We start from the raw sequence: 278,740 nt of genomic DNA on the forward strand, positions 1-278,740 counted from the left end.
AATATGCATTGATCTAAAAATGATAATGTGTAATCAATGTACTATGAATAACTGCATTATGAATGTTATTCATTATGTTAGATATTTAATCATTCATTTATTGATTTAATTATCATTTACTCAGTTTATTAACCAAGGTGCAAATTAATGGAAAAATGCAGCCTGAGGGGGAATTACAGCCTCTTTTTGTCAAACTTTGTATGACCCAAAGGGAGACATGTGTGGGGTTTACTAAAAGGATAATTTAATGTTTTAATAAGAGCAGAACTGGTGTCCAAAAAAGGCAGATGATATATGTGCGTTAATTAGTGCCAGAAATGACATGAAAAACATGCATGTGACAGCCTTTTTTGTTAAACTTTTTATGACTTTAAGGGAGATGTGCATGTGGATATTAATAGGATGACTTAAAGGAATAATGAAAATTTGCTGATTTTGGGTGAACTATTCCTTTAAGGTCAGAGACAGGAACTGCCTGGTGTCCAAAAAAGGCAGATGATATATGTGCGCTAATTAGTGCTAGAAATGAGATGAAACATGTAGGGCATACATACAACTCTCCATTTTTAGGAATATTTGTAACCAACGACTGTAATAAGGGAAATAATTTAATATACTAATCAAATAAATGCAGGAAGTAAGGATAGTTAGTAAATATAAAATATGTAACCATATGAAGTCATTACAGTGTGTTTTATACATAGAAAATGAAATTGTCATGTTTCTGCCATCATTGAAGCAAGTTGGGGGTGACCAGCTAGAAGGGAGACAGCGAAGATGAATCTAGGGAGGCATAAGACGATTTCATTGGATGAAGAGGCCATCACTCAAAGAGATAAGGGGGAACAGAAACTGTATTAAAAAATTCATGATTCTGAAGTGTAATTTTAGATGCTCCATGGACCACCTCGTCTTTGTTACTCTGTAATAAAAGTCTATTTTTGGAATCAGAACTTTGCGCCTCCGAGAAATCTTTGACTCGACTGAGCTTCGATGGCGGTTTTGGGGAATCTGCCACAACATAATTACTTGGTGTTGGACAAGTGGGATTGGAACAGGAGCTTAATGCAGGCTGCTGCATCTGGCTGGCACAAGGCAAGCTACACAAACTGGTGGCCACGTGAGGTAAGCAACTTTGCTTTTAGTATAAATTGTTTGTGTAGTTCGCCACAGGTCTGCCCATAGTGGTAAAAGCATTCTTAAAAAAGCTTCTCCAATTTAAAAAACAGACAAATTTCTGATTCCAAAAGAATTCATTTGCATGCAAAAATTTGTGTTTTACTATTAAGTGGGCCTTGATGGATAACAGTGAAAATGTAAGATTAATTAATGTGTACAAAGTCCTATGGATACCGCTCTATTGAGTAGCGATAAGAAGTCTGCATGGGTAGGCAGGAAAAAAAATGTCCTATGGATACTGCTCTGCTATATTAGCAAGAGATCTGCATGGGTAGGCAGGAAAAGAAAGTCCTACGGATACCGCTCTGCTATATTAGCAATAAAGAGGTCTGCACGGGTAGGAAGGAAAAAAAGTCCTATGGATACCGCTCTATTGCGTACTGATAAGAGGTCTGCATGGGTAGGCAGGGGGGAAAAATTCCTATGGATACCGCTCTGCTATATTAGTGATAAAGAGGTCTGCACGGGTAGGCAGGAAAAGAAAGTCCTACGGATACTGCTCTACATTATTAGAAAGAGGGCTGCACGGGTAGGCAAAAATCCTACTAATAACACTTTTCGTCATGTCGAAGAAGTGAATCGGCGAGAAGGGCTTCTTGGTAGGTCGCCTAAGAGAGGTGGTAGAATAGTTGCATTTTAGAATTTTATTGTATTTTTGAGAGCTCTGTGTTTATAAAGGCCTTGTGTTTGTACAAAATGTCAAAGTTTCTGTGTTTGTGAGAGTGTTTGTATCTGTGTCTGAAAGTGTGTGTGAAGTGACTGTGAAGTGCGATTGTTTGTAAAAGTGTGAATGAGTTCATGAGCCCAGTAGAGTGTATATTTTATGAGCCCTATCAATAATGGGACAGGTGTGAATCAAATTTCACATGATCCCTAAAAATAAAGGGACATGATGAATGGAGTAAATGTTGTCTAATAAAGAAGGTTTGTCTTTTATATGTTGAATGAATGTTGGGAATGAAATCCTATCTCTTGTGAAAATTTGGAAAGGAATTTTCTTTCTAACACAGAGAAAACTAAAAACATTCCGAGATATTGGCTTTGTAGGTTGTTTGGCCATTCTTCAAATGTAGAATTTGTGATCCAGATAGAAAGACTTTGCTGCGTAAATAATGAGAAGTATATTTGTAATTTACAGAAAAGAAAATCTATTTAGGCCTATTCTCAACCTTCCATCAATATATGAGGTAGAAGAGATCTGACCATTAGAGGCAGAGAGGGCACTTAAAAATATTCTGGTTGTATGATAGTGGAGTTAGTACCAATGATAAAAAAATGTATACATGGAAGGGTAAATGTAATACAGTATAAATTGTCAGTAGGTAAAAGAATAAAAACGGTGAGACAACAGAGCTGTAAAACTAAATGTGCATGAAAGCAAAAAGGTAACTCTTAGCTGGCTGGACAAATTTTAGCTTTGGGCTGTTATTTTCATGCCATGAAAGAAGCGTGATATAAGTGTAAGATTAACCAAACTGAGAAAGAGCAGCTGTTGTGATTGTTGGACGTGTGCCAGATCATAACTCCTAAAACTAGACTGTAGCATAGAAGCTTATTTGACTTTATACAGAGAATTTAAACAGTCAAGTGGTAACTGTGCTTAGGGTTAAAGTTCATATCACAGTGACAAGTAAGAATATTTAAATTATAAAGAACTTTAAAGTGATTGAATTCCATTTGGGATATCACATTATCTGGACAAACAATGAAGCTTTGAGTCCAGTGTATTAATTTAAACTAAAGTCAACTAAAAAACTGGATTTTAAACAAAGGTTGTATTGAAGATAAGTGTTGTTATATAACGATAAGGTATAATTATGACAAACACTCCAGTGGAATTACTAGAATCTAGAAATCCACTGTGAAGAGAACTGATTGATAAAATCTCAAAGAAATGGGAAAGAGAAATAAAAAGGGTGATACTGACTAATAAAAAAATTTCCAAAACCAAATTCTATTTTGTAACTTGAGTATGAAAAGCAAACCTTAAATGTGAAAACTTCACATTCATGTGTCTGTTTTATGTTCTGTCTGGTCCAGTTTATGAGAGAATACAATTTTTAACAATATTAAATTAAACACTGTAAAGTCTTATGAAAGAACCCATGATTATTTGTTTTGTTTTTGATTTCCTATGTGTTTAAGTATGTCTGGAGAACAAATTTACATGTAAGTTGCAACTTTATCAGTGTAAACTTGATAAACCAACAAAAATAAGATATGTAGAGTTTATTATTTTGTTAGGGACTGTCTGATGGAGAGACTGAGTGAGATGCTGTTAGTGCCCTGAATAAAAAAGATATCTTAGACCCTATGCTCTGTAAGGAGTGTGAGCAGGAGGGGTTACACCCCGCACTCTGTAAGGAGAGTGAGCGGGAGGGGTATCAACCCGTACTCTGTAAGGTTGGAACGCAAATGTTAGTCTGCAGACTTTGAATGGGAAAACTCATCTCTCTTGGTATCTCCACTCAGACAGGGATGCCCCAAATTTAGGAAAGATAGGTATCAGATTATTTTAGTTTAGATTAGATATTTAATTTTATTTTATTTTCCTGTTTTATATACACAGTGTAGTCATTGGTTGATCATGGGTACACTGAGATCTGCCTTTGAGACTAAAATTAAAGGAAAATAAATTTAAGAATGATTTGGATAAATTTGTGTTCTCTGCAGTTCCAATTTTCTGAAGTTGTGCTCTTAATATCTGGTTCCCTGTCTGTCACTCACGCGAAGTTGTGTCAATGTAGTGACACTAGGGGTTAGATCTTGAGAGCCCCAATCACCTTTGCTTAAAATAAAAAAGGCCAATAAGAATTGCAGAGTGGAATTTGCATGCCACCCTCCGCCCATGGACAAACAGATATAAAAGGAGATGGCGTGCACCACTCATTCAGATTTTTTCTTCGGAGCCAAATGCATGCTTGTGTTCGTCAGCTCACCGCTTGGAATTTACGGTGCATATCAGCGGTCACCCTCGCACGGTTGAGTGTTGTGCTACCCCTGGGCACTTTGGCGGCTGAGTCCGTGGATGCTAAAAGAGTATATTCAAAAGAGTATATTTCCTTCTAAAAGAGCTCGCGCAAACGCTTGGCGTCTTTTTAAAGATGTCCTTCCACGTTTGCGCTACTGGATGTGGCCATTATCTCTCCCCTCCGGACAGCCATGAAATCTGTCTCGAGTGCTTGGGGCACCAGCATGCCGTGGCAGCTTTCGTGGAAGGGTTATGTTCTCATTGCGAGAACATGCCCATCAGAACGTTGAGGTCACAGCTCACTTCCTTCTTCACGACGCAAGGATCCACCGCTGCTGCTCCCCAACCTGGTCCATCCTGGGCTGACACTCAGCCGGCCGGGTCGGCAAGCACCACGGGCGATCTGGATGTGGGTATGTGAGCGTTTTCGCCTGCTCAACCCCTGCGAACCTCCCATCCCCCAGTATTCTCATTCTATCTGGAAGAGCTGTCAAGCAATACAGGCGGTCTGCCTCAGGGCAGATTTAATGTGTCGTTCATGGCTTGCGACGAGGATAAGCTTTCGGTCGCAGCATCGGAGGGTGGGTTTCTGTTATCGGAAGTGGACTAATCTTCTGAGCTCCCGTCCATGGGCAGTAGAGCACAGAATGAGGCGGACACTGAGATGGCAGCCGTGTTTGCAGGCTGTGAACATTGGGCTGAAGTGGAACCCTCCACTCTGCCCTGAGTGTTCGCGGCTGAATGATTGGTTTCTGGGCTCGGAGCGCGACTCACAGCTGCGCCCCACCCCAGTGCCTTTCTTCCCGGAAGTGCACGAGGAGCTAACGAAGTCGTGGAAGGCACCTTTTTTTGCCCATACACGCTTCGCGGGCTTGTCCATCCTAACTACCCTCGACGGTGGAGCGGCTAAGGGATATGTCGAGCTCCCCCAGGTAGAGCACACCATAGAGGTGCAATTAGGTCTGCAGGGCGCAGCCACCTGGCACGACCAACCAAGGCTCCCTTCCAAGGCCTGTAAGTTCTCTTCCTCTTTAACGACGAAGGCTTACAAGGCCGCGGGTCAAGCCGCTTCTGCCCTGCACACCATGGCCATCCTTAAGGTCCACCAGGCCAAGGCGCTGAAAGATCTGCATGAGGGTAGAACCGACCCAGAGCTGATGCAGGAACTGCGTACTGCGACCGACCTCGCCTTATGGGTGATGAAAAAAGTCACAGCACATGCCCTGGGCTGGACGATGTCCACCCTTGTGGTCCAAGAGTGGCACCTGTGGCTCAACCTTGCGGAGATGTGTGATGCCGAGAAAGCCCATCAGTTCTCGACGGTGAGGAAGCAGACCGAGGCAATTAAGCACATCTTGCCGTGCCACAACTCGGCTGCCTTCAGGCCTCCGAAGTCCTGTGCCCCGTCTGCTTCTCGCCAGAGCCGTTCCCCTGTGGTGCCGGCCCCGGCTCCTGTACTATCGGAGCCCATATGCCGGCCTCAATGAAGAAGATCCTCCCACAGGAAGTCGGCTCCACCTGCCCGTCAGCTGGCCCCCAAGAACCCCGGACAGGTGACTAACTCCGACCGGTCTGGCCTGGGTGAACTCTCCAGCCCCACCATCGCCCCTGGGCCAGCGCATGGTAAGTATTATATCACTGGGTGCCCTCTGGGCCTCGGCGCCCACATGGTCAGTATAACGGCAGTTTCCTCATTCCCTGGGTCAGCGCACTCACGATGGCCAGGCGCTGGAAGTCTTTCCGATCAATCAGAGTACCTCCCGTTCCTTCGTTCTCCATCAAGAGACAGCTGGCGAATAGGTAAGTGTGCTGGTCTCTGGGGTCGCTCGCCTGCCCCAGTCACCGGCCACCGTTGCAGGCTTGTGGAGCAACACGTCCCCCCTGGGCTGACTTCCAGGTGGGGCGCCTGCTCTGCCTTTCCACGAACCACCCTGCCTGAGCACGGTAAGTCCAGCCGTCCCCTAGGTGCCACTAGTGCGGTGTCTGAAGGCCTGGTTAGCGCTCTAAAGCCCCTCACTGTGGCTCATCAGGACGATTTGCCTCGGCTACGCAATCCAGTTTGCCAGATGCCGGCCCAGGTTCAGTGGCATACTCTCCACTATGGTGCGGGGCGAGGGTGTTTCCGTCCTCCGGGCAGAGGTTGCCACCATTCTGTCGAAGGGAGCAATAGAGCCCATCCCCATATCTGAGTTGTGCAAGGGCTTTTACAGCCCTTATTTTATCATGCCCAAGAGAGGGGGAGGTTTGCGCCCAATCTTGTATCTGCATGCTTTGAACAAAGCCTTACACAGTCTTCCGTTCAAGATGTTAATGCAGAAGCGCTTCCTGGCATCAGTACGACATCAGGATTGGTTCGCGGCCATCGACCTGAAGGACGTGTACTTTCACGTATCGATCTTCCTCGACACAGACCCTTTCCTCAGTTTGCCTTCGAGGGACGAGCATACCAATACAAGGTCCTCCCCTTCGGTCTGTCCCTGTCCCCTCACATCTTTACCAAGGTCGCAGAGGTTGCCCTGGCCCCGCTGAGGGAGAAGGGCATTCGCATTCTCAATTATCTTGATGACTGGCTAATCCTAGCTCACTTGCAAGATCTATTGTGTGCGCACAGGGACCTTGTGCTTCAGCACCTTGACCAACTAGGGCTTCAGGTCAACTGGGAGAAGAGCAAGCTCTCCCCTGTGCAGAGCATCTTTTTTCTCTGTATGGAGTTGGACTCGGTCACTCTCAAGGCACGTCTTACGACCAAATGTGCTCAGTCAGTGCTGACCTGCCTGAAGACCTTCAGGCAGAATGTAGCAGTGCCAGTGAAACAATTTCAGAGGCTCCTGGGAAATATTCCATCCTCAGTGGCTGTTCTCTCCCTCGTTTTGATGCATATGAGACCATTTCAGCACTGAATACAGACTCGAGTCCCGAGGTGGGCATGGTGCCACGGCACCCGATGTGTGACCATCACACCACAGTGCCATCAGACTTTCAGCCCTTGGTCGGAACTGGCATTTCTACCGGCAGGTGTTCCCCTAGAGCAGGTCTCAAGGCGCATCGTGGTTACAACAGATGCCTCGAACTTGGGCTGGGGTGCTGTGTGCAATGGGCAGGCAGTCTTGGGGCTCTGGACAGGGCCCCGACTCCTTTGGCAGAGCGTCAACTGCTTAGTGTTGCTGGCGGTATTGCTGGCCCTGTGGAGGCTTTAGCCATTGATTCAGGGCAAGCATGTGTTGGTCCAGACTGACAACACAGTGACCATAGCATACATAAACCACCAAGGTGGCGTACGCTCGCATCGCATCTTGCAACTCGCCCACCACCTCCTCCTCTGGAGTCAGCAGACGTTGAAGTTGCTGCGAGCCACTCACCTTCCAGGCATCCTCAACCGTGCAGCGGACGCACTCATATGGCAGGTAACACTCCGTGGGGAGTGGGGAATCCACCCCCATGTAGTCCAGCTGAGTTGATAGAGATTCGAGGAGGCGCAGGTAGACCTGTTCACCTCCCAAAATGTCTCTCACTGCCCCTTTGGTACTCCCTGTCCAAGGCTCCCCTTGGCATGGGTGCCTTGGCGCACAGCTGGCCTCGGGGGTTGCGCAAGTATACGTCTCCTCCAGTGAGCCTTATTGCACAGACTCTGTGCAAAGTCAGGGAGGATGAGCAGCAAGTTCTGTTTGTTGCGCCGTACTGGCCCAACCGGACTTGGTTCTTGGATCTGATGCTCCTGGTAGTAGCACCTCCCTGGCACATTCCCCTGAGGCAGGACCTTCTCACTCAGGGGCAGGGCACGCTCCAGCACCCATGGCCAGACCTCTGGAATCTCCACGTCTGGCTTACCACCTCTTGCGTGTCTTCCGCCAGAGGTGGTAAGCACGATCACTCAGGCCACTCTACGAGGTGGCTGTATGCCTTGAAGTGGCATCTCTTTGCGAACTGGTGTTCTTCCCATGGGGAAGACCCACAGAGATGTGCCGTCGGGTCTGTGCTGTCTTTCCTTCAGGAAGGGCTGGAGAGATGGATGTCTCCCTCTACCCTGAAAGTGTACATGGCTGTCATAGCAGCTTACCACGACACACTGGATGGGAGGCCCTCATGACAGCATGATTTGATCAAAAGGTTCCTCAAGGGCACAAGGAGGTTGAATCCTCCTAGACCGTGCCTGATTCCCTCTTGGGATCTCTCTGTGGTCCTACCTGCCCTAAAGAGAGCCCCCTTTGAGCCCCTGGAGCAGGCCGAGCTCAGCTCTTTGTCTCTGAAGATGGCCCTCCTGGTGATGTTCACTTCCATCAAGAGGGTGGGGGACCTGCAGGCGCTCTCTGCTACCAGTGAATGCCTGGAGTTCGGGCTGGCACACTCTCACGTGATCTTGAGACCCCGGCCTGGTTACGTGCCCACAGTTCCCACCACTCCTTTTTCAGGACCAGGTGGTGAACTGCAAGCACTTCCTTCAGAGGAGGAAGACCCAGCCTTGTCGTTGCTGTGTCCAGTTCACGCTCTGCAAATCTATCTGGACTGCACACAGAGCTTTAGATGATCGGAGCAGCTCTTTGTCTGTTTTGGAGGACAGCAGAAGGGGAAAGCTGTCTCAAAGCAGAGGCTAGCCCTTCAGATTGTGGATACCATTTCTCTTGCAAACCAATCTCAGGACTTGCTGTGCCCCTTGGGAGTCCGGGCGCACTCCACTAGAGGTGTTGCGTCCTCCTGGGCACTGGCAAGGGGGGCCTCTCTAGCAGACATATGCAGAGCTGTGGGTTGGGCTACACCCAATACCTTTGCAAGGTTTTATAACATATGCATAGACCCAGTTTCGAGTTACCCAGTGTTACACGGTAACATCAGGTAGACAGGGCGGCCAGTTGGGTGTACCGCTTGCATTGCGCCTTTCCCCTTTTTTCAAAGGTGATAGTGTGCACCTTTTTGTCCACAACAGTTCCCTGTGTCTGGTGAACCCCGGACACCTCTTTAATTCTTAAGCACTGTTTGGTGATGAACTCGGTAGAGGAGTAACGACACCAGGCCATGTCTCTGATCACTACTTTGTTCAATTCAACATGACTCTCCCATCTACATTAAAACAGACTCCACCTTTGGTTTCCTTTCGCCGTAACCTCTGTTCTCTTTCACCCTCTCGCCTTTCCACTGCTGTCTCTACCTCTCTCCCCACACTAAATGTATTTTCCACGCTTGATGTAAACACTGCCACAGACACACCAAGCTCTACTTTAACAACCTGTCTAGACAACATCTGTCCTCTCTCCTCTTGGCCAGCATGTACTACACCACCCAGCCCCTGGCTGCCTGACGTCCTTCGTGAACATTGGACTGACCTCAGGGCAGCTGAGAGGAGATGGCAGAAATCTAAAGATCCAACAGATCTAGGTAAGTATCAGTCTCTGCTTGCAACTTTTTCAGATAACGTTAAATCTGCAAAAACCTCCTATTACCAGAACAAGGTCAACAGCACCACAGACACTCGCAGCTTGTTTAGAACATTCAATACACTTCTCTGCCCTCCCCCACCACCACCTGCCACATCACTGACAGCAGATGTATTCGCCACATTTTTTACTAATAATGTTAAAACCATCAGCAATACATTCTCAGCACCACACCCTGTCAAACTCCTGTCTCTTGTATGCAACTCTTCTGTCTCTATGTTCTCTCCTCTGACTGACACTGAGGTCTCTAAACTCCTCCTCTCCAACCACCCCACCACCTGTTCCCATGACCCCATTCCTTCTCACCTTCTCCAGGCCATCTCTCCGTCCATCCTACCTGCACTCACACACATAATTAACACATCTCTACTTACAGGCACTTTTCCCACTACATTTAAACAGGCTCGAGTAACCCCGCTGCTGAAGAAACCTGCACTTAACCCCACAGAAATAGAACACTACAGACCAGTCTCTCTCATCCCATTCATGGCAAAAACACTTGAAAGGGCAGTTTTCAATCAAATCTCTGCCTATCTTACACAGAACAAGCTGCTGGATGACAATCAGTCAGGCTTCAAAAGTGGACACTCCACCGAGACTGCCCTGCAGCCTGTCACTGAGTCACTGAGACAGGCGAAAGCTGAATCCAGATCATCCGTCCTGATTCTGCTGGACATTTCTGCAGCCTTTGACACAGTCAATCATCAGATCTTACTCTCCACCCTCTCCTCACTGGGCATCACAGGAACTGTGCTTGACTGGTTTAAATTCTATCTCTCAGGTAGGTCCTTCAAGGTAGCCTGGAGAGGTGAGGTATCCAAGCCATATCAGCTACTTACTGGGGTACCTCAGGTTTCAGTGCTTGGGCCACTTCTCTTCTCTATATACACAAAATCACTAGGACCCATCATTCAGGCACATGGTTTCTCTTACCACTGCTACGCTGATGACACGCAACTCTACTTGTATTTCCAGCCCAACCACAACACAGTGACTGCTCGAATCTCTGCCTGCCTGGCAGACATCTCGGCCTGGATGAAGGAACACCACCTGCAACTCAACCCAGCCAAGACTGAACTCCTTGTCTTTCCAGCCAACCCTGCTGTTGAACACAACATCACCATACAGCTGGGTGCAAATACAGTAACACCTTCCAAAACGGTCATAAATATAAGGGTAACCATCGATAACAAACTAAATTTCACAGACCACATCTCAAAGACTGCAAGATCATGTAGATTTACACTCTACAATATCAGGAAGATAAGACCCTTCCTCTCTGAACATGCCACACAACTGCTTGTTCAGTCACTTGTCATAACAAGACTGGACTACTGTAACGCCCTCACTGCAGGCCTCCCTACATGTGCAATTAGACCCCTGCAAATTATCCAGAATGCAGCAGCATGTCTGGTCTTTAATGAACCAAAGATAGTGCATGTTACACCACTATTTGTCTCTCTCCACTAGCTGCCGGCTGATGCACGTATCAAATTCAAGGCTTTGATGCTGGCATACAGAACAGTCACTGGGTCTGCTCCAGCATACCTAAAATCATTTCTGCAGAGCTACGCGCCCACTAGAAGCCTGCGGTCGGTTAAGGAACGTAGCCTTGTTATACCAACACAAAGAGGCACCAAAACACTTTCCCGGACTTTCAGCTTCATCATACCACATTGGTTAAATGACCTTCCCAACTCCATCTGTGAAGCTGACTCACTCTCTATCTTCAAAAAACGACTAAAAACACATATTTTCCATGAGCACTTAACCAGTCACAAAAAAAAAAAAAAAAGAAAAAAAAATTCTTGTTGCACTTTAATCTGTTTTGAGTACTATTCTGATGCTAGTGAAACTTTGTAATATGGCACTTTTCATACCACTGTCTCCTTAAAATTATTCACTTATATTTTCCTCTTTCGTAAGTCACTTTGGATAAAAGCATCTGCCAAATGAATAAATGTAAATGTAAATGTACTCGTGGTATGCCCCTTTTCAGCTAGGACTTAGTGCTCCATGCGTGGTGATTCCCCCTTTGTAATCCCGTATGATGAATTTCCACTGTTCGGTTTCCCCTTAGGTGAACCCTGTGTTTCCCCTCGGCAGAGCTTTCTCTGCCTTGGCCACTGTGGCTGCGTACCCTCTCTGTAGATAGGGTCCACCGGTGGTATCATTCCATATGTGAACTTCCCCGTTGGTAAGTCCATGTAAGGTATTCTCCACATGTTAACCTCCCTCCGGTAGGATGTGGTCTCCATAGTGCTCTCCTTCCTGGAGAGGAAAGAGCACTTCCCAGCACTATTCTAGAAAGTGCTCAGCTGGAAATTGCTCAAAAGCAAATCAGGAAAGGCACTTCCTCCTCCCGCCCCCCCCCCCCCCCCCAACGGGACTAGGGAGACGCCTTACCTAACTCGCTGGAAGGTCATGATGTGGTTGAGCGCTTGCTGCGAGGCACACAGCAGCTTGCCCATGTCCACTCTTCCATACATCATGACACGGTTCAACTTCTGCGGCATTCCTATAGGAACCTCTAGTGTCACTACATCGACACAACATTGAGTGAGTGACAGACAGGGAATGTCTTGGTTATTGATGTAACCTCTGTTCCCTGATGGAGGGAACGAGACGTTGTGTCCCTCCTGCCGTGGTGCTGAACCGGCCGCTGACTTGGCCGGGACTCTCTATAGGCTCCTCTGCATAAATCTGAATGAGTGGTGCATGCCAACTCCTTTTATATCCGTATGTCTGAGGGTGGAGAGTGGCATGCAGATTCCACTTGCCAATTCTCATTGGGCTTTTCTATTTTAAGGAAAGGTGATTGTGGCTCTCAAGATTGAACCCCTAGTGTCACTACATTGACACAACTTCTCATTCCCTCCATCAGTCAACAGAGGTTACATCAGTAACCAAAACGTTTTCTGATCTTTATGTGTGGCAGACATGCCAACATTTTGATGATTTTTTCTTAGGTTTGATCAGTGACCAATCATGATCAACCAAAAATTGGTCATTGGTAGTAAGTGAAACCTATGGAGAAACGTTAAGATTAAATTGAACATCATAACTTCCTCAACTATGAATGTTAATAACTTCATATTCATGCGTCTATTCTGTGTGTCTTTGATACTAACTATGTTTTACCCTTTCTTTTGTCATCATTATGTGAATGTTGTTTCACTAACTCATTCTGGAACCAGTCTCTCACCACTGCAGATGGCTGGGCCAGATGATTTATTGAAGTTGCTAATACTGAAGGAGGAAGTCTGGAGAAAAAGAAGACTGAAAATGATGTGGGCTTTTATCCGACTGATCCTCCCACTCTCATTACTGCTGGTAATCATTACTGATTTGCCATTTCAAATGTGGATTCAAATTTCTCTGGATAAGTTGATTTCAGTCTTATACCACCAATGATTTTCCAGACTGCCATCCATGGGTTCAAAACCCATGTCTAAATTGTTCTGAGGGTCTAAATTTAAATCCAGCATCTAACCACTGACTTATTGATTTGAGGAGTAAATATTACAAACTTGATGGCAAAGTTAGTGTTACCTATTGGATTGGTTACTCCCCCAAATTTTTCAGAGAGCACCCTCACTTTAAATAAAGGTTAGTGGGTGCTACAAAGAAGGATTGGGTGTCTTTTTCTAGTATTAATATTTCTATTTTGAGATTACTCCATAAAAGTCTCACTTTAGAGGCATACAGTTTCTGCACTGTGATGTTTGGTTCTGCTATTTAACTGAACAATTTGTCAGGAAATGCTGATAAGTATAAGAGAATAATAACTGAAAAATCTTATTGCTAAATGATGCTGAAACATTTGGATATAAAAAATAGAGAGGATAATAAAAGGTTCAAGCAACTGTTCTAATAAAAAGTTGACTCTTCTCATCATATAAGAGACATGAGAAATTAAAAGGAGGTAGTGTATTTTACTGATCAGTTATTTCAAAACACAAGAAAAGAGATGTGTTTGAATTTCTATTGCGCCTCTTTACTAATTTATTCTGTTTAAACATTTACTTACTTTTCTGTTAGTTTAAAAAGGTGATTTATGTTGTTTCATTAGATAGAATGGAAGTTCCTTCTCCTGAAAGAGAGTAAGGAAAGGGTGAAAGTAATCATAAGAGAGTTATTCGACTTAAAAAAAAAAGAAAAAAAGAGGGGATTATATTAATAATAAGATGACAAGACTACAAGATAGGTGTTGAAAATGTAAAGCTCTGCTTGAACAGAAGGCTAAAGTAAGTTGTACTGAATGTAAAGACAATGTCAAAAAAGAAAGGCAAAGTTTGTTTTATTAAAGATTTGAAGGTCCTACAGTGTATGTTGTTTGAATGGACAAAAGAACGTAGGGGATGATATAAGTAGGTTGAAAGTTCTGGAAGAGATTTTCTTGAAGATGGTTTAAGATGGGAAAGTTTGAAAAAAAAAAAAAAAAAACTTTGAAGATGCTTTGTGAGAAAAGCAGTTAATATAATGAATTATTATAATTATCACTATTTTCACTGTTGAAGAATAACTTAAATATATTTTTGTGAGATTCTAAAATGAAAAGGAGGAATAACTGTAACAAGATTAGAAACAGCATGAGGGAGTGGAGTGTCCCCCTCTGAATTCCTCCCCTGCCCTACTCTCTCTCACACTCTCAGTTTAAGTTTGATAAGTGTCTGCTTGAAACAGAAACACGAGCAGATTTTGAAGTGTGCTAAAGGCACATCTCTAAATTGTTTTATTTTGTTTTATATGGAAAATGATGTGACTTGACAATAATGTTAGATACAGTGATATGAAGGAGTGGTTCAAACAGCTTTCCTCATCATGATTAAAAATTGTATACATTCAGAGGGCAATTTGAAGTTAAGGGTTTATACTAAAGACAAGCGATTCAGTTGAAAGTTGATCTGACACACTTAATGTAGGTTCAAAACAGTCTAGAGACTATTATTCAATTAAGGTGGTTTTAAAATTAAGCTTCCTAGAAGCTTGAAAGAGGCTACCCGTTATTTTGTTTTGTTCTGATGTTAGTCCCCACTGTGATACAGGACTTTTGTGACGTTTGCTAAAGTAGCAGAAATACAACCTTAAGGGAAATTAAAGATCTGTAAATGAGTTCAATTTTAGCATTCTTATTTCACTTTTAATTTGGACAATTTTAATAGATTGTTGAATTTTGAATAATGCTTTGTGAATTTAACCATGTTTTGAACTGTCTCCATATTTAAACAGTTGTAGATGGTTCCACTGGCTGTGACGGTTCTCAAGTGATACTCCCAACAAAAGAAAATATCTGTTTACTGATACCAAATTATTAAGGATTGGCTAATAGGATTGAGTGGTATCTCGATCAGTGGCAAGAGGTGATGACCCAATGACGGGTAAGACTCTCCAATTGCAAAACGGGGGGGCAACCTAAGGCAGGGCATCACCGCCCTGGAAACCTGCCCAATAAGGTGTTATATGGGTTTAGGAAGTGGATGGATGCTTTTAGGTCAGAAGCATCAAAAGGGAGGTCTAGAAGAAACCTGCCTGAAAATTGTGAGTTCCCCTCAACCCGACTGCATTTTAATAACCGCTTTACTAAAACAGCTTATCACAGCGTTAAATACCAAGCATTCTGTCACTGGGTACCATCAGGGTACCATACCCTGTGTAGAAGATTATTTATAGATTGGTTTTGGGAGTAAATGTTTGAGAGCTGTTGCAGACAAAGGAGTGCCTGACTTATTAAAGAAGTATTAAACAAACCTGGGAATGCTTGTATGATGAATAATTAAGATTGAAAGATGATTTATTACTTTTATTTCTTTTACTTATGCTTTTATTGAACTCATGTACATTTTAATAGTAATGAGGAATGGAAAAAAAGAAAATATGGTGGTGACTAAAGATTTAGAGGAGATTGAGGGAGACATGATCGTTTACTCCTCTCTTGTTAATTGAGACGTTTGGTCCTGATGCTCCACAGGAGTGCTGTTCCATGATCTGGTCATTGATAAGAGAGACCTAAAATTGGTCAATAGAAAGTGATGGGTGAAGTGACTGGATTGTGAAGTAGCACTCTTGAATTAGGTTAATGGGACTATGTAAGTCCCAATGGGAGGAATATATTGTATATTTTCATTTAATCATTCAGTTAGTCCATTTTGATGACTGAATTAACATGATCTAAAAATGATAATGTGAAATCAATGTACTACGAATAACTGCATTATGAATGTTATTCAGTAAGATATTTAATCATTCATTTATTGATTTAATTATAATTTACTCAGTTTAATAATCAAGGTGCAAATTAATGGAAAAATGCAGCTTGAGGGGGAATTACAGCCTCTTTTTGTCAAACTTTGTATTACCGAAAGGGAGACGTGTGTGGGGATACTAAAAGGATAATTTTATGTTTTAATAAGAGCAGAGCTGGTGTCCAAAAAAGGCAGATGATATATGTGCGTTAATTAGTGCTAGAAATGACATGAAACACATATATGTGGACAGCCTTTATTTGTTAAACTTTATATGACTTTAAGGGAGATGTGCATGTGGATATTAAAAGGATGACTTAAGGTCAGAGACAGGTGTAGTGGGTGGCATGCACGTAGTATGGGTAGCACATGTGATGGCACCCGGGCTGCAAAGGGTTTGGGCCAATCATAAGATAACCAGGTACGTGAAGGAGGCAAAATGTACACATACACACTCAACAACTAACTTTTGTGAAATAACTGATTTGTAATGATTAACTTGAACAACAAACTTCACAGATAAAACAATAGACAGTACAACAAATAAATCTTAAATAAAATACAATAAACACAATTAGAGAATTAAATTCAATGTTCTTTCCTTCAAATTGTTAATTTAATCTAATTACGCCTGTTAGTTTATTTGAAGCTAATAAAATGTTTTAACGATTTTAATTCCTATTTTGGTACTCAATTTAAATGTTTTATAACTCTTTTTCCAAATAACCTCAATAAAATGTAATTGAAACCAAAGAAATAAAATTACAGTTACCTATTAATTACCTATACAATTCAAATAAACAATTATGCAATTAAACAAACAATAATCAATCAACTGAATTACCAAATGTACTAAATTCAGAGTAAATGTCCAGATTCCAAATACCTCGACCTTTTCGTTGTCGAATGAATTCAAAGTAGAGATGAACTGAAGATTATTCGGAAAATCCACGAACAGAAGATATTCACAGTTCAAATAAGACTCTTGGGTTTTTGGCTTGCCATCAAACTTTCCAGAAAGTTCGTGCAGAAACATCCACGATGAAATGTTCACTATCCTCGTTGAAAACGTGGTCCAACTCGAACAAAACACATACAGTATATACAAAAACTGGCCTACACAAAGCAGGAAAACTTTTTCCTAACATTTCAGACAATTATTTTAACTTTCTTAACTTACAATACATGCATTAGCTTTAGCACTAAATGCTATGCCTCGTGGTAGCATTTACACAACACAGGCTCTCAACTAAGTTTACGTTTCTGACTCTCATCTATATTTAGAATAAAAGATTAAACTTACCGATTTCCTCGATAATTAACTAAATTTGTTCTTTTCCAGTTTTTATCTGGATGAACAGTGAAATAAATGACTTCATCACTCAGCTTTATCTCGACTGGACATCAAGATTCACTCTCAGGTAAATATTTTTCTTTTTTTCTAGAGCTTTAGTTTAAGATTAAACTAATCTTTTCTATTTTTCAGACTTTTGCTGCTATAAATTCCTAACAGCGCAGTTGATCGGCATCTCGTTGCTCTTCGCTTCTTCATCTGTTCTGTGTCTGCCTGCGTTAACTCTAGGGTGGAGTCAGCGGCTACAGCAAGATTGGCTGATTGGATGAATCACATTTGCAGCGCTGATCCAGACTCTTATTGGTCAAGTTTATCTGCAATATATTTTACATATATGTAAGTATTAATAATAAATATACAGTTTTGCATATTTCTCTTTGGTTTTCATTCTGTTTCTAGTTACTTGTCTTTAGTTTCTTCACATATTTTAGTTAAATATGCACTTTAGTTAGTTTTAAGCTTATAACTTAGAATACAATTTACTCTGATTTTACATCTGGGTTACACAGGAACTGCCTGGTGTCCAAAAAATGCAGATGATATATATGCGCTAATTAGTGCTAGAAATTAGATGAAACATGAATGTGGACAGACATACAACTTTCCATTTTTAGGAATATGTGTAACCAATGACTGTAATAAGGGAAATCATTATACTAATCAAATTAATGCAGGAAGTAAGGATAGTTAGTCAATATAAAATATGTCACCATATGAAGTCATTATAGTGTGTTTTATACATAGAAAATGAAATAGTCATGCTTTTGCCATCATTGAAGCAAGTTGGGGCAAGGGTGACCAGCTAGAAGGGAGACAGCGAAGATGAATCTAGGGAGGCATAAGACGACTTCATTGGATGAAGAGGCCATCACTCAAAGAGATAAGGGGGAACAGAAACTGTATAAAAAAATTAATGATTCTGAAGTGTAATTTTAGATGCTCTATGGACAACCTCGGCTTTGTTACTCTGTAATAAAAGTCTATTTTTGGAATCAGAACTTTGCGCCTCCGAGAAATCTTTGACTCGTCTGAGCTTCGATGGTGGTTTTGGGGAATCTGCCACGACAATCATTATACAGTTAAGCAAATAGCTTCAGTTTTTTTAAAGACTTCTGTAATAGTATTCACTGTAAATCCTCAAATATTTGTATTTATATAATGCAATTTCACCTTTGAAGTGATACTATATTCTGTTGTTAAAGGTGAAGAGTGTAATGTTTCGTTGTTAATACTTTATCCTATTACAGCTAAATGTCCATATTCAAATGTACAGTAAGTTAGCCATTTAAAGGTTGATTCCCACAAAAAGTGCAGACACTGTGTCTCTATGGCACTATCAAAACATTGTATTTGATCATCTAGACCAGCCCAACACTGCAACATTGGTTCAACCAATGATGTGAGTTTGGGGTGGGACAATCTCTTTGTCCAACTATTGGAAAATGACATCAAGCAATGTTCAAGGCTATAAAACATTCACACACAAAAAAAAAGCTACATCTGCACTTGCTAATTAAAAAATGGCACATCACAAATGCCATAGTTTTCCCGAGTTGAGAAAAAAACGAAACCAGCCTAACAACAAAGAAGTAAATGTATGCTATACATTGTGCACAACAATGGTTTCAAATATGATCAAAGACAACCAATCCATGACATTCATTGTTAACTATTTTCAATGATTTTAAATCAGTTTTATTGAGTAGTTGTAGCAGCCATACCAAAATTCATAAAAATGTCTTTGACAGTACTCATTCATTTACAGTGGCTGTTTCGAAAAGACTGCACAGGAAACACGGCTATATAAAAATGTCATTTTGTGTCCCAGACTCTGTGCTTCCTTGGGAGTCTTTGGAAGCTTCATGAGTGCTATTTGCATTGGAAAAGCATCTAATTGCTTATTGGACATTCAGCTTTCAATCAGTGTATTTTTGTTCTGCCTGAAATCATGATGATTGGTTTGATGATTTCACGATCTCAAATGGGTGGGACTCCGCAACAACGACTAATTTCAATGGCGATGTACATGATTGACAGCGAATAAAATGTAAAGGCATAGCTGTCGGATTAAGCAGTGGTACAGTAGGTTACAGATATAGAACTTTTAGATCTTTCCAGTCTGACTTAAAATGTTTATTTGAACTCCCATAACCCTATCTTTTGCCTATTGGTATTTGTAATTTTTGCAAATTGAGCTTGGTCTATATTATACTACTGTAGTATATTATACTAACAAATATAAGTGGCAAAAGCCCAAAAAATAACTGATTGTGTTCAGAAAATACATGCAAGCCACATGGCTTCTCTTTAATACATTTAAAATGCTGAATTTTCTGTACAGTATGTGGGTGTGTGTGCGTTCCCTGCTGTAGTCTCTCACACGCTGAGATGGTTTAACTGGAAGACACATTTGATGAAACAGCAGCAGCAATTCTGGGCAGAACCCCCTTACAGCTCGCTTGAGTAATTAAACTAAATGAATTAAAAAGGCAAATGAAAACACAAAATGAAATAAATAAGGGAGCAATAACGGCCAATCAATAAGTTGAGAGTGCTGAGTGCAAAAGTCCAAAGAGTGCACGTGTAGGCATGTGTGTGTATTTGGCAAGGGGAGCTAAGAGACTATTTTCATTAGGATACAGGCCTGAATGCAGCAGAAATGCTGACAGGGGCATCCATAGCTTCCTAAAGCTAATCTCCTTCACTTGATAAAAACTTCTCCCTGCGCTCTGTTAACGGCACATTAATTCATTGCCAAGCGCTCAGCACTCCTCCTCTCCTCCTCCCTCGCTTCTGTCTTGATATTTAACACTCATAGTGCTGCTCCACTATATCCTCTCTCTACCAAACTGCCCTGTCCATTAAATTTTGTCATTCTGTTTTCTTCCTCCACTCTATCTCTTATATTTCTCTAATATTCCAGGTTCAATACAAGTAAAGCTCAATAGAATTAGTGCCATAATGTTGATTACCACAAAAAATTATTTTGTCTTGCCCCTCCTTTTCTTAAAAAAAAAAAAAAAAAAAAAAAAGCAAAAATCGAGGCTACAGTGAGGCTCTTACAATGGAAGTGAATGGGGCCAATTTTTGGAGGGTTTAAAGGCAGAAATGTGAAGATTGTTATTTTATGAAAGGACTTACATTCTTCTATTAAAACTTTTTTATTATCATTATTATTTGACAGTGTTGCGTCGTCATAGCAATGAAATTGTAAATACTTTACAAAATAAAGATTAGTAAGTGATTTTATCACACTAAAATCACGATAACACACATACTGTTTACGTCTTATATGATTAACTTGTACTGAACCCAGAATTTAAGATTCACTTTGCTTTTTTTTTTTTTTTTGTAAAAAGTAGTCTTTGCTCCAGAAGTAGTACATGTGACTTGTGCACTATATTGCAAGTATTCTCAAGCCATTAATAGCTTTGTACAAGGAACAGACAGAAATTTAAGTAATTTTTCACTGATAATTTTGGAAGAGATATAATATATAAAGACACAAAGATTAATTAAATGGACTTGAAGAAGATTTTCAGTCAATAACAACTTAAATTCCTGTTCCTACACAAAGCTATTGTAAGACTTGGAATATATGGCATTTTAGCTACTTTTATGGTACATTTGCATTTAACAGAAAAAAATAAATAACAGCATACAGGTTAGGAACGACATGAGGGTGAATAAATAGTGACTAAATTATAATTTTTCCATAAATGGGTTAACTATCCCTTTAAGTTGCAAAGATGAAATGTAATTCAAAACCATTTCATTCATGACTGACCTGTTAAGTATACATTTAATTGAGAAAATGTACACGGCACCAAAAAGCTGGTGTATTTCATGCTGCTGAACAGATGTGCCTCATTTGCAGTTAATATATTGTTTAGAGTGTTTGAAACAACAGCATATAATTCTGCACCAGAAATCAACATTTACAAATGACACACATCTCTCCATTATTGCTACAGAGGGAGGGTCACATATTACAATAGTGTTATAGTGTAAATGCATTAGTACCAAGTACTACAAATGCCTACTACATTTGCTTAATATGTAATCATTAGTGGAGTTGCTTGTAATTACACAATGTTGTTGGTGCTTGCAAAGACAAGCTCCACTATTATTATTCCTCATACTTATTAGTGGTGCTTGCTAAGCCATGTCTAGAGACCAGAATATCATATAGACTTGGAGTTGGGCCCTTGGACCAGTAAGCAACCACCTAATAACGTACTAAAAACCACTCAAAAATATATAAATAAATAAAGACTAGCAACTAGCATTGTGGCAGTGAGTGTTGCATGGGCAATCACTACTCACATTTTCTTCAGAAAACCTACAGTAGTTAATGTGTAAATAACATGGACACTGTCATTTCAAATAGATCACACAACTGGGTTTCCATTCACATATTTATATGCATATTTTTGTATATCACATAAAAACTGCTGGATGGATACACCAAGATGCAAATAAAATCTCCAAAATGCGCTGGACTAACGGACCAATCATCACATCTGAAATGTTGCTCTGGTCATCCTGAAGTAACGGTGTCTATAAAATCCAAAGCCGGCATAGAGTTTGCAGAACAAAAACATCAAATACAAACCTGAACTGTGCCAAAGAGCACGCACACACATAGTGCTCCTAGAACTATGTGCTGTCGCTCCCAGACATGAGACAAAGTTCTTTACAATGTTTGAGTATTTTATTTATAAAAGAGTCACATTGGCTACAATTTCTTCAGAAGTGATGATTTTGTTCTTTTGAACACATGGAATGGAAACGCAGCTATATTCGCACATTGTTTTTGCAACATTATGGTTTTTCCATAAATTAAATTCACAGCTTGGATGGAAACAAAGCTACTGTGAATTTGGCACCAGGTTGAAAGTTTTCTGCTGAAATCGGTACGTGTTTACTGAAAGTCGAATCACTGCCCCAACTGGCTGAAGCTGGAAGTGTTGTTTAATGTATGGACTCGTGTGAGCTTTCTGGGTGAAATGTCCTCAGAGTGGTAGCAAAAGCGAGTTGTATATATAGTTGTAAATGATGTAATACAGTCAACAGGAATGCATATTTATTTAATTTTACTCCCTAACCCAATAAGGTCAATTTACCCAAAAGTTAATTTAAGAGCGAAAATGCAACCTCCTAATTAAGGTTGTCAAATAAAAAATTTAAATTTGAATATTCGTCGAATTTAAGATAAAAATGCACATTTGAATGCTAATATGAGCATTCAAATTTCAAATGTGTGCCAAGCATTGATGATGAGTTATATTTTTCAGCTAAAACAGGCGCAAACGTGTTTTAAAGGTTGAATTTCATTTAAATTGACACAGCGTCTAAAAAAAATAAAAATAAAAACATTCATTGTTACTGCACAAGATGCTATAAAAACAGCAGGGTAAGGTTGACATATTTCAATCAATGCAAAAATGTCTGATAGGGATGGCGCTTGTCAGAAATTCAGATGAATATGTTTAATTTCAGGGTACATTAACTTTCGGAAGTAGAATGTCAATTTCCTGTGTGATTTCATGTTGTTTCAAATCAACACAATAATCTCCTTTATAGTAACAAGCCCATTAAACTGTTTCTCATTCTAAAAATTCTTTGTTAAAAAAAATAATGAGTAAATATGGTAAAATTTTATGTATAGTAGGCCTTTGTGTTTGTTCTATTCCAGCTCTTTAGGTAACTTGTTTTAGGTCACATGTGGCTTTAAAGGGGGCATCAAAGACCTCATCCTGAGGTGAAATAGCCTACAGTTGATGTTAACAGTTAAGGTAGATGAAACTGATAAGGCTTCAACACATCGCCATTCACAGAGGATGGAATGAGAGAGATGTTTATTTCCCCCTTCAATACTCCTGTTTTCTTTGTATGTTTCCATTTTCTGAGCTGACTTCAGTCACTTCATGTCATTTCTTTGAACTGTCTTCCCTAACGTGAGGCTGTTGTGGCAAATCACTAGATCGTTGCATCAACAGTGGCTTGGTAGTCGTCTTACTAGGGTGAGAGGACCAGACAAACAACGGAGAGCGGACATGGCAGTTGACAGCCTGCGCGAGATTACTACCACTAACACACAAACCAACAGAGCATTTCAAACATGAGACTTGCATAACGCCACATGCCTTCCAGCAGTAAAGTAATACGGTCTTGCACATACCACTACAAAGTGCCACTTAGAGAACCTGGACTGTCAAATACATTCCATATACTTTACACAAACAAAATATTACACAATATCACTAATTCAAAGAGTAATATGGATTTCAAGACTGTAGCAATGGTTGTAACAGAAGTGGATATAGGACATGACAGACGTGCATCAGTGTTAAAAGCTAAATGTCATACTATACTAACAACCATATTTGCCAACTCACTCTTCAATACTGAGTAAAGTAACCATTCCCCTGGTAATGTTTTGGCATTCTGTAACTGCTGCAACATATGTAACATTTTGTAACATCTGTGCCTGCACTGTCAAATCATGACAAATGAGTGTGGTACTGTATATACTGCAGTTCAAAACTTGTATTAATTTTTTATGTGAAACAGAAAAAGGTAAATTGTAATGCATATTCCAGTCCATCTTTTTTCAATATAATGGCAGTTGATAGTGACTCATAAATGTTGACTCGTGAGTGTACAACAGGTGCCACAATTTTCAATGAAAAATGGCTTAAATTTGGGTTGTTTCTCACCAAAACATTTCACATGCATTCAGAAGACTTGGAATATGATGCAGGAGTCACATGGACTACTTTTATGATACTTTGGGTCATTTTTATGCTTTAAAATAAGTCACAATAAACTGCCATTGTATTGAAAAGACAGACTGGGTTATTCATTAAAAATGTTCCGCTTAAAGGTGCACTCAGTAATAGTTTTCCTCTATTAAAAAGTTTTACCTCTAATGAAATTAATTGTAATTTTGAAACATATGTATAAAATCATGACCACTCACATTCAAATGAAGACTGCAGTAATATCTGTAACCTTATAAAAGCTGTTTTATTCTACATGGATAGGGTTTCCTCACGGATGTTGCCATGTTAGAATCACATGACCAGCCAAATTCTACATGCTTAATCTCAGTTACATTCCTGTTATTGGACACTTTCACTCATGGATTAAATAGGTCATGGCCAACTGTTCTACAATGGCAAAACTGTTACATTTGAATGATGCTGCATCCAGGCTCCTAGGTGTCAGTGTAAGTCCAAGATGACATATTCATAAAATTACTGAGTGCGCCTTTAAGAAACAAAGTCATACGGATTTGGAAGGACACATAGGGTGAGTAAATTATAAAACAGTTTTAATTTTTTGGTGATCTATTCCTCAAAGGTCTTACCAGTCCATAAGTAAAGTATTCCAACAGCGTAACTGTGAGTCTTTTGGTAACAGTGGACATGCATATACACATATGACATTGCATTCACTTCCTAACTTCAGCAAGATCCCAGGAAAAGGTGATGGAAAGAGACTGCAGAGATGAGTATAAAATTCAACTGACATAAGAACCAATACCAACCTAGTCTCATAGAATTAATGTTAATATAATAAAATTTTTGCAAACTGAGTTTTACGTGCCATGTTCTACATTTCACCACAGTTTCCAGGTGAAATTAACATTAGAGGCACTACAACAACTGTGCGTTTTATTCACTTTCACACAAACCACGAGTACAATGGCTAATTATGACTTTATAAACGTATTTTTCGCTCTGTTACTCACACACTGCTAAGTTATGCTATCAAAAACTTTTACTCTAAAGCATCATTTGAAAAACGAAAAATGTTAACACTTGAATTACAGACCCACCTTCATTACCAAGGCTCGAGACCAGTCAAGGACGCAAGCTGAGACGTGAGATGAGAGTGTCATAGAAGTAACACAAAATGACATTGTTTCAGAAATGTACTTTTTATCTCGCATTTGCTTTTACGACACTATCGGTTAGGTGTAGCTGTTGGTTTAGGGTATGGATGTCTGTTTTGTGTCTCTCATTTGATTTTAGATTACTATTGGTTAGGTTTAGGTTAAAGTTCTAGGTTAGGGAGGTATGTTTTACTCAAAGGCTCCATGTAACATTCACCTTAAAAACCTTGTCTGATTACAACAACATTTCACTCGCTTTTGGCGCCCCCTACTGGACATTTTAATGGGAAACTTCAGCAAAACGTGTACTGAAGCATGTAATTTCGTTTTGCAAAAATGCTGCCAGTCACGTAACTTTCATGAGATCAGGCTGACCAATACAAGGTGCAAGCAGGATCTTGCCCATAGTCAAACCAGCATTATACTATCTTCTAAGCACGATTTAAATTTATACATTTCACAGATGCTTTTATCCAAAGTGTATTCACGTACATTTTAGCATTTCAAACATTCCCTGAATAGAACTATGAGAAAAAAAAAAAAAAAGTCACTATTTGCATCACTCAGTAGACATTTTGTCCTGTATTGGTACTGCACTGGTACGTACTTTGTAGTACGTTTTGGCTTATTTAAGATGCATAGTCATGTTTTTCTCATGAGATCAGGTTTGAATTGAACACAGGACCTTGGCATTGCAAGCAACATGCTTTACCAGTTACTAGGGATGTGCCAGGGTGGTTGACTGATCATCTAACAACTGACTAGTCAATTTGTGGGGTCGACTACTAAAATGTATATTTAATATACAGTATTTACTTATTAGAGAGTGTTTTTGTGTGATGATAACTTTCTGTGCTCAGCAGTGAATAACAGCCAGCACAGTAAAACTAGTCTAAAAATTTAGTCTCTTTGTTAGTATTTGTGAGTTGTTGTGGAGAGATTTAAGTGTTTTGCTGATTCTGTATGACACTGCTTAAATAAATAGTGGCAGTAAAAAAGGTTTAAACAGCTTGATGTCATGAACTAGATGTTTACCCACAATATTATCTTGCAGTTCTGCACTTTTGAATGCACAGCAAGGATCGATCTGAAGTACTCTGTTTACGTTGAAGTGCATCATATGGATTTGTGCCACTCTGTATTGGAGACTTTCTTATTTCTTACCTTTCTTACTTGGAGAGTTTTGTACAATAAGTTATTATTCTTATATAGCCCATTTATTTGTTGAAGATCCATTAGTTACCATGTTTAAGGGCTGTGCTCAGCATCCATATGTGCCTCTAAAAGGCATCTGATCGGGGTCACGTGAACATAAAGGAACCTAATTATACATTATTATCCTTAACACCGACTAGTCGACTAGTTGTTCAAACAACCAACCGACTAGTCGATTATGAATCTTGGTAGTTTTGCACATCCCTACCAGCTACACAATAGAATACCTGCGATACCTTGCACTGTTCTTCTGAGTTATGGCATCACTCACAGCACTATTCAAACAGTTTCTGGCACTCGCAACGCCAGCACTGACATGCCTGACAAAAACTTTGATTAATGTTCATGTACTCAGGTTCTCTGACCCCACCAAACTGCCCATTATTCAGACAGATGTTTCCAAAGATAGAAGTGCATGTCTACAACAAGAGGAATGGTAATTCATTCATCTACATTTTTAACCAACATAGAAAAGGACAATGCTGTCTTCTAAACCAAAAGATAATTTTACACTGCTTTCTTGAACCCTCTTGACAGTGCTTTGGTGGTTAGACCAGATGTGTAAGACTTGGATCAGAGCCTGTTATTTGTCAAAGCACATAGCATAAATCTGATTCACACAGTAATGTTAAACGTTATTTATCTCTGTTGGAAGTTAAAGACGCTACACTGCAACTCTGTAAGTAGGAATCTCAAAGTAAGCTAGAGCCCTAATTGACTTAATGGAATACATATAATTAGCCCTGCTGCTCATTTCTTATGGGCCTACGAGCAATGCTTTAAGGCGAACATTCTGTCAGGTAAGGGTTTTAGGTTGAAAAGAAGATTTGAATGGATTTTACATCAATTCAAAATATGTTGGCATATCTTTGCTTTTTTCTGCCTTGGTTGAAATGATAACACGTATAGACAAAACAATATCAATCAAAATAATATTGACAAAAACAAAACAGAAATAAAATAAATATATAATATATATGAAAAATTATATTAATATTATATTAATTCATATAATCTTAACAGTATCCATGTCATGTGGATTTTGGTGATTCATGTTTTTCACGTCTTTTATTTTGAAAAGTTTATTTCCTGTTTCATGTCATGTGTCCCTAGTCAGGTGATGTCCTGTTTTCCCTCCATGTTCATGTGACTTGTTTTCATTGGTTTATTGTCTTGTTATCCTATTATCAGTTCTGTTTGTTCATTGGTTATCTTTGTCATGTGTTCTCCAATGTCCATGTATTTAAGCCCTCGTGTTTTCCCATTATGCTTTGTCAGGTATTGTAAATGTAATGTTGTCAGTTTATGTCAAGCCATGTTTAAGTCAAGTCAAGTCAAGATCATGTTTATGTTTCATGTTTGTAATTAGGTTTTTTATTTATTTATTTATTTATTTTTTTTTTGGATATCATGTTTGTCAATAAAATTGCACTTGGGTTCTTCAATTCATTGCATCATCTCTTCATCATTGCCAGTGCCAGCAGCCATTGTTATAATCCAAATATGTTAGGGACATCATATAGCAAGATAATCTGCACACGTTTTCATATCAATAGACCTCATGTAAAATTATGGTTTACACAAATCACTATGGATAAAGGTAACAGCAACTTTTCCATATAGATAACCTTAATAGCGGACAGTACTTCACTTGTTGTTACTGTAAATCACACTTGCTTTTACATATCTACACATACCAGTATCTATTCTGTACATTTATACTATACCTTATGATTGGAATAAGCCAGTTACACAGAAAATACAATATTTTATGTATTTCGTCCAGATTCTTTTCAGATAGGGTTCCATACTTTAGTACAATTTCCAGATTAAAGTGTTTGATTATTAAAATCTATTAAAATGTATTACAATTTATTATGTAATATTATTATGTTACCTTTTCTCAGGAAAATGTTAACTAATGTAGTTTTCCCCCAAAATAGTTGTGATTTGGAGCGTTTCCATAAGTATGGAAATACAGTTATTTTTTCTTAATTGCTTATTCATTAACATTAGTTAATGCATTAAGTATCATGAACAAACTATTAACAATATATTGTTTACAGCATTTATTACTCTTTGTTAATGTTAGTTAATAAAAAATAAAGTTGTTCATTGTTAGTTCATGTTAGTTCATAGTGAACATTTTGTACTTTTGATTTTAAAAATGTATTAGTATATGTTGGAATTAACATTAACTAAGATAGATTAACTAAGAATACATGCTGTAAAAGTATTGTTAATTGTTAGTTCATGTTAACTAATGTTTTTAATGAATGTTAACAAATGGGACCTTATTGTAAAGTTTTACTGATGTAATCTTCTTTGAATCTTAGATCTATATACTCTTATAATCCACTTATACAAGGTCTATACTTTATTTTGTAAAGCTTCTCAGTGTGGATTGCTCTGATCGCCTATTAACCAGGTTTGAGTCAAGAGTAGATCATTATTGCGGTGATTGATATGTTTCAGCAGGCAACAATTATTTAACCCTAACCTATGCAGTGTGTAGCTTCTCATTTCTTAAACAACCATGTCGGAAGACATATCCCATGGTCGTGGAAATGATGATACTGTGTTTCAGAAGGGGCAAATTATTGGCCTACATCAAGCAAATAAAACAGCTAAGGAGATTGCTGAAATCACTGGAATTGGGTTAAGAACTGTCCAACGCATTATTAAAACTTGGAAGAATAGTGGTGAACCATCAGCTTTGTGGAAGAAATGTGGTCAGAAAATAATATTGAATGATCGTGATTGGAGATCACTTAAAAGCATGGTGAAGTCACATCGTAAAAAATCATCAGTAGAACTCACGGCTATGTTTAATAGTGAAAGTAAGAGCATTTCCACATGTACAATGCAACAAGAACTTACAGGATTGGGACTAAACAGCTGTGTGGCCACAAGAAAGCCACTTTTTAGTGAGTCTAATCAGAAATAACGACTTCAATTTGCTAGGGAGCATAAAGATTGGACTGTGGAGCAATGGAAAAAGGATATGTGGTCTGATGAGTCCAGATTTACCCTATTCCAAAGCAATGGGCGTGTCAGGGTAAGAAGGGAAGCATATGAAGCGATGCACCCATAGTACATGCCTCTGGAGGCAGTGTTATGATCTGGGGTTGCTTCAATTTGTCAGGTCTAGGCTCAACAACGTTATGCAGCAATAAAATGAAGTCAGCTGACTACCTGGATTTTTTATTCCCTGAAGGCACAAGCATATTCCAGGATAACAATGATAAGATTCATTGAGCTCAAATTGTGAAAGAGTGATTTAGGGAGCATAAGGAATCATTTTCACACATGAATTGGCCACCACAGAGTCCTGATCTTAACCCCACTGAAAGTCTTTGGGATGTACTGGAGAAGACTTTAGGGAGTGGTTCAACTCTCCCGTCATCAACACAATTTCTTTTTTGGCCAGGCAGTGTAGGTACATAGTTTGATGTAATACATAGCCTATTCTTTATAACACAATTTGTCAATGAAAGTAGGCTAAATGTAATAATAATTTAAACTGAGAGAGAGAGAGAGAGAGAGAGAGAGAGAGAGAGAGAGAGAGAGAGAGAGAGAGGAGAGTCTAACCTCAGGGAATGTCACTGTAATAGGCTAATACTGTTTCATAAAAATGTTCTGTATATCATATATTTTCCTGAAGTGTGAATTTCCTCAGCCTTTCGTCTTTACAAAACGAAATAAAACTCAAAAGATACAGCATTTGTTTGTAGTCATTCCAACTAAATGTTCTTGAAACAAGGCCGATTGTATCCCATCACAAACCAATTACATGCCCGAGGTTTGTCCGTTATCCCTCCCTCTCTCTCTCTCTCTCTCTCTCTCTCTCTCTCTCTCTCTCTCTCTCTCTCTCTCTCTCTCCCATGAGCTTTCACACACATACATCTCCTCCCCTCACATTGTACTTCGCTTTCCTTTGCCCACTCTCTTTCTACAACAAACATGGCCGCTAAATCGGATGGAGCAGCCCTGTGTGTGAGCGAGAACGAAAGCGCTTCGCGTTGTCTGGTTGGCCCGGAGCAGAGCGCGGCTCCACTGCAGCCTTGCGCCGACAAGCGCTTCACGCTGCTGGACTGCTGCTGGGTGCTGTGCGCCCTCCTGGTCTTCTTCTCCGACGGAGCCACCGACCTGTGGCTAGCAGCGGACTACTACTTGAGGCGGGACTATTGGTGGTTCGGGCTTACGTTAGTATTCGTGGTGGTTCCCTCCGTGGTGGTTCAGGTGTTGAGTTTCAGGTGGTTCGTCTATGATTACTCGGAGCCGAGCGCGTCCCCGGGCGGGGATGGATGCAGTTTCAGCACCAAGGGCAGCGACCAGCGGAGCTGCGGCAGCGCGGCAGGAGCGCGAACGGTGCCTGCGAATGGCACGCAGAAATGCTGCAGAGTGTGCATGTGGATCTTCCAGTCCATCATTCACATCTTGCAGATGGGCCAGGTCTGGAGGTAAGATAAAATATATCTACCGTGCAGAATAGTGCCCATCCAGAGCGGCGGTGCAACTTAGATGCTCCTGTGTGTGAACTTCTCTCAAAGACCAGATGTTGTTAATTGACATTATTATGCAATGGCCAGATATTTTTGTCCACATAGTGTCCGTTTTCTTAGAATGGGTGTTTTTGACGCTTTGGTGATGCTTTGGGACAGATGGAATGAGCTGCATCCCTCTCTTGCTCCTTGTGGCCACATGTCTTTGATTTTTGCCAACATAGATGGTGTGCCAAGGTTGAGAGAGTGCCCTATCTCTGGTGGCCCTGTGGTTGGATCACTCTCAGGCTGGCACAAATTAGGCAATGTTAAAATGGGATGTTGTCAACAAATTTGGCATGTTTTGTGTGTGTGTGTGTGTGTGTGTGTGTGTGTTCTTTGGATCAAACCACTTGTGAGTGCAAAATACTAGTTTCTGAAGACATCTGCTCTGTTGGCCGACAACTGGTTGTGTCCGATAATGTCCACTTGAAAATTAGGGGTTTTCTTGAGTGTGCTTTCTGAAGGTGGCATGGTTTTAATCAACAACGAGTTTTATAAATTAGTCCACTAGAAATAATTGAAAAGTTAGAGCTCTCTTGGGAGAAAACAAGAACTGCGCAATCCCACCTCGCAGGTTCATTGTTGGCTAAGAAGTACAAAGAGTACAGACAACTTCTAGGCCAGTTTTCTCCTGTGAGAATCATAACCCATTCTCGCACAGCCTGTTTTCTTTATCCCTTAGTCTGTCTTTCTGTGGAAGGATTCCAAAGGTTTTCTGTTCTCAGAGTTCTTCTGTTATTGGAAAAGTTATCGAAAGTGCCAAGGCCAATTTGTAGATGTCGAAGAGCATCATAAGCTCTTTGGGGAAACACAGTCCACTGTGAAAGAGAATGGAAAGCTGCGGTTTTCTTTTTGTTTCCTGAATTTTGTTCTTCTTGGGACTTGAAATGGGCATGCAGGGTGTCCATTAATGGAGAGACAGAAAGAGATACAGGGCAGCCACTTGAGGGACTTAGCAGGTTTATTTTGCTAATGATAATTGAGGTCTATAGGCACTTCTGAATGCGCCCTGAGGAAAGGAATCATCCGAGGAATGCTTGTCCCTCCTTAGATGCTGCTTTTCTCTATACTACAGCAAGGACAGGGGAAGCAATTCACTTCCACATGTGTGTGAGTGTTTTACCGGTAGTTAAATGCTGAATTATTAACACAGGGTCGGGGAGGACTGTGTGTCTCAGCGATTGTGTTGGAGAAGATATACCATTTCCTGCCATCATCTCTGCAACAAATTCCTGTTACCTCCCCCCCCCCCCTTCAGTCTCTCACACTCTTACTTCCCTCTTTACCTCCCACTTGCCTTCTCTAAGTATGATTTATTATTGTGAAAAGTTGTAAACTAAATTAACAGCTTGTGAATATTTGCATGGGTTGATTTGGACATATGTGTATATGAGAGAGAGACGGATGAAAGAGAGGGAATCTTTCATGTTTTGTCTGTCAGCTGTTGCCCACCATTAATTTTTAGGGCAGGAGTTTTCAAACTGGGGTCCATGGACCCCCAAGGGTACTGAAAAAGAGCATTAGGAGGTCTGCAGGAAAAAAAAAAAAAAAAAAAAAAAAAATTAAATAAAAAAATTAAATCATTTACATAAATACAAATTTATAAAAAAATATTTTAGGGACTGTCAAAGTCATTGTTAACTTAAGCGATTAATTAAAAATGTTTAACACAATAATTTGATAACAATTTACCAAACCCAGCACTTAAAAGGAATACTGAAAATCATTAAATGAATCGCTTTGTCTTTATAACATCATGATTGCTGTTTTTCTCACACAGTGTAAAGTGGTCTTAATACATGAAAATATATAGCTGCCTTTCTGGTTAAAGAATCCTATTTATTGATCCTTACCATTAAAGCTTGGTTATTTAAGTTTGAAATCTCATATTTTAGGAGACTGAGAAAATTCAAAGGCCTGTTGTGTGTGTTTACACATTATCATGTCACATAAAGACTTGTGTGCATTGCTTTATCTGTTTGCTGTGTGTGGGTGGACGCTTCTGTTGTCCTGCATAGACATGTGACCTGAACTCAAACTGATGTATTCACAGGGGCGACTTGATAGACATGGCAGACCTACGATATGTTTAAATATGAGTAGTCAAATGTGCAGCCTCTAGCTTTACTCTAGCAGTTATGAAGAGCAGATTAAAGAGGCATGAAAGCAACTGAGAACATTCAGTTATTGGAAATTCTAACTCAAGGAGAGATCAATGCTCGGCGCTCACATAATCCAGAACTGGGAGAATTTGTTTGGCAGAAAGCTGGAACTACATTTAGAAAGCATACCAACTCAACACAGTTGTTCCTGTTTCAGTTATTATCCAAAGCTTGTGGTGTCTGAGATAAGACCTTGTATAATCTATTTTTGATCAGTATTGTTCTGTTGATCACAATAGCTGAGATCAGATGTTTCAAGGGTATGATTTAACTTAGATCAGTGCGTACATGTTGAATTCATCTTGCAGGGTATCTTGTGAAGTCCTCATATATATATATATATATATATATATATATATATATATATATATATATATACACACACACACACACACACACACACACACACACATAAATAAGCAAAAAAAACTCATAATAAATATAACAACAATTAATAAACAATGTTAACTCTACAGGACCAAAGTCCCTTACAAAGGTATGCACAAATGAATGACCATGTGCCTCGCCATGTTCTTTTCTGGAGAATTTCACCTATCGGTGAAAAGGCTCTCATTGACAGCTCGTCAGCCGCTGGGTTTCCTCAGTTGTCCCTTGATTAAAATATTGCTTAAATGTTAGTTTTAATGCACAATAATAGCCATTATAACAAGTATAACAAGTTTGTACAATAGGGAATGAAGACAAACAATTCGGTCAAAAGTACAAAGGCAGTGCTCTATTACAACGTTAAAGTTAAATAAAAATATAAAGTTATGAACCTTAACTTTGCCCTCAGCCAAACTGATTTGCCCGGGAACAAATAATAGATTTAGACTCTGAGACCAAAGATTGAACTGTTAGGTATACCCAAAATGAATTATATCTCATGTTTAACCACTACAGATTCATCAGAGCCAGAGGCAAATTTCAAAAGGACTTGCCAAGATAAGCCTGTCCTCGGTGGTGTACCATGAGCGCTAACACCCGGTCATCTTGATAGCTAGCGGGACCTCACATCTCCGAAAACGTCAAAGCAAATTTTCAAGTAGGCTCTATCTTGATAAATCGACCACAGATTTGAAGTTTAAACAACGGAATTCTCACCTAAAAAAGTCTTAAAACTACATTCCGTGACACAACAACAGTAGTATTTTGAAAATTATAACTTATAGTTGTGCGCTTTCTCCTCCGCCATTGCCACTGGTTGGTGCGAAATGCATTCTGGGACACTTGGCTGTCCCAAGTCACTTCCCGATGCATCCTCAATAAAACGGGCAGAGCAAGAACATATCTGGGCATTTGGACTGTACTTGGCTAAATGCGGACTTTGAATTGGACAGTACTTGGGCTGCGACTGATGATGTTTCAAAAGTCCACATGAGCACAAGTACAAACAACAATGCATATTGAGAAACACCTATAATTTTTGTGGTGTGTGCATCAGTGTAATGACTCCGGGCGGACACATTGACACATTACAAAGGTTCTGCCTTTCCAACCAGTGTTTTTGCTAGTTTATGCTGTATTAACGGTAAAGGGGGGACCTACACAATATTAGGCAGGTGGTTTTAATGTTGTGGCTGATCAGTGTTTATATACATATATATATATATATATATATATATATACTGTGTAACTTTTACATATTTTAATATCAAAATATTTTAATCTATTTTACAAATATAAAAAATAATGTCCAGTTATTTTGTTGAATGAACCCAAAGCAAGGTCAACAATTGAATAAAATTAAATCTAAGAGCAATGCAGATTGACAGTTTGTCTGAAATGCATCGACAACAGACAAACGGACTGATACAAATATTGAAGTGTCCCATTATACCAAATTATACTAAATTATATACTAGTTAATATCAGCACTCTTAGAATGCCTCACATCCAATCAGTTTAGATTACTGTAACTAACTGTTGTATGAAACAGCTTTATTAGGTGACTGATATAAATCTTCATCTAGTGTGAGTGTGCATGATTTTAAACACATTATTTAATAGTACGTTTTCATTTCCTTATGGACAGTGGCATCTCAGGGTCATTATTTATTGTGGGGCAAAAACAATCACATAATCAACTATTTTACCAATCTTTGAAACATTGACGAATAATTCCAAATTCTGTCCGTCATTTTAACAGATAAAAAATAAACAAGAAAAACATTTTAATCTAGTGCATCAGTTTTGACTTCACTCTTTGTCCCTCACATTTCCACTGTGTATGTGCCCTGTTTATTCCCTGGTATTAATATGTGTATCAGATTTGGATTAACCGGCACCATCATCATTTACACCTGGTAATATACGTCTCTTTTGTGTTTCGATTTTGAGTTGAGAGTATCTGATTTCATGACTGCATACATCAATCATTACTTCAGTGTGTTAATGCATGATAATAAAGCACAAACTGCATAATAACAAAAATAAAACACCAAAAAAAAAAAAAAAAAAAAACAGTGCATCATTTCAGCCAGTTATGCATGAATTTAATACAATCACAAACATCATGTTTAGAGCAGAATTGTCTGTTACTTTAGTGGAGTAACTGTGTTAACTGAGCTTCACAGATGTGCTTCTCGTGTTACACTTTATGTTCACATCAGGGACTATGAAGTTCTGTAAACTTGTGCATGTGTGTATGCGCTTTAACTGGCAAAGTTAAAAACCTTGTTTTAGTGCAGCAGTTGATTGACAGGTAAAAGTTTCACACTAGAACTCATTGGTTTCACCGGGGGAGTCAAAAAATCTATCATAAAAGCCTATCTATTGTCATGTATGTGCCAGTATAATGGATGCTACATCCCTCAATACCCTAGTACTTATCAAATCAAAACAAGTATGACTGATAAAAATAGATCATGTATAGATTTTACAGAGAGTGAAGAATAAAGCATAGTATCTCACTAATTCGAATGAACAGCATAACAAAACTAATCAAAATGACAGACTCCCAATATTTAGCATTAATTTGTTATCTAATACAAACTAATACGCCAACAACACAACACCTTAACGCAATGGCATACAATTCAAATGGTGCATTTTAACTAATCCAACCAGCAGCACATTATAATAAAATTAGTTTTTAAAACTTACCAATGAAGTTCACTGTGCAGGTCTGCAGTCAAGAGCGGTAACTTCCGATGCTCTTGTCAACAACTTGACATAAATGTGATCGAAGCTTTTGATTGGCTCAGGGGCAAAGGCAAACTAGCCCCTCAGGCCATCGTTGAATGCTCGCAGATCTCTGTTGATTAACATTAAGGATGAAGGGCTAGCCTGGCCATTATGCAACATACCTTAATAATAATAGAATTTCTCAAAAGAATATATACTTGTTTCTTGTATAATGGACATTATGTTTAAGTTGTGGAAAATAAATTATTTCTTAAAATAAATTTATGATGATGTCATGCAATTTGCACAACAGCATCACCTCTGGCGGGGCTTAGCCCCACTTGCCCCTAATGTAGAGAAGCAGCTGCTTAGGGCAAAATGTTTTTTTAAGGAGGAATAAATTAATATAGAGTTCATCTTAAAAACACATGGTAAAGGCTTAGTGGGACCTGTTTTTACACCCCAAACACACACACATGCACTAATGCACAGTGCAGCAGTTGTGATATGTGTGTTGCAGGTGTGTGAGGCAGTGAAGTGTATCTGTGGGCCATTAAGAGAGTTGATGGGGATATTCTCACCGAGCTGAAGGCATTACACCGCAGCCGGCACACGTGAGGAGCATTTTAAACATCACCCATCTCATCTACGCCTCAAAGTGACATTTTCCCAGGGCCAGGAATGGAGAAAAGATGCCTATTATCCCATTGCTTTTTCTAGCTCATTAAAGATGGCCATCATTAAAGGAGAAGTGTGTTATTTCTTCGCCATTAGTGTCACCAAACAGAGTTGCAAAAATAATGACTGTTTTATTCCCGAAAACCCCCATCTATTATTGGACAAACAGATAGTCCTGCCCAAAACTCACACCATTGGTTGAGCCACTGTGTCGGGCTGGACGAGATGCTTAAACAAACAGAGCAATGTTTTGATAGCACCACAGTGTTTACACTTTTACAGAATCGTCATGTTTGGGTGAACTATGCCTTTAGGAATAGGTGGTTGGCTTTTCTTTTCACTTACACTCTCACTTTTCTCCTCTCCCCTGCCATCCCTCCATCCACTTGTCAGTATCTTCTCTGTAAAATCCCGATGCTGTCTGTCTTGTCAGAGCTGACCAAGTTCTTCACACCAGATGCTGAAAACACAGTACAAACAATAGAGTGACAGATAGACTGTGTGTGTGTGTGTGTGTGTGTGTGTGTGTGTGTGTGTCTGAGAAGGAGAGAGAGAGAGAGAGAGCATGTTCACAGGTTTCCTAAACACAGCAGCTGAATATAGATTACCGTGAGTGCTGTTTGGTCTGTTTATGAATGCCTTTGAGTTCCCATCTGCTTGTCAGAGCAAGTTAACAAGAGATTTTGCCAGATGATTTGTGTGTGTGTGTGTGTGTGTGTGCAGGTTTAAGTGGTTTATGAGGACTTTTTTTTTAGGTTACAAACTAAAGTTTTAACTTTAGGTTACAAGGGTATTATGCTATAAATGTGGTTTATGAGGACATTTCTAGTGTCCCCATAATTCAAATCGCTTAAAAAAACATACTAAATGATGTTTTATCAAAAATGTAAAAATACAGAAAGTTTTTTTTGAGGGTTAGGTTTAGGGGTAGGGTTAAGGTTAGGGTTAGGGGATAGAATCTATAGTTCGTACTGTATAAAAATCATTATGTCTATGAAGAGTCCTCATAATGATAGCTGCACCAACATGTGTGTGTGTGTGTGTGTGTGTGTGTGTGTGTGTGTGTGTGTGTGTGTGTGTGTGTGTGTGTGTGTGTGCGTGCGTGCGTGCGTGCATGTGTGTTTGTGTGAGTACATTTAGAGACTGTACTTATGTCCAGGGATGTATATTTCATTCCAGCATGGGGAGGACAATACATTTTTCATTACAATATTGATTAGAATGTTGACAATTTGATCTTTGCTAAAGTTAGAAAGGACAAGTCCACCCTCAGCCCCATAAATCTACACCCATTCTTACAGCACTGAGTTCCGATGAGCAAATTTGTGTGGGTGAAAAACAGATCAATATTTTAATCCTTTTTCACTGTCAATCTTCACTTTCTCTTTCACATTCTTCTTCTTTTGTTTTTGGCGATATGCATTCTTCGTGCATATCACCACTTACTGGGCAGGGAGGATAATCTATTGTAAAAATTGACTTATATCACCCACACTTATTATATCACTTCTGAAGATTTAGATTTAACCACTAGAGTCTAATGGATTACTTTTATACTGCCTTTATGTGCATTTTGGAGCTTCAAAACTTTGGTACCTATTTACTTGATTTGTGAGGACCTACAGAGCTGAGATATTCTTCTAAAAATCTTTGTTTGTTTTCAGCAGAAGATAGAAAGTCATACACATCTGGGATGGCATGAGGGTGAGTAAATTATTTTTGGGTGAACTATCCCTGTAAATTATGTTCTTACAGGAAGTGTTCTTGCGTTCTGCTTTTGTGCATCTCACTGTGGTTGCGTAGCATTTCACTGGTTTTCAGTGTCTCTAGCCGTAAATGGCACATTTTTATGACACTGTGTCAAGTCAAATGTAGATTAAAACTATAAAAAACACATCTCGAGACCCCTGCACACTGCTCCGCCCAGCTGTCTTTGATGATCAGCTGTCGGTTTGTTGTTTGTACAGCTGCACGTTACCTGTAAGCTGGAGCAGCACTTACTGCCCCCTGCTTACTGACACTCTCAAAAACAAAAATTCCTAATTACGGTGGAGTGATTAATTGGGTTAGTTTTTTTAGTGTGTTATTTTTATATAATTAATCGCACTGAATTAAAGCATAAAATCGACATTCTTAATCAAATCTATTGTTGAATATTAGGGCTGGGCGATAAAACGATATTGATATTTATCTAAATAAATACATTTTCGATATCGAAGATAAACTTTTGAGTAATTTTCTATATTTAGCCTATGTTCTTACATCTAGACGATTGAATCAGGTACGTGTCGCTAAAATTGCAAGCAGCTCGGCAAAGTTACACACACAGCTAACTAAATCACAGTTGTGGAATCAGTTGGTTAGGAAGTATAAGTCTGTTAGCAAGCAGCCCTGCTGTCATGGAAACCGGTAATGAGGCCAGATGAGGCTCAGTAGTTGCTAGCTAGCAGCTAGCTATCCGGCTAATATGATATCGTTGTGTACCGAACAAGACAGCACTGGCAATGCAATACAACTATTGACTGAACGCAACAACAACTCCGACATCAACACAGTTGTTGTTTATTTATGTACTATTTAGTTAAAGTTTTTCATGATCCATAGCGCTGTCACAGGCAAGAAAGTGTTTCTTCTTGTGATGTTTATTAGCGGTTGGCACTCCAGCTCATGGTGCATTACCACGACCTAATCAGCTGGACTGTGGACCATCACAAGAAAGTCTTTCAGTGGAGTCAAACGTCTTTTCAAAAAGAGGTCACACACCTTATGTAGGATTAAATCCTAAACTGAGTATACTTAAAAGGTATAGCTTACCCTCTGGAATTTGCTTGTAAACGAACAAGTTATGTACGTTTACATTCATTCTTGAGGTCAAACCAACATGTGGAATGCATTTCTCCCCCATTAATGGTATGAAATGTATATCGTGATAAATATAGATATCAAACGATATGAAAAAAAAAAAAAAATTATATATATATATATATATATATATATATATATATATATATATATATATTTGGCCATATCGCCCAGCCCTATTGAAAATGGTAGAAATGTTTGTCAAAAACATTTGAAATTAACATGAATACCAAGACTGCATTTTTAAGAACTTGGACAGAGAACACTTTAACAATATTTTTAAAGGATTTTTCCCTTTCATCATCTTGGTCATCTTTATTTGTTATTGACCCAGCTCCTTAACGGATCCATTCAGTGGTATTCTAAAAAGTTATCACAGCCTACAGGATGTACTTTGTTTTATGAGCACACATGAAATATTGATTCAGCTCAGTTGCAGTGGAAACTTTATGATCAACTTCATTCATAAGGTTTGTTTGTTTGTGATGTGGTAAATTATGTAGTGTCACAAACCATCAATCAAACAACAATCTGACCCTGGCAGAAAATTAAGTGAAAAACACAGTCAAATTTCTAATAAAATATGTTTTGATTGTCTTTGACTTATAAGTAGGTTATATTTTAGAGTTTAACATCACATGGAGGATGCTCATAGATCTACCTATTTGCTATGACTGTGTCTATTGCCCTCGTGCTATTACACGTATCAATCTTATTACTGTGATCTTATTGGCTCTGACAGTTCTGGGCAGCAGCACAGTTCTAAACATCTGGACTGTTGATGGCCGAGGGTTAATTATGTCTATTTACCCTATAAACATACTGTACACCACACACCCACAAACACATACACAATCAGAGGGTGATTTTCATAGTTTCTAAAGTATAGCCACAAGACAACTTGATTTTAGTGTCATAAAATTGTGTTCTTTGGTTTTTCAGTTTCAAGCAAATGACCTGCGAAAGCTGTGACTCATTTGGACTGACTGAATTTAGACATAAATGTGTGAATTCTTCACAGTGTTTTAGATAAAGTATTTTCAACTCCATTATTAGTGCAACTTAAAGTATTGATCAAAGAAACAAATAATTGAAGTTGTATTAAAAATCTGCTTACCTCAATAATCAGCTTGGATTGCCATGTAGTTGAATGATGGCAATGAATTTTCTCTATTTTATATCATCATTCAGCTGTGGTGTCTCCCCTGTGGCATCACAAGACATATATTTCATCTGTGTTGTCGTCAAACTCAGGAGTACATGGACATGGAGAATGCATAAGAAAGAAACACTGGCTCTTCTCTCCAGGGAGAAACAGAAAAAGAGAGAGGTGGCACAGTAGATTGTATGGCCATTTTAATTTCTGTTCTGAGTGAAAGATTTTTTTACGATTACAGGATGAGTGTAATAATGTCACATCAGGAGAGGAAGGGAAGAGAACTCCTAGGGTGCTTAACCTCTCTTTGACTCAGTTGCTTGCATATTCATTTATGATATATATATTCATGCTGATCCGGGCAGAGTTTGCTAATAGAGAATGCATCTGATTGTTCTAGATTTCTTTGGCTGACTGAGCAGAAAATCCTGAGCTTAGAATAGACATAAGACTAAGGTATAGGGTTGTTGTAAAAGACTTTCACAGGGAGGACACGGGAAACCAGGTTTCTTCCACTCAGGTAAGAGTTTGTTTAATGGAGTAACTTGGGTTTTTACAGAGTTGCCACAACACGTCAGCTTCACACTTTCATGATACTCTTTAGGTTCACAATTTTAGACTTTAGCTTCCCAACAAGACTTTAGCTTCATGACAAGACTTTAGCTTCACGACAAGACTGTAGCTTCACGACAAGACTGTAGCTTCACGACAAGACTGTAGCTTCACGACAAGACTGTAGCTTCACAAAGAGCTTCAAGACACAGACTCTCTCTCTGGTCTGCTTACGGTGTGGCTCTTTTATGCCGCTCTCCCCATGCTCACTGTAATTAGAGACAGGTGTTAGACATAATTTAGCTCAGGTGCAAGCGCACTTACTGCTTTCTCTCTCTCCGGACGGACACTTGACCACGCCCCCACTGCCACAGTCGTATCTATAAGTGAATCTCCCGGTTAACCTAAAGTCTTGCGAGAGCCGCATGCAACGCTCCCAGACTTTGTTTATTTGGAGTCCTACAGAAACCCTACACCTACCCGTAAACCTAACTCTAACATTAACCCTACCACTAAATATAACCCTAAATATAACCTTAGTAACAGCGAATGAGAGTCTCGTGAGACTTAGGCTGTGGGGGTGTTACCTTCTAGCCACAGCCCTGGGGTAGTAGCATGTCCAGATGTTTTTCCACCTAAAATTGGACTTGATGTGCCAAATTCCGGTCACATCCTCTGCCTTTGATGTCATATCTCTTTGTTCTCTGGTTAGTGAGATACTACATATGAACAGAAGTAAGTGAATAATTAGGGATGCCAATACATAAAAGTCAATTTTCATTTTTTTTGCCCGAAAATAGCCTTAAAAAATATGGGCCAAATTTTTTTACAGAAACTGTTACTTTAGAGTCAGATAACAGAAGCAATGACATAGAGAAAAAGCAGCTTTCATTTTAAAATTATGATTTTTTAAAAATTGCATGTAATATACAGTAAATGCTGGCTAATGATGGATACTGTAACAAGTTTGCACTTACTGTTGACACATGCACACCCCTTTGTGTTTTTGGTGAGACTCTTGATGAGAAATCCATAAAACAAGTGCAACAGTACAAAAACTCACTGCAGATTATGGAAGCATACTGCGGTTAAACTTTAAATGCGTTTGTAAATTTTGTCAGTGTTTGTGTTTACTATTCGTTAAGTCCACATAACCAGTTTAAGTTTAAGAGGTTCTCTGCCCCCTGTCGCTCTTACACACTTACCTGACGAAAGCTATTTCAAAAAGTGGTGGGGACAAAATTGGCAAAGGCAAAAAGTGGTAGGGACATGTCCCACCCATCCCACCCATAAACCGCACGCTAGCATTTAGTACTTGTTATCTCACGCATACTCGCAAATTAATACTGACACTGTCACTTACAAAATCCCAGTTAATTTTTCCCCACTCATGGCAATAATGACAACATGGATAATGCACAGATAGATGTAAAAATATTAGAAATGGAAAATGCGGATTTTTTCCTTTGTTGTATATTACCGAACACTATAGTAGCACTTTGTAAGGTAATGATGTGCTTATACTGTATTAGCAGTTCACTAAAGTCAGTTCACTACGACTCAGTACACTTGACATTGCGTCACTAAGCTGACGCATATGGGGAGTGTCCTTCTACATGACCTAGTTAAAACCTTTCTACAATACGCCAATTCTAATATTGGCTATGGTGTTTCAGCCCTGCCCTTTTAGGCGCGAAGCTGTCCGCTATAAATGCAGTTGCGCAAACACCATTCCTCAGAATGTTCTTCTTTCACGACAGCGATTCATCTCTCATCTAGGAGCCCTCCACTACTTCGCCGTCGACATACACAAGTCAACAGGCGGAATCTTCACGGCAACGAGAAGACTCTCCACTCCCCTGCAGTGTTCCGGCGAACATTTACTCTGCCATGACGTGAACGGGATGCTTCAGCTTCCTGAATCCCCGCAGCGCTTTGGCAGGAGTTTTGTATCCTTATAAGCTTTTGTGTTATTGTGTATATGAATGTGTATATACTGTATATTTATATGTATAACTAAAAGAGCCACTTACGTGTTTGCATATTTTTGTCTTTCCGTAAGTGTTTTCTTATGTGAGGGACACATCCCGCCGTCAGATCAGCATGAGAACTGCATTCACTCTCTGGGCCGTGCCCACACAGAGACAGCTCTCATAGAGACAGACTGCCCTCACTGTGAGGGCATGAGTCTCAAGATTCTCTGCTCATGAATCGCCCTCGTTCCTCACGCGCCCTCCCACCCGCCTCTTCTGTGACTCCCGAGGGATCACATGAGGAGGCACGGCAGGACCGCGAGGTCGAGCAGGATGAATTTGAGGTGGACCTCGTGCTGGCACACGTCCCATGAGCCCCTCAATCTCCATGTACTGTGTCTATACCAATACAGTGTATGCGTGACAAGCTTCGGCTCTTTGTAGGAACATGCCGCCTCGTCTCATTCGACAGTTCTGACACTGGGGATGATGATGTTATGTCTCTCACTGCATCTGGCGTGTGGTAAGTGGATGATACTGCCACCCCTTTCCCCAGCGAGAGCAAGGGGTGTGCACACGCCACTGAAAAGAAGATGCTTGGCCTTGATGAATGGTTTGTACAGTCCAGATTCAGTCAAGCAACCGCATTCCGCAGATCTGCCCCGATCTTCCTGGAAGTTCATAACGAACAAATCCTGGCACGCGCCCTATTCAGCTTGCTCGCACAGTGATTACACTCTTCTCAATAAAGTGGACCATGGGGAAGACAAAAGTTATGCCCAACTACCCCCTTCCCCCCAAGAGGTGGTACCAGCACATCTCTTCCCAGTGAGTAGCAGTGCATGGAACTCACGCCCCATCCATCTTTCTAACATCTGCACTGGCTGGCAAAGCATATTCAGTAGCAGGCCAAACTGGTTCAGCATTCCACGCGATGACAGTGCTCCAAGTTTTCCAAGCTAAGCTCTTCAGACAAATGGACGAGCAAGGCTACGATCCAGAGATGTTCAAAGAGCTCCGCACCACTACGGATTTAGTGCTGCGAGCCACGAAATTCACTGCACAGGCCATTGGCAAGTCAATAAGCAACCTGGTGTTTTTGGATCGCCACATCTGGCTGACCCTCAAGGAAATGCGTGACGTGGGAAAAGCCACTCTATTTGATGCTCTGGTGTCTCGAGCCGGCCATTTCGGAGGCTCTGTGGATAGATTTGCTGAGCGCTACATCACGACTCAGCAACAATCACAGGCTATGAAACATTTTATGCAAAAACGGAACAGTATTTCATCACAACCAGCTCGCTCCCGCTCTGTCTCGGGCCAGCGCCTGGCTAAAAACCCCACACCAGCTGCCTCAGCACCGCCAAATGTCACAACCGGTAAAGCTGGTAAAGCCACGCAAGCCATAGCCCAGACGAAGGCAGCCACCTCAGCGCAAGCCCCCATTAAGCAAAAGCACTCCTGACACAATGCTGTTCCCCTCTTCCCCACTGCTATTTGTCGGGAAAGGAATATTGTTGTTCAAAATGTTGTTCAATATGTTGTTTTCTGTGTCTCACATTAATCACATGCAATAAAGTTGCAAAACTGCTTCCCAATGGTGAGCAATGCATTATAGCTGTATGAAAATACAAAGATTGCAGAAAGAGTACAGCGCTCGCACGAGACGCTCTCACTTTTTCAATAAGGCTTTCCCACTTCAAAGCCCACACATTATGCACGACCGCTTCCCATAACAGTGAGCGGCGCATTACATGATGTATGACCATACAAAGATTGCAAAAAGAGTACAGCGCTCGTTGCACATGCACGAGACATTCACACTTTACGAACATACCAAATTGCCCTCTGTCCCATTACGTGGATGCATGGTGATCCAATTTGCACATCGGCTACCCCATTTCAACGGTGTTCTGTTTTCCACGGTTCCGTCCAAAGACGTGCTGGTGTTACTAGCGGGGGTAACATGTGACAAGGAGGAGGGTGGGGCTGGCCCATGAGGACTAATCAGCTGGGAGGGGGATAAAGACTAGCCAGAGGTGCCAGCACGCAACCACGCTGCATGTGTGTTCGTGTTTGTTTTATGTTTTTATGTTGAGTTTTTATTAAAATTTATGTTTACTGTTCAGCAGGTTCCCACCTCCTCCTTGCCTGTCCTTTATCTGATACAACCGTTATTTAGAGTAAACCGTTATTTCCTCATTCTGGAGAAGGATGGCGGTCTTAGGCCCATTCTAGTCCTGAGACGCTTACCCATTCAAAATGTTAACTCAGAAACAGATCTTATCGCACATCTGTCCTCAGGACTGATTTGCGTCAATAGATCTGAAGAATGTGTAATTCATGTACCCATTGCACTGCATTACAGGCGGCTTTTTAGATTGGCATTTGAGGGAACTGTGTAGACCTTCATTTCAGTTTGTGTCTGGCTCCCCGCACGTTCAATGTATCGATGCGGCACTTGCCCCATTGAAAATGAACGGTGTGTGTGTTTTGAATTACCTCAGTGATTGGTTATTACTAGCCAATCAGAGGCACTACTGAGCGAACACAGAGACTTGCTGATATGCCATATCAGCAACCTAGGCATAACGTCTCTCTCAAAACAAGTTCTCTCTGTCTAGAGCGCTTGCTATTTTATTGGCAAAATATATACTTATGCCCCTCTTTTTAAGTACGGGCCCCCTGTCACTTTACACAACCGCCTGCATTCAGAATGTTGTGTTCCCAAAGTTACAGGCACTTCATTATAAATAAACATCCTTTCCGACTGGGTTTCATGAAGGGGTTAATCCATACTATATGACCATAGTTCATATATATATATATATATATATATATATATATATATATATATATATATGTGTTTTTTTTTTTTTTTTTTTTTTTGAGTGTTCCCCTCCATGCTGACCATGAGGGTATTTCAGTTGCGGCCTACTCATGTCGGTCGCCATCCTGCGAGACTGCGGCATCATGTTTCCTCTCTGGAAGGTTATGTCGTGAAGTACGTCGTGATGGGACTCTGTTCCCCATATGCATCACCTTAGTGAAGCAATGTCACGTGCACTGAGTTGTAAGGGAACGTCTCGGTTACGTAAGTAACCTCGGTTCCCTGAGACAAGGGGAACGATACATTGCGTAAGCTGGCCACACTACAAGGCTCAGAGTTTTTTGAGGTGCGAGCGATGCGCTCTTTGTCCCTCAGTCATAAAATTCTGAAGAATGGTGTTTGTGCGCCCACTTTTATAGCAGACAGCTTCACGCCTAAAAGAGCAGGGCTCAAACACCATAGCCAATATTAGAGTTGGCGTTGTTGTAGAGAGGTTTCAACTAGGTCGTGTAGAAGGACACTCCCCATATGCGTCAGCTTAGTGACGCAATGTCTCATTCCTCTCAACTCAGGGAACAGATTTTACGTACATGACCGAGATGTTTTTGCAGTACATCTATAGAGTTGAGCAATATTTTGAAAATATCATCCAATATTTTAAAAGTTGTTGAAGCCTAGATGTTATGATATTGTTTTGTATTTGTATTTTATTTTTTTATTTTTTTAGTTGCTAGGGAGTTCTGGTTGGTTGCTATGTGGTTACATACTGGCCCAAGTCAAAAGAGCCAACCCCCAAGTCTCTATGATATTCTATTCCTTAGATATGACTCCTCCTTCAGTAGTCTATGGGATTTTATTTTAAAAAAAAAATGTTTGCCTGTTTTATTATCCGCCAGGCAAAAAACGTAAGATTCAATCACTTTGAGAAATATTCGCACACCTGTCTTCAATAAGCCACACAATTTGAGGTATCATTCTTGTCTGTACAAATGGTGCGGGATGAATTACGCACCAACCTTTATAACTATGGGATAGGTGTTTGTTCAAATCCCTAACTGTATATACTTTTTGAGAAATAGTGATAGTGATGTTTTCCTTAGGGAGCATCCCTAATTATTTCCAACAATAACCCTCTTTGGCCCATTTGTTACACATTCCTCTGCTCTCATACTCTGATTCCACTAAAGATCCTCTGAAATAACAAGTCAGCTACATGCTCTCTCTGGCCCCCCGATGAATGCACTGAATTCCTTTTTTCTTTTGCTCGCCTCATTTTTCTCCACCACTTCAGAGGGTCAAGGATGAAAAATGGAAAACAGAAGAATAGTCCATTCCAGTTATATTCCTGAGCAGGCACACAGCTGGAGAACACGATAGCTCAGTAGATGTGTGACATCTAGAAATAATGTCACTATTTTCGCAAGCCATAATCAGCATTTTTCAAGAGCACTTTTTAGCTCAGTGTGTCACATTATTTAGAGTTGTATGCACAACAATGTATCTTTTGTGTACTGAAATAAAATGTTGTCAGGTGGAAACAAAGACTAGCTATGAATTGAAACTGATTAGCTCTGTTCCAAAACCTAGTGAGCTACCTTGGAGCGATTTGGAGCACTCTACATAGGCAGTAACTCTGCGCATCACACAAACAGCCCTCTGCACAGGAGACTCCGCTTTCAGTTGATTTCAATTAAGTTTGATGTTAGCATGTTGCTAAGCTAATGGCACAATACTCTTATAAGCACAAAAATATATAGAACATAGCATACATTTTTGGGTAAACAATCCCTTTAAAATGCTGTTCTAAAAGTTTTGAACAAAGCAATCACGTACTGTATGTGCAAGACAGACACTGAGAAAAGTTACTGTTCAGTTATTTAGAGTCAGTGATCCTCTTTCCTCTCATTATTATCTTGATATAGTAGTTATTCAGTTTTGGACTGGTACTCACCACAAGTGAAAGTGTTTCGATTTAACAGAAGGCTTTATTGTAGGTTGTGTGAAAGTATGCCTCAGTGCCCTCCATATACATTGATTTATATATAAATATAGTAGGATACACATACATTTTTAGAACTGGAGGCAATACGAGGTGATAGAGTAATTCCCTTTGGTGCGGAGTTTGCTGTGGAAGCATTTTAACAGGCCAAACAATACAGAGTGAAGAGTCTGCATTTCACACAATGGTACCACACTCCCACACACATGAATACACAAGCACATGCAGACACATAATCACACATGCATGGAAACAAACTTTTGCATGTACAGTATACTATATACGTAGACAGATGAAAATCACTGTTCAAAAAACATGGAATTTGGTTTACCCTACAAATGTAAAAAAAAAAGAAAAAAAAAAAAAAAGAAAAAAAGAAGCCTATATATTTACTTTTTTTTTTTTTTTTTACAATTCTGTCTTCTGCCATCAAAGATTATTATTCTTTAATCTGTCAAATACACTGCATTTTAATATTCATTTTATATGCTTTGATTAAAGTCATATGCTGTATCATATCTCTGAGAATGATCTGGGAATCCTGCATGCTGAAGTGTGTATTCATGTGATGTGTAAATGAGTGATGACTTTGTGTCACAACGGTTTACTTGTCATTATTTACTCGGCCTCACGTTGTTACAAACCTGTATGACTTTCTTTGGTGGAACACAAGCGTGAATTTTTAAAGAATATCCTGGACACTCTTTTCCATATAATGAAAGTAAATGATGACTGGGACTGTCAAGTTTAAAAAAAAAAAAAAAAAAAAAAGAAATCTTCCATGTGACTCATGCGCTTTATTCTAAGTTTTCTGAAGCCATACAATAGAAATATTTGACAAACAGACAGAAATGTAAGTATTTATTCACTAAAAATATTGACGGACATGAGAGAAGTAGTGATGTTTGATTTATAAACAAATCGCTCTTTTTAGTCATTCACTAAAAGGTCTGACTGATTCATTTATGAATCTGAATCTGACTGATCTGGTTCTCTAGTTCAACTCACTGACTCAATGTCCTGCTAGTAGCAGTTAACACACTGGTGGGAAAACTGATTTATAGCTGTCATCGTAAGAACCGCTTTTATTTTATTTTTGGGTGATCTATTTCTTTAAGGATTGATAGAAAGACTAGGAGAGAGTGAGATAGATAATAAAGCAGTCTAAAAGAGCCAGATCAGCTTAACTCTGCCCATGTGATCTTATTCTTTACTGTGATGACTCTAGTATCTGATCTCTCTCCACCGTTCTTGAGAAGTCAAAAGACTCAGTCCAGATTCTCTGTACTTACTCTTCCTCTCTCCTGTTCCACACTGTAGAGATTTAATTGTTCCAAGTTCACCATTCATGATTCAGGTGTCTGAACATTGTCTGAACAGGAAGTGGCTGTAGACTCTGGATCAGGATCAATGCAAAAATGCACCAGCACAGTTGTTTCTTATATTTTCCACAGCAGAGGAAGTAAATACTTGGAGGAACAAAATTCATGTACTGCTGCTACAGTAATATCAAATCTGCCATTGAGCTGCTGTTTTATATCTACAGGATATTGCATTATCTAATCAAGGTTTGAGATGAGTCACAGCAGGTTGCACAGGGAGAATATAATAACATACACAGATAGCATAATTATAACTTAACTACTTTATAAGACTTAAAAAAAAAAAAAAAAAAAGAAAAACACCATCCTCATGATCTTCATCATTATAACCATCCAAAGAGCAAGCAAATTCTAAACTGGGCTAGACACAAATATTACTTAGCTAATTTAACCTTGCAAATACAGTTTTGTTATATTTAAAAATGGTTATTGGTGGGCAGGGTTGGGAGGGTTACTTTTGAAATGAATTCCACTACAGATTACAGAATACATGCTGTAAAATGTAATTTGTAACGTATTCTGTTAGATTACTCAAGGTCAGTAATGCATTCTAAATACTTTGAATTACTTCTCCAGCACTGGTAGATTTTTTCACTTGTTTTGACTATAAAAACTCTGCCAGTACAGTAAGACAAAACAAATGTTAAAAATACATTCTCTGAAAAACCGAAAAATCTTATGCAGTGTTGCTTCTAAAACAAGATAAATCAAATCGATCTTGTTTTAAGGATTTTTAGATATTTTTACAGGAAAACAATACGAAAAATATTATCAAGAATATGATTTTTGGAGTCCATTGGTGACGCCATGCGAGAAGCAGACCTGTGAGCGACTGGCTCTGCGCACTTTGCTAGTTTTTAATTATTTTCATGTTTAATCCAATGAGATTCGATACACCCAGTTACAAATTTGCTCTTTGAGGTAAACATGGCAAAGAAGTCAAAATCCTCAGACTCTGGAGACATTAAAAGACACTTACGTGCTCAAGATGAGGCCTCTGGCGGGCCTGCGGACCGGGGACTCGATTTGGAAGGCTCGTCGGGAGATGAAATCCAGCGTCAACTGTCCAACATCTCTGTGATGCTGACGAAGGTTGTTGCTGACTTGGAGGATCTCGCTGTGATACGTTGATCGATTACGGCGATGGAAACAAAATTCTCTGAGTTGGTCACAAGAGTCGCAGATGTTGAGAAACGAATCGAAAAAGGACAAAGATCCAAGCAATTGTAAGAGTTACCGTCCAATTTCCCTGATCCAGCTAGATGTAAAAATTTTGGCTAAAATTTTGGCTAAAACTTTGGCTAACCGATTAAGTAAAGTTATGACATCTCTTATACATAAAGATCAGGTAGGGTTTATTCGGGGCCACAGCTCTTCTGACAACATTAGGCATTTCATCAATATCATGTGGTCAGTAGCGAATGATCAGACTCCGGTCGCAGCCATCTCACTTGATGCCGAAAAGGCTTTTGATATGGTAGAATGGGATTATCTTTTTAAGATTTTGGAAATGTATGGGTTCGGGAATACTTTTATTGAATGGATTAAGTTACTTTATAGATTCCCAGTAGTGGCAGTACAAACAAATGGACTAATTTCAGATTATTTTACTCTGAATAGAGGCACTTGGCAGGGTTGCCCTCTTTCCCTATTATTGTTCTGTCTTGTCCTGGAACCATTAGCAGCCACGATAAGAAGGGAAGATGATTTTCCAGGGGTGGTGGTGGGAGGTATGGCGCATAAACTTTTGCTTTATGCAGATGATATTTTATTATTCATCTCTGACCCCACTAGATCTATGCCTTGCCTCCACAGAATTATTAATTCCTTTTCTAAGTTTTCAGGATATAGAGTCAACTGGTCTAAATCCAAAGCTTTGGCTCTGACAGCATACTGCCCCGTAACGGCTTTCCAGCCGGGCGCTTTCCAGTGGCCCAAACAAGGCATTAAGTATTTGAGCATCTTATTCCCAGCAAAATTGTCTGATTTAGTTAGAGTTAATTTTGACCCCTTAATAAAATGGTTTTCGAGCGATGTGGAAAGGTGGGCTTCATTACATTTATCTATGATTGGGAAGGTTAATGTTATTAAAATGAATTGTATTCCAAAATTCAATTACTTGTTGCAGTCTCTCCCTGTAGATGTCCCCCTCTCTTATTTCAAGCAATTTGATAGCATAGTGAAGTCCTTCATTTGGAATGGTAAGCATCCCAAATTACATTTCAATAAGTTACACAGGCCAATTGACAAAGGTGGGCTAGGCCTACCCAAGATTTTATTTTATTATTATGCTTTTGGTCTCAGATATTTGGCTCATTGGTTGCTTCCACCTGAGAGAACCCCTCCCTGGTTCTGTATAGAACAGGAAGTTCTTTCCCCTATTTCACCATTGCAGAGCCTCTCTATCAAATTAATCGAAGAAGTTAAGTTACATCCCGTTATCTCGCACTTGAACTTGGTATGGATAAAAGTGTCCAGACTGTTTAATTTGAACACTTTTTTAAATGTTGCCTCGAGCATATGGCTGAACCCCAAATTATGCATCAACAAGTCCCCTTTTTGCTGGTCAGAGTGGATTGGGAGGGGGATTACTACGCTCGGTGACCTATATGAGAATGGAGTGTTGAGATCCTTTCAAAATTTGGTTCAACTTTTTGGGATTCCTAGATCTTAGTTCTATAAGTATTTACAGCTGCGCCACCTGCTTTGTACTGTTTTTGGGAGTGGTTTACACCCCCCTAAAGCAGCAGATACTCTGGGAGTGGTGATTATTGCTTTTGGAAAAGGTCATGAGGCATCAGTGTATTACTCCCTGCTAATTCAGAGTCTGGGTGATGGAACTTCAACTTCTCTTAAGAGATTATGGGAGAAAGATCTAAACTTGGCATTGGAGGAGGGAGTGTGGGCTAGGATTCTAAAAAAACGTCAAATCTGCATCTAGAGATGCAAGGGTTCGCATTATGCAATTTAAGATTTTACATAGTCTATTGGACCCCCTCTAGATTGCATAGGCTTGGTCTTAAAGACACACCCACCTGCTGGTGATGTCAATCAAAAGAATGAGACACAACCTTGTCTTTTGAGGATGTGATAAAATTCAAGAATTTTGGTTGAGGGTCCAGAGATTTATGGGATGTATTGGGTACTCAAATTTCATTTTGCCCCAGACTCTGTATTTTAGGTGATGGGGCGGTCATTGATGTAGGGGATAAGTACATGTAGAATTGGATCCTGGCTGGTGTTAAGATAGGCAGACAGCTTATCCTTAGAGGATGGAAGTCAGCTGGAGCCCCCTCGTTTCGTGAGTGGTACGAGGAGATGGGCAGGGTAGCGGCTTTGTAGGAGTTGTCATATAGAAGGCTAGGCAACATGGATATGTTCATCAGGAGGTGGGGTGGCTATTTGGCCTTTTTGGAAGGCTCTCGGGGAGGGGCAGTGGAGGGAGATGTGCTGTTTTAAATGTGTGTGTTGTAGCCTTTTTGTTTTTGAAAGTATACTTTCCACTATGTATTTCTAAATATTTTCTACTGTTTTATTGTCTTTTTGTGTGTCTTTGTCAATTACGTTTGACCACTGGGGGATCTGTTCGTGTTGGGTAGGGGGGTTAATGTTCGGGAGGAAGGGTTGTAAATAATAAAATGTGATTCTATATATTTTTTTTTTATTTTTTTTTTTTATTATATTTATATATGTTATATGGAATCTATAAAACTGTTTATATAAAAAAAAAAAAGAAAAAAAAAAAAAAAAAGAATATGATTTTTGCCCTAATATCAAAGGTGTTACTAGAAAAAAGAAATTATGATCCAACGTGAATTTTCTTGATAAAAAAATATGATCGTGCCTGGAAACGTGCATGTAAAATGGCTAGAATTAGCATTTTAGCTTAGCATAAAGCTGAAAATTTACACAAGGTTTATTTATATTTCTTCTGCTCCAAACTTACTTCTCTGTCTGCTCGTATGAATGTAAAACATAAGAAAGTGTTTCACCATTGTTCAAATGCACTTTGGATCGCATCATTTAAATGTATAAATGTTTTCCATCTGAAAGGACTAAATATTAAATGAAACAAATGACAATAAAATGCAAAGTAATCTCTTCAGTAATCAAAATACTTTTTGAATGTAACTGTATTCTTATTACCAATTATTTAAATTGTAACTGTAGTGGAATACAGTTACTTATATTTTGTATTTTAAATACATAATCCCGTTACATGTATTCCGTTACTCCCGAACCCTGTTGGTCGGTGAGAATCCATTGAAAGAGGAATATGGACCAGAATAATACCAAGCAGATTGCTTCACTGGGAAAAGAGTGAGCTCTCATTGGTCTCCCAGAGATACAAACTGTGCCAATACAGATTGAAGTCAGAGGAGACCAAGAGGGAAGCTGCCATATTTAGTTCTTTGATTCTATAAGTGATGTACATTGTCTGGCTTTGTCCAAGAGCCTGAGACTTCTCAGTGTGGAGACAATTTCTCTAGGAAGGCCTTGCTTATACTCCTTCGTCTTTCATTAGTACATGAGACTCTTCTTTTGCTCTGGCAGCCTGTGCAGCTGAAATACCACAGCACCATGGCAATAGTAATTATATTTTACCTGGGTTGTGAGCTTCAGTATGAATTGAATGTGATGAGATAAAAAGACTGGTAAAAAGACACAACATATTTGTCATGAACGCCGGTGAAGATCCCTCAGTCGGCCACCGGAGGTCTCACTCTCCTGATTATTAACATTGGACTACATTTCCCAAGTGCCCACATACCTGGACTGATTACTGCACATCTGTTCCATATAGGCTATTTAGCCCAATATAAAATAAAACTATATATGAACATATTTTACAATACAGGCCAAATGTGGTAATAGAAATGGTTAATAGTGATGTCCAGTTCATGAAAGAATTGTTCTTTAGTGAACGAGTTGAAGCAGTTCACCAAATCGGACTGAATCATTTGAAACAGTTCGCGTCTTGAGTCAACACTGACCCTCAAGTTACTCTATCTTAACCTGTCTCTCCGATAGAGGGGTATGTGAAGCCGATAACCAAGAGTAATATGATTCTAGAACTGGTGATATCTGCTTTTCCTAACTCTTCTTTGCAATGAACAGCTTCAACTAGTTCACAAATTGGACTAAACGCTCCGGTCGCAACAGTTCTCGAGTCAATAGTACACTGAACTGAGAATCGCCTCTTTCGGAGGTGTTCAGCATACTGAAAACCAATGGGCTTCTGACACTGAGCATTTCAGTATTTGTATTTTAATGTAATCTTTTGTTGAAGCAGTAAACGTATTTGGCTTGCTGTCCATATACTGGAGGGCTCGGAGCTCGAGACTCGACTCGAGTCCTGATTACCCCCCCCAGACTTTACTTATTTAGATAATTAATCTAGAGAATAGGTAGAGATGGGGTGGAGGTGGGATGTCAGGAGAGTTGTCACAGGAAGCAGGTAAGCAGTGGCTTACAGTGCATCCGGAAAGTATTCACAGCGCTTAACTTTTTCCACATTTTGTTATGTTACAGCCTTATTCCAAAATGGATTAAATTCATTATTTTCCTCAAAATTCTACAAACAATACCCCATAATGACAACGTGAAAGAAGTTTGTTTGAAATCTTTGCAAATTTATTACAAATAAAAAACGAAACAAATCACATGTACATAAGTATTCAGAGCCTTTGCCATGACACTCAAAATTGAGCTCAGGTGCATCCTGTTTCCACTGATCATCCTTGAGATGTTTCTACAACTTGATTGGAGTCCACCTGTGGTAAATTCATGATTTGGGAAGGCACACACCTGTCTATATAAGGTCCCACAGTTAACAGTGCATGTCAGAGCACAAACTAAGCCATGAAGTCCAAGGAATTGTCTGTAGACCTCCGAGACAGGATTGTATCGAGGCACAGATCTGGGGAAGGGTACAGAAAAATGTCTGCAGCATTGAAGGTCCCAATGAGCACAGTGGCCTCCATCATCCATAAATGGAAGAAGTTTGGAACCACCAGGACTCTTCCTAGAGCTGGCCGCCCAGCCAAACTGAGCAATAGGTGGAGAAGGGCCTTAGTCAGGGAGGTGACCAAGAACCCGATGGTCACTCTGACAGAGCTCCAGCATTTCTCTGTGGAGAGAGGAGAACCTTCCAGAAGATCAACCATCTCTGCAGCACTCCACCAATCAGGCCTGTATGGTAGAGTGGAAAGACGGAAGCCACTCCTCAGTAAAAGGCACATGACAGCCCACCTGGAGTTTGCCAAAAGGCACCTGAAGGACTCTCAGACCATGAGAAACAAAGATTGAACTCTTTGGCCTGAATGGCAAGCGTCATGCCTGGAGGAAACCAGGCAACGCTCATCACCTGGCCAATACCATCCCTACAGTGAAGCATGGTGGTGGCCGCATCATGCTGTGGGGATGTTTTTCAGCAGCAGGAACTGGGAGACTAGTCAGGATCGAGGGAAAGATGAATGCAGCAATGTACAGAGACATCCTTGATGAAAACCTGCTCCAGAGCGCTCTGGACCTCAGACTGGGGCGAAGGTTCATCTTCCAACAGGACAACGATCCTAAGCACACAGCCAAGACAACAAAGGAGTGGCTATGGGACAACTCTGTGAATGTCCTTGTGTGGCCCAGCCAGAGCCCAGACTTGAACCCGATTGAACATCTCTGGAGAGATCTGAAAATGGCTGTGCACCAATGCTCCCCATTCAACCTAATGGAGCTTGAGAGGTCCTGCAAAGAAGAATGGGAGAAACTGCCCAAAAATAGGTGTACCAAGCTTGTAGCATCATACTCAAAAAGACTTGAGGCTGTCATTGGTGCCAAAGGTGCTTCAACAAAGTATTAAGCAAAGGCTGTGAATACTTATGTACATGTGATTTTTTTTTTTTTCATTTTTTTTTTTTAATAAATTTGCAAAGATTTCAAAAAAACTCCTTTCACGTTGTCATTATGGGGTATTTTTTGTAGAATTTTGAGGAAAATAATGAATTTAATCCATTTTGGAATAAGGCTGTAACATAACAAAATGTGGAAAAAGTGAAGCACTGTGAATACTTTCCGGATGCACTGTATTTACAGTTGTGCTCAAAAGTTTGCATACCCTTGGAGAATTGGTAATATATGTACCATTTTTAAAGAAAACATGATTGAGCAGGCAAAACACATTTCTTTTATTTCTTATGGGATTCATATTCAACTGTAGGTTATAAAAGAATGGCACAATCATAAAACAAAACATGGCAACAATGAAAAAAATGAAATGACCCCTGTTCAAAAGTCTGCATACCCTTAGTTCTTAATACTGTGTATTGCCCCCTTTAGCATCAATGACAGTGTGCAGTTGTCTATGAGGTCCCAAATTCTTGAAGGTGGTATAGCTGCCCATTCGTCTTGGCAAAATGCCTCCAGGTCATGCAAAGTTTTTGGTCGTCTTGCATGAACCGCATTTTTGAGATCTCCCCAGTGTGGCTCGATGATATTAAGGTCAGGAGACTGTGATGGCCACTCCAGAACCTTCACCTTTTTCTGCTGTAACCACTGGAGGGTCAACTTGGCCTTGTGCTTAGGGTCATTGTCGTGCTGGAAAGTCCAAGAGCGTCCCATGTGCAGCTTTCATGCAGAAGAATGCAAATTGTCTGCCAGTATTTTCTGATAACATGCTGCATTCATCTTGCCATCAATTTTCACAAGATTCCCCATGCCTTTAGAGCTCACACACCCCCAAAACATCAGTGAGCCACCACCATGTTTCACAGTGGGGATGGTATACTTTTCACTATAGGCCTTGTTGACCCCTCTCCAAACACAGCGCTTATTATTGTGACCATAAAGCTCTATTTTGGTCTCGTCACTCCAAATTACAGTGTGCCAGAAGCTGTGAGGCGTGTCAAGGTGTTGTCGGGCATATTGTAACCAGGCTTTTTTGTGGCATTGGTGCAGTAAAGGCTTATTTCTGGCAACTTGACCATGCAGCTCATTTTTGTTCAAGTATCGTCGTATTGTGCTCCTTGAAACAACCACACCATCTTTTTCCAGAGCAGCCTGTATTTCTCCTGAGGTTACCTGTGGGTTTTTCTTTGTATCCCGAACAATTCCTCTGGCAGTTGTGGCTGAAATCTTTATTGGTCTACCTGACCTTGACTTGGTATCAAGAGATCCCCTAATTTTCCACTTCTTAATAAGTGATTGAACAGTACTGACTGGCATTTTCAAGGCTTTGGATATCTTTTTATATCCTTTTCCATCTTTATAAAGTTCCATTACCTTGTTACACAGGTCTTTTGACAGTTCTTTTCTGCTCCCCAAGGCTCAGTATCTAGCCTGCTCAGAGCATCCACGTGAGAGCTAACAAACTCATTGACTATTTATACACAGGCACTAATTGCAATTTAAAAAGTCACAAGTGTGAGAAATTAACCTTTAATTGCCATTTAAACTTGTGTGTGTCACCTTGTGTGTCTGTAACAAGGCCAAACATTCAAGGGTATGCAAACTCTTGATTAGGGCCATTTGGGTGATTTCTGTTATCATTATGATTTAAAAAGGAGCCAAACAACTATGTGATGATAAATGGCTTCATATGATTACTATCCTTAAATAAAAGACAGGATAGTGCATGATCAGTCATATTTTCAAAATCAGTTGCAAAAATTTCACAATTTCTGCCAGGGTATGCAAACTTTTGAGCACAACTGTACTCTTGCTCCTGGGCTGTGATTTGTCAGATTAAAATTAACATGTTTCTCCCAAACCTCTGTTAATTAACTCCATTTCAGTAGTTCGTATGTTAATGTAATCTTGTGTTGAAGCAGTAAACTTATTTGGCTTGCTGTCCGTATACTGGAGGGCTCAGAGCTCGAGACTTGACTCGAGTCCTGATTACCCCCAAAAAGGCGTTAAGATGAAAGAACAGTACCATGACTATGGCAGGAAGTATTTAGGACAGCAAGCCAGCAACAATTCTATTTGGTAAATTGGCTTGGCGGATGCTTCTGAATTGTTCTTCCCCCAAAAAATCTGTACAGAGGGAGTGCTTTAAGCATTTGTTTGAAGGTGCATTCTTGTATGATTGCTGGTCGAGAGGGCTACGCTGCGATTCGAATGAGAGACCACCATTCGTCGTAGAAGTGGTGGTCTCGCGGTATGCGAACTGGAAAGGTGAAAATGAGAGTTGACTCGTGCTACGTTCGAAAGGGAGGGCTCACACTGCGATTCAAATGTGAGACTGTTCTAAGAGAGAGAAGTTTACCTGTTTGAACGGGTAAGCCCAGCAAGCAGTCGAACGGGGAATGTGAGAATGAGAGTTGGCTCGCACTGTGTTCGAAAGGGAGGGCTCACACTTCGATTCGAATGGGAGACTGCTCTATAAAGAGAGAGTGCTCATGGCATTCGAACGGGTAAGCCCAGCAAGCAGTCAAACAGGGAGAATGAGAACGAGAGTTGGTTTGCGTGGCGTTCGAAAGGGAGGGCTCACACTGTGATTCAAATGGGAGACTGCTCTATAAAGAGAGAGCACTCACGGCATTCGAATGGGTAAGCCCAACAAGCAGTCGAATGGGGAGAATGAGAATGAGAGTTGGTTTGCACTGCGTGAGAAAGGGAGGGCTCACACTGCGATTCAAAGGGGAGACTGCTCTATAGAGAGAGAGCGCTCATGGCATTCGAACGGGTAAGCCCAGCAAGCAGTCGAATGGGAAGAATGAGAACGAGAGTTGGCATGCATTGTGTTCGAAAGGGAGGGCTCACACTGCGATTCGAAAGGGAGACTGCTTCATAAAGTGAGAGCGCTCACAGCATTCGAATGGGTAAGCCCAGCAAGCAGTTGAACGGGGAAAGTGAGAATGAGAGGAACAGGGCTTGATTGCAGAGGTAGCCTCACTCAATAGACTACCCATAGATAGGGAAATAATGTGCTTTGTGAAGGAGGCCGCTATCTCCTGTAATGCTAGCTGCAGCTGCTGAGAAGTGAAGACAAAAAGGCTTCGGCAGAAGCATGGTAAAACGCTGCTGCGGCAGTAAAGTGGGCCTCCTGTGGGAGCGGAGTTTAAACCACTGCTGTGGCAGTGGATTGAGTATTTGGAGGCATAGTGAAGGAGCTCCTGTGGGAGCGCTGCTGTATTTCCATTGTGCTGTAGATGCACTTCTATGAAAGTATGGAACTTAGACATTGAAAGCACCTGTGGAGAAAATATTAACAACTGTGTACACACAATTGTATGGGTGGGGCACTGTTGCTGTGGTATCGAGTAGGGCACAAAAGACTTCATTAGATTTATTAACACCTGTAGTGGAGCAAATGGTTAGTTAGGAATACGTAAATGTATTACCTTTATATACGTCTGTAAGGGAAGCAAAAGGTTAGTTATGGAAACATGTCAATTATGTTCATATGCAGCTTTGAGGAAAGCAAAAAAAAAATTTTAGTTAAGAATACAAATTTATTACATTTGTCATGGCACTGTTGCTGCGGTATTAAGTAGGGCACAAAAGACTTCATTAGAATCATCAACACCTGTAAGGGAAGCAAAGGTTTGTTTGTACTTACCTGTAGGGGGAGCAAATATTAGTTAGGAATATGTACCTTTATATACGTCTGTAAGGGAAGCAGAAGGTTAGTTATGGAAAATGTGTCAATTGCATTTATATGCAGCTTTGAGGGAAGCGAAAGGTTAGTTAAGAATACAACTTTATTACGTTTGTCATGGCAGGGCACTGCTGCAGCAGTATCAAAATGCGAAAGGGGTGATGCTGTGGCATTATCGAGAGTATGCGGGCAATGCTGCGGCAGTATTGAGCATGGGCAGGCGCTGCAGCACATTATCTGGTGGGGCACTGTGGCTGCAGTATCAAATAGGGCACACATAGTTTATCACATTTAGGCACACCTTATTGTGTGTCGGGCTCATTTCGACCATAAGCAAAGGAAATGCCAATACCACGGTTAACAGGAAAAGCTAAAAGACTCTTAAGATTACTGCATCACCAATGCATTTCAAACAGGATAGATCATAATGCGTTTCGGATGGGAGAGCCCACGGAATAAATGACATGAAATCTCATACTGCATTCGAATGGGAGAGCACACCCTGTGATTCGAATGGGAGAGCCTGCATTGCGGTTGAACGGGAGGGACCACACTGCGATTTGAACAGGAGAGCCTGCGACCAATGCGCTGAGGCTCACACTGCATTCGAACGGGAGAGCCCTCACTGCAATTCAATGGGAAAGCCTGCACAGCGTTTGAACAGGAGGGCCCACACTGCATTCGAATAGTGGGTGGCGCAGAGTAAAGAACCTTGCTGAATTGCGGTTTGTTATGGGTATATATTTATGAGCTGTGCCCCTCGAGTTTTAATAAGAGGAAACATAAGATGAAACAGGAAACATGATTGCAGTGTTGTGGGAGATTTAGTGGCAAGGCTTGAAAGGTTCCGCAGTTGTGGCACCTGGAAAAAACACATTTGCGCTGCTTTGCGGTGTGGTGGAAGTTTGTTGCATGGTCCGAAGGACACCGCAGTTGTGGCACTTCTACAGCATGTTTGTGCTGCCTTGCGGTGTGGTGGGAATTTGTTGCATGGTTGAAGGACACCGCAGTTGCGGCACCTGTACAGCATGTTTGCGCTGCTTTGTGGTGTCATGGGGGTTTGTTGCATGACCCAAAAGATGCCACAGTTGTGGCACGTGGACAGCACATTTGTGCTGCATAGGGATGTTTTGAGCCGAAGGCAGAAGCACTGCAATTGTGCTTTCTTAACTAAAATGGTTGCCATCTTTGGCTCCTCGGTAGGTGATGGTGAAGTCTTGGAAAGACACCTGGATAGAGAAAGTGAGAGGTAAACCTCCATACAATCCAGTGACAGGAATTTAACAGGAACAGGAACCTGCTGGAAGTAATATTGGTGAGACCCTGTGGAAGGCGCAATTTCAGGCGTTGCTGTAGAAAAGAAAAAATAATCATATTTAGGTGAAACTTCTGAAAAAATGTGCTAGGGAATACAGTACATCTTCATAAACAATGTGAAAAAATACCATAAAATGATCTGAGAAATAAGAGCTTTGGCTCTGTACTGCATACAGATATGCATGGACTTGCAATCATCATTGAAGGATTCACTTTAGGCCATTCGGAGTACAACTGTCACCTGTAGTACAATATACTTCTTGCATAGGAAATGCATCGCATAGCAATAGGTGTGAATTATCTAGGAATGCATTGAGTTGCAGCTCTGCACTGCATACAGAAATGCAGGAGATATGTGCTGGGAAATACAGTACATCTTAATAAACAGTGTGAAAAAATAGCATAAAATGATCTGAGAAATAAAAGCTTTGGCTCTGTACTGCATGCAGATATGCAGGAGAAGTGGACTTGCAATCATTACTGAAGGATACACTTGTGGTCATTCACTCCTTAGGAGTATGACTGCCCCCTGCTGTACAATATATGTCAATATATGTCAATAATGCTGAGAGGAAGCGAGACCCATTGCAGGATGATTATGAATGAGTTGGGACGCAGCGCATGATCCGCCTCTTGCGGAGCATAATACGGCTCGTGTCTGTTTGGACAGAAGCCGTGTATAGCTGCAATGTGCTGTAGAATGGTCAGAGTGAGTGCTGCGCATCAGCGAGCTCAGGCTAAAATGTCTGCGTTGGTTTGAAAAGAATTTGTCCTAAGATTATTGGGCAATTGAAGGGAGTTCTGTGTTGCATGATGCCCCTGTGTTCAGAATGAAATAAATCAAGCTCCGAAGGGCACTTTGGAGGGAGAAACAATCGTGATATTCATGTTAGGAGATGGGGAACAATCACTGAATAGAGCACGCCCTCTAAACAAGCTGTGATATGGTAATGAAGCTGACAGGCATCACCTGTGCGGCAGAACCTGATTAAAAATGCTGGGGGTTGAAATGGTGGTTGGATTGAATAGTTAATCTTTGTTTCTTTCGCTTTCAAATAAAATTGAATTCTAATGGCATGAAGCCGGAATGGTGCCCGTTCGCAGAGGCAGCTGGCACTGCTTTCCAGGTGGAAAGTTTAGATAAGAGAATATATGAGCAGTTGTAGAGAGCTGTTTCAAATTTTTAAAGTGCAGGAGGAGCCAGTTTGCAGCAGCAACTTCGCGCTATAAACTGCTTCGTCGAATGGAGCATAGAAAGACAGACAGGGTAAAAAATATATAAATACATATAACACTTAACGTGGTAGCCATCAATACTGCTAAAAAACAAAGAGCTGCTGTGGCAGCTTCTGCTGAATAATGAGACTGTTTGGATGGAAGAGCTGTTCTGGTGGAGCTGAATGCTTTGCAGGGAAGTTGCATCTGATGATCCGTCTGCCTGGTTCTGTTTGTGGGAAATGGGTGGGGCTGAATGCCGGAAAGACTCTTATGTCAGGAGAGTTGTCACAGGAAGCAGGTAAGCAGCGGCTTATATACTCCTGTTCCTGGGCTGTGATTTGTCAGATTAAAATTAACATGCTCCTCCCAAACCTCTGTTAATTAACTCCATGTGTGTTATTAAGGGGCAAAATGTATGTTTCAGGTGTATTTTTGCTGAACAACAGAAAGTATAACAAATAAAACATACTGAACATATGTTTATGACTTGACTGTATTACCATTTTATCAATGTATGAAGATGATCCAGTCTACAGTACTCGAGTCAACAGTACACTGATCCCAGGACAGCAGCTCTCGAGTCAACAGTACATGAGTCAATCACATCAGTTCGTCAGTTACCCATACACTGAAAGAGTGATGTCCAGTTCATGAACGAATCATTCTTTTGAACCGGTTCTTTTTAATGAACAAGTCGAACCAGTTCACCAAATCGGACTGAATCATTTGAAACAGTTTGCGTCTCGATTCAACACTGATCCACAAGTTACTCTATCTTAACCTGTCTCTCAGATGTGCCTGACACTCCGACTCGAAATAAGACAATAACCAGGAGTAATATGATCCTAGAACTGGTGATATCTGCTTTTACTAACTCTTCTTTACAATTAACCGCTCCAACTAGTTCACATGTCGGACTAAACGGTCCAGTCACAACAGTTCTCGAGTCAACAGAACATTGAGTCGCTCGTAACAGTTCTCGAGTCAACAGTACACTGAACTGAGAATCGCCTCTTTCGGAGGTGTCCGACATATGTATTTTGCTAAACAACTGAAAGTATAACAAATAAAACATACTGGAAATATGTTTATGACTTGGTTGTATTACCATTTTATCAATGTATGATGATAATCCTGTCGCAACATTTCTCAAGTCAACAGTTATCCGAGGACAGCACAGCAGCTCTCGAGTCAACAGTACATTGAGTCAATTACAGCAGTTCGCGAGTCACCAGTACACTGAACTGAGAATTGCCTCTTTCGGATATAGTACTGAGAACTGCTCATCAGTGAGTGATGAGCATGCGTGAACCAAGGACTTGAATGTGGGGGCAAAATTTTTCAATCGAGAGATGAAAATGAATTTTACTATTGAGTATTGTGCATATTGTGTGAATATTGAGTTGTTATGAGCTGGATCGTGGTTTCTGTAAAAAAGGGTGAGTTGATTAAGACTACTTTAATCACTTTATATGCTTTAGACATGTGTAGAACATCTGCGTTTGTATATCAGTGTCAGTACTGGGTGATTTAGGTGCAAAACTTTAATGTAGGATATATTGTAAGATCACTGAATGAAACACTGATGACAATAAACACCCTTATTATTATAACTTCAATAAATAAAATGTAATAATCTGCAATATGCGCTTACATATGGCTTTATTTTATGTGTTTGAGCGTGTATTCTACAATGCCGGCGTATTAGCATTATGTATAGTGACGTCATTACGCGATGATGTAAGTGAACTGGTGAATAATTTTTTAGAACCGGTTCATCGAAATGAACCGTCTGAAAGAACAGGTTCGTGGAAAAGAATCGGACATCCCATCACTAATGGTTAAATGCAAAACTTTTGTGACCAGTCACTGCCTTTACAGGATTTTTCAGTGTTGTCAATTAGACACACAGACATTCAACATTCAGCATACAAAACTCATCAATGGTGACAATTAACAAACTCATTTTCAGATTTATGACACGACACATTCTGGGTGCCAGTGTTAAGTTCTGTACTATGTGGACACCCACAATGCATTGCAGCATGAATCTGAAAATGAGTTTGTTAATTGTCACCATTGATCTTTATTGTATGCTGAGTCTTGATGTCTGTGTGTCTAATTGGCTACTCAAAAACTATATATTTTAAAGGCAGTATCTGTTCACCTTGTCACAACAAATGCTCATTGCTCCATCTTTATTATCGAATTTGGTCAGTATTGCAAAATTATAGTTCCAAATAAAACGTGGATTTCAAAATGTTAATTTATAAGCCCATACACTTTGGTAAAAATGTATTGAGGATTACTTAAACTCATCCAAAAGTATGCTTTCTATCACAATGAATCATAATTGTTCTTTTGAACAATACTGCAGTGGTTGGAAAAAATGTATCTATTGTATCCCATGTTCAAGTGCCTAACCAAAGATAACACTAATCACCATAATGATGGCTGCAAATGAAACAATAAAATGACACCAGCAACTCTAAATAAAGCCTAATCTCTATTAATTTTAAATAAACAACTTCCACACACACACACACACACACACACACACACGTTGGTGCAGCTATCATTATGAGGACTCTCCATAGACATAATGATTTTTATACTGTAAAAACTATAGATTCTATCCCCTAACTCTAACCCTAACCCTAACCCTACCCCTAAACCTAACCCTCACAAAAAAACTTTCTGCATTTTCAAATTTTTACATTATATATACAGTTGTGCTCAAAAGTTTGCATACCCTGGCAGGAATTGACTGAAAATATGACTGATCATGCTGATCATGACTGATCATGATCGTATGAAGCCATTTATTATCACATAGTTGTTTGGCTCCTTTTTAAATGATTATAGTAACAGAAATCACCCAAATGGCCCTGAACAAAAGTTTGCATACCCTTGAATGTTTGGCCTTGTTACAGACACACAAGGTGACACACACAGGTTTAAATGGCAATTAAAAGTTAATTTCCCACACCTGTGGCTTTTTAAATTGCAATTAGTGTCTGTGTATAAATAGTCAATGAGTTTGTAGCTCTCATGTGGATGCACTGAGCAGGCTAGATACTGAGCCATGGGGAGCAGAAAATAACTGTCAAAAGACCTGCGTAACAAGGTAATGGAATTTTATAAAGATGGAAAAGGATATAAAAAGATATCCAAAGCCTTGAAAATGCCAGTCAGTACTGTTCAATCACTTATTAAGAAGTGGAAAATTCGGGGATCTCTTGATACCAAGTCAAGGTCAGGTAGACCAAGAAAGATTTCAGCCACAACTGCCAGAAGAATTGTTCGGGATACAAAGAAAAACCCACAGGTAACCTCAGGAGAAATACAGGCTGCTCTGAAAAAAGACAGTGTGGTTCCCTCTCAGTAGGGCGAGTGGATGCCACGGAGGATGCCGTGAAGCCTCCACACACGCCATGTCTCCACGGTAACGCGCTCAACAAGCCACGTGATGAGCACGTGACTGAGATTCGTCCTCCGCCACCCGGATTGATGCGAGTCACTACACCAACACGTTTGCGTTTTGTGTAAACCCTAAAATTTAGTTTAACAATGTTGAGGAGCTTGTTAATTAGATTCCAGTTGAGTTTCAAATATGGCTGAATTTGAGGGGCTGCATGATGTTACCAATCATAACAGTGGGCGTTTACGTTGGCCAAAACTGAGCGTTTCAAACAGAGGGCCAGAGACAGTGTGCAAAGTGATCATATATTACTAAATTATGACTGTTTTTGTGAAAAAAAAAAAAAAAAAAAAAAAAAAACTTTACTAATGTTATCAGTGGACCTCAGGAAAGATAATAATAATAAAAAAAAGAGTATGTCATCATCCCTGAATGTAATTACTTCCTGGTTTCCATGGGACCAGAACCCGTGTCTCAGAGATTGTTTGCACAACATGCTACCAGTAGCGCCACAGGAAAAGGTAAACACAATAAAATAATGCAAAAATGTCTGATGGGGGATGCTGCTTGTAATTCAACAAAATGGGGTTGATCTGGGGGTACATGAACATTTGGAAGCCATATGTCGATTTTCCGTGTGATCATGTTGCATGAACAGGACAGCACAGTATGACAAGTGTAGTCCGATTCACAAATGAATGCCGGTTCTTGTAAGTAATCGCTCAAAAATAATGAATTTAATAAATCTTTTACTAGATGAACTCACTGAATAAGTCATAGTGAAAACTGAACCAAAAGCTATTACTTGAGTCTGACTCAAAATGATCAAAATGAACCTCAGTCACCATTTACTTTAATTGTATGGAAACCAGGTGCAATGAAAGTGAATGGTGACTGTGGCTAACGTTGTGCACATGACCTCCTTTTGTGTTCTACTGAGGAAAGAAAGTCAAACGGGTTTTGAACATCACAACGGTGAGTAAATATGAAAGAATTGACTTTTTTGGGGGGGGGGGGGGGGGACATACTCTTTAAACCATAAATTATTTATTTAAAACATGTAACCAAAATACAGTTTCTAATTTATTTTTAGTATCTTCTGAACCTGAACAATCAACCTACTGTGTGTTTTCACCAAAAAAAAAAAAAAAAAAAAAAGATTTCTGTATGAAACAATGGCCTATATCTTGTTCTTCCAACCCAGTGTGTTTGTAATAGATCTGAGAAATTCTGTTTCATTACCGCCCTGTCTCATTTGCTTTAACACTGAAATGAAAGCTCAATAATCAAACCACCAGAACTGTGACTGAAGAGAAAGACGGAGTGCTAGTTTGATTTAGGCAGTCACATGACACACTTCCACACATGTGTGACTGCTCATGCTTCAGGCATTAGAAACCATCGAGGGGGAAACCACACTAGGAAACTGTTCAGCTGAGCTAATTAACCCGCGCACACATGCACACTTGCTAACTCTGATGATTTCTGAGCTACTAAAGATGTCACACAAGCCTATATGCAGTCAGTGCTTGGGTGGAAATAGGAAGCTATCATCTGGAATCACTTTCTGTTTTAATGCACTATTTAGGGAATAAACTGTTCACTAACACCCCAGATAGCACTTAAATAAAATAGCGAGTGTGATTGTGTCTGTGTCTTATCTCGGAGTGCTCCTTTTAAGCTATCTGCACTGAAGATAAAATAGCTTATGGCTAATTACAAGTAAAGGTGCTTGTCAATTTTCTTCCAGAACATGACGTATTTTGGCTTTATGAGAATTATTAGATTAGCAAACGAGTCCGAGAAAGAGAGAGAGGCAAGGTATTTTTTTCAACCTCAAAGACCCCATGAAATCAAAATGGGAGTTTGTGGTATTTAGGACATGCCTATTAGCTTTGGAGCCATCTTTATACTTCTGTACTCTGAAGAGTTGACAAAATTAACTTTTAGCTGGTACAGTATATGCAAATGTATATTAGTAATAGGGCTGCTGATTTAACATGTTAATTTTTTGTGATTAATTGTATAAAAAAAATAACTAAATTAAACCCTACAGTTAATCAAGCCTCCTGACCCATATGAAAGTTCCATAATAAAAGTATTTTTTTTTTTTTTTTTTTACCATTGAAGCGATTCAAGTTTGAAGTACAGTACAGTGTTTTTATGAGCCACATCAGCAGAGGGCAGTTAGCTTGCCTCATATATATACTCCAGACAGAATGCAAGAATGTATCCTGTGTGGGACAGATTGATGAATCAATTGCAATAATGTTTATAATTATTTAAATTATAATGTTTAATTTACATTGAATTATCATTATTTTGGGGGCATTTCTCAGCAAATATTTATATACAGTATGTGATTAATAGTGAATAATTCCATTAATTAATTGGCCGGTCATTTAATTAATTCAATAAAAAATAAAATATTGATGATTCATCTTACACTAGTCAGATTTTTATCCAATCAAAGGCTTTCTGGAATAAGAAAGAGAATTTACTATCCCCTACCCCTAAACCCAACACTTAAACATTTTTAAATTTTTAGGTTTTCATTAATGCATTATTTAATGTGTTGATTGAGCCATTTTCATTTTCATTTAAAATGTAGGTTATTTCAGGTTTAAATATCCTTATGGTGACATTTTATATCTATGACCTTGGCAGAGGTAATAGCACTCTAATTTAGTGTGTGTGCATGTGTGTGTGTGTGTGTGTGTGTATGCGTGTGAGGGTCCGCAGATGGATGTTATACAGAAAATGACAAAGACATAACAAAACATCATTAGATCAAAGATAAAACTGAAATAATGCTCAGGCTTCAAGAGCTTATCAAAAGTCCAACGCTTCCAAATCTGTTTCTACACCACCCCCTTTTTCTCTGCCAAACATTTTTGGGGGAAATATAGAGCAGAGAGAGCTGTTAGCTGGGATTGGCCTTGTTTGTGTGTGACAGTAAAAAAAAAAAAAAAGGTTCAAGAATAGTTTTCTTATGGCCCAATTTCTAAATCACCTCAAAGTAGTACCACAAAGCACTAAATAAGGGCTCAACAGGGGGTCTGTGTCATTTCTGCAGGGGGTCTGTAATTTATTGTTTGATCTCAATGTAATATTTGTGGATAGGCTTAAAATGCTGTACACTCAAATTTTATACAGTTTGTAACTGAAAGTCTCTGCTCAGTCTCTCTATCCACCAATGGGTCCTTGACCTGAAAGAGATGAAGACCTCTTCACAAAACCACACCTCCACCAATTAAACATGAGTGTGCTCTAGCCCCACCCATCTGACCAATCCTCAATCAAAACACATTTGTCAGTATGTTGTACCCTGCAGTGGTGGACAGTAATGAAGTATTTTTACTTTGTTACTGTAAAGGACATTTTTCAAGTATCTGTTTTTTTTTATTTTTTATTTTAGGAAACTTTTAATTTTACTTTACTACATTCAAAAGCACAATATCTTTTTTACTCCATGTCATTTAAAAAAAAAACAAACACAAAACAAAAACCCATACCATTCCTCCCTACCTTGAAGTGAATAAATACATAAATAATTAAATAGCGTTAAATAAAATAGCCATATTAAGAGACTATAACTGTAACCTAGCAACAAATGCTCTCTAACAAGAGTTTTCACTGAACGAGGGATAACATTCAGATGCACTAGAACCAAAAAATGATAGTGTCATTTTTAAATGTCTTCTGTGCATGCCAGCCTAGCTACCACACAATATCGGCTTTCAAGAACTCGACATCAAACTTGATAAAAACACATTAAATCAATAAAACTGCCAAGAATGCACATGCTAGCTAGCAGAAGGCTATTAAATGCACTCTTGCAAATGCAAATTAGTTTAGGAAATATATGGGATATAGGATAAATAGAGAGACATAGAGGATATATAGCACTATAGATGTGTAAAGAGCTGAGAACAGTTGATTAGCTCTGTTTCATTTGATATACTGAAAAATATATTAATCTCTGTGTCAGGAATTATCAAATCATAAAATGAATAGCTAGGCTTAGCTTTCTTGCATCTATATATCTAGCATCTTTGGCCATCACAACGGTTCAGTTAATTGAACACACATCAACTTAGCGGGGAATGTTGTCACACTATATGGGGTACAAAATGCACAAAATGATGATTTAAATAGAATAGAAATAATGTACTAATTGGTAATTTACAAAAATATCAAACCATTGTTTGGCCAACAGATATAGTAATACATAAATCGTATATAAAATTGAAAACACTCAATCTTCACTGGCCTGAAGAATATTCATCCTAAGAACACTTTTTGGTTAATATCTTCATTATATGTGACCCTTGATTTAATGTATGCTAGTATGGTTTTATAATATGAATATGGCTTTGTAATGTTTTCATATAAATATGACTAGATTGTAGTTGAACATGGTGTGCTGCAGGTTTCTTAGTTTTCCTGTTCTTTTCTGATGCCTCATGTGTGGCCAGTTTTTTGTTTGCATGACAAACACACACACACACACACACACACACACACACACACACGTGTGTGCAGCTATCATTATGAGGACTCTCCAGAGACATAATGATTTTTATACTGTATGAACTATATATTCTATCCCCTAACCCCAACCCAACCCCTAAAACTAACCCTCACAAAAACTTTCTGCATTTTTATATTATCAATAAAACATCATTTAGTATGTTTTTTAAGCGATTTGAATTATGGGGACACTAGAAATGTCCTCATAAACCACATTTATAGCATAATACCCTTGTAATTACCAGTTTGTAACCTAAAAAAAAGTCCTCGTAAACCACTTAACACCCACCCCCCCCCCCCCCCACAGTGTTATTGTGTGTGGCAGTTTTTCTTAATAAAATGCTCTAAAATATTTGTGTGTCTGTGACATTAGACCACTCTCTCCTTAAATAGACATGAGCAGGAGAGTACAGCATATTGAATTGCAAAAAAATATTAAACAATGGTCCTAATAGACCAGTGCGTTTACTTTTGATACTTAAGTGCATTTGAAAGCAAGTACTTTTGTACTTTTACTCAAGTGGAAATTTATAAGGAGCCATTTTACTTTCACTTGAGTAATATTTCATCAGGGTATCTGTACTTTTACTTAACTACACGATTAGTGTACTTCGTCCACCCCTGGTACCCTGAGACAGAGAGTCAGAGAGAATAAAGAGCAGTAATTGAAATCTGAATTATGTACATTTTTTGCACAAGTGCTTGCAAGAACAGCAGCATTCTCTTGAGCGTTGATTTTCAAAGCAATAAATGAAGTTCTAAAAGAGAAAGCTAATCAAACAGAGAGAGAGATGGAGAAGAATGAGAGAAGGAACAAAAGCAAATAAAATAAATTAAAATTAAGGATGTGAGTAAGGACCGAACAATAGTAAACAAAATGAAATGGAACGGTTTGGAAGGCTGTCCGCACTTTCAATTTGTGACAAAGAAAGGCTAAGTGATTTGGCTTCACTCAAAGAAATATGTTATTGCTCAGAGGCTGAGAACACAAATGAGACAATTACTTATACACAGTAAGAGTTTAGAGCTATGTAATGAATGTGAATAACATGACTCGGATACAGCACGGGAAATTGATATGCTGAATCACACGGGAAATTGATATGCTGAATTACTGACAAGTGCCATCCTCATCACACATTTTTGCATCAATTCAAATATGTTCACCTTTACCTGTGGTGCTACTTACAGTGCGTTGCGTAGCAACCTTTGAGACACGGGTTCTGGTCCCATGGAAACCTGGAAGTAATTACATTCACATAAACAATGATAAGCGTGATTCAGATGTTGTATTTTCTTTCTAAAATTACATTTATACACCACTGATGGTTAGGTTTAGGTTTAGGGATTGGGTTAGGGAGTAGAGTTAATAAAATATGTACTCCTGTTGACTGAATTACATAAATTACAACTAAAAATACAACTCACTTTTTGCACAACTCTGCGGACATTTCACCTGGAAGAAACTAGTCAACAACACTTCCAGCTTTGGCCACTGGGGGCAATGGTTCAAATTTTGTTAAGCACAGACTGATTTCTGTCAGATAATATGGACTTGGAAGAATTTAACGAGGAATGTTTGAGTTAAGATTGGCTGAATTTGGAATCAGGGCAAATCTGAGTGAAGTTTTTGACATTGCTGACATCTCTTTTTGTTCTCCATTTAATCTCATTGCTGTCTAGGAGAAACAATTAAAACACTAAAGAGATCTTGCTTTGAATTTTCTTTCCTATCACCTTAGCTGACTTGATGTCAGCAGGCTGTCTTGACACCTTGGGGTTTGTCAGAGTGACAGGTGAGAGCAAACTGACAGGGTAACCAGGAGGTGATATTTAGACTTCACGAAGAAACAGAGAAACGATAAAAGCTTTCAAATTATCCTCTGTCCCTGTGGCCAGACGCCCCAGACACTGACCGTACCAAGTGTTCCATTCACCATCAGTGTGGAGAGACAGACTAATAGCTAGAGGGCAAGGACAGGTGGACATATAATGAAAAAGAGAGGTATCTGTTGAGCCTTTGTAGTGGTTACCTCAGGCTTGACATGACAGTAATTCAAGTTTACACTCAATGAACTGGATGTGTGTGTTCTGAGCTTAGCTTAGCTGTGCTGACATCATTCAACCCTGTGTTCATCCAGCAGGTGCTGAAGTGTCAATCAATGTGTGCCAATCAAATAAAATGCTAATAACTCTGTGTCTGTCAAGTCCTGATAAGGCTTAGCCCATCCTTTTTCCTATGTATACCATATAAACAGGCTGTCCTGACTCCCAATTTAGAAAGCACAAAGCTCAGAAATTCCAGGACTGCCCAGACCAAGGAGGTCTAATACCTAGAGAGAGTGTTGCATTAGCATTCCTATTCATCTCATTGACAGTTGGCACATGCCCCCTTGGAAGTATGCGATTTGAGCTGTTAATGTCATGTGACTAATCACTCTGGAACCACAGGAAAACAATGTTATAATATTGTTGATTGGCTGGTTTTACGACAAGAATATATATAGTCTCAATACCTTCACTAGCGTCTCTCTTTAGCTGTGACGTCAAATATAGCAGACAAGGAAAGTCTGTTTCATGCTTCTAAGAACGCTCCTTTATATGTTGAATGCAAAACATTTTATGTTATCATCAGAATACACAGATACTTTTGAATACATCAATAAATACATCAGGCATAAAAGAAGATATTACGAAAGCATTTGCATATGCCCTGCTTTGTGGCTGATCCATTGAGGAAAATCAAAGTTCTTAAATCCATCTGTAGTAATTAAATGTGAAATGGACTGTATGTTTAGTCCATAAAAATGGACTAAAACAACTTAACTGTAGCACCAGTAAAGTCTAACTGAATCAGTCCATAATGTACATCCAAATCAGATAAATTATGGAGGGAGACCTGTGATTTAGGGGGAAAAATGAGTTCCTGGGGAAACTGCTGCCCTTCATTTGCTCTCTTTCTGGCCTTAGTTTTGCTAAGCCATCCAACCAGTCACATCCTAATTGGCATGTGGCAAGTGATGTCTTGGGACAGAAATAATGTTGTATGCAAGGCCATCTGAGGTGCCAAAGACTATTATGAGAAAAATAAAAGGTGCATACACATTCCAAATTATGCCTGAGAATTCAGCTTTGATCTTTCCCCTATCTCCACAACCTTAAACTAGACATCTAGGCTATGTTCACACAGTAGCAGGATATAGTTGCCTGTCCTTTTGTGCTAAATCTGGTTCTTTTGATTTCGGTTATGAAATAGACTGGCAACAACATTTTATAGCAGAAGTAACTACCTTAAAGCTGAAGTTTGCCATTTCTGCGCAGTAACATCACCAAACAGAATTGCAAAAATAACGATTGTTTTCAGACAGTTTTCCTGAATACTCTTCTCATCTGCCATTGGTTGGTCGAAAAAGATATCCCTGCCTTAAACTCCAAAAAGGGTTATTGGCTGTGTCCGAAAGCTAAGGCTTTAATTGTTGAAGAGTTAGTTCACCCAAAAATGAAAATTCTCTCATTATTTACTCAACCTCATTCCATCCCAGATGTGTATGTCTTTCTTTCTTCTGCAGAACACAAACAAACATTTTTAGAAGAACACCACAGCTCTGTAGGACCATACAATGCAAGTAAATGGTGATCAGGTCTTTGAAGCTCCAAAAATCACATAAAGTCAGCATAAACATAATCCATCAGACTCCAGTATTTTAATCAATGTCACATAAAGTCAGCATAAACATAATCCATCAGACTCCAGTGGTTTAATCAATGTCTTCTGAAGTGATCCAGTTGGTTTTGGGTGAGAACAGACCAAAATATAACTCCTTTTTCACTGTATGTCTTGAAAGCAGGCTCCTTGGTGATATTCCATGCTCGATTACACTTCCTATAGTGCCATCTAGAGCAGGGGTTTTCATTTCCAGTCCTGGGCACAATCTGGATATTTTCCTTATTTAACTTAACTGATTCAAATCTTCAGGCTCCATGACCTGAACTGGGGTGTGTTAAAAAAGGAATACATATAAAAGGTGCACTGCTGTGGGTCTCCAGGACTATTATTGAAAACCCCTAATCTAGAGCTCTGCATCAACCACTAGGAAGTGTAATCAAATCATGATTGTGCCTAGAGACTGCACTGGCAAGGTGTACAGTGAAAAAGGTTTACTATTTTAATCTGTTCTCACCCAAAACCAACTAGATCACTTCAAAAGACATTGATTAAACCACTGGAGTCTGATGGATTACGTTTGACTTTATATCCTTTTTTGGAACCTTTGGAATTCTGGTCACCATTCACTTGCATTGTATGGACCTACAGAGCTGAGATATTCTTCTAAAAATCTTCATTTGTGTTCAGCAGAAGAGAGAAAGTCATACAGATCTGGGATGACATGAAGGTGAATAAATGATGAGAGCATTTTCATTTTTGGGTGAACTATCCCTTTAAACTGGTACAAGTACAGCTACTTTTCCCTAAATTGAGAAAACTCAAAAAAGCCCTGAAACTGGTTACTAATTTTTTACAGTGTAGTATTTAAAGCCTATCCCTGAATTATTTGATTTCACTAGTCCATTAAACACAAATAACAGTGCTATTTATCACTTGCTGAGAATGGGAACAGGCACTTCATCTCAATAAGTGGTTGTAGACCAGGATCACATCAACAGCTTCCTGACCCATCCAATAACTAGTCAATGACACCAGGCTACCTTAAACTAAGCCTGAGGAGCTCCACTCTTTATTGTTTGTTTGCAAATTATGTCATCATTTAATTACCTTCATGACATTTCTATTCCATTACTTTTTTTCATGGAACATAAAATATTCTTTTCACTGAGTGTACAGGTGCTCTTTTAAATAAAATTAAATGGGTACACTGGGACACTATCAAGAAAAGTGTTTTAAAATAATGTGTGGCAATATACTATACTGTATGTGTGTGTGAAAGTGAATATTTTATTTTATAATAGGTTTTTTACGATCTTAATCACTTTTTAGCTTTTAACAAAAATGTGAATAAAAATAAATAAATAAATACAAAAATCCATATTCTTACCTGCATTTTGCATTCCAAATCTGCCCTAAAATACTCCTTTTTTTTTTTTTTTTTTAATGGTCAGCTCACATAACAATAACTCAATAATATGGCAACCAAAAGGTGACAATTTGGTATTTTCTGGGCGCGCCCATTCCATAATGCTCATTCCTGTGCCCTCAACATGGCTGCCATGATTGTTCTCCAGGTTCTCCCTTCAAAGTGCCCATCTGATGCTGATTTATGTAGTTTAGAATGCAGGTCTGTTGGCTGTTTAGAGTCACAACTAAAGAATCACTTTTGAATTAGTCAAATTAATTACAAAAATGATCAGAATCGGTTCGCCCTTCAGTTTGAATCATTTGGACAGCTCATTCACACACTGAATCATTTGGAGTGGTCTCTCTCTCTTTCTCCATAAAGTCTCTGTCACTTTTACCTTTGCATTTCACCTGTGGAATTCCACAGTGCAGTCAACTCATTGGGAATCCGTACTATCAGGAATTTTGCGATGGCGTTCCGGTGGCCAAAGAATATCCCGAAGCCAATTTATTAATTGGTTCATGTTTGGTGTACTTCGACATGTTAATTTGCAGAATTTCATTGCTTGGTTTGGCAGTGACCTCTGTGTGGGCGGTGCTTGTACATGACTACACTGAATTTTCACAATGGACCAGGAAATCATTTTAGTGGTGAGTTTCTTTATAACTTAACTCTCTCAAGCGCAGCATAAAAAAGGCACCTGGCAATTTGTTTTCGTGGATTTCACAATCGCTTAAAGGAATAGTTCACCCAAAAATTAAAATTCTCTCATCATTTACTCCCCCTCATGCCATCCCAGATGTGTATAACTTTCTTTCTTCTGCTGAACACAAACAAAGATTTTTTTTTTTTTTAAGGACATATCAACTTTGTTGGTCCTTACAATGCAAGTGAATGGTGAATGGTAGCCTACGATGGCATTTGAGCTACATTTTGAAATGTGTTTAAAATTCTCATTCAACTGTTATATAATGGTGATCAGTCACACATACTGTATATTTAGCAGAAGAGTAATCACAGGTAATCACATCTGTATACATGTTTAGAGACAGCTCATTCTCTTTATTGAAACCATATGTAAGATATTGCATATCTCACCTGAGAAACCGACTGCACAGAATGTGGTTATACAGCAGTAATAATGTGAACCACAAAGCCTTTCTGGACAACAGCAATCTGCTAATAGACAGAACTGAAACAATAACAGTGCATATAAAAGCAGAGGCTTTTTTTTTTTTTTTCCAGCTGGAATGCTGACTTTCTATTTTCGGCAGTTTCAAGCTGTATCCGAGGCACCTATGATTAAAGTTTGTGCACCAATATACTCAGGAACCATGGGTTTACTTTACAATTTTTCATGTCCGCAGTTGCTGACTCATGGTTCCACCGTATGTACACACAAGTGTGTTTGTGTACCATAGAAGCCATTTCACACTGTGAGTTAATAAAAGATGAGTATGAATTGCAAGCTGTCTGTGCAGCAAGGAATATGTGTATGTGTTTCAGACTGGAGCAAAAAAAGAATGCTACATTTAGTGCTAACTGAAAGCAGCTCTCTTTAAATTAAAGTATAACTGGCTGTAGCCTACAGAACGGGGTGGGGCAACACATGGGGCGGAGCTACACGTGTCGCTCTGCCCACAATGTATTCTCATTGGCTCGTTCGTCTTTCATACGTTTACATTGAAGGAAATGCGGCAGTGGTTGGTGTAAAAATAGTTTAGCGAGATAATTTTGATTTTAGTGTTGTGGCTCGTAAGTGATATGAAATTGTGTTGTACCACACAGATCATTGCAAACAAATGTAGTAGGACTGAGTGGCATAAACTAATGAACAAATGAATTGTTGATGTGTCTGTCATTCAAATCTGTAAACCCAAAGTTTCCCAAAGCCTTCATTATAATGCATGGTTAGAGAAATGAATTATGAATTAAAAATGAATTATTATAAAATGTTAATTCCTTTATATCACTATAGTATAGTTTTTAGTTATTATTTATATATATATTAATATATCAGTATTCCAAGACACAATTGTTATTGCATTGTCATTAGTTCTGATGCAACTGCGCCCAACATATGGCTTATGAAAACCAACAACACCATCTGCTGAACTGAAAATTTCACTCCAATTTTTACGAAAGTAATAAAGACATGTGTAATGATCCTAAATTAACCTATGGTAAATTTCCAAATGTCCTAATATGGAAAGACAGAATACAATTAAAGCCCATGTCCTTCATTCATTCATAAGTAATGTGCTTAATGTGCAATTGGCAAAAAGAGGGCAGCCATGCACTTCCCAGTTTCTGCTATATGTATTAAACAGCTGGTAAAGAGTGATTAATTTTCATAATAAATAATAGATTCATTCATTGACCAAGTTTGCTTTAAATGCATGCCATTGTTTGACTAAGATCTGGAGTCTCGTTAATTCCCCCCCAAAATGTTTACATGCTTCATAGAGTGAAGCCTACGTTCTATATCATATTCTGTATAAACTAAGACATGCATGTTCTTTTCCCGTTAAGGCTGATTTCTACTTCTGCATTTAACCTCCGGCGTAGGCTTCGCGTAGTGGACAACATGTTGGTTTGTATTTATAGTTCTGTGTTGGTGTCTGCTTCGTTCTGTGATTGCACAGCCAAAATGCTAATTATATATTCATAACTAAACAAAAGCTATGTAATTTGTGGATTCATAAGCATTTATTAAATTATTGTAGCATTAAAAATAATTTCAAAGTATGTGAACATGTTGAAATTTAGGTAGACTACATTTTATTTATTATACATGTTTGTAAGTATTGCATGTTTGTACCTGTATTGCAAGGAGCAAATAAATGAGAACAATACTGTATGCTTGCTCTTTAGTCGCTTAAATAATAATAAATGAATATTTGGCATACTTTTTAGGTTCCATGCTGAGAAAGAAATCATCAAATTAATTAATAACTATACCTCGCTTGGCGAAGTCTGAATGGGCTCGTCTTTTTATAGATTTAACAGTGCTGGCAAAATATAACCAACTCTTTTTTCAACTTTTTAATTTGCTGAAAAATTAGAAGTGTTCTATTTCCTTAGCTTATGAAATATAATAATTTACTGTGCACAATACTGTCAAACATATGGTCAAATCATTGTGCAGATCAGAAAGTTCACGAGTAGAATACAACACATATTGTTTCACTCACACATCAAATTAATATTTAATATACTTTTTATAAAGTAAAAGCCCTGAGAAAAAAAAAAAAAAAAAGCATATAGAGTTTATAAGCTGGAAACAGATATATTTTGTCGCGTTTCACTTGTAACTTCATGAAACACAAACAGAACATAAAAACAGCAGATAACAGAGGCTGATAAATTGATAAAAAACGTTATGGCATTCTTAAATATGAGATTGTTGCAGTACTTTCACTTGTCTGTATTCTATATTGATTTAGCTTATATTAATTTCTTTTCAGGGTTGTGAACGATTTTCTTTCCTTCTCGCTCCAAAATTGTGTGCTATAGGCCCTACTATTTATACCAAATCCCTGTTATCTTGTACAGAAATGGCAATACCCTGTTACACTGGAAAATAAGGCATTTACATGAGGCATTTATAAAACACTGTAAATATGACCAATGACGAACCGGTGCATGAGCACAAAGAAACACGCAAGGTACGCTTTTCAGTTGGTATAAGAACATTTTCATGTCAGTTTCTGCCTTTATAAATCCAGATTTGTTCCCCAGTTTTAACATAGGATAAAATCCATCAAACGTAGGACTGAATATCACATACAAGTAGGCACTAATCTAATTGTCTGGCTAAACTATTCAACAGCTCTCAAACCATGTTAACACATTAACTACAACCAAATCTTCTATTATGCATGCCTATGAAAGATGACCGAGCCAATGAGAGTACCTTATGGGCAGAGCGACATGTGTAGCCTGCCCCATATGTAGCCCCACCTCATTCTGCGGGCTGCAGCCAGGTCCTTCTTTTTAAATTCCCAATGCGCTCTGATTCCTCCTGGTGGCGGAGGACAAATCTCAGTTACCTCTGCTTCTGAGACAGTCAGCCTGTACATCTTTTCATGTGGCTTGCTGAGCGCATAACCGTGGAGATCTAGCGTGTGTGGAGGCTCACACTATTCACCACGAACTCCACTCACAACTCACCTCACACCCCACCGAGAGCAAGAACCACCTTATAGCAACCACGAGGAATGTATCCCATGTGACTCTACCAACCCAATTGGTTGCTTTGGAAGCCTGGCTGGAGTCACTCAGCACACCCTGGATTTGAACTTGTGATTCCAGGGGTGGTAGTCAGAGTCTTTGCTTGCTGAGCTACCCAGGCCCCGTTAAAATAAAATGTTTATGCAAGAAAACAAGTTATATGAAGAAGAATGTTAAAGAACTCGATTTTTTTATGTTCTGAAGAAAATATGTGAGTGGTGCTTGACCATACAAAACTACCACGATTTTAAGGTGTTGCGGGTGGTTGCCCGCCTTTACAAAAAATCTAGAGTTCTGGCAAACTATCTGCCAATTTGATGCAAATTTGCCACTCATTATTTTCACATTAAAATGAGCTTGTGATTCACTGCAAATGTTTGTCAGAAGTTTGCAGCTCTTCACCAGTAATGGTAAACCTCCAGCAAACCTTTGGCAACAATGGGCAATTTGCCGCAAGTTTGCCACAAAGATCATTTTTATGTGAAAATAATAAATAGTGAATTTGTGGAAAATTTGCCATGAACTCTCGATTTTTGTAAGGGTAATTGCTAGGTGGTTGTTTTCTAAACCAAGTCAAAACATCCCATGCCATCTATAATATTCTGGTCCCCAAATATGAATCCTTTAATATATGTCTATGTCCGTTTTTTTGCCCGTGTTATCATATGCCAGGCAAACATCGTGCATCTCATCGCTTAGAAAAGTGGCTCTCCTCAACAAGCCACATGATTTGAGATATTTTTCATAACCATAGCACAAACATGCAGGACCACCACTGATAATGACTCTGGAAAATATAATCTGTACAAACTGTTTCAAGACTGCACCCATTGACTTCAAAGTGATGTATAGCTGCAATCTAATGATGACATACAGTGTGAAAGTTGCCATTGTTGAATACATGACTTTCTTTTCTAACTCTCTCTGTACTTTATCATCATGCTTGGTTTAAGGATTAAAACACAAATGTATGTGCATGCACTGATATGAGCACTCAGAGATACCTACATTTACTTACAAGATTACCAGATATTATTCTATCTTGCTCTAGAACAGATAATTAATTCTAAGAGAGAGTTGTCAAGGAAGTGAAAAGTATAGCAGAAGATAGATTTAGAAATGCTTGTGTTGATAGTACTGTCAAAGGTATTGTTCACCCCAAAAATGAAAGTAAATGGTGACCACGGCTGTCAAGGCAAGATTTTCAGTATATAAATACTTAAATTTCTGTACCGCACACAAAGCTATTTTTGGCTTTGGTAGACTTGGAATAAAGTCGTACAGACTACTTAGATTAATTTATGGTAAGATTTTGACCTTTTTCGGTGTTTGACAGCCTGGTCTCCATCCACTTTCATTGTATGGAAGAGAGCAGAACGGACATTTTGCTAAACATCTCCTTTGGTTTTTCTGAAAGAAAGAACTAACACATGTTTGGAATAACATTAGGGTGAGTAAATGACAAAATTGCCATTTTTGGGTGAACTATCCCTTTAATGGCAGCAGAGCCCATGATGAACAGGAAGTTTTATAAAGTTACAGGTGACGTAATGACATTTAGTTATGCGTTTCATTCTGTCAGAGCCGGGATTCGAACTTGGGTCTCTGGCGCAAAAGTCTTAATTTCCACCACTGAGCCACAGAAGGGAGTTAAACCTAAGAGTCAGACGTGTTCTTAAATGAACTCAGAAGAGTTTAACAAAAATAGCAAGAAGGGTACAAAAAGCAATATCTTACTGACAACCACAAAATCTTTAGTCCAAAAAGGATCCAAAAGGAGGAAAAAATAATCTCCAAAGAACTCAGGAAAAAGACACCAAAAAACAGCAAAAATAAACAGGGAAAAAACAATCCAAAAGGCTTTCAAAGTTTAGTACTTAGAACTAGAGTAGACTTACAGCAGCAACTGGCTAGGAACATCAATAACCAAACAAAGAAACAAAAGGAAGTGATCAACTTAAATACACAGCCCAGAACGAGGCACATGTGAAAACAATAACACATGATACAATGGCGGGAAACTGAAATGAAACACAATGAGGGCCTCTAGTGGCCAAAATATAACATTAAAGCAAAAACTCTGACAGGACCCCTCCCTCTAGGAACGGCTCCTGACGTTCCCTCCTGGACGACTGGACTTGCGAGCATGAAATTCTTGAATTAGTTTGGGGTCCAAGATGTCCTTGGCAGGAACCCAGGAGCGCTCCTTGGGGCCATAGCCTTCCCAGTCCACAAGATACTGCCGGGACCCACGTACTCGACGGGCATCCAGTATTCTGTGGACTGTGTAAGCTGGCTGGCCACCAATGATACGAGGAGGGGGAGGTTTACCTGTCGCAAGAAAAGGAGAAGACAAAACAGGTTTTAACAGTGAGACATGAAGTGGGATTTATCTTCAAAGACTTAGGCAAGTATAAACAATAAGTAACTGGGTTTACTTTCCTGGCAATCTTGAAGGGGCCAATGAACCTCTGGGAAAGTTTACGGGATTCCACCCGCAAGGGAATGTTCTTAGTGGAGAGCCAGACTCTTTGGCCGGGGTGCAGAGTGGGGGCAGGTCTGCGTCTGCGATTGGCCTGGTGCTGATACTGCTGAGAGACCTTCAAGAGCTTGAGTCGGGCTCTTTTCAATGTCTGGTGGCAACGTTTAACGAACTGTTGAGCAGAGGGAACTGCAACCTCCACTTCTTGCACAGGGAATAGTGGAGGGGTGTATCCCAACTGGCACTCGAAAGGGGACATGCCTGTAGCAGAGGAGCGAAGGGTATTGTGAGCGTATTCTGCCCACATGATGAAGGAAGACCAAGAGGATGGGTTGTTAGCTGCCATACACCTCAGTGTAGTCTCAAGACCTTGGTTAAGCCTCTCCGTTTGCCCATTGGACTCTGGGTGGAACCCAGAAGATAGACTCACTGTAGCCCCCGGAGAATGACAAAATGCCCGCCAGAATCGGGAGGAAAATTGGGGTCCTTGATCAGAGACGATGTCTTGTGGGATGCCAAAGACTCTGAAGACGTGGTTTATAACCAATTCAGCAGTTTCTTTAGCGGTGGGTAGTTTGGGCAGAGGAATAAATCGGGCGGCCTTGGAGAATCTATCAACTATGACCATGATAGTGGTGTTGCCTTGTGATAGCGGAAGTCTAGTGATAAAATCCATGGAAAGATGAGACCAAGGTCTATGAGGTATGGAGAGAGGATGCAATAGCCCCTGAGGAGAATGGTGAGGGACCTTACTTTGGTTGCACGTGGGACATGCGTTTACAAATGTTGTCACATCCTCCTTGATAGTTGGCCACCAAAATCGTCTTTGGAGGAACTCAAGAGTGCGAGAGGTACCAGGATGACAAGCGAGACGAGAGGAGTGTCTCCACTGGAGGATCTGGGAGCGGACAGCTTTAGGGACAAACAGGCAGTGGGTTGGCCCCCCTCCTGGGTCAGGTTCTCGGGCTTGGGCTTGTTTTACAGTATTTTCCAGATCCCACCTGATAGGAGCTATTATCTTGGAACTGGGGATAATCGATGCAATAGAATCTTCCTGAGGAGTGTTTACATATACTCGGGACAAAGCATCAGGTTTTAGGTTCTTAGAGCCGGGGCGGTAGGATAAGATGAACTTGAATCGGTTGAATAATAAGGACCAACGTGCCTGGCGGGGGTTGAGTCGCTTTGCCTGCTGAATGTATTCCAGATTTTTGTGGTCCGTGAATACTTGGAATGGGTGTTTGGTCCCCTCAAGCCAATGCCTCCACTCTTCAAGCGCTAGCTTAACTGCCAGTAACTCTCGATCCCCTACATGATAGTTCATCTCAGTCGGTGTAAGGCGGTGGGAAAGGTATGCACATTGATGCAACTTGTTGTCCTCCCCCGTTTGGGACGGCACAGCTCCAACCCCTACGTCCGAAGCATCGACCTCCATGATGAAGGGTTTATCTGGGTTAGGGAGAATGAGAATAGGTGCAGAGGTAAAATGGCTTTTGAGTTTGCTGAAGGCCATCTCTGCTTCATGTCCCCAATTAAAGCTGGTTGTGTTCCCCTTGGTGAGGGCAGATAAAGGAGCCACCACAGTACTGAAGTTCCGGATGAACTTGCGATAAAAATTGGCAAAGCCAAGGTAACGCTGTACTTCCTTTACCGACGAGTGGGAGGGCCAATCCACAACTGCTTGAACCTTTTGAGGGTCCATTTGTATCTGGCCTGGCTTGACAATGAACCCCAGGAACTGAACTTTGGTCACATGGAACTCACATTTCTCAGGTTTAACATAAAGATGGTTATCAAGAAGACGTCTGAAAACCTTACTGAGATGTTTTACATGCTCTTGGAGGGAACTCAAGAAGATGAGGATATCGTCTAAGTAGACAAACACAAATTGGTTGAGCATGTCTCCGAGGACATCATTGATGAGAGCTTGAAATACTGCAGGAGCATTAGTGAGACCGAAGGGCATAACTAAATATTCATAGTGCCCAGTGGGCGTGTTGAAGGTGGTCTTCCATTCATCTCCTTGTCTGATGCGCACAAGATGGTAGGCATTGCGCAAGTCAAGCTTAGTGAAGATGGAGGCTTCTTGCAGAATTTCGAAAGCAGTGGCCATTAGCGGCAAGGGATAGCGGTTTCAAATAGTGATCTTATTAAGGCCCCTGTAATCAATACATGGCCGGAGTCCGCCATCCTTCTTCCCAACGAAAAAAAAATCCAGCTCCAGCAGGGGAAGTGGATGGTTGGATGATACCTGCCGCAAGGGATTCGTTAATGTATTTGTCCATAGCAGTTTGTTCAGGGGGAGACAAAGAGAATATACGACCTCTGGGGGGACAGGTTCCTGGGAGCAGCTCAATGGTGCAATCATAGGGGTGATGAGGAGGTAAGGAGGTGGCCTTCCTTTTGCTGAACACTGCTTTGAGATGGTGGTACTGAGCAGGGACTTGAGACAGATCTAGGGCTTCTTGGGACTCGAGAACAAGATCAGGGGAGTTCTGGTCCAAGCATGTAGTCTGACAGGTGGGACCCCAACTGAGAACAGCACCAGTGGACCAGTCAAAGTGTGGGTTATGCTGGAGGAGCCAGAGGTGACCGAGGATAATAGGGAACTCTGGAGTCTGTATAAGATGAAAGCACATTCTCTCCTGGTGCTGGTAAGTGACGAGACAAAGGAGAGAGGTGAGGTGGGTTATTTTCCCTGGAGCTAACGGTCTTCCATCCAAGGCTGTCACAGTTAGAGGGGCAGGAAGGGAATTAATAGGAATCTGGAGACTTTTGGCAAAGGAAATATCCATGAAATTCCCGGCAGCACCAGAATCAATCAATGCCTGGAGTTGGTATTTTTGATCTCCCCAAGTGAGTGTGATGGGAAGGAACAATCCAGAGTTGGAAGGTGAAGCTGTGCGTGTAACTCCCGTTACAGTCCTTCCTTGCCTGTACGGGACTGGGCGTTTCCCTAAAGCTTGGGGCAGGCGGAGCGAAAATGACCATACAATCCACAATATAGACAACAGCGCTCTCTCATGCGACAGTCTCGTTCTGATGGGGAAAGCCTAGTCCTTCCCAGTTGCATGGGTTCCGAGGACTCGTGGGGCACTGGTAGCATTTGAGCAAGTGCTGGACTGGCAGACAATGTGGAAACAGATGGCCGGTTCAATCTTCTCTCCCTCAGGCGATTATCCAGCCGGATTGCTTGATCCATGAGGGTCGAGATCATGAGCAGGTTCTCTGGTAGCCATATCATCCTTGATTGCCTCAGACAGACCATTCAGGAAACACACCATGAGGGCCTCGTCGTTCCAGCCGCTCCCTGCTGCAACTGTCCAAAACTGTATGGCATATTCAGCCGCGCTGCCATTACCTTGTCGGAGGGTGAGAAGTCTCTTAGAGGCTTGCCGGCCATTGAGGGGGTGGTCAAAGACTTGCTTGAACTCCTTTTCAAACACAGAATAACTTGAAAAGGGTGCCTGTGCCTTCCATACCGCTGTTGCCCAAGAAAGAGCCTTGCCAGAAAGGAGGGTGATAACATATGCAATCTTGGCCCGATCTGAGGGGAAGGAAGATGGTTGTAATTCAAATGAGAGAGAGCATTGAGTCAGGAACCCATCACATGCACTGGGATCACCTGAGAAATGTTGTGGTGGAAGCGAGATTCACTCAGAGGAGAGAGCACTTGAGAATCCAGAAGGGGTACTGAGGCAGCAGTAGAAGCAGTAGCTGAAGTAGAGGGCAGCCGGTCCAGGATCTGACGGACAGAAATCATGAGATCAGACAGCACTTGTGAGTGTTTAGCCATCACAGTCTCCTGCTGAACTAGTGCTGACTCGTGGTGTTGGATTGTGGACTCCTGCTGAGCAATTGTGGCCAGGAGTTCCTGAGCATTGTGTCTTGGTTATTCTGTCAGAGCCAGGATTTGAACTTGGGTCTCTGGCATAAGAGTCTTAATTTCCACCACTGAGCCACAGAAGGGAGTTGAACCCAATAGTCAGACGTGTTCTTAAATGAACTCAGAAGAGTTTATTAACAAAAATAGCAAAAAGGGTACAAAAAGCAATTTCTTACTGACAACCACAAAACAGAAAAGTCTTTAGTCCAAAAAGGATCCAAAAGGAGGAAAATATAATCTCCAAAGAACTCAGGAAAAAGACACCAAAAAACAGCAAAAATAAACACAGGGAAAAAACAATCCAAAAGGCTTTCAAAGTTTAGTACTTAGAACTAGAGCAGACTTACGGCAGCAACTGGCTAGGAACATCAATAACCAAGCAAAGAAACAAAAGGAAGTGATCAACTTAAATACACAGCCCAGAACGAGGCACATGTGAAAACAATAACACATGATACAATGGTGGGAAACTGAAATGAAACACAATGAGGGCCTCTAGTGGCCAAAATATAACATTAAAGCAAAAACTCTGACACATTCAGTAACTAATTTAAAGACCCCCTTTAGTACACACACACACTGATGTTTGCTTGGTAGACCCAGTATGAGCTTGTTGATATTGTTCCACTCTATTAACTCAATAATGATATATCATAAATCAGAGACATGAGCGCAATGTTTTGTTTTGATGGTGATTATTTCACCCAGCTCCCAAATGTGTTTGAAAGCACAAATAGCTCTTCATGATGAGTCAATTACTTCAGAACAACACTCCACTCTCTCTAAAAGTGGCACAATTTAAATATACAATAAATAATATGCATATTATGCCATTTCCCAATAGAAAATCATTTTGAGGATGTAACTAGTGTCCAAGAATAATGCTGCATGCTGGACATTTAGAACAAGCATTTCTGTCACTGTAGTTTCATGGCTCTCATTAAATATGAACGGCTCACATGTGGTTTATATTAGTTTATTTGTTTTTTGTTTTTATAGTTATTATTTGCTGTTATTTACAGTTAATATTCAGCACATTGGAAGGTGAGCAATTACCTTGCATGATATATTTTATGTATTTCTTCCTATGGCTGTGCAACGTTTATTATCGTTAGATGCAATGCTGCATTATATTTAAGCAATATCAGAAGAGCAAGAGTGCTGTTGAAATAAATATGTATGTATGTATATATATACCTGCCAATAGAAATGGCACCAAAGAAACCAAAGCAAGATCATTCCCATAAAAAATATAAAACTATTGTTTAACAGTTGTTTATTATAAGTATAGAAACAATAGCTGTCCCAAACAACACACCATACACTATGCACTTATAAAATGTACTATGCACTCAGCCATGTAGTGTATGAATTTTCAAAAGTGTCGTATCATCCCAAATGGAAGACTTTTTTCTACACGGAAGCATTTGCTGTTTAAAAGCTGATGGAAGTGATGTTTCAAAGGCAAGTGATGTGTCTAGCTTTAGCGCGTTAGCCAACCTCAGTTCAACACTTGTGTCTTAAACATTGTACATATTTACACAGCTTGGGGTGATGGTAAAATATTCAACTCACATTTGTAAAGTGCTGTCTTCACTGACGCTTCACTAGTTGCGACATGCTTCATTATTTACAACTATTTTGTCAGACCAGCAGCACAGCCAGGTAACTACGCCCCTTTCACTTCATACGGCAAACCGCATGCGCTGAGTGCATAAAGTGTCCAACATTCCACACTCTGTTTTCACGACTGAAAAAGTGCATCATCCGGGTACTTGAAGTACACTTCTTTTTGCTGCATTTTCAGTGTAAACATACTACTTGCACTACTTATGCTGCAAAATGGCATTGAATAGTGCAGAAGTGTGTGGTTTGGGACATTTTTTTCTTCTTTTTTTTGGCAAAATTTTCAATTACATGACTTGATTGCGTCATTTGCAATCAAATTATTTGCCGGGATTCTGTAATTGGTGAACCTTTCTCTGCTGGACCATAGATAGTCAGGGTTGGGGAGTAACGAAATACATGTAACGGGATTACGTATTTAAAATACAAAATATAAGTAACTGTATTCCACTGTAGTTACAATTTAAACCATTGGTAATTAGAATACAGTTACATTCAAAAAGTATTTTGATTACTGAAGAGATTACTTTGCATTTTATTGTCATTTGTTTCATTTAATATTTAGTCCTTTCAGATGGAAAACATTTATACATATAAATGATGCGATCCAAAGTGCATTTGAACAGCGGTGAAACACTTTCTTATGATGTGTTACATTCATACGAGCAGACAGAGAAGTAAGTTTGAAGTAAGTTTGGAGCAGAAGAAATAGAAATAAACCTTGTGTAAATTGTCAGCTTTACACTAAGCTAAAATGCTATTTCTAGCCATTTTACATGCATGTTACCAGACACGATCATATTTTTTTATCAAGAAAATTCACGTTGGATCATTTTTTATTTTTTTTTTATTTTTTTTTTTTTTGATATTAGGGCAAAAATTGTATTCTTGATAATAATTATTTATGTTGTTTTCCTGTAAAAAGATCTAAAAATCCTTAAAACAAGATCAATTTGATTTATCTTGTTTTAGAAACAACACTGCATAAGATACTTAGGTTTTTCAGAGAATGTATTTTTAACATGTGTATTTTGTCTTACTGTACTGGCAGAGTTTTTATAGTCAAAACAAGTGAAAAAATCTACCAGTGCTGAAGAAGTAATCCAAAGTATTTAGAATATGTTACTGACCTTGAGTAATCTAACGGAATATGTTACAAATGACATTTTACAGCATGTGTTCTGTAATCTGTAGTGGAATACATTTCAAAAGTAACCCTCCCAACCCTGTTGATAGTGTAGTTCTTCACCAGAAATTCTGCTATTAAACACAAATTTAAAAAAATTAAGTTGATACAACACAGACTGATGGCTTCAACAGAATACCATCAATTAACAACCTCGGAGCTCTCAGTAGATCTGTCTTTAGAGGTTTATAAATTATCATTAAAAATAAATTTTCCTATGGAGAAAATAAATTAGAATTTCTACTTCCGTAACAACACTGTTGCGCTATATTAATGCCCATGGTTTTGAAATTAAATGTTCAACAAGCACAAATAGGTGTGGTGCTCGGGTATCCCCATTGTTTTGGCCATGTAGTGTAAGTTTTTAGATCAGTTTTTTTAAACACATTTTTCATGTATCTTGGGCTAATAACTTGACTCATTCAGAGTCTTAAATCGAGCCCCAGAAGTTCATCTTTAGTAAAATCTCAGTGGTGCGGAGAGGTGCCTGCTGTCTCTCGCCTCCTAACTGAAACAAATGGACCCATGAAGCCAGACACAGCCACAGACAGCCCCATTTCCAGGGCTCTAATAGCGCTTAGGTGAATAATTGTGCTGATCGATGGCGATATACTCCAGCCTTGGCTCTACAGAGGAAAAAGGAAGAGATTTGGCTCTACTTCAGTATGGAAAAAAATCCTCTTTCACTTGTTTTCACTAGTCTCCATTTTTCAAGCCATTTTCACACTATCCACTCAGCACAATTCAGTGCTTGGCTAGCTTAAGTGCAGTGTTTGCAGCAATTATGCTAATTAAATGTAACCATTCGAGAACATATTGGTTGTCTAAGGGTTACTTGTATTTGGTCACTTTGTGTTTTTATTGTTTAGATAGCTATCTGATAATGAAAAGGCTGACAGTAAATGTCCACATTTGCTATGTATATCAATCTGATTCAAGAAGGATAGCAATCCAAGTCAAGTAAAGTGTAAAAGCATCTGGTTATTCAGGCCCCATATGTTAACTTTACTCCTCCCAAACGGAACTACACTCACTGAGCACTTTATAAGGAACACCTGTACACCTACTTATTCATGCGATTATCTAATCAGCCAATCGAGTGGCAGCAGTGCAATGCCTAAAATCATGCAGATACTCATCAGGAGCTTCAGTTAATGTTCACATCAACCATCAGAATGGGGAAATAATGTGATCTTAGTGATTTCGACTGTGGCATGATTGTTGGTGCCAGACGGGAGTCTAGAGTTTACTCAGAATGGTGCCAAAAACAAAAAACATCCAGTGAGCGGCAGTTCTGTGGATGGAAAGGCCTTATTGATGAGAGAGGTCAACGGAGAATGGCCAGACTGGTTCGAGCTGACAGAAAGGTTACGGTAACTCAGATAACCACTCTGTACAATTGTAGTGAGCAGAATAGCATCTCAGAATGCACAACACGTCGAACCTTGAGGCGGATGGGCTACAACAGCAGAAGACCATGTCTGGCACATTATTAGGACTATAGTGTTCCCAATAAAGTGCTCAGTGAGAGTATGTCATGTGAGCAAGCAATCATCGATGAGACACATGCATGGAGCCACCGCAAAACTCATACACTCATTGCCATATGGGGCAAAGAAAATGTATACAGGAACTCTTTCAAACTTATAGAACCAAAATGATCTGTGATGCGTTCTTGCATTAAAAAAAGCTAGACACAGCACAACGCATATAACAGAATGCAGGTGTCTTAAGACATGCTTTTAAATTGATGTTCTTTTTTTATCTGACATGGGGTCTAAAAAAAAGTGGTGCTCCTGTGAGAGCCTATCAAATAACAGCAAGATGCCTGTCATGTTTACATAGAAAAACAATGGCAAAAGAGGGCAGACAGACATAAAAATGTATCCGGTGTGAACAGAACTGTACACCTGTTTTTTATCTTGATAGAAGGGAACAGAAATTTGTATCATTCATTTTGACAGGTTTGCAGTAATGATTGTATTATAAAGTTCCAATGAAACAGATGCTGTGATTCACATTTAATTTCATGAAGGTGATTGATGGAGTCGTATCAGTTTGTGTATGTTGTGGGCTCATGATGATCCTAATGTTAGCACTGAGTGATGGGCTGTATGTGTTGCCATATGTTAGCAGCAGTACAGTATATTTTAGTTCATAATTGCGTAGTGGTTTGTGGATATTGTATGTGTCAGCCCATGTAAGTTGTGGGTGTTAACAATTTGCTACAAGAGGCTGATACATTTTTTGATATTTTTTGCATTTAGTGGTGGTACGAGAAAGGTAGTATCCGCCATAGAATACATGCTCATGGACTGTTGATAGACCATTGATGCATATTGCACACAAAAATTGGCATGAGCTTTCCAAAATTGCAAGCTCCAATATGATTGGCTAGCTTCTACACAACTTTGGGAGGCAAGGGTGCTGCAAAAGAGGAAAACTCAGTTTCAGCAACAGAGAACCCCCACGTTGTGGTCACGTTGGGGTCTATACAATCAGGACGTGGCATCAGTGGGAGAGTCAGCGGCACCCCAAGAGAGCCCCATGCAGGTGATCATGCCCCCAATCATGCGAGCGGGCAGCCAATCAGAACGCAGTATTGGTCAGAGGATGCTGCGACAAACTTTCGGGACTTGTTGTTTACTTTATTTAGAGAAAGTTAGACGGAGAGTGAGAGTGTTTGAAGTTCCTTTCCATCCCATTACCTTTGTTGATTTGTGTGCATCCCTGACTGAAAACCACAGACACACATATACACCATGTTGATCATGTAAAGACTTTAATTGAAATTAAAACCTTTTAAACTTGGATTCTGTTTCCGTGTCCTTACCGACGGCCAAATATACCACAATATAAGAACCAGTTCACTTTAACCTACATGTGCACAGGTTTATATCAGTCCTGTTTACAAGATATCATATTGCTATATTGGGTGATTAGAAGAGTTACTAGTCACTGGATTTGGTGACTTTTGTATCAAATATTGAAAGATATATATATATATATATATATATATATATATATATATATACACTATATTGCCAAAAGTATTCGCTCATCTGCCTTTAGACGCATATGAACTTAAGTGACATCCCATTCTTAATCCATAGGGTTTAATATGACGTCGGCCCACCCTTTGCAGCTATAACAGCTTCAACTCTTCTGGGAAGGCTTTCCACAAGGTTTAGGAGTGTGTTTATGGGAATTTTTGACCATTCTTCCAGAAGCGCATTTGTGAGGTCAGACACTGATGTTGGACGAGAAGGCCTGGCTCGCAGTCTTCGCTCTAATTCATCCCAAAAGTGCTCTATCGGGTTGAGGTCAGGACTCTGTGCAGGCCAGTCAAGTTCTTCCACACCAAACTCGCTCATCCATGTCTTTATGGACCTTGCTTTGTGCACTGGTGTGCAGTCATGTTGGAACAGGAAGGGGCCATCCCCAAACTGTTCCCACAAAGTTGGGAGCATGGAATTGTCCAAAATCTCTTGGTATGCTGAAGCATTCAGAGTTCCTTTCACTGGAACTAAGGGGCCAAGCCCAGCTCCTGAAAAACAACTCCACACCATAATCCCCCCTCCACCAAACTTCACAGTTGGCACAATGCAGTCAGACGAGTACCGTTCTCCTGGCAACCGCCAAACCCAGACTCGTCCAACAGATTGCCAGATGGAGAAGCATGATTCGTCACTCCAGAGAACGCGTCTCCACTGCTCTAGAGTCCAGTGGCGGCGTGCTTTACACCACTGCATCCGACGCTTTGCATTGCACTTGGTGATGTATGGCTTGGATGCAGCTGCTCGGCCATGGAAACCCATTCCATGAAGCTCTCTACGCACTGTTCTTGAGCTAATCTGAAGGCCACATGAACTTTGGAGGTCTGTAGCGATTGACTCTGCAGAAAGTTGGCGACCTCTGTGCACTATGCGCCTCAGCATCCGCTGACCCCGCTCTGTCATTTTACATGGCCTACCACTTCGTGGCTGAGTTGCTGTCATTCCCAATCGCTTCCACTTTGTTATAATACCACTGACAGTTGACTGTGGAATATTTAGTAGCGAGGAAATTTCACGACTGGACTTGTTGCACAGGTGGCATCCTATCACAGTACCACGCTGGAATTCACTGAGCTCCTGAGAGCGGCCCATTCTTTCACAAATGTTTGTAGAAGCAGTCTGCATGCCTAGGTGCTTCATTTTATACACCTGTGGCCATGGAAGTGATTGGAACACCTGAATTCAATTATTTGGATGGGTGAGCGAATACTTTTGGCAATATAGTGTATATATATATGTGTGTGTATATATGTTTTTTTTTAAATATTTTTTTATGGTTACACCAGATAGCTGTCATGAATCCCGCCTCTGTAGTTCCTCCCGCTCACCACCAGAGGGTTCCATCATCTGCATATTGACTCTAACTCTCCGGACTCCATTTCCCATAATCCCTGTACCTGTGTATGATCACTGGACTGTTTACCCTGTTTTGACACTTTGCTGCTTGCCTACTGTTACTGCTTTGTTTACTTGCCTGCCCTGACCTCTTGCCTGTTTTGTGACTATCTCTCTGATTTACCTTGGATAATACGATTGCTGGTGATTGACCCCTGCCTGTCTATATTACTACATTTATTGTTAATAAAGTCGCACATGAATCCCAACTCAAATGTGCCTTTACAAAATGTGCCTTTTCATAAAAATGGCAGATTGTTTTTAAAAACTTCACAGTCTCGAGGGTCTAAAGGGGTTCAGTCTGTTTAGTTTTTTTTTTTTTTTTTTTGTGGGGGGGTTGCCATTTTGACAACAAAATGGCAAGCTACATGTCGGTTACACCACCTGACTGATTTGGTGGACAAAAGGTTTTTAAATATTAAAAATATTTTAAAACAAAATTGTTTCATTGCTTATATATTTTAAGAATTAATAAAAGATTTTTCTGCACTACTCATGCCAACATTTTTTCAAGAATTTCAGCTTTTAATGAGACTTCAATTTTCTTCTTTTTTTCGATTTTCCAATTTTCTCTGGCCAGTTACTCCAGATTAAAAAAAAACAAAAAAAAAATTTAAAAATATAAAAATGATTGTAAACTCAGTAATTGAAAACATATTCATTCGTTTTGTTTGAATTACATTTTTTATTTTTGAATAAAACATTGAATGTCATGTCATTGAACCACTAGCAAATTATATATTCCACTTTGTTTGCAAAATTACTGATACTTTTGCAAAATTATAAGTACGTCTTACACTTGAGCGGACAGAACATCTGAGAAAACTAGAGGTGTAACGGTTCACATTTCTCACAGTTTGGTTTGTATCATGGTTTTTGGGTCATGGTTTTGGTATTTGTTACGTTCAGAAAAAATTCATTCAACATTCAGAAGTTGTACAACACTATAGAAGGAAAAACCTTGCAGTTAAAATGCTAGAATGGATGTCTTAATGCAACACGAGTGTTTTAATCATACACGGAAATCCCACATCTTCATCAACAGAGTAATGCAACATAACTTTGGCAATGAACACTCCAAGCACTTTAGTTATTGTTATATGTCTGTTTGAACTAGTTCCTTAAAGACAGAAGGAAGTGTGTACAGTTTTGGGCTCACCTGCGGCTCTGTGTGCGCTGCGCGCTATCTATCCTCAAGTGATGGTTGCGTAAATAGTGAATTAAACATTGATGTATTACCAGTATACGGCACTCCCGTCAAGCAAAAGCAGTGCCCGTTTTGTAAATGTAATTTGACCATCGCTGTTGTGATTCACTGCAAAAGAAAAAGTTCCCAGACAAGAGACTTGAATGACGCAGGGGCTTCTCTATCTTGTGGCTTGTTTTCTCAGTTTGCCATTTCAGTTTGCCATTTTCAACTTCACACTAACGTGTGCAGAACTGTGATGTCATCAACTGATTTAACATACAGTTAATAAGACAGCTTCTCCCTGTAGAAATTTGACCCAGGTGAAACAGACAGAGCGTGTCTACAGAGTGAAAGAGGTGCATTAGCGGAGGTTATAACTGCGCATGTCTATTTGGCGCTTTATTTTCTTCGCTAAGCTGTATGATCCAGATGTGTCTTTAAATTTGAGATGAAGTGCTGTGCAAATGCTTACCGAACCGTGGGTGGCGAACCATACGGTTTGGTTTTTTACAGAGAACTGTTACACCCCCAGACAAAACAAGTCTATGTCTACATATTTATTCACTAATTTCTTTGGTGTTGCTGATATAACTGTTAACAAATACTGCTTGAGGAACTTTTTTTTTTTTTTTGGGTTTATTGTTATGGTATGATCAATTTCAGATTCTAAGCATCACATTAAAAAGTAAACTGTAGTTGGTTATTTTACATGTTGATCAGACAGGCCATTCCTGTCTAAGTGGGTGGTTCTTGGCCAGATTAAGTGGACCAAACTTTATGCTGATATTTGAAACCCTGGTTCTCCAAGACTGCGCCAATAAAATTACATTGGTGTTTGAAATTGTGTAGTAAATTTAAGCATAATGTTAGCCTTTTAGTCATGTGTTCACAATTAGCACTGAGAAACTGTAAACTAGATTTTATCAGTGTTAAGAGGTGATACTGGTACTTCAGTTTTCTCAGTGTTGAGTGGGATTACAAAGCATCAACAGAGAGGTGAAGAGGGTCCAAGGGCACTCACACAAGAGTAATGAAGCCAAGGGTGATGCTAGCGGCTCACTATATATCTCCACCTGTGTGTGTGTGAGGGGTAGACTAAGTGAGAATGAGGCTATGTGTATGCAAAAATGTGCTTCCAAAAATGTGTGTGTCGGAGGGAAAGTCACACTGTGGTTGAGTGGGCAAGTGGGCCAGCAGCTTTAGGAGAGACAGCTGATTCATACTGAGTGGCACTGGAGGAAAACCAATTTATAGATACACACACATACAGTAAACTCAACACCTCAGACATACCTGTGTACACACTTAAACACTGCCACTGACCAGCAGAGTTATAAAAAGAAAGATTTAATATAAGAGTTAAAGCTGATGAGTGTCATTGTTAAAATACTTTATCTGCAAAGACAACTATAAGCAAATTATTTGTAGGTTTGTTTCAATAAAAAATGTAACAGTGTGGCTCCATGGACGCTTTCCGTTGGACGTTTGTTTTAGCTGATCAACAGGACAACTTCTGGTTCAACCAGTGGAGTGAGTTTGGGGCAATAATTGTCTGAATAATAATAAAGCGCAAAGTTTACTTCCGTTTTTAAGTTTATGATAGCGTATGTGTACAGGGAGAGTTACGTAAATTGCGTCATCAGCATCAGCTCAAGCACTGTACATTTGTGGACAGATTTTTCTAACAGTATGTACACTGTATGCATTGTCTGGCACCTGGAATTTTTTGCGCTAATTAGTGGGTCCTCAAGGTGTCAATACTTACTGTTGGGCCATCGGTTTCATGAAGTAGTACAAGAAGAGGATGTAAACACAGTGAACAACAGGAGACTAAGGTGGAAACAACAACAGTGGATGTGCACGTCAAGAGCGCGTGTGTGAGAAGGTCAGGAGATACCTGCAACTTGAGTCTGATAGACTAACTATAAAGACTTTATGGGTCGAAAATCATGAAGAGAAATAGTCCATAGGAGTCGGAGTGGGCATACAAAAAAATACTGGAACCAAATTATTTTCAAGACTTTGAAATTACATTAACGGTTCCATTAACGGTAGGGATGCACCAATGTATCGGCCAATTATTGACCAAATTAAAACATTTGCAAATCAAAAAAAAAAAAAGAAAATTATAATTCTGTTAATACAAATGCACAATCCAGAAATAATGATAGCCACAGAATGTAGATGGTTTTTTGTAGGGAACATTTGTTAGGGGAATTAAGAGTTTATGTCTTTTCTTCACTAAATAGCCTACGAAAGCTATGCGGGTTCCAAAAAATAAATGCGTGGTATCTTCTGCATCTGTGGTTGCGCAGTGTTAACTATGTGAGTGGCCAGAACACATTCACGCAACAGATCGGCAAATACACACGGGAATCCACAGGCATCCGATCCATACATGCATGCAACAGATCCACACGCTCTCAATTCACAAATCCATGCACCAGAAGAATACACAAATATACGGTTTTCTTTGCTCACAATACCATCCACAAGTACACAATCATGCAGAATGTGTAATTTAATACACAAATAAATGCTGAGACATTTGTATTGGTATTCTTCTTCAAGAATGTCTGTTCTGCAGTCTTGACATACACACACAGTGCTGAGGGTATGGTTTAGCATGGCTAACAGCAAATGGCCATTCATTAAAATGAAGGAAAATATCCAGTAGATTTGTCTATTTTTGTCTAGATTTGTGTTCAGAATGTTCAGTTTCGTCCAAGATTACAGAGATATAATCTATATCATACCTCTATATTACACACCACCATTCAAGGGTTTTAGAACACAAGACAGTTTTGTTTTTGAAAAAAAAAACAAAAAAAAAAAAAAAAAACGTATGCTTCTCTGCACCTCGGATTGATTAAATTGATAAAAAAAAAAAAAAAAAAAAAAAAAAAAGCAAAAACATTAGAAATGTTGCAGTTTATTATTACTGTTTGAAATTAGTGTTTGATGTTTTTATTTATAATAAAATAAAAATTTACTCATAATGGCTGTGGAAGCGGGGGTGTGGCCGAGCACCGGTTTGTGAATGGAGAGGGTGGGAGGAATGAATGGTAAGGACTTGTACCTGTGTGCAATTTCTCTAACAGCTGTGTAACTGCTGGAGATAAATGGGAGACAAGAAGCCAGAGAGGGGGAGACTGACCTGAGTGTGTGGTTACCTATGCTGAAAAGCAAACTGTGTGTTAATTTGAGTGATAAACGAGTTTGAATAAAACTTATGTGGATTTATCCGGCTCCTGCTTTCTCCTTCTTACTTCAACAAGGGACAGTGTTACAATGGCAAAGCCCCATTTTCAGCTACCATTACTCCAGTCTACTAAGAAAATAATGTGTCACATAATCCTTAAGAAATAATTTAATGTTTTAACTTAATGCTAAAGTAACATTTCTTTTGTTTGAATGGTTAAAATGGTTGTGCTACTTAATGAAGTGTGAAAATCGCAATATAGTGTCTTTTTGCAGCTGAGGTGTTGAGTACACTTGCATTTTTTTTTTATAAGTTACTTTACACTTGCAAGTCAAAATTCGGTTTTAAAACCCCCCAAAAGAAACATATTTCTCCTCAAATTCATTAATCTATTTTTCTTTTTAGAGATATTCCATGCACTTCTGTTTTAAAAGAATACAACAAACGTGACTTAACCGGGACAGAGAGAGAAGTGGACAACCCAAATGCACATCAACAAGAAGATCAGAGTCTCTAATTAGAGAAACAGACTCCTCACTACCCCTTCCCTCAACTGGAGTCCCCCCAGTGAATCTCGGCCATTTCCATCACTGGGTAAAACCATCCAAAATGCTTTGAAACCAGCCAACTTTGACATTGGTATGGTATCCATTAAGGCTACACGATTGATTGAGTTAAGATTGGTATCACGATATGGTCTTGTGCAATTACCTTGAAAGCTTAAAAATAGACTACATTCAGCGAATCAGTTAGCGCTTCAGTCAGCATTGTGTAAGCAGGTGGCACCCTCTAGCAGTGTGTGTGGCATTATCCATTTTCCCACAACAGAACTTAAAAGGGCGTTTTTTTCTTTTGGTAATTTTTTTTTTTTTTTTTTTTATAATGATGTGGTTGACATTTCCGTGGAATTACCCAGCATATGCATAATCTGAATTTGTGATGTTCTATTATATACAGTACAAACATGTAAAATGTGAATTCTGTTGTTTTGAACTGCAAAAACAGAAGTGCAAAAATGTTTTAGAAGTTTTAGAAGAATATTTTTTTCACATCAATCATCATGCTTTGATAATTAGTTATTTCCTGTATATTTTATCTTTTTATCTTCTATTTATCTTTTATTGTGGCTCTCTTTAAAATTTTAAAATTGTGTTCAACAGATCCTATCCATGTTCAATGGAAATTATTTATTTTTAGAGCAATAAAATGCTTTTGTATCTCTTTGTATATTTTTAAAACAATTTCTGAACAAAACCGGGATCTGATGACAAAATAAGATAAGTTGCAAAATATTGGTATCATAGTAGGTATGAATGTGTGAGAGCGTGTGTAAGACCAGGGGAGATGGGAGCTTTCCAACCAAAATTGAAATAAATGTAGGATATTAAAGACATTGTTTGACATTCTTAACCAATATACTTTAACCAATGTCTTTGATTATATGGTTATTTTGCTGTGGTAGCATGTACGGTGTGTGTGTGTGTGTGTGTGTGTGTGTGTGGGTGAGACGAGAGCGAAGGAGAGAGAGAGAGAGAGAGAGAGAGAGAGAGAGAGAGAGAGAGAAAGAGAGGGAGCACAAGGATGCATTTAATTCGAAACTGAAATAAATGTAGGATATTATAGACATTGTTTGTCATTCTTATCCGATGCACTTAACCAATGACTTTGTTTTAATTGGTTATTTTATTGTGGTAGCCTGTACGGCTCTTTGAAATAACTTGGCGAAGTGAGCACTCAACCACGTTGTGACCTTCCAGCGAGTTAGGTAAGGTGTCTCCCTAGTCCCGTTAAGGGGGTAGGAGGCACTTACACAAGGAGGCTACAGGCGGTGTCTTAACTGATTGCTGTTAAGCAATGTCCCGCCAAGCACTTTTCTAGAATAGCGCTGGGAAGTGCTCTTCCCTCTCCAGGAAGGAGAGCACTACGGAGACCACATCCTGCCCAAGGGAGTTTGCATGTGGAGAATACCTCACATGGACTTACCAACGGGAAAGTTCACATTTGGAATGATACCACAGGAGGACCCTATCTATAGAGAGGGTGCACAGCACAGTGGCTGAGGCAGAGAAAGCCCTGATGAGGGGAAACACAGGGTTCACCTAAGGGGAACCGAACAGTGGAAACTCATCATACGGGATTACCAAGGGGGAATCACCACGCATGGAGCACTGAGACTGAGCACACGGGCTCACCTGAAAAGGGGAATAGCACGAGTACTGGGCCTGGTGGCGTCACTTCTCTGCTGAGTTTGTCATCTGAACAGTGGTAAATAATTAAAGAGGCATGTCTGCTGCATGGTTGAGGATGCCCAGAAGGTGAGTGGCCACAGAGACTTCAAGGTCTGCTGGCTCCAAAGGAGGAGGAGGCGGGCGAGTTGCTACATGCGACATGAGTGTACGCCGCCTTGGCGGTTTATGTATGCTACGGTCGCTGTGTTGTCGGTTCGGACCAACACATGCTTGCCCTGAATCAATGGCCGGAGCTTCCTCAGGGCCAGCAATACTGCCAGAAACTCTAAGCAGTTGATGTGCCATTGGAGTCGGGGTCCCATCCAGAGCCCCGACACTGCCAGCCCATTGCACATGGTGCCCCAGCCCGAGTTCGAGGCATCTGTCTTGACCACGATGCACCTTGAGACCTGCTCTAGGGGAAGACCTGCCCGTAGAAATGCCAGGCCCGACCAAGGGTTGAAAGTCTGACGGCACTGTGGCGTGATGGTCACATGCAGGGTGCCATGGTGCCATGCCCACCTCGGGACTCGAGTCTGTAGCCAGTGCTAAAGCGGTCTCATATGCATCAACCCGAGGGGGAGAACCGCCACCGAGGATGCCATATGCCCCAGGAGCCTCTGAAATTTTTTTCACTGGCACCGCTACCATCTGCCTGAAGGTCAGCACTGACTGAGCACGTTCGGTCGTAAGATGGGACCTGAGAGTGACCGAGTCCAACTCCATACCGAGAAAAGAGATGCTCTGCACAAGGAAGAGCTTGCTCTTCTCCCAGTTGACCAGAACCCCGAGTCCATCGAGGTACTGAAGCACAAGGTCCCTGTGCGCACACAATAGATCTCATGAGTGAGCTAGGATTAGCCAGTCATCGAGATAATTGAGAATGCCAATGCCCTTCTCCCTCAACGGGGCCAGGGCAGCCTCTGCGACCATGGTAAAGATGTAAGGAGACAGGGACAGACCAAAGGGGAGGACCTTGTACTGGTATGCTCATCCCTCGAAGGCAAACTGAAGAAGGGGTCTGTGTCAAGGAAGGATCGATACATGAAAGTACGCGTCCTTCAGTTCGATGGCTGTGAACCAATCCTGATGTCGTACTGACGCCAGGATGCGCTTCTGTGTTAACATCCTGAATGGAAGCCTGTGTAAGGCCTTGTTCAGGGCACGCAGGTCCAAGATAAGCCATCGTGAGGGGCTGGAGAGCTCTAACCAGGCCTCCAGTCTCCGTGACAGTGGCACCAGGGGGACGACTGGACTTACCGTGCCCGGGCAGTGTGGTTCACGGCAAGGCAGAGCAGGCGCCCCATCTGGAAGACAGCCCAAGGGGGACGTGCTGCTCCGCAAGCCCGCAATGGTGGCCGGTGACTGGGGCGGGCGAGTGGCCCTAGAGACCAGCACACTTACCTGTCTCTCGACGAAGAACGAGGGAACAGGAAGTACTCGCGTTTATCTGATTGACTGGAAAGACTGCCAGCATGTTGCTGTTGCGAGTGCGCTGGCCCAGGGAATGAGGAAACTGCTGTTTTATTGACCATGTGGGTGCCGAGGCCCAGAGGGCACTCGCCGATGTTAACTCACCACGTGCTGGCCCAGGGGCGATGATGGGTCTGGGGAGATGCCCCGGGCCAGACCAGGCAGGAGTAGTTGCCTCATCCCTGGGCGGGCCATGTCAGGACTGCCTCTAAGCCCATCTGGGATTGTTGGGGGCCAGCTGATGGGCAGGTGGATCCGACTTCCCGCGGAAGGATATTTTCCTCTGAGGCTGGCGTGCGGGCTCCGATGGTACAGGAGCCGGGGCCGGCACCGCAGGGGAACAGCTCTGGCAAGAAGCAGATGGGGTGCGGGACCTCGGTGGCCTGAAGGCGGCCGTGTCACGCTGTGGCAGGATGGGTTTAATTGCCTCAATCTGCTTCCTCACCGTTGAGAACTGATGGGTGAAATCCTTGATGGTGTCACCAAAAAGCCCCCCTTGGGAGATGGGCGCATCAAGAAAGCGGACTTTCTCGGCATCTCGCATCTCTGCAAGGTTGAGCCACAGGTGCTGCTCTTGGACCACAAGCGTGGACATTGTCCGGCCCAGGGCATGCGCTGTGACCTTCATCGCATGTAAGTCGAGGTCGGTCGCAGTGCGCAGTTCCTGCATCAGCCCTGGGTCGGTCCTACCCTCGTGCAGATCTTTTAGTGCCGTGGCCTGGTGGACCTGCAGGATGGCCATGGCATGCAGGCTGGAAGCGGCCTGACCCGTGGCCTTGTAAGTCATCATCATTAAAGAGGAAGAGAACTTAGAGCCTTGGAAGGGAGCCTTGGTCGGTCACGCCAGGTGGCTGCGCCCTGCAGGCATAAATGCACCGCTACAGCGTGCTCTACCTGGGGGAGCTCGACATATCTCTTAGCCACTCCGCCGTTGAGGGTAGTCAGAGTGGACGAGCCCGCGAAGCGTGTACGGGCAGTAAAAGGTGCCTTCCATGACTTCGTTAGCTCCTTGTGCACTTCCGGGAAGAAAGGCACCAGGGCGGGGCGTGGCCACGAGTCATGCTCCGAGCCCAGAAACCAATCATCCAGCCGCGAATGCTCAAAGCAGGGTGGAGGGTTCCACTTCAGCCTGATGTCCGCATCCACCCGGTCACTCACGACTGCCATCTCAGCATCCGCCTCATCCTGTACTCTACCGCCCGTGGGCGGGAGCTCAGAAGATTTGTCCGCTTCAGATAGCAGAAGCCCACCCTCCGATGCTGCGACCGAAAGCTCACCCTCGTCGCGAGCCGTGAACGACTCATTAAACCCGCCCTGAGGCAGACCGCCAGCATCGCTGGACAGTTCGTCTGGACAGAACGAGTGTGCTGGGGGATGGGAGGTCCGTGGGGGCTGAGCTGGTGGAAACGCTCCCATGTCCACATCCAGACTGCCCACGGTGCTTGCCGACCCGGCCGGCTGAGCGTCAGCCCAGGACGGACCAGGTTGGGAAGCAGCCACAGTGGCTCCTTGCTTCACGAAGAAGGAAGTGAACCATGACTGCAACGTTCACATGGGCATGTTCTCGCAATGAGAACTCAACCCTTCCACGAAAGCCGCCTCGGCGTGCTAGGTTTTTCAAGCCCTGGGTTTTTCCAGACATTCGAGGCAGATTTCATGGGTATCCGGAGCGTTTGCGCGAGCTCTTTTAGAAGGAAAATATACTCTTTCTTGAGTATACTCTTTTAGCTCCTGCAGACTCAGGCTGCTGAAGTGCCCAGGGGAAGCACAGCACTCAACAATGTGAGGGTGACCGCTGATATGTGGCGTAAAAATCCAGCAGCGTAGCAAGAGGTGAGAGGATGAACACACACACACATGCATTCGGCTCCAAAGAAAAAATCTGAATGAGTGATGCACGCCATCTACTTTTATACCCGTATGTCCGGGGCGGAGAGTGGCATGCAAATTCCACTAGCCAATTTTCATTGGCCTTTTCTATTTTAAGCAAAGGTGATTGGGGCTCTCAAGATCGAACTCCGTGTCGAGTGAGTGACAGACAGGGAACTACAGTACTTTTATTTTAAGTATCAACGCATTTCAGTATGATGCTGTTCACTTTTAATGTGCATGGTCGGGGACGTTACATTTAGTAGCAGGTAAGTAGGTTTGGCAATCATTGAATAAAACCTGTGCCGAATCAAGCTCATTAATATCATCTTGTTATTGTTCATTTCTGTTCCTGCTGGTAAATCATAGCTCCCTCGTAATGCTTTTGTTATTTCTTCAACTATGTTGCCAAATGCCTTATTGATTTTAAAGATATAAATGTTTTTGTTTTGCTCCACTCAATGTATGCATTTATATATATATATATATATATATATATATATATATATATATATATATATATATATATATAAACCTTTTTGCATTCAGGGCAGCTCTCGTCAGCAGCAGGCAGTAGGATTCACTCCTCTGGACATCACAGTGCCGGATAGGTGCTCTTGCAGCAGATACCGAAATTCAGCTCACTGGAGCATGGACCATGCATGGTCTGCTGGTTTTACGGGCTAAAATAAAAAAATAAAAAAAAGAAATAAAAAGAAAACCCACGGGCCCCACCACGTCTCTCGAATTTCTCGTCATCACGCTGGATTCTCTAAACATGCAAGCTTCCCTGAATAAAGATAAACTTGACAGGATCAGGTCTATTTGCACATCGTTCTCTGGTCAGTTTGGGTCTCATAATGCGATCTCCTATCAATTTTGCCATGTGCATCATTCCTCAAGGCCGCTCCTTCGTTTCCCGCCTCCTCACACTAGCCCATTCCGTAGAAAAACTCTCCTATACAGATATTTTGCCAGTAACTCTTTTAAAAGCATGAAATTGACTTTTTATGGACCATTTTCCTTGTCTGCTGCCTTTGATGTCAAAGCTCAGGATAGTCACTAGTGAAGGGCTTGCGACTGTGTGTGTTCTTGTGGTAACATCAGACAATCAGCACTGTTAGGACGTAATTTTTCTGTGGCTCCAGAGTGATAGGTCACATGACATTTAAAGCTCAGGTGATACAATGGCAGATTTCAAATTGTGTACTTCCAGGGGATCACATTCCTGCCGAGAAACTGCTATTGAGATGAATGGGAATACTAACTGATCACTGTCTGGTCTGAACAATGGCAGACAGGAGTGTTTGAGAAAACTTTTTGGACCTGTGAGTCATTATTTTTGCAATTCTGCTTGGAGCGCACACACACAGGGAGCTGTAGTACATAATGGCATTGGTTTTGTCTTATAGTTAATTAACTGAGATGGCTGAGGTAAAAACATATGCTTTGTTCCTTTACTGTCTTTCCAGAAAAAAAAATTTGCTCAAATTATACTAAAATGTTACATAGCTACATGGCCACATACACCATCCAGCAATAGGACAGGTTTAGATAAGACTGGAAAACAATGAATTACACAGGGAAAAATACCTCCACTCCTCTGTGATCTCATTTCTTCACAAAACATTGTCATATTTTCGCCAACAATGTACACAGACTTGTTCATTTGCTCATTTTTTTTTTTTTTTTTTTTTTTGTAACCATTAGGCAGTTTTTCTTACATCTGAGTCATTTTAAACATTAGTAGTATTAACAGAGTAATTTTATTATATAGTATGCCGTCTCTGTACACACACACACACACATACTGTACATAAACGTTTACTTGGCAATCTAAATAGGGACATACCATAGAATTTTATTGTTTTTATGACAATCCTGAATGTCCCGAAAGGGAGTTTTGTTAGATTTAACTCACTATTGGGGATAATATTTTATTCCCAAACTATAGCTTAGTTCTTACAGTGTACACACATGCACACACACACACACATACACACACACATATACACACACACACACACATGTTGGTGCAGCTATCCTTATGAAGACTCTCCATAGACATAATGATTTTTTTACTGTACGAACTATAGATTCTATCCCCTAAAACTACCCCTAAACCTAACCCTCACAAAATACTTTCTGCATTTTCACATTTTCAAAAAATACATAGTTTAGTATGTTTCTTAAGAGATTTGAATTATGGGGACACTAGAAATGTCCTCATAAACCACATTTATAGCATAATACCCTTGTAATTACCAGTTTGAAACCTAAAAAAAATGTCCTCGTAAACATGTATGATATATAGGCCACTACAGTAAGATGCATGCTGGGAACATAGCTGCCATATGGCCTGCCAGAGATTTCTGTATCCATGGCAGCCTCAAAGTCAACCCTTTATCATCTCTACAGCACACACATGCACACTTAGAGCACACACCACATGCAGGGGTGTTAAACTTTACACGGCTTTATCCATCCAATCCAGAAGGCTTGCTATAAGAGCCATCCATCCGCCTACACACATACACGCATACACAGTCTTGCTTACTTTCTAACCATGATTCAAAGCAGTACTGTCATATGTTGTATGGTGTAGCACATCATTAATCTATAATATCAATACAAATATTTTGCATCCAAACTGACCTGCTTTAGTTTGGTTGAGTCACTTTATATTTTTTAAGGTGCAGTGTGTAAATCTTTCAATGCTGAAATATTTTCTTCTATCCCATTGTAACAGGGACGTGCACAGACATTTTGGGGGGCAGGGGCTCAAGTGGAAAAGAGGGCACTTCTCATAATTATAATTATATATATATATATATATATATATATATATATATATATATATATATATATATATATATATATATAAAATGTTAAATATATTAACACAACTCTGACTTCCTTACAGTTTATTTTAATTCCCTCACACTCACGCAATTGTTTCATACTCAACAGATTTCTACAAAATAATCAGTTCACACAGAGACCATGGTCTTCTTTAGTATTCACCTCAGGACATGGTCACGACGTCTCTGGAATGTCAGCCAAGATACTTAAAAATGGAACTTTACCAAGACGTTGTCACAACATTGTCAGAAAGTAATGTCACGCTGACGAAAGGACGACTAGCTGGCGACGTCGTCAGAACGTACTGTGTTTGCTGGGATGAAATGTACCTTGTTTCTTAAAATTAGAGGAAGATTAGTGCTGATATCTCGACTGACTTGAGCATGCTAAACTCACATGACATGATCAAGCAATTGTCCTTCTTCATTACGAAAAGCCCTTACAGGTGCAGCCGAGGATGTTCAGGTGTTGTATCGCTGTTTGACGCATCCTTCACATCCATGATGATTAATAGCAGTTGGCGCAGATCTACCGCTGCCGTTCAGTGTTCTATGCATGATTATCTGCCTATTAAAACATAACATTTCAGGGGAAAAGACTCTTGATGTAAGTCATTAACTGGGGAAGTTCTGTGGTGATATGCTTTAGTTATTTTGTTTATCCTATTCACCTGCAGTGCCTTGTCAAATGTATGTAAATTAGCGCATTTTAATTAGTTAACGCCTAATTTGCATATCAATGTGGCAATTGTGATGATGTTATTAGACACAAATTTTACTGTATTCACCTGTAGTGTCTCCATTAAGTACAGTACATTAGCCTGTATGGCCATGATATATTGCCTTAGCTAAACTTTAGCTAACTTATTACATTAGCTAGTAGCTCATGAGTCATGCATGTTAGCAAGACACAAGTTAACTATATTTGGCTTTTGGCTTTTGCCTGATTAGCTATAAAGTCGAGGCACTGGTAGCTTAGCGTTCATCACCGCTCACCTCCACACAAGCCAAGAAAAACACAACTGGGATAGGAGCTGGGAGGGGCTGCTGCCTGCCTGTCTGCCTGTCTGTGTGTCTGATGTGCCGATGTGTGCTGCACTGATGCACGGAGACGCGGAGGGAGAGAGAGAGGGAGAGAGAGAGGGAGGGCACCGGAACTCGACAAAGTCTCATCTCCCGACCTGATATTTTGATTTTTTATTCAATAAATATATTTGTTTGACAGGGAAGCTGTGCGAAAACAGGAATATATATATATATATATATATATTCATTTATAATTTTTTTTTTTTTTAAAAAGCACCCCAGAAAAAAGGGCACTTTGTCTCGAGGAAGAAAAAGGGCAGGTGCTCAAGCCCCCTTTGATGTCTATATGTGCACGTGCCTGCCTTGTAATGTGCAGAAACAACAAAAAGTAAGCATTCATAGTTTGACTCCAACGTCAAACATATTTATGCATTCCAACATTTTAAATTCTGTCTCATCCAATGGCATAAGTTTGGGGTGAGACTAAAAAAAGAAAAGATTTTTACTCGCATCTGACACAGACCGGATATTGTTGCACATGTGCATGGGGTGTAAGCCACTTCCAAATGAGGTTAGGGTTAGGTTAGGTTAGGTTTAAATCAGAAGTCAGGAACTTCTTATGTATGTCATATTAGATTTACACTGACACCTAGTCATGTGGATGCTGCATCATTCAAACACAAAAATTTTCAGTTACTGATGCCATTGTAGAAATTCACTATTCACAGTCAGCCATGATTAATTTAAGCCATGAGTAAAAGTGTCCAATAACAGTGTGGCTACTGAGATTGAGTAGTATTCAGCTGGTCATGTGATCCTAATGTAGCACATTGTTGTGAACACACACATGCATCTGAATGTGTAAGGCGCTTGGTATTAGTATCATTTTATGTTAGTAATACCAGTTTACTCTTTTTACAAGTGGTGTTGAGTGTCTGTTTGATGGTGCCTAGTTTATCATACATCAGCACATATACAGTGAAATTCTTTTTTTCACATATCCCAGCTAAGCTGGGGTCAGAGTGCAGCCATGATACAGTGCCCCTGGAGCAGACAGGTTCAAGGGCCTTGCTAAAGGGCCCAACAGAAGGCCCCAACCTTCTGATCAGTAACCTAGAGCCTTAACCACTGAGCCTCCACTGCCCCTATGTGAAAGGAATAGTGAGAGGAATCAGGGTTGGGGAGTAACGGAATACATGTAACAGGATTATGTATTTAAAATACAAAATATAAGTAACTGTATTCCACTACAGAAGAAGAAATAGAAATAAATAGAAATAAATCTTGAGCAAATTGTCAGCTTAAGCTAAAATGCTATTTCTAGCCATTTTACATGCATGATCATATTTTTGTATCAAGAAAATTCACGTTGCATCATAATTTCTTTTTTTCTAGTAAGACCTTTGATATTAGGGCAAAAATCATATTCTTGATAATAATTTGTATTGTTTTCCTGTAAAAATATCTAAAAATCCTTAAAACAAGATCAATTTGATTTATCTTGTTTTAGAAACAACACTGCATAAGATATTTCGGTTTTTCAGAGAATGTATTTTTAACATGTGTATTTTGTCTCACTGTACTGGCAGAGTTTTTATAGTCAAAACAAGTGAAAAATCTACCAGTACTGAAGATGTAATCCAAAGTATTTAGAATACGTTACTGACCTTGAGTAATCTAACAGAATACGTTACAAATTACATTTTACAGCATGTTTTCTGTAATCTGTAGTGGAACACCTTTCAAAAGTAACCCTCCCAACCCTGGTCATCATGTATATGCATTATTACAGGAAAACATGGAAAGTTTTCATAATGGCCAGAGTATACTGCACATATAGTGTCAATGTACAACACTTGATTGGCAGGCAGAGAGTGTTTCTGATTGGCTAAAAAAGTGCAGGGCGGCTCCCTGATAAATTTTTGCTGTTAACAGATCCTAGGGCTGTCACAGAGATGGGCGTAATTTCTCAGGACACCTATTTCAGTGATATCTGTCAGGTAGTAGGGACATTTCATGAGTGGTATAGACCGTTTCGATGACATAAACTACAACAAAGGAATTGTACTGTGCATGTCTGGTTCTAAATTTCAGTTTACCTGTGGTTAGAAACATAGTTTGCTGTGTGGACATCATCCATATACTGTATATCTTTTATTCTGTGAAGACTTGATCACGTTTACCTGCATTTAAGAAAACAACTTATTCCGGGTTTTGTAGAAACGTCATGCAAACACAAATGCAGCCATTTAAGGGATTAAAGGCTGTTAAGAGAAAACACTTTAACGTCATGGTAACTGGTGTAACCTCCGTTCCCTGATGGAGGGAACGAGACGTTGGTGTCGATGTAGTGACACTAGGGGTCACTCTTGGGAGCCCGAGACACATCTGGTCTTTGATAAAAGGCTAATAAAAATTGGCGAGTGGTATTTGCATGCCACTCCCCCGAACATATGGGTATAAAAGGAGCTGGTATGCAACCACTCATTCAAGTTTTACGCTGAGGAGCCTATATAAGGTCCGGCCATTTCAGCGGGTAGTTCAGCGTTGTGGTAGGAGGGACCAACATCTCGTTCCCTCCATCAGGGAATGGAGGTTACACCAGTAACCATGACGTTCCCTATCTGTCACTCACTCGACGTTGGTGTCGATGTAGTGACACTAGGGGTCCCTATACAAAACGCCACAAGGCTGAACTGTGTTACGTGAACTGGCGGTGTGTGGTGGGCAGACTTGCTGTGTGCCTCATAGCCAGCACACCAGGTCGACACGTAACCTCCCCCAACACAGTTATGAGTGTCGAATGGCCCTTTTTGGGGACAAGTCGACTACCCAGAGATAGAGACAGGCTTAACCCAGTCGTGGCCTCTTTCCCCTTCTCTTTTTCCACTCCCTAAAAAAGAAGGGGGATTATCCGACTGGGCCGCCAGGTCTAGTTGGGGGGTGTCCCTCCCAAGGGGAGGACACCGCGGAGACCACACCTCGCCCCAAGAGAGGGGGGGATATTTAAGTGGAAGAATACATCACATGGTCTTTCCAACCATGTGGAGAGCCTTCAAGGTAGATCCTGCCCAATGGGGGAGGAGTTACTACAACATGGAGACTGGGGCAGAGGGGCTCTGCCCAAGGAAGACGCAGTTTGCCAGCAGGGAAATGAATTAGCGGAAGATATAGATTGCATGGGGTTAGCCTTACAGGGAACCGCCACATACGGAGCACCTACCCCAGAACCGGGCTCTTAGTTAGCGCGTGTACTGGGCCGGCAGCGAGTCTCTCCGAAAACTCGACTGCCACAGGGCTTGGAGGAAGTCAACCAGGGAACAACTTTTGTGAACACTACTGGGAATTAACAGCGCACGTCTTCAGCTCAAAAGGAGGTGGAAGGCGCTATGTGCAAGCGATACACCCGGCCGGCTATCCCGGGCTTATCCGCTTGTGTTGCGTGCCACTACCTGGGACGAAACTGGTTCCACCCGGAGGTTGTAGAACCTTGCAAAAGTGTTGGGTGTTGCCCAGCCCGCTGCTGTGCAAATGTCTGTTAGAGAGGCACCTCTGGCCAGGGCCCAAGAAGCCGCTACACCACAGGTAGAATGGGCTCGTAGCCCTACCGGGGGCGGCATGTTTTGGGCGAGATATGCCATAGTTATGGCGTCAATGAGCCAGTGGGCGATCCTCTGCTTGGAGACAGTGCTTCCTTTCCGCTATGCACCAAAGCAGACTAAGAGCTGCTCAGAGACTCTAAAGTTCTGCGTGCGATCCAAATAGATGCGTAAAGCGCGCACCAGATACAGCAACGACAGGGCTGGGTCTGCCTCTTCCTGGGGCAGCGCTTGCAGGTTCACCACCTGGTCCCTAAAAGGAGTGGTGGGAACCTTGGGCACATAGCCCGGTCGGGGTCTCAGGATCACGTGAGAATAGCCCGGACCGAACTCCAGGCACGTTTCGCTGACAGAGAATGCTTGCAGGTCACCTACCCTCTTGATGGAAGTGAGCACAGTCAGGAGGGCAGTCTTCAAGGAGAGTGCCTTAAGCTCGGCTGACTGCAAAGCTCAAAGGGGGCTCTCTGTAGACCCTGAAAAACTACAGAGGTCCGATGAGGGAACGAGGCGCAGCCTGGAGGGATTCAGCCTCCTGGCGCCTCTTAGGAACCTGATGATCAGATCATGCTTCCCTAAGGACTTACCGTCGACTGTGTCATGGTGTGCTGCTATGGCAGCAACGTACACCTTCAAGGTGGAAGGGGACAGCCTCCCTTCCAACCTCTCTTGCAGGAAGGAAAGCACTGATCTGACTGCGCATCTCTGGGGGTCTTCCCGACGGGAAGAACACCACTTAGCGAACAGACGCCACTTAAAGGCATACAGGCGCCTCGTAGAGGGAGCCCTAGCCTGAGTGAACGTGTCTACCATCGCAGGTGGGAGACAGCTTTGGTCTTCCACGTCCCGTCCAGGGGCCAGACATGGAGATTCCAGAGGTCTGGGCACGGGTGCCGGATGGTGCCCCTTCCCTGAGAAAGAAGGTCCTTCCTCAGGGGAATTTGCCCGGGGGGAGCTGTCGCGAGGAGCGTGAGGTCCGAGCACCACGTCTGGGCAGGCCAGTAGGGTGCTTACCAGGGCGACCTTCTCCTCGTCCTCCCTGACCTTGCACAGGGTCTGTGCAAGCAGGCTCACTGGGGAAAAACGCATATTTGTGAATGCCAGGGGACCAGCTGTGTGCCAGCGTGTCTATGCCGAGGAAGGCCTCGGTCAGGGCGTACCAGAGCGGGCAGTGGGGAGGATTCTTGGGAGGCGAACAGGTGCACCTGTGCCTGTCGAATCGACTCCAAATCAGCTGGACCACCTGAAGGTGGAGTCTCCACTCTCCCTTGAGGGTAACCTGTTGTGACGGCGTGTCCGCCGAAGTGTTGAGGTTGCCCGGGATGTGAGTGGCTTGCAGCGACTTGAGGTGCTGCTGACTCCGTTGGAGGAGACGGCGGGCGAGTTGTGACATACAGCGGGATCGCAGACCGCCTTGGCGGTTGACATATGCTACCACTGCCGTGCTGACTTTCCGAATTAGCACGTGCTTGCCCTGGATCAACGGCCAGAACCTCTGCAGGGCGAGCAGAATTGCCAGTAACTCGAGGCAGTTGATGTGCCAATGCAGCCGCGGACCCGTCCAGAGGCCGGCGGCTGCGTGCCCATTGCCAACAGTGCCCCAGCCTGTTTTGGAGGCATCTGTCGTGACCACGACGCGCCTGGAGACCAGTTCTAGGGGAACACCTGCTCGTAGAAATGAGAGGTCAGTCCAAGGGCTGAAAAGACGGTGACAGACTGACGTAATGGCCACGCGGTGTGTACCATGGCACCATGCCCGTCTCGGGACTCGAGTCTGGAGCCAGTGCTGAAGCGGCCTCATATGCATAAACCCGAGTGGGGTGGCCACCGCCGAGGATGCCATATGCCCCAGGAGCCTCTGAAAAAGTTTCAGTGGAACCGCTGTTTTCTGTTTGAACACCTTCAAACAGGCCAGCACCGACTGGGTGCGCTCGTTTGTAAGGTGCGCTGTCAAGGAGACTGAGTCCAACTCCAAACCGAGAAAAGAGATGCTCTGAACCAGGAGGAGCTTGCTCTTTTCCCAGTTGACCCGAAGCCCTAGTCGGCTGAGGTGTGAGAGCACCAGGTCCCTGTGTGTGCATAACACTTCTCGAGAGTGAGCTAAGATTAGCCAGTCGTCAAGATAGTTGAGAATGTGAATGCTCACCTCCCTTAACGGGGCAAGGGCAGCCTCTGCGATCTTCGTAAAGACGCAAGGAGACAGGGACAGGCCGAAAGGGAGGACTTTGTACTGATACGCCTGACCCGAACGTGAACCACAGGAAGGTCTGTGTCGAGGAAGGATCGAGACGTGAAAGTACGCATCCTTCGGGTCTACCACCGCGAACCAATCTTGATGCCGGACGCTCGCTAGAATGCGTCTTTGTGTCAGCATCTTGAACGGGAGTCTGTGTAAAGCCCGGTTCAGTACTCGCAGGTCCAAGATTGGCCGCAACCCACCGCCTTTTTTCGGTACAATGAAGTAGGGGCTGTAAAACCCTTTCTTCATCTCGGCTGGAGGGACAGTTTCTATCGCGTCCTTCCGTAGCAGGGTAGCGATCTCCGCGCAAAGTAGCAGCATTTTCGTCTTTCACCAAGGTGAAGTGGACACCGCTGAACCTGGGCGGATGCCCGGCGAAGTGAATCGCGCAGCCGAGTCGGACTGTCCAGACCAGCCCTCGTGACGGACTGGAAGGCGCACGCCATGCGTCCAAGTTCCGCGCAAGGGGGACCAAAGGGACGACGTCATCGGATGTACTGGCAGGTGGGGCCTCGCGGCGGGGCGGAGCTCAAGGTGCCACACCACGTTGTGGCCGTGCTGAGTCCGAGGACATCGAAGCACTTACCTGGCTCCTTGTGACCACCCCCGGAACAGCCTGGGACGGGGGAGGAAGAGGCCTGTCCTCATGACCCGTGGAGACTGTCACATCGGGGGCGGATTTGTGCCACAGCTGTGCGCTCAGGGCGGGAGACCGCCGCTGGAGCACCAACCTGCCAAATGGAGTGGTGGACGGTGGTCGTGATGCCAGCCGTACACACCGGATACGTGACCCAGGGAACAAGGAAACCACTCTTGCTGAGCTCTTGAGTACTGCAGCCACTTGGGCATGCAGCACAATTAAATGCAAAAGGTAACAAAAAGATGAAGATCTGCTTACCAGCTCCAGAGCAGCGGGTTTCGTTGTCCCTGGGTCGCCCGTCTCAAGGGCACTTTGAAGCCTTTCACGGGTTCTGGGCGGCCGCGAGACGGGTGGCGTCTGCTTCCTGCGGTGGGCTCCACGCCGGGGCCAGGCCGAAGGGGCGGGCTGCGGCGGAGCCGGTGCAGTCACTGCAGGAGGATGCCCTTGGCGATGAGTAGATGGGGTGTGGGATCTTAAGCCGCGCCGGGGCAGGATATGCCGGCTAGCATCCATCTACTGCTCTACCATCGAGAACTGCTGGGCAAAGTCCTCGACGGTGTCGCCGAATAGGCCCGCCTGGGAAATGGGGGCAGCAAGGAATCATGTCTTGTCGGCCTCACCCATCTCGACCAGGTTGAGCCAAAGGTGGCGCTCCTGGACCACTAGTGTGGCCATCGTCCGCCCGAGAGGCCGCGCCGTGACCTCCGTTGCTCGGAGAGCGAGGTCGGTCACCGAGTGCAGTTCCTGCATCAATCCCGGGGCGGAACTACCCTCGTGCAGTTCCTTTAGCGCCTTGGCGGACTTGCAGGAGAACCATGGCGTGCAGGGCGGAGGCGGCTTGTCCAGCGGCACCGTAGGCCTTGGCCGTCAGAGACGACGTAAACCTACAGGCCTTGGACGGGGGCTTTGGGCACCCGCGCCAGGTGGCGGCGCTCTGCGGGCATAGGTGCACCGCGAGCGCCTTTATCCACCGGGGGATTGCTGAATAACCCTTGGCTACCCCACCATCGAGGGTAGTGAGAGCGGGGAAGCTGAAAAGATCAGTAAAAAGTGCCTCCCACGACCTTGTCAGGTGACCATCCACGAACGCTGTCTCCGCGTGAGCAGTGCCCAGACACGAAAGACAGTGATCGTGACCATTAGAAGGCGAGAGATAATGAGCACAACCAGGAATAACACACAATCGGAAAAGCATCTTTAAAAAGACGCGTCTTTAAAAAGACGTTCCGTGTTTGCGCTCTTTTTAGAGAAATATATACTCTTTTAGAGGGGAAAAATGTTCTTTCAGAAAATATACTCTCTAGTTTTTCTGCCGAAGCGCCCAGGGGCATTCTCTGCAGTGCACCAGTGCAGAGGAGGGAGAAGCCGCTGAAATGCGCCGTCAGATCCAGCAGAGGTGAATGAACAGTAGTATTCAGCTCAGTGAGCATGACCGTTCAGCTCCGAAGAGAAAATCTGAATGAGTGGTTGCATACCAGCTCCTTTTATACCCGTATGTTCGGGGGAGTGGCATGCAAATACCACTCGCCAATTTTCACTGGCCATTTATCAAAGACCAGAGGTGTCTCGGCTCCCAAGAGTGACCCCTAGTGTCACTACATCGACACCAACATCGAGTGAGTTACAGATAGGGAACACAGTTTCTGTTGAAGAACACGGCTTCTGTGTCCATGTTAATGCACAAGTGGCATTTTTGGCTGCATTACAAATGGTATAAATCAGCCTCCGAAGGGCACATCAAATGGAGAACAATCATAATAGGTATGCTGTAAGATAGCTTCAAACTGAATTTTCAATAAAAATGGTTTAAAAAGTGAACTCCAAATGACTGTTATTTTGGAGCCTCACATCTGTCAGCACCTCCACTGCTCTCACAGTGGATGGTAAAGACTTTAAGGGCAAAAGGGAATAGGGACGATCACTTTTGAATGAAACCCATTTGAAGAGTGCGTATGTGCTCATATGCATCGAGGGAACCCCGGAATCTGATGTAGAAGAAAACCCATCTATTGCAGCACAATGCATCTGTCTCATTACACGATGCACACCAAATTCGTGCCTTCAGCATCTTTTTCGCATTAAACGACTTTCTGATGTACGAGTAAATGAGCTATTATAATTTAATATTTGTGGAAGTTATTACTCCACCCCCTGCGTAACATCATTAATGACAGCTCTATGTTGCTGAACCAACGTGATTCGAACGATGGACGTGCAATGGATTCGAACAATGGTCCGAACGATGGATGTACATAGTTGCTACAGTTTTGGGAAACAGTTGTGACTAGCTAGTTAATTTCTCCAAGGATGCTTCGTACTATGGTGGTTAGACAGTGAGTTATGTCTTTGTATGGGAAATGCAGCCCAGAAATGTTCTAGGAATGAAGATGTCACTTTCCAAACCAACAAATTTTCTTTGAAATTGTCTATTCTGAAAAGAAAAAGAAAAACAATTTGCTTACGACACCTTTAACCCAGCCTCAGCCTAGCTACAATGAAAGCTTAACAAACTCTATTGAAATCTGAATTAAAGGGATAGTTCACCCAAAAAGGATAATTCTCTCATTATTTACTCACCCTTATCCCATCTCAAACTCATATGACTCATATGACCATCTCAAACTCATATGTGGAACACAAACAAAGATTTTTTGAAGGATATATGATGTTTTCTTTCATATAATGCAAGTCAATGGGGCCCAAAATTTTCATGTTCCAAAAAGGACATAAAGGCAACATAAAAGCAGTACATACGACTTGAGTGGTTTAATACATGTCTTCTGAAGTGATACGATCAGTTTTGTAAGCAAAATGTAACTCCTTTTTCAATATAAATCAGCGAACACTGTTGGCAACAGCTTTTGCCATATTTACGTCATGCAAATTTCATAAGCTCAACATTTTCAGAAAGCTCATAAAATCAATTTAGTTGATCTAGGCGCTAAAATAGCGTCATGCTGTGTGTTTTGGAATTAAATCTTTGTCATAATTTTCAGCGCAAACATGCCACTTTTCTATGTCAATCAATTCAGCGCTATCTGCCAGCTGCAATTAAAGTGACTGCCCCCGACATGTTTTCGTTTAACATGTTTAAAGATGTTTGTGTACATTTTCTGGTGATCAAAGCTGCAGTTATTCATCAAATGATGATAAAATGATAGAGAAGAACATTACTGGGAACACATCCAGACATACTGTGCAGTTGATCACAGTGGTGGAACAATGCTGTAAAACTGTATACATACTCACACAGTACACACATCCACACACTTTTGTTTGTTTACAGTGAGAGGCTAACTTAAACGATGTCTACCTCAAGGACATTCATGTGTGTGTGTGTGCATGTGTGTGTGTGTGTGTGTGTGTGTGTGTGTGCGTGCGTGCGTGCATGTGTGTGTGTGTGTGTGTGTGTGTGTGTGTGTCCATAGCCCTAAATGAGAATTGATTTTAGCCTTGTCTGTGACTGACCTGTTCTTCACTCCAATTCACAAAACACCCATTCAACACTGTGACAGCTACACACACTGAAAGTGGCAGTCTGACTTTTACACACTTAGGAAAAAGTCAAACACACAGTCATATGCGTACACACACATGTGCATGTGCATTACATGACGAGTATAAAAAGACGAGGACATTACAGGCACGGTTAACGCAAACACATTTCCACATTCTACACACCCTCTATCACACACACTTTCTGTGTGCCGCTCTTGTTTCATGTCTGATTGCTCTTGCAAATGAAAGTTTACATCTCACAGACAGATCTTATCAGAGCTGAAGAGGTTGGCAGCACACATTAATCACTTGCCCTCGACCCTCCTTGTCTATCTGTCCTGTCTTTCTCTTTGTCTCTTTCTTGCTCACCCCTTCTCCATCTTTTGCTCTCTCTGATGTCCTCTTGATGGATAGATCTTTCGGTTTTCTAATGAAAGAATAGAGGACTATAACACGAACACCACTTGGTTTCCTCAGTGCTTAAAATGAGTTTCAAGCTCTTCCTTTCTTGCTTTCCCTCAATCCCTCCCTCCCTCACTCAATTTCTTTATTTCTTTTGGGTGATATTTTAGCAACGTCATCCACTAACATTTCTGGTCATGTACCATAATTAAACCATGGTGTTCCTTTGAAGTACTTAGAGAAAATGGAATCATTCTGTACCATGGCATAAATCAAAGTGTCATGGTATGTCCCTGTTTTTTGGAAATGTACCATTGTAATACCATGCTTTTTTTGGACATATACCATGGTACAGTAAAATCATGTTTTTGGACATACCATTGTAATATCATGTTTTTGGACACATATCATAGTACATGAAAATGGGATCTTTGAAAGTACCTTTGAATATGGTATTTTTCAAAGTACCACGGCATTATAATGTATTCTAGTACATATTCGTACCATACTAATAACATATTTTTTTTTATATGTGCCATGGTAATACCATGTTTTGAGGACATTTGCCATGGCAATTCCATGTTTTAGGGCATGCATTATGGTAATACCATGTTTTCAGGGAGTACCATGACAATACTATGGTATTCTTGGAAGTAACTTGGAGTACCATGGCTAGTTTGACACATGACTATGGTATAAATCGGTACCATGGTACATATAAAAGCATTTCCATTTATTTATTTTTTTCGTACAATGGTAATACCATGTTTTTGGACACGTACCATGGAAAATCCATGGTATTCTTTGGAGTACCTTGGAGTACCATATTGATAGTATCTTTTTAGGATATGTATCATGTTAATATCATGTGTTTGGGTAAGTACGGTGGTAATACCATGGTATTTTTCAAAGTAACTTGGAGAACCATGTATAGCATGACACATGAATATGGTATCATTCAGTATCATGGTATGTACAGTATATATAAAAGTACAGTGGTATTTCCATGTGTTTTGAACATGGTACCGATTTTGAACGAAGGTTTTTTGACACTCAGCATGGAAATACCATTGTATTCTTTGAGGCACCTTGGAGTACCATGCAAATATCATGGTAAATACATGTTATCACTGAGTAAATATACTATGGTATATATCAAACCACAATGATACTACTGTTTAATTATTTATTTTTTTGTACATCATACCATGTTCATAACATGTCCGGATATGTAACATGATAATACTTTGTTTTTGGGTAATGTTCCCTGGAAAATCCATGTTTTTACACATGTATCGTAGTAAATCCATGTTTTCAGTGAAGTACTGTATCAAGATAATACCATTGTATTCTCTGAAGTACTTTGGAGTACCATGTAAAAACCATGGTAAACGAATACAGTATCAAACAGTACTATGGTGTATATCAAAGTATAATGTTTAACCATGTTTTTTTAGACATGGTAATACTATGTTTTTGGGCATTTACCATGGTAATACCATGGCATTCCTTGAAGTACCTTGGTGTACCATGTAAACCATTTAAAAATTACAATTACTATGAAGATACCATGATTCCTTTATCATACAGTTCTAAGTTATATTTCAAAGAACCATGGTATTATCATCTGATACAATCATTGTACCATGGTACTGACACAGTATTCTAGTAAGGGTCATTATTCTTTAAGTCTCTCATGGCCAGATGGTGGATGTCTGAAATGAGTAGGCAGACAACAGTGTGGAGGATCTGCTGTACATTTCAGAAACTGCAAGGAAAATCTCCACTCTCCAGACACGTTAATTATTAAAAGACTTGTGTATGGCACCACTCTCACATCTTCATGGAAACAGCAGAGGTCATGGTGGCGGATGACATCAAGTGGCAGACAGGGTCAGGAGGGAGAAGAGGAGAGAGAGAACACGACAGAGAGATCAAGAAATCAAGAGAGAGAGAGAGAGAAGAACTTTGGCAGTTCATATGTTTGTGGTTGAATGCTAAACCAAGTTTGTCCAATCCCACAGATGAAAGCTAAACTAGTTCAGTCTTATCTAGACCATGAACACTGTCACTTAATTGCCTATTCCTTTTCTTTCATCTTTAAAGGAATAGTTCACCCAAAAATGAAATTTCTGCAGCCATTTACCTACCCTCATGTGTTCTAGTTTTTTTTTTTTTTGTTTAATGGAAGGAAGTACCACAGCTCCAAGGCTCTTTCTTTTTCTTTGATAGGCTTGATAATCCTGCTTGATGGTTTTGAGAGAGCATGAACAGATTCTAAAGTGCCTTTACGTACTTAACATGTCACATGCATTATTGGGTGCTGCTTTTTACAGATTTAACTTATAATACTAGATAGATGTTAAATCTACAGCTTAAAGGAATAGTTGAATACAAGTTAAGCTCTATGAACTGCAGCTGTGACATATTGTCAATAACCACAAATCACGTAAAAACAAACTAAAATCATGTTTACAGTAATGCACTTACAGTACAATGGAAGTCCATGGGGCAAAGCATTCCAGAGGGTTTAAAAGCAGAAATGTGCAGCTAGTATTTTTGCTAAAGTGCTTATACTACTTCTTCTGCATAAAAATGTGTGTTATTTGAGCTTCTAAGTTGCCAATATCATCCTATTAGAGGTAGGACTACCGTTATAGGGAGTGGCGAGTTGAAATTATTTTTGCGGTAATAAATATTGTGGTATTTGAAAGATTTATGTTCCCTATCTGTCACTCACTCGACGTTGGTGTCGATGTAGTGACACTAGGGGTCACTCTTGGGAGCCCGAGACACCTCTGGTCTTTGATAAAAGGCCAATGAAAATTGGCGAGTGGTATTTGCATGCCACTCCCCCGAACATACGGGTATAAAAGGAGCTGGTATGCAACCACTCATTCAGATTTTCTCTTCGGAGCCGAACGGTCATGCTCATTGAGCTGAATACTACTGTTCATTCACCTGCTGGATCTGACGGCGCATTTCAGCGGCTTCTCCCTCCTCTGCACTGGTGCACTGCAGAGAACGCCCCTGGGTGCTTCGGCAGAAAAACTAGAGAGTATATTTTCTGAAAGAGCATTTTTCCCCTCTAAAAGAGTATATATTTCTCTAAAAGAGCGCACACACGGAACGTCTTTTTAAAGACGCGTCTTTTTAAAGATGCTTTTCCGATTGTGTGTTATTCCTGGTTGTGCTCGTTATCTCTCGCCTTCTAATGGTCACGATCACTGTCTTTCGTGTCTGGGCACTGCTCACGCGGAGACAGCGTTCGTGGATGGTCACATTCTCATTGCGAGAATGTGTCCATGGCAACGTTGCGGTCGCGGCTCGCCTTCGTAAGGAAGCGAGCCACCCCAGAGGCTCCCGCCTCGGTCCTTTTACCCACGGGTTTGAGGCCAGCGCGGCTAGCACTGGGGGCGATTTGGGGACCCCAATGGGACCGCCTCCGCCGGGTATCCCCCCGCGGACCTCCCATTCCCCAGCACGCTCGTCTGCCCCGATCGGGCTTCCGGGTGAGTCCGCCGGCTCGTCTCACGGCGAGTTCGACCTCTTATTTGGAGCCCGCGAAAGTGATGAGCTCTCGAGCGCAGCATCGGAGAGCGGGCTCGTCCAGTCGGAAGTCTCGGCTGGGCTCCTCCCTTCGGGGTCGATCGCCCAGTCACAGGCTGACGCGGAGATGACGACATGCTTTCCCGGACAGCCGCGAGCGTCGGTTAGAGCGGATTTCACCGCTCTTCCCTGAACCCTCGCGGCTCTGTGATTGGTTCCTGGGCTCGCGGCGCCGCTCAAAGCCACGCCCCGCCCCGTTCCTTTCTTCCCGGAAGTGCATGAAGAGCTGACAAGATCGCGGGAGGCACCTTTTACTGCCCGGTCCCGATCTTTTCAGCTTCCCCGCTCTCACTACCCTCGATGGTGGGGCGGCCAAGGGTTATTCGGCAATCCCCCGGTGGATAAAGGCGCTCGCGGTGCACCTATGCCCGCAGAGCGCCGCCACCTGGCGTGGGTGCCCAAAGCCCCCGTCCAAGGCCTGTAGGTTTACGTCGTCTCTGACGGTCAAAGCCTACGGCGCTGCTGGACAAGCCGCCTCCACCCTGCACGCCATGGCTCTCCTGCAAGTCCGCCAAGGCGCTAAAGGAACTGCACGAGGGTAGTTCCGCCCCGGGATTGATGCAGGAACTGCGCTCGGCGACCGACCTCGCTCTCCGAGCGACGGAGGTCACGGCGCGGTCTCCCGGGCGGACGATGGCCACACTAGTGGTCCAGGAGCGCCACCTTTGGCTCAACCTGGTCGAGATGGGTGAGGCCGACAGGACACGATTCCTTGCTGCCCCCATTTTCCAGGCGGGCCTATTCGGCGACACTGTCGAGGACTTTGCCCAGCAGTTCTCGATGGTAGAGCAGTAGATGGATGCTAGCCGGCTTGTCCTGCCCCGGCGTGGCTCAAGATCCCCCCATCTACTCATCGCCGAGGGCGTCCCCCTGTGGTGACTGCACCGGCTCCGCCGCAGCCCGCCCTTCCGGCCCGGCCCCGGCGTGGAGCCCACCGCAGGAAGCCGACGCCACCCGTCTCACAGCCGGCACCGAAGAACCCACGGAGGTCTTCGAAGCGCCCCTAAGACGGGCGACCCAGGGACAACGAAACCCGCTGCTCTGGAGCTGGTAAGCAGATCTTCTTTTTGTTACCTTTTGCATTTAAATTACGCTGCATGCCCAAGTGGCTGCAGTACTCAAGAGCTCCGCAAGAGTGGTTTCCTTGTTCCCTGGGTCACATATTCGGTGTGTACGGCTGGCATCACGACCACCGTCCACCACTCCATTTGGCAGGTTGGCGCTCCAGGGGCGGTCTCCCGCCCTGAGCGCACAGCTGTGGCACAAATCCACCCCCGATGTGACAGTCTCCACGGGTCATGAGGACAGGCCTCTTCCTCCCCCGTCCCAGGCTGTTCCGGGGGTGGTCACAAGGAGCCAGGTAAGTGCTTCGATGTCCTCGGACTCAGCACGGCCACGATGGGGTGTGGCACCTCAAGCTCCGCCCCGCCGCGAGGCCCCACCCGCCGGTACATCCGATGACGTTGTCCCTTTGTTCCCCCTTGCGCGGAACTCGGGTGCATGGCTTGCGCTTTCCAGTCCGTCGCGAGGGCTGGTCCGGACCGTCCGACTCGGCTGCACGATTCACTTCGCTGGGCATCCGCCCAGGTCCAGCGGTGTCCACTTCACCTTGGTGAAAGATGGAAACGCTGCTACCTTGCACGGAGATCGCTACCCTCCTACGGAAGGACGCGATAGAAACTGTCCCTCCAGCCGAGATGAAGAGGGGGTTTTACAGCCCCTACTTCATTGTACCGAAAAAAGGCGGTGGGTTGCGGCCAATCTTGGACCTGCGAGTACTGAACCGGGCCTTACACAGACTCCCGTTCAAGATGCTGACGCAAAGACGCATTCTAGCGAGCGTCCGGCATCAAGATTGGTTCGCGGCGGTAGACCCGAAGGATGCGTACTTTCACGTCTCGATCCTTCCTCGACACAGACCCTTCCTGCGGTTTGCATTCGAGGGTCAGGCGTATCGGTACAAGTCCTCCCTTTCGGCCTGTCCCTGTCTCCTCGCGTCTTTACGAAGATCGCAGAGGCTGCCCTTGCCCCGTTAAGGGAGGTGGGCATTCGCATTCTCAACTATCTCGACGACTGGCTAATCCTAGCTCACTCTCGATATGGGTTATGCGCACACAGGGACCTGGTGCTCTCACACCTCAGCCGACTAGGGCTTCGGGTCAGCTGGGAGAAGAGCAAGCTCCTCCCGGTTCAGAGCATCTCTTTTCTCGGTTTGGAGTTGGACTCAGTCTCCTTGACGGTGCACCTTACGAACGAGCGCGCCCAGTCGGTGCTGGCCTCTTTGAAGGCGTTCAAACAGAAAACAGCGGTTCCACTGAAACATTTTCAGAGGCTCCTGGGGCATATGGCGTCCTCGGCGGTGGCCACCCCGCTCGGGTTGATGCATATGAGGCCGCTTCAGCACTGGCTCCAGACTCGAGTCCCGAGACGGGCATGGCGCCACGGGACACACCGCATGGCCATTACGTCGGTCTGTCACCGTCTTTTCAGCCCTTGGACCGACCTCTCGTTTCCACGAGCAGGTGTTCCGCTAGAACTGGTCTCCAGGCGCGTCGTGGTCACGACAGATGCCTCCAAAATGGGCTGGGGCGCTGTTGGCAACGGGCACGCAGCCGCCGGCCTCTAGACGGGTCCACAGCTGTGTTGGCACATCAACTGCCTCGAGTTACTGGCAATTCTGCTCGCCCTGCGGAGGTTCCGGCCGTTGATCCAGGGCAAGCACGTGCTAGTTCGGACAGACAGCACGGCAGTGGTAGCATATGTCAACCGCCAAGGCGGTCTGCGCTCCCGCTGTATGTCATAACTCGCTCGCCGTCTCCTCCAACGGAGTTAGCAGCACCAAGTCGCTGCAAGCCACTCACATCCCGGGCAACCTCAACACTTCGGCGGACGCGCCGTAACAACAAGTTACCCTCAAGGGAGAGTGGAGACTCCACCTTCAGGTGGTCCAGCTGATTTGGAGTCGATTCAGTCAGGCACAGGTGCACCTGTTCGCCTCCCAAGAATCCTCCCACTGCCCGCTCTGGTACGCCCTCACCGAGGCCTTCCTCGGCATAGATGCGCTGGCACACAGCTGGTCCCCTGGCATTCGCAAATATGCGTTTTCCCCCCAGTGAGCCTGCTCGCACAGACCCTGTGCAAGGTCAGGGAGGACGAGGAGAAGGTCGTCCTGGTAAGCACCCTACTGGCCCGCCCAGACGTGGTGCTCGGACCTCACGCTCCTCGTGACAGCTCCCCCCGGGCAAATTCCCCTGAGAAAGGCCCTTCTTTCTCAGGGAAGGGGCACCATCCGGCACCCGCGCCCAGACCTCTGGAATCTCCATGTCTGGCCCCTGGACGGGACGCGGAAGACCTAAGCTGTCTTCCACCTGCGGTGGTAGACACATTCACTCAGGCTAGGGCTCCCTCTACGAGGCGCCTGTATGCCTTTAAGTGGTGTCTGTTCGCTAAGTGGTGTTCTTCCCATCAGGAAGACCCCCAGAGGTGTGCAGTCAGATCAGTGCTTTCCTTCCTGCAAGAGAGGTTGGAAGGGAGGCTGTCCCCTTCCACCTTGAAGGTGTACATTGCTGCCATAGCAGCACACCATGACGCAGTCGACGGTGAGTCCTTAGGGAAGCATGATCTGATCATCAGGTTCCTAAGAGGCGCCAGGAGGCTGAATCCCTCCAGGCCACGCCTTGTTCCCTCATCGGACCTCTGTAGTTTTTCAGGGTCTACAGAGAGCCCCCTTTGAGTTTTGCAGTCAGCCGGGCTTAAGGCACTCTCCTTGAAGACTGCCCTCCTGACTGCGCTCACTTCCATCAAAAGGGTAGGTGACCTGCAAGCGTTCTCTGTCAGCAAAACGTGCCTGGAGTTCGGTCCGGGCTATTCTCATGTGATCCTGAGACCCCCGACCGGGCTATGTGCCCAAGGTTCCCACCACTCCTTTTAGAGACCAGGTGGTGAACCTGCAAGCGCTGCCACAGGAGGAGGCAGACCCAGCCCTGGCGTTGCTGTGTCCGGTGCGTGCTTTGCGCATCTATTTGGATCACACGCAGAGCTTTAGACTCTCTGAGCAGCTCTTTGTCTGCTTCGGTGCACAGCGGAAAGGAAGCGCTGTCTCCAAGCAGAGGATCGCCCACTGGCTCATTGACGCCATAACTATGGCATGTCTCGCCCAAAACATGCCGCCCCCGGTAGGGCTACGAGCCCATTCTACTCGTGGTGTAGCGGCTTCTTGGGCCCTGGCCAGAGGTGCCTCTCTAACAGACATTGCAGAGCAGCGGGCTGGGCAACACCCAACACCTTTGCAAGGTTCTACAACCTCCGGGTGGAACCGGTTTCGTCCCAGGTAGTGGCACGCAACACAAGCGGATAAGCCCGGGATAGCCGGCTGGGTGTATCACTTGCACATAGCGCCTTCCACCTCCTTTTGAGCTGAAGACGTGCGCTGTTAATTCCCAGTAGTGTTCACAAAGGTTGTTCCCTGGTTGACTTCCTCCGAGCCCTGTGGCAGTCGAGTTTTCGGAGAGACTCGCTGCCGGCCCAGTACACGCGCTAACTAAGAGCCCGGTTCTGGGGTAGGTGCTCCGCATGTGGCGGTTCCCTGTAAGGCTAACCCCATGCGATCTATATCTTCCGCTAGTTCGTTTCCCTACTGGCAAACTGCGTCTTCCTTGGGCAGAGCCCCTCAGTCTCCATGTTGTAGTAACTCCTCCCCCATTGGGTAGGATCTACCTTGAAGGCTCTCCACATGGTTGGAAAGACCATGTGATGTATTCTTCCACTTAAATATCCCCCCCTCTCTTGGGGCGAGGTGTGGTCTCCGCGGTGTCCTCCCCTTGGGAGGGACACCCCCCGACTAGACCTGGCGGCCCAGTCGGATAATCCCCCTTCTATTTTAGGGAGTGGAAAAAGAGAAGGGGAAAGAGGCCATGACTGGGTTAAGCCTGTCTCTATCTCTGGGTAGTCGACTTGTCCCCAAAAAGGGTCGTTCGACACTCATAACTGTGTTGGGGGAGGTTACGTGTCGACCTGGTGTGCTGGCTATGAGGCACACAGCAAGTCTGCCCACCACACACCGCCAGTTCGTGTAACACAGTTCAGCCTTGTGGCGTTTTGTATAGGGACCCCTAGTGTCACTACATCGACACCAATGTCGAGTGAGTGACAGATAGGGAACGTCATGGTTACTGGTGTAACCTCCGTTCCCTGATGGAGGGAACGAGACGTTGGTCCATCCTGCCACAACGCTGAACTACCCGCTGAAATGGCCGGACCTTATATCGGCTCCTCAGCGTAAAACCTGAATGAGTGGTTGCATACCAGCTCCTTTTATACCCGTATGATCGGGGGAGTGGCATGCAAATACCACTCGCCAATTTTCATTGGCCTTTTATCAAAGACCAGAGGTGTCTCGGGCTCCCAAGAGTGACCCCTAGTGTCACTACATCGACACCAACGTCTCGTTCCCTCCATCAGGGAACGGAGGTTACACCAGTAACCATGACGTTTTTTTTAAAGCTTGATATAAGTTAGGAATAAGTTACTTTACCACAGAAATTAGCCATGAGAGGCCATGTGGTACAGTGATTTTACCACACTCCATTTCACCCACTTACTGTGTAAAATCACTGTAATTCACGGACTAAAGTGGCTTATTGCTTTTTTAAAACGGCAGCAAAAGCAATGCAATAAAGACACCAATAAAGATGCAAATATTCAATAAATAGTGTCATTTATTAATAACAGTAACTACGTTTCCATCCAAGGATTTTTTGCGAAAAAAGTTTTAGCGCATCAAAATAAAGCTGATGGAAACGCAAATTATCGCTAAAATTTCAAAAGTGTTGACATAATATTTTTCAATTTAACTCTAGCACATAAACTCTATGTCGATACATCAAATGTCACGAAAAACTGGTTTGGAAACACTTTTTGTAGAGAAAATTGGCATTAACGCAATGCAGTGTCACATGACAGAGTTTACCCCAATCGTTAGCCTGTGTTAATCATGACGACAAGGTATACATCCTTGAAAGCCAATTTATTGTACATGATTATGGATTGATCTGAACGGCATAAAGATCTGATGCTGCAATCATGACACTTCCAGGAGTGCCAACACAAATATCTCATATAATAATAATTAATGGCCACTGTTTGTGATTAATTTAATCGTGGTAGCCATCCATATATTTATTAAAGTTGCTTTTTCACACCATTCAAAATGATAGACAGCAGTCATGGAATTAGCCCACAATACAAAAAAACATAATTTCTGTGCACAAAGATTAAATTAAATTAAAAATAAATACACAATACTAGGAGAAAAGCTTCAGTGTGCTTTTTTGGAACACGAACATATAGCCCAATTCTTTATTGTTTAACTTTTGAAAAAATGCTGGCAAAATTCCCTGTATTAAATTAAATTATCAAATGAAAACGCATTAAATGAAAAAAATAAATTACCAAATGAAAAAATATATATTTTTAGACCTATATATGCCTTTTCTTTACACAAACTTAAATTAGCTGTACCCTGTTCTTTAGAGGAATAAAGTCGGCTGAATGACATTTTCTACACTTCAAGACTATAAACTATCAGAACTATTTGTCCAATGAGTTCGCTTTCAGAAAACGAGCTTTTGAACCTTTTAAAACTTTTAATTTTTTTTAAATCTAACCCTCTTTACCTCGGATCGCATTTGCTGAGCTTCTTCAGAAAATGTAAATTGCATTATGACACTAAAATTAAGATGACAGTCAAGTTCAGTTGGTTGTTAAGTTGCTGGACAAATATGCAGGACATAATGCAGTTGAGATGGCAATGCTTTAGATTAGATGATTGTTCAAAATAGCCTATTGAAAATCTGGAATGTATCATATGTAAACCCTGATATTACACCGCATCAATTTTTCTTTAATAGCTGTGCACACAGCATATACACATCGATGGATGGTCCTTATACTAAGACTGAAAGTTCCCCCACTACTTAGTGTAGGTTGCCAGCTTGAACAGGGCCATGACGATTCGCTATCAGGTCGGAACCGATGGCAACTTGCAATAGACGCAACATTAGGACCAATATTACAGTCCTATCAGAAGGGCAACTGCTCCATTTTGATTGCAATTCCTCATCTTCTGATTGCATTTATTTGTGAATTAAAATGGCTAATTTCAATGAATTGTCTCAATACTCTACCCATTTTACCAAAACTTCGGAGGAAACAAAATTAGGGACATCTGGCAGGCGAATTAGTGATAAACACACATTTCTGAATGGAAACGGCTTCAGGGCAGATTTCTTTTGTGCTAAATCAAAACTTATGCGACAAAGTGTTTTTTTAGGCATGACGTCATCACGCACACCATTTTTATCGATAAAAGGCCATTTGAATGGAAACAGGCAGAAGACGGCAAATTTCGCAAAAATTCTTTTGCGCATTTTCACTTTATCGATAACAAAATAGCACGAAAATTTGATGGAAACTAAGCTAATGAAAATAAATAATTCTTCCACCAAGTAATGTAGTTCATTAGCCTAACTCTAAGCTGTTTACGGTTGCCAAGCAACCTAGCAACTATGACCATTAATATAGAATGTGCGATCACATGTGTGCGTTTATCTGCAAATGTTAATTGTATTGTTAATCACAATGGTTTTAAGCATGACTCACCCAATCAGTAGTTAGAGTCTGGACTCTGAACTAACAAATTTATAATTTGCATCACAGCCTACATGTTAACTTTTTTAGGAAACGCATACAGTATCTCCGTGTGTGTGTGTATGCATGTGTGTGTGCAACTGATGTGTTCCATTCTGTATTTCCAGAGCATTTTAATGAGGGAAGATCCGAGGTGGGAGAAAAACAGTGTGGCTAATCCCGTAAAGATATTTTGTGTCTCTTTGTTCCAGACCACCAGCCTCACTAATTGGAAAGATTTACTCTGTCTGTGAGAGAACTAGATAAACTAATAAGGAGAAAGAATTATACCATTTTAAAACCAGACCGTCCCCTGACTTTGACTCTATAAGGTGTTAAGTTAACTTTAGGAGTTAAGTAAACTCTTTCAGCAAGTGAGTAACTTTCTGATGACCTGCCATTTATACAACACTAGAAATAAAATATGAAAAGAACACTACATAGGGTTTATAATAGCAGTGGAAAATTGTAAGGCAATTTCTTTAGTCATTCACACCAGAAACCAAATAAACAGAATTTCCCACTAGACTGTTTTTTTATTATTATTATTATTATTTTTATTTTTTTATTTTTCACATAACTCACCCCTATTTGCCGCTACTGATTTCCCATTGTTGGAGAAAATAGAAAATGTACAGTTCATATTTTCTGTTTTTTTTTTTTATTTTTTTTTTTTATTTTTTTTTTAAACACATTGGTATTTCAGAAACTGATCTCTGGTGTTCTGAGCTTCATAAAAGTGTTATTTAATGCCACATGGGGCAAGTTAACTATCAATCAGATACTGAATTTCCTGTCTTAGCAAGAGGTAGAGTCTGACTCTCTCTCTCTCCTTCTGTGTGTGTATCTTGCTGCATATGTGACAGTTCTGACCAGTGCTGGACGAGAGAGAAAGAGACAGAGGCAGAGAGTGCAAGTGATGTGTTGATGTGTTTGTGTGCATGCACACTAAACTTTCCAGAAAATATTTTTACTTGAGGAAAGAGTGGTGTGGTGCTAAAGATAAATGTGTCAACATATACAAGGCTCTGGACTTTAAAAAAAAAAAAAATGACTACAGATTCATTGAAACATTTAGGTGCCAAATGGCTTTTTTAGTTGCCAAATTACAAAACTACATGATTTAGATGGTTATTCATAAGAATGAAAGAAAAGAAAGAAAGCTGATAACTGATTAATCAGCAGATTTCTTTTAAAATCAATACACATATATGTAAATTGGCTTGAAAAAGTATGTGAACCCTTTAGAATTACCTGCATTTATGTATAAATTTGTCTTCAAATCTGGTTTGATTTTCATCTAAGTTACAATAATGAACAAACACATTCGGTTTGAACTAATAACACACACATTATTGTATTGTTCTTGCACATATTGAATACATCATTCAAACATTCACAGTGTAGGTTGGAAAAAGTATGTAAACCCTTAGGGTAATGATGTCAACAAAAGCTAATTAGAGTCAGGAGTTGACCTTGCATCAAATTAATGAAACGAGATTGGAGGTGTGGGTTAGAGCTACTTTGACTTATTAAAAGCACTCAAACATTTTGAGTTTGCTATTCACAAGAAGCATCTGCTGACGTGGATCCATGCCTCGCAAATAAGAGATCCCGGTAAAACCTACAATCAAGAATTGTTGCTTTAAATAAAGCTGGAAAGGGTTACAAAATTAGCCTGAAGAGCATAGACATTCATCTGTCCACAGTTAGACAAATTGTCTATAAATGGAGATGATTTAGTACTATGGCTACTCTCCCTAGAAGTGGCCATCCAGCAAAGATGACTCAAAGGGCACAATGCAGAATGCTCAGTGAGGTAAAAAAAGAACATTAGAGTGACAGCTAAAGTTTTGAAGGAACTGGTTAACATCTCTGTTCATGAGTCTACTATACAGAAAACATTAAACGGGCATGGTGTCCATGGCAGGACACCATGAAGCATGCCGCTGCTTTTCAACAAAAACATTGCTGCGTGGGAAAATATTTTGTGGACTGATGAAACTAAGGTTGAATTGTTTGGGAAGAACACGCAGCACTACATATGGTGTAAAAAGGACATTGCATACCAACATGAAAACATCATCCCAATGATGATGTACAGTGGAGGGAGCATCATGATTTGGGGCTGCTTCGGGTCCTAGACCTCTCTCCAAAAATGAATTCCCAAGTTCATCAAGATATTTTACAGTATAATGTCAGGGTGGCTGTATGCCAGCTGAAGTTCATAAGAAGTTCGGTGATGCAGCAGGACATTGACCCTAAACATCGAATGGCTTCAAAAAAAAGAAAATCCACCTTTTGGAGTGGCCCAGTCAGAGCCCAGACCTTAATCCAATAGAGATGCTGTGGAATGACCTCAACAGAGCCATTCACACCAGACATCCTAAGAATATGGCTGAGCTGAAGCAGTACTGCAATGAAGAATGGTCCAAAATTCCTTCTGAACATTGTGCAGGTCTAATCTGCAGCTAAAGATAAGATCACATTTTATGACCAATTAATATATATATATATATATATATATATATATACTTTGTATATATATTAGGGGTGGAAAAAAATACTGTGTTGTATTGTACGATACAACGTTCACTATACAATACCATATGTATCGTACGCAGGGTTGGGGAGTAACGGGATTACGTATTTAAATACAAAATATAAGTAACTGCATTCCATTACAGTTACAATTTAAATCATTGGTAATTAGAATACAGTTACATTCAAAAAGTACAGTATTTTGATTACTGAAGAGATCATAGAGACTTGTGGATGGCTCTTTTGACTTGGGCCAGTAAGCAACAACCTAACAACCATCCAGAACACCTTAGCAACCACATAACAGTGCCTTAGTAATCACCAGTAATCATCAGTAATCACAGAGTTTTGCAAGGGCAAGTACCACTCACATTTTATTCAGAAAGTGTAAACGTATTTTTATTTCAACCTACAGTATAAATAGGCTAGAACCATGTCAGTGGTCTTAAAAGAGTAACCGCAAGGTTTGATGGGTCATGATTGGCTGTATTATATGTGTCCAATAGGCTTGAGGTTGATGCCTTTTTCATGCATCGATTATAAGAAAATTCTGCAGCGACACAAAGCTCAATAGTTTTCCATTAAATTCGACCCATATCATTATCAAAGTACATCGATTATTTACTCTAGCCATCACTGGATGATATATTGTGTATATGTACACTACCGGTCAAAAGTTTTGAAACACTTGACTGAAATGTTTCTCATGATCTTAAAAATCTTTTTATCTGAAGGCATATGCTTAAATGTTTGAAATTAGTTTTGTAGACAAAAATATAATTGTGCCACCATATTAATTTATTTCATTACAAAACTAAAATTTCATAAAAAATAAAAAAAATGTTTTTGAAATTGATGACTTGGACCAAATAATAAAGAAAAGCAGCCAATAAGTGCCCAACATAGATGGGAACTCCTTCAATACTGTTTAAAAATCATCCCAGGGTGATACCTCAAGAAGCTGGTTGAGAAAATGTCAAGAGTACATGTCTGCAAATTCTAGGCAAAGGGTGACTACTTTGAAGATGTTAAAATATAACACAGTTTTGATTTATTTTGGATTTTGTTTAGTCACAACATAATTCCCATAGTCCCATTTATGTTATTCCATAGTTTTGATGACTTTACTATTATTCTAAAATGTGAACAAAAATTATAATAAAGAATAAGTAAGTGTTTCAAAACTTTTGACTGCTAGTGTATCTTTGATATAGCCTACACAATGTATTTTCAGTTACAACTATGTCTTTTTATGGTTTGACAGCTTGAATGAAACCTCTTTAAAGATTCATAGAGAGAAATTGCACAATTATTTCTAATCGTTCAGTTTGCGCAGTTAAACCAGTTTCATACACTAACCTGCAAACTCATCAACGTCACTTTAACCTGCAAACTCATCAACGTCACTTTAACCTGCAAACTCATCAATGTCACTTTGTTCATTCTTAAAGGTTGTAACTTTTTTGTGTATAGTGACTTGTCCTACCTTGACCAGCTTCAGTAAATTTTATATCATCCTCTTGTGGTCTCCCAAAGCTTTTAAGCCAGACTACATTAAACAGAAGGCCAACTCACAGTGAATTATATGAATAACATATTGATGCCTCAAAAACGTATTGATAAAATAATGTGCCAATCAATAATTTGATATATTGATATTTTATGACATGCCAATTGTACAGCTGGTTACATTGTGTTTGGCTTTGTCATGTGACCCATAGGATGTTCTGGATTTGGTGAACTCTTGACTAGTTCAGAGGTTTTTAAAAATAAATTGTAATTATCTTGGTTTTAATACCTTTAACACATGAAAACAGTCCTCAATATTACCTCACTCTTGGTCTCTCTTCTTTCTCTCTATTTGGGAATAATAGAGAAATGTCTGTGTGTCGTCAGCTTCACATAAATTCTCATTAGAGATGAATGACAATCATTACTTTGTCAGAAACAAAAGGACAGTGTAGTTTCCAGATAAGGAAGGAGTGAGTGTTACCATGCTGAAAAGACTGGCTCGGCCAAGTGTGAATTTTCATGATGGTTTATGCTAGTTAGTGCTGGTTTGGTGCTGATTTACAGTAGCTGGTGGACCAGCACAGCCATGCCTTCTTTTCAACAAGGTAGTGAAAGTGTAATCTAAGAGACTGTGAGAAATTATGTTATTCATAGCGCCGTGCAGGTGTGTGCTTGTATAAACATACCGCAGGAGGGCTGGGCAGTTTTTCCTTTTTGACACCTGCTGTCTGCATGACAGAGACGGATTTACAGCACTCCAGTTTATATATTAATATATTTAATGCAGCGAGAAATTTCCACCCAGGATGTCGTCACATCACCTGCTTCTCACTCAAATCATTTCAAAATGATACAGCGCTCAAAGGATCTTTGAGCCCAGAGTGCTTAAAAAGCAATTTTGATACATGCGGACACACACAGTGTGTATATATGTACACAAAAATGCATACATACATATTTGACAGGTAGTGATTTTTCTGTGGACTCTTTACAGCATACTTTAACATTGCATTGTGAGAGAAACACACACTTAATATGGATGAAAGCTCTGTACTGTAATAGCTAAGTGGGTTTAATTTACAGTTTAAGTAGGGCCATTCAGACAGTCATTCACCTGGGTTTAGTGTATAATCCATGGCTTAAACTGGGCCCTCTCCATTCAAATTGGATAATTACCATCATTTAGTTAAACCACATGCAGCAGTTCGGTTTTCTTACTGCTCTTTTTCTTTCTTTCTTTATCTCTCTCTCTCTCTCTCTCTCTCTCTGATTACTTGATGTCTGACAATAAAAGTTACTGCAGCAGCATCCTTGTTGGGAAGTTTCCACTTTAACCCTATAACACTGTGTGTATCAAATATGATACACAACGTTTGACAGCTCATGTTTCACTCTCTGTTCAAGCTGACAAGCCAAACACCCTATAGTATGTAAGTTTCACATGTCTATGGCATCATCTAGTGGTTATTTGTGGAAAAAATGGTTTCAATGTTTAGATTTTAAAATGGTGACGGACTTGCACGCAGAGTGACTTATGTTGGGATATGTAAATGAAAGCATATTTTAATAAAGTAGAAGTGACAGTAATTATTATATTGTTACTGATATTTTAAAATGAGTTGAAATCCATGTATCAAATATGATACATCAGGCTTTTGTGGTATATCTCTCAATCATCATTACATTCCATTCATGCCCACAACAACAACTACAAAAAAAATTCTGACATATGCATTTTAGAAGATATATTTAAAGTGTGAACCATTCTTTTTTTTTTGTTTGTTTGTTTGTTTGTTTGTTTTTTTCCATATATGCAGCCTGCTCTGTCAATATAAAGATCTCATTATTTTACATTACAAGCTATTATGATGTCATCTTACCATAAGATGTTCCTGAGACCCAGCGAAATCGTTTTACTATTTCCCTTTTTTAAATGTCAGTATAGTGTTTGGTGCATAAAATAAATATGATAAAAATTGTTTATTGAAAAAATTATCTTTTGTTCATATTGTATTTGATGTGCTGAATTGAACTGTGATACTTTTCAATCTATAATTATAGACCAAGGAGAGGAAGTTGTCATGGCCAAACTCTCAAACATTTGGTATCTCTGAAAAGCAGGTAGTCCTCTGATAATACCCCTGTAGATTTACCACTGTAGCATGTAAGAGCTAAGAAAAACTTAAATAACAAATGTCCTACACAAAAATGAATTGCTGGGCCTCAGGAGGATAATGACTTTTAAAGCCTAATGTATCAAATATGATACATTAAAAAAATTTACAAAATGTAAAAAAAAAAAATATTCCAGTTAAATCAATACACCATTTACACTGTATCGTTTCTGTCGTGGTCATACAAAATGCTGCACCATGGTAGGTGATGTTTCGGACTCATTTGGCATACTGCTTTTGGCATACTATATAATCAGGTAGTAGGCCTATTCAGACACAAGGAGCATGTGTATATATGCATTTGTGTGAGTGAATGTGTATAATTAATTACCTTATTGTTTTATCAGTCTGTCATCGAAGCCAACCAGTTTCAAAATAATTTTTCAGTTTGTTTGTTACAAACAAGAACAGCAGACGAAAGACAGAGATGGTGAGCTCAGTGCCTGGTTATTGCTGTGGATAAACACGTTAAACCTTTTCCTAGTCAAATCAGCACAGATTTCTTTCACTGAAGCTAAAAGCTGCATTTGTAGCAGAACTGGGCTGATTCCTTATTTCAAAGCAATCATAATATCATTGAATATCTTGTCAAGTCCTTTCACTCAGGCTTTAATGTGAGGCAGATGTTTTATGTATGTATGCGTGGATGAGTGTCTGAATGCGAATGAGAGCGAGCAAGTCTCTTCGTTTAGAAGCCAGCGCACACGCTGCAGCTTCCCTCCTTCCATATTTTGTATGCTTTAAGCCTCATTTAGTTAATTAGCTGTATTTGGTTAATGAGTTAATGACCTATCCTGTAGACTTTTTCAGAGGTGCTCTGTCAGTCCCAAAGAGAAAGGCTCCACCTGGGTATGGCTGACTCCATTTGGGTTTTAGTGTGTATATGTGTGTGTTTGTGTACGTGTTATAGTTGGGATAGCCTCCCAGGCCTCATTTACACTCAATATGAGCATTAATCACGCTAATTACAGCAGCTCCACCTCAGGGACTGCTGAGATGGTGGAGGACTAAGGTGGGGACTGGCTGATAGACAGGAGAAGTTAGCCACGCTACTGGTTGCTTTGCAATGCAAATGGAGTCAAACATAATTCCTCAGAATTAGCATGTGGCTCATATTGAGACAAGTGGAATTGCATTCAATTTTTCAGGCCTTCAGTCATTTGGAGCTTCACCTATTTCCTCACGTCCTGCACAAATACTGGCGTTGGGTCATTCCTTGTCAACTCAACCAGAGGTCCTGGCTCAATTTTTATTTTTTTTATTTTTTTTTTCTGGTGAAAGAAATACATAAATGAAAAGCCAAAATATTACATTTCATGGATAAATATGTTCTGAGTAAATCATTATAAATGGTGGTAGAGAGCAGTTCAAATGACAATTTCTGCCTACAGTTTGGTGCAAAACAATAACCTTAGCTAAAACTTGTAGCAAAGAAATAACATTAGAAAGGTGCTAGCATCATTATTTTATTTTACAAAGAGATAGATACATCTATTACTTAAATCAGGTTGACTTTAGGGCCCCCTCTTGCATTACATGACAGTGAGTCCAGAAATTATCAGGAATAAATAAGTAAAACTCTGTTGGTGTGTCTATGACTCCAAAAGTATAATATACTTTTAATTTCTGGTTCAGAACAAACTATCCTTTTGGTATCTTCATACTTAAGGCACTATATGGTAAAATCCCATAGATATGGTGCTCTCAGTGTTGCTCCATGTGTAAATTTGACACATTTTCAATGTTAGAAAACCAAATGTGGGCCACATGGTATGAAGCTAGTTTATTTTGTCCAAAAAAACAAAGGTATGAGGAACAAATAATGTTGAAACTAGAACCTACATTAACTATGTACCTTTATGTATTCACATAAAAACAATAATGTCAAAATCTCGATTTTCGAGAGTCCAAAAACACACTATTTAAGAAAAAGTGACACATGTGGCTCTTCAGTTAGCGCAATGCCTAAATCTAATTTTTGGATTTCAGATATAGTATGTAGCTTTAGAATACATCATTAGAGTGTTTATCTGAGTCACTGTAGCCTTTCTGTCAGCTCAAACCAGTCTGGCAATTCTCCGTTGACCTCTCTCATCAACAAGGCATTTCCATCTGCAGAACTGCTGTTCACTGGATGTTTTTTGTTTTTGGCACCATTCTGAGTAAACTCTAGAGACTGTTGTGTGTGAAAATCCCAGGAGATCAGCAGATTCAGAAATACTCAAACCAACCTGTCTGGCACCAACAATCAAGCCATGGTCGAAATCACTGAGATCACATTTTTTCCTCATTCTGATGGTTGATGTGAACATTAACTCCTTAGCTCCTGACCCATATCTGCATGGTTTTATGCAGTGTACTGCTGCCACATGATTGGCTGATTAGAAAATTGCATGGTGTACAGGTGTACCTAATAAAGTGCTCAGTGAGTGTATACCCACTAAAAGCCCTTCTGAAATTGTGTGGCATCTTGAGTTGATGCCAATCTCAAATAAGATTGGAAGCTTTTATTGGAAATTGAAAATCCCATGTATATCCTACAGTTGGGGGCTTTTGTCATTTTTTCTTAAGCGCTCAGTGTAGAGGAAGTTTGTTCACAGGTGCATGCACAACAATATGCTGATACTGTAACTAAAAAACAAAAATGTAAATAAATAAATAAAATGGAAAAAAACTATTGTCACTGAAAATTGAGTACTGTTTTATGTACTGTAATTTTATACACAGTTGTTTGGCACATCTGCTAATTTGTGGCATTCGATAATAATGCAGTTACTAATGAAGTGCTGAGTGTGTTAAACCATGTGTTGACTGTAAGCATTTTAGACAAGAATTCTCCTTGACGGTCTCAGCGGGGACAGGGTTGCTAATTACTGCAGAAGATAAATTAGCCGCATACATAAACACTCTCAGTTTACTTTTTAGACACACTTTATCTTACTGTATCTATCTATAGTTCCTTAGATGCAATTTGGTGCTCTCCTTCAGGTCCTGTGCATATGTTTATTCTTAAATCTTGGACGCTTCAGTCTGTGCTCTCAGCTTCTCAGGTTGACAGCTCTACACTTCTGAAAAAAAAATTTCTTTGAAATATAGATGTAGAAAGACTATACTTTTGCCCCATCTGTCGTGGTTCTCTCATTTGTCTCAGGTTTCATCACTGCAAACCACTCCAGAGAACTGGAAACCTCTAGATTAATTCGTCCTTTTGATAATGGATGTTTTAGAGAGCACAAACTGGCTAAACGCCTGTCTGAGAATGCGGGTCTGGGAAACACACACAGAAACACAAAAATTGTAGCTCATTGTTTCAGATTTTATTTGGTTTTTAGCTTTCTCTGCTTTCAGCTCTGTCTCACTTTCACACATACAAAATACACAATTACATTCATTTCACATGGAGCACTTGGCAAAGGATCATCTGAAATCTCCCATAGTGGCATGCAGGCTCAGTTCCCTTAAAACCTTTAGCCTATCAGAGAGGAGCATGAAATACAAGCTTTTCCCCTCACCGCCTATCAGAGTTAAGCATGAAAAAAATCCCTCCCGTTGCAGGCTGAAAGTGTAGAGCTTGGGATAAAATACTCTTCTGGAGTCTTTAGATAATGCAGCTGGACTGAAGCTGCTTGGAGCCGAGATGAGAGCAAATGTGAGAAAAAGAGACAGAGAAGCGTCAATTAAATTGGAGAGTTCTTTACTTGAATAAATTAAATTTGAAATTATTACATTTAATCAATTCAGTCTGAGATTCTTTGATTTAATCTTTGCATTCATAAGTTGAATCAATTGAATTTGTGATTTTTCGATTGATGTTTAGAAATAAGTTGAATCCAGCCTAGTCTCATAGGATCATGCTGCTAAAAGGATATTTTAGCTAAATTATTTTGACCTGCCTTGTTGCACATATGCAGTTTCTCTGGGAAATAAACACTATACAATAGGTTCTACAGTAACAATGATTTTTATACACTTTCACACAAAGCATGCTTGTCGAAAGGTGAAACGAAAGTGTCATGGAAGTACCACGAAATGGCATGGTTGCTTCAGCAATTGCGGTTTTCACCTCACACTTGCTTTGATGACAATATTGGTTAGGGTTAGGTTTAGGTGTATTGTTTAGGGTAGGAACGTCAGTTTTGTTCACCTCACATTTGATTTTATGACACTGTCGGTTAGGTTAAGGTTTAAGGTGTAGGGTAGGGAGTCAGGTTTTATTGATTTAAATCTAGATAGAGCATTAACCTTAAAAACCTCTAAAAATTTAAAACTTTTAAAAATGTAAAAATAAAAACCTTAAAAATTTAATTGAAACTGAATTTGAGAATTCTTCAGTTGAATCAATCACAGTAAAATTGATAATGCATTTGAGAATGCATTTCAGAATTGAATTTGAGACAAAGAAAGAAAGAACAAGAATGAGATTGAATAAAATTTAATTTGAAAATTCTATTCTATATTGAATCCATTGCATTTGAGACTTTGAATGAGAAATTAAGAAAAAAAGAAAGAATTAAAAAAGGTAGAAAGACAATTTTATGTGAATGAGAATTCAATGCATCACCTCTTTGTAAGTTGTGGAAAAGGTTTTAAAATTGAGCTTGTGTTCATCGCATTGACCGTGCACAGTATGTGTGTGTGTGCGTGCGTGTGAATGTGTGTGTGTGTGTGTAAATGTGGTATCAGGTTGTGTCCTGTTCTTCTCCTGTCAAAACTGCTGACAGGTTAAAAGCGCTCAGTGCCACTCTGGTGTCATATTGTGATGGACATTTTTACAGTCAGCTTAGCCAAAGTTGTTTTCACATACTTTAGTTACTAAACCTTCATTGCCCATTCAAATGGAGTTTTAATTAAGAGTTCAGAAAGAGCTTGTTCATTTAATCCTGTCAATGACAACCCAAGGATATATAAGCCGCTGTTTTCCTCAGTCCTGTGACAATTGTTCCAGCCTCCATCTTGTAGTAGTCCTGGGGGGAACGCAGGCAGCAAAAAAATTGACTTTATATGAATGTGTAAACAAAGTAATTCTGTGGTGAGATATCATGATGCACATAAGTAGAGGAAACATTTCCAGTTTTACATTTACTTTTTCAACACTGACAGCTGCTCTCATACGTCTCTTGATGCCGTGGTGATGCTTAAATCATTACTATGGCAAACAATGTAAAGAACTGGATATTGACAACACTGTCTGACCAAATGGATCCAATATTATTACTTGGGAAAGGATAGTCAATCCATAAGGTCGAGATGCAGTGTGAACAAAGCCTTTGAGCCCGAATCGAGTCCTTAGTGCTTGAGCCCCTCCTTGACGGACAGCGAGCCAAATCCAAACAAGTGAAGTCAGGTATAAACCATGAACATTTTCCCACTTTAGCCCAAGTTTTCTAAAGTGGCTAAGTAAGAGGATACACCCCTCTCGAAAATGCTACATTGCTAATTTAATATCTCACTTAAAATACAATTAACCTTAATGAGCTTTTGACCATTTCCCTCCATGTGTGTCATCAGGTACGTCCATACCTTGTACTTGGGAGTGCAGAACCGTTGGCATGGCGAACTGGGTCAGTGTCATTTCTACTGGCGTCTGAAGTTCGAGAGCGCTGACATCAACATGCTGCGGTTGCTGGAGGCGTTTCTGAAGAGCGCACCTCAACTCGTGCTGCAGCTCAGCATCATGATCCACAGCAACCACATACTGCCCCTGCAGGGTAAGATAACACAGACACACACACAGATCTACAAGGTGGGCATATGAGATGCTTTTAGCAGAGCATATTTAATGAGTAGCGTTGAGAAAGAACAAGTGAAAGAGTGAGAGGTGGCAAATCACTTGTGTGATTGTGTCCTGATCATCATGAATGATTCATATAAGAGCTCCAGAGAAGAGATTTGCTTTTGATTAATTAAACAAAATATTTCACATGCACTACTCGATGCAATGTCATATGACATGAAGGATGGGTGACAGAGAGAAAAGGAGTGGCAGAGAGAAAGAGAGAGAGAGAGAGAGAGAGAGAGAGAGAGAGAGAGAGAGAAAAGCTGTTTATTTATACAATAATCATACACACAGTAAGGTTTTTACATATTACTTCATCTCAATTTTCCAGCAAATAGTAAAAAATTATTTTCAACTTTACAAAGTACATCTCCATAAGTTCAAATCTTATTAAAATCCAATACATTTTTCATACAAAAATAAAAATTAAAATCATGTTTAATTCTCGCTTTTACAAGCCTCTTAAACACAATCACTATATTACATTAATTTCCATATTCGATTTTCTGTTTTCTACTTAAATAAATAGACATTTTTGCTTTACCAATAATAAAATTGACCAATTTCCCCCCCTTGTTTTAGATTCCTTAAAAACATCAATAAAAACAGTTATATTAAACATTTCACCAAAGTCAGCAAAAATCACCTCCAAGAGTTCAAAAAGAGGTTTCAACCTCTCACAATATATAAAACAATGAAAGATAGTTTCTCTCTGCTCACAAAAATTACAACTTTCTTTTACTAGCGGATTAAGAATAGAAATAAAAGCATTAACGGCAACAATGCCATGCAAGATTCTCCATTGCAAATCTCCATTAAACTTTGTCAATGGTGGCTTGTATAATGTACCCCACATTGGTTTAAAACTAGAATCCACACTTAAATGACATCGCCGAGGATTATCAGAACGATGCATTAACTGTTTTTTATTCAGCACTTTTACACACACTTTATAAAACATTTTCCACCAATAAACTCAATATTTTGGTCTTTCCAATTTTTTGACACTGTTAAAGGACAGTTAATATCTGTATCTGGCAAATCTGGAGAAATCATCATTGCTGGAAACAAGTCTTCAGTGTTTGGCCTTCTTTTCAATATTGAAAAGTCATAAAGGAGCATCCATTCTTCTTCAGATAAAGAGCCTCGACATTTTTCCAACATTTGTCCAACATCTCTTTTGGACCGAAGTCCAAGTCTTTGAGTCAATGCAACAGTATTACTCAAATTCCATCCAGTCACTTCCACTAAATCCTTCATTGTTATAATCTTCTCGTTTTTCAATTTTTGTTCAAACTATAGCACTATTTCACAGGACAAATTCAAATGAGAACCATTAATAAAGGGTTCTTGCATTAACCAATGCAAAGATTTCCCATCCGTAGACCTTGTTATTTTCATCAAACTCCATGATTTTTGAACACCTTCATAAAAACGTGAAATTTCTTTTAAATTAATTTTTGTACAGTTTGTCCAAAATTATTATTTCTTTAATCCTAACTTCCCAACCACACTTAGAAGCTTAAAAGCTATATTTGTCCAAGACAGCTTTTGATACAATAGCTTTTTAACAAACTTCAGTCTAAAAGCCGCTTTCGAACTAGCAAGGTGTAATAAACCTTGTCCTCCCTCCTCTAAGGGAAGGTACAACACTCTCTTTGGAAGCCAATGTAATTTGTCCCAAAAATAATTAACAAGAGAAGTTTGAATTTTCTCTAACAAGCCCACTGGTGGTTCTAATACTGCTAAGAGGTGCCATAACATGGATGCCACTAAATTGTTAAACATTTTCCCAATTCTTTTTCATTGTTGCCTCATCACCTAAGAAAACCCCCAAATATTTAAAACCTCCATTCGCCCATAACAATCCACCAGGTAAAATTGGTTTTTCGTCCTTCCAATCACCTAATAAAAATGCTGAACTCTTTGACCAGTTAACTTTTGAAGAGGAAATTTTACCAAAATTTTCAGCAGTTTCTGTTAGTCTGTTAATATCTTGTTGGTCATTAACTAAAATTATTACATCACCAGCATATGCTGACATCTTTACAGTAAAATCACTATTATATTTGAAACCACAAATATTCTCCCTTATTTAACTTAAAAAAAGGTTCCAAAGCAATTGAATACAACATACCAGACACTGAACATCCTTGTCTTATTCCTCTTCCTACTTTAAACGGGGCACTCAAGCCACCATTGATTTTCAAAATGCTTTCAATATCCTCATAAAGGACTTTTATCATGTCTATAAAACCAGGAGGAAAACCAAAAGCTTTAAAAGTATCCCATAAGTAATAATGTTCCACCTGGTCAAAAGCTTTTTCCTGGTCTAGTGAAATCAGACCGAACTTTAGGCCAAAAAGCCTAGAAACCTCTAAAACATCTCTAATTAATAAGATGTTATCCACAAACGATCTATCAGCTATACAATATGACTGATCTACATGTACTATCATTCCCATCACCTCTTTTAGCCGATTAGCCAAAGTCTTAGATACAGTTTTATAATCAGCACACAACAATGCCCCTGGTCTCCAATTTTTTATTTCCTTTAAATCACCTTTTTTTGGGAGCAGGGTTAAAACTGCCCTTCTACAGCTCTGTGGCAGCTTTTTTCCATTCAAGCTGTCATTCACAACTACGAGCAAATCTTCTCCCAAAAACTCCCAATAAACCTTACAAAAATCAACAGGTAATCCATCAATTCCTGGTGCCTTACCATTTTTTAAGCTTTGTAAAGAAACATATAACTCCTCCTTTAGCAATTGTTTCACTAGTTCCCTATCTGTCACTCACTCGACGTTGGTGTCGATGTAGTGACACTAGGGGTCACTCTTGGGAGCCCGAGACACCTCTGGTCTTTGATAAAAGGCCAATGAAAATTGGCGAGTGGTATTTGAATGCCACTCCCCCGGACATACGGGTATAAAAGGAGCTGGTATGCAACCACTCATTCAGATTTTCTCTTCGGAGCCGAACGGTCATGCTCATTGAGCTGAATACTACTGTTCATTCAGCTCTGCTGGATCTGACGGCGCATTTCAGCGGCTTCTCCCCCCTCTACACTGGTGCACTGCAGAGAATGCCCCTGGGCGCTTCGGCAGAAAAACTAGAGAGTATATTTTCTGAAAGAGCATTTTTCCCCTCTAAAAGAGTATATATTTCTAAAAGAGCGCACACACGGAACGTCTTTTTAAAGATGCTTTTCCGATTGTGTGTTATTCCTGGTTGTGCTCGTTATCTCTCGCCTTTTAACGGTCATGATCACTGTCTTTCGTGTCTGGGCACTGCTCACGCAGAGACAGCGTTCATGGATGGTCATGTTCTCATTGCGAGAATATGTCCATGGTAACGTTGCGGTCGCGGCTCACCTTCGTAAGAAAGCGAGCCACCCCAGAGGCTCCCGCCTCGTTCCTTTTACCCACGGGTATGAGGCCAGCGCGGCTAGCACTGGGGGCGATTTGGGGACCCCAATGGGACCGCCTCTGCCGGGTATCCCCCCGCGGACCTCCCATTCCCCAGCACGCTCGTCTGCCCTGATCGGGCTTCCGGGTGAGTCCGCCGGCTTGTCTCACGGCGAGTTCGACCTCTTATTCGGAGCCCACGAAAGTGATGAGCTCTCGAGCGCAGCATCGAAGAGCGGGCTCGTCCAGCCGGAAGCCTCAGCTGGGCTCCTCCCTTCGGGGTCGATTGCCCAGTCACAGGCTGACGCGGAGATGACGACATGCTTTCCCGGGCAGCCGCGAGCTTCGGTTAGAGTGGATTTCACTGCTCTTCCCTGAACCCTCGCGGCTCGGTGATTGGTTCCTGGGCTCGCGGCGCCACTCAAATCCACGCCCCGCACCCGTTCCTTTCTTCCTGGAAGTGCATGAAGAGCTGACAAGGTCGCGGGAGGCACTTTTTACTGCCCAATCCCGATCTTTTCAGCTTCCCCGCCCTCACTACCCTCGATGGTGGGGCGGCCAAGGACTATTCGGCAATCCCCCGGTGGATAAAGGCGCTCACGGTGCACCTATGCCAGCAGAGCGCCATCACCTGGCGCGGGTGCCCAAAGCCCCCGTCCAAGGCCTGTAGGTTTACGTCATCTCTGACGGCCAAGGCCTACGGTGCCGCTGGACAAGCCGCCTCCACCCTGCACGCCATGGCTCTCCTGCAAGTCCGCCAAGGTGCTAAAGGAACTGCACGAGGGTAGTTCCGCCCCGGGATTGATGAAGGAACTGAGCTCGGCGACCGACCTCGCTCTCTGAGCGACGGAGGTCACGGCGTGGTCTCTCAGGCGGACAATGTCCTCATTAGTGGTCCAGGAGCGCCACCTTTGGCTCAACCTGGTCGAGATGGGTGAGGCCGACAAGACACGATTCCTTGCTGCCCCCATTTCCCAGGCGGGCCTATTCGGCGACACCGTCGAGGACTTTGCCCAGCAGTTTTCGATGGTAGAGCAGTAGATGGATGCTAGCCGGCATATCTTGCCCCGGCGTGGCTCAAGATCCCGCACCCTGTCTACTCATCGCTAAGGGCGCCCGCCCCTTCGGCCCGGCCCCGGCGTGGAGCCCACCGCAGGAAGCAGACGCCACCCGTCTCGTGGCCGCCCAGAACCCATGAAAGGCTTCAAAGTGCCCTTGAGATGGGTGACCCAGGGACAACGAAACCCGCTGCTCTGGAGCTGGTAAGCAGATCTCTGTCTTTTTGTTACTTTTTGCATTTAATTGCGCTGCATGCCCAAGTGGCTGCAGTACTCAAGAGCTCAGCAAGAGCGGTTTCCTTGTTCCCTGGGTCACGTATCCAGTGTGTACGGCCGTCATCACGACCACCGTCCACCACTCTATTTGGCAGGTTTTGCGCTCCAGCGGCAGTCTCCCGCCCCTGAGCGCCTAGCTGTGGCACAAATCCGGATTTCCCACTAACTCCATCATCCTTAGTTGCACCAACTTTCTGCATTTTGTCTTAGTTTTAGGCACAATTTCCCATTAATTTGTTTTTCTCTTGATTGTTGGAATTTTGAAAATGGTTTCATCATCTCGAAAATTTTCCCCTTCTAGATCATTCAGATCTATTTCATAACTTTCCTGTGTTTCCTTCATATTCCCCTCTATATTTCCATTCACCTCCTCCTTGTCCACATTTCTTTCTTTTTCTTGTTCTTTTCTACCAACTACAAGCACCAGTTCCATTTTATTACTCTCTTGATTCCTTTCTTCCAAATACCTCTCCACAGTGCTATTGTTCTGCGTTTATCTTTCAGGACATGAACGCATTAAATGGCCTTCTTTACCACATCCAAAACACATTAAGCTTTCAGTTGTCACAAAGATAATATAGTCAAAATCGTCAATCTTAAACTTCAGAGCAATGTTCAAATCCTCTACACCACTCTTCAGCACCATATATACTTGTCTCCTGAAAGAAACAACATGTTTCAACAATGGAGACTTACAACCTTAAGGAATCTTCCTTATGGTTGAGACAATCTGACCATGTCTTGAAAGTTCCCTTTCTATTTTATCCTTGTTGAAAGGGGGCATATTTGAAAGCATGACTTTCTTCGCTGGATTAACCAGAGGAAATACTTTCACAAAACTATTATTCAGAGTTATTCCTTATTCAACAACATCATTCACTTTTTCAATCTTATCCAAAAACAAAACAACAGCACCATTCATCCTAGATGCAGACCATATACTATTATATTCAACAATTTTTCCAATCGCTGTACTAACCTCCTCCACCGAGCTCTCAATGCTAACCGGCACTTTAATTCCATGCCACCGGGTGAGCTGGGCAAAACCCGCTCCTCCCAAACTATCCATGGCCACCAGTTTAAAATTGGCTAACCCACCCTAATCCCACTCTTCCCCCAACAAAACCCACAATACCAATTCAGCAAGCTATAACAGTATAAACAAACGTAACAGACCGTAAAAGTTGAGAGAAAAAACTCCAGCCACGCTCTGAAACACACTCCACTCGCTCCACAGACGCTCACGCATGCACAAACACACACACACAGAGAGAGAGAGAGAGAGAGAGAGAGATAGAGAGAGCGAGCGAGCGAGCAATAAGTATGTGTTGGGCAAGCTATTTAAAAAAAATAGCTAGCTAAGCTAACAAATACTCTTCAGAAGAATTAGCTAAGCTAAGCTAAAAGCAATACATTAGAGAAAGTAGCTAGTTACACTAAAAGTTACATGGAAAGAGAAGCTTGATACTCTGTATCTACTTCATATTCCTTATTAGATTTTCAAATAATCTGTTTTAGTCCTAGAATAATTTGTCAATTTGGTTATGACATATTGTCTGTGTATGTTCTAGCAGTAGCAAGTCTTCGTACTTGCTTCTTTAGCAGCAGCAGCAGTGTAGGAGATTTACCAAGACCAAATACCATTGCTGAACTAAGGTTACTAGTAATATTTTGGCTAATATCCATAAGGAATGGATAAATCTATTGTTAGGCAGGGTTGGGGAGTAATGGAATACATGTAACGGGATTATGTATTTAAAATACAAAATATTAGTAACTGTATTCCACTACAGTTACAATTTAAATCATTGGTAATCAGAATACAAAGTATTTTGATTACTGAAGAGATTACTTAGCATTTTATTGTCATTTATTTCATTTAGTATTTAGTCCTTTCAGATGGAAAACATTTATACATATAAATGATGCGATCCAAAGTGCATTTGAACAGCGGTGAAACACTTTCTTATGTGAATTCTATTTATCACTATTTCTTTCGTGTTACATTCATACGAGCAGACAGACAAATAAGTTTGAAGTAAGTTTGGAGCAGAAGAAATAGAAATAAACCTTGTGTAAATTGTCAGCTTTACATTAAGCTAAAATGCTATTTCTAGCCATTTTACATGCATGTTACCAGGCACGATCATATTATTTTATCAAGAAAATTCACGTTAGATCATAATTTCTTTTTTTCTAGTAAGACCTTTGATATTAGGGCAAAAATCATATTCTTGATAATAATTTTTGTATTGTTCTTCTGTAAAAATATCAAAAAATCCTTAAAACAAGATCAATTTGATTTATCTTGTTTTAGAAACAACACTGCATAAGATATTTAGGTTTTTCAGAGAATGTATTTTTAACATGTGTATTTTGTCTTACTGTACTGGCAGAGTTTTTATAGTCAAAACAAGTGAAAAAATCTACCAGTGCTGAAGAAGTAATCCAAAGTATTTAGAATACATTACTGACCTTGAGTAATCTAACGGAATATGTTACAAATGACATTTTACAGCATGTATTCTGTAATCTGTAGTGGAACACCTTTCAAAAGTAACCCTCCCAACCCTGTTGTTAGGGGACCCAAAATAATTGCAAGAGAGCACCAAACTTATTGTCAGGGAAAGCAAACTATTGTTAGGGAATTGCAAATAATCAACTATGTGATTTTTATGTGATTTATATTGCTTGCAAAAAGGAGAGGGATAGTCAGCAGAAAAAAAGACAAAAAAGAGGCATAGAACGAAAGAGGAAGAGTCATGGAGTTAACAGCAGGATTGAGGGCTCAAAGTGGACACGTGATAAGACTCTGTCGAAACAGACAGAGATTTTCTTATTAATTCTGGGTCATGGGTTTGATTTACAACAACCTTACAGAAAGGCTCTGGCTTTTTCTCCCTGCATCTTTTTCTGATCTCATGTCCCAGAATGTCAGTCCAACTTTAACTTTTTGACCTTTATATTGTGTGAGCGAATTCCTTTTGAAAGTGAGCATCACAATGCCCTACTCACTATGTAGGGTAAAGCACTTGAAGTGAGTACTCTGAAGGATGCAGGGCATTAATGTCACTACAGCTCTCTGGAATACTTTATTCTGACTGGTTAATCGTGCCATTCAAACATATGTGATTTGTTAAATTTAGCTTGAGCGTGTTAGCCAACCTCAGTCCAACACTTATATTTCAAGTCAAATAATTTTAACTTGTATAGTGCTTTTCACAACACACAGCGTTTCAAAGTTGCTTTACAGAAAATTATGCTTTAACAGAAGTGAAGCTGTAATATCTGTAATGTTTCAGAGTCATCATTTGTGTTTTGATAAAACGTGATTGTAAATTGTGCCTTTAAATAAATAAATAAATAAATAAAATTTATATTTAGACCTCCAGTTAGTAAGCTAAAGGCGACTGTGGCAGGGAACACAACTCCATAAGATATAGGTTAATGGAGAAAAATAACCTTGGGATAAACCAGGCTCACTGTGGGGGGCAGTTCCCCTAAACAGCATGAATATTGATTTATTGTCTATGTATTCCATTTTAAGTGTGTAGTTCACCCTTTGACCAAGGTGATGCAGGCAGAGGTCAGTGAGGTGCATCGCAGGAAGCTTGTGGCAGTTACTTTTGGTAAAGTCCATCCTAAATCCAAGGTTCAGACAGTGGCCAGTGAAGTATCCCATGTCTTACAGTTGAAGTTGGCATCAGTTTATCCTCTGTGAAATCCATCGAAGTAGACTGAATTGATATCTGGCTGGCACAGGCTGCAGTTAGTCGTCATCACTCAGCAACACATAGCAGTGGGAGCCAGACATCAGGAAGGACCGGAGCTGGATCTGGCAGGCTCTGGTTACCTCATGATATGTATCCCGAGGTTGAGACAGGAAAACAAATAAAATAATATTAGCGCAGATGACATTCACTTAAAAGCAGAATTATACAATATGAGAAGTGTTTCTGGTTCTGACAGACCTGACTAATACAGCATAACTATGAGTTGATGGGTAAATTATGTGTATGCCTGGCTGAACAGAGTCTTTAGTCTAGACTTAAACTAAGAGTCCAGAACAATGCTAGGAAGACTTTTCCATAGTTTAGGAGCCAAATAGGAAAAGGATCATCCTCCTTTTGTAGATTTTATTAACCGGCCAGAGTTTTGCAGTCATAGTGAAAGTGATGGAATTTTGCATGATATAAGTACTGTGGAGCTAGACCATTCAAAGCTTTGTAAGAAGTAACAGAATTTTAAACTGAATACGAAATTTAACAGGTGGCAATGTAGCGACAATAAAATCGGGCTGATATGATCATATTTCTTGGTTCTAGTCAGCACTCTAGCTGCTGCATTTTGAACCATCTTAAGTTTATTTATTGAACCTGCAGGACATCCTCCCAGTAATGCATTATGATAACCTAGTCTTAAGATCATGAACGCATGAATTATTTTTCGGCATCAGAAACAGAGAGCATATGTCGTAACTTAGTAATTTTTCTGAGGTGGAAGAATGCTGTTCTACATACACTGGAAATTTGATTTTCAAAGGACAGACTGCTATCAAATATAACACCTACGATCTTCGCTATAGAAAACGATGTAACAGTACATCCATAGAGAGTTAAATTATATTTTAGTTGCTTATTTTTAGAGGTTTGTAGTCCAACAATTCATACCTCTGTTTTTTTTTAAATTGAGTGGACATTTCTAGCCATCCAATCTTTGATATCACTGATACACATTGCTAATTTCTTTTGGTTTTCGAAGAAATATAAATTTGGGTATTTTTGACATAACAGTGAAAACTAATTCCAAGGTTCCTGATAATGTCTCCCGGGGAAGCATTTATAAGGAGAAAAGCAGAGGCCCTAAAACTTATCTCTGTGGCACTCCATACTTAACTTTAATTTGATCTAACAATTCCTCATTTACACAGACAAAGTGGTAGCGGTCGGATAAATAGGACCTAAACCAAGCTAATGCCTTCCACAAATGCCAACATAATTCTCAAGCCTATCCAAGAGAATATCGTGATCTATGGTGTCAAAGGCAGCACTAAGACCTAAAAGCACTAGAAGAGAAATGCAGCTGCAATCAGATGATAAGAGCAAGTCATTTGTAACTTTGATACCCTTCACAGAAGTTTTGTTAGTTGCCACATTCACCATTAGTATGCTATTTAGGATGCAGTTTGATTCTCTGAGGAATTAAAAGTATCCTTTATGCAGCCGTTCAATATAATCTTACAGTACAAATATTTTTATTAAAACACATTATGTAAACACCTACCATCTACTTCCTTCCACCACATCGTCTAGATGTTTAAGCAAGTGCAATAGCTGGAACTAACACTCTCACTCTCTCTCTCTCTTTCTCTCTCTCTCTCTCTCTCTCTCTCTTTCTCTCTCTCTGTTTGACAGCATTGGGCTTTAACTTGTCTTATCCCTTTCTCTTTAAACTGCACTCTAATCTGAGGTGGTTTTGTGGCAGTGGGTTTGCGCTGCGTCAAATGTTTGATTTAATTAAGATTGCCAGCACATTTCTTCATGAGAGCCTCAGAATCTGAGGCCGGGAGAGAGCACAGAGCACATGGGCAGGCTGGGAGCAGAGCGGGAAAACACAGACTAATGCTTTTGGATCTCTGCTAATTATGATTTCAGTTAATCTGGATCTGCAACAAATGAGTTGCTCGGGAGGACAAGAGAGAGAGAGAAAAAAGTGAGTGAGACAGAGAGACAGACAGAGAAAGTAAAATGCATTTGAGTGCAAATGAGGCTGTTTACATACTTGATTAGATTGCTTGGTCCTAACCAATTTCGATTACACACCTCTCTCCCAGCTGGTCTCTTTTCACATTGTACTTTTGAGTCCAAACCACAGTACATTTGCATTATCAATGTGAGAAATGACTCAGTACGAAGAGATGCCAGCTTTAGTTTTATTTTCATGTTTTTGTCCCTTTGTTTTATTCATGTTTTTGTCCACCTGGATTTGCCATTCAAACTTTGCATGTACAGAACAGCACTTTTGTTCGTCTGCCGTGGATGCATTGCAAGAGATGCATATAATGCAAGCTCCTCTCCAAACCCTGCTAAAAAAAAAACAGCACTAACAAGCATAACCAGTCTAGACCATCATGGGAATTACATGCAGGTTGAGCAAGTCTTTTTAGCAGGAAAGGCAGAAATAAATGACACATGTACATATTTAATCACACATAAATGCTTTTTGTGATATATTTGCAACGTAAATGATCATTTCTAATTTTGTCATTCATAACCACCAATCTGCCGAAGTAGCAAGCGTTTAGAATAAAGTTTAGGTCAAACACCTTTATAGCCAACATTTGGGAAGCGATCATTTTGACAAACTTTGCGAGTTGAATTGTAATGATAAATCATTTCATACTGCTGTGCTGCTCAGCGTGAACCGCTAGAGGGCACCGCATGCCCTGGACTCTATCGGCAGCAGTTAATAATTAAACATACAAATTGTTTAATATACAATGAGAAATTCTTTAGATAAACTTGATAATTTATAGATATTGATTTTTAGATAGCTTTATGGACAGACTTTGTTTATGTAAAAAAATAATACCTACATTGGTTAAGAAGTATTTTTGAGTTACATTCTTTTTAAGCTGACACAGCATCTAAAAAACGTAGCACTTCTGTGCAAACGCTGACAAAACAGCGAGATGCGGAGAAAAACAGTGCAGACGAATGCAAAAACATGCTGAGTGTGAACGGCCCCTAAGACACTGACTCTGGATCTGCACCAAATATGTTGCTTGTGATGACAGGAGATAGAGAGAAATTGAGCGAGACTGAGAGACAAACAGAAAACGAGATGCCAGTGTTGTAGTATTCAAGACTGGAGATCTGTCTCAAGTCTGAGTCCATGACCATATTTTCATGGTCTTGGTCTTGTCATGGACTCATGGGCAATTTGACTCGGTCTTGACTCGAAATCGAACTAGTGTGGACTCTGACTTAACCTCGAGTCCAGTCGAGTCCCTTTTCAAAATATATACAGTGAAAGCTTCAACTTATCTGACAAATATTTTTGACTGACAATATCAGACATATTGACGTTTGTCCCACATTTCAGTCTGTTGTGTAGAATCAGAACTAGTGATGCCCAGTTCACAAATAAATTATTCTACTGAGTCGGTTCTTTTCAGCGAATTGGCCAAACAGGTTAGCAAAAAGGTTTGAATCGATTGGCTATTCAGTCCGATTAGTTCGGATTGCTATCTCACTGAATAATTTGAAGCCGTTTCTCACTCATTAAAACAGCATCAGGATTTTAGAAAACGGAAAACAATCCAACCGTTGGATAAAGTGGATATTTACCTACAGTCAACAAAAGACTGCTTTTTTGAGAGGTAACTTTGAGAAACTTCCATTGGTGCTGTCTTGTTAATAAGGGGTTGTTCACACCAAATGTGTTGTTGCGTCCATCCATGCTGTTTTTCAGTTGTTTTTCTATGTAAACATGCTAAACAGATGTCTTTTACCATTGCATTACGTATCGCTGTTTTTTGCCCTTTTTTGTGCAGGAGCACCAAAAACAAAATTTACGTTCTTTTGTCAAGTTAAAATGAACATCAACTGTTAAAAATGACTCGAGACACCTGTGTCATACTCTATTCCCTGATAGCACTCGTACAACACCCAGATGTCTATTTGATGTGTGTGTTGATATCTAGAAGACGTCTATTTTACTTTGTTTGCAATAAGACGTATGTCAGTAAGTATGTCTCAGATGTCAATAAGACATTCAGCAAATGTCTTTGAAACATTTATGATTTATAATGATTGTAAATCTGATCTTTTTAAGATGTTTAGCAGATGTTAGGTGCTTTCCAGATGAAACGATCTAAAACAGACATCTCGGAGACATACGTGTGCTATCTGGGTTTGTTGCACTGCCTTGGTCTGAACAGTGCAGAACAGCGTCTAGTCTTTTAGAACACATACTGTATTGAAGAAAATGTAAAAATATTTCTCTCGATATCATCAGAATTGAATAATTTCTGCATACCTCGAGATTAAATCTTGCAGGCAAAAGTAAGCAGAAATGCTTACTTGACTTACAACAACTTACAATTGTTTGGTTTTTAGGCCCATTTTTTCAGGGTTTTTGATTGATCTGTCTCTCTTCCTTGTCTGCTCTGTTTGTGTCTGTGTTTGACAGCTCGCTTTACAAGCTTGGCTTGTTTACCTCCTGTTTGACAGTTGTCACGTGGCGGCGTGAATGTGTTGCCGTTCGGATATTCAGTGTGTCGGCTCGTTTGTCTTATTGTTGTCACCTGTTTGTTCGTGTATTTATTTACTGCTTTTCACTCATCTCTTCACTGGATTTTCTTTCTTTGCTCGCTACTCTAGTCAGCCGTTGACGCTCATGCATTTTGCTTCTAGCTTTTGTGTTTCATTGGCATTATGGATCCAGTTGGACTATTTCTCTACAGTTTAATTCCGTGTAATTGTATTTCCCTGTTACTGGCGGCGAACTCCGTCAACCCTGTGGATTTGCCTCTCATTTGGAGATGACAAATTTACCCTTCTGTTCCTCTGTGTGTGTGTGTGTGTGTGCCAGCCCAGTGTGTTCAAGATTCCTCTGTTCTCAGACCCCAGGAGGTGGCCGGCTTCAGAACATTCCTCTCCACGTCTCACGCTCATTCCTAGCATGTCTGAAGACTCTGATTGCTCTCCCTGGTTGGACCAGATCCACTTCCAGAAGACCACCATTGAAGCCTTCATCTTATTTATGTTTTTGTCTTGTTTTCCCATTCTCTGCATCTACAATAAATAACGGTTATTACATCTGCTACTGGATTCAGCCTCCCTTCTTCCAGACATTGTCACATTTTAGTTATAGTACAGTAATACTGTATTTTGTAAAACAAAAATGTACTTGACTTGAATGGAATATAATAGTATACAGAAGCTGGTAGTTTGTATTGCCATGTTAAGACACATAGGCACTTTAAACCTTTAATTTGAGTTTTTCACTGACATTTTGTTAACACTGAACATGTCGAAATTGTAATACCAATTTGTGCTCTTAACCTAGGACATGCCCTTTATTTATTTTTTATTCTTAACTGGTAATGTTGTTTAACCAACATAAGGTTAAGCAAATAATAAATGAGGTTTATTTGATATAGTCAATAGTCCTTTAAACTATACATTTAATACATTCATAAAAAGCTCTTGTCTTAGACTCCTTTAGCCTTTACTGGTCTCGGTCTTGACTTGGACTTGGCCCTCTCCGGTCTTGGTCTTGACTCAAAACTCGACCCTCTTCTGGTCTCGGTCTTGACTCGAACTCAACCTACTCTGGTCTCGGACTGGACTTGGACTCGGATGAGATGGTCTTGACTACAACACTGCGAGATACAGTATGTGTAAATGAGACTCAGAAAGATTCTAGCCAGGAATCAAGTAAACACTTAATAGCCAGCAAGGTTCAAGTTTGTGCAAAGGGAAATACAGAATATGATATGTACTGTGTGGGCTTGAATTGGAAAATAAAAGTATGACTTGAATTATTTATGCCAGGATCGACCTTCATAATTGAAAATTTCACAAATCCAGACCTGACCACAAGCGATGGGCTGCAATCTTTTCATGTGGTGTTTTGAATGTCCTCGGCTGACCTTATTTAAGCTTGCCTGAGGGGACTGAAAAAAGGTTATGCTGAAAGTGTTGGTTCCTAAAAACTTGTGTGTGTGTGTGGATTGAGACAGGGAGGTGAATCAAGCCAGAACAACATCAATCTGCAGGGACCCAGCAGATAAACAAACATGTGGTGGGATGTATTAATAAAGAGTTGATTCTCATGATAGCATCATCTCTCTGTGGAAGCCTCCTAAGATAGCTCCATATCTCTCAATCACACAAGAACATACACAGTCACTCACTCACACACACACGTGCTCTACACCCGTGCACTCAAACTTTCCTCTAGAGGCTCTTATTCCCAACTAGAGGTATGTGTGATCCCGGAGGGTACTTAAGCAAGTTCCAAGGGGAACTTGGAAAGATTTGTATTTTGCTTTGTTAAACCTATAAAATAGACTTCAAAATATTAAGGCTGTCAAAAGATTTACATAACTTAAACAATGAATCTTGCAATTTGTTTGTAATTACTGGCTTAGCACATTCAGTTACTTTTTAAAGGAATAGTTTACCCAAAATTGAACCAGACTTTAAGCCATACTGTGGGGGTACCTCAGACAAAAAAGGTTGGGAAACAATGCGCTAGTGTTCAGTATGAAATCTCAGTATGAAGTGCCTGTCTGTCTCCCTGTCAGCAAATCAAACACACACATACACTCTCTAGAGCGGGACACACTCTCTGGCAGTTGGGGAACAAGCCCAGAGATTTGTTGTCTCAGCAGGTGTTGTAGCTTCTATAAATTATGTTTAGAAAATTTACAACAAAAACAACTAACGCAACATTTATTTATTTATTTTTTTACATTTGTCGTTTTTCGGCATAACTCTTTACTTAACTCTTGATAAAGCCACTTTTTAATCTCTGCCAGCTCATGACAGTTCATGTTTCATAAGAGCTGCTGTGATGTGTGGAATTAAAATCAATTTGCATCTTTGCCTTGTCAGAATCCTTTCTCTCGAAATGTGCCCATCATGACGCAAGGTATATTCACACATACAGTATATATATATATATATATACAGTATATTATGAGTCAAGAGATGCAAGAGACATTAATTAGGGCCTGAATTATTCATTTTTCAAAAGTTAATATTTAATCACATGTCCAATTAGCAATGAATCACATCATATTTAATTAAATATTTAAGGCAGAAGGCTGAGAATGTGGAAATGAAGTCATTCATAATGATTCTGATTAGGTATATTTAGCACTTGTTATTTTCAGGCTATTTAAATGGCTACAGACTACTATAGATGACAGCTTTTGACTCAGGCCCTTTTAAAATGTGTTTAATGAGATAAAACTTTATAATAAGCTATTTGATAAGCTATTTACACATGTCCATGGAATAATTTAGGTTACAATGTGCATGAATGTATAAGGGAAAGGGTATATTTTAGGCGCTGTGACTGGTCACCATTATTCTGAAGTTTTCGCCATTATAATACTCTTTTTTCCTTCACTAGTTCATTTTAAATGGTGCTACAGTGTGACAAATTAGTTGTAAGACCTTCAAAAGTACAAATATTCCATGTAGTCTCTCAATAAGTATGTACATAAAAGCCATGCATGCATAGTAATTTTAAAAGAATTAGAATTAGCAAAATCCTATTTAAAATAGTTTTAGATGGAGTATAGCATGACACACCGCAGGACATCTCAACTTCTCAAAAGTATTTAATGTCAAATACCCAATAACCAACACAGTCTTTGTGTATCATAAATATAATTTGTGTGGCTTGAATGAGAGTATTCTTTCAGAGAGCTTTGAAGAATGTTATGTGGTTGAGAAACACACATATACAGTACACACTCTTAGGTCTATAACAAGTACGTTAATGCTTCTAGCTATTTCTAGAAAGATTGATTTTACACTTCATTGCATTCTGAAATGTGTCAGAACGCAAAACAATGCAACTCAAGTATGCATTACATTCTTGGCATTGCCACAAGGCATGTTGCCACATGGCAAACTGTTTTCTACAGTCAGTTTTCTCTTTTAGGTCAACTACTGTCATGGCGGGGTAACAGTGAAGTGAATCTTGTTTAACAAGTTAGTGAAAGTTGGTTAAATGGTTGACATGTACATTTACATTTATTCATTTAGCAGATGCTTTAATCCAAAGCGACTTGAGTCACTAAATGAGGAAGTATACAACATAAGTGATTCATCTTAAGGAGACAGTAACACGAAAAGTCCGGCATTGCCAAGCTTCAATTGCATAAGAAAAGTACTAGCCAAGACAGAGATTAGAGTGCAACAAGAATATATATTTTCTTTTTTCTTTTTGGTCTATGGTCAAGTGCTCACAAAGAATTTGTGTCTTTGGATGTTTTTTGAAGACAGAGAGGGAGTCTGCTTTACGGATGGTGTTGGGAAGGTCATTCCACCATCGAGGTACAGTCAAGCAGAATGTCCGGGAAAGTGATTTGGTGCCTCGTTGTGTTGATACCACAAGGCACTGCTCATTTGCAGACCGCAGCCTTCTGGTGGGAACATAGCTCTGCAAGAATGATTTTAGGTAAGCTGGAGCAGACCCAGTGACTGGTCTGTATGCCAGCATCAGAGCCTTGAACTTTATACATGCAACCGGCAGCCAGTGTAGAGAGACAAGGAGAGGTGTAACATGCACTCTCTTATACATGTAAGGTGAGTCTCTAGAAACAGCTGAATTTCACATCTGAATTCTTTTGGTGTTTATTTAGCAAAAAATTACAATCTGACTGCTCATTATCCCGCTTATTAAAAGGCTACTTGCAAAAGAAAAAACAAATGGACATGAAGTATTGATTTTATTTAATTTAGAAATTATTTTATTAGCTTACTTGTAGAGATCGCAGAGAAACAGGAAAAGATGACTCACAATACCCGGATGACCAAAATATCACTTTATCCCAGGATGTGTAGTATTTTCTCAGAAATATCAGACCACTGGATGGAGCAATTAACCAGTCAGAATTAAGTATTTCAGAGAGCAGTGTAATAAGCATTTATAGCAAGATACCTGACTAATAACACATGCAGTTTAATGGCAGAGATATTTGAAGGTTACTATATCACCCCCTTAAGTACTGAGGTTTTCTTTTCTCTTTGTAGGTCTCTCTGCATCTGCATCATTGGTTTCTCTTGCCTGGATGATTGCCTCTTATCAGAAGGTTCTGCGAGACTCCCGAGATGATAAGCTCCCCATGTCCTACAAGGCTGTGATTGTCCAGATGCTCTGGCACCTCTTCACCATCGGTGCTCGAACCATCGCCTTCGCCCTCTTTGCTTCAGTCTTCCAACTCTACTTCGGGATCTTCATTGTGGCCCACTGGTGCGCCATGACCTTCTGGATCATCCAGGGCGAGACCGACTTCTGCATGTCCAAGTGGGAGGAGATCATCTACAACATGGTGGTGGGTATCATCTACATCTTTTGCTGGTTCAATGTCAAGGAAGGACGTGCCCGCTTTCGACTGGGCGTCTACTACTGCGTGACCTTGATTGAGAACGTTGGACTCACCGCAGCATGGTACATCCACAGAGGACCGCACACCTCGGACTTCTACGCCTTGATTATCGTGTGCGTGGTGGTGTGTAGCTATGCACTGGGAACATTCTTTATGTTTGTGTATTATTGCTTGCTCCACCCAGACGGGCCCATCCTGGGCACTCAGTGGAGCTGTGTAGAGGAGGGAATGGGGGTTATCGGGCTAGGGGGCATTGGGGATTTGGGTACACCTCTGCCCCAGCAAGATGTGGTCACCAGTCCTCCCAGAACCCTCCAGAGGACTACAGGTGGGGATCGGGAAATTGGGTCGGGGGATAGAGACAGCTGCTTACCTGTATTTCAGGTGAGGCCTCCTAGTGTGCCCCCAGCTCCCTCCTCTCATCCCCCAAGGACTGAGGGTCCCGTTATTCGCATCGACCTGCCAAGAAAAAGGTACCCGGCCTGGGATGCCCACTTTATTGACCGTAGGCTGAGGAAGACCATCCTGGTGCTGGAGAATACGTCTCCTGTGACGCCTCGCATCCAGTACTACAGCTTCAGCAACCCCAAAGAAGTGATGGAGTATGAGACTACAGTGTAGTGTTGCTCATACCTCCCTCCACCAGGGGCTCCACCTTCCAAGTGACATCTCTATGCAGAGAAGATGCCAAGACGGGACATTCCGATCATTGATGGTCGGCATGGTGCTACACAGTGGGACCTCTGCATGTTTGGCATCAGGAAACATCTGTTGCCAGGGAATGATGGACTGGTCTGAGAGGTACTCTAAGCAGGCAGGAACATGAACGTGCCATTTAAACGTCAAATGAATTGACCTGCATGGGAAGTGACGAAAGGGACATACCTTTCTACCAAACATTAATAGAGATGCACTGAACATAAATAGAGAGAATTTAAATGACAGTGATGCTTGTGATGAGCAACAAGAGGAAGTGGGCATATGTAAAATATAGATGAACTGACCAATCAGTATTCTTCAGGACCACCCTGACTGCTGTATTGGTCTAAGTCTCTTTAATGTTTCAGTGACCTGAAAAAAGTACAAATTGTGTATTATATGCTTCTGTGAATGGTGAGGTTAGCAAGTTCAGTCAGTCATCTGTTTCCTCAAAAGAGTTCTTCTGTAATTATTGACTTATTTATTTATTAGATTTATTTTTATGACTCTGTGGCCATGTCTTTGATATAACTCTTCTAATTGAACATTCATATATAGATATTATCTTTTGTTATATATAATAGAACGGTTGCCAGTGTGTCGGTTTGAATGTTAATGGGTTGTCTGTACGTTTGACTGGTCTTGGATCATGCTGCATTGTTTATCTGTAAAGATAAATGAAAAAAAAAAAAAAAAGTAATATAATAAGACAAAAAGCTGTGATCAAACTTTGGTTGGAAAAAATTATGTTGTAAAAAAATATTCAGATGACAGCCTCGGAAAAGTAAAACAATTGAATTTGTGTGTGTTTGGGAGCTTAATGAAAACAATAGTAATTTTTCAAAACTTGTCAATGCTTTTAAGAGAAAGGACCTGTTTGTTTTGCCATGTAAGTGATAATTTTATTCAAAACAGTGGTTTTTTTGACACAGAGAAGATCCAAATGATTGGCAGAGTGAATTCTAATCAGATGTGTGAACTGATGTCTCTTTCTTAAGAGTCATGGGTTGCTCCATCCGCAAGCCTCAAAATCCTTTTACATGTGTTCATTTCACCCATTATTTTGTTATTTGGTAGGGGGAAGACGATTGCTGTGGTTATGGGGAGTTTGGGTTCTAATGTTTTTGGGGCTTTGTGGTTTGGCAATTGTGAATGTTCCTTTTAAGCCATGTAAAGCTGCACTTGAGGAACGCTGGGGATGAAAATACAGTATGTGTGAGAGTACTTATCTTGAAAAAGAGAGACTTTTTTGTCACCTCATAAAATTTTAAGACCACTTTTTTTTTGACTGCTCATCCTTCTTAGCTCTTTTCTAGTGCTTTTTTGAGTTAGAACAATTGTAAAGAAATCACATCACTTACAAAACTATCACAACACATCAGCTGTCTCTCTCTCTCTCTCTCTGTGAGGTCTTTTGGAGTCGTGCTGCTTTGAAATTCCAGTGCCCGGTTAAAAAGCAAGCAATGAAATTCACATATATCCAGAGATGTGGTGGGTAATTGTCAGTGGCAGGAATCCTGTTGTCCAATACAAAGACTCTGATGGAGTAGCAAATGATGCTCCACAGCTGTAATTATGCTGCACTCTGAGGGGGTGTTCACACAGGATGCGTTCTTGCATTATTTTGTGCTATTTTTAAATTGTCAGTCTACGTACACATACATAAGCAGACATGTTTGGCCGTTGGAAGTTTTTTATGTTTTTTATTTATTTATTTTTTGCAACGTCTTGTGCCATGATTGTCATTTTCTAAGAGGGAGCATTCACACAGGATTCGTCTTATGTCCATCTATGCTATTGGTCTATATGAACATGCACTAGATGGGCTTTGATCATTGGGCCTCAATGTTTTTCTAGCATCTCTTGACATGATCACTGATTTTTTAAACAGTATATTAAATGACAAAAATGACAATTCTGTCATAATTTACTGACTTCCTTCAAAGCTTAAAAACGCACACACAAAAAAAGTGTTAAAAAGTAGTCCATGCAACTTGCGCATCCATATTCCATGTCTTTTGAAAGCATACATTAGATATAGGTGAGAAACAATCCAAAATGTAAGTCATTTTTCAGTGAAAATCTAAAGTGCTATGAGAGAAGCTTGTTCACAGTGGCACACAATGTAAACACAGAAAACTGTAAGCAGTTTTGGTCGTTTTGCTAACTTTTGCCACTTTTGCTAATTTCAGCCACCCACTCTGTCTCCAAAGCCTCATCTAGTGCTGTCACAGAGACAGGTGTGATTTCTCAAGACACCTATTTCAGTGGTATCTGTCATGTAGTAAGGACATTTTATTTGCAGTATTCAAAAAAGGCCTACAGCACCATTAAATACATGTTAGAAGGCAAAAATAAACAATTTGGTGACAGAAAAAGAAGTAGAAAGACATCAACTTTGAGATGAATGTCCTATCCTTTGACAGGTTGCTGTGGTAACTGCAAGATGATTAAGCAGGGCTGCGTGTCAATTTGTGTATATATGTGTGTGTAGAGCTTTCAAACGTGGCCCTTCTCCTGAAAGCCGACCCACCATTAGCTCATCTCCTCCCCACCTCCACTCATGCCCCTAACGGGGACAACTGTGTTTAGCGCGCTCGTGCACGCACACCCACCCACCCACACACACACACACACACACACACACACACACACACAGAGCTATGATTATGAGGACTCTTCATAGACATAATGATTTTTATACTGTACGAACTATAGATTCTATCCCCTAACCCTAAACCTAACCCTCACAAAAAACTTTCTGCATTTTTACATTTTCAAAACAAAATAGTTTAGTATGTTTAAGCGATTTGAATTATGGGGACACTACAAATGTCCTCATAAACCACATTTATAGCATAATACCCTTGTAATTACCAGTTTGTAACCTAAAATAAATGTCCTCGTAAACCACCCAAACCCGCCCACACACACACACACACACACACACACACACACACACACACACACACAGACACACACACACACACACACTGGGCTTCTCTGGTCAACAGTACGCTCTTCAGGAGAGAACTTTAAAGAGTTTCACTTTTAAACTCGGGCACATGTAGATGCAATGCAGTATGTTTCTCATCAGCCTCTCCTGGTCCAGATCATCTGCCAATGATTTCCATGGTCTGTTTGGCCACTGTCCCAGTATGACATTTTGGGTTTTCCCCGGGGCTGATCCACAATTCAACAATGCAACTACACTATCTTTGACAAACTGAACATTTCAAGATAACTTTAGGTAGAATCCAGCTTTCATGATCATATGATAAAGTTTCAATGACAATCTTCTAATATATGGCATTGACCATGCTAAAAACTACACTGTTACACATAACAGAATCGAACAAATAGGCAACTCTTCATATAAGAGTACAACTATGCCAGCTATTAACTGATCTAACTGTATGACACTCCTATATGAGAGTATTTAAAGGATACAACAAGGGGTTTTTGGAAAGCTCTTCACTGTCTGCAGGAGATTAGCTTTTCAGTGTAGCCTCTCATGAATGTGCCACTCCCCATTCAACCAAACGTCCTGCCTCACACTGCCTCCCTGTGGAAGGTTTAAGTTACTGTAGCATGATTGGCATACCGGCTGCAGTGGGTAAGGTCAGACTCATAACTGCTGAGCATTGAGAGGGTGATGGAATTGTCTTTATAGGCATTGCAGCAGAGTCGTAACCCCAGTAAACATGAGAGGGGATATTCAGATTAGTGCTTGACCGACATGAGTTATTCAGTGGCTGATTCTTAAATTTTCACCAACCATTCCTGAATATGTGGCTACATGCTTGGCATTAAGAGCATAGATTGCAATTTTGCAGTTTCTTCTAAATAACAATGTATAAAAGTATGTGCAAAAAGTTGTGTTTTTATCTTAAACTGAGCTGAATCTGATCTATTTTAAAAGTCTAATTGGAAGAAGGCTTAATTGCATTTTTTATATATATATAAATAAATTATAATTATTGTTATTCAATAAACAAATAATTTGTAGGCATGTAGTGTACGTTAATTTTTAATTGTGTGCTAATGGAGACGCATGAGATTACTGGGGTCTTAGAGGCAGGAATCTGAGAGGCAGGAGCCTTAATGGAGAATCTCCATTTGCTCCCGATTTAATCTAATAGCAATCCAGGAGGCACAATTGAGATAATAATGTGTCTTCTTCTGAACAACTTTTGATGTCTTGACATTTTAGTAATGTTTGTTTGTGAGCGTGCTTGTTTGTGACCTAACTCTGTCTAGTTTACTGTGTGAGTATGGGTGTTTATGCATGTGTGTTATCAATATTTTAAAAGTGGAGGTGCTGGGGATTTTAGATTGGACTCTCTGGTGGAGTTTCCTGTCCAGCAGGAAGTGAGTTTCCTGCACAGTCCTGCCTGGCTCCAGGGGGCTCAGATGAGAATCAGGGCCAATCCTACACAGAGACACACACAAACACAAACTTTTGCACACAGCTTCAGTAGTCATCGGGCAGGTCAATATGGACTATTAGCCCAAGAGAGCAAAGAAGGTAAGTTCTTCGTATATGTCATAACATACCTGTACATATTGAAACCAGCTTAACATAAACTTTGGAATTGTTTAGCTTAATCAAAAGTTTTGGCTACATAATGTGTGTTTGTTTGTTGTAGAGTATGTCCCACATTCTCAGTGTTTCTGATCATGTGACCTCTAATGTTTACGTTCATGAATATGCTTGTGTGTGCAGAGAGGGATCTGACCAGAGAGGGATCCTATTATCCATACAAAGACAGTAGTGACCATGTCTTTTAAGCTCCAAAAAAAAACAAAAAAAAAAAAAAACATTAAAACATGATAAAAGTAGTCTGTCTGTGAGGAAAACATTTAAAACATTTACTGATATTCTTCCTCTCCTATGAGCTGTTACTCTAAAAACGCTGCAAAGTAAATGTAATGTAAACGTACTCAATGAGTCTGTCATTGTGTCCAAATATCCATACTTCCCTACTATAGTATGTCAAAAACAGTATGCCAGTGGAGTAGTATGTCCGAATCCTTAGATGAATTACGAGTGGGGGGACTCAGGGTTTATTCGAGGATTTATCGATTAAAGAATTATGGCCTGAAGCAAACTGTTATCGGTATTAATTCAGTTTTACTGGAGGATTTTGACCATTTAAGTTTGTATGCACTTTTTGTACTGTTAATGAAGAATAATGATAAAACTTGCCAGAAAATAAAAATAATTTCGCTGGTTTATACAGCATCAATCGATTGCAACAAAACTACATTTCTCATCATTATAAACCAATCCCTACAAACATTGCAGTGCATGCGCAGTAAGTGGTGGCAGAAAGCCGACAAACTGTTGTGTTAGATTTGACAGATTAGACAGCTAGTGCTAGCTAGCACCTCAAAATATGCTAAAAGATAATATAGAATAAAATTAGCCTTCAGATTCAAAGCTGACTAGATTTCGGTTCTCTATTGCTAACACATCTAGTTCGATTAAATGTAAGTACGACACAAAGCCATCATAAATACAGAAATATTCTAAGCTATACTAGTATTATAATGATAATAATTATTAATTAATTAATACAAGTAAGTTGATAACATACCTGTAATTAAATGATCACTGCAAAGCCATGAGTTGGAAATTATCTCCTCCATCTAGTCAGCTCAGATAAATCCGATAAAAGTGAAGCCTTCGGTTTTTTGCCACTGCGATTTTGACAACCATCAGCACAGCAAATTGACCTTAATCTGACAATTTAAAGGTAATAGCTTACTTTTTGAGGACTGTTGCGTCAGCTAACTACAGGTTTGATTTACTGTTTATGCCTGTCTTTTTGCCACCACTTCCGTCTGTGACGTAGGCGGTGATGCTGCCAAAATATTGATCTATACAGCACCGCATGACTTTAAAATCACTGTACCAGTGATAACTTGGCATAGAGGTGAACAATTAATCAAAATAAAATCGAAATTGTGATATGAGGATGTGCAATTATCAAACTGCAAGGGCTGCGATTTAATTAATTAAATAAATGGTCTGCACGTGCTGCTTATTGCGCTTGCTGTGTGTGCAGCTCTGTTCTCTGTACACATGCTCAAAACAATGTTATTCTTCATTAACAGTACAAAAAGTGCATACATACTTAAATGGTCAAAATCCTCCAGTAAAACTGAATTAATACCGATAACAGTTTGATTCGGGCCATAATTCTTTAATGGACACAGCCCCGACTTGGCAAGTTGGGGCTCGAATAAACCCTGAGTCCCCCCACTCGTAATTCATCTAAGGATTCGGACATACTACTCCATACTACTACCTAATGAGCTGAGCATGTTAAATTTACAGCGCTCTACATTCACTGATTGTACATTATTGTGTTTCCAAATATGCTTGTCTGTTCAATGTTACCATCCAAATCAAAATAATAAAATAAAAAAATAAATAAAAGCATAACACCGGTTTTTGTGGACAGAAGAGTAGATAAGAGCATTTCTCTGCAGTAAACGGCCATTGTGAACACAATTTCAAACAAATGTCTTTCTTCATGTCCTGTCAAAATAAAAGCTATGCCAAAATAAAGGCTAAAGGGTTTAACCGAACCGCATAGCAATGCCGCAAGTGTAAAGTACATGAAAATAGTACAGAAATATGCTATTGTTTAATTATTATTATTAGTAGTAGTAGTAGTAGTAGTAGTAGAAGAAGTAGAATTTTACAAAAATATATTTCCATAATAATTTCTAAATAATAACGTATTATTGGGTTCCAAAAAATAATGTGAGTGGTCTATCTAGGGCTCTATCACAAAGTGGACAAAAACAGGTACACAGCAAACAGATACAATGTGAAGGTGATGTGAATCTGTTTTTCACCCTCTTTATTTCATTTACTTTTATTTTTATTTTTTTTTATTTTGTTTTAATCTTTTTAATGTGAGCACCTTTTCTTAAACAGTATTTATATTGGCAGAAGAGCATGCTTGCCCATGACTTAATAAAAAAAATAAAATAAAAAAGAAATTTAAAAAAACGTACAAATTATTATTTTTTTTATATAAATTTTTTTTTTTTAATTAACATTATTAACATTTTATGTTAATAATCTTATTAGAGTTCAAATCACAATCACAGTATTTTTCTAAATAATCCAACAATTATATTTTTTGTCCAAATCGTTCAGCCCTAACTTGGCTTGCCAGTGAATACTGTTTGTTTGCTCACGCATTTGTATCTCAGCTGTGTTGTTTGCGGAATGTTACAACACTTAACTTGAAAGTAACTTTTTTATTATTATTATTTCTTTAGGCCTGCTGCTTATTCATAGAAACAGGTCTAAGGCTTGTTGATTCATATGAACATGGAAAATTCATGTGAATATTACACATTTTCTATGTAATTAGTCATTTAGAAGACATTTTCGTCCAATGTTACTTTCAAAACCAGTACACTTACATGGACAATTCCCCAGCAGCAAACCATGGTGAAGTGTCTTGATCAATGGCACAGTGGAGCTCATTGATCATTCCTTGTGAGGCTTGATCCTACAACCTTCTGATTACTATTACAGATCTTTATCGATTGCGCAACATGAAAGTTTTCATATTCATGTCACAAAATATTTCAACATTTCTCAGTTCAGTCATTGCTGTTTTGGGGAAATGACGATGGCATATGGTAGTATGCAGGGTACCAAACCTTCTAAGAATATATATTTTCCGAGACTGCCATGATGAGCTACACCACATTCAGAGGTGGACAAAGTACACAACTCCATTACTTGAGTGAAAGTACAGATACTACTGGTCAAATATTACTCCATTACAAGTGAAAGTTGTAAAAATTTTTACTTAAGTAAAAGTACTTGGTTTTAAAAGTACTTAAGTATCAAAAGTAAATTTCCTTTTTTATGTCAACGCATTGTTTTATTATTGTTGCAATGTTGTATGTAATACTTACAATACCTTATGCCTCTGAAGCAACCTACTGAATACACTGACAAGCTTGTAGTATCTGTGGAATAAAGAGCTTTTAGAATGTTACAAAACCTATAGAAATGAAACAACTGAATTGACAAAAAAGACATAATCATCTTCATTGTTTTTATTTAACACTCCTACCCACCCCCACAAAAGCAGCGTGGTAGTGTTCTCACACAGCTCTGGCAGTGTGCACACATCTATGTGTATTCATTCATCCACATTTGAATCAAGCGGACAGTGAAATTGCTGTAATTACAGACTGATCAGAAAAAATACAATAATCCAACCTGCTTTAAAACCCAGCTACACAACCGTAGCTGTATAACTGCCCAACAGCAACACTGCTTTAAAAAAAAAAGCAAAACTGATGTATTTGACATCAAAACAAGAACTTCAAACAAGTTGTTGTGACAACAAAGATACTGTCTCTCACAGGTCACTTGGAGAGAGAAATTTTATGGTTGAATCAGTAAATAATTTGACCGACTATAATTCATACTGAAATTTTAGCTCTAAAGCACAGATAATTTCAAGCTTTCACAAGAAATTGAAAGTTTACATACCTCAATATGCTTCCGCAGGTTGGATGGCGAGTTTTTGAAGGCTGTGATATGGTTAGTTTTAGGCAAACATTTAAAACGAAACGAATCTTTAACATTTTCAGAAAACTGGAACATATTTTCTAAGTATGGCCATGGGTGCACGCACTGCGCAGAGGAACCGCCGCCTTCCATTTTGCCAACTGATCAGTGTTAAAAAAATGCTGGGAAATCATTGAACTTCACGATACGTGACCCTACAAGAGTGATTATTGATAGGCTGTCTGTCACCTGCAAAAAACCAATCACGTTTTAGAGAAGAAAAAAAAATCATACACTGATTTTTAAAGCTGCTACATAGTAACAACTTTCTACTCGAGGACCTTGATAGAAATGTAGTGGAGTGAAAAGTGCGATATTTGTCTTTCAAATGTAGTGAAGTTAAAGTCACATGTTTACAGAAAAAATAATACTCAAGTAAAGTACAGATACTCAAAAAGTGTACTTAAGTACAGTACTCAAGTAAATGTGTTTAGTTACTGTCCACCTCTGACCACATTTTCAAAGACTGTTAGTATATCTCAAGGGACAGAAGCTGGCTGGTTTCAGGACACACAAACACACACTCAAGGGATTTCATACACAGAGATATCTGTGGTCCTAATGCTACTGGGACCACATGTAACTGCATCAAGGTCATTCAGCACTGATCACATCACAAGAAATATATACATGTGTGAGCATAATGAATATTACTTGTTCATTACAATTTATTTATTTATTTATTATTATTATTATTATTATTATTATTATTATTATTATTATTATTATTAAACCTGGAAATAAATAAAGTTTTAGGATTTTGAAAAATGTAATACTCCTGAGTACAAAAGGTCTGATTTCCTTGCTTCCACTGAAGCACACAAGATGCTCTTTGGAACATTCTCAAATCATGCTGGGATAACATGGATTATGACATATAGCCTATAAAACTATAAACTATAAAGTTCATGTACATTCTGTCATTAAAACAAAAGGGGAGCATTTTCACTAGTGGTCTCCGACTGTTTGATGATTGAAAATACAATGTTATCCTCACAACACAGTTTGGTGTGTTACCTTGAGTCAGATATAATTTAGTATAAGAGGACAATTTTAGCTTCACACAGTATTATCTTCAAAGGATCAGCTCATTCTGTTTGTCTAAGAAAGACGCATTGAAATCGAATGTGGTAATGGAGTTACTGTTTTCTTTTAATGTTGGAACCATGTGACCTGGTTGATTAACTATTTTGGATAGGCCTTGTCTTGAATTTAATGCAGTTTGACCAACACACTGAAAACAGTCAGCATGATTGATACACCTCATTAGCTCACATTTGATATGAGAAAACATACTCAGTCACTGGCATGCCCGAGTGTGTAATTGATTAACAGCTTTACACACATTCCTTGCATACATAACTCTTTAACTCTACCTTTTCCTCTTTCTCACACATACAGTACAGTATGATTACATATGTACACATACACACACATAATTTATCAGTTTGTCAGTGGAGAATGGTGTCTCTAATCTGTTTTCCATGTCTAACAGCTGTCTCTGTGTCTGATGATGTCACAGTTTGAGTTGCAGGCTGTCTGATGTGTGTGCTTTTCATCATAAGAGTAGATTAATGCAGACTTTCACAAATATGAGGTCAAGTAAATACATTTAAATAATTCACAAGAGATTAATTGAAGCACCTCTTTAGTCTGAACAAGAGTTCTATGCATGTTAATATTCAGGTTATTTCCTGACTTGAAATGTCTTCAAGTTCAAAAGGCACATTAACCTATTATAGCCCGGATTTTTCCCAGAGATGTCTTGATTAGAGCACAATTATTAATATGAGCATACTGTGTGTGTTTTAAGTGTATTTTTCCCATGAAGATTGTTTTAATCCAGAATATTTATTGACCAGTGGGCTCCCATAGAAACCTTTGTAAATATTATAGATAAGGGGATTTGCCAACTAAAGTTGGCAGGTGTGTTTGTGAACAACACCCAGAAATGGCAGCATGACTTAAACACCACCACATGGAACAATATTCACCACATTGTCAAATGCTCTTCCTCAAGTTGTTCACTTGCACAGCAGTTGTTTTTAAGCCATCTATAATCACCCAAAAAATATTTATAGATGGGAATTTTGTGGTAGCACCTTTGGCAACTTAAGCAGGTTACCTCACAGACCCACCTAAATCTACATTAACCATAAAATGACATTTATATTTAGCACACCAAACATTTGGTCAAAAACCTAAGGACCGTTTTACAGCTCTTGCTATCTCCTATGCTAACTCTTCTCTCAGGGCTTTGTGTCACCAATAAAGCATCTGGTGTTCCCTAAATACAGCCAGCGACAGGTAGACAAAAGCAATGTGTACTACATACCTCTTCACACTGTCCCCCTCTACCCACCTGACTACCTCATCCATCCAGAAAGACTGATTTATGACTATGTGGGGTCAAGGTTTGTTTGACAACACAAACATACCAAAAGGATTACATTCACACAGAAACATCCATTGATAACATGACTGTAACTTGCAGTAGCTTTTGTGATTAATGATTGGAAAGGGGAAGCTGATTCTGAATATTTTTTGAAAGCATGAATTTTGTGAATGTCTCCAACAGTTCTTGGGACACCTGACATGGATGTCATGTTCCCCGAACCCATCGAGCAGAGACGAGCTGTTGCATCTTCTGGACACAGCTAGGGTGAGAACGGGTCTCGTAATTTACAAGACCAGCTGAGTTTCTCTAAACAGAGTTGTCGTAATTTTATTTTTAGATTCAGAATGTGGCTTGAAATAGACACAATCTATAGGCAATAATGCATACTGTTTATCTCCTTGTATTTCTGCTCCTCTCACTGTCTCTTTTCCTCTCTCTGTCTCTGTCTGTAGAAGCTTAGGGTTTTACCTCTAAAGACCAGCGTAGAGCAAAACTACATTCTTAGTCTCTTTGCTCCCTGTCTGCTGCTCACATGGAGAGACAATGAAAAATTGCTGCTGAGAATCCCCACACATGAAATCGCTGCTGCCTCCTATTTGCGAGATGATGCACTGCACCTTCAAGTGTTAAAAACTGGTGTGTGGGACCTACAATAAGTTCGTCATTAAAAACACTTATGAGAGTCATATAGACAAATAGTGTTTGTGTTATGGGGCTAGAGGGGTCTGAGACCCCCTAGTTTCACTCATAGCCCCCCTAGATATTGTATTAAATGCTATATAATAAACAAAAATATTAATAAATTTGGTAATATAATAATATCTCTTTACTATGATCCTAGCAGTTGGAGACCATTAGATTGCTAATATGAATTCACTGTGAATAAACAACCATAATGTTGCATCAACTGGGAAGCGCTTTTCAAGCTGAATTTCTTCTGAAAGCTTCTGTATAATTTGAACACTGACAGATTATACACTGTGCATGCTGTACTGCCATCATCCAAACAATTTGAAGCTTAGAATTCACTTCAGTTACATGTTCATAAGTTTGTCTTCTGTGTTTCAGGTCTGAATGTGGACACTGTGTTAGCTGGTGACAGTCTAGAGAATAGACAGACTGGTTTGAAAAGCTGAAAACAAACAATAAGCAACATTGACCCTAGACCTGCAGGGGGCACCATAGAGCACGCCGCACCATCTGTGGTGTGGACTGGAAGCTCTCCTCTCGCCACGAGCCAAACAGGGCAGTGTGGGGGGAGGAGGAGGTGGGACTAGTGGCGGAGGAGGCAGTGGCGATGGTGGCAGCCTAGAGCGCAAACACGTGAGTGGGAGTTGGGAGCGTAGGCAGACCCAGAAGCCATGCGGGGGAAGCTGGGAGAAGCGACCGATGAGTGGGAGCTGGGACCCCCGGCCTGTAGGGGGCAGCTGGGAGCGTCGGGGAGGTGGAGGGGTGGTAGGAGGTAGCTGGGAGAATAGGCATGGGCCTGGAGCTAAACCGGGTGGGAGCTGGGAGAGAAAACATATGCCAGGTGGGAGCTGGGAATGCAGACATGGTTGCACGGGAAGCTGGGTGTGAGGGAAGTCCTATGGAAACTGGGAAAGGAGGAATCATATCCCTTTAGAGCCCAAGCCATGTCCTGATGTCTACTGCAACCTGGTAATACTGGCTGTTAAGAATAGGGTGAGAGAGAATGGAATAATAAGATGTTAATGTAGATGGATGGATGGAGGGATGGAGGGAGGGATTAATAAACTAAGGACAGATGGATGGATGGATGGATGGATGGATGGATGGATGGATGGATTAATAAGTAATTAATGTTGATGGATGGATTAATAAGTGATTAATGGGGATGGATGGATGATGGATAGATGGATGGATGGGTGGATGGATGGATGGATGGATGGATGGATGGATGGATGGATGGATGGATGAATGGATGGCTGGATGGATGGATGGATTGGTTAATAAGCTAAGGATGGATGGATGGATTGATGGAGGGGTTAATAAGCTAAGGATGATGGATGGATGATGGATGGATGGATTAATAAATGATTAATGTGGATAAATGGATATATGGATGGGTTAATACATGATTAATGTGGGTGGATGGATGGATGAATTAATAAGTAATTAATGGGGATGGATGGATTAATGAGTGATTAATGTGAATGGAAGGATGGATGGATAATAAGCTATTAATGTGGATGGGTGGGTGTATGGATGGATTGGTTAATAAGCTGAGGATGGATGGATGGATGGATGGATGGATGGATGGATGGATGGATGGAGGGGTTAATAAGCTAATGATGGATGGATGGATATGCAATTAATGTGGATGGATGGATAGGTTTATGAACGATTAATGTGGATGATACATGGATGGGTGGGCAATGCAAGTTTTAAACCATCTAATTTTGCCATTTGCAGAAATGTATTATAATTATTACATATCCTTACAAAAATGAACTGCAGTAAAACTGCAAGAACTAGTAAAAAGTGTTTTGTGTAGTACAATGATGCTGTACTGCACAATGACAAACTGTACTGCACTTACAATGCCTTTTAACTGCAGTACTGATATAGTTCACTGCAGTACAATTGCAGGTCAGTGTAGTACTAATACAGTTCAGTGAAGTATACCTGCATTCCACTCTGGTATAATTGCAGTACATTGCTGTAATAAGATCTTTGATTCAGGAAATGAGGAAGTGGGAAACGGCGTTTCCAACACAGGGTAGATCGTTAATTTAAACAAAACGTCCGCTTAACAGCAATAAAAGAAACCAATAAGGATATCACTAAACCAAAAAGAGGGAGCAAAATCAGGGCAGCTTTAAGTCTGCCGGCAACGACAAGCACATGAACAGCACACGAACAGCTTGCTAGTGGACTCTCTCTCCCTCTGCCTCGTCACTCCTCACTGGAACACAAAACAGGTGTTACGCACATGCGGAAATCATTCACCACTCATCTTCCCCAGCCTCACTCTCCACAGGATGGCACTCAGCCACGCCCCCGCCTCCACAATTGCAAAATAATAGCAGTTCAGTGCAGTACAATTTCAAATCAATGTAGTAGAGCTGTAGTTTGTGTAGTTCACCTGCAGTTCAGTGTAGTTAAACAGCTGCACTTCAGTATAAACAGAGCTTCAACTGCAAAGTTTTCACATTGAACAAAACTGCAGTTCTAAAGCATCCAAACAAGGGCTGTTGAAATTAATGCATGTGATTAATTAAAAATGTTTGTTGAATTATTAATTTTTTTAACGTTTTCAGTACTGCAGTTCAGGTGTGGGAATTTAGACGCAGTTTTCCTGCAGTTTTCTATACTGCAGCACAAGAGTGGTAATTTGGACTTAGTATTCCTGCAGTTTTATGTACTGCAGTACAAGTGTGGTAATTTGGACGCAGTAATCCTGCAGTTTTCAGTATTGCAGTACAAATTTGGATGCAGTATTCCTGCAGTTTCCAGTATTGCAGTACAAGTGTGGTAATTTGATTGCAGTAATCCTGCAGTTTCCAGTATTGCAGTAATACTGCATCTAATTTACCACACTTGTACTAGTTATAAAACTGCAGTTATTTTTTGTAAAGGAGATTTATGAAGATTGTAAAGAATGAATTGGGCTGTGGAAGGTACAGTTTGGTTACTGGAAGTCACAGTCATGGATGTTATAGAGAGCTTTAGCTCCAGTCCCTGCAACTGACGAGATGAGTTGTGTCAGCAGTGATGTAAACAGTGCTCGGAGTAGACTTCCCTGTGATGTAATACTCAGACTTATGTAATGCTATGCTGTGTCAGGGAAATGCGTGTGTGTGTATGTGTGTGTGTGTGTGTGTGTGTGTGTGTGTGTGTGTGTGTGTGTGTCTGTGCGTGCCTGCGGCCATTAATATGGATGGGATTTTATTGACCCAGATTAAAGTCTGAGTGTTTTGTGGGTGTGAAATGTAAGCGTGTGTGAAAGAAAGAGAAAGAGAGAGGGAGGGAGAGACAGAGAGAGAGAGAAAGAGGAGAAAGCATTTTAAACTTGTATGTGGCTGGATCCCTATTAAGCAACTTCTTTTTTGATTGTTAAGTTAATCACAAACACACACCTTTTATACAGGACGCTGCAGAAGAGTACTGCGCCCTCATCTGTCAGATGTTTCAGATCATCTATGGACATCAGACCATTGAGTTTGTCAACAGGGTGGGATATCACTATACCATGCCTGACTGCTATTGGCTGCAGAGGAGTAAGTGACATCACCATTGTCCTTTAGAAGCCAATTACCAATTACTAACCTCTACAGAGCTGGATGTCCTTAAAACACTCCAAACCAGTGGTTCCAACTGGTCGGTTGCGACCAAAAAATAGATCACACAATAGGTCTGTTCTGAAAGGGTTGTGGACAGCAGGAAAAAATCATGCTAAATGCAAATAATGAAATGCAAGTTACAATATAATCATTAGAAACAGGGTTATCAACTTTAAAAAGGGAGGAGAAACGAATCCAATATCTTTTGGTGTTGCCGTCAAAGGCTGTATGTCCAATCACACTTTGTTGTATTTTGGTGTCCAATGTAAAATATGGGCTGTGAAGCAAAGCCAGTTTAGAACCAAGATAATAAATCACTGAAATCACATAGTGTTCATCAGTTATCAGTGTTGTACTGTGCATAACTATGCTACAGTCACCAAAAGCATGTTTTACTGAAAAGCACAAATATATAACATGTCTATCTCTCTCTCTCTTGCCATCAATACTTGTCCAAGTTGACAGCTGCCTCACTGTTATGACATATGGCTATGATACAGACTTCAGCTGCTGCAGCTCATAGTGAGTGTCTGTGTTTGTGCATTCTTAAAATCTATGTCTGTGTCCATGAAATATCATCATATTATTACTCTGTTTATTATACATTTTTTAAACAGAGTTTATTTTAGTTATTTATTTATTTTTTTACTGTTTTCTAACAGGTTGCTCGGCAAACAGGTAGTCCCGCCCCAATCTCACTCCATTGGCAGAGAGCTACTTCCGAGTTTTCTGATTGGCTAACATGGGTCGGCTGTGGTCAGATTTTTTTTTTTGTTTGTTTTTTTTTTTTGCAGTATACTGGGCCTAGGGCTGACACCTATTTTTATTTTATTTTTGTCTTAGGACACCAGTTTTGCTATCTGTTAGGTAGTAGGGACATTTTATATGTGGTATTGAAAGCTGCTTTAAGCCATCTCTGCAGATTTTAGACAAATATGGCTTCATGAATGACTTGTGTACCTCACCTTACAGTGATGGTTCTCAGGAAGCATTTAATCCATACTACAGTGAGAACTATAGTGAGAACTCATCTCTCTCTTGTCATGACTCCCATCAAAGCCTGGCCTCCACAAACAGCGACCTGGAACCCTCTAACGCCAGTCTGCAGGAGTACATGATCATAATAAGGCATTTATACACATATTCATACTTAATAGTTCATAGAATTAAGTAATTTAAGAGATAGATCACCTAAAAATTATAATTCTGTTATTTACTCACCCTCATTCCAAACCAGTATAATATTCGCTTTAATGTGGAATAGCAAAAATGTGGTAGAATGTTCCAGCAGATGTTCCCTATCTGTCACTCTTGGGAGCCCCAAACACCTCTGCTTTTTGAAAAAAGGCCAATGGGAATTGGCGAGTGGAATTTGCATGCCACTCCCCTGGACATACGGGTATAAAAGGAGCTAGTATGCAACCACTCATTCAAATTTTCTCTTCGGAGCCGAGCAGTTGTGCTCAGCGAGCTGAATTACTCTGCTGATCCATTCACCTTGAAAAGCTGTTGGATTTATGGCGCATTATAGCGGCTTCTCCCCCTCTTGCACTGGTGAAGTGCAGAGAACGCCCCTGGGCACTTCAGCAGCTAAAAGAGTATATTCTTCCTACTGAAAGTGTATATTTTCCCTTCTAAAAGAGTTGCATTATCGGAGAGCATCTTTTTAAAGATCCTCTCCGTTTGTGTATATTTCCTGTTTGCAGTCGTTACCTCTCCGCTTCCGATGGCCACGCTTGCGGTCTTACATGCTTGGGCGCTGCCCACGCGGAGACAGCGTTTGTGGACGGGTCATGTTCTCACTGCGAGAGCGTGACCATGGCAATGTTGCGGTCACGGTTTTTCCTTCATTAGAGGGAAAGACAACCCCAGCGGCTCCCCGCCTCGGTCCTTCTACCTACGGGTTTGAGGTCACGTCGGTTAGCACTGGGGACGATTTGGGGACCCCAATGGGAGCCACTCCGCCGGGTAACTCCCCACGGACCTCCCATTCCCCAGTATGCTCATTTGCCCCGCTGGGATTTGACCGCCGGCTCATCTCAGGGCGAGTTCGCGATCTCGTTTCGGCTCTCGAAAGTGGATGAGCTCTCGATTGAAAGCCAAAGTGGATGAGCTCTCGATTGCAGCATCGGAGAGCAGGCTGTCCAGTCTGATGCTGAGGACTCGATTGGGCTCCCACTTTCGGGTGCGGTCGTCCAGTTGCAGCCTGACGCGCAGCTGGCAGCCATGCTTGCCCGGTTGGCTGCGTGTGTCGGTCTGGAGTGGAACTCTCCACCCCCCCTGAACCCTCGCAGCCTGATGATTGGTTCCTGGGCCCGGAGCGCTGCTCACGGCCGTGCCCTGCCCCGGTCCCTTTCTTCCCAGAGGTGCATGAGGAGCCCACGAGGTCGCGGCGGGCACCTTTCACTGCCCAGACTCTGTCTCTGAGCTTCTCCGCTCTCACTACCCTCGATGGTGGGGCTGCCAGGGGGTACTCGGCGATTCCCCAGGTGGATAAAGCGGTTGCAGTGCACCTGTGCCCACAAAACGCCTCCACCTGGCAGGGCTGCCTAAGACCCCTGTCCAGTGCCTGTAGGGTTACGTCGTCTTGGTGACTAAGGCCTGCGGTGCCACTGGACAGGCCGCCTCCACCCTGCATGCCATGGCTCTCCTGCAGGTACACCAAGCCAGGGCACTAAAAGAGCTGCACGACAGTATTTCTGACCCGGGATTGATGCAGGAACTGCACTCGGCGACCGACCTCGCTCTCTGGGCAACGAAGGTCATGGTCTCTCGGGCAGGCAATGTTCACCCTGGTGGTCCAGGAATGCCACCTTTGGCTCAACCTTGTCGATATGAGAGAGGCTGACAAGGCATGGTTCCTTGACGCACCCATCTCCCAGGCTGGCCTGTTCAGCAACACCGTCAAGGGCTTTGCCCAGCAGTTCTCGGCGGGGAAGCAGTAGACAGAGGCTATTCAACATATCCTGCCCCAGCACGGCTCAAGACCCCGCAGCCCGTCTGCTCGTCGCCAAGGGCGTCCTCCTTCAGCAACAGCACCAGCTCCGCCGCAGCCCGCCCCCACAGCCCGTCCCCGGCGTGGAGCCCACCGCAGGAAGCAGATGCCACCCGTCTCATGGCCGGCCGCCAAGAACCGGAAGACTTCGAAGCACCCCTGAGACGGCGACCCAGGGACGAGGAGACCCGCTTCTATGGAGCTGGTCGACAGACCACTCCATCCCCCGGTGGAGGGCCGGGAGGAGAATCTTTTGTCTCCGCATGATCAAGAGGTTGCGGTACCCAAAACTTCAACAAAAGAGTGGTTTCCTTGTTCCCTGGGTCACATGTCAGGTGCGCACGGCCGTCGTCATGACCGACGTCCACCGTCCCATTTTGGCAGGTTTGGACCCCCCGCCCATGTGCGCCACACCGGGTTGGTTCTGACGGACTGCGTGGCCGATATTCCTCCCCCCCTCCTCGACCAACCTTCTGGTGGGCGTCAGGAGCCAGGTAAGTGCTTCGATGTCCCTGGACTCAGCATGGCCACGGGGATCCAGCCCCCATGATGTGGCGCCTCAGGCTCCACCCCGCCGTGAGGCCCCACCTGCCGGTATGTCCGACATGATTGTCCCCTTGGTCCCTCTCGCCCGGAGTTTGGACGCGTGGCTCGCGCTTTCCAACCCGTCGCGATGGCTGACCCGGACTGTCCGACTCGGCTACGCGATTCAATTCGCCAGGCGCCCTGCCCAGGTTCAGCGTCGTCCGCTTCACCTCGGTGAAGGGCGAGAACGCTGCTACCTTATGTGCGGAGATCGCTACCCTTCTACAGAAGGGTGCGATAGGGCTTGTCCCTCCGGCCGAGATGAAGAAGGGGTTTTACAGCCCCTACTTCATCGTACCGAAGAAAGGCAGTGGGTTGCGGCCAATCTTGGACCTGCGAGTTCTGAACTGGGCTGTTCAAGATGCTGATGCAAAAACGCATTTTAGTGCGCGTCCGGCATCAAGATTGGTTCGCGGCGGTAGACCTGAAGGATGCGTACTTCCACGTCTCAGTTTCACCTCGACACAGACCCTTCCTGTGGTTTGCTTATGAGGGCCAGGCAAACTAAAACAAGGTCCTCCCCTTTGGCCTGTCCTTGTCCCCTCGTGTCTTCACGAAAGTCACAGAGGTAGCCCTTGCCCCGCTAAGGGAAGTGGGCATCCGCATACTCAACTACCTCGACGACTGGCTGATCCTAGCTGATCCTAGCTCACTCTCGAGGATTACTGTGCACACACAGAAACCTGGTGCTCAGCCACCTCAGCTGTCTAGGGCTTCGGGTCAACTGGGAAAAGAGCAAGCTCTCCCTGGTTCAGAGCATCTCTTTTCTCGGCTTGGAGTTGGACTCAGTCTCAATGACGGCACGCCTCACGAACAAGCGCGCACAGTCGGTGCTGAACTGTCTGAAGGCGTTCAGACAGAAGATAGCGGTTCCACTGAAACTTTTTCAGAGGCTCCTGGGGCATATGGCATCCTCTGCAGTTGCCACACCGCTCAGGTTGATGCATATGAGAATGCTTCAGCACTGGCTTCAGACTCGAGTCCCAAGATGGGCATGGTGCCACGGGACACATCACGTGGTCATCATGCCAATCTGTCGCTGCCTCTTCAGCCCTTGGAATGACCTAGGATATTTACAGGCAGGGGTTCCCCTAGAGCAGGTCTCCAGGTGCATCGTGGTTAGGACAGATGCCTCCGAGATGGGCTGGGGCGCCGTATGCAATGGGCACACAGCTGCCAGCTCCTGGACTGGCCCACGGCTGCGTTGGCACATCAACTGCCTCGAGTTGTTGGCAGTACTGCTCACCCTGCGGAGGTTCCGGCCGTTGATCCAGGGCAAGCACGTGTTGGTCCGGACGGACAACACGGTGACGGTAGAGTACATCAAACATCAAGACGGTCTACGCAGCGGACGTGCTGTCATGACAGGCTACACTCAGGGGAGAGTGGAGTCTCCACCCCCAGGTGGTTCAGCTGATTTGGAGTCGATTCAGTTGAGCACAGGTAGACCTGTTTTCTTCCCGGGAATCCTCCCATTGCCCGCTTTGGTATGACCTGACCAAGGCACCCCTCGGTATAGACACACTGGCACACAGCTGGCCCCCTGGACTATGCAAATATGCATTTCCCCAGTGAGCCTACTTGCACAGACCCTCTGCAAGGTCAGGGAGGATGAGGATCAGGTCGTCCTAGTGGCACCCTACTGGCCCACCCAGACATGGTTCTCGGACCTCATGCTCCTCGTGACATTTTATGCATCTATTTGGAATGAACGCAGAGATTTAGGAGCTCCGAGCAGCTCTTTGTCTGCTTTGGTGGACAGCGTGTCTCCAAACAGAGGATCGCCCACTGGGTCATTGACGCCATCATGATGGCATATCATGCTCAGGACGTGCCGCCCCCCTGTGGTGTTACGAGCCCACTCTACTAGGAGTGTAGCGGCCTTCTGGGCCCTGACCAGAGGCGCCTCTTTGGCAGACATCTGCAGAGCAGCGGGCTGGGCGACACCCATCACCTTTGTGAGGTTCTATAATCTCTGGGTTGAGCTGGTTTCGTCCCATGTGTTGTCAGGTTCTGGGACAGCTGGCCAGGTGTACCGCTTGCGTATAGTGCCTTTCCCCTCCCATGAGGTGAAGACATGCGCCTTTGACTCCCAGTCATGTTCACAAGTTGTTATCCCTGGATGACTTTCCTCCTTAGCCCTGTGGCAGACGAGTTTGCGGAGAAACTCGCTGCCGGCCCAGTACATGTGCTAACTAAGCCCTGCACTGGGGTAGGTGCTCCACATGTGCTGGTTCCCCATAGGTGGCCCCATGTGATATCTTCCGCTAAATTGTTTCCCTGTCGGTAAATACTCAAAATACCCCCCCTTCTCTGGGCGGGGTGTGGTCTCCATGGTGTCTTCCCCTTGGGAGTGACACCCCACGGCTGCGTTGGCACATCAACTGCCTCAAGTTGTTGGCAGTACTGCTCACCCTGCGGAGGTTCCGGCCATTGATCCAGGGCAAGCACGTGTTGGTCCGGACGGACAACACGGCGACGGTAGAGTACATCAAACATCAAGGCGGTCTACGCTGCCGTTGCATGTCACAACTCACCTGCCGCCTCCTCCTCTGGAGTCAGCAGCGCCTCAAGTTGTTACGAGCCACTCACATCCCAGGCGACCTCAACACCGCAGCGGACGTGCTGTCATGACAGGCTACACTCAGGGGAGAGTGGAGTCTCCACCCCCAGGTGGTTCAGCTGATTTGGAGTCGATTCGGTTGAGCACAGGTAGACCTGTTTTCTTCCCGGGAATCCTCCCATTGCCCGCTTTGGTACGACCTGACCAAGGCACCCCTCGGTATAGACACACTGGCACACAGCTGGCCCCCTGGACTATGCAAATACGCATTTCCCCAGTGAGCCTACTTGCACAGACCCTCTGCAAGGTCAGGGAGGATGAGGATCAGGTCGTCCTAGTGGCACCCTACTGGCCCACCCAGACATGGTTCTCGGACCTCATGCTCCTCGTGACATTTTATGCACCTATTTGGAACGCACGCAGAGCTTTAGAAGCTCCGAGCAGCTCTTTGTCTGCTTTGGTGGACAGCGGAAATGAAGCGCTGTCTCCAAACAGAGGATCGCCCACTGGGTCATTGACGCCATCGTGATGGCATATCATGCTCAGGACGTGCCGCCCCCCTGTGGTGTTACGAGCCCACTCTACTAGGAGTGTAGCGGCCTCCTGGGCCCTGACCCAGTACATGTGCTAACTAAGCCCTGCACTGGGGTAGGTGCTCCACATGTGCTGGTTCCCCATAGGTGGCCCCATGTGATATCTTCCACTAAATTGTTTCCCTGTCGGTAAATACTCAAAATACCCCCCCCCCTTCTCTGGGCGGGGTGTGGTCTCCATGGTATCTTCCCCTTGGGAGTGACACGCCCCCCCCCCCGATGTAGACATTTATGGCCCCCAGTCGGTTAACAAATTCCACTCTTTTTGGGGAGAAAAAAGAGGAAAAGAGGCCATGGCTGGGCTAGACTGTCCCTATTTTTTGGGCAGTCGACTTGTTCTCAAAGGACCGTTCGACGCTCATAAGAGCGTTGGGGGAGGTTACGTACCGGCCTGGTGCGCTGGCTATGAGGCAAACAGCAGTCTGCCCGTCTTGCACCGCCAGTCCCCATAACACAGTTCAGCTAGTTGTGGTGTTTTGTATAGGGACCCCTAGTGTCACTACATCGACACAATGTCGAGTGAGTGACAGATAGGGAATGTCCTGGTTACTTTCGTAACCTCCGTTCCTTGATGGAGGGAATGAGACATTGTGTCCCTCTTGCCACAACACTGAACTACCCACTGAAATGGCCGGGACCTTGTCTCGGCTCCTCAGCACAAAACCTGAATGAGTGGTTGCATACCAGCTCCTTTTATACCCGTATGTCCGGGGGAGTGGCATGCAAATTCCACTTGCCAATTCCCATTGGCCTTTTTTCAAAAAGCAGAGGTGTTTGGGGCTCCGAAGTGTGACCCCTAGTGTCACTACATTGACACAACTTCTCGTTCCCTCCATCAGGGTACGGAGGTTATGAAAGTAACCAGGATGTTTTCCATACAATGAGAGAAAAATGGGGATGGACACTGTCGAGCTCCAAAAAAAAAAAAAAAAAAAAAAGTGTCATAAAATTAGTATATGCTACTTTGAGGTTGTACAATAGCTTTGTTTGAGTAACAGAGAGAAATGTAAGTCCTTGTTCGCTTGAAATCTTGCCCTCCATGCATATTCAAATTTGCTACATCACAAATGGAAGAACCAATATAGTGTTTGGCATGACTGACATTAAACATGGTTTGACGCGTCGTGCTTTATTGTATACATACAGGGACATGAATAAGATTTGAGTGTCATACTTTTACAGTATGTTGCTTTTATGGTTTTTAAAGCTCGATACTACCCATTTACCTTCATTATATAGAAAAAAGCAGCATGAATATTCTGTCTAACATCTCATTTTGTGTTCCACCAAGGAAAGGAAGCTATACAGATTTGAAATGATGTGATGATGAATAAATTATAGCTTTTGTGTGTGTGTGTGTGTGTGTGTGTGTGTGTGTGTGTGTGTGTGTGTGTGTGTGTGTGTGTGTGTGTGTGTGTGTGTGTGAACTGTTTGTTTCACTGCAGTAATCCCTGGAGTCTTTATAGTTCTATTGTGTGTTTTTCTGCCCTGTTCTCATTGGTTAGTTGAGGAGTAAGCTGATACCTCAGGAGATTCAGCAGTTTGCTCTGTTTCTGAGAGAATACAGACTAGGTGCTCATATAGAGCAATTCTGCATCAACCTGCTGGAGCTTTATGGAGACTCACGCAAGTTCCTGCAGCTCAGTGAGAACACTCAACACAGAATAAAAATTTTTATATACATTCAACATAAACATTATAAATACAACCTAGGTTTCAAAATAGTATTTAAATCACTCCACTTTGTCTGATGAATATAATATTATACTAGTAACAAAAGCAAATCAATAATGTAGACTTTTCTTTTTTAAATACTGTATTATATTCATAACAATGAAGTAAAAGATGTGATGTGGAGGACTAAAATAGAATACAAAAGTTACCATATAGCTTCACTCTCTCTGTTTCTTTTCCTATCTTGAGCAATTGATATGCCTGTTTTATTTTCCTAGGGGCATGTTTGTACAATTGAGTTCCATCTCATGCTATGGTCATACTATAACAGCAAAATAAATAGTTTTATTTAGCAACATATTTATTAGATTTGGCATTGTATTAAGGGTTTGTGTAACTGAATTTCATTCTATCATTAGTTCATTAGAGGAATTAGAGTAACATCCAGTCTAATCAATATTCATGAGCACCTGGTTTGCTCCAGAGCAAGTCGTGGTGTGAAATTGTGATGTAACAGCCCTCTCAACAACATCACACTTTCACAGCATGACAGAATTACAAATCTCATTACTTACACCAGTCACTGTTGGAATAGAAACACAGTCCTAGACTATAAATGTCTATGATCATGATTCAAACCTATAGACTATAAATAACTCTGCAACTTTACTTATTTTTCACAAATACTGTACTTATTTAGAAAATGGCTCATCAGAGATGAAGTGTGGTATCTATGCCAAAACAGAATTGCAAAAATAATGTATGCTTTCAAACAGGTTTCCCTGAACACTCCCCCTGTCTTGCATTAGTCGACAAACAGAAAGTCCTGCCCCCAAATCAAGCCAGTGGTTGATCCAATGTTGCAATGTTAAGCTGGACAGGATGATCAAAAAATCTGAGCAATGTTTTAATAGAGCCACAAAGTTCCAGTGTTTAAATTTCTTAGGGAAATCAATTTACGGAAGGTTTACTTATTGTTGTCTCTGTATATTAAGCAAGGATAGAAGAAACTGTTTCAAAATCTACACAATTCACCTTTGAATAATAGAAATAGAACAATTTATCATACAATAAATGTCCAGTGTGAAACAAATTGTCCCAGTTAATCACTCTGTCAGTGTAATTCTTCTGAAGTGAGCTTGTCAGGGATAGCTATAGCTGAAGTGTGTGGCGGGACTGTTTGTTTGATCAGTGACAGACTTAGTAGATAGCGTAATTAGAAAGTTGTTTAAGAAAAAAATATGTTTATTTTTGCAATAAACAAAAATCCACTGTTCAGTGGCGCTAAAGGTGTAGAAAATATTCACTTCAGCTTTAATTCATGCCAATTGTGCACAACACAGACACAATTACATAATACTTTCACAAAGCTACTTAAACTTCTGCTGGCCATACACTCATCTAACATGACACGTATGCAAAAGACTGAATCAGCTCTATGCTGGACTGGATTTTGAATGTAATCAGAATTCAGTGTTGTTAGTGTCCATTTTTAGAAAAGAGTGGCAGTGCTGAAAAGGGTCACTACATCATTTGCAAGCTGCCGTGTTCTCACAGGAAAAAGCAGTTTAATATGTTGATCTGTTCTAGAGATAGAGCCATATTAACAGAGAAGGGGATTATGTGTGTGATGTGCACTGGCTTGTTTGCATTTGTATTTGTTTTTGTTAAAAATTAAGCAGCTAGTCCCATTATGTGGTAAATTATTAATAGAATTGTTCAAATAAAGTATTGAAATCTATTTAACTTAGTAATAAAAAAGAATAACATTTGCAAATTCTGTTAACATTACTTTTGTTAGTACAACTTAAAGGGATCATTCATGAAAATTCTGCTCTCATTTACTCACCCCTATGTTGTTCCAAACCTGTCTGATTTTCTTCTTCCAAGAAACACAAAAGGAGATGTTAGGTGGAATGTTACAGATACTGACAGCCTCAGTCACCTGTCATTTTCATTGCATCTTTTTTCCATACAATAAATGTGAACAGTGACTGAGGCTAAAATTCTGCCTTGCATCTTCTTTTTTGTTTCACTGAAGAAAGAAACTCCCATGTGACCAGACATGAGACCCTTTATTCCAGATAAGGATGTAGGAGTCTTCGAGACATTTTTGGAGGACATTGGGATCCGAGAGGGTGGTATTTCCCCTCCGGCTCCCAGGACTTCAACCGCAGAATCGATGACATCACACATGACATTGAGGCCTTGGGCTTTGAGGAAGGGAATGGAGACATGGAGGAAGAGGATTCTTACTTCTAAAAAAACGAAGAAGATGATGTAGAGATAAATAATAATAATAATAATATATATATATATATATATATATATATATATATATATATATATATACACACACACACACACACACAGTTGTGGACAAAGATATTGGCACCCTTGGTAAATATGAGCAAAGAAGGCTGTGAAAAATATGTCTTTATTGTGTATCCTTTTGATCTTTAATTCAAAATATTCACAAAAATCTAACCTTTAATTTAAGTAATTGAAAGTTGGGAAAAATCTCATAAGTAAATAAATATTTTTCTCCAAATCATGTTTGCCACAATTATTGGGACCCTTAGAAATTCTTATGAGTAAAATATATCTGAAGTATATTCCTATTCATATTTTAACATTTTTAGTACACCTGGGTGACAAGGAACTTGAAACTGTTTAGCCATGACTTCCTGTTTCACATGGGTATAAATATGAGGTAAAACACAGGCCAAATTCTCTTGGTCATCCATCACAATGGGTAAGATCAAAGAATAAAGTTATGATGTGCGGCAAAATGTTGTTGAGCTTCACAAAATGGGAAGTGGCTATAAGAAAATAGCTAAAGCACTAAAAATGACCATTTCCACCATCATGGCAATAATTAAGAAGTGCCAATCAACTGGAGATCTTACGAATTGGCCTGAAAGAGGACATGTGTCTATATTGTCTCCACGCATGATGAGGAGGATGGTTCGAGTGGCCAAAAATTCTCCAAGGATCACAGCTGGAGAATTGCAGGAATTAGTTGAGTCTTGGGGTCAGAAAGTCTCCAAAACTACAATCAGACGTCACCTACATTACAACAAGTTGTTTGGGAAGGTTTCAAGAAAAAAATATCTGCTCTCATCCAACAACAAACTCAAGCGTCTTCAGTTTGCCAGACACTACTGGAACTTCAGATGGGACCGGGTTCTATGGTCAGATAAAACAAAAACAGAGCTTTTTGGCAGTAAACACCAGAGTTTGGTGCACAAAGAGAGGTAGCAATATGGAAAAGTACCTCATGCCCATGGTTAAATATGGTGGTGGATCTTATGTTGTGGGGCTGTTTTTATGCCAGAGGTCCTGGACATCCTGTTCGGATACATGGCATCATGGACTCTATCAAATACCAACTGATAAAAAATAAAAACCTGATTGCCTCTGCCAGAAAGCTTACAATGGTCTGTGGTTGGATCTTCCAGCAGGACAATGATCCAAAACAAACATAAAAATCAACACAAAAATGGTTCACTGACCACAAAATCAAGGTTCTGCCTTGGCCATCCCAGTCCCCTGGCCTGAACCCCATAGAAAACCTATGGGGAGATACCACCAGCATGGACCGCTGAATTTGAAGGATCTAGAGAGATTCTGTATGGAGGAATGGTCTCAGATCCCTTGCCATGTGTTCTCCAACCTCATTAGGCATAATAGGAGAAGACTCAGAGCTGTTATCTTGGCAAAGGGAGGTTGCACAAAGTATTGAATACAAGGGTGCTAATAACTGTGTCACACATATATTTAGTTTTTTTTTTTTTAGACAAAAATATTAGTTTATATGTATATGTATATGTATATATATATATATATATAACTTGTGTTGTGTTTGGAATTGTTTGATATCTCTTTGAGGATAGATTTTTGTGAATATTTTGAATGAAAACCAAAAGAATGAACAATAAGGATGTATTTTTCACAGCCTTCTTTTCTCATAAAATCAGCAAAAAACTTTCAACTGTATTTATTTTCAGCAAGCTTAACATGTGTAAATATTTGTATGAACATAAAAAGATTCAACAACTAAGACATAAACTGAACAAGTTTCACAGACATGTGACTAACAGAAATGGAATAATGTGTCCCTGAACAATGGGGGGGTCTAAATCAAAAGTACCAGTCAGTATCTGGTGTGGCCACCAGCTGCCTTAAGTACTGCAGTGCATCTCCTCCTCATGGACTGCACCAGATTTGCCAGTTCTTGAGTGAGATGTTACCCCACTCTTCAACCAAGGCATTTGCAAGTTCCTGGGAATGACCCTAGCCCTCACCCTCTGATCCAACAGGTCCCAGACGTGCTCAATGGGATTGAGATATGGGCTCTTCACTGGCCATGGCAGAACACTGACATTCCTGTCTTGCAGGAAAACATGCACAGAACGAGCAGTATGGCTGGTGGAATTGACATGCTGGAGGGTCATGTCAGGATGAGCCTGCAGGAAGGGTACCACATGAGGGAGGATTGAGATTGCCTGCAATGACAACAAGCTCAGTCCGATGATGCTGTGACACACCGCCACAGACCATGACGGACCCTCCACCTCCAAATCGATCCCGCTCCAGAGTACAGGCCTCGGTGTAACGCTCATTCCTTCGATGAAAAATGCGAGTCCAACCATCACCCCTGGTGAGACAAAACCATGACTCGTTAGTGAAGAGCACTTTTTGCCAGTCCTGTCTGGTCCAGCGAAGGTGGGTTTGTGCCCATAGGTGACGTTGTTGCCAGTGATGTCTGGTAAGGACCTGCCTTACAACAGGCCTGCAAGTCCTCAGTCCAGCCTCTCTCAGCCTATTGCGGACAGTCTGAGCACTGTTGGAGGGATTGTGCGTTCCTTGGGCAGTTGTTGTTGCCATCCTGTACCTGTCCTGCAGGTGTGATATTCGGATGTATCGATCCTGTGCAGGTGTTGTTACATGTTGTCTGCCACTGCAAGGATGCTTAGGATCTTAGGCGTCTCACAGTATGGACATTGCAATTTATTGCCCTGGCCACATCTGCAGTCCTCATGCCTCCATGCAGCATGCCTAAGGCATGTTCACGCAGATGAGCAGGTACGCTGGGCATCTTTATTTTGGTGTTTTTCAAAGTCAGTAGAAAGGTCTCTTTAGTGTCCTAAGTTTTTATAACTGTGACCTTAATTGCATACCATCTGTAAGCTGTTAGTGTCTTAATGACCGTTCCACAGGTGTATGTTCATTAATTGTTTATGGTTCATTGAACAAGCATGGAAAACATTGTTTAAACCCTTTACAATAAGATCTATAAAGTTATTTGGATTTTCACAAAATTATCTTTAAAATACAGTGTCCTGAAAAGAGACGTTTCTTTTTTTTGCTGAGTTTATTTACCAAGGGTGCCAATAATTTTGGCCACAACTGTATATACAATGATCAGCCACAACATTAAAACCACATGCCTAATATTGTGTTGGTCCCCCTCGAACCGCCAAAACTGCGCCAACCCGCATCTCAGAATAGCATTCTACAATGGTACAGAGCAGTCATCTGAATTACCGTAGACTTTGTCAGTTCGAACCAGTCTGGCCATTCTCTGTTGACCTCTCTCATCAACAAGATGTTTCCATCGGCAGAACTGCTGCTCACTGTATTTTTTTTTTTTTTTTTTTGGTTTTGGTTTTGGCTCCATCCTGAGTAAATTCTAGAGACTGTTGTGTGTGATAATCCCGGGAGATCAGCAGTTACAGAAATACTCAAACCAGCCCATCTGGCACCACTGGAGAAGTTTTTTAAAGCAGGGTTTTGCTCACAAATGTTTTAATATACAGTGGCCCCAAAAAGTATTTATATTTATATATTTTTATGCATTTGGCAGACACTTTTATCCAAAGCGACTTACAGTGCCCTTATTACAGGGACAACCCCCCTGGAGCAACCTGGGGTTAAGTGCCTTGCCCAAGGACACAATGGTGGTGGCTGTGGGGATTGAACCAACAACCTTTTGCTTACCAGTTCAGTGCTTTAGTCCACTACATGGCATGTCAAAAATAAACAATGTTTCAAAACAGCTTTCACAATATGTCCCTCATCTGCAGTTGTTCAAACAGTCAGATAGTCCCGCCCTCAACTCACCATTGGTTGAGTAATGTTGTTGTGGTGGGTCTAAGTTGGTCGCTCAAAATAAACACAGGAATTTTTATATCGCCACAGAGACAGTGTTTACAGTTTTTGAGAAAATGAATTTCAAAATTAATCTATGAATGGGGTACTTATTGTCTCTGCATATTAAGCTGGGATAGAAGTAAGTATTTTAACATTGAAAAATGTACATTCTTCAGCTTTAAGCCACAAGTGAAAATAAATGAATGTCATTGCAATAGATAAAAAGTATCAAACCAAGTAACATTATTTTTAAGACATACAGCACACAGACCATTGTCAATCATAATATTCCACAAATTTAAATAATATTTAAATAAATTATTTGTATTTATTTGTTCAAAATTAAGACTTTTTTGTTTGTTTTAAAATGTTCATGGAACATTTCTATTGTGTAATGAACTACAGTACACCTGTGCTTACTCTGCTAGGACATCCTGTGTGAACTTGAGGGGAAGTGACTTTATGCATCCACTAAAAATAACTTTACACACACATTTAGTCATTTAGCAGATACTTTTATCCAAAGTGACTCACAAATGAGACACATAGCAAGCAATTTGTCATAGAAAGTTTAACAACATCTGCAGTATAGGACTGCCATGTTCTCACAGTGGCTGGAGTACTAGAGATGCAAGCACAGAAAAAAAAATTTTGTACATTAAGTGCAGGTTAAGTGCAGTAGTAAGTGCAATTAGTGTGGGTTGGTTAAGTGCATGTGGAATAGATGTGTTTTCAGCTGGTTCTTGAAACTTTGACCAGTTAGTACACACAACTAACTGCATAAATGGCTCAGAAAAGCTAAGTAAATTCTGAGAAAAGCTCTAGCATTATTTTTTTTTTTTTTTTTGCAGATGCCACATGGTGTGATATTTTGTTATGCAATACAATGAAATTCATACATATTTATATGTTATTTAAGTGCTTAAAAGTGTCCAGATAGTTTTTGGGATGACAACAGTGTTATTATACCTATATTAGCACATGTCCTTAAAAGAAGTTAAACATTTATATGTCTGTGCACTTTATTTGGCTACTGAGTTGCTGTTAATGATAAATGGGCTTTTTGCATCCAATTTGCATCTGTAAATCTGCATATTATTTGCATGCAAGTTTGGTTATTTCTTCCAAATAGGATTACCATCACAGTGAGGGAGAGCCAGAAAGAACAGAAGCAGTAAAATAATAAAGTATTTGGAGAAAAGATCACAGAGACATCAAAGCAGAAAAAAAGAAAAAGTAGAAGATGATGATGGTGATGAAGATGGGATTTTTAAAAATAATTTTATCCAGTGCGCATTAATCCCCTGGAGCCGGAGGGTCGTTAAATGGCGCTCTAGGCCACAGGGAGAATAAGTCATGAAAAACTCATGCAGTGACATTCTTTCCAGTGGTACTGTTACCTTGCCACAATCCAATGCCCTTCTCATCCCTGCCCTTTTATGGTAGATGGGCACCGCGCCCAGTATTGAGGTTATCAAAATGGCACATACATTGTCAGGCTAATCATTCATTATGTAATGAGACTGGACAGAGAAGAGCAGGGTGAGACAGGCTTTAGATTAAAGTTAAACCTTCTCTCACACCTAGATAATTTTATTAATTAAACAAGGACTCAAATACTTCACAGTGCTGTTTATAATAAATGTAGACCTATAATATGGCAAGATCTACTAAAGTAAAATGTGGCCATACTGTATATACTGAGGTATCTTAAATTTCATATTATCTCATTTATTTTTATTTTTTTAATCTAATTCAATGTGTGTGTCCTGTCCTAATTTAGTCTTTTGTGACCAATTGCACTCTCTGACCCATAGATCTAAAATGATTGAGTTCTGAAAGTTACAGTATGTTTCTATAGTACAGTGAACTATTTATAATCTCAAAAGATCAAGGAATATTTTATTTCTCATGATATGACCCATTTAATATACCACAAATGTTTCCATGTGGGTTGAAAGGACACTTTCGTTTTGTTACACAGTAGTGTTGATGCATCTGCAAACATATGAATGACTCTCTGTAATGCATGACTATAAATCTTTGCTCCCTAATATCAGAAATTGAGCAATAAAAAAGCAGCATGAGCAGTGCATCTAGTCTTTTGACCCTATCTCTCTCTCTCTCTCTCTCTCTCTCTCTCTCTTAATTTTTAAGTACTTTCTTTTTTGGCATGATTGTGTTTACATTTTTTGCAAAATCATTAATACACAAAACAGGTAATGACAAGACAAATAATAATAATAAAACAGTCACAAATAACAATAAAAATACAATTAAAATAAGAATATCTCTCTCTCTCTCTCTCTCTCTCTCTCTCTCTCTCTCTCTCTCTCTCTCTCTCTCTCTCTCTCTCTCCCTTCCTTTTCGCAGTGCTGTTTGTGCTCCTCTTGTCTGTGCAATTCTTTTAAACGTGTCATGACAAAGGCTATTCAGCCAATGATATCCACGCACGCTCTTTCTATTTACTAAAAGCCTGTACTCTAAACAAATCAGATTCGAGTGGGCGTGTCCGGTGAAGTCGCTGCGAGGGTAGAAACAGGGCAGAGCATCAGTGAAGGTGTCACACTTGAGAATGGCGGCTGCTGCGTGTAGGACGCAGAGCACTGTGAACCCATGCTCAGGCAAACTGAACAGAGAGCATCTGCGAAAAAGTAAAGATTCGCGAAGGAGACAAGCTGCTCTTTTATTTCTCACTAATATATCCCTGGATGGACGACCAGTGCGAAATAATGTGGTGCGCGGTGATGCCGAGTTCCAGTGTGCTGACATCGGCGCGGCTGTGAGAGAACTGTCCGCTGCGGCGAGCAGCGATGGGACCTTTAACAGTCTCTCTGTGCCTAGACTCGAGCTGCTCAACGTCCCACCCATTCTGGTTCTCCCGTCGGATTCTGGGTTCGGTAACGTTGGGAGAACCGAGGTGTTACTGGAGAGGGAAAGCTCGTTCTCCTCGCAGGGGAATCTCCTCTCCCCGAGCAGTCTGCAGCCCACTCCGCTGGGACCGCGGAAGTCACCGACGCTGCTGTCCGTGCAGAGCTGCGGCTCTTCGCTGGATTCTCGACCACGGTTGGTTCTGGAGAGGTTTCATTTAAGAGCTTTCAGTTTGATGCATTCTGCTACTTTTCATGAACTTCTCAGAGGCAGTCTCATAATGAGTTTGCTTTCCAGGCAGCATTTTTTGGGCATTATAAACGCGTTTGAAAAACACTATCACCTTTGACAGCTAAATGTCACAGTTATCAGGCTAGAAACTGTCTCTTATCTCCTTCTTATCTTTCCTGTGCTCAGCTCAGCTTTTTACTTGACAAGTTTATCTAGTAGTTTAGTTTAGTTTTTTAAATGATTCAAAGACATTTTCAAGCATTTCTTGGTCAAAGTTTACCTTAGTGTTCTTGTTACAGTGTAGTTACTACGTAAGTACTGAGTAATACTGTTGTAATTAATGTGTTATTAGATCCTGGAGCACTTAATAATAACACATTTATGTAATTTAATAGTACTACAATAACATGGACACATAATGTAAAGTGTACCCCTTACATGGACAAAACATGACTTAAGGGCTGTTCACTTAACACGTTTTTACGGCTGTCTGTGCTGGTTCTGAATTAGTTTTTCAGTGCAAACATGCACTACTAGATGGACGTCTTTGAAGGTTGTGCCTCGTCTCTGTTTTTTCTGCATCTTTTTGTACTGTATAACAACTATGGAGCTGCTGTGAGTTTACAGATCCCTAATCGTTCATTATACTGATGATCCCTCAATATTTGCTTGATGAGAAAAGCAGTACACACAGATTTTCAGTAGTAATGTACTGAACCTCGACCTAACCATAAGCTCCACTCTTCTCCACAGTGGTAACCTCCAAAAAAAGTAAAACTGTTAAAAACGGGACACCTGCTTTCTGTTATATTTGTTGTGCAGCGTCTAGCCTTTTTTTTAAACACAAGGACGTGTTCTTGTGAACAGCCCTTTGCTCAAACGGCAGTGAGTTTTTTTCACAGATTTTTCCCAACCTGCATGTTAAGTGAGAGAATACTGATATGATGAGAAGGTGGAAATGTTTACACAAGACATGGCTTCAGCTTAATGTTGCCAACCTCATCATTCTTCTCACTTCATCATCACCTGTTTATTATTAGACATTTCTAAGAACTACATACGTAAAATGACTAAAACTGAAGTGCATACAGAATTGTGTCTTATTTTTGTGTGTAAAGCATTAAAGGAATATTCCGGGTTCAATACAAGTTAAGCTCAGTTGACAGCATTTGTGGCAGAATGTTGATTACCACACACACACACACACACACAAAACTGAATCGTTCCTCTTTATCTTAAAAAAAAAAAAAAAGAAGCAAAAATCGAGGTTACAGTGAGGCACCTACAATGGAAGTAAATGGGACAAATTTTTGGAGAGTTTAAATACAGAGGTTTGAAGCTTATGATTTTATAAAAACGCTACATAAATTTTTCTGTTAAAACTCATGTGTTATTTGATATGTAAATTTGTTTAATTTGTCGTTTTTAGGGTTGTTTTAAGGGTTTTAGGGTTTACAGTGTTACTTTGTCATGGAAACGGAACTGTGAAATTGGCTATAACTTTACACAGAGAAGGTTATTAAGTGATTTTATCACACTAAAATCATGTTCACATGCATATTGTCTCGTGACTATACTTTTGAAACAGTGAGTATTTTAACGTTTACGGATTGGCCCCATTCACTTACATTGTAAGTGCCTCACACTACCCAGATATTTCCACTTTTTTTTTTTTTTGTGCTTTTTTTTTATCCCCCTTTCTCCACAATTTTGGAATGCCCAATTCCCACTTCTTACTAGGTCATCATGGTGGCGCGGTTACTCACCTCAATCCAGGTGGTGGAGGACAATCCAGGCTCCACTTCTGAGACAGTCAATCTGTGCATCTTATCATGTGGCTCATTGTGCATGACACCGCGGAGACTCACAGCATGGGGAGGCTCATGCTACTCTCCGCGATCCACACACAACTTACCACGTGCCCCATTGAGAGCAAGAACCACTAATCGCGACCACAAGGAGGCTACCCCATGCGACTCTACCCTCCCTAGCAACCGGGCCAATTTGGTTGCTTAGGAGACCTGGCTGGAGTCACTCAGCACACCCTGGATTCAAACTCGTGACTCCAGGGGTGGTAGTCAGCATCAATACTCGCTGAGCTACCCAGGCCCCGTGATTTCTCCACTTTTTAAAGAAAAGGAGAGACGAGTCGAAATGTATTTTCAAATGTCGATTGAGTTTAGCTTGTATTGAACCCGGAATATTTACTTTAAATTTGGTGGTTTTGAGCGAGCCAGTCCTATCTGTTCAATCAGTGTGTAATTTGTTTGCCCTTTAAATATACACCCCGATTTACAATAAATGAACCTTCTGCGGATACCTGCTCACTGGTTTTAGCTGGTTTGAAACACCTCTTTCCAGTTTACTTCCAAAATCCTTTCCGACTCCCAGTATTTTGAAAATATTTTCAAGAATTCTGCAGTTTCAAACTACTAATAGTACAGCTTGTAGAAAAAGAGGCTGAAATGACAAACCACCACCAAAGATTTTATTTGCTTGACTTTTAAATGTTCAAGGGGTGCAAAAGTATGTGAAAAAGTATGTTTTCATTCTCTCTAAACGCTTGTAGACCACAGAGTGAACAAACCCCTTTCTGGAATTCAGACGACTTCACACCCAAACAAACTCTGCCTAAAAATGGCCATTTGTTCATGCAGTTTTTTCACATTAGGTTGGTTTATCTCTCAAAAATGAAGAATTGAAAAAAGTTTGTCCTCTACAAAAATGAGACTCTGTGTTTAGCTTTAAAACTCAGTGGTCTGTTGAGCAATAGGAGGTCTCTATTCCTTTAACTATACCTTCCACCCATACCCTCTTTCCCCTTTTTCTTCATAAAAGGCGTGTTGTGACAAGTAGATTCAAGCCAAAGTGTCAGTCAGTGCAGACATTTGCTTGGCTTTATCAGTTAGAGCTTTGAGGTCAGTCAGCGCAGAACATAAGGGTGGTATTGCTTTTCTGGCACTGCACACATGCTTTATACACACAATACCTGCAGAGATTAAAGCTTAAGATGTTCTGTCATATCTCAACCCTTTAAAGGGTCTCCGAAGGCCTGAGGCAATGAGTGGCCTCCTCGCTGGAGAATAAATCAAGGCCTCAGAGAATGAACTAGCTTGTTTTAAATGTTAAGAGCTCTTGATATAGTGCACAAAAATCCCCATATCATTACATGTTGTTACGTACATGTTCTATTCAACATGCATTTACATTGAAAAGACATAAATATAGTCTGAACTTGCCAAACTCTCAGCCTCATGCCTCCTCAGAATGCTTTGAAACTTTAAACTGTTTACATACTGTAGTTGCCCAAAACAGAGCTAGTATGCAATTTATAAATAAAGGATATTTAGGAGCCTGCACAAGAGCCACGGCACTGGGATGATTTTGGTTTTGCCTTGGATTAAGGCAAACTAAAGTTAAGTAAGTGTTAACTAGGAATGTGGAAGTAATCTGGTAAAAAAAAAAAAAAAATGTGTGGGTTAGAGTACTTGACTACAAAATTACTTGAAAATGCCTATCCCTAGTGTTAACCTTTGAACAAAGTTTCCTGTTGTAACTTCGAAACCAGTGTATATCAGTTTTTCTTTACATGAAACGTTCACTCTACTAAACATATGAATCTTCAACCTTAAATACCCTACTGTGTCACACAAAGTGCCCACATGTGCAAGTTTTAAAGGCATATTTGAAGCTTAGACTTTGTGAATGACACAAGCTGAAGAGTGTAACTTTTTCATGTTAAAATACTGTCTCCTTTCCCAGCTTAATACAGAGACAACTTGAAGTAAACCATTGATAGGTTGATTTCCTTAGATAGTGTCAAACATTGCTGATTGTCTGAGCAGCCCAACGCAGCAACATTGACAATGCCGTGAGCTTGGGGGCAAGACAGTCTGTTTGGGCAACCAATGGAAGATTGGTGGCATTATTCTTGCTGTTCTGATTTGGTGATGCTAGTGGCACTGAAATAGCACACTTCACCAGTTCAGTTAACCTTTAAATTGTAAAACATTGTATCTACCAGCACTACACCTGATAGTGGAAACAGTTGCTTCCCCATAACCAACAGGGAAGTGTCTACATGAGAGTAAAGAACTGGACTTGTAATGCTGCTGCAGGTAGTCATGTTAGGGAAGTGCAATTGTTTGCAGACTGACCTTGGGTTTGGCTCATGCTTTTATGTCAATAGCACCCATGGAATAATCACAATGTGAACCAGAGAAGCTCCAGGAAAAGGCCCTTCAGAGTGAAGGATGCTAATTAGTGGCTGACCTACACTACCAGTCAAAAGTTTTGAAACACTTACTCATTCTTTATTATAATTTTTTTCCACATTTTAGAATAATAGTAAAGTCATTAAAACTATGGAATAACATAAATGGAATTATGGGAATTATGTTGTGACTAAACAAAATCCAAAATAAATCAAAACTGTGTTATATTTTAGCATCTTCAAAGTAGTCACCCTTTGCCTAGAAATTGCAGACATGTACTCTTGACATTTTCTCAACTAACTTCTTGAGGTATCACCCTGGGATGCTTTTTAAACTGTATTGAAGGAGTTCCCATCTATATGTTGGGCACTTATTGGCTGCTTTTCTTTATTATTTGGTCCAAGTCATCAATTTCAAAAACTTTTGTTTTATTATTAAATTTTAGTTTTATAATGAAATAAATTAATATGGTGGCACAATTATATTTTTGTCTACAAAACTAATTTCAAACATTTAAACACAAACAAACATAAAATCAAAAGATTTTTAAGATCATGAGAAACATTTCAGTCAAGTGTTTCAAAACTTTTGACCGGTAGTGTATATGGGTTTTTTAATGGCCGATGCCGATATCCAGAGAGCAGGGTGGCCGATAGGCCGATACAATGCAGATATATCACACAATTTAATATAGTAAATAACATAAAATTGCTAAAAAATAAATAATAATAAACTCCTATTTAGCACTATATTTACTCAAATTCACTCAAAACTTTAAATTTGTAAGAATCTAAAAAAATTATATTGTATTTTAAAAGGTAGATAGCAGTTTCTTCTGATTTCTGTTTAGTCATCAAATGTTAGTAATTTATTTTCACATGAAGAAATTTTTAATATATTAGGAAGAAGGACATAACAGTACACACAGTAGTCCAGCAACCATGGATGTTATGTCCATGTTAGCAATCACATTTACTCAAAAAAAAAAAAAAAAAAAACCTTTACTTATAGCACACGTGAAGTGCTTTTACTTTGAAGCTGCACCAGAGACTATTTAGCAGAGACGGGCCACTTCTATTAAAATGAATGGGAGAAATTAGAAAGTGGATGTAGATAAGAAGTCCCGCCTTACAGGTAAAATAGCCTATCACCTTTTAGATACAGGCATCGCCTGTCAATCAACTCATGCATGCGCATTAGCTATAAAAGCTGGGAAAATTGCGTTTTTTTAGTGTAATCTGAGGTAAAGAAGCATGATTTATGATACCAGTGTTGTCAGATTTTACTGCTGATTTGAAATACGTTCTTTGATCGTAATCTTGACCAACCGTTTTGGAGATTTCGGTCTTTCCCCATTCAAGTAAATAGGAGCTGCACTGTCATGACTGGAAATAGCCTCCCGAGAGCGTTCCAAACATGGCCGACAGTGGACTGACTTGCTAGAAAGACTTTGGATGCACTCACACGCTCCTGCGGATCCAGCGAGCAGCAGCAATCTCCTGACAGTTTAAACAGCCTGGATCGCCTGCTTAGATTGTGACTACTGACCATCATGATTTGTGAATCAGAGGAAGTTTTGATCCTGATCCTGAAGTTTTGATTCTGGCTGATAGAATACGCGCTTCAGAGGAAGATATTAGATGAGCGCTCGATGGAAAGAAAATGCTGGATTTTCAAGAGGTTCGTGAATTATATCTGTTTAAATGAGATATCTGCATATTTGCAAATGGTAATAGAAGTTTTATTGATATTTGCCTTTCATCAATAGAAAAGAAAGTTAAAAGTGACAGGGAACTGTTGATGAGAGGCTGTTAGAATACATGATTTAGAGGTAAATAAATGAGTGCTCCACAGGATGCTGGATCTGATCAAGTCATGTGAGGTTGGTTTATTACATCTGTAATAAACAATACGTCTGTTGCGGCACTGATCTTCAGACCGTTTAAACAAGACTGTGTTGCACATCAGTCTATTATTATAGTAACACGATGTACGTAACAACAAAACAAACCGTGACTGGTCATTTACATGTCTCAGTCGCTTCAAATGCAAGCAGGCAATTTTCGGGGCCCTCAAGAAAAAAAATCGGACAAAGACGAAAATTTATCGGGCGATGCCGATTATTAAAAAAGTCAGAATATCGGCCAATTTATCAGCCTCGGCAATATATCGGTCGACCACTAATGCTAATAGTGTTATTTGGCTGTGCTCCACCTTTGCTACTTTGGATATACTGTACTAGGTATTACAAGACAGTGTGATGACAGTTATATAATCCATCTCTCATGCAAACAAGAAGGCTCTCCTAAAACTTGGTATTAATAAACATATGATTTTTGAAGAAAAGACGGCAGATGATGTTCATGTTGTTTGCTATGTTCAGATGTTCAGTGGTGCTCTGCCATTTACATGCACAGCGCAAGTGCTACTCACATCATTCCGGCAGCTCTTATCCACGTTTTTCTGAACACAGAAGTGTTCCACAATTCGCCTGTTTTCAGTTTCCGGTCTCAAGGTTTTTCACCCGCATCGGTGTTTCTTCTTAGAGGGTAAAGTTTTACATTTGTAGAAATTGTCAAAAAACATGTGGTTCTATAGTGCCGATACTTCACAGAGTCAAGATGACCGTTTTTTTATTTTTTTTATGTGCCTGTAAAAGTATGTAGATGACATGAAGTGATGGTCTGAGGTTAGTTATGTTGACATTATTAACTACTTTGAGTTGTTATGTCAGCCGGTAACTGCACAAGTTGAGCGTAAAATTTAATTGTTGTTGTTCTCTGTCTGGATCGCTCTTTTCGGTTAGTTTTACTTTGCGTCTTGATACCAGAAACAGAAAATAGGCAATTAGAATCATCATTGCGCTGCCCAGTGGTTGCTCATGAAAACTATGGATAAGGTGCTGGTGTTGTGTTGAATTGGTCCCTATCCCTAAAGCTCACACCAACCCCTACCCCTAAGCCTAACCATAAGAGTCAGAATTCATAGTATAGAAATCATTTGGTGCCAGTATTTTTTAACGCTGATGTGTCTAATTTTCTCAATATTAAAGTTCTTTCTCGTATCCCAGCTTAATATGCTGAGCCAACTAGTAAGCCATTTGTTGGTTAAAAAGTGTAAACACTGTGGCTCTGTGGCGCTATCAAAACATCTAGCCCAACACAGCAGAACACTACCGTCTATGGCTCTTTGGACCCATTCCTTCTCCTCTCATTCCTGTGAAGACTTCTCTGCAGCATACAAAGAGGCTTGTAAACCCTTAGCTCTGTAGACTTCTTTAACTGACTTGGATGCTAATGAACATCTTAGCATGTTTAATACTATCTGCTCAAATGTTTAAACTTAACTGCTCCTCTAAAGGCTAAAAGACCCAAATCCAAACCGGAGCCCTGGTTCAGTGGCACAACCCGTTCTCTTAGACGGGTCTGCAGAAGAGCAGAACGCATATGGAAATAAGACAAACTGCAGGTGTCTTATGAAATACTAAGGGACGCTCTCTCTGCTTTTCAGAAAGCAGTTAAGGCTGCTAAGTCCAAATATCTCTCTGAAATAATAATTTTAAAAAAATTGTCACAGACCTAAAGTACTTTATTCCACCATTGACACCATTGTTTTTAATCCTTTTGATAATGTGATTTCAGAGACATCTGTCTCTCTGTGTGAAAGTTTTCGAAAACTTTTTGATGATAAGATTACTGTTATGAGATCCCAGATCTTACCTTCTGATTATGACTTGTCTGAGACGCCAAGTTACACTGCAGCATGGATTGAGTTTGAACCCATATCTCTCCAGACCTGCAAAGAAGTCATTGAACACTTAAAGCCCTCACTCTGCCCCCAAGATGTTATTCCCCCATGCTTTCTCAAACTAATTGCAGACACGGTTGGGTTCGGCATTGTGTCTATTATCATTAGTACTGGGACTACAACGGTATGAGATTTTCACGGTACGATAACCATCTCAGAAAATATCACGGTTTCATGGTACCACGGTATACGGTATTACACAATTATTATTATCAGTTACAGTGACCCTTAAAGAAGTGAAAACAGAAGGGTTTTTTTTTTTTTTTTTTTTGGTTGAACAAACACTTTATTATAATTGAAACTTGAAACCATTTTTTTAATGGAAGTATGTGTAAAAAAGTCTCCCTTTTGAAAATAAATAAAATAAATAGAATAAATAAGAAAGCTAACAGAATTATAATAATAAACCGAATTATAAACATGATAAAAAATAGCATGTAACTATAACATGTTATATAACTAAAGTATGTTAGTTTACATGTTAGCATAGCATGTTAAATTAAGTACTAAATGAAAAATAAATGGGGGGGGGTGGACCATGGCGACTTGATGTGGTTATGTGGCAGGACATGGAAACAAGGTGTGGGGTGCGTGGTCTGGTGAAAACATGGCATGGAGCATGAGACCAGGGCAGAGCCCATGGGGGGTAGAGCCATGAGAGGCTCGGGGCGGAGCCATGGAAGGCAGAGCCGTGAGAGGCTCGAGGGGTGAAACTATGGAGAACTGGATACCTGGAGAGTAGCCGAAGACTCGAAGGGCCAGGGTGGAGCCAGAGGCAGGGAGGACCAAGGCGGCACCGGAGGCTCAGAGGATTGGAAGACTGAGGCGGAGCCGGTGGGGCTGAGGACCAAGGCGGAGCCATAGGGATGGAGGTCCCTGGTGGAGCTGAAGGATTGGAGAGACGAGGTTTAGCCAGAGGATCGGAGAGCCAAGGCGGAGCCAGGTGACCGACAGACCAAGGAGGAGCTGGAGGGACGAGGGACCCCGGTAAAGCCAACAGGCTGAAGGACCACGGTGGAGCCGATGGAACACATGGCTGAGGTGATGTAGAGGGATTGACAGGCCAAGGCGGAGTCCAGGGTTCGGAGGGTCTAGGCGGAGTCGGAGGTTCAAAAGTTCGCCGAGTCTGGGATTTCTCAGAGGGCGATGATCGAGCCGGTGGCTTGGGGGGAACCGGCTGATCAGGAAACTCAGGGTGGGCACAAGGGTGGGGACCAATTCCAACTTTAATAGTCCAGAGTGCAATGGCTCTGGAACGGACGAGGCTTGCAACGCTGGCTCTGGGATGGACGAGGCTTGCAATGCTGGTTCGTTGGCCATGGCAGACATGGGCATTGGCTCATTGACCGTGGCAGGCTTGGGCGTTGGCTCGTTGACCAGAGGTGAGCCTGAGACATGGCATGGAGCAGGCACAGGCATGGCTGTGACATGGCATGGAGCAGGCTCAGGCGTGGCTGTGACATGGCATGGAGCAGGCTTAGGCTTGGCTGTGACATGGCATGGAGCAGGCTGAGGCGTTGCTGTGACATGGCATGGAGCAGGCTGAGGCGTGGCTGTGACATGGCATGGAGCAGACTGAGGCATGGCTGTGACATGGCATGGAGCAGACTGATTCGTGGCTGTGACATGGCATGGAGCAGACTGATTCATGGCTGTGACATGGCATGGAGTAGACTCAGGATCCGGGGCTAAAGATGGTGCTAGCTCAGCCACCATGATGAGGAACTCTGGCTTGGCGGCCATGACGTGGACTCTGGCTTGGCGGCCATAACGTGGGACTCTGGCTTGGCGGCCATGACATGGGACTCTGGATTGGTGTCCACCTCCCCTACAGTGAACGATGGACCACATATTAGTAGGGCAAGGTCGATATACTGAGCCAGGCTGTGGGTACTCTGACTGCCTGGCATCAGGGAAGAGATTGGCTCATTCAGTCCAAAGCGAAAACAGTCCTTGAGGGCAATCTCATTAAAATCGACAAGGTAGCAAAGACCACAAATCTCTGTGACATAATCCTCCAGGGGATGATTCCCCTGGCGTAAATGAAGAAGCTGGATTGCTGGGTTCATTTTGGTCGGTCAGGTATTCTGTAATGCTGTCGCTGGCAATGACAAAGACAATGAAGATGATGATGTGTGATGAACCCAAGTGCAGTTTATTATCAATCGTGAAATCCAAAACCCGTAACTCCAAACGTGAACAAAATACAAAAACATGAACTTGACGTAACTTGACGTAACTTGACTAAACTTGACATGAAATGACATGACATGAACAATCCTACAATGTTACATTCACAATACCTGACAATGGACAATGGCAAACATGAGGCTTAAATACATGGACAAGGGAGAAACATGACAATGATAACCAATGACAAGACAGAACTGATAACAAGGTAACAAGACAATAAACCAATGAAAGCAAGACACATGAAAATGGAGGGAAACATGAAATCACATGACCAGGGAACCACATGACATGAAAAGGAACAGGAACTAAACTTTCAAAATAATAGACATGAAAACCATAAACAAACACATACAACACTGACACATTACCTTTTATGTTGCATAGTTTTGTTCATGGTTTTCAAGTACAAGGACATGCATCAAGTGACATTATTTTTGTTGTTGACATCTACAACAAAAGCGACAGAAGGTTTTCTCTCCCCCCTTTTAAAAATTGAAGAGCATATTTACTTATATGAGCCCATTATTATCCCATTTGTTTCTTAATTTCAAACATAATTCAAACAGAACATACATATTACAGGAAAGGCTCCTCATTACCATGGTTAGGTCAGTGTAGCTAGTCTTAAATAATAGTAATAATAATAAAAATTATAGTATTTATGAAAAAATAAGTACTAGCTGAAATACATCTTGAAACTTTAACTACAACTGCCACAGTTGATATAAATTGAGGTCTAATAGATTCTACCTTTAGATTATTTCATATGAAACTATTACATTTTGTCAAAATATAACAGTTACTTTTACTCATGTAAAATCGTGAAACAATTTTGTAAAGGTGATGATGTATAATGAAAAAAAAAAAATAAAATAGTGCATAGCACAGTGCTGCTCTTTTTCTCCTCAGTGCTGTTTGGCATGTCAGGGCAGCCTACTGTTTGAGAGGTTCTACTTGACTTTCTCCGTAATGCTTTAAACTAGAAAAGTCTCACTAGAATTGAAATTGGTCACATCAGTTTTGAGGTCTGCAATCCGCAATATCGAGGAAAGCCCGGTTGTTGCACACGCGAACCAGAGAGAAGAGCAGATCATGATCGCGAGCTGGTTCCGTTACACTCGTTTGAAAGTGCAGATGAGAAACCTATAGCTGCGAGATTATCATTAAATTTGCTACGGCAGTCCTAAATAGTCTTATCAAGTGATAAGTGGCCGCCGAAATATCTTCAGTGGGAGAACCATGGCATTGCTCTTCGCCTGCTGTCCGCGACCCAGTCCGAATAGACCTGCGACCCACTTTTGGGTCGCGACCCACCAGTTGAGAAACACTGCTTTAACTCATTATGTCAGACCCCCTCGCCTTGCTTCTCTCTGACATTTTCTCTGCTGCATGTGTGTGTGTGGGGCGAGTTGACGAGTCTGACAGGCAGTCGAGGAGGAAAGGAGATTCACAGGCGCAGGTGAGATTCTCCGTCCGGTTGCATTTTTTTCTCAATACCGTAGATAAGCAAATGTACATGGTATGAAAACCGTCAATTTTCATACGGTGGTATACCGTGAAACCGGTATACTGCTGCAACCCTAACTGGGACTGTCCCTGACTGCCTAATACTGGCCACTGTGACACCACACCTCAAAAAACCTAATCTTGATCCCACTACCTTGGGCAATTTTAGACCCATTTCTAATCTGCATTTTATTGCGAAAGTTTGGAGAAAGTGGTGCTTATCCCACTTCAGTCATTTCTAATCACATATTCCATTCATGAAGTTTTCCAGTCTGGCTTTAACCCTCTGGGGTCTGAAGGTGTTTTGGGCCCTGGAGAAGTTTTGACATGCCATGACATTTGTGCTTTTTTCAGTTGCTTAAAAACATATTAATGGCTAAAGTCTGCACAAACTGGGCTACAATAATATGTGAACAACATATATGTACATATTTGTATTTTTGAGAAAATAAAGTTTATGTGTGGTTTTTGAAAAAACAAAAAATTTAAGTCACTGAAATAAGGCCATATAACACATACTAAAAAACTGTTTACAAGACTTTTGAGAACTGGATCTTGTAGCCTAGAGTTTTTGCTAAAAAATTATGTGAAAACCATCCTGATCACTCATTCATAGAAAACAATATAGTCATGTAACTTTTGTAAGACACTTTTAGTGTTAGAAAGGCCATATGCAAGGAGGCGTGGATGATCATGAATATTGATGTGATTCACACCTGAGGAGACAAAGACCCCTCCCCTGAGAGAGAATGAATGTGAGGAGACTTAATGATTGAATGTATTGTTTGTAGCTTATTCACAAAATCAAGTTTAAGGTAAAAGAAGTAATCTGACTATACATTTTCTTTACTTAAAGACTTTATTTAAAAAATTTAGACCTACACTACCATTTAAAAGTTTTAGATCGGTAAGATTATTTAATGTTTTTAAAAGAAGTCTCTTCTGCTCACCAAGGCTGCATTTATTTGATCCAAAATACAGCAAAAACAGTGATATTGTGAAATATTTTTACAATTTAAAATAACTGTTTTCTATTTAAATATATTGTAAAATGCAATTTATTCCTGTGATCAAAGCTGAATTTTCAGCATCATTTCTGCAGTCTTCAGTGTCACATGATCCTTCAGAAATCATTCTAATATGTGATTTTCTAATATGAGCATATTTACAGCAAATTTTACACATTTACACCCGAACAGATATTTGCAAGCACAAGCTTTGTTGATGATAATGAGGCAGCATAAACACTAGTTAAAATCTAATCTAAACATTCATATTATTTTTATATCATATTACATATCATATTTATATCATACAGCATACAATTTAAATACCTGCTTTAGCCGAAACAACATTTAAATGTAACTAAAACTTGCCTATTAGGACTTATTTCAAATTTCAATACTCTGAATCCTCGCTGGCAAGTCTGGAAATAGTCCAACTAGTAAAATATGTCCATGTTTATATAATATAGCATGTCAACTAATGTAAGTAAAGACTTACTCATCTGAAATTGTATCCTTGGCTGGATCAAGTCGCTCTTCAAAATGCAAACATTCCTCGTCGGATTCCCGCTCTTCTTCTGAGGAAAATGTGAACTCTTCGTCACTATCCAGGACCATCTGTAGAGCTTCCTCACCTGTGTAGCGTGCAATCTTCCAAATGCGCAGAAAAGTGAATGAACTTGATGTTTTTTAAGGCACTGTTGGGGGCGTTTACCATTTGCATTGATCGCCTCAGCACATTACCATATGAATAGCGCGCTCTGCTGGTGGGTGTGATCACATTAGGGATAATTAGCTGAGCCAGGAGGAACTGTACATCACTTTGTTTCATACAGATTACTGTAGGGCTTTACTGGTTGTTTAGATCAGTGTTACTATCAGAAATAATAATTATTTCTTTAGTTATTAATTAATATTTAAATTAATTAATTGAATCTAACTCATTAAAACCTCATATGGGGCTCCAGTAAATGTAGTGTGCTACATTTAGGAGCAAGTTTGGTTATTAGCAATAATTAATAATTATCAAAGATAATTATTAATTATTAAAATCAATAGAACATTGATGAGAATCAATGGTAGCTTTTTAAATCCTTTAAATCAACAATTATCAAAGATAATCGTTAATTGTTAACATCGATGAAACATTAATTAAGATTAACACTAGCTTATTGATCATTCAAATTCAACAATCATCAAAGATAATTATCAATTATCAAAAATCAATAGAATATTAATAAGGATTAACATTGACGGGGCACCACCCTGAAATCAGGGACTAATAACCAGATAGTAAAACAGTCTCAATATTAGATTGTTTTCTTAGGAAAATCGACATCCGGAGAATATCGATTTTTGGGAAAAAAAACAATGAATGAAGGTTTGAATCCGAGCACTGACATCCATCAGCATGACACAGGCGTATGCAAAACAAACCAAAACACTTCTCTTTGTAATATAAACAAAGTTTATTTATGCAGTAATATCAATTAATAATTAATACAATGCAGTCAATAAACTTCCAACTTACAACTACAAACTAAACAGTGATATGATTAGATATGGAAATAAAAATAATCCTATAACACATAAGGTGTTTGTGTGACAGTGTGTGTGTAAGCAGGGACGCACACAAAATGGTGGACGTGACTCTCGTGGAGAGTATGTCACGCGAGACTTCCGGCCAGGGAATATGACCGCGAATGGGGGTGGAGAGAAACCAGTCAATGGCGTCTACCAGTTACCGCGTGTATCTGCTTCTACGATAGCTTAGGGACAAAGCTGGGCTTTAGCATTTAAGCTATCTATGAGCCAAAATGTGTGCCAGAATGTTTGTGAGGGGTCGCGTGCGTGTGTGTGTGTGTGTGTGTGTGTGTGTGGTTAGTACGAGAGAGAGAGAGAAGTGACAGCCCTAAAGCCGATTTCGCGATCGTGGGAGAGAAAGCAGCTGTTAGTTCATCGCTCAGAGACGCGGTGGACAGCTCATAAACAGTCCCGCGTACTTTGACTCTTTAATGGATGAACTCAGTTTACCTGTCTCACCCGCGATGGCGAAATTGCACAACAGTCCAATTTGGTTGGACCACAATACAGTAAAACAAAATCGTGATAATTAATACCCTGAGTATTAATAATGAGCGGACATGGCGGTCCGTAAACTGTACAAGCAAAAACCTAGAAACACAAGAATAACACACTATAATATTCTATCTCTGCCCAGACATAAACCTCTTACTTGAATCGCATGAGGACACAGGTAGAATGTGTTTTCCTCTGTCCTTTAACTCTGACCCGGTTCCTTGAGGCTCGGGTGATGACGGGAGGCCGTTTCCTCGCTCTGTCGGCGGGCGGTACGGCTGTTGATTCTCGGCGGGCTGGCGGAGAACTCAGAAATGTCGACTTGATTGAAGATGGAAGAGAAATCTTTAATCTCTTCACTTCTGTAGGCAAACGGATGAAGATGCGAATTGCTCAGCGGTCTCCTTCGGATCCGTTAGAGTGTTCGGTTGAACACAGAGTAATCTCAACTCGTCCAGCGAGATGGAGATTGTATGGCCACAGTTTCAAGTCAGACGTTACTTCCTTGTGCCACGAGATTGCACCTGAGAGCAGCGATGAAACTGCGTCTATACAGGACGAACAAAGTTGCTGGAAGCAAATCCCGGAAGCATTTCAGAGGTATTTCAGCTCCTGATGATGTCATGTTTGAGGGACGTTCTGTTGGGTGCCTCATCCAATAGGAGTTGAGAGTTTGATCCTTTAGTGAGCAAGGCTTCATGGGATTTGTAGTCTGTTTTGGACTCCCTTTGTTTGATTTTGGCGTGATTTTTATCAGTATAATTTACGACTTGGAATGTGGGGGCTTGAGTTAGGTTTTTACGACTGTGTCAGGCCTGCCTTTGTCTTCTATCTGAATACATGAGGCCCAACATTCCCCTCTTTGTTCTGAAGAGTTGGTTGTTGTCCAGCATCTTTAGAGCAACTGAAGGGCCGAACAGTTCTTGTCGGTTCACAGTAACCTGTGGGTTAAGCCATCCATGTATTCCTGATAGGAAAGAAAAATGGTTGCACAGTCCATACAGTTCATTAGAGTTCACAGAGGCTTTATTGTCTTGACAGAGATTGAGGCACATCTGGGCATAGAACTTCTAGCTAAAACTAAAACTACATTCATCACACATAAACATTACATGTTATTGGAAGGCACAGCATTAACCGTAACACAATCCTTTGTTGTTCTTTGGTCACAACACAAAATCAAAGTAGAACCTGACATTGGTTACTAGGAACAAAAATGTTAGAGGAAATGAGGGTTAAAGGTTAAAAGGCTTATCCTTGGAAATGATGGGGTTAACTTGTGGGATGGGCTCAGACTGGTGTGTAAAATGCGGCTGTATGAGAAGTGAGTCCAGTCTGGCCTGTAGGTGTTGAATGTACCTGTACATGGTGTGTGCAATAATTGCGATGATCCAACCACTAAGGAGGAGCCAGAGGGCAACCAAACTGATAGGGTGTTCTTGGTAAGATGACGATCTGCTTATGTGACTAGGAAATATAGTGGTCAAGCCAGTTGGTTTGAGACTGAACTTCACTAATTTCATCCCTACAGCCTGAAGCTGCTGTTGAAGGGTGTCATCAACGGTGAGGCTGTGACCTCTAAATGCGTCCATGATCTCAATTTCTGCGTCATGTTTGTTGACGTTGAGATGATGGAGGACAATATCGTCAGTGTGCACGATGGCTCCTTGGGGAACCATTAATAATAACGTTTGGTTTGTTAGCCTTAGTTTAGTGGCTGTATCATGGCAGTCATATGACATTGAGATTTCGGTGGCTGGTGTGTTAACGAGCCAGCGATTGCCTGCTCGCTCTACCTTTGTCTCTGTTCCTTTATTTTTGATGGACATGCTACCATGACACTTGTTCAGGGAGGTAGTTAGTCACCTCTCTAACAAAGGGGTTGCATTTTGACAAACCCAATGAATGTACTTTGTCTTGGTACACTTGTTTAGGTTAGGGATAAGGTAGAACGAGGGGTCCTCATCATGGTAGGCGAGTGTTGGTGGTGTTTTGAGGTGAATGTGTGCATTACCTCTCTGAAAACCAACATTAAATACAGACTTTAGTCTATATATATTCTGCCTATGTTGGTAGATTGAGGATAAATCCTATTTTGAGGTTCTGAGGATTTACATGGATTGAAATTTCAATGCCAAAACTATATGCCATGTGTATCTGTGAAGGTTGTACAACGGAGATAGTAGCAGATCTAAGGATTTGTTCGACAAGGTCTAGGGAGACCAGGTAAGCTGGAATCCTTCCACCACTCAGACTGTTGACTGAGGAGCTAATTTCCCTGAGGTCCTGCATTAGATCTCTAACGATACACGCATAAGTTGTTTTCTCTGACAAAGTCCCTAAAGCGTGTAAAGTGTTATTGAAAAGAACGGATTGCAAATTTACAGTGACTATAGTACCCTGAAGTGTTTTACCCAGGCCCTGTAATTGTTCTTATTGGAGTCGTCGTCTCTGCTGGATTTTTGGATGATGGCGACGTGTGCATCTGAAGCTGGTGAACTGTTTTCTGGACCAAGTGGTCTCGGTATGTCAACCTGAGCCCACGTGTGTCCACGACGGCAGTCAATGAGCGGAGCCAATCGGTTCAGTAGGTCCTGGCCAACTAACAGTGGTTCCGTATTAATGGGACATATGTAAACAGGGTCTGTTAGCATCATCCCTTGAAAGGTGTCAATCCAGGCCCGTTTTGTGATAGACGACCTATCTTGTGTGTAGCTTGTGATGCTTACATTGTAGGTCTCTGTCTATAATGGTTTGAAGGTCAGAAAAGGAGGGTGTGGCATGTTAGGAGTGACTGTTTTGGGGAGCAACTTGGACACTGTTCCCCTTTTCCCGACCTACAAAGTAAACTTTGGCATTAACGGGAGGGGGTACATCGTCTAGTCATACTGACGGGGTTTCAGTGCCGTAGGAGGTCGACGGACCTGGTGAATAACGGAGCATGTCAAGCTTGGTTACTAACTCAGTCAAGCATCTCCTTATATCCTCCATTTCTTTTCTCAAATCTTGTTCTCTGAGGGGATTTGAAACCTTGCCTACCCACTCACCTTCTTGTTTGGGTTTTCGTTCGAACTGCGTATTTCCTTTCGGCCGGCAAACGTTTTGTTGTTTAGGCCTGCCGTGACCCTGGGGGTGTGTCTGGTCACCACCCCCCTGGTTCTGTTGCCTACCCTGCTGGCGGGGTGATCGGCAACTCTGGGGTCCTGTTCTAGCATTCACCTTAACACAAGGCATTTCGTTGCCTTCAAGTGCTAGGTCTGCATATGAGGCTTGGATCCCCAGGGCTCTGGCGTCGCCTTCGTGCCCTCGGGCAGGGCGCACGCATGTCTCCCATGCCAGTTGCGTGTATCTTCTGATTTCCTGCATGGTGGGGTTGCCCATTCTGCATTGCATCGTGACGTCATATCGCACGCACTCGTGGAGGTTGTGAAGGAAAAGAGACTTGAAAGCTCGTTCCTCCTCCAGACCTGGTGCGTTACTTTCTTGGAAGTACGTGGTTCTCAGGTGTCTATAATACTCACGCGGAGGCTCGTGCCTCTTCTGGGTGATGGCGAAAGCAGCTATGGTAGCGGAGGCTTCGTCGATGTACAGCGAATACTCCTCGCGTAGGGCTTTACACAGAGCTGAGTAGCGGTTTTGTGTACCAGTCGGTAGCGTTTCCATGAGCACATGGACACTCCTTACCGTGGTCTTCATATAAGCTTGAGTTTTTCATGCGACGAAGCATAAGGCAAATCAACCAGGCAGTGCTCAATTTCTCTACGATAATTGTCGATGTTTGAATCTCGATTACTTGGGTCAAAGCGTTCTATGTCCCCTGCGAGGGACTCGAGTTGTCGGATGCGCAAGCGTTGTTGTCGGTATGACCACGGGTCGTCCGAGTCATCCGAGACACCATAGTCACTCAGATCACTATAGCGATGAGGACGACTTCCTCCCCTTCGTGGTGGGGAAGGAGTCCAGTCGACGCGTGGGGTTGGACCCCGGGTTGCGTACAGCTCCCTGGCTAATGGGATCTTTGAGCCGCTTACCCCACTCTGGGCTTGAAAATAATTGTCCCCCCTCCGTGGTGTGGAATCAGTCGGTTTGAAATGCACGGTGGCATGACTGAAAACTGACTGAGGAGGGCAACTGTAAGGAGGGACACCTGCATCTAACCAGCGGGCCGCTGGAGGAGTTTGAAAGGTGTCTTGGAGGATGAAGTCAGAGACTGTACCACTAGGGGCAGCTCAGCTCCTAGCGTGTGTCCCTGGGTTTCTCAGGGGCACATTTCTACACAAATCACTAAAAAGGGGGCCCTCTTCTATGTCAGATGTTGTGCTGTGCGTTTCAGCTGCACTTACCTGATCTGACTCTACTTTTAGCTGGGCAGCTTGAAGCTGCCTGCGCAGGATTTCGTTTTCCTCCTGCATCTGGGCATTATCTTCCTGTGCCTGGACTTTCTCAGCTTGGGTGCACCTAACGTCTTGGTGCAGGCTGAGATTTTCCTTCTGCACCGCTTGGTAGCTGCTCTGCAGCTGGGCGAGCTGGGCCTGGTGCTCTGCGGTTTGCAGTTGGGTTCTGCGGTGATGAAGGAGGAACATTTGGCCCACTAGGTCCAGGATTGTGAGCATTGGCTTTCCGACCGGGTTGTTGACATAATCAACTAGTTCCTGCAATGCTTCATCACAGTGACTAATATTGTAGCCGTTAAGGTTATCTCTCTCCTCTATGGAGAGACGGAGGACAGCAGCAACCACATCCTGCAGTGCTGGGTCGACTAACCTCTGTGGAGCTTCAGCTCCAGTCACGCAGAGCGATTGGTGACTCATTTTACTGGGGCAGTAAAAATTCTTGTGAAAGTGGCTCTGATAGCTTGTTGTTTTACAGTTGCTATAAGCTGACACTAACACACAGGTGAGAGGCTTCAACCTGTGGCTTACGGGCTACTGTTATGATGTGCGAATTTCACTGCGTTCTCTCTTTGGTGGACATCAATGAAGTGACTTGGCACCTCTGTAACATTTAGATGTATAATTTACGACATGGAATGTGGGGGCTTGAGTTAGGTTTTTACGACTGTGTTAGGCCTGCCTTTGTCTTCTATCTGAATACATGAGGCCCAACGTTACATTGCAGGAGAATATTTGTTTTAAATTTGAATTGTTTTATTTAAAAGTAGACATTTTAAGCTTTGTTTACACATATGTTTCATGTTTGTCTGATAAGTATTCGCGGAGTTTCAGTTCATTTTCGTGACGTGTTTCAGAAAGATGCTCACGGAGACAGAGACAGCTGAAAGCGCACCTTGTTTATTTTCTTTATTTTACAAAAGCACAAGGTTTTCTTGTTATTGTGAGTGTACACAAATAAAAGTACACTTACACTTATCTGTATGCCCAACAATGACGGAGTATTTTAAGTTGTTTCCGCTATTATGAGGAAAACATCCAGCTGGACGCGCTGCCGCATCCTTTGACCCCAGAGGGTTAAATCTCTCCACAGTACTGAGACCGCCCTTCTAAGAGTCTCTAATGATATCCTATTACCAACGGACTCTGGGGATGCCTTGGCTTTAGTTCTCTTAGATCTCACTTCAGCTTTTGATATGGTCGATCACAACATTCTCATGTCCCGGCTGGAGCACTGTGCTGGTATTCATGGCACAATTCTTAAATTGTTTCGGTCCTATCTAACTAATAGAAGGTTCTCCATCAGTCTTGGTCAGTTTACATCCTCTGCTGCACATCTGTCATGTGGTGTGCCACAGGGCTCGATTCTTGCCCCCGTTCTATTTTCTCTATACATGCTTCCTATGGAATCCATTTTTAACAAATATGGAGTTTCCTTTCACTGTTATTCTGATGATGCACAAATCTATTTGCCACTGAAGCAAAATGATAAATATGCCCTAGAGCCACTATTTGCCTGTTTAAAGGATCTAAATTTATGGCTAACTCAATTTTTTAAAAATCTGAATTAGAATAAAACAGAAGTTATTCTGTTTGGACCCAACAACAGCAATAATGTATCCTAATTAGAATAAGGCTGTCTCGCTACTTTTACCATATCCTTTGAATTTAGGCTTCTTGTTTGATAGCAGCCTTAAGTTTGATAAACAAATGAATGCTGTGGTTAGATCAGGGTTCTTCCACTTGCAACTTCTCTCTAAGGTAAAACCTTTTCTTTCTGAGCAAAACTTCCAAAGAGTAATTTATGCTTTTGTCACGTCATGCTTGGATTACTGCATCTCCCTCTATTTTGGAGTAAATCAAGCTTCTATTTGTAATCTACAAATGGTCCAAAATTCTGCAGCCAGATTTCTGAAGGGCAGGCATAAATAAGATCACATTACTCCTATCTTAATGTCACTACACTGGCTGCCGGTCCGATGTAGAATTGATTTTAAAATTCTTCTTTTTGTCAATAAATCATTGAACAACAAAGCGCCAATATATCTCTCAGATTTACTGCACTCACACATTCCATCTCGATCGCTTAGATCTGGGGACCAGGGAATTTCCCTCTGTTCCCAGATCTAGATTGAAGCAGAGGCGATCGAGCATTTGCCATAGTTGGCCCAAACTCTGGAACAGCCTGCCTGTATACATCAGAACTTCTCCATCTCTTTCTGTTTTTAAGTCTTAAAACATATTTCTTCTCACTGGATTTTAATTCACCATGAATCCATGTTGGATGTGCTGACCACTGAGGTATCCCTGTTTTTGCTGTTTTCACATTTATAGTTCTGTTTTATTGACCCTGTATATGTATTGTACAGCACTTTGCTCAACCTTGGTTGTTTTTAAATGTGCTTTATAAATAAACTTTGACTTGACAAAATGTGTTGTGACCAATGTTCCACCTCCAACACATGAGCCCACTGATTGAGGGCTGACATTTACACCCACTCATGTCCTCCCTCTGCAGCCTGTATTAGGGGGTATTTAAACTTGGTTTCTTCATGCGTTTTAATAGAGCCCGACTGATATGGGATTTTTGAGACCGATACCGATTTTAGAGGGGGAAAATTCACAAATTACCGATATGGTAATTTTTGAGCTGGAATGAAAACAGACAATTCAATGTGCACTGTGCAACGATATGACTATAAAAAGGTACTCAGAAGGCTGCTTTCTTAAATGTTTTTATCAAAGAATATTTGACATTATTATTATACATTGTCAACATTGGAAAAAGTACAATATTTCCCTCTGAAATGTAGTGGAGTGGAAGTATAAAGTAATAGAAAATGTCATGGTAATACTCAAGTAAAGTACAAGTACCTCTAAATTGTACTAAAGTACAGTTTTCTTGCTTATCAAAACATCATCAGCAATATTTTGCTGTTAATGTATAACAAAACAGTCACAAAAAAATAACTCATGGTTCGCTGCTGCCGAGTCAAGAGATAAACAGCGGCAGCGGTGTTACACCATATTCCAGTGGAAAACCAGACTTTTAAATATTACATTTTGTAAATGCAATGACTGGAATTGTTCGGTTGAAGGGGGTAACAAACTGCGAATCCTGAACAAAACAGTTTGGTGAATACATGTTTACATATTAGCTTCCACTTAGCTGACAAGGTATGAAAGTAGTTATGTGATTAGCTAGTTTGCTATAAGCTCGTTGTCATGGAGAGGAAAAGATGGACGTTGTTTATTTACTTTCCAGAATTGCTTCTCACCAACTAGGTAACAACATAGCGTGAAATCAACACTCAACAGACACAATCCACCACCACACCATTGTCTGCTGTGCTGCAAAAAGATGCTCTGATGCTTACCTTTCAATCTGCGATGTTACTGACTGCACTGACAAACTATAGCTGGCTAACAGCAAACAGATGTGATAAACATGAGTGACATGGTTGTCAGGGACAGAGTTAACGTTATATTAGTTATACTGAAAAGGGAAAATGATGGAGTCATTGTTTATTAACTTTCCAGTATGTATTTCACAAACTAGTTAGCAACTTACCGAGAAGACACCACTTAACTCTGCACCGCTTAACTCTGCCCTGTCTGCAGAACCACTGCCAGCTCGGCTCTGTAAACAATGGAGTTGGTGCGTGCTCTGCTGGACAAACTACGTTATGACACCAATTCTAAATCACCCCAAGCATTGTTTTCTGCATTATATTTTCTGAAAAATAAGTTTTAATATCTGCGCGTATCGGAAAACATATACGCCGATAAATTGGTCAGGCACTAGTTTTTAATGATTGGATTGCTATCCAATTGAATAAGCACATTCTATTTAGACTTGGCCACATACCTGTAAATGTGTCTCCAAACGGATTTAAATTCAATCTTCAATTCCTGTGCTATATGCAAATAAAACTGCGTTCACTTCCGTGATTATGCTAATGCCATACAGCAAATTTAAAAGATGTCATTTATTATTTGATTCCAAGTGACTTTGTCCTGCGTGTGTGTCTGTGTACGCTGTGTATTTTTCCCCTCGGCGCTTGTTGTAGCTAAGATATGTCCATGCGGCTCAGCTGCTCTCATTGTCAGTGTTTAATATCAGTTTTGTCAGCGATCTGCATCTGCAATAAATGAAGAAAAGAGTTCAGTCTCTACAACGTGTATCCGTTTCTTGATTTGTTATCATTTATTCTGCGATGTGAGCCAAATGCAAATACTAATACAATACATATGTTGCTTGAACAGCCATATGCATTTACACTTGACTGAGTTTCGAATAGAATACGTCACCTCCGGAGGTGGTTTGAGTGATTGGATTTACAGTATATCCATCTCAAATCCGTCTTGGAGGACATTTACACTTTTCATGATTGGATAGCTGTGCAGTCAGTAAAAATCCATGAAGTGACCAAGTGTAATTACCCCCATACAGTGTTTTCGCACTTTGCACCAGCTCTGGTAATCCAGCCTAGTCCGAATCTTTCATCCCTTTGTGGCATTGGAACATTGGAGCCATGGAATCTGGCCATATGTTCTCTCGGTGCTCTAATACTGTGCATGTCCAGTCCGGGCAGGATTACGGCAGGGTATATATTCAAAGCCTTGTGACGTGACTGTGGCCTGAACACAGAATCACAATTGATCCCTTGGAACGAAGGGCAGGGATACTGGACCTGAGATTATAGGCTATTAAACACACATTGAACATGACAAGAGAGTAGTGGTACACGGAGGGAGATATTTTAACCTCACTGTAGTCAGAACCAAGCTGTGTTTAAAACCAGAAAACAATTTACAATATTAAACCAAATATTCTCAGAATTTGAAAAGTAATCTTAGAAAGTCAACATCAAATCATTGTTGTCATTAACTGTGCATAAAACATTATTTATGCCTCGGATATCCATGAAAATGGTAAAATCCCCATCAATTATAGTACGCATCCAATTTAAGATGCCCCATAAACATATACACTGCTTAATGCACCTTATTAACTTATTTTTCCTTGTTTTAGCTGTCCCAGACATAATAAGTAAAAACTAAGTAAAAACCAATACATTTTTCAATTTAACTGAATATTCTGGCCCATGAATATATATAAACAGGTGAAAAGTTGTTTTACCTAATGATGAATCCATTGGGTTAACAGAGAAAAAGACCACCCTACTACATTAAAAAACACTCCATGGAGTGAGAGATAAAGAAAAAGAGAGGGTTAACATTCTCTCTGCAATTTAGCTTGAGTTATTCCCCTGGGATTGTACATTTTGTTTATCTTTGCCAGTCTGGTATGTGAGATTCACTGGAATGATTCAAGTTTGTCCAGTCATGTGAATGTTGCCATTAGATTTATTTCATCAAAATGTGTCCCTGTTTTACGAATAAGAGTTTATTAGAACTTTTTTAGTGTTTTTTAAGATAAGTACTTCATTTTGACTGCACATTTTAAGAGAGAATAACACTCCACCGGTAAACCACTGAGATAGTCAGATAAAGAAAAATGTACATTTAGCTACTTATGGACCCTTTTCACAGACTGTAATAGTGCATTTCCGCCTTAAATTAGCAGTGTAAATCTAGCAAACATTTTATGTTTTCAGTGTTTTAATTAATGTACATTTATAACACTACATTTTATGTTATATTACTCTGGCATTAAAAAAATAATTAAAAAAAATCAATTGCTGTAATGGGGTTCAAATATAGCTGCTGAGGAAGTGACAGTAAATTGTTGACATTTTTATTATTTTGTTGTTGGAGCTGATGGGAACACAAAAATATTTTTAGCTATGGTATCCCATTTACAGCTATAGAAGTTTACTGACACTGACATGTAGTTTACCTTCACGTTCCAAAGCCGTGTTCCATTATTGATGACTGTGATTGTACCAATTCCACATTCCTGGATCAACATCCTTGCTAGGCTTGGAAAAGCATTCCTATCAACCAAACAGATTTTAGGGTTACGTTTAGGGTTAATGTTAGGGTGGTGCTTGCACATTATTCTCATCAACCTATCATTTACCTCTGATTTTAGGTGTGGGAGTAGGTTAGGGTTTGGTCTATATTTATTTGACAGGAATGTTGTTCCAGGACCATCAAAAGATGTTGATACAGGAACAAAATCATATTGACCTTACTATAATACAGCCCAGCAATTGTAACGATGCTGCTGGCGCTGGCAATGATAAAGACGATGACGATGAAGTGGGAACCCAAGTGCAGTTTATTTACATAAGTGATATCCAAAAACCCTAACTACAAACGTGAAACATAAACCTGACTTGACATAAACCTGACTTGACATAAACCTGACTTGACATAAACCTGACTTGACATAAACCTGACTTGACATAAACCTGACTTGACATAAACCTGACTTGACATAACAACATTACCAAACACACACAATACTTGACCAAGGACAATGGAAAACATGAGGGCTTAAATACTTGGACATGGGAGAACATAAACCAATGAACAAACAGAACTCTAAACAAGATAATCAAACAATGAACCAATGAAAATAAGACACATGAACATGGAGGGAAAACAGTACATCACATGACCAGGAACACATGACATGAAACAGGAACTAAACTTTTCAAAATAAAAGACATCAAAAACATGAATCAACAAAATACACATGACAGCAATAGTTTGGTGCTCTCCTATTGAATGCTGTTTTGGATGATTTGTCCAAAGATATCCGCCTTTTGCTGCGCCATCTGCTTTCTGGTTGTGTTTTGATGTGAATTCTAGTGACTCACCTCACCAAGCTTATGTCTTAGATTCCTCTCTCCATCTAATTTTCTGGGGTTGTTTTGTAAGCAAATGGATTGGGGATTTACGAGGAAAAAAGAAGAGAGAGGAAGAGTGACAGATGGGCAGAGAGAAAATGAGGTTTACGCAAAGCTGTCAGCTGCTTCAGAGTTCACTTTTTTTTTTTTTTTTTTTTTTTTTTTTCTATAGAGATAAAGAAATTGGTTTTAAAGGGATAGTTCACCCAAAAATGAAAATTGTGTCATCATTCGCACACCCTCATGCACTCTCAGATTCCAAACCACTTTTTCTACTGTGGAACATAATAAAGAGATGTTAGGCTTCTTCCACAGAGGAAAGTCATACGGGTTTGGAATGACATGAGGGTGAGTAAAGGATGCTAAAATGTTTATTTTTGGGTGAACTGTCCCTTTTAGTCATTTGCTTTTTGTCAAAGTTTTCTACTCTCCTTTGCTCTTTCCTTCTCTCTCTTTGCACACAGGTGTATTTCCTTGCCCTGGGTTATGATAACAGTAATTTAGACTCTAGGGGAGAATATCTTGCCACACAAATTACAGAGCAGATGGAGGGCGTGAATGGGGCGGGGGGGTGTTGTGTTTGTCCGGCACATAAGGGTTGTGTAATTCTTTTCAAACCAAACAGAAGGTACATACGCCCTGGTTTTGTGCTCAAAGCATGTGACGGAAATCTGTGATTTAGGGAAGGGGGGATCAGAGCACACACAGGCTCAACATTATGTAACTGTAGTTATAGCAAGACACATAACCATACAAGCTGATTTCTCTGCAAAAATAAATGCTGTGGGATTTTGTTGAGGAATTTTATGAGAAATTAAACCCATCTTTGACCCACTGCTTTTGAAGATCATGACCTTTAGAATTCATTCTCATGGATTTGGCCTTGAAGATGTGCTTTTATACAACAAAGAAAGCATGAAATACAACAAAAATCATGTGATATTTGCAGCCTGATCTCATGGAAATTACGCAACTGTGGTGGCATTTTTGAAAAATTACGTGGTTCCTTACACATATCGTGGCAGTTCTGAAGTGAAATGTTCACTGAGTGGTGCTAAACGCGAGTTAAATATTCACTCAAATAAATAAGGTTTTTAAGATTAATGTTCTTTCGAGTTTTAAATCAACAAAACCTACCTGCCTACCCTAAACCTTAAAGGGAGAGTTCATCCAAAAATGAAAATTCTATCATCATTTACACACCCTTATGCCATCCCAGATGTGCATGACTTTCTTTCTTCTGCTGAACACAAACAAAACTTTTTAGAGGAAATTCTCAGCTCTGTAGGTCCTTACAGTGCAAATGAATGGTGACCAGACATTTCAAGCTCCAAAAATCACATAAAGGCAATCCATATGACCCTAGTGCTTTAATATATGTCTTCTGAAGTGATACAATCACTTTGAGTGAGAAACAAATCAATATTTCAATCCTTTTATAATATAAATCTCCATTTTCACTTTCACATTTTGAAAGTGAAAGAAGATTTATAGTAAAAAAGGACTTAAATGTTGACCTGTTTCTCACCTACACCTATCATTTGGCTTCTGGAGACATGGATTTAATCACTGGAGTCATATTGATTACTTGTATGCTGCCTTTATACAGTTGAAGTAAGACGTTTACATACACTTAGGTTTGAAGTCATTAAAACTCATTTTTTAACCACTCCACAGATTTCATATTACCAAACAATAGTTTTGGCAAGTCGTTTAGGACATCTACTTTGTGCATGAAATTAGTAATTTTTCCAACAATTGTTTACAGACAGATTGTTTCACTTTTAATTGACTATATCACCATTCCAGTGGGTCAGAAGTTTACATACACTAAGTTAACTGTGCCATTAAGCAGCTTGGAAAATTCCAGAAAATTATGTCAAGACTTTAGACAATTAGCCAATTAGCTTCTGTTAGGAGGTGTACTGAATTGGAGGTGTACCTGTGGATGTATTTTAAGGCTTACCTTAAAACTCAGTGCCTCTTTGCTTGACATCATGGGAAAATCAAAAGAAATCAGCCAAGACCTCAGAAAAAAAATTTGGACCTTCACAAGTCTGGTTCATTCTTGGGAGCAATTTCCAAATGCCTCAAGGTACCATGCTCATCTGTACAAACAATAGTATGCAAATATAAACACCATGGGACCACGCAGCCATCATACCGCTCAGGAAGGAGACACATTCTGTCTCCTAGAGGTGAATGTAGTTTGGTGTGTAAAGTGCAAATCAATCCCAGAACAACAGCAAAGGACCTTGTGAAGATGCTGGAGGAAACAGGTAGACAAGTATCTATATCCACAGTAAAACGAGTCCTATATTGACAAATTGCTCCAAATCTGCCATTACAAATTATAAACTACAGTTTGCAAGTGCACATGGGGACAAAGATCTTACTTTTTGGAGAATGTCCTCTGGTCTGATGAAACAAAAATTTAACTGTTGGACCATAATGACCATTGTTATGTTTGGAGGAAAAAGGGTGAGTCTTGCAAGCCAAAGAACGCCATCCCAACCATGAAGCTTGGGGGTCGCAGCATTATGTTGTGTGAGTGCTTTGCTGTAGGAGGGACTGGTGCACTTCACAAAATAAATGGCATCACGAGGAATGAAAATGATGTGGATATATTGAAGCAACATCTCAAGACATCAACCAGGAAGTTAAAGCTTGGTCGCAAATGGGTTTTCTAAATGGACAATGTGGCAAACCTCCAAATTTGTAGCAAAATGGCTTAAGGACAACAAAGTCAAGGTATTGGAGTGGCCATCACAAAGCCCTGACCTCAATCTGATAGAAAATTTGTGGGCAGAACTGAAAAAGCATGTGCGAGCAGGGAGGCCTACAAACCTGACTCAGTTACACCAGTTCTGTTTGGAGGAATGGGCCAAAATTCCAGCAACTTATTGTGAGAAGCTTGTGGAAGGCTACCCAGAATGTTTGACCCAAGTTAAACAATTTAAAGGCAATGCTACCAAATACTAACAAAGTGTATGTAAATTTCTGATCCACTGGGAATGTGATGAAAGAAATGAAAGCTGAAATAAATAATTCTCTCTACTATTATTCTGACATTTCACATTCTTAAAATAAAGTAGTGATCCCAACTGACCAAAGACAGGGAATGTTTTCTATGATTAAATGTCAGGAATTGTGAAAAACTGAGTTTAAATGTATTTGGCTAAGGATGTATGTGAAATTCTGACTTCAACTGTATGCTTTTTGGAGCTTGAAAGGTCTGGCCACCATTCACTTGCATTATATGAACCTACAGAGCTGAGATATTCTTCTAAAAATCTTTGTTTGTGTTCAGCAGAAGAAAGAAAGTCATACACATCTGGGATGGAATGAGGGTGAGTAAATGATGAGAGCATTTTCATTTTTGGGTGAACTATCCCTTTAAACCTAACCCTATCCGATAGTGTCATTAAAGAAAATGTGCAATTGCTGGAGCAACCACGTCATTTTGTTGTGCTTCTATTAAACTTTTGACACATGATGACTCGTGCAATTCAGGACTCATTCTTTGGTCCTTTGCAACAGAAGTACAACGATCTAGCTGAGCTTTCGCATAACTTGATCGTGCTCTAATAAACTTAATGAATGGATATGTTAAAATGTATCAGTTTACAAGTCATGCATTATATTAAAAATGTTTTGCTGTCATAAGATAGCATTGTGTGAGGAACAGTGTGAAAAGTAAGTGTTTATGAACTGATAATCTGCTGTTTTACTCGTGATGTGTGTGAAAGGGAATAAACGTCTTTATTGTTGTCTTGCCTGTACTGTTGCTGCGATATGTGCAACAAGCCATTTAAAAATAAATTTGCAAAAATGTAGGGATAGTAACGTGATTATGAGACCAGGTTAGAGAGTTGACTGGTTGTGTGCTCAGGCACTAGGGATTTGGTCTTTTAAACTTGTTTTCAATTTTTTTACGCTCCATAATCCAATCCAAGAATTGCAGTGCTCCTGATGCCCTGTGCATTCCCATCTATGAAACCTTTGAGTTGTTTAAAATATAATGTCTACAAAAAAAACAAAAAAAAAAGACAAATATATAAACAGAAGTTTGTGCACATGATCTTCACATCGCCATTCTGGTCATGTTGATGAAGAAAGGTTGAGCCTGACATGCAACATGTCTTGACTCAATATGTGTATACATGTTATGTATGTATACATATTTCATGTTGATTTCAATGTAATGAGCCATAACGGAGGTGCCATATGGAGCTGGTCACAGCCAGCTTCATTAACCATAATGGCACATTTCCATGAGGAGGAAAAACAGGCAATCACTTGACTCGCACACTTTAATCACATTTAAAAAGCTTCCCAAGATGCAAAGTATATGAATGAATGACTCAAAGAGTTAATAATACATGAATCGGTGGAGATGATGCATTTGGACAAAGTGAAATTGCTCTGTGGCTTGGGTGTTTAAAAGAGAGCAGATGCATTGCCAGCTATAGCAGGAAACCTCTCTGAGTTTTGTGTTCTCTTTTGGTTCTTCCTGCTAAAGTAAAGTTGTTATGCTTGGGTTAAATACTTTTGGGCATTTGGGCTGTTTTGTATAAGTTACAGCACTGATGTTGCAATTCTGAGTCACACACCAGCATTAATACAGTAATTACAGAAAAGGCTCTGTGTTATCTTGAATCAGTGGCTTATGCAAGAGTGGTTTAGTGAAGCCAAATATGAAATATGTTCAAATAGACTGCATGTATAACCCATGCCCTCTCCATCTGTGTTTGTTCTTAGGAGTCGGAATCCATCTGGCTCTCCTCGTCCACGCTCCATGAAGAAGATACACTTTATTAAGAACATGAGGCAGTACGACACCAGGGGCAGCAGGTGTGTTTATACACTTCTATGGGTGTGTGTGGGTTTTGAGGTTGTCAATAAATACCAGGGCATATATCATCCTCTTCTCAGATTGTGTTTGTCTCCTTATACAGTGTGTGTGTGTGTGTGTGTGTGTGTGTGTGTGTGTGTGTGTGTGTGTATGGGTGGGTTTGGGTGGTTTACAAGGACATTTTTTTAGGTTACAAACTGGTAATTACAAGTGTATTATGCTATAAATGTGGTTTATGAGGACATTTCTAGTGTCCCCATAATTTAAATCGCTTGGTTAGGTTTAGGGTTAGGGGATAGAATCTATGGTTCATACAGTATAAAAATCATTATGTCTATGGAGAGTCCTCATAAGGATAGCTGCACCAACATGTGTGTGTGTGTCAGTCTGTCTTTTCCCACACTATTCATGTTTTCCCCACCTTTTTAGAAAACAAACAGAATGACTGTATCTACCTCAGAGTCAGAATTTCCTCACAGGGCAGGATATAGTTTGGCGGTGATCCTCTGCACTTGCTTTATGCTGTGCTTATGTAAGATTTATTACTGACAGGATGCTACATCATCTCAATGACAGATTGTACAGAAATACTGAAGACACCTGTATTATTATTATCGGAACTAATTTATTTCAGGGATCATATTATGTCAAATGTTTTTTTTTTTTTTTCTGATACCCAACAATAGTTTAAATGCCAGTACAGTTTTTGGTGCATAATTTTTTTATATCATATTTGATTTGATGTGCTGAATTGTAATGTCAAACATTTCTTTAGATTAATTTGCTGAAGTTGAAGTTATTGATTTCACATGTGATGGGTGTATTTACATAAAATTCTTTAAAAAACTGTAGCAAAATACAGCCTGTTTAATTCTATGGGTCAGAGAGCTTGTGGGAAAAAGGGACTTGACTAACATTTTAACTCTTTCGCACATATGATCAAACCGCTGTGATGACACTAGGCTGGGCTCAGGCGTGTACGATCAAACCAGTGTGATCTGCATTCCTGCTGCTGTTTACCAGCAAAAGAGGGACTGAGGCGTTTGTCATAATGAACCAGCTGCTCAAATAGTCTTTTCAACATCATTATATCTTTATTTTTATATGTTACAAACATTCAAACAATCACAAAATAAAAGTTTAAAGCCATTACCTTTGGAGCACGCTGTTTTGATGTAGCGAGGCGGCCATCTTTTCTGACGTAAAAAAAAAAAAATATACAAACTAGTCAGTCCAGACATACAGACTGGTTGCCCATGTTAACCTGGGACATGTACACTTGTCAGAGCAGTAAATCACATGTTGAATTCTTGTATTTGCAACACTAAAGCATCATATGCTGATATGTATCAACAACAGTGTGGGGGGGTAATGTGAAAAAAGTAACGTCCATTACATAATCAGATTACTTTTTCAAGTAACGAGTAAAGTAATGCAATATTTTTTATTTTAGACCATAATATCTGAGTTACTATTTAAATAAAGTAACGCGTTGCTTTTGTACACTTCAACTGTCCCTGTATTATGAGAAATCTGGAATAAAAGTGTGCAAACTTCAGGGAGGTGACGTAGTGCGTGATTGGCATTGTAGTTCTATAAAGTGTGAGGCCAGAGACTATTTAGCAGCGAGAGATGAGTCACTTCTATTTAAATGAATGGGAGAAATTGGAACGCCCAACGAAGAAGCTCTAGCACCCAAGAGTCAATGGATGTAGAAAGGAAGTCCCGCCTTGCAGGTAAAAGAGCCAATCACCTTTTAGATACAGACATCACCTGTCAATCAACTCGCTAACACGCATGCACATTTCGTGTTTTAGAGTGATATGAGGTCAACATTCGGTTGAGTGAAACGCGGTTGATTCATGTGTTAATACACACTGCATTAAAAAAATCAGTAAACGCGTATAAGAGGGATTATAAGACTAGTCTTTCACTGGACAGGACATGATGCACAGGGTGATTGTGTACGCAGAAAAAATTTCATAGTTTCTAAAAAGATTCTACATTTTTGTTTTATAATAAACAATTAGTTTGATTCATGAAACAAACCGTTTTTATGACATTTTGTTAGCATTAAAAACGATTCCATTCAAGTGAATGCACATTTGAAGTTGTGGCATATGTACGCACCATGGATCAACTCAAAACCAGCGTGCACTGAGATGACTTAAGTGAAAAATATTATTTTATTTTAAAAGTAACTTAAAAATAATGCAAAAGTAAAGTAATGCTTTACTTTCCATAAAAAATAAATGTTTAATTAATTACGTTACTTTTTTAAGGAGTAACGCCATATTCTAACGAGATACTTTTAAAAGTAACGTTACTGTAACGTTGCTGGCAAAGACAGGCTGATGAAGACGATGATGAAGTTAGAACCCAGGTGCAGTTTATTTACATAAATGAAATCCAACAGCCGTAAATCCAAATGTGAAACAAAACATAAACATAAACTTGACTTGACTTGAACAATCCAACAAAGATACATTCACAATACCTGACAATGGACAATGGCAAACATGAAGCTTAAATACATGGACAAGGGAGAAACATGACAATGATAACCAATGACAAGACAGAACTGATAACAAGGTAATAAACCAATGAAAGCAAGACACATGAACATTTGGCAGATGCTTTTATCCAAAGCAACTTACAGTGCACTTATTACAGGAACAATCCACCTGGAGCAACCTGGAGTTAAGTGCCTTGCTCAAGGACACAATGGTGGTGACTGTGGGGATTGAACCAACAACCTTTTGCTTACCAGTTTAGTGCTTTAGTCCACTATGCCGCCACCACTCTCCATGCAGGGAAACAGGACTACATTTTATAAAGTTTACAGGCTTTTTAAAATTGTCAAACAATTTTAAGATTTAAGATTGAAAATCTTAAGATTTTGCCTAACAAACAAAATCATTATGTTTCTGAAGAACTTTCCCATGCTTTCTCAGAGTACCATTTATTCTTACCCATATTGCACTGTTCTGAAAGATCATCTTTTGGCAGTGTCCTGGGTAGTCAAACATACGACATTGTCATGCACAGAACCTTTGAAAAGTTAAAGATGTGATTATAACAATTTAAATAAAAATGCAGACACTTGAATTGAACCCAGGTCTGTATGCATGTTTAGCAATCACACTACCCCTAGACCAACAGACCTTCAATTCAAACAGTAACAATTGTTTTATCAACTTTATCAAGCTATTGTTTTTTCATATATATAAATTATATAGGCCTATTGTTGACACATATCAGCATATGATGCTTTAGTGTTGCAAATAAAAGACTTCCACATGCGATTTACTATGACTAGTGTAATCGCCAGTTCTCATTCAAACCAATGTCTCACGTTAACATGGGCAACCAGATGTTACCCTGTGAAACCATATTAAAATCGCTCTTAAACTGTGTCAAATTCATTAGAACAGACATTGATCATACAGAGTGGGTTAATAATGATACCAGTAATTTTTATGATGTGCAAAACGTCTTATCTTTGCTCATTGGCAATTCACATTGAACGAATTTGCTGAAAATTAAAATATAATTATTCACGTGCACGCACACATCCCCAGTTAACATGATCCCCAGTTGATCCTTAACACCGGCAAGCACATTCGCAATCGCATCTTATTTATCATAAGCAGTCATTATAAACATATAAACACCACATTATATGTTTGATAATATATAATCTGACTTTCAGTGCACCTGCTGTGATATAATCTGTCCTTAAGTGCATCTACTATGAAGTGTAAGGTAAGATGTTATTTTATTTTTTAATTACAGTGCACATTAAAGAACTCACGCTGGGGGGTCCATTAGTGCTGGAGAAGCTCGCGTGCAAAAAGGTTAAGTGGACCTCATGAAAAAAACATAAATTTTTTTTTTTTTTATTTTTTTTTTTTTTTAAGTATAATATGACCCCTTTTGATTTACAAATGTAGAATTCAGTTATCTGACATTTGGCTACATAACATAAGCCTTCCTGAAGGAATGATCTTTAACATATTTTGTTAATGCTTGCTTGAGTTGTGTTGTGTTGTGAGGCTGAGGGCTGTCCTTAAAGGGATAATTCACCCAAAAATGAAATTCTCTCATCATTTACGCACCCTCGCATCCCAGATATTTATGACTTTCTTCTGCTGAACACAAACAACGATTTTTAGAAGAATATCTCAGCGCTGTAGGTCCATACAATGCAAGTAAATGGTAGCCAGAAATCTGGAGGTCCAAAAAGCATATAAAGGCAGCATAACAGTAATCCATAAGACTCCAGTTGTTAAATCCATGTCTTCAGAAGGGATTTGATAGATGTGGGTGAGAAACAGATCAATATTTAAGTCTTTTATTTACTACAAATTCTCCTCCCAGCACAGTAGGTGGTGATATGCACAAAGAATGCAAATCAAAAAAGATAGAAAGAAGAATGTACAAGTGAAAGTAGAGATAGATAGATAGTAAAAAAAAAAAAAAAAAAAAAACAAACTAAAATATTGATCTGTTTCTCATCCACGCCATCATATTGCTTCTGAAGACATGGATTTAACCACTGGAGTTATATGGATTACTTGTATGCTGCTGTTATGTGCTTTTTGGACCTTCAGAGTTCTTTGTTTGTGTTCTGCAGAAGAAAGAAAGTCTTACACATGTGGTATGGCAGTACGGTGAGTAAATGATGAGAGAATTTTCATTTTTGGGTGAACTATCCATTTAAGGAAGTGTCTTTTTTTAGTGGTTGTTTTTCGTGAGATCTGGCCTTCTTCCAGCTGATGAACGACAGCTATGCTTATTAAAGTCCCATTTATAAACTGTCCCAAAGAGACACCAGTCCTTATTTTCCACTTCGTTTTCCCAGGCTTTGGTTTCTATTTTCCCCATACACACACATATGCACCTTCTCACTTTCACAGGGTCACAGACAGGATTAGGGTGGCAAAATGAAAACCAGTAAGATATTTTTCACTGGCTGATCACCAGATCATTATATAAGCCTTGCGTTCAGTACCCTCATCTATTGTATGTAATAAACTGTTACCCGGTGTGATTTTCATCACACACTCAATGCCAGGGACATCGCTGGACATAAATGACATACAGGGCTTAACCCTTTAGTGCCATATCATACAGCAAAGCTTCCTATACTGTAAGTGTAAAAAATATATTTGTATGTTGATATATCCTGTGATATTCTGTGGGTAATAAAGGTCACGAGTTACAATGGTTAGAGTTAGAACAAGTAAAATTGCAACTGTATCTCTCTGTATTTGGATTTATATTTGTTGATATAGCCGATGTGAATATATAGTCTAGTGACTTCCCTGCTCAGTACTGGTTTAAACACATTTTAAACACTCAAAGCTGACACAGATACCACCCCACTTCCTGTGCATGTGTGTGTGTATGTATGTATGCGTGAAAATGACAGAGAACTGTAGTCTGTGAGGCCAATAGTGCAGGTGTGTAAGTGTGTGTGACGGTTGATCAGACACAAGTGTGTTTTAAAGGATGTTTTTTGATCAGTCTGCTGTCACAGGTGCTGTGTTTGTTCCCGCTGGTGATCTGAGAGATTAGAAGTGCGTCATTAATGCTATGAATGTAAAGGTATTGAGTAATGGTCTGTGTAGTGTGTGTATTTGTGTGCAGTGCTAACCAGTCTGTGTTCATCAATGCAGGATTGTGTTAATCTGCGCCAAAAGGTCTTTGTGTGCTGCCTTCTCTGTGCTGCCATATGGAGAGAGCTTCCACATCAGGTATTCAAACACACACACACACACGCACACACAAAATATACATATTTAAATGAAATGGTTATATGGTGTGATGAAGACCAGCTAAAAAGAGCAGCTTTGGCCAGCAAGAATGTCTTTGCTTGTGCAGGCTGGTTTATACTGGTTAATACTGGATTGGTGCTGTTCATGAAGCAGAACTTGGTTAAAATTGTTGACCAAGGAACTCTTCAAAAAATACCATAATGAGCATGGTTGCCATCAACATGCCCTAGTTATAAAAGTTTTTTCTTCTACAGTAAAACTGGGGTACTTTCTATAAGGCACCACTGTCAGAAACACAATGACAGAAAGAATCCAAATGCTATTTACACTGTGTGAAGGACACCCTAAATGGAAGAAATGACAAGATCTTCTCTGGGCATTCATATACAGGCAGAGTTGGATTCGGGGAAAATGGTGTGTATATATATATATATATATATATATATATATATATATATATATATAATTCGGGTCAATTTCTAAACTTATCTCTGTGGCGATGGGGGCGTGGCCAAGCGGCGCCTGGGCAGAGTGAGGCTGGGGGAGATGAGTGGTGAATGAGTTCCACTTGTGCACCACACCTGTCTCGTGTTCCAGTTAAGAGTGACGGGAGTATTTAAGGAGAGGAGGCAGCAGCAGATGGAGAGAGAGACGCACAAAGCTGTGTATGTGTGTGTGTGTCAGCAGGCTGAAAAGCAATGCTGTTGTGTGTTTAGTTATTGTGCTTAGAAGCATATTTTTATTTATTGGGCTGAAAAGCTGACCATGTTTGTAACGTTGAAAAGTGTGATTAAAAGTGACTTACGTTGGATTGTTCACCCGGCTCCCACTTCCTCCTTCCCAACCGAGCAAGAAAGACAGAGATTTGTCTCAATCTGTCAGTGCTTAAAGAGCAGCACTGTGCACAGCATGCTCTTACCCACAGCTCACATCTGCCTGGAAAGAAAAACCAAATGATTTAGATATCTGGTTGAGTTTAAAGCTGTCTGTATTGGGGAAGTCAGGTGTGTGTGTGCGTCTGTTTATATACTGCACTTAACTTTAGTTTGAGGACAAAACTGTCAAAATTGTGATGTTCTAACTGTACCTTTGAGATTTGCATATGTAAATTAGCTCTGTTATGACTGGCTGGTCTGGTATTGATATAATGTACAGTCTTAATTACTGATTCCATTGAATATAGCAAAATTGAAGCATCAAGTTGAAGCATCCGTCCGTCCCTCTCTTTCTCTCAGTGACCCTCGTTTGGATGCTCAACGGCGGAGGCACTCCTCCGGCGGAATATCCAACACTCTAGAGATGCCTCCTGGGCTGGAGGGGGTAGAGCTGGGCATCTACGGCAGGGTAAGAGCTTGTCATTCTCTCCCTACACATGTCAGCCATTTTAAGGTGGAATGTCATGGGGTATTGTGCTCAGAGTAACAATCAACCCAATGACAGGTTTATATATCTGTATATATATATATATATATATATATATATATATATATATATATATATATATATATATGTATCTGTATTTGATGCACTGTAGGAGGTTAAAAACACTGTCAGGATGTACCAGGCTGACAGTTATTATGATCTTATTTGTTGTGCAGACGGTGTCGTACGCCAAGTTCTTGTACCCCACTAACGCTCTGGACCGCCACAAGCCCTCAGTGGACCTCGCTCTACCAATGCCCTATTCCAGAAACAGCATCCCTCACAGTTACCCACCTTCTCATCTCAACAGCACTGTGGGACTGGATCTGGGTATGTCATACACACATATTCACACACAGACTTGTACAGCTATAATTGTGAGGACTTCCCATAGGCATCTACAGTATATTTTCTTAAATTAAGCTAATTGTTGGAGCCGTAGTCTTTGTTGGCAGTGCTGCGCTATATGGTGCAGTAGCATCACGGGCAACCCGAGTTTGAGTTGGACTGAATTGGCCGATATTAGAAGCAGCAGTGCTTGGGAAACTACTTTGAAACTGTAGTTTCTCAAAATACACACTACTCATAACTTAAAGTCGATAAACTACAGTCAGTAACTAAAGTGTTGAGAAAGGCCAATAACCGATTAATCGGCCGATAGACCGACTCGGTCGCGGTCACAGACAAGAGTCCAAAATGAATAAAATCCCAGATGCAGTTTATTGTTCAACCAAAATCCCAATAATAAGCAGAAAAAAGGAAGATTTGGTGCATAACGTGGGACTTTTAACTATAAGCAATCCAGAAACACACTTGGGACTCTTATTTTGAAATGACGGAGATTTGGCCCTGATACAATGCTCTATATTTGAGTATTTACCAATTTAAGCTTTTTTATAGCCTATATATTCACCAGATTAAGGGTTTTGTGTGTGTGTGTGTGTGTGTGTATATATATATATATATATATATATATTACAACAGACAAGGTTTAATGAGGAATAAGGTACACTCACTGAGCACTTTATATGGAACTGTACACCTACATATTCATGTGATTATCTGTTCAGGCAATCATGTGGCAGAGTTGCAATGCATAAAATCATGCAGATACTGGTCAGGAACTTCAGTTAATGTTCACATCAACCATCAGTATGGGGAAAAATGTGATCTGAGTGACTTTGACCGTGGCTTGATTGTTGGTGCCAAACGGGCTGGTTTGAGTATTTCTGTAATTGCTGATCTCCTGAGATTTTCGCGCACAACAATCTCTAGAGTTTACTCAGAATGGTGCCAAAAACAAAAAAACATCCAGTGAGTGGCATTTCTGTGGATGGAAATGCCTTGTTGATGAGAGAGGTCAACAGAGGATGGCCAAACTGGTTCGAGCTGACAGAAAGACTATGGTAACTCCGATAATTGTAGTGAGCAGAATAGCATCTCAGAATGCACAGCATGTCGAACCTTGAGGCAGATGGGCTACAACAGTAGAAGACCATGTCGGGCACTTTATTAGGATCATAGTGTTTCTTATAAAATTCTCAGTGAAGGTATTTTATTATTCGCAATGTATTTGCTGACGGGGCACATTTCCATATAGTCACATTTTTCTATGCATTCCCTTGTTTCAATTTATTATCTAATCAAAATAACAAAATATTATTTGAAGTGGCAGTAAAAATATGGATAAATATCATCAATGATGAAAGAATTAGATACAGCAAATCCCCACAAGGTGTCAGTGATTGCTTTTATTTCACTTCTAGAGGCTGCTGTGATACATTAGAACCAAGCCGTTCTGTAGATTCCTCCAGCGCTGGCCACAGAGGAACACGAGGAATAAAAAAAACAAAAACAATCGGCATCAATTTTTGCTGATAACCAATAGATTCAAAAAGCAACTATCGGCACTGATTAATCGGTCAAACCGATATATCGGTCTACCTCTACAAGCTACTCTTTTACAAACGTAGTTAGCTACACTACAAGTTACTAACAAAAGTAGCAAACTACACTGATGCTATTTAAAGAAGAAAATAGTTTTAAATACATACGTATATAACAATCAGATAATATTACTTATTATTGTTTATACAATTAAATAATATCATCTGATAGTTATTGGGTGACACTAAACAATTAGGTTGACAACATAAAATATATATATATATATATATATATATATATATATATATATATATATATATATATATATATATATGAAAAATTAACTAATATACTAGAAAGATCTTTTTTTTTTTTTTTTTTTTACATTTCTGTGTTGAAATATAGTGATAAACAGCAAGAATTATCAAAATATTTCACTTAAAAAAAAAAGATAGTGAATTTTGACAAAGTCCTTTTAAGGCTACGCAGGAGCTCAAGTGAATTAGTGCATCAATTATTTGAACTACTTCATTTCATGAACTATCTGAACAAACCGGGTCACTAAAATGAATCGGTGTTCCCAACACTAAATATAAGTAAATCATTTAATTTAACATGTTCATTTTCATAAATTGTCCAAAGTAACCGACTCACTTAAACAATTTGGATTTCCCAGCGCTACATATGAAAAAGAGAGGACGGTTAAGACGAGTGTGTTTAATTACTCCCTCGACTCTACTGCTGTGATCGATTGCAATACAATGTGACAAATGTAGCGTTTTGTGATGCTACAGCGTTAATGGTTGAAACATGTTGCCCATTACTGGAAAAGCTACACTGTTGTGAAAATAGCTGAGCTACTGTCTCACTACTGAAATATGTAGTTAAGTTAGTAGCATTGCTACTTTTAGTAAGTTAGTGCCCAACACTGAGAAGTAGATCATTTCAGGCCTTATTGCTTTCAATTCAAACAGTAACCTCTCTCTCTCTATGCCAGGTTTAAACGTACAAAACTTTTATCCGTCTACATTAGAACATGTCTGCAACATACGCACACACAATGTAGTGTGTAATAACTGATAGGAGCTTAATAAAGGTTGTACTGCTGTATTATTCACAGAGTGGGTGGGGACATTTCAATCAACTTGGCTGGCCTGGTGATTATTACATCATCTCAGGCGCAGATGTGTGTGTGTGTGTCATAATTACTAATGCTGCTATTCCTAAGTGAGTGTGTGAGTCATTAACATCTCATTCAGCTCTCTGTACCCTTATTTATATATAGCATATTTAGCAACCCTACATTAGCAACACATGTATCAACCGTATGTGTGTACTGAAAAAGTTTGTTATTGTAAGTACAACTAAGTACTGTTGTTCCAGTGTGTGGCTGAATTCTCTTTAATAGAGCTTGCTAAGTCAATAATGCACAACAGTTCTCATGTCAAACACAAATACACACCATGTTCAGTTGTATACACAGTATGTGCCTTGATTGGCTGATTGCACAGCCATGTCCTTGTATGTGTTTATATTTATGTATTTGTCCTATTTTTCAGGCATAGAAGACATTGACTATGACCCTAACCTGCTCAGTGACCCCCAGTGGCCATGTGGAAAACACAAAAGAGTTCTCATCTTTGCCTCATACATGGTGAGAAAGAAAACAATAGAGACTTTACTTTTAAAATCCACATATTCACTTCACACATATTATGACAAAGTGACTGGTAGAATCAAGTATACATGGATTCATCAGAGATACTAGATACTCAGGAGTTTAGTTTTTCACAGATATGTGTGTGTTTTATGTTCAAGGGAGTCATATTTGGCCTAATGCATACTTTTTAACATTAATTCACCCAGCAAACAAATATGAAGGGACAAATAACTGAGGAATGGCTCATCTTTGTGATTAAGCCTCTGTTGAGCTGAAAGCAGGGTGGTCTGACCTACAGACACAGATAAACATAATTTATCCAGCTTACGTCATTACTGACCACTGGATAATACTGCTTATAATAACACACATGCACCCTGTGCAATACTTTGAAATGTGTTATATTGCTTAAATCTTACTAATGTATATTCTTGGTGTTTCTCTCTCTCTCTCTCTCTCTCTCTCTCTCTCTGTCATTCCTCCACAGACAACAGTAATAGAGTATGTCAAGCCATCAGATCTAAAGAAGGACATGAATGAGACTTTTAAGGAAAAATTCCCCCACATCAAGCTCACATTGAGCAAAATCAGAAGGTACGCACAAACACCAAAGAAATAAATGGAATAACTATGCACAAATTTAGTTCGTAAATAAGACTGTTGTCCTGCGTAGCCAGATTTGTGACTATCGGCATACAGTCTGGTCCAATTTGCAGACTATTCTGGCTAAAAACAGCCCACCTAAACTGTAAAGGTCTGTCTGACTGACATGACAAGTGACTAATCACAGTTTGTTTTGCTTTTATTTGCCATTCATGGGCAGGTTGGTCTAAAATGGTAGATACCATAATAATAGACTGCTGTGGAAACAAACAGGAGAAACGATCTGAAATGTTTAATCAGAATTGTGTCCAACCAAAAGTAATAAGTACACATTATTTCTCAGACATAACATGAAAACATTTAATATACAGTTCTGCTCATTGATATCTAGTTTACTTGCTACTAGGCACCTCAAACAAAACTCTGAATATCTTTCAAAGATTTGATGCCACTAAATTAAGTTCTATCAGGAAGACTCGCGGACTTGAGTGAAATTTAAGATGACATTTATTTGATGAATATAAAACAGAAATGTAATGTCTCTCTTTGGCGTAAGCCCCATCTGTCGGTCCGAAGAAGTTGTACTTGGAACCGTCATATCCTGCCAGAGATAGGAGGCAGGGGCGAGGAGCCTACCCCCATGCAGGACGGGACTCAACTGTTGGTGATGGGGTGGTGGAGGTTGCCATGTTAGCACACTGAAACTAACAGTGATAGATTGTGAGCAGACTTATAAGGCATTGGCTTACATGTGATTGGCTAGGAGTTACCTAGCTAATGGTGCGATGATGTACAGCTGCTAGTCTTCCCGCTAGAACTACGCTGTGCTTACATTTCCAAATATAGGTTTGGGAGGAGCTTGTTCATACAGGCCTGCCAAACATATCCCAAGGATATATAAGCGGCTGCTTCCCTCACGCCTGTGACAATGCTTCTGTCATCCCTCACCTCCCCATCTCTGCCTTTATTCTTTATAACGCCTATACCAATTATTATTCAAAATTGTCCGGGGGGATCTTAGAGCTCTAGCCTAGTCCTGTGCTTGAGCCCCTCCATTATGGCAGCAAGCCAAATCCTTAATGCGCTTCAGGACTAAATGAACCAGTGAATTCGTGAACCTGAAAATGTGTTCATAGTTCTATACCTGAGAGGGCGCACATGTTCCACTGTATCTTTTAGCAATGAATTTATGCACAAAAATGAGTCTGAAGCTATTATTCTTTAGTCTTATTTCTTTTAATCTATTCCTCTCTTTTTATCATGGCCATTCTTGATCAGTTTGAAAAGAGAAATCCGCTCAGTGGGAGAGGAGTCCGGTTTGCAACCAGTCACCATAGCGATGGCATTTGTTTACTTTGAGAAGCTGGTCCTCCAGGGGCGTTTGAACAAGCAGAACAGGAAGCTGGTGACGACTGCATGCCTCCTGCTCGCCGCCAAGATCAGCAGTGACCTGAAGAAACAAGAGGTCAAACAGCTGATTGACGTGAGTTGGGTTCTGTCAAACACACTGCAATTGTACAGTCAACACTAGTGTTGGAGAACATTACTTTTAAAATTAGCATGTTATATTATTGAGCTATACATAACAAATTTCATTACATCATTACTTATTTTGGAAAGTTATGCTTTTTGCATTATTTTATTTTTATTTTTTGCTGTCAGCTGGCCGTCAGAAGTTCACTCTCTTCACTCTTTTTTCTCTTTGGTAGCTCTGTGCTTGGCTTCCTGATGTTTTTCAAATGCAAAGTTGTATATTTTGCTGTAGAGAAGCATTTATCCCCAAAATATGTATAGACGTGGTGCCAGTTGCAGTGTAGACAGCAGTATGCATATGTAATGCTGTTACGCATAAGGGAGAGGTAAACAGAATGAATACACTTTACAATAAGTTTGCATTCATTAACATCAGTTAATGCATTAGGTATCATGAACTAGCAATTAAACATATTTTTTTTTTACATAAACATAATGTTGATTCATAAATATATTATTGTTAATTATTACTTCATGTTAGTTCAAACTGCATTAAATAAAGTTAACTTGTTATGGATTGAGAGGCTGGCTACCACCCCTGGAGTTCGCTAGTTCACTAGTTCAAATCCCAGGGCGTGCTGAGTGACTCCAGCCAGGTCTCCTAAGCAACCAAATTGGCCTGGTTGCTAGGGAGGGTAGAGTCACATGAGGTAACCTCCTTCGTTCTTGGTGGGGCGCATGGTGAGTTGAGCATGGATGCCACGGTGGATGGCGTGAAGCCTCCACACACGCTATGTCTCTGTGGCAACACACTCAACAAGCCACATGATAAGATGCGTGGCTTGACGCAGAGGCAGCTGGGATTCATCCTCCGCCACTCAGATTGAGGCGAATCACTACGCGACCACAAGGACTTAAACGTGCATTGGGAACTGAGCATTCGAAATTGGGTGATAAAGGGGAAAAATCCCAAAATAAATAAAGAATAAATAATTGTCATGATAAATAATTTCATTAGATGCTTTGACATTTATTTCACATTCCTTAAAAAAGTAAAAGTAATGTTACTTGTAAAGTATTACCCTACACTTGTCAGTACTCATACAAGTCTTCAAATTGTGCATATAGACCAATATATTGGCCAGGCAATTTACCGGCCGGTATTGGTATTATGTTTTTTCTCCCTTGTATCAGTTCCAAAGTCTACATTTTCAAATATTATTAGTGAATTTTATAATTATTCAATTTTATCATACTGTCCATCAATCATCTTGCTTTCTAAATATTATCATCGGTGTCAGCCATTGAAAAACCCATGTCGGTCAACCACTAAAAATAAATAATAGTTTCGATGAAACCTTTATACAACCCCAATTCCGAAAAAGTTGGGACAGGATGAAAAATGCACAAAAAAAAAAAAAAAAAAAAAAGAGTGATTTGTAAATTATATTCACCCTTTGCTATATTGAAATCACTACAACTAAATGTTATTTTATGTTTTACCTTGTGAATTTCATTGTTTTTTTTTTATGTATAATAATTTCAAATCAGATGATTGCAACATGCTCCAAAAAAGTTGAGACATGGCCAATTTAAGACTAATAACAATTTGATGAGTTGAAATAACAAGGCAATGTGAAACAGGAGATGTTAAACAGGTGAGGCAATCATGTCATATTATATGGGAGCCTCTAAAAACAGCCTAGTCCTTCAAGAGCAAGGATCATTCGAGATTTGTTAATTTGCCAACAGATGCTTCAGCAAATAATCCAGCACTTTGAGAACAATGTTCCCCAAAGACAAATTGGAAGGATTTGGGGCATTTCACCCTCTACAGTGCACAATATAGTTAAAAGATTCAAGGAATCTGGTCAAATCTTGGTGCGTAAAGGGCAAGACGAAAACCACTTCTGAATGTGTGTGATCTCTGATCCCTCAGACATCACTGTCTTAAAAAACATCATTCATCTGTAATGGATATCATGAACATGGGCTTGGGCTAATGTTAGTAAACCTTTGTTAGTCAACACCACTCGCCGCTGCATCCACAGATGCAAGTTAATACTTTACTATGCAAAGCAGAAGCCATACATCAACACTGTCCAGAAGTGTTGCCGACTTCTCTGGACTCAGTCTCATCTTAGATGGAAAGTAGAACAGTGGAACCGTGTTTTTTGGTCCGATGAGTCCACATTTCAAATAGTTTTTGAAAACCACAGCCGTTGTGTTTTCCGGGCCAAAGAGGAAAAGGACCATCCAAGCTGTTATCAGCATCAGGTCCAAAAGCCAGTGTCTGTATGGGCCAGAGGTGTGTCAGTGCCCATAGCATGGGTAACTCGCAAATCTGTGAGAACACCATTAATGCAGACAGATATGTAAACATTTTGGAGCAGCATATACTGCCATCCAGCACAGTCTTTTCCAGGGACGTCCCGGAATTTTCAGCAGGACAACTTCAAACCACATACTGGCCGAATAAGCAAAGAGTGTGGGTGCTAGATGGGTCTGCCTGCAGTCCTGACCATCTCCAATTGAGAATGTGTGGTGCATTAAGAAGCACACAATGTGGCAATGAAGACCCCGTATAATTGTGCAGCCGAAGACCTGCATGATGGATGAATGGGGGGAAATTCCACTTTTTAAACTTAACAAACTTGTGTCTTCAGTGCCTAAATGCTTAAAACGTGTTATTAGAAGAAATGGTGACTGTCTCAACTTTTTTGGAGCATGTTGCAATCTGATTTGAAATTACTGTACATTAAAAAAAACAATGAAATTAAAAAAACATCATATAATGTTTAGTTGTAGTGCTTTCAATATAGCAAAGGGTGAATATAATTTAAAAATCACTCCTTTTTGTCTTTATTAGCATCTTTCATACTGTCCCAACTTTTTCGGAATTGGGGTTGTAGTTCTTAGAATATTGTATTCTTGCTCCCTTGTCATGCCTGTCTTTGTCACACCCTCTCTCTTTGGCTTCTTTCTTTCTATTTATCTTCCTCTCTCTCTCTCTCTCTCTCATACGCTCTCCCTCCAGAAATTAGAGGAGAGGTTCCGGATCAGTCGGCGGGAGTTGATTGCTGTTGAGTTCACTGTCCTGGTAGCACTCGAGATGGCACTTTACCTACCGGAGAGCAAAGTCATGCCACACTATCGCAGACTGGTACAGCAGACCTGACATTTCCCGTCCAGCTGTGGGCAGACTGGAGAGTTTGGGTGGTTGTGAACATGCAGTAAAGAAGAGGATGTTCATGCAGATAAGATGTGGCTGAGAGGCAGGGACTCAGCATTCCCATCATTGTGGTTTCAGGTGTCAGAGCAAATACACATCAACATGAAGCTTCGAGGAAGATCTGATGTCCAAATGATGCTTTTTATAGCAACCGCACCAGCAGTGTTTGTTTTCATGACTGTCTGTTTTAGTGACCATCATGGGAATACTGTTTAGGAAAAGATCTAGAAGAATCTTTTTAGATTCAAAAGAGGAGGGTTTTATTAAAGCAGCAAGCTTTAAGAGGTTTTGCGTTATGTTTAAGGACACCCTTTCCCCGTGGTAAAATCATTGTAATGCACAGACTTGAGTGATTTATTGCTTTCAAAAAATAGTTTTATGATTAAAGACACCAATATTCAATCATTAATCTATTAATAAAAATAGTTTAATAAGTCAATAAATGCATTTAATATTAATAATTATCAGAATTAACACAGTAGTTCAGCCTAACTGTAGGCTGTTTGCGTGCCAAGCAAGGTAGCAACTTGGTGCATTAATACAGTGTGGCTTAGAACCAATCAAAATTTAGAGTCGGAACGATTTGTTTTATAGTTTAATTAAAAAACTATCAATCGACACCTTGTTTACTTGCTTGAAGCATAGAAGTGTGCATGCATGTTTTTTATCATTCCGTATTTATTTAGCAAAAATAACTTTTATTTAATATGGATCTCTCCTTTTGTACAATTTTAGAACAATCTGATATTCACTGTAACACTAAAGCACTTTTTTAAACGATATGTCATATAATCATATAATCATTGGCACAGATTATGTCATGTAAATATGGACTTACTTTTGTTGCATTATTGAGTGACTAAACCTACCTTAGCATTCAAAACTAATCAGTTTATCGTCTTTGACGGCCTTATTGCGGAGCTCCGCTGCACTTTACTGGGAAGAGTGCTCTATATTAGAGCTGATTTCAGGAAAAGCACATTTAGAGTGCTGCCATGTTGTTCTTTCAAATTTTTTGTTAAATTGGAAAGGCCACACAGTTATTGTTTTAATCATGTCATTCTAAACCCATATGCTGTTGTGTTTCAGTGGAACAGTAAAGGAGAATTTTTGAAGAATCTTCAAATGGAAGTTCATAATGACCACGTATGTAAAGCTCCAAAAAGAACAAAAATATCCCATAATATTCCATAAAAGTTGTCCATATGACTCATGCACTGTATTCCAAGTCTAATACCAAAATTTAAGCTGTTATTTCCTGAAAATCTTCCCCTCCACTGCAGCTTTCAAATTGCACTCTTCCTTCAGCATTTAAGACTGAATTGCTTCAGAAGACTTTAAATATACCGCATGAGTCATATTAATAATTGTAGGGTGCTTGAATTGTGTTTTTTGTCCTCTCTGAAGCTTATTGCCATAAACTGCCATTGTACAGAAAAGAGTCGCATGAATATTCTTTAAAAAATCTACTGTGGAGAATGAGGTCATAAGGGTTTGAAATGACATAAAGGTGATTAAAAACAAAGAACCATTCCTTTAATACATCATTGTGATAATATATTTATAATAAATAGGCAAAAGTTTGTGTAGTTCCATTCATTCAATAGGATTTTTATATTTTATATTTGGACTTCAAATTCGCTGTTTATTTATTTACTTCTGTGAAATATTGTATTCAGCATCTAACCTTTTATCAAAAACAATAAACATGACAATCCAGTGAACCATATCAGGAGATTCATCTAAAAAGACAGTGTTATCCGTAAAAATATCTTTTGTTGTGTCGAAATTAAACAGGTTTTCTACTATTTCCCTTCTTTCTGCCCCTAAAATCTATGCAATACTTTAGACAATATATATATATATATATATATATATATATATATATATATATATATATATATATATATTTTTTTTTTTTTTTTTTTTTTTTTTTCATTTACTCACAAAACATACCATTCCCAATTAGTATTGTTTACTTTGAATAAACAATCCTTTGCTGGATTCACATTTTAGTGTGGGCAGAAACTCTGTTAACTTTTTGTGAAAAGGTTGTGTGTAAATAGACATAGTTTTGGGGGCAATTGCCTTGTAATATATAGACTAATGCATTTTATACGTAGTCTCAATTAATATATTTTAATGACTTAAACATTGTGCTGTTAATGTTGTCCACAAATGTTTATGTATCTATCTCATATTTTTATGATTCTTGAAATAACATACTATTTTCCTGTGATAAATCTCCCTGTTCAAAAACTGTGACCTTCGGCATTATGTGAGACATTTGCACTTTTTTGAAGCAGTCTGGTGTATGCACATAGTGTGATGTGTTTTGGGCTATGCTCAGACTAGCATACTACTCTTACTATATCTGCGGTATATAGTATGTATGCAATATGCCACATGATAAGGTCATGTAACAACAATGTTAACTAGTTTATCGTGGAATAATGCTTACTGTTTCATGTACTATTTTCTTTTTTTTTTTTAAAGCTAGGCAGTAAAGTGTATACTGCACAGAATTCAGTAAGTAGTCAGCTAGTATTCAGTTCAGAACATTGCTATGGCCGCCATCTAGAGAAAACCTTTTGCAATCACACTGCTTGTCCTGACAATAGGAAAGTTGTTAGGAAGTGGATTTTGCTACATAACAAGCATCCTATACTAATTTACTCTGGAGACATTTGCAAATCACACATAAATTTGACATTTCTCCAGGTTTCCTTTGTTTAGGCATATGCTACTTTTTGTGTTTTAGAGCCCCTGATTAAGCTTAATGGATATAAATATCTAAGAATCACTTTGACACACATTCAATTCAAGAATTGAACTAGGAATATTTGTAATGGATGATTTGGTAAAGAGAGTAAATGGAAGTGAAGTTAATCTATTACACTGTGATTTTTATGTAGCCTATAATAACCACATCATTTCCGTCCTGTTTAATTTGTAATTATAAAGATTGCTATAAAGAATATAATCCAACAGTTCAGACAGAGAAATATTCTGGTTCAATAGCCCATTTCAGCTATAGCCAATAAATGAGTCATTCAGTGTTTTACAGTTTATTTACTTTTGTTTCACTTGTGTCTTTGCCTACAGTAGCACTGTGGACCTCTTTGTGTATTTCAAGGGTCAGGGAAAGGCCTGATAGAATGGAGAAGAGATTACAAAGCAACTTTCCTCTGTTGAGCAGATTAGTTTATCTTCCCTTATGAATTATGTTGGGAAGGCTGGGAAGGAAGCCAGCAGAAGATAAGGGGTATGGCAGTATTGTGGTGCTGTTAAAATCACATTGACTTCTTTGCTCTGTTGAGGTAGAGATAAAGCTTCCTTCTCAATGATATTCTTGTTTAACCAGCACCTCAAGTACAGCAATCTATTAATGTGCTTCCTTGGATGTGCTTCCTTTGTTAAACCTTGTTGTTTCTTGATTTGTTTCTGTTCATTTGATCCTTTTTGTGATGAGTTTTAAGTATGTAAATGTGTATTTAGCCTACAGGTGACATTTGTTAAGTATGTGTATAAATAATTTTATTTATATGTTAATTGCTGAATTATTAAGCACTTTCAAAAATATATTTTCAGAGATCACTGAAGACCTGCAAGTTAATTCTTTTTTACATCCCTTTATCTATAAGATGGAACCTTCGTGTATCTGTACTGTACACATCACATGCACATATGGGATCTACATGGTAGTGGACACTGTTAGTACATTATGTAAATCTTCCTAAGGTAGTTATAGCATTGTACTGATGCATGAACATGAGTTTCTAATGCCCAAAAAGAGAAGTTATTATTATTATTATTATTATTATTATTATTATTATTACAAAAAGTAATTAAAAAAAATAAAAAAAGTTCTGGCAACTTCTGCATGACATACATGCACGGATACTAAGGTGATGTCTGAATAATGTTTCACTGTATAGATGTGTGGACCACAGCAAGCAAATGCCTTTAATCTTTTTTTTTTTTTCTGCAAAGCACAAGTTCATGATACTGACTCCAACCATGATGATCATAAACCCTGCCCAGATAGCAAAATAGCTATCTCATTTATTCATTTATTTATTCATTTGGCAAGAAGTCTTGTAATAAGCTGGATAATGAGTAGTCAGACAGTAATTATTTACAAAATAAACACTAACAGAACAACAGATGCAAACCGGAGGTGGAATTCAGCTGTTCAGCGATTTTCTTTCTTCTCACAAAAATAATTTCAGTGCAAATCAGTATTATAATTTATGTCCATTTATTTATTTATTTATTAGCTGTGTAATAAGTGTGATAATGTACAGTCAGCCGGTTGTTATCACAAAATAAACCCAGACAGGGTATCACCCTGAAGAGGTTTATTTTGCAATAAGAACCGGCTGTGTGTACATTATCCCTTACATATCACTTCTGCACTCTGACCAGAGAGGGATCCTATTATCCATAGAAAGACAGTAGTGACCATGTCTTTTAAGCTTCAAAAATTCCAAAAACCATTATAAAAGTAGTCTGTCTGTGAGGAAAAGACTGAAATTCAAATCATTGACTAATATTCTTCTTTCTCCAACGAGCTGTTACTCTAAAACCGTTGCGATGTTAACCTAAATGTAATGTAAACAACTCAATGAGTGTGTCGCTGCATCTGAATATCCATACTTCCATGCTATAGTATCCCAAAAACAGTATGCCAATGGAGTAGTATGTCCGAATCCTTAGTATTCATATTGTGTGTTCAAATCATGTCGGAATGATCGTATTTACGAGTTAAGCACACATGAATTATGAGTGGGGAAACTCAGCATTTTATTTGAGCCCCCACTTTCTGAGTTTGTGGCATGTCGATTTAAGAATCATGGCCGAAGCAAATTCTTATTAATTCAGTTTAACTGGAGGATATTGACTGTGCAGTTTAGTTTGTATGCTTTTTGTACTGCTAATGAAGAATAATGCTAAAACTTGCCAGAAAATACAACTCATTTAGCTGATTTATGCATTAAGCTATTGCGACAAAACTACATTTCTCATCATTATAGACCGATCCCATTGTTTACAAACATGGCAGCACATCCACAGTAAGTGGTGGCAGAAATCCAGCAAACTGTTGTGTTAGATTTAACAGATTAGACAGCTAGCACTAGCTTGCATCTCTGAATATGCTAAAAGATAACATAGAATAAAATTTGCCTTAAGGTTCAAAGCTAGCTAGATTTGGGTACACTACTGCTCGTAACACAGCTAGTTATAATCATTGACTAAATGAAGGTATGACACAAAGCCATCGTACAATAAATACAGAAATATTCTTAGCTATAATATTATTATAATGATATGAGTTAATATCATACCTGTAATTAAACATTCGCTGAAAAGCCTCAAGTGAAGCCCTCAGTATTTGCCATTGCGATTTTGACAGGCAACAGTGCAGCACGACATTTCATTTAGCTTAATCAGACAATTTAAACGTAACAGCTAACTGTTGGGTCAGGACTGTTGGGTCAACTAACTACATGTATGGTTTACTGTTCGCACTGGTCTTTTTGCCATCACTTCCTTCTGTGAAGTAGGCAGTGATGTTGCCAGATTATTGGTCTATATGTGGCCGCACAAGAATGATAAAATAGAAAAAGCATTAATTACACACAAAATGCATGGCTTTGCTCTTAATTTTGTTGCGTTGGTGCTAAAAAAGCTTCCTGCTTTCGCTAGCAATCGCACATCACATCATATTTACAATTTCCGAACTCATAAGTACGAACTTCCCAGGAGGACTAATAAAACGCACCAATAAAACAGTAAGCAAGAAATACCAGGATGACCGTCTATTTCCTGTGAGATTCTGAAGTGCGGATCGACTGGACACTTTACTATCCCATAATCCCTTGGGAGCTGCATTTTTAACTGTATGTGATATGTACTGTATATACTAAGAAAGTTGTTTCTTGTACTTAAATGGTGCTTGTTTAACATCACCAGAGAAGATTATTTTTGCTGTTATTGTCATTATGTCATATATTAGGCTCATGGGTCAATACCCACGTCCCGGAAGAAGTATGCACAGAATCTGTGCACAGAAATTGTCCTACTCCCTGAGAGATATTACTGAAATAAGTGTTGTAAGATATCTCCCCTGTCTCTGTGACAGCTGTAGACTTTGTAAACAGCAAACAAAAATGTGGCCGCAAACCGCGGATAATGACGCTTTCGACCTGTCAATCATTTTGCACATTCTCATAGTATTGTAGTTGAAGTGAATTATTAAGTCTTACTGCCATTTTTAAGCCATATTGTACATAACAGTTGTCAGTTGAGTGCGCTATTTGCTGCTGTTGTTTTTAATGTCTCTGGTTACACATGTAATGTCCTGGTTAATTGCGTAACCTCCGTTCCCTGATGGAGGGAATGAGACGTTGTGTAGATGTAGTGACACTAGGGGTCACACTTGGGAGCCCGAAACACCTCTGGTCTTTGAAAAAAGACCAATGAAAATTGGCGAGTGGTATTTGCATACCACTCCCCTAAACATACGGGTATAAAAGGAGCTGGTATGCAACCACTCATTCAGGTTTTGTGCTGAGGAGCCGAGACAAGGTCCCGGCCATTTCAGCGGGTAGTCCAGCATTGTGGCAGGAGGGACACAACGTCTTGTTCCCTCCATCAGGGAACGGAGGTTACGCAAGTAACCAGGACATTCCCTATCTCTCACTCACTCGATGTTGTGTCGATGTAGTGACACTAGGGGTCCCTATACGAAACGCCACAACTGGCTGAACTGTGTTTCGTGAACTGGCGGTGTGTGACAGGCAGACCACTGTGTGCCTCATAGCCAGCACACCAGGCCAACACATAACCTCCCCCACCGCTGTTATGAGTGTCGAACGGCCCTTCGGGGACAAGTCAACTGCCCAAAAGATAGAGACAGGCTAGCCCAGTCGTGGCCTCTTATCCTCTCTTATTTTTCCTCTCCCCAAAAAAAGAGTTAAATGACTGGGGCCACCAGGTCTACGTCGGGGGGGTGTCCCTCCCAAGGGGAAGATGCCGCAGAGACCACACCCCACCCAGGGGGGGGGGGTATTTGAGTGGAAATACGTCACATGGTCTTGCCGAGCTTTGTCGGAAGTATGTCATGTGGAGAAGTCTCATGGTAGGTCCTACCCTACAGGGGGAGGAGTTTCTACAAACATGGTGACTGGGGCAGAGGGGCGTCTGCCCAAGGAAGACGCAGTTTAACAACAGGGAAACAAATTAGCAGAAGATATATGTCGCATGGGGTTACCTATGGGGGAACCAACACATGCGGAGCACCTACCCCAGTACAGGGCTTAGTAAGCACATGTACTGAGCCGGCAGCGAGTTTATCTGCAAACTCGTCTGCCACAGGACTTGGAGGAAATCATCCAGGGAACACAGTTTGTGAAAACTACTGGGAATCAACAGCGCACATCTTCAGCTCAGGGGAGGTGAAAGGTGCTATGCACAAGAGATACACCTGGCCAGCTGTCCCGGACTTACCTGCTTGTGCCTGCCACAACAAGGGACGAAACCGGTTCCACCCGGAGACTGTATAACCTCGCAAATGTGTTGGGTGTTGCCCAGCCCGTTGCTCTGCAAATGTCTGTTAGAGAGGTGCCACTGGTCAAGGCCCAGGAGGCCGCTACACTCCTGGTAGAATGGGCTTGTAGCCCTGCCGGGGGCGGCACGTCCTGGGCGTGATATGCAATTGTTATGGCGTCAATGACCCAGTGGGCGATCCTCTGCTTGAAGACAGCGCTTCCTTTCCGCTGTCCACCAAAGCAGACAAAGAGTTGCTCAGAGACTCTAAAGTTCTGCGTGCAATCCAAATAGATGCGTAAAGCGTGCACCGGACACAGCAACGTCAGGGCTGGGTCTGCCTCCTCCTGGGGCAGTGCTTGCAGGTTCACCACCTGATCCCTAAAAGGGATCGTGGGAACCTTGGGCACATAGCCCAGTTGGAGTCTCAGGATCACGTGAGAGTAGCCCGGACTGAACTCCAGGCACGTTTCGCTGACAGAGAACGCTTGCAGGTCTCCTACCCTCTTGATGGAAGTGAGCGCAGTCAGGAGGGCAGTCTTTAAAGAGAGTGCCTTAAGCTCAGCTGACTGCAGGGACTCAAAGGGGGCTCTCCGTAGACCCTGAAGAACTACAGAGAGGTCTCATGAGGGAATGAGCCACGGTCTGAAGGGATTCAACCTCCTGGTGCCTCTCAGGAACCTGATGATCAGGTCGTGCTTCCCTAAGGACTTACCGTCCACTGTGTCGTGGTGTGCCTCTATAGCGGCTACAACCTGCAGGAAGGAAAGTACTGATCTGACTGCACATCTCTGGGGGTCTTCGCATTGGGAAGAACACCACTTAGCAAACAGACGCCACTTCAAGGCATACAGGCACCTCATAGAGGGGGCCCTAGCCTGAGTGATCGTGTCTACCACCGCGGGTGGTAGGCCACTTAAGTCTTCCATGTCCCGTCAAGGGGCCAGACATGGATATTCCAGAGGTCTGGTCACAGGTGCCAGATGGTGCCCTGTCCCTGAGAAAGAAGGTCCTTCCTCAGGGGAATTCGCCGGGGGGGCTGTCACGAGGAGTGTCAGGTCCGAGAACCACGTCTGGGTGGGCCAGTAGGGTGCTACCAGGATGACCTGCTCCTCATCCTCCCTGACCTTGCACAGGGTCTGTGCAAGTAGGCTCACTGGGGTAAATGCATATTTGCATAGTCCAGGGGGCCAGATGTGTGCCAGCGTGTCTATACCGAGAGGCGCGTCTATACCGAGAGGTGCCTCAGTCAGGGCGTACCAGAGCGGGCAGTGGGAGGATTCTTGGGAAGCGAACAGGTCTACCTGTGCCTGCCCGAATCGACTCCAAATCAGCTGGACCACCTGAGGGTGGAGTCTCCACTCTCCCCTGAGGGTAACCTGCTGTGACAGTGCGTCCGATGCAGTGTTGAGGTCGCCTGTGATGTGAGTGGCTCGCAGCGACTTGAGGTGCTGTTGACTCCAGAGGAGGAGACGGCGGGTGAGTTGTGACATACAACGGGAGCGTAAACTGCCTTGATGGTTGATATATGCTACCGTTGCCGTGTTGTCTGTCCGAACTAACACATGCTTGCCCTGGATCAGCGGCCGGAACTTCTGCAGGGCGAGCAGAATTGCCAGCAACTCGAGGCAGTTGATGTGCCAACGTAGCCGCGGACCCGTCCAGGAGCCGGCGGCTGGGTGCCCATTGCATACAGCGCCCCAGCCCGTTTTGGAGGCATCTGTCGTAACCACGATGCGCCCGAAGACTTGCTCTAGGGGAACGCCTACCCGTAGAAATGTGAGGTCAGTCCAAGGGCTGAAGAGGCGGTGACAGACCGGCATGATGGCCATGCAATGTGTCCCGTGGTGCCATGCCCATCTCGGGACTCGAGTCTGGAGCCAGTGCTGAAGCGGTCTCATATGCATCAACCCGAGTGGAGTGGCCACCGCTGAGGATGCCATATGCCCCAGGAGCCTCTGAAACAGTTTCAGTGGAACCGCTGTCTTCAAACAGGTCAGCACCGACTGTGCGCACTCGTTCGTGAGGTGCGCCGTCATCGAGACTGAGTCCAACTCCAAGCCGAGAAAAGAGATGCTCTGAACCGGGAGGAGCTTGCTCTTTTCCCAGTTGACCCGAAGCCCTAGTCGGCTGAGGTGCGAGAGCATCAGGTCCCTGTGTGCACAACAAATCCTGAGAGTGAGCTAGGATTAGCCAATCGTCGAGATAATTGAGGATCGAATGCCCACTTCCCTTAACGGGGGGACAAGAACAGGCCAAAAGGGAGGACCTTGTACTGATACGCCCGACCCTCGAATGCAAACCGCAGGAAGGTGTCTGTGTCGAGGTAGAATCGAGACGTGGAAGTACACGTCCTCCAGGTCTACCGCCGCGAACCACTTGCTAGAATGCGTTTTTGCATCAGCATCTTGAACGGGAGTCTGTGTAAAGCCCAGTTCAGTACTCGCAGGTCCAAGATTGGCCGCAACCCACCGCCTTTCTTCGGTACAATGAAGTAGGGGCTGTAAAACCCCTTCTTCATCTCAGCTGGAGGGACAGGCTCTATCACACCCTTCCATAGGAGGGTAGCGATTTCCGTGCGCAAGGTAGCGGCATTCTTGCCCTTTACCGAGGTGAAGTGGACACCACTGAACCTGGGCGGATGCCTGGCGAACTGAATCGCGTAGCCGAGTCGGACAGTCTGGACCAGCCATTGCGACGGGTTGGAAAGCGCAAGCCACGCGTCCAAGCTCCGGGTGAGGGGGACGAAGGGGACAATCTCATCGGACGTACCGGCGGGTGGGGCCTTGCGGCGGGGCGGAGCCTGAGGTACCATGCCGTTTCATGGCCATGCTGAGTTCAAGGACATCAAAGCACTTACCTGGCTCCTTGTGACCACCCCCGGAACAGCCTGGGACAGGGAAGGAAGAGGCCTGTCCTCGTGACCTGTGGAGACCGTCACATCGGGGGCGGATTTGTGCCACAGCTGGGCACGCAGGGGCGAGGAGACCGTCACTGGAGCGCCAAACCTGCCAAAATGGAATGGTGGACGGTTGTCGTGATGACGGCCATGCGCACTGGGTATGTGACCCAGGGAACAAGGAAACCGCTCTTTTGCTGAACTTTTGGGTACCGCAGCCACTTGGGCATGCGGCGAAATTAAATGAAAAGGCAACAAAAGATTCACCTCCCGGCCCTCCACCGGTGGATGGAGTGGTCTGCTTACCAGCTCCAGAGCAGCAGGTTTCATCATCCCTGTGTCGCCCGTCTCAGGGGTGCTTCGAAACCTTTCACGGGTTCTTGGTGGCCGGCCGTGAGACGGGTAGTGTCTGCTTCCTGCGGTGGGCTCCACGCCGGGGCCGGGCTGCAGGGGCGGGCTGCAGGCGGAGCCGGTGCAGTCACCACAGGGGGATGCCCTTGGCGAAGAGCAGGCGGGGTGCGGGATCTTGAGCCGCGCCGCAGCAGGATGTGCCGGATAGCCTCCGTCTGCTGCTTCACCGCCGAGAACTGCTGGGCAAAGTCCTCGATGGTGTCGCCAAACAGGCCAACCTGGGAAATGGGGGCACCAAGGAACCGTGCCTTGTCGGCCTCACCCATCTCGACCAGGTTGAGCCAAAGGTGGCACTCCTGGACCACCAAGGTGGACATCGCCCGCCCGAGAGACCACGCCGTGACCTTCATCGCCCGGAGAGCGAGGTCGGTCGCCGAGTGCAGCTCCTGCATCAATCCCGGGGCGGAACTACCCTCATGCAGTTCCTTTAGCGCCTTGGCTCGGTGGACTTGCAGGAGAACCATGGCGTGCAGGGTGGAGGCAGCTTGTCCAGCGACACTGTAGGCTTTGGCCGTCAGGGACGACGTAAACCTACAGGCCTTGGACGGGAGCTTTGGGCACCCACGCCAGGTGGCGGCGCTCTGCGGGAGTAGGTGCACTGCGAGGGGGATCGCTGAATAGCCCCTGGCTGCCCCACCATCAAGGATAGTGAGGGCGGGGGAGCTGAAAGATCGGAACTGGACAGTAAAAGGTGCCTCCCACAACCTTGTCAGCTCCTCGTGCACTTCTGGGAAGAAAGGAACTGGGGCGGGGTGTGGCTGTGAGCGGTGCCGCGAGCCCAGGATCCAATCATTGAGCCGCAAAGGTTCAGGGGAGAGCGGAGGATTCCACTCTAGCCCGACGCTCGTGGCTGCCCAGGAAAGCATGTCCATCATCCCCGCGTCAGCCTGTGACTGGGCGACTGCACCCGAAGGGAGGAGCCCAGCTGAGGCTTCCGCATACGACTGGACGAGCCCGCTCTCCGATGCTGCGTTCGAGAGCTCATCACCTTTGCGGGCTCCGAATAAGAGGTCGAACTCACCGTGAGATGAGCCGGTGGACTCATCTGGAAGCCCGATTGGGGCAGACGAGCATGCTGGGGAATGGGAGGTCCGTGGGGGGATACCCGACAGAGGTGGTCCCACTGGGGTCCCCAAATCGCCCCCAGTGCTAGCCGTGCTGGCCTCATACCCATGGGTAGAAGGACCGGGTGGGGAGCCGCTGGGGTGGCTTGCTTTCTTACAAAGGCAAGCCGCGACCGCATCGCTGCCATGGACATGTTCTCGCAATGATTACATGACCCATCCACGAACGCTGTCTCTGTGTGGGCAGCGCCCAGAGATGAAAGACAGCGATCGTGACCATCAGAAGGCGAGAGATAACGACCGCAACCAGGAATAACACACAAACAGAAAGGCATCTTCAAAAAGACGCATCTTTAAAAAAGATGTTCAATGTGTGCCGCACTTTTAGAGAAATATACTCTTTTTTAGATTATACTCTTTTATTTCTGCAGAGGTAAATGAACAGCCATGGGAATTCAACTCAGTGAGCATCGACCGTTCGGCTCCGTAGAGAAAATCTGAATGAGTGGTTGCATTCCAGCTCCTTTTATACCCATATGTTCGGGGGAGTGGTATGCAAATACTACTCGCCAATTTTCATTGGCCTTTTTTCAAAGACCAGAGGTGTTTCGGGCTCCCAAGAGTGACCCCTAGTGTCACTACATCGATACAATGTCGAGTTAATGACAGATAGGGAACCTCAGTTCCCTGAGACGAAGGGAACGAGACATTGCTGTAAGCACTATGGGGAAGTCCTTTTAGACGACCTTGTTAAAACCCTTATACAATCATGTCAATCCTCTGATTGGCAGTGGTGTCTGAGCCCCGCCCCTTCAGGTGTGTATTTGGCCTATATAGTATAAGCAGGCGCTCAGTCACCATTTCTTTAGAATTTTCTGACTGAGGGACAAGAGTGAGTCACTCGTATTATGAAACTCTGAAGTAGTAGTGCAGCCAGATTTGGCAATGTCTCGTTCCCTTCATCTCTGGTAACCGAGTTTACTTGTGTAACCAGAGACGTTCCTTATCGGTTCAGTTCACTCGAGGTGATTAGGTGCCTGTGATTATTATAGTCGGTAGCCTGCCCGTAATAAGGGCTTGGGCTTACCCACTTGAATGTAAGAAGCACTCTATACAGAGAGGACTCGTGAGGAGATGGACACCACGTCCAGGTTATAAAATCTTATGAACGTGTTTTGTGAGGACCATCCTGCTGCCAAACGTATGTTCTGTAAGGACACACCAGGCACGTGCACACACAGACATCAGAGGGGGCTTGAGCACCTGCCCTTTTTCTTCCTCGAGAGAAAGTGCCCTTTTTCTGGGGTGCTTTTTTTTTTTTTAAATAAATGAATGTATATATATATATATTCCTGTTTGCGCACAGCTTCCCTGTCAAACAAAGATATTTATTGAATAAAAAATCTAAATATCAGGTCGGGAGATGAGACTTTGTCGAGTTCCGATGCCCTCCCTCCCCCTCTCTCTCTCTCTCTCTCTCTCTCTCTCTCTCTCTCTCTCTCTCTCTCTCTCTCTCTCTCTCTCTCTCTTCCCTCCGTGTCTCTACGCAGCAGTGCAGCACACATCGGCACATCAGACACACAGAAGGCAAGCAGCAGCCCCTCTTCTTGGCTTGTGTGGAGGTGAGTGGTGATGAACAAAAGACTAAGCTACCAGTGCCTCGACTTTACAGCTAACTAGCCAAAAGCCAAAAGACAAATATAGCGGAAAATAACTTGTGTCTTGCTAACATGCATGACTCATGAGCTACTAGCTAATGTAATAAGTTAGCTAAAGTTTAGCTAAGGCAATATATCATGGCCATAAAGGCTAATGTACTGTACTTAATGGAGACACTACAGGTGAATACAGTAAAATCTGTGTCTAATAACGTCATCACAATCGCCACACTGATATGCAAATTAGGTGTTAACTAATTAAAATGCGCTAATTTGCATACATTTGACAAGGCACTGCAGGTGAATAGGATAAACAAGATTAGCTTGTTTGGGTTAATTTAGAAGAAATCTACAGATGCAAACAGACGGAAGGTAGTAGGCTTAAAACAAACACCATCTAAATGTGTATTTTGGAAGTTTTCTTTACATTAGAGTAAAAGAAGACATGGAAGCAAAATAGACCAAAATCTCAAAATTGAACACTACATGAAAAAAGTGTCCTGCCTTAAACAGTAACTTCATAATTTTGATCATAGGCTCCTCATCTAATAACTATCCATTCTATTTGTTTGTTGTATGCTGATAGATCTTTACATGATACAGACAGCCCTCCCTCAAATGTGAAACTAAGTCCTTGTCACCATCAGTTATTGTGTGTGTGTGTGTGTGTGTGTGTGTGTGTGCGTGGTAAGTGTAATTATAATAGCAATAATAATAATAATGTATACGATCAATACATTAATGTATTCAGGCAATTCAGTATTCTGTTGCTTGGCTGCACAATGCCAAAAAAAAGAAAGGATACAGAAAAGGAAGGAGAAGGAGCACCAGGAAACAGCCAAGAGTAGCAAATCGCTAAATTAACAAAATAGCAGCAACAGCCTTTTTCAGTTTAGTGTGAAGATTTTTGTTGATTTTTGAAGTGTTATGTATTCCAATAACACCAAAAGAATTAAAACGATTTATTGCCTTGTGGAAAATAAACAAATTATTAGTGAAACTATGTCCCTCTCCTTGCTGCAGTCATTTATTCTAAATATATACTTGAAACTAGCAGCATAGAAAACATGCACATTGTGGCATAGTTTCCTTGCTGTTGCCTGCTCTTCTGATAAACCTAGTGAATACTAAAGAAGACCATGGTCTCTGTGTGAACTGATTATTTTGTAGAAATATGTTAAGTATGAAACAATTGCGTGAGTGTGAGGGAATTAAAATAAATTGGTAAGTCAGAGTTGTGTTAATATATTTAACGTTTTGTTTAAAAAAAATAATAATTATTCATTTTTTTCCACTTGAGACCCTGCCCCCAAAATGTCTGTGCACGTCCCTGGGACACACTGTTTGTCCACGCCCATGAAGAGGCCATGTCGGTCTCAATAAAGCTAATTTGGTACCTTTGAAGCACGGGGTTTTGGAAAGAGGGGGTGTGGCTAATTCAACGGCTCAGTTTGTGGAAGTAGAACGGCTAAAATCGCTTACAGCACCTTTAACACTGACAGTAAACATGAGTAACACGTTATATTATATATACTAGAAACAGGCACCTGTAATGAGTTATTGTACAATATTAAAGTGTTCTGATCTCACTCAACCTGCAGGGGGAAAGGTTGAATCAATCATAATAAGAGTATCATACGAATACTGTTATAGAATGTGGGTTGTATGGGCTGGATTTTGTACTTCTGTTCTACTCTGTTAAGAAAAGAGAATGATTCTGAATCAACAAGTTATTACACAGCTGGAATTAACCACTGAACTACTGTAAGTTCCCTGAGCATAAGTAAACAGAGAGCTTCAAGCTATTTTTTGAAAGCATATGCAAAACAATACATTCCTTTTATCTGTGATAGCAAAAGCTTCCAACTATTATTCCTGGAAACAATAGTTCCAGAGTGGGGATTCCTTTTCTGTGGGATATCCTTACCGCAATGAGTAATACAGAAATCCTTTACCCTGCCCACAGAGAAATGCCTTCACATGTTTAATAAGCTTTTAACTTTTTTTCACTTTTATTAAACAGACAATATTACATATTTTAAGACACTGAACTCATAGTCTATGATGAAACTTAAAAGAGAAAATTACATTTACCTACATAGACAATCAAAAACACTCCCCTTGAAGTTACTTAGGCACATTGAAAATGATAAAGGCTATCCTTGACAAATACTAAAATAATAATGGGACAAAGAACTTTATTGCCAATAAATTATGCTGAATAATTTAGGAGAAGGAATTTTAAACAACCTTTGCAGCCCACACTTCAGCGTCACTTCTTCTCCAGAATACTAGTAAAACAAGACAATTTCTGCTGGTACCTCCATTGTGTTTGTATGTTACTTTATTTCTTCTTTGTTTATGATACCATCAAAAGGTTACAAAGAGTTTGGATTTTGGAAATGGAGTTTGGAGATCCATAACAGACATTTCAGAGACGTATTTGTGCTATCTGGGTTCATTGCAATGAATTGGTCTGAATGGCCTCTAGTCTTTTATTAATGCTTTAGCCATTAGTTACATGCTACACATAGTTCTGCTCTGTTTATGATACAATGAAAAGAAAAAATTGACTCACTCATAAAATATAAAATAAATACATGAAATCTATGCTTGTTGCATTTGAACACAGTTTTAGTTTAACCACTAAAAGTAGGTGTCTTTCTAATGGGCTGCTTGGATGGAAAAGATCAAAACTTTATGTCCTAACAAAAGGCCTTTTATTGCTTCTTCAAGAACCAAGTGTGGAAGAATTTAACTAAACTGTAAAAAAAAAAGTAAAATGGTGAACTGTTGCTGAGTAGAACATACAAATGTTGAAATTAAATATAACTGAAAAATGCACCTGAACAAATTGTGTTATTTGAAAAAGATAATCTTTATTCACTTATATAAGAAGAATAAATTAGCACAAATCTGTGTCATTTACATAAATGTATTTGTATAATATACAATATATACTGTAAAACCACATCACTACTTGGTTTTGAGAAACACTGGTTTTACACATTCATTACTGCAAAGTAAAAACACTTTAAACATTTTGTAAAAATGGTTTTTTTACAGGTAACAGAACAAATAAAATAAAAAATCTTCAATTTTATATTTTTCCTGTTCAAACCCATTAAACATTCCAATATATAACATTTATTTGGCTTATTTTAAAAGGCAATGATCTTTGGTTTGTATTAAGCAATCAAAGGTTTACTATACACTTACACATGTACAGCCTACTGAGATAGTGACTATCTTTTTAACAAGTTTTATGCCAGTGTGATGTTTCTGTGTGCTCCAACAGCTTTCTCTGGAAAACACAGCGATGTCTTGCAAAATTGGCTGTGCACGTGCAGATATTTTAAAGCATCCAGCATCCTGGCATGTGGCGTTATATACTCGAAGCAATATGTCCCTTACTGGCCTGTGAAAAGAAACAACAAACCATTGGCAAAAAATTACAAATAAGAGTATATTGTGCACTAGGGATGATCTTTGCATATATTTGATCCCCACCAGCCTCCCTTATCACATACTACACACAAGAAATTTTACTAGCGTAATAAAAATGAATTACTTACCTGCACTCCCATGAAGAAATTGCAGCTTTTGAGAGCTGGCTGTTCCTACGGCAATCCATAAGCTTCATTTGCTTGGTAATTTCATTATTAAAAGAAATGAAATCTTTTTCACTGCATGGATGATTACAGTCAGAGCAAGGAGGATGATAATGCCAGTGAGCAGCTGCTCCAACAAAAACAAACACCTGTTTCAATGGTACACATGTTAGTGATTAATTCAATTAAACTAATTAATAATTAGGCTACAATCATTCAAAAACCCTATAATAAACAATACCAGTCTCATTTACTCACTTTCATGTTATACTCGTTTGACTTTCTTTCTTCCACGGAACACAAAAGGAGATGTTAGGCCTCAGTAAACATTCACTTGTAATGTATGGAAAAAGATGCAATAAAAGTGTATAGTGAGTGAGGCTGTCAGTCTCTAACATTCTGCTAATATCTCCTTTCCATGGAAGAATGAAAGTCCTATGGGTTTGACACATGAGGATGAGTAAAAGAATTCAGATTTTTAGGTGAACTTTCTCTGCTCAATCTGTATCTCTGACTTTACATTGCATTCTAGTTTGGAGCTAATGTTTTTTCTAAGCATATTTTCAAATAGAGTACTCACCAACAGAGCACAAATGATCATTCTTCAATCTTTCAGTGGTGTCAGTCACAGGTCTCACAGTGTGTATCCACTGTTCTGCAAGGTAAGGCAAGTATACAAGTAAAGTGTGCTTCAACATTACATTTATACCTTGAACACCACGCTGTTAAGGATTCTGCACTGACGCAATCCACCAACCTCTTTCCTACACGACAAATTTGCATGGAACAAACATCCATGGAGTTTATGCCTGCTCTATTTTTCCATAATGATAAAGTAAGTGGTGGCTATTCAGGTGAGGGACTAGGCATTCCTAATTCATTCATCTTGTACAGTGAGTGTAATATTTACAAACAATTACACACAAAGCCAGTAGATAAAGAGCAAACAATGCCGTGCTGACAGAAATTATGCTCCAGGGGAAATTAGTTTAAGTGGGGTCTATAAAGACTTTATTGCTTTTTGTTTCTTCAATGTTGTGTTTAGGCAATAGTTAAAAAAGTATTAACAATGAACAATAGTTCTTTTAGAGCATTTATTCATCTTGGTTAATTATTTTTCTACATATACTAATACATATTTACATTAAATGATATTATTTATGGTGTATTACTGTAATGAATACAATATTATATTTGAACTAACAGTTTATATATAAATTAATATACTGTTAGTGGGGGTGTACCTTTACACTGACAGTAAATTTGAGTAAATGAGAGTAATCAAATATGAGTAACACTCAAATAAGGCAGCATTACTTTGTTAAACATAGATCTTAATCTGATCACACTGTCATATGGAAAGGTCACATTTTATTTAATATACACTGCCCTTTAGCCTGGTAAATTGAAAGAAAGGTGTAAATATTAAATAGGTTGCTACTAAATAATAAAGCTGAATGTAGGACAGGTAATATCAACCTGCTGCCCACATTAAATCCAATTGTCTCCAGAATAAAATGACAATAAACAGCTGTGCAAGAGAGAACAAAATGATCAATTCCTGGAGAGGAATTCCCACTTTCACGTTGTTAGTCATCAAGTCGGATGACCCATGGCCAGGAATACCTCCAAGATGTTAGGACAACACATCTCCCACAGGCTCTCGTAATGGTATTTGCTACAGGCCTTGCTTTGTTATTGAGAATGCTGCATAGAAGGAAAACAAAAGGAGCAGGTGTGAAATAATCCTCCTCTACACCTAATGATGCCTTTTTTCAGTATGCTTCCTTTTTGGATACATTTAAGAGGCATAATATACACTAAAACATTTGCCTTCACAAAGCAAATAAAGATACTTGAGTAGTTCCTGTACATTTCTCTAAATGGATCGAATTTTGCAGTGTGGCCTGTGCTATTTACACTTATTTACAAGTAGTCACACCATTAAATTTATCTGGATCAAACAATAACTTCAAAGACTAAGTGGAAGTCTGTTTAACGTATATAAGATTCTGTTTCTGAAAAGAAGTTGCTTACAATTCAGACAGTTTACTCGAATCATTCTGCTGGACAGTGTTTGTCACTATGAACTGCAATTTTTTTCTGATCTGTGATTTCATTGCGTGCAATGACAAAACACCAGTGGTTCGTCTTTAAAACATAATCAGATCATTTGAAACAACATGTTATCATTTTGTTGCACATTTATTTTAATGAGAATCCCTGAAATGATAATCTAGGCCTTTATTTTCAGACAAAATACTTGTTTATGATTCTCAGTTATACAAGTTAATTTAATCAATCATTTTTCAATAAATTAAGTTCCAAATGTAGGTTCGGGAGCTTGTTCCTCTAGGCCTGCCAATCATATCGATATATAAGCAGCTGCTTCCCTTGCTGCGGTGACGATTCACTCGAAAAATTAAGTCATTACCCTTACTTAATTGAATTTGAGAAAGTTTTTACAAGCAATTTCATTTTGTTTAGTCATTTTCATTGAGCCAACATAATTTAGATCAATTACATCAAATCAATGTACTATAGCAGTTTTAACTCAACTTATTAGATTAGTCAAACTCAATTTAATCATGTTTAATTTTATTAATTTTATTATGTTGTCCAACTTAATTTATTTCATTAATCAGTAGTATATTGCAGGAACAATTGTAAGGACTGTGAAACGGTTGCACTGTTAATTTGATAGCAACTTCTTATGGAGCTAAGCAGCACTCAAATCAAACATCACTTGAACGTCAACGTCCATCCTCAACCTAAGCACAAGCACCATTCTTCACCACAATAGTAACCCCCCAAACTTCAGCCTAACAGACACTCTTTTTAAATACCAGTATAGCAAAACATTAACAAATCTCCTCCAATTCTCATCTTGCTCAAAAATGCATAAAATAACACTTAATTTCAATATATGTTCACTCCATTCAGTCCCATGTAAAGCATGCTGAGAAATGGAAATCCCCTGCCAAGTTTCATCAATGCTGTAAAAAGTATTTATGTAGTCCCAACTCAAAAGCGCTACCTCAATTCCTCAGTGACGTCATAGCCACCTTTTCACTCACAACAGTATGAATTTTGTATGAATGTAACACATCATAAGAAAGTGTTTCACCGCTGTTCAAATGCACTTTGGATCGCATAATTTATATGGATAAATGTTTTCCAACTGAATAGTCTAAACATTAAATGAAACAAATAACAATAAAATGCAAAGTAATCTCTTCAGTAATCAAAATACTTTTTGAATGTAACTATTTTAATTACCAATTATTTAAATTGTAACTGCAGTGAAAAACAGTTACTTATATTTTGTATTTTAAATACATAATCCCGTTACTTGTATTCCGTTACTCCTCAAGCCTGCCTATATATTGGTGCCCAGCTTTCACCTATTATTATATCTTTTCACACAAATTGTGTTGCTCCATTAATATTAAATAATAATAAATACATTTTTTCAATCTTTAAAGACTTTGGGGCCAGACAAACAGCAAATTTTCATCATAAATATGTAATTGTTTTGTGTTTATTGCAGTAGAAAACTGACTGAACTCTTAGTCTCAGTAGCGTCAGCTATTTAAAAAACCACAACACAGTAACAACACTTTGCCAAATATAAAGCCTTCGATTGTTATGTGTCAATTATGTAATTGCATCAAAAATCAAATTAACTCATGTGTACATGACATACTTTTTACATTTTACAAAAAGATAATAATGCATCAGGTGTTTTTTTTTTTGTTTTTTTTTTCAGATGGCATATGCAAAACAATAGATGTGCCTTTGAGCTATCAGTTCAAACCATGACGAGGAATATTTGCTGACACAGTGGGATATCCTTACCACAATGAATAATACAGTTAGAGAAATCCTCATCACAAATAGGATCTCTTTCACCCTGAACACAGAGGAATCACCTCTTCTAGTTACAGTAATGTTCAATAAGCTTTTCAGTTTCACTGGTTTAATATTATGACACTAATAATGTGACAACTTTAAAAACTAAACAAATTTTTAAAAAAAATCACAGAATCTATTTGCCATTTCATTTCATTTTATTTATGTATTATGTACTTATTTATTAAAAAAATGATCTTCTACTGAAATTGATACATATGTGTAAAAGTCCTAGCAAGAAGGAAGTGGGAAGCGGGTGGCAGTCCAGGTGGGGTGGTTCTCTGACAAATTAGTCCAATTTTTTAAATTTGTCCAAAGTATGTGTGAATGGTGAGCTTTTAAAAACGAGTGTGAAAAAGTGCAGGTGGCAGCCCAAAAATGCACCAGAGCATAAAGGGTTTGTTGATAATCTTTTCAAAAAAAGAAAAAAAACCTATAGTATTTGTTATAAAAAAGAAACCACTAATAACCTGAACATATTTAGAAACCTTTAACTACAACTTTTACAGTTTTAATATGTGGCATGGGGGGCATGGTCATGTGTCTGTCTGCGGGAGAGGGAAAGCGGTAAGGCTCGTCATCTGGGTTGTAATTACTCTTAACACCTGTCTCTCATTATAGTGATGGCGGAGGGAGACCTGCTAAGGCATGCCAGAGTCAGAGTGAGGGAGAGAGTGGCAGAGGAAACTGGTGTCTGAGTGACTGGCAGCTATATCAAGAGACTGCATATATTCAGTTCTATGGGATACTGAAAGCCCTGTTTGAGTTGGCTACTGAGAGCCGTTTTTGTTTACCCGTCTGTGTGGAGAAAATAAATACCTCACCTCAACTGTTCGCTGTCTCCTGACTCCTCCATTGCCCATGAACTAAGATCCTTCACATAATAAAAATAAAGTTGAATAGATTCACTCTAATAGATTAAATATGAATTTATACAAGTTTCCAGTCAGTGCAGAAAAAAAAAAAAAAAAAACAAAGGCAGTAAAACATTACCAAATACCAAAACATTTTAGTAAAGATGATGTGTATTTTAATAGAAATATGCTGACCGTACATGTCCACTGGAGTGTGTGTCTGTCCACTGTTTTCAATTAATTCCAATGAGAATTCACCTTGCAAGTGTGGCACTCGGCTCACATTGGAATGAATTGAAAACGTTCGCTTCACTTCGCTCACCCCGCGCCAGTGGACACCCAGCATAATGTGAGCTGCTGCGGTTTGCGCAAAAGCACGCGTCATTCGTTCCGTACAAAGGCGGGTGTAAGTTATGAATATCATTAAATTCGCTTCGCCAGCGGCTCCAAGTCGCCTGACAATCATAGAATTTTCAATGCAGGAAAAGCCCTGAAAACATCACCCTCCAAAGTGTCTGGTAAGAGTTTACAGTTACCCTTCTATGAGTCTGCGTGGTGAATGGCTCTATCCACAGATGTAATCATATATTCCAGTATTCTGCCCATCAGGAAAGTATTAGGCATGTGATAGATCAACACTGATTGTTATCTACTATGTTATAACAATGTGTTGACATTAGCTGCTATAGACTGGCCACACAATGCCAAGTGCATGAATAATAAAATCTACTGATGTTTTCGCTTTAAAGGCTGCTGTTTATTTTTGAGTGTCTGTCCATTTACCGGTCAATATTTTAAACCATTACTAGGGCATGTGCCCCTGAAATATAATAAATACATACATATATAAATGAACAAATAAATAATTTTTAAAAAAGTCAGTTTTCAGAATTGACCACATCCTAGTCAATGCCTATACACACCATAGGCCTCTCATTTTTTAAATGCAATACTCAAGATAAAATTAACCTAAATGTGCTGTAAAATCTAAATTAACTGGTTTTATTCTAGTCAGAAATATAATTTAACATCATTCAGCATCAACCTGAATACTTTAGGTTACACCAACAAAACTAATTGCAAGGCTTAGATCAAGTAGAAATAACTCCTTAAGTGAACAAGTGCATGTTACCATTTTTTTTACAGTGTAGTACAATATTACAGTAATTTGAGAGTCTCCAACACACTCTCACGGCGAAATCATCAGGATTCGTACGACGTTTCTCAATTTGGCTAATTTGTATGATATTGTGTGCAGGCCCGGTTCCAGATCAAAATCACTGAGGGTGCTTCTGAAAATAGTGGGGGTGCTCTGTATAAAGTGGAGATGTATCGCAATTACACATTTTTAAAATATATTAAATCATGTTTAAATGCTACTAAAACAACGTAAATAACAGTTTTTTCTGTACAAAACATTTAAACATGATCTGTCACTGAAAATGACAGCAAAATGCTGCTCCTGCCGATTATGACATACTGATTTGCACAATCATACACGTTTATAAGTTTTGATGCAGCAATTGTGTGTTCACAAACTGCTGAGATTTTTGTGTGTTTGATGGGATTCAAGGAAATCTGCTTGCCAATTTACAGTAATAGACTTACATATTCAATTGAGCAGAGGTGTGCAATTGTTTTGGTACAGGGGCCACATCAGCTGTTAAGTAGATCCTGGAAGAGAGAAGATAAAAAGTTCTGCATAGCACCCCCGTAAAACCTGGGCTGATTGTGCGACCGCGCTCGTTTGAATTCACTACAGCCAATGGCGTCGCTGGACATCGTTTCCATCTAATACACGACAATTACTTGCTTCTGTCACACACAACAGCTTCCTATAATGTTTACACACTCTACTGATTGGTTAAGTTTAGATAAGGGGTTTGGGTAAGGGCATAATATTAATAAGTATGTCCTTAAGGCCTTGTGCATGGAACTCGCACTTACTTCCGCATTAGACATACGGGAATTTGCAGGCGACGAGTTTATGCGTACAACATCGTGCGAGACTATACGAAATAGCCAACTGGTAAATTATAAACAAATTTTCATGATTATGTTGGAGTCTCCGCAACAAGCAAGATATTCCAATGGAAATGACTTTTCGATAAGCAAGAGTGATGTAGTGTTGTTTGCATGTGGTTTATGTTCATGTAAAATATGCAAATCAATGGTTATTCTCCATCTGATAGCCTTTACCATATAGATAGTTCATACCAGAGCATGAATCTGTAATTTAATGGGAGAACATTATTGGGATTCCCTCTCTGTGGGATATTCTCACAACAATAAGTAGCCTAAATGTAATGGAAGAGAGGAAATTCAATACAGAGAGTCTCTTCTCACTCCGGTAAAACTCAATTAACTATTTACTTATTTGTCACTGAGTAGACATATTTTATACAAATTTTGATGAACTTGAAATAAAACTGGTAAATATTAGAAACACTCGCTTAAAGATGGGGTCACACATACTGCACCTTTGTACTGCAAAATTCCGCAGGCGAAGATGGCATGCATTGGTGGATATTGAGCATGTGTGAAACCAGCAAAAAATATAATTAAAAAGAAACTCACTGCTAAAATGGTATCCTTCTCCATTGTGATATTCAGTGTAGCTATGTATGAAGCACCGCTCACACAGAGGTCACTGCCTAAACCAAGCAACTTCCTATTGGTCAACACAGCGAATTCACCTGTCAAAGTTCACCAAACTTGAACTCCAGTCGAAATCCACGAGGGGAAATTCTTCACCACCAGAAGTCCATCACGTGAAATTCACGATTGCACATTTCCCCATTGAGATGACTACATTTTGACCGCAGAATTTTGCCGTGCGAAGGTATATGTGACTGCGCCTTTAGTTACAACAGAATTTCAAGAAATTTGATTCAGATTCACAAGCTCACAATTCAATTCCAATTCGATTTAATTCGAGATAGATTCATGTTTAATACAAATTCTTACTAGGTAAAATATTAAAATATTAATTTAGTAATTATATTTTATTCCTTTTTCAGCATTTTGGTTACATTTTAGCTTTTTAAAAATTAACTTTTTTATTTTGTTACATTTTTATAGTTTAGTTGCATAATATAAAAGTATTTACAGGTATTTACACTGAATTGTTGAACACGTGTTAAAAAGCGGTACTGGCTCTATAAGGAAATTCGGCATTTCTGTAAACAGTGTCTTTAAGTTAGCATTTTAAACAGAGACTCGAATGGCTTTATCTCATCTGTGCTATGCCTGATTACAATAAAATGTTTAGTTTTTGTTGTTTTTGATCAACAACTGACTGTAGAGAACTGAAAGGGTATTAAAAGAGACCTTATTCAATGACAAAAATGTGTTGCGTGGATGTCGTCTTTGGACACGCAGAACAACTTATACTGTCAACACGCAGTTAAAAGATCTTGCTGATAAATACTCCACCACTATACTACACAACACTGACGTGTACAGAACGGGGGCTACAGGCCCCTTTCGTTCACAAATCTAAAGGTGCCCTTCACAAACGTAAAGGTGCTCTTTTAAGCAGAGGTGCCTTTAAAAGAGCAGAGATTTAAGTGGAGGTGTCTTTACTACAGCACAACCCCCCTACATTATGGGTGTTCTCGATATTATTTATGAGAATGCGTGGCCTTTACCCTTTGACAAGCGAGTACTGTGACCCAAGTCATTGCATTTATTTGCATATTAAATTACAGATATAAATCACCAGTGTGAGTAATGTATTGTGTGCTTACTAAAAATTTATAATTTATTTGTGCATTCTGTTATGAGCAATTGGGGTTGGGGAGGAACGGAAAAGGAAACTTTAAAAAAAATTATCAAAACATTGTTTTGGCCAACAAATTTTGTAATGAATAAATTGTATACATTTATGACATTTAAAACACATGGCAACCTGCCATGATAAAAATGTGACAACATGACCCAACCTGACTTTCATGAAAAACATATTTAAACCTTTCACTACAAATCTATCTTTAATATGTAGTTGACCCTTGCCTGGATGCATGCCCATGTGGTTTGATCATGTTCACTTGTTTACTCAAGAGCTATTACAAAAATATAATGCTAGCAAAAATTTATTTTGGAGGGTACAATTTGCAAAATAATTCTAATTTAAGAGGGATATGAACTAGCTGTTTAAAACCAACATACAAAACCTCTGCTAGCGAAAACACACATTTGTGCAATTGGACTTTTGACTCTGATTGAGATATATAGCCTTTGTGACAACTTCCCTGTGTGACAACATAAGGCTAATACATAAATAATATATATATATATATATATATATATATATATACATTCTTTCATAGCCTACACAACAAACCTTAAACAAAGATAAACCGTCATGGTTTTTGTGATCCTTTTGGGGAAATCACCTTATTTTAAATGTCTATAATCGCGCTGATCAGACATTGATATATATTTAATAATATATTGTGATAGGATGATCTGTAATTTGTCCCTTTACTCCAAAAATGACCTCTCTCATTTTACTCCAATTTATCAACACTTTAACTGAGTGACTATATACTTGTGACGAGGAGGGCGTGACAGGGCCGTAAGGATGGATGTCTGGTGCTAATTTACCCCAGTCAGCTGGGAGAGGGATAGAGAGGAGTCGGAGACGCCAATTAGGAAGAGATAGAGCGATGCATGCAGCCGACGAACGTGTGCATTCTGCGTTGGAAGGCCAACATTGTGAGCGACACATGGATCTGTGTGTGTGTGTGCGCCAGCAAGTGTGTGCTGAAAAGCAGTTTTATGTTGTGTCCAAGTGAAACTGTATCTAATTTAAGTCTTCCGTGAACTGTTCACCCAGCTCCTGCTTCCTCCTTCGTAGGGAAGGCAGAGATCTGCCACAATACTCTTTATACTTTGTTGATGATTGTGATACTATCACACTACATTATTGCCTTGGGTCCATAGAGCGTAACGGGTATGAGTAGGTGCTCTTTCATTCCATTATGTAAATATAAAGCAGGGATTCAGTTGGTTGCACTTGTATTAAAGAACACAAATCTATAAGGACGAGATTTGCATGATCATCCCCATGTTTTACTTTGTGCGATTTGCTTTATGTAATAAGGCTATATTTTTTTGTTATCAGGTTTTGTCAAATACTCTTGTAGATGTGATCAGTTTTTTGAAAACAGGCCCCATTAACACACACACACACTATGAATATTTGGAGTGCATGTTGTCTGATCAAATATTAAGGTGTGTTTAGGTCACTCTATTTGATACAGTTTTATGTTTCTATATTTTTTACTTTGAAAAAAAAGTTTCATATTGACACAGTGTTACAGATATGGCGAAATTCAAACAAATGCATAGAAAATATTTTGAACTGTGAATGTATAAAGCACCTGAATATGGCACTTGAATAAAGTTTATTTGAATGTGAATTTGCACAAAAGTCTTACATTTACATAACTCCACGTGTGCAAGATCTCACTCGCTCTCTCCTCCTACCCACTCTGCGTGCACTCATAGCTTTGACCGCTTGCTTGCTCAAAGAATGTGCCAGAATTTCAGCCAATCAGAGATGAGGTGGTAAATTTTTATTAGCTGGCTAGACCACAGATCATACTGCTAATAAAAACAAGAAGAGGATAAGGGGATAGTTTGTTTTCAAGAAAGGAAATGCGTAACACACTATGACCATATGAAAGCAGCTCTTTTGTTGACTTAACGGTTTTTATTTAACCTTAATGAAATATATATTTTTAGTCTGTACATTAATGTAATAGTGTAGTTTTGGGGGAACTTAATTTGACTTCTATCTATACCACAGGATATTCTGAGAGATCAGATTATTAAAATAAACGTGACTAGATTACAGTCTACCATGGATCAGCAACCACTGAACCTTCTTTTTGTTATTATTATATGAAATATTATTTTCTTTAATAAACATGTTATTTTGTCCACCTTCTTTAGTGTGTCCTCTCCTATTTTTTCAGCAGCCTTGTAGATTATAAATATTATGAATATGATAAATATTGCCTAAAATAACATTCTATTCTCGTAATAAATTAGAAAAGCTGTTTATGTTTGAATTTCAAAGATGTGGGGTATCTTGAAATGTTCATTATGATGTTTTTATGAAGTTTATGCATTCTACCACAACCCATCTGGCAAAATTGATTAAGGAGAAGAAATGGGAAAAAAAGAAAAGAGGCTAATTATGTCTCCTGTCATAGTTTGGGGTGAATTAAATGTACAGTATATTGAACCTCAGTTGTTTGAGACAGCAAAAAGTTTTAAAAAATAGAAAGAAATCCTAAGCATTGCATGATCCCAGGATACTATATTTAGAAAAACTTACTTTACAGTAAGTTAAGCCTTACAGTATTCCTGGTATGTCTACAAACCACGGGGTAAATATATTTGGTAATGATAACTGCATACAGAATATAAAGTGTGTACTGAACTTGGAGCATTGTGCCTGTTGGCTCTTCTGCAATATTTACACAGAGATGTTCATGGTTGCTGTAGCTACCTCAACTGTCCAATCGCAGAGCGCTTGTTAGCAGCTTCTAATAGCCCATCCTGATGTAGGAGCTGGGACTTATCGGAATATGGTTGGAAAAGTAAACGAGCAGTCTAAAGTTCCGAGCGCATGCAGAGCGCATACGAGTTGAGAGAGCGAGTGAGATCTTGCACACAAAAAAAATTATTAATCTTTGCAAGAAGATACATTGCTTTACAAAACTGAGTTCAAGTGCGTACAAAATAAAATGCTTGTGTGCTCGATATCATCTTGTGCATGCAAAACATTTTTGTGCGCTCAAAATATCTTTTGCACAGGGTTGGGGAGTAACGAAATACAAGTAATGGGAATACGTATTTAAAATGCAAAATATAAGTAACTGTATTCCACTACAGTTACAATTGAAATCATTGGTAATTAGAATACAGTTACATTCAAAAAGTCTTTTGATTACTGAAGAGGTTACTTTGCATTTTATTGTCATTTGTTTCATTTAATATTTAGTCCTATCAGATGGAAAACATTTATACATATAAATGATGTGATCACTTTCTTATGATGTGTTACATTCATACGAGCAGACAGAGAAGTAAGTTTGAAGTTTGGAGCAGAAGAAATAGAAATAAACCTTGTGTTTATTGTCAGCTTTACACTAAGCTAAAATGCTATTTCTAGCCATTTTACATGCATGTTACCAGGCACGATCATATTTTTTTATCAAGAAAATTCACGTTAGATCCTAATTTCTTTTTTTCTAGTAAGACCTTTGATATTAGGGCAAAAATCGTATTCTTGATAATAATTTTTGTATTGTTTACCTGTAAAAATATATTTTTTTTAAATCCTTAAAACAAAATCAATTTAATTTATCTTGTTTTAGAAACAACACTGCATAAGATATTTAGGTTTTTCAGAGAATGTATTTTTAACATGTGTATTTTGTCTTACTGTACTGGCAGAGTTTTTATAGTCAAAACAAGTGAAAAAATCTACCAGTGCTGAAGAAGTAATCCAAAGTATTTAGAATACGTTACTGACCTTGAGTAATACGTTACAAATTACATTTTACAGCATGTATTCTGTATTCTGTAGTGGAATACATTTCAAAAGTATGTTGTGCCGCGGCTCGAGTGTTTTAACCATATGTGGAAATCACAGATCTTCGTCAGCAGAGTAGGGAAACATATTGTTGGCAATGAACACCCCAATTGCTTTAGTTATTGTTTTATGCCAGTCTGAATTAGCACTGAGTGCCTGCTTAAAAATGGAAAGGAGTGTGCACACCCTGGAATCTACGCCCCTGACTAATGCATTTACTAATGCTAACAAATAGAACCACATTGTACAGTGTTACCTCTTTCTCCAATACATATTGTTCCAAAGCAGCTTTACAGAAAATAGAAAACTAGTGGCAACAATAGCAAGGAAAAACTCTCTAAAATGTTAAATAGATGAGGAAGAAACCTTGGGAGGAGCCAAGACTAAGATGGGGAAGCCCACATCCTCTGCCTGACACTGAGGGGGCTTTCACACTGGGCACGTTTGCTGTGGTCCGATTCCGAGTGCGATTGTTCCCTGTGCCTCCCACAGCTTTGGTCTGGTATCTCCATTTGCGTTCATCTTACGTCATCACAAACACGCATGGAGAACACAACGCGACTCATCATACTTTTTGTTTTTTGTTATTTTGGTGGCATTATGCACAGCAGAGTGAATGACAACTGCGTATATGTGCGCTTCTTGGTGTAACTCATCAGATGTCTAGGGGAAGGCGGCTTGCTGCTGCTCGCAAACAGCGTTTTTTGAGGAGACAGCTGATTGCAAGGAATTAATTTGCATCTTTATTTACACTGCACGCTTACTCATGCTCGTGTCCAAGATGAAGTTATCGCCACTGTCATCTCCTATTATACCCTATATTTATAACCTACAATAGTATTTATATATAGTATTTATAAGGTGTATAGATAGATAGATAGATGTTGTCATCGGCTAAAACACACGCGCAGGTTACTTTACTTCCTGCACAAATGCAGTTGCTTTCACATTCACGGAAATCGCGCTACAGTTCCATTGCAACCGAACTCAGACCACCTCCTACAGGTAGTCTCGGGTTCGGTACCACGGTGCGCTCCCCGGTCCGCATGACAGCTTTCACATTACCAATTTTTCATGCGAACCGTGCTGTGTTTCAAACTAAACTGCCAGTGTGAAAGCACCCCGAGTTACATTTGTAACAACCCCTGCTGTCATATCCCAAACTCACCACCAGAGATCTCTCTCACCCGAGTACTGACTGTCATTGATTCAACACATTACTCATCCACTCATTTACTGCTGTGCATTGAAACACCACTCACTCTGTACTCTTTGCGAAGTTTTACCAATCCCTTGATTGCATTTCTGAGCGTTACACTTCTGTTTGTTCTACTCCTTTTGGATCTGTTGCCTGTTTATCGGATTACTCTCTCTGACTGACGTTTTGGATTTGTATGCCTGTTTTTCTTGAATATCTAGATCAGTGGTTCCCAACCCTGTTCCTGGAGGCCCAACAACACAACACATTTTGGATATCTCCCTCATCAAACACACCTAATTCAACTCATTAGCTCGTTAGTAAAGACTCCTTAACCTGAATTGGGTGTGTCAGATAAGGGAGATATACCAAATGTGCAGTGTTGGGGGACCTCCAGTAACAGGGTTGGGAACCACTGATCTAGATTATTGACCCTTGCCTGCCCTTTTATTTCCCTCTGCTGTTTGTTGTGTGCCTGCTAATAAACTCTATGGATCCTAACATGTCTTCTCAAGGCTCTTCATTACAACACTAACCAAAATTTCAAATTTTTATATTAAATTTAGTAAGTATGATTTGTATTATTGCCGCTTTCTGAAGACAAGCGCTTAAAGTACTCATGAAGTTCCTTTGAGTGCAGTTTTCTTTGGTCTGTTGACTTATTTCTTACTGAAATATGAACTTAAGCGGTATATGTCTAACATGTGGCTTTAGTTTACATTGCAGTCCGTCAAAGCTCCACCGTGCTTCTCGTGCCAGAGTTGGTGTTCAGCCGGGGAAACTGAGAAGCGATCTCAAGGCCAGCTGCTTTTTTACTGACTTGAGAACCGTACAATTCTCATTCAGGAAAGAATTTCTCAGCCGCTTGATGTCAAGGTGTTTTTATCTGGAAGAAAGTGACTTTAGAAATTAAAGCGAATTTTGTCAACGTTTACTATGTTTACAATGTACACTATCATGTAAAGGACCCTAAAGCTACATTACAATACAGGCATGTTTAACAAACTAGATAGAATGTGAACGTTTTAGACGTTAGATCTTTTTACATTTAGATCTTTGTGTTAATATAACTAAAGAACGAGATGCAGTGATAACGAGGGTCTCTCTAAAACTCAAAATATTTTGAAATTATGGATTTTGGCATTAAAACCCCAGCTGCAAATGTTTAAAGGGATAGTTCACCCAAAAATTAAAATTTTAACATTTATTCACGCTCATGTTGTTCCAAACCTGTATGCCTTTTAATTCTGTGGAACACAAAAGGAGACGCTATGCAGAATGCTAGGGACTGACAGTCTCAGTCACCATTCTCTTTCAGCTCACTCAACTGAGTCACAACTTTCAGCTTTTCTCTTGTTTATATTGACTGCATTCTTTCTGTGTTTGTCACCATTTGTACTGATGCAGTCTTACAATTTTCTAAGAATCCACCTGAATAGCAGATTGAACTGGATCACAAACGTGTGCTGTTCATGCACATTTCCTTTGAGTGGCAAGAACTGGCTCTATTTTCCTTTCTTCACACATAAGTGGCATGAATTAAACAGAGTTCATAAAAGTCATAATACTCCTACCAGATGAATGACCTAGTATGACAAAAGGTGGTTGTGTAACGTGAGTGGAAATTCAAGGCTTTTGTGAAATGTATGGCCATATTAGACAGTGGGATGACATAGAGGAATTCCCTAGCTCTTTCACTTTGTTACTCATCTGCAGTAGTCGGGAGGGTCCATGGCCAGGAGTATCCACAAGCTGTTAACATAACCAACACATCTCACATCCCACAGACTATTGTAATATTGGTATTTTGCTGCAGGCTTTGCAAGCCGGCATCAGTCATTTTGCATATGTTGCATAAAACAAACAGAGCAGGTGTGAAATAGCAGGCCTACACATGTGGTCGTATATGTGGAATTGTGCAGTATTTTGTTTTGAAATGATATTCTAGTGAGCCTTTGTTGAATGTACATATATTTTAAATATATTTCAGCTATTGAATTGCTTGTGACATAGGGATGAATGTTTGCACATAATCTACAATTAACCTGTTTTTATGACCTTTTACATTTTACAAAATGCACATACTGTAGTAAATATGAAGTACATTCAACCCCTAGAAATTTAGGCCTGTGTAAGATCTGTTTTGTTTTTGAATTAAGTGTCTTTCTTTACTTTTACAGTATTATATTGTTTTGATGCCTTTATGCAGCCCTTTGGTCAACAGTGTAACCCAATGTTTCTAAATGTGCTGTATAAAAAATATTTCACCTTACTTGGGACTTGATTTGAAATGGCGCATCAATAATAAGCATTAATGCAAACAGACTGTATGTTTAGTAGGCAGGGTTAGGGAGTAATGAAATACAAGTAACGGGAATATGTATTTAAAATACAAAATATAAGTAACTGTATTCTGCTACAGTTACAGTGTAAAGCACTGGTAATTAGAATAAAGTTACATTGAAAAAGTATTTTGATTACTGAAGAGATTACTTTGCATTTTATTGTCATTTGTTTCATTTAATATTTAGTCCTTTCAGATGGAAAACATTTATACATATAAATGATGCGATCCAAAGTGCATTTGAACAGCAGTGAAACACTTTCTTATGATGTGTTACATTCATACGAGCAGACAGAGCAGTCTGAAGTAAGTTTGGACCAGAAGAACTAGAAATAAACCTTGTGTAAATTGTCAGCTTTACATTAAGCTAAAATGCTATTTCTAGCCATTTTACATGCACATGTTACCAGGCACGATCATATTTTTATATCAAGAAAATTCACGTTAGATCATAATTTATTTTTTGTAGTGAGACCTTTGATATTAGGGCAAAAATCTTATTCTTGATAATAATTTTTGTATTGTTTTCCTGTAAAAATATCTAAAAATCCTTAAAACAAGATCAATTTGATTTATCTTGTTTTAGAAACAACACTGCATAAGATATTTAGGTTTTTCAGAGAATGTATTTTTAACATGTGTATTTTGTCTTACTGTACTGGCAGAGTTTTTATAGTCAAAACAAGTGAAAAAATCTACCAGTGCTGAAGAAGTAATCCAAAGTATTTAGAATACGTTACTGACCTTGAGTAATACGTTACAAATTACATTTTACAGCATGTATTCTGTATTCTGTAGTGGAATACATTTCAAAAGTAACCCTCCCAAGGCATGAAGATGGTTGTAGGTGGTTGTAGATGGTTGTATTGTGTGTGTGTATATATATATATATATATATATATATATATATATATATATATATATATACAAATTTTCTTATTTTTTTATCCCATTTCTCCCCAATTTGGAACGCCCAATTCCAATTACTTAGTAGGTCCTCGTGGTGGCGTGGTTACTTACCTCAATCCGGGTGGCCGACGACAAGTCTCAGTTGCCTCTGCTTATCACGTGGCTCGCTGTGCATTACACAGCAGAGACTCACAGCATGTGGAAGCTCATGCTACTCTCCACAATCCACGCACAACTTACCACGCACCCCATTGAGAGCGAGAACCACTAATCGTGACCATGAGGAGGTTACCTTATGTGACTCTACCCTCCCTAGCAACCGGGCCAATTTGGTTGCTTAGGAGACCTGGCTGGAGTCACTCAGCACGACCTAGATTCGAACGACTCCAGGGGTGGTAGTCAGCGTCAGTACTCGCTGAGCTACCCAGGCCCCCTTACATATGATTTTTTTACAAATTCATATTAATCGAGAGACTGTATGTGATATTTGTACTTTTAAACATTCAATTAACAAAACTGTGTACTGCAAAAAAAAAAAAAAAAAAAAACTGATGAAAAACTTAAAAGAAATAGTGACCAGTCTCAACACATTTCCTTTGTTTTTTTTAATATAAATTTTAACCTCATACAGTCAGTAAAAAAAAGAAAAGAAAAAGACAGCACTCCTTTTCTTGTCGTTCCTAATTCGTCACTTCCTGTCTCTTTCTCCTTCCTTTCCGCTGCGGCCATTTGTGAAAATAGGTAAGAACACTATGAGCTCTAGTTTATAATTGTGTTTTTCACTGTTGTGAAGCCACATAACAACATTTTGTCCGGCCATTTTCTTCACGTAACCACTCCATATTGTGCACGCCACACATTTGCTGAATAATCCGTTTGTTTAACATTTTAAATGTGGTTGCAGTGTTGAGTTGCTACACGTGCTATTAAATCGCTCATCGTGGCCACTCATAACAACTCTCGGACCCTTATTAAATATATAATTTATGAAACGCTAGATTTGCGGTATCTGTCTATCTAAAGTCGAGAAAAATGGTTTTGTCACCTGCATGTTGGAGTTGTGTGGTCGCTTGTTTCTGAGCTGTTGTGAGTTTGAAAGTGACCGATATCTTTGTTTAATACTCAGACTGAGTTAATTGACAGTCAAGTACAATCAAGATGCAGAACGACGCTGGTGAATTCGTGGACCTGTACGTCCCCCGTAAATGGTGAGTCTGAATGGAGTATACATTTACATAATGTCTTTCATTAACCTGTTATGCCTTCTTTTTACCATGCTGATTTTGCTTGGTGTTTCCCTCTGTTTTTTTTAATTGTCTATAATTAACATAAACCTTTGAATATTGTCTGCTGGAGAATGTAAATGTTGTCATTTGTGAAGTAGCTGACTTGTCTGTTGCTCTGTGTTTGTGTTTGCTACTGTGTGATGCTTTCAATGTCAAAACAAGCACAGTTTAAATACTGACTTTGCCTTAAAAATAAGAGTAAAAATGCAGTATTATGGATTAATTTTGAAAACAAATTGATTCAGTAAACATCCCTGGTTATGATGATGTGTGCTTTATATACCAAGCTTCTGCCTGAGATGCTTGTACTAATGTCGAGCCGAGCTCATACTTTGCTTTTTGTTAAAAGTTGGGAATACTAATATTTTTTTTATTTATTTTTTTTAATTCCAGCTCTGCTAGCAACAGAATCATTGGTGCCAAGGACCATGCCTCCATCCAGCTCAACATTGCTGAGGTTTGACAATAGTTTGACTGTTTCAAACTCAGAATTGTTCATAATTTAACCAACAAAACCTGAGTAGAGAATATAAATTATCCTCTCTGTTTTTCACAGGTAGACAGGGCAACAGGCAGGTTCAATGGACAGTTCAAGACCTATGCCATCTGTGGAGCTATCCGTAGAATGGTAGGTTCAGCACATTTAAAGGGTTAGTTCATCCAAAAGTGAAAATTCCCTCATCAATTACTCTCCATCATGCCATCCCAGATGTGAATGACTTTCTTCTGCTGAACACAATGATTTTTAGAAGAATATCTCAGCTCTTTAGGTACATACAATGCAAGTGAATGGTGACCAAAACTTTGAAGCTTCAACAGGCAAATAAAGGCAGCATAAAAGTAATCCATAAAACTCCAGTGGTTTAATCCATCTTCTGAAGTGATCCAATCAGTTTGGAGTGAGAACAGACCAAAACATAACTTTTTCCCTATAAATCTTGACATAAGCAGTCTCCTTTGCAATCATGATTTCTAGCTCTGTTACACTTCCTAGCGCACTGCACATGCATCAAGCACTAGGAAGTATAATCAAGGTTGTGCCTAAAGACTGCAATAAAAAGATTTGCAGTGGAAAAAAAGAGATATATTTTTGTCTGTTCTCACCCAAAACTGTTTGGAACACTTCAGAAGACATTGATTAAACCACTGGATTACTTATGTGCTTTTTGGAGCTTCAAAGTTCTGGCCACCATTCACTTTCGCATTGAATCGACCTACAGAGTTGAGATTCTTCCAAAAATAATTTATGTTCTGCAGAAGAAAGTCGTACACATCTGGGATGGCATGAGAGTGAGTAAATGATGGGAGAAATTTCATTTTTGGGTGAACTGACTTTTTAAACCCCATCCTAATACATGAATGTGTCATACATTGGATGATAAATGTTTGTCTGAAATTTGGAATGTAATGTATTGATATAAAGCACAATGCAATCTTTGCAAATGCTTTGATCGTGGTGATAATTGACATTGTCATTTACAGGGTGAAGCTGATGATTCTCTCCTGAGGCTTGCAAAGAACGACAGCATTGTGGCTAAGTAAGCTTCTGTTAGTGGACTTCCAGGTTTCTTCCATGATCTTCCCATGTGTAATACATTGTGTTTGAAACACCTAGTGTATATGTAACAGACATAGTTTCATTGAGTTCATGGAAGACACGCCTTAATGTAAGATTAATTTGTCCTTGTCAGTACTTAATATTGGTGCCGTCTTATCAAACAGAACACAAACACATCCCTATGAACTTTAGCTTTTTTGAGTAGTTTTTAATAGTGCAAACTTTGAATTACAGCTGTTGCAATAGTCACAGAATTTCAACATTAAACTTGCATGCATAACTGTGTTAATCAGTGTATTTTAGTTGTGGTTGCTGATTTTGCTCCCCTCTAATGACTGTGCTCTCTTTACAGGAACATCTAAGTTTAAGGATGGGCTCCTGAAGTTTTTTTTTTTTTTTTGTAAAATAAAAAAGTAAATTTGAACTTTTTGTTATTGTCATTTTTTCTTTTCTTTTCTTTTTTTTTTTTTTTAAGTATATGAAGTGCAGTTGATTCAAGTGCTATGGTCAGTATTTGCTGAAATTGTCCATTCTGCTTAATATGGGTACATTTTCAAGTTTCTAGTGGCGAAGATTATCCTTTTAATTAGGTTGGTCTGTTCTTAATTTGAGTTGGTTTCAGTTTAAAAACTAAAAGCTCAACCATAATATTAGTATTAAACCTTAGCTGTCTGACTTTGAGCACTTTGTTCACAAATGTGTCTTACAAAAAGTCTTAAAAACAGATCCAATATCTCAAAGAACAATACAACCAGGTAGCAAGACTGCATCTCTGTCCGTCATGGCCTACTCATGGTGAGTAGTTTAGATCCCATCATTTTGAAGTAAATGTGCTCAAGTCTGAAAAATCAGAGTGTAACTAACAGAATGTGCGTTTCGATAGTGACATTCTCTGCAATTTAAAAAAAAAAAAAAAAGTGTTTAAAGGTGCAATATGTAACATTGACATCAAGCGTTTAAAATGGGTACTGCAGTCCAAATTCAAAATATTGGACCCCCTGACTCCAAACTCAAGCGGGTTGCCAGGTTGAGGACATACAACAGGAACGAGTAAACTGTTTCGGTAGTGACAATTTTAGCTAATTTTGATCATAATTAAAAAATGTTTGGGTTTTCAGGGTTTTAATCTTAAATGTTATGTTTTATGTATTTGCAAATGTTAAAAGCTGGTAATTATTTCCTTAAAATGAGATGTTGAAGATAACATTTTGTCACTGCTTAAAATAATCACGTCTCTACTGAAACATATGTTTTGGTAGTGACAATTTTAGCTAATTTTAATTTTAGCTTATGATTATTAGGAAATAATCATATGTTTTAAACAGCTGTACCTACATGAAAACAGAATATTTAAATTAAACCCCCCCAAAATGTATTTATTGCAGATAATATGTCTTTTGGTAGTGAAAATTCTTACTGTTACACACTGATTTTTCAGACTTTAGAGCACATTTACTTCAAAATTATGGGATAGAACTACTCTGCCCATCATGGCTGTGTGGCGAGATGCAGTCTCACTTCCTGGTCAAAAATGCAGGGGTGTGGCTAAAATCAGGCTCAACCAATGGACTAAAACATTGTGTTTCGGTAGTGACATAAAAATGTGGGACAGCATTTTTAAATAGTTTAATTATTTAACAATTTAACCATCAATAGAATCTATATAATTTCCTTTAAAATAAATAAAAAAAGATCGTTTAAAAAAACAACATTGAAAAATATTTTATTTTGATATGTTGAAATTTAAATGTGAGGTTTTGGGACAGCCACCTCCTAATAGAAAGTACTGTATAAATTATGATTTTGAATATGTTTGGCTTATAATTATCTTTATTAATGCCTTGGGTTTTAATAGATCATAACATATTCTTATGCCATATCTAACATCGGAATAAATTCTTTTTTAATAGTTATTTTTATTGTGGGACCAGAGTTTGCATTAGTTCGGTAGAATGGCCCATTTATTATCTCTTCAAATCGGCATTTGCTACAAATAACTAATGATTGAGGATCAACAAGTAGCAAATGATTGGTGTTGCGTGCATTAAAGATAAAAGCCAGACGGAGTCGCTAACAGTACAGACCACGAACAGTTTCAACTAACGTATAAAGGTAGACCAACAACACTTTATATATACACAGTTTGGGGACATGAACGTTTTTGCATTGCTTCACAGATGTTAAATGTAATGATAACAGGGTGGTCCTCCATCCGGTAGAGGCCACGGCGAGCTTACACACACACGCACGCACACTCTTTTTAATACTGCTTGCT

The 278,740-nt window shown here is 40.5% G+C and overlaps 3 protein-coding genes and 1 pseudogene across 4 annotated transcripts; all 4 read left to right on the top strand.

The window, feature by feature from the left end:
* The first annotated feature begins 30,216 nt into the window (after window positions 1-30,216).
* Window positions 30,217-161,579, top strand: LOC127420379 (XK-related protein 7-like). Its single transcript, XM_051662638.1, has 3 exons — window positions 30,217-30,759; window positions 140,842-141,041; window positions 158,630-161,579. The coding sequence occupies exons 1-3, from the start codon at window positions 30,260-30,262 to the stop codon at window positions 159,604-159,606; spliced, it is 1,677 nt and encodes a 558-aa protein (XP_051518598.1). The 5' UTR covers window positions 30,217-30,259; the 3' UTR covers window positions 159,607-161,579.
* Window positions 161,580-164,182: 2,603 nt separating this feature from the next.
* On the top strand, window positions 164,183-185,728 carry LOC127420380 (cerebral cavernous malformations 2 protein-like; annotated as a pseudogene).
* A 6,411-nt stretch (window positions 185,729-192,139) lies between these two features.
* Window positions 192,140-241,470, top strand: cables2b (Cdk5 and Abl enzyme substrate 2b). Its single transcript, XM_051662652.1, has 9 exons — window positions 192,140-192,635; window positions 223,448-223,540; window positions 229,223-229,300; window positions 230,557-230,665; window positions 230,920-231,073; window positions 234,190-234,284; window positions 234,778-234,884; window positions 236,172-236,376; window positions 239,404-241,470. Exons 1-9 carry the CDS (start codon window positions 192,145-192,147, stop codon window positions 239,542-239,544), a joined length of 1,473 nt encoding a protein of 490 aa, XP_051518612.1. The 5' UTR covers window positions 192,140-192,144; the 3' UTR covers window positions 239,545-241,470.
* Window positions 241,471-274,326: 32,856 nt separating this feature from the next.
* On the top strand, window positions 274,327-276,889 carry rps21 (ribosomal protein S21). Of its 2 annotated transcripts, XM_051662703.1 has the most exons (6): window positions 274,327-274,362; window positions 274,748-274,829; window positions 275,301-275,364; window positions 275,464-275,535; window positions 276,390-276,445; window positions 276,818-276,889. In XM_051662703.1, the coding sequence occupies exons 2-6, from the start codon at window positions 274,780-274,782 to the stop codon at window positions 276,825-276,827; spliced, it is 252 nt and encodes an 83-aa protein (XP_051518663.1). In that variant the 5' UTR covers window positions 274,327-274,362; window positions 274,748-274,779; the 3' UTR covers window positions 276,828-276,889. The 2 variants fall into 2 exon arrangements, with proteins under 2 accessions (XP_051518663.1, XP_051518664.1); XM_051662704.1 differs by lacking the exons at window positions 274,327-274,362; window positions 276,818-276,889 and having other exon boundaries at window positions 274,742-274,829; window positions 276,390-276,449.
* The last annotated feature ends 1,851 nt before the right edge of the window (window positions 276,890-278,740 follow it).

The sequence above is a fragment of the Myxocyprinus asiaticus genome, chromosome 29 (assembly GCF_019703515.2).
Source record: "Myxocyprinus asiaticus isolate MX2 ecotype Aquarium Trade chromosome 29, UBuf_Myxa_2, whole genome shotgun sequence".
Taxonomy (NCBI): Eukaryota; Metazoa; Chordata; class Actinopteri; order Cypriniformes; family Catostomidae; genus Myxocyprinus; species Myxocyprinus asiaticus.

What these genes read in the sequence shown, in the direction of transcription:
- LOC127420379 (XM_051662638.1), top strand. Translation starts at nt 30,260, where the DNA reads ATGGCCGCTAAATCGGATGGAGCAGCCCTGTGTGTGAGCGAGAACGAA. An exon ending in CAGATGGGCCAGGTCTGGAG is followed by an intron (nt 30,760 to 140,841) that starts GTAAGATAAAAT and finishes GTGTGTCATCAG; the next exon opens with GTACGTCCATACCTTGTACT. An exon ending in CCACATACTGCCCCTGCAGG is followed by an intron (nt 141,042 to 158,629) that starts GTAAGATAACAC and finishes TTCTCTTTGTAG; the next exon opens with GTCTCTCTGCATCTGCATCA.
- rps21 (XM_051662703.1), top strand. Translation starts at nt 274,780, where the DNA reads ATGCAGAACGACGCTGGTGAATTCGTGGACCTGTACGTCCCCCGTAAA. An exon ending in CTGTACGTCCCCCGTAAATG is followed by an intron (nt 274,830 to 275,300) that starts GTGAGTCTGAAT and finishes TTTTAATTCCAG; the next exon opens with CTCTGCTAGCAACAGAATCA. An exon ending in TCCAGCTCAACATTGCTGAG is followed by an intron (nt 275,365 to 275,463) that starts GTTTGACAATAG and finishes TGTTTTTCACAG; the next exon opens with GTAGACAGGGCAACAGGCAG.
- cables2b (XM_051662652.1), top strand. Translation starts at nt 192,145, where the DNA reads ATGGCGGCTGCTGCGTGTAGGACGCAGAGCACTGTGAACCCATGCTCA. An exon ending in AGCTGGGCATCTACGGCAGG is followed by an intron (nt 230,666 to 230,919) that starts GTAAGAGCTTGT and finishes TTTGTTGTGCAG; the next exon opens with ACGGTGTCGTACGCCAAGTT. An exon ending in AGGTCAAACAGCTGATTGAC is followed by an intron (nt 236,377 to 239,403) that starts GTGAGTTGGGTT and finishes CTCTCCCTCCAG; the next exon opens with AAATTAGAGGAGAGGTTCCG.